Below are 256,965 nucleotides of genomic sequence, written 5' to 3'. Positions count from 1 at the left end.
TCTTGAATCCAATGCACATAAGCAAAGCAGAAGAATTATATGGTCTCAGATCTTTCTGCACCCTCAAAAATGTCATGGTGTGCTGTTAACACTTACGCATAAAAACCTAAGGCTTACGCAGTGGAATCAGATCTAAGCGGTCATAGTTTTCCTCAGTGATGATGACTGGATTTGTTGCTTGAGTGCAAAACAAAGGGTGAGATGCACAGAATCTATGCAGAATCCATTATAACAGAGACATTATGGTGATATTTGGTTGGATGGCAGTGGTGAGAAGCACAGAGGGATGCTGGGTAATGAAGACAGAGCGGAGACAGCTGTGTGCCACTATCCCTCCCTCCCATTTATTGTGTCTTCCTATGAATCCTTAATGGACCCCTCAGTATTAAAAAAAGGAAATTGAGATGCATTTCAATAAAAGTGATTGGTTCTTCTTGTGTATTTGTGTGGGCCTTTATATGGTGTCTAGCTCACACAAGCACACACACACACACACACACACACACACACACACACACACTACACACTCTTTTTTAGCCCCTCAGATGAATGCAGTGTAATTACCGTGGCTGCGAGACCCACTCTGTTTCTCCCCCTCCTCTAGTATGATTATTCTTTTCTGTCAGAGTTATCTGCGATGCTAGCGTGTGCTGCAGCACAAGGTCTGGCTGACAACTGAGGCGCTAATGAGCCAAAAAGAGGCCCATATGCCTACAGTGAGTGCATAGAAATCTGGGCTACGGCATAGCTTAAAATGAGAGGAATTCTGGTTAATGTAGTATCAGGCTGTTAGTGGAAAAGAGACCAGTGGGCATGATTTATAGCGCACAGTTTTATGGAGTTGGATTCAGGTCGGTTTAGTGTGGTCAAGAGCTTGGTAAGTGCATTATATAGTGTGGATGGCTTTTACGCTGTTACCTTATTACTAGATATACCTCCTCTCTGTACTAAAGTGCAGCCTCTTTGATGATAAGAGGGGGAGAGAAAGCACTGATAACAGGCAACAGCGGCCTGTGTGAGTCCAGCCTGCTGGAGCCAGTGGAGGTTTAATTGCTTGGTGGAACCCTGTTGAAGAAGGCACACTTTCCTGTCAGAGTGGAGAGACATTATGAAATGCTCCCACAATGCCTCCAGTTGATTCAATTAATTTATTTCGCTTCTAAGTGATGGAAATACTGCCTCTTTTCCAATAAAAGCCCAGACAGTTTCAGCACCCTGTCACCACTTGTCCTGTCAGAGTTTAGCAGAATTAATAGCGGATAATTTTCACCCCCCATCTCCGGCCCTGTGTGCACATGTGGCCACTTCGAGCAGCAAGAAATCACGACTCTCCGGGGGTGCGGCTCTCCAGAGGTGTGATCTTGGTTCAAGTATTTGTGTTTAGCAGTTATGACTTCACTGGGTTCTTGGCTGTGGTTGGTAGCCACTGTAGTAAAGTATGTTTTCATTATGCTAATCAATAACCAATAATACTAATTAAAACGCATTAGTATACATACCATCATTTATTACTAAAAACTCTTATATTACACATTGTTTAATTACACAATATATTATGTGTAATTAATATATATAATAATATTTATAAGCTGTTGAATGCTTGATTCTGATTGGCTGCCAAAAATTCTAAGATGTGCAATCAGTTTTCAGGAACCACAAAGCACGTCTAAAATAGTTACAGGCAGGTCTTGACCGCATTACAGTTCCATATCACTTCACCAAATTAACTGTTATTTCAAAGGTCTTTAGAGCCTACAACAGCAAACTGCAAAAGACACTGACCAAGCCAATGGCTATAATAAACAATAGGATAAAAATGTCAAACTATTAACACATTTTTCCAATTAAATACTGTTTTATTCTCAATGGAAAGCAGGCATTCTTTTTCCACACTCTCTCGTACAAATTCACACATATGCAGTACAGCCACACAGTCGCACACACGGAAACATATACGTGCACAGACACTTCTTGTCAGCACTGCCCCGTGAAAAGCTACATGACATTTCTCAGTAGCAAGGTTGTAATCTAGCTGTTCTTGAAGCTGTAAAACATATTGCTATTAGTAGAGATGCTGCTGCTAAACACTGTTAATTAACCGAAAAAAAACTATTGCAGATTTCTTTACGTAGCGGAAGAGGAGGGTCTATCAGACTAAGATTCTGAATGACAAAATAACATTAAAAAATGTATACAGGCTGTAAGTACATAGTTGGACACAATTTGTGTTGTGAATCTTTTTGACAGACTCGTATAGTCACAAATCAGACAGTACAGCTCGCTGTGTGTTTGCTACTGTGAACACTGGCTCTAGCACTTAAAGATATGAGATTATATCTGACAAACTATTTACAAGCATACAACATTTAAGCATACAACATTTCTATATTACTGTTAGAAAATTATTGTTTTGTTGTTTTAGAGTGAAATCGAACATAGTGCATATACTGATAGCATGGCGAAAAGACAGGTCAGGCAAAAATTAGTGACTATCATGTCACTCAAAGACCTAAATTACAACGCAGGGATATATATGTGCCTTTATTTGAGACCCTGATCACTTTGGTTGTGGTGGGGGGCCTGAAAACCTTTTATTCTTTTAACTAATCATTCGTGGTTTCCCAGTGCAGCAGGTCTGTGCCAAAGGCAGAACACAATAAACTAGCAGGCAGTGTAGATTTATAAATGATTAATTAAGGAATGTCTCAGGAGAGCTGCAGATGCTATATGCAAAAATATTAATTAGTTGAAATGAGAATTAAACTAACAGGAAAACACTCTGCCAAGGCTGAAGAGCACAAGGGTGGGGTGAAGAGGTGGGGATACAACTCTTCAAAATCTAAGATGTCAGTGGAGAGCAAAGAGGGATGGAGTGAGTTTCTATTAGCGATACTAAAAAAATGGGAGGGGAAAGAGAGGTTAAAAGATAAAGTAAGTAGGGAGAGGAGACAAGAGTTAGAAGGAAACGTGGAGAATTGAGGACAGGAGCTAGGAAGATAAGGAGGAGCAGGACAGATCGTGGGAGGTTCGGAGTGAGAAAAGAGAAATATATAGAATTGGAGGGTGGGGGTCTGAAGAGAATGAGCAACACAAAAGGTGGTTTGTAAGACTTTTCCCACTTGACGCATAATATTTCTTTTCTGTCGGCACAGCCAATGTCTCTGAGCCTCCATACTTTCATCCCCCTGCTCTTTACACGAATGTCAAGATGCTGAGTGGAATTCTTCATAGATTAAATGAGACGAGAACAGAGCCAACTTAATCCAGCCAATTACCACTTAGTGTAGTCCACTGATTCTACATTAAAACGACATACTTCATCAGCAGAATAATTATATCGCAACCACACCTGTCATATGCTTATAACATATGTAATTAGATTTAGCTGGAAAATTAATGGCACACTACATAATTTTGGGAACATAAAATGGCAGGTTACTTTCTGAGGAAAAAGGATGACATTTGTGCTTATCTGTTTAACTACACTAACTTAACTGTGTATTTTAAAAATCAAGTAAGGTAAGTAGCATATCTGGCACCACATGTGTATGGACATGGCATTAACATGTTAGGACAAATACCAGAAGCCTTACTTTTCCAAATCAAATCCAACAGACCTGAATATAAATAGGGATAGACAATATGTCAGTTCCAAGTTATTGGACAAGATTAAAGTTTTTTTTGTTTGTTTGTTTGTTTGTTTGTTTTTGGTTTATTGAATCTGTTGTCACTATTTAATGCCCCTATTTATACATTTGTACCTTTGCCGATAACATTAACTTAAAAACATTAACAATATCCAATTTTCATAATGTTGATAGCTAAATCCAATTGTAGCATTTAAAATGACTAATTTTAGTTATTAGCCATAACATGAAAACAATTATTGGCCTTTCAGTATCGGCCAGAATTTTACAGCCCAGGCTCAATGAAAAATGTGGCTTTTGTAACATTTCTGCAAAATTATATTATGTTGCTTCTTGGACATTTCGTGATACTTTAAAAGTGAAATGTCCCATGAGTGGCACAGTTTTTATATGAAACAGATGAAAATGAATTTGGTAACACATTTTATTACATTGGTTTTTGTACATATCATGACAGTTTGGAAATGAAATGCCTAGTGAGTGACGTTAAGCTTAAAAAGTGCTCTATCTAATGCTCTATTTCTTTTAAGCTTTTTTTAAAAAAAAATTATCATGACTCATGTTTCACAGTACTTGTCCCTGAGTACTTGTACCAGGTAAGCCACTGAGCAAGTTTATGTCAGAAAAGCCATTTTTAAAAAATCCCACTGTTTTTGTCTTTTCATGTCTATTCATATCTTCCTTTAATAAAAAAAAATACAACACAACATAACATGAATAAAATCTTTTTTTTTTATTATTATTATTATGATCTTAAAAATGTAATGACATGAAAAACTATTAAATTCACCAATTTTTTTTTTGGTAGTCAGGACTAGAGTAGCTATATAGAGCTGGTTATGTGATTCAAATGTCAAGATTTTTAGTTTACAAATCATGCATTATGGTAAAGGTTTTGAGGTCATAACATATTATAATGCAAAAAAAAAAAGGCTTTATTGATAAAAACCTGCCCCGTAACCATAATTTGTATGAAAAGTCTGGTATTGTCATGTTGGAAAATGCAAGGTCTTCCCTGAAAGAGATGATGTCTGGATGGGAGCATATGTTGTTCTAGAACTTGGATATACCTTTCAGCATTGATGGTGCCTTTCCAGATGTGTAAGCTGCCCATACCTTTCAGCATTGATGGTGCCTTTCAAGATGTGTAAGCTGCCCATGCCACATGCCCTCATGCAACCCCATACCATCAGAGATGCAGGCTTCTGAACTGAGTGCTGATAACAACTTGAGTTGTCCTTGTCCTCTTTAGTCCGGATGACATGGCATCCCAGTTTTCCAAAAAGAACTTCAAATTTTGATTCGTCTGACCACAGAACAGTTTTTCCACTTTGCCACAGTCCATTTAAATGAGCCTTGGCCCAGAGAAAACGCCTGTGCTTCTGGATCATGTTTAGATATGGCTTCTTTTTTGACTTATAGAGTTTTAGCCGGCAACGGCGAATGGCCCGGTGGATTGTGTTCCCGAACAATGTTTTCTGGAAGTATTCCTGAGCCCATGTTGTGATTTCCATTACAGTAGCATTCCTGTATGTGATGCAGTGCTGTCTAAGGGCCCGAAGATCATGGGCATCCAGTATGGTTTCCCGGTCCTGACCGTTACGCACAGAGATTGTTCCAAATTCTCTGAATCTTTGGATGATATTATGCACTGTAGATGATGATAACTTCAAACTCTTTGCAATTTTTCTCTGAGAAACTCCTTTCTGATATTGCTCCACTATTTTTCGCCGCAGCATTGGGGGAATTGGTGATCCTCTGCCCATCTTGACTTCTGAGAGACACTGCCACTCTGAGAGGCTTTTTTTTATACCCAATCATGTTGCCAATTGACCTAATATGTTGCAAATTGGTTCTCCAGCTGTTTCTTATATGTACATTATACTTTTCCGGTCTCTTATTGCTACCTGTCCCAACTTTTTTGGAATGTGTAGCTCTCATGAAATCCAAAATGAGCCAATATTTGGCATGACATTTCAAAACTTCTCACTTTCAACATATTTTCTATATTCTGTTGTGAATAAAATATAAGTTTATGAGATTTGTAAATTATTCCATTCCTTTTTTACTTACAATTTGTACAGTGTCCCAACTTTTTTGGAATTGGGTTTGTATTTCCTCAAGTGGTAATTTTATCTGGAAACTGTAGTGAATTTTATGTAAATTTAATAAAGAGATCACTTTGAGAATTTGTTTCATAAATGTTATCTCAATTGCTCAGAATTCAGTGTAAAAACACAATAAAACAAAAAAACAACTCAGTCCTAGGCATTGTGGGCAACAAGCATGAAACACAATTACAGAAATATGAATTCATTTAAAAGGTCACGCATCCTTTAGATAGCCCTACTTATGTGAGCCAACACTCGCTGGAAGTGTATTAATGGTAATGCCAACTCAAATATTATTTCAGTCAGTGAAGAATTGGAGCAAGTTTGCAGAACAGAGTGAGGAAGCAGGTTTATGAGAGTGAAGGTTATTTATGTAAGGTGCTGTTCTTTTGAGGCCTCGAAAGTTTTTTCGTTTTTTAACTTTGGCACGCATGACACACATGTAATATAAAAAAAAAACAAGCGAGAGCTGGAGAGATATGAAGGCTGAAAATCACCAAATGTCATTATCGACCTTTCCGCCCCAGTTATCTGTCTGCCAATGCGAGCTTTGAACCGGCCTGTTCTACATGTATTTTTCCGATTAAATAGCCACAAGAAATGAATCATAAGTGCACACTAGATGAAAAGATGAAAAATTTAACTTAGACTGAAACTAAAAGGAAAGGTGACCTGCCAACATTTCTAAGCCTCCCTAATTGACTCACTGGAGGGCCAAGACTCTAGTGACAGAGAGGTGTTTCAGAAGTCTATGTTCTCCACAACTACTGCTGAGGACAGAATGTATGTTTTCAGATATTTAAAATAAATATTTAATTTAACTGTCAGTTCTGTGGGGTGAACGCCTGTGTCTTTCATGTGATGGCAATTTAGAAGTGGGCCTGTCGACATGTGGAGAGCCACTGCTAGTGAGCTGAAGGCATCATTCTCTTTCCAAAGCAAGAGGGAAGCAAGGGCTCCTTTCATCAGAGAGGCTGGGCACAGTGGGCCACATGGAATCAGCCTTTTTTGCTTGACAACAATTAGCACAGTAAGTTTTAGTAGTGATAGGCAGTTCACAGAGGAGTCTTCGGACAAACCCCTGTCAGAGCAAGTGTGGTGTCTGCACACATTCTGAACTTATAACGCCACTAACAACTACATGACCTCAGATATGATGATTTAGAATTTGAGCTTGAAATTAGTGGCTGGAAAAAATTGTGCATTGCAAGGCACCATGAGAGAATGATTAATACATGAATAGAGACCAAGTAACTGGAAAAAATCCATTACGGTAACAGCCGATTCTGCCAAAATACTCTATCATATTTTGATATAAAATTCTGTCATCAATTACGCATGTAGTTTCAAAAAGTCTTACTTTTCTAACATTTTTGCATTTTTGAAGAATGCACTAGCCACAGTTTTCAAATTATGAAAGTCAATGAGGACTGACAAGAAAACATCATAAAAAGTATCTTAAAAGTGATGACTCACTATATTCCAAGCCTTCAGATGCTTTATAATAGATCTGTATAATGAACGGACTTTCCTGAAAGAGTTCATGAGAAGAGTTGATATACATGATATATATTCGTTTGTTCTTTTTAATGAATCAATTTGTCCAGTGAAGATATAACTGCCTGAATATAACTGATTCAATTCTTTAGTTCAAAAGATAACAGCCCTCAGGAGTGGAAAATGACCAGTGAATGATAACTTAAATTTCATTGTGAAGTAAATAAAAAAAGTTATTTTTTTGTGTCCACAAAGGAAAAAAAGTAATACAGGTTTTGAAAGACATGAGGTTGAGTAATTTTTTGAGACAAACAATACAGAACTGTTGTTGCTATTGCAGTTGACATTGACAGAAACAATGGTTATCATGGTAAGTATTTATTTGTAAGAGTTTAACACTTCAACATATTTCTAACTGGCAGGTCAAAATTAGCCAATAAAAGACGATTGAGTTTTACAAAGAAAACATCACTTGCAATTCTAATCCCATTAATCTGCTACAACACTGACACACTATTGAGTTCCCATGGGTTGTTAAAATCATACTGTGAGAACAATAGAAATCTGATGAGATTCTGGGGCCCATGTTCTAATTACCTGTGTACATTCCCACAACAGTCTCTGCATCCCACACGGAATAAACAGGTCAACATGGAAACAGAATGGGATTTTATTTTTTCATCTTCCAGACAAAGAAATAATAGATCAACAGACAGACTCATACTCTGGACTAGATGAGTGTGTTTTGTCCTCTAGTGACATCTACGGATTACCATATCAATATTTGAGTTAGTTCTTTAGCTGCATTGTGGACTAGACTTCATAATATGTCCTAGTTTATTACTTCACATATCTGAAAGAGTGGAGATGGGTTAATATTTTCTGCAAACAGATTCATATCTTGAATGACTCTGAGAAACATTGAAATTCTCTGTTTGAAAAGCTGCAAATAATTAGACAAAGAGTCAGCTCCTCTACAAAATATTGAACTCGGAGTGTATGCGCTGCACTTAGCTGTGCAGGTCTACAAATGTGGTTTCCTGTGTGCAGCCAAATTGGTCCCTTTGCTGACTCAGTAATAAGAGAATGGGTTAAATGCATTGCTTCAGCATTAATTGACCTCAGCAATCCCCACTTGAGTATTTCATTATCCAAATGCTGGAGACGGATGTTGCTAGTAACAAACAATCTGCAGTCCTCACTACGCACAGAACGAACTGTGCACTGATTATAAATTTCCTCTCTGTGCTCAACTGCAGGTAGGAGGAACAGCTTGAGGAGCTAAAAACAAACCTAGGCAATAATTGAAATGTAGCATGAAATTACCCCTGTAAATAACCAGCAGCCATTACAAGAACACATTCTTTCTCTTTTCCATTAACACCAGCCTGCATCTGCCTGCAAACAAGTATGCACATGACTGCACGCGCTCACACACGCACACACACGCACGCGTGCAGGGTAGGTGGGAGAAAGGTTTGGAGGATTGCACAATTGCACATTTATCCTCAAAATTAAAAATAGTGATTGATCCGTGGAATATTAACGGTCAACCGTGTTTTTCATTAAGTTGTGAAGGGGAGCGGAGGAAGAAAAAAGCTACAAGGGAAAAGAAAGAGGAAAAAAGGGCCCCTCTGTTCAACGTTGATCCTATATAGTGAATAACCCTGAGAGAAATGTAAATACTGACTCCAATAACGCGACAGCACACTAATCATATTTACAAACTATATTAAATCTGTCCATTGTGCTTGCCGCTGCTAAGGATTGGCTCCCCATGTAATTGTCATTGTAACCGATGTTGGCTTATGGGGAGGGAGAATTTAACTGCAGTGATATAAGGTGACTGGTAGGCTTATTATTACTGTATTATGACCCAGTATATGTTTATTAAAACAATTTGTCATGCAGAACAGGACTGGGGGAATGGAAACATTAAATCCCGGCGTACTTCGTCCGCTGAAATGAGTTACAATAAAATTAATGGTGGCGAAGCCCGGGCTGACACCGCAGTGCAGTGTAATAACCCACTGCTTCATTTCATTTGCTGATCATTTCCTGTCTGGGCCCTTGCCATTAAACATACATGTTGAGGATTATTGAAATAGGCCCAAAAAAGGTACCACAGAGAGAGCAGAGTGGCAAAGGTGGTATGTAGAGGTTTTCTGAAGTTGATACTGGTGGGTAAGCAGATACTAAACAAAACAAATCAGCAGCGGAGGAATGGACATCACATTTCACAAAAGACTAAGACATATCTGATTAATTTCTCTGATTTGACTGATGCTGCTATGGGGAATTGATCACATGAAGCACAAACACACTGCACATGTAATAAAAGTAATCCAACTTGAAAGAGAGCAATGGATCTACAAGAGGAAATGACAAAAAAACTAATGCAACATGCAGATCAAAGGAAAAGATAATTCACCCCCCCCGGGGATTAATAAAGTAGCTATATGATATTGTATCATTACCATATGTGTGATTCATAGATCTTTCATAGTAATGATATTGGGTGCACGCAGAGGAAGTCGGTTGTGCATGATCTTTTTGCACGGTTATTTTCCACGAGCCTCATATTAGGTTATCAACACCCCCTCTAATGCCAACGCTCTCCATCAAGCAGTGGTTCATGAAGCTGATTTAGTGACCTGCTTACGCCCATCAGCACATCCACAAAAAGCCCTGGTCCTTCTGATCAATGCACAGGGTGATTTACAAGTTCTCAGGTGTTATTTCCATTTCTCAAATTGCTCCATCAGTGCGAAATGTGTCTTTCAACAGTAAACTGATTCTGGGAAAGATATACAGGCACTAACGTGTATGTTTTTAAACATTTACTAAAGCCCCATCCACTGATGTTGTTATTGTACAGCTTCTGCCAAACGAATTGTTTGCAGGTTGGATTGAGGTCCTCCATTTTATAAATCCCCTCTTTTTTGCTCTCTGGCTGGAATTTGCTGTTTTTGTTTTTTAGTAGATACAGGAATTGGTCATGGTAGGCCCTAGGCACATGATAGGACCTGCCAGAATTGTTTATCTATATTTCAAAATGGTTTTAATCAAACGGGAGGTATGTGAATGGGAGAGTATTGTGTTGCATTTTTGATGTCACCGGCCCCTGGGCCTCTGTTTTCTCAGATGAATTTCCTGATTACATAGAAAACATAAATAAACAGATGCTACCAGCTAATTCTGACATAATTAAAAATTAAGGGAGGGGATTCATTCAAAATTGCCTCTCGTTGCTGCCATGGCTGTACTTTTCAATGCACTTTATACACTACATTTGTTACTGAACAAATCACATTTAAGGTTCCATGCACTAACAATACAACTGCTACTGATATATAGCAAATATTACCACTGCGGGTGAATACTTAATTCTTGCAAGAGTGTGCAAAATTCAGAATTTAAGAACTGGTTTTCTTTTAATTCATGAGTTCGAACTTTTGAGGTGAATTGGCCACAAACTTACAGTGAGTTTAATCTGAATTTCAATTGGAATTATAAGAATTCTTTACTTAATTGTAAAAGAAATTCAACAATGGTAATGCATTTGGAAATTTACATTTTTAAGTTCTTCCAACCTGGTCCAGAGAACTTAATTGATATGAGAGACGAGACGAGACGAGACGAGACGAGACGAGACGATATATGATATATGATATATGATATATGATATCTGATCTGATATGATACATGATATATGATATATGATACATGATATGATCTATCCTTACTTCAATGCTCTTTAAACTTTTTTTCAAAACTTTCTAAGGCTTTGGGTAAGTCATCATTTAATGTTTGTCTTGACTTTTGTAGTTAAAAATGACAGTTACGTGAATTCTTTTAATGTCATTTTAATTCCAGTTCCTTGCATTCATTTCAAACCATATTTTCTACATCAAAGCAAAGTCAGGAAATTTACTAGAATTTAAAATGCACTGAATGGCACACAACCCTGCTGTCTTGTGTCCAGTCCAGTCCTGCTATTCATTTCCTTGCTCCTTAAAGTGGACAAAAGAGTTACTACAGGATAGAGGTGTATCATAGAGAATTTTTACAATTTTAAACACACCCACTAGCGGTGCTCCACTGCAGTAGATTAAAGATCAGTGCACTATAACAGCCCCTCAAAGTGATTTCACATCATCTTAACCACAGTCTAACTGTAAGCTATCCTTTTTTGTTTTGCCCATGCTTGTCTTGTCTGTAAAAGCAAGATTATTATTAGAAAATGCAATTAAATATAAGTGAGGTCACTTTGAGTTAGACCATCCCACCTCCCGCCCATAAGCCTCCTTCCTGTACAGACCCTCTTAGCGGCACATTAAGACAACTAATTACCATGTCAATCACAAGTAATGCTTATTAATTACACCTTAGAAAAAGGCCCATTTTAGACAGCAAGTAGTCCCCTTTTAAAAGCCCACTAAAAGACTGACTGCAGGGAAAGCTAACTGCGAGCGAGTGTGAGCAAGAGCCATGTTTCGGTCCCACTTATGGCATTAGTCAATCTGCTGTCCAGATGTCTTACACAGGTGACAGCTGCAATAGCCTAACAAGCAAATTAATCATGGGGCTTTTGTGGCACTTTTTTCTCGGGAAACTCATTTCGCTTCATAAAAAGCTTCATTTCATGTGAAAAGTGACAAATTGCGGGCGCCATGTGAAAGGGAAAGGCCCGAGCGGAGAGTGTGTGTGTGTTGCCTGAGAGGTACAGCCAGGCAGGATAACTCAGGCCAAGCCTGGCTCAGATATAATGAAGTCCTACTGCTGCCACGCCAAGCGCAACTTCTGACGCCTCTCACAGGTGGTGCGCCCAGATTAAAAGCCACCCTGCCTCTGAAGCCGGCCACACGGCTAGGCCTTTGAAGCCAGGAAAAAGTACTTACCGCTGTGTGCTAATTACTCATTGTCCATGTAGATGAACAAGGAAGCGGGGATATGAACGGGCACACTCTCAAAACAGGCCCATAGGAATCTGTTAAACTTGCCGTTTGCCTTTGATAACAAGGCCAAGGGGCAAATTTCACATATGACCTTTTGGGTTTGAGACACGGGAGCTCGCCGCTGACGTTTTGCCAGGAAGACGTTTTAATAGAATGAGGCATATGTTGGGAAAAAAGACCCGTTTCAAACTTTCAGACCCAAATGGGTTGTGTGTAAATAGAGCCGTGGTGTTTCATGGGGATTTCAGAGTTGCAATGAAAAAGGAAAATCTGTGGAAAAACTTTTCAGCTCAGCCATAATAGAAAAGAGAGTGCTTCAAGGGAAACACAAAAAAAGGAAGTACATAATGACTTTATATTTCAAAAAGGAAATATGGGCAATTGAAAATGAATAATGACAATAGAAGTAACAAAGCATAAAACTTTCGGATTTAGTGGAAGTGGGAAAGTTAATAATACAAAATAGAGGAGATAAGTCTTTGAAAGTCGTCCAACACAAAACTGTAATTATCATTCTTACAATTAAAGAAGAAAGGGTTTGCAAGACAAGTCTTCTTTTAAAGAGGATTACACTGAGAGAGGAAGCACTCACTATGCATCTCTCTTCATTTTTCTAGAGATGTTTTTAAGTGACAGATGTCATTATTACGAGCACAATTATTGGATTCCTCCGTATTCATAGATGCAAAACACTGCGCATTGAAAATACTTTCAAGTAACTGCTGGCTTTATGCCACATGTGGATTCTGCTTCCTTACTGCATTACATATACACCGTACAAATGCACAATGCTAGTTGACGTGTTGCACCGAAACTACAAATTTTTAGAGGTAATTCAGTATGTCAACAAAACACCTTGCATTTTACAGTATGTCCTCTTATCTGTGGAATGATAGATAGAGAGTCATCCTTGTGGCTGCTTACTCTCGGTAAACACCTCAATCACTGCAATAGATTTGGTTTCATTTTCTGTCTAATTAATGTCAGGGACAGGGTGCTCAGACTTGCGTTGACTTTCACTGGCTCATCATAGTTATGGACGACAAACTTAAGAGATGACTTTATTTATAGATTGCAGGACCATCGGGCGGAGGGCAGACATATTTAACAAGACCTCTGTCTCTACAGGACCGAGATAGAGCCAACCTCTGACTCTCTTGCACTGTCCCACTCCCAGATAGCCCCTTATCATGACAGTCCGCGCAATATATCTTCTCGCGCTACAAGCTGTGATGGGCAAGCTGGTTCTCTCATCCAAATGTCTACTTTACATGTTTTAATGAATTACGACTGGGTTTTTGAACAGCCTATTACCACAGCAGGCAGTTAGTGACAGGTATTTGCCCATGCATCACTGAGGATGGGATGCTGGAGAAAGCTGGTGACATATGGCAAGAAGAGAGAGACTCCGGGTAGGCTGTTTGTCTTCTCTCTGTTCGTTGGATTGGAGTAGACTACGGTACTAATACCATTAAGTGAGGAAACAAATATGATCGTGTTATTATTTGATGTTTACAGAGTGAAAAGGCAGCAGCATTTCTATCATTATGGCTCTCTGTCAAAAATGCATTTGTCCTCCACATAAACCAAAAACAGACGTGTCTTAACATGTCTCGCTCTACCTCAGATTTCACCTGAAAATTTCTGCATTCCATGTCAGCCGCCCATTTCACACAGTCTGCTGAATTTTTGGCTAGAGTGCTGGCTGTTGTGTGGTTAAAGTCGAAGCTGAGTTTGAGAAATTTGGAGGAAGAAGGCTGACAGGGCCACTGAGCACACTGCTATGTGTGCTCGATCTGCTAATCACTGACATATCTAAGACTATATTAATCCAAAAAAATCTGTATAGCAGTTAGTATATAGAAACAATTTTCATTAAAGAAAAAAAAAAGCCTTTAAAAGGGTTAAAAATCCTGGAAATAAATTTTTGGTAGTTATGATCAGGAACGATGTTGGTAAAAAGCTAGTAAAAATGAAAAGAAAAAAAACATAATATTTTTATGACCATTTTTGACACATTACAATATTATATAATATTGTATACTATTTTGTGCATTGGGTGTGATAGAATATGTTAGTACTCTTTAATGTTAAAAAAACACATAATTTTTCACATTACTGTAGCTCCTCTATGCCCAGTCTGTCTTTCTAAAAAGCACTGATTTCTACAAAGCCCCTCTCCTTCCGAAATGCTCAGCATGCTCTGATTGGCTAGCTGACCCAGTGCATTGTGATTGGCTGAACATATCAAGCGCATGTATGAAATGTAACAAGCCTTACTATAATCACGACCTTCAGTTTCGACAGCAATTACAAAGGCAGTTAATATAATCAGTTTTACCGTTACCATCTGAGCCCGAGTCAGATTCTGAAAATGCAGAAAACCAAGCCAATCGATTGTGACAAACAATATGTGTTACTATACACTTTTACCAAACTCCACATTTGAATAGTCAATAGCAAATACATGTACATACGGGCTCTAATTCAGAAGTGCCAGACTGTCCTAGCAAAGTTGGAATTGCCCCTTTTTTTTTTAGAAACAGCCTTTGTGCACAGCCGGCCTTGTACTCTCCCAGGTTCAGGAAACTGTTTTCCGTAAAATGCGCTGCAGAAACTGGAACATTTGGGTTGTTCTGTTCTGGAACAGTGTTGTAAACAAATCTGAACCACTGATTCCTAATTGCGTCCACTTTTGGAAGGCCAAATAAAGTGCCAATAAAAGGCCAAACACAGTGTCTCCCAACATGGTGGCAACAACACTATTGCGATACCCAAAATCATTCATTTGGGCAGCATTACAGTAGCCCCTCACTGCGGAACACAAAATCCAGGGAGGTGTGGTTGGATCCACATATATGGGTGGAGATTGGTAGGTTTAGGGGTGGAGGTAGGTGGGTTTAGTGATTGGGGGTGGAGCCGGGTAGGTTTAGATATATGTAAGGTGGAAGGAGTTGGATATGCATCCAACCACGCCCCCTATACTTGTGTTCTGCAGTGAGGACCATCTCCAGGGAGATGGTCCTTTGTGGGAGATTTGGAGCTTTGTAACTTTGCAGATCTTAAACATGCACAAATGCTACATAACACACTAAAGAAAGAGGAAAACATGAAAACGCATCACATGAACCCTTTAACTAAATATTTTGGCACAAAAAAAGAAAAAGTTTATGGCAAAATAAATTCCATGTAAGGTATTGGTGAGTCTTTTAATACTATATGACAGAGAGGGTAGATTTTAGGAGAACACTTTCAATTATCATATCAGTTCGCTTCACTATGAAGTAGCATGTAAAATACAATGTGACACAAAAACAGTGAAGTAACATCAAATACTGCTACTCAATGGAGGAAAAACTGAGCTACTGTCATACTACTGAAAAATTAGTTAATGCAAGTTAGTAGTTATTCCCCCACTCTGCAACCAGCCACCCCTCCCCTTCAGACTGAGGCATTAATTAGTTTATTTTAAAAAAATAATAATAATAACAATAAAAAAAAATGAATGTAGCATAGATAAACACTGGAACTTATTACCCTGCTCAATTACACTTTCCACAGTCTCACAAAAAAGCCTCCTTCCAGAAGCACTTCCTGTGCATCACCATAATGGCCTTTTCACCCTCATTTTGGAGGATTCCATAAATGCTCTGGAATTTTTTAATATCTTTGCCAGTTATTAATTTCCATTTTAGTTGTATTTTTAAATGCTGGCCTGCTTTCTCTGATGTCCTCTCTTTGAAACACAAAGACAGAGCATATAATACAGAGGAAGTTTGCACTATGCTGCCACACAACAAAATGACTGTTGAAAGTCTTGAAACTCATTATTCTTCCTCGAATGACTCTTTCTGCAAGTTACATCGTCAGTAGAGTTACATTACATCAGTAGATTCCATCAGCTACAATTGACTGTTTTATTGAGTGAATCATTAATCATCCATTCCACCGATTCGTTCAAACACACTGAATCATTCAGGAAAGAAACATGTAATAGGTTCATTCAAAAACATTACTATCAGGATTGAAGCAAGCTGAGTCACTGAATTATTCATTCAACTGATTTGTTCAAAGACAATGATTCATTTAGGAACAAAACACTTTTCAAACAATGAAACAGTTTTCTTTACGAGTAGTAGTTGTTTTTGAACAAACTGCTTGAATGAATGATTCACTGATTTATTTTGAAAGAAAACCCACTGCATGTTGCTTTAAGACATGCAAATGTGAATTAATTCTGCTCTGTCTATGGTTTTCAGTTTCTTAACCACTATTTTTATCAATTATATACACATCTGTATTATTTTTGCATTATTTATATACTATTTATTATCTTATTATTTATTTTCATATTTTCAGTTTTCATTATAATTTTAGTTTTAGAATTGTATGTGCTTTTGTCACTTTAATTAGTTTTTTATATTTATATTAAGTATTAATTTATTTTTATTTCAGTTTTGGTTTTTATAATTTTTGGTACTTCAACATAAATGTTGCCATGGCAACATTTCTCATTTAATTTTTTTATGTTTTCGTCTAATATTTATTTATTTTTCTGCTTTATTTCAATTTCCAAAAATTACTTTTAATACACTGAAAAGAAAATGGTGTAGGATTTACTTTGAAACTAAATTCTCTCAGAAATTGCTAGTAAATTCCACAAATAATTACAAATAATCACCAAGTAACACAGTGAAATAAACATGAAATTTTGAAGTAGAAAGACTGGAATAGTATTTTCTTGTAAAATGTACTCCAGTACACTTTTTTTTTATTTACAACTTTTTATTTACAACTTTTTTTTTTCAGTTTATCAAATATTCCATTGTCTACAAGCAAATTAAGCAAATAAAGTCTAGCAGGGCATTTTCCATTCTGTTATGTATCAAGCCCTTGATATATGACACAAGGATTTGCTTAGTTTCCAATATTGGTGTTGGTAATGATACATAACAGAAATGTCAAACGATTTGATGACACTGCTGTCTTAGCTGCATTGTTCATTAGCAAAATGTCACTAAAAGCACATCACCGTCTGCCGATCAAGCGTCATGGTCAGAATGGATTTTGTGTTCCATTTCAACACAAACAAAGTTGTTTGAAAGTTCTCCAAAATGTTTTCTTCAGGTCGGCCCCTCTCTCAACCCAGCACTATATGCATACAATAATGATGATGGAGCCTCTCTTACACATTGAAGTCTGCTCAGTCTCAAGATGATATTTATCAGATGCGGTTGAGTCAAACTTCTTTTCTGCCCCGATGATGAGTGTGATAGTCTTTCGAAAATGGCTCAGGTTTCTATGAGCCTAAGTGTCTTAACACCCCCAAAGACAATATTGCCCATGCACCAGGAAAGCAATATTTAAGCCATTCCATCACTCTAATCCAATCCCTACACATCCATATTTCATCCTACAGTACCTTGGCCTTAATGAAAGCCATGGCAAAGTTACCAACGAGTCTTGTAACAGAGCTAAAATGGAAAATTAATAAGTGAAAATATGTTGGCCTTCATACAAACTGGGAAGAAGGGTATGTAGGGCCAGACTCTGGTACACAATGAAGAGAGTGCAAAAAATAAAAAATAAATGTAAAAAAAATTTTTGCACAAAACGTGAGAAAGAGAGAGCAATAGAAGGATTGAGAAAGTCCTCTGAAGCTCTGAGACAGCTGGAAGAGGCTGGCTATCTCTATCCCCAGTTACCCCATCTAATCCAGTTCCCTAACCAAGAAAAGACAAGCGTCTGTTTATTCCAATGCCCTTCAGCTGACATTAGTGTAGGTCTCCTGTGCAATGCAGTTATCTTCCGCTGTCCTGAATATGTGACATTTTTAAGTAATGTTCGGCTGTGTTAAGCGTTTCTTTCCTCTAGATATTTCCAGTATAGGACTACTGGGGCAGAATTCATTTGCAGTTTGTGGGCATGTTTGTTTGTGGTTTAGAGGGGATCGAGGGCACTTGTTTCTGTGCTTGGTACTTGTACCTGTAAACACGTGCATAGAAGAGGGTCCTCTGTGGGCTTCCAGCTGAAAAGGAAGGAAAAGCAATGTGTGCCTTCCCATGAGCCACTGTGGGATGTTGCACAGGTTATTGAAAATCTGTGTGCCTCAATTTTCCCATTTGTCCCACTGAAAGCGGAAAGCTCATAGACTTGGCTTAAACAATAATCCTGTATGGACAAGGCCTTCCGATATTAAATTTCATCCTACAGGGATCCTGACCATAATTTAAAGGAACTAAGGCTGAGTTTTGGTTTGTTTACCTCTCTCAGCATCTTACAGATACAGTAAAACAGAGACAATATTTGTAAATAATACATTTGGTCTCTGCATAATCAATCAATTAAAATGCATTGAATTATGTAAATTAATGATTACTATACATCTGAGCTGAGGGAATAATCAAACATACTTTTTCACAGTGGTAGCATTGGGAGGTTTGATTTATTTTATTAAACTGGTTAATCTTAAACCATTCTCCCCATCATACTGTATGTACACTACCTTTTAAAAATTTGAGGTCAGTAATTTTTTTTTTTTTAAGGAAATGAATTAATTTATTCAGCAAGGAGCCATTAAATTTATCAAAATAGACAGTAAAAACAAAATTTTACAAAAATAAGAAATGCTTCTTAAGCACCCAATCAACATATTAGAATGATTTCCAAAAGATTGTGTGACACTGAAGACTGGAGTAATGGCTTCTGAAAATTCAGCTTTGCCATCACGAGAATAAACTATAAACTATTTTAAAGGGGTCACATAAACTATTTTAAAGGGGTCACAAACTGAGAAATCAACTTTTACTTGAGCTTTTGATATATAACAGGTCAACGTACTTAAAGAATATCCTGTAAGTTTCAGAACTGAAAACGACCTTGTTACTTAAATAAAAGCTTTTATTGACACCAGGCCCAGTGAACACCAGATCCTAAAAATGTGCCTATGATAAGTTAAACACCGCCTCAGCAGAAGAACATCAACACCTAATTCTGTAGTCCCGCCCACTGACTCGTGCATGACATAGTAGGGAAATAACTTAAAGGAGCAGTTCACTTTTAAATTAAAATTTCCTGATCATTTACTCACACCCATGTCCTCCAAGATATTCATGTCTATCTTTCTTCAGTCGAAGAGAAATGAAGGTTTTTAGGGAAAACATTCCAGGATTTTTGTCCATATAGTGGACTTTAACAGTTACAAAACAGTTGAAGGTCCAAACTGCAGTTTCATTGCAGCTTCAAAAAGCTCAACACGATCTCAGCCGAGGAATAAGGGTCTTATCTAGCCAAACCATCGGTCATTTTCTTAAAACAATAAACATTTATATACTTTTTAACCACAAATGCTAATCTTGCTTTAGCTCTGTTTGCGCATGTGTGTCTTCACGTATTACATAATCCCGTTGGAAAGGTCAAGTATGGTTAGCGCTTCGTCTGTGTACTCCAGTTCAGAAAGGTAGGGTAGGGCAAAAAACTCCATCTCATTTCCTCCTCTAACTTCAAAATCGACTACATTGTTGTTTTATCTTTTTTTGTAAAGGGTGTTTGACTTTCTTTGTATGTTCGCTTTGCAAACGCTGGGACGGTGCTTCTGCCTACGTCACGAGTGACCTTTCCAATGTGATTACATAATGCATGAAGTCGAGCTAGTGCATGACTAGCATTTGTGTTTATAAAGCATATGCATTTATTTATTTTTTTTTTTAGAAAAATTACCGATGGTTCAGCTAGATAACACCCTTATTCCTCATCTGGTACTGTGTAGAGCCCTTTGAAGCTGCTCTGAAACTGCAATTTGGACCTTTAATATTACCGTTTGGTAACTGTTGAAGTCCATTATATGGACAAAAGTCCTGGGATGTTTTCCTCAAAAACCTTAATTTCTTTTTGACTGAAGAAAGATAGACATGAACATCTTGGATGACATGGGGATGAGTAAATAATCAGGAAATTTTAATTTGAAAGTGAATTACTCCTTTAAGTTATTTCCCTACTACAGTATGTCATGCACGAGTCAGTGGGCGGGGCTACAGAATTAGCCATTGATGTTCTTCTGTGGAGGTGGTGTTTAACCTATCAAAGGCACATTCCAGGATCTGCTGTTCACTGGGTCTGGTGTCAATAAAAGCTTTTATTTCAGTAACAATGACGTTTTCTGTTCTTAAACCAAGCAACCAAGCAATAAACATGCCGTTAAGGTTGGGAAGATATTGTGTAGTGATTTGTTTTGGAAGAACAAGGTTGCTGAATATTGTTCATTGGGTTTTTGATATTAGGAATATGTGGTTGAACTTTATTTTTAATGAAATTTCAGCTCACATGAGTAAAATACTGAGCATTTGTTCACTTCATTTCACCACAGATTCCTTTGTAAACAAGACACAGGTCGAAGCTGTATTTGCAGATTACTGAGGGCCCTATCATACACTTGGGGCAATGCCATTCGCCATGGCGTGAGCACAACTGGCTTTTATAGGGAATGGGAGATGAGACTCTGATTGGTTTATGGCACGTTTAGCCCAAAACACACCCATTACTCATTTCACGAGTTCGGACTAACAAATATTTGGATTGAGCATATTGTAAGCATATTTGGAATGCTGTCCAGAGGGAGGGCTCTGAGCTGGGAATATAGCCCGAACCCAGAGAACTTCCCCCATCCCTAATTTGGGATGAGAATTGTTTTAGAGTGGGGATTTGGGGTGGAGGAGGATGCCAGAAAAATGATGTGGGACAGAGGTAAGTTGGCTGTATAAATACACGTATTGTGCTAGTTAAGATGATTAACTTAAAGACCTTCACCTGTGCCGAATTGATTGATTATCTGATCATGCTTGTCCTGAACCTTGTTAATAAAACATCATTAAGAGAATAGGGACAACCCTTTTAGACCATGTCAAAGGCGTGCGACCATTTTAGCAAAAGTGGATTCGGACACGCCCTAAGCGCAATTGTGCCGTGTGCTTTAGACCATGTGCTTAGATCGTTAAAATAGGGCCCTGAGATTAAAAAGCAATGCTGTGCTGTCTATATTGGATCCGACAGGAATGGCGAGGCACACTTATGTGAGTAAAAAATATTTGTACTATGTCACTATTGCTTTGTTTGAGATCACTTGATATGTCTTGATTATATGTACGTGCCTAAAGTCACAGAATGCTCCATCTATGAAGGACGCAGCTTGTTAAAAAGACACACAGAAAGTAGTTTACTATGCAAAACTGTTATCCAATCATAGCAGTGGGAGTTTACTTCCAAGTCTTCAATGTGGCCCGCCCATAAAAACCGAGCGTTTCTCAAGCCAGCCTCAAAACCAGGGTAGAAAATAGCCTATTATGTTTATTATGTTTTTATTTATTATGTTTTTGAATGTGAAAAACACGCAAATAACACAGGCTCATCCGGGTAATAGCAGTCGGCGCTGTACTCTTGCTTGAACTTTTTTTCTTGGTAGAAGCTTTGCATTTGTTTAGCTAATAAAATATTAAAACTAGATTCAAAATGGTGTACAAATATTTAATTATGTCATTCTGGTAATAAGTGGTTTGACTGCACCGTTGCCCTTAAATGTCCGTCTAGTTTGAATTTGTTGCTTGCTTGCAACTGCTGTCTTCACGGAAGCTTTGTTTTCAAATATTTAAACTCAAATCAATATTTTGCATATAATTATTTACTTATGTGGCAAGTAGCCGTGTAATAATTGGGATAATGTACATCCAGCCGGTTGTTATCTCGGAATAAACCCCTTCAGGCTGAAACAAGATCCTGATCACCCTGTCGGGGCTTATTCTGAGATAACAACCGGCTGGATGTATATTATCCCTTACATATTACTGTTTTACTGTATTTTTTTTTTTTTTTAAATGCAGCCTTTCTTGGTGAGGACAAGAGACTGCTTTCAAAAACATTAAAAAGTCACACCAACCCCAAACTTCTGAATGGTAGAATTGGAAAGTCCAATTCATTGTGTGAATTGGTTCATTCAAAACCCCTTATACCAACTTCAGAAATACAATTGATTAAATTATTGATTTATTAGCTTTAGAAATTATATTAAACTAGGTTTTGAAAACTTCTTTTTCAAAATAAATAAATAAATAACAAATCACTTGACTGAATTACAATTAGCTTCTGCACATTCCCCAGCACAGATTGTCCTTGCGACTGTGATTAACACTGCACACTTCATATCTCAAAGTTCATTTAGTGGATCTCAGACAGAGAACATGAATGGACTTCATCTATTATTGTAAGTAATATACATGTGGTGTAACACAGAAACAACTGTGGATATGCAAAAAAAAAAAAATTACTTTAATTTAATGACTCTCTGTGAAAAATCTGCCAATGGGCAAAGTCATAACATTTAGAATCAATCACTGGCCTTGCTCTTCTATCATGGCCTGTGACCTGGTCTTCCGTGAATAACTTTCTCCCTGGTTACATTCCCCATCCAAACTAGGCTCTGCTCTGATTAACACCTCCAGACACTAGATTAATGTGAGCTCTAAATTATGCCATCATTAGTCCATTGATTATTTCTAAGTAATTAAACCCAAACACGTGAAGCAAGGTGGCATGCAGCCACTGTAAATTCAGGATTCGCCCTCTTGGACAAACAACACAACACAAAAACGCGTGGAATATGCTTGAATAGAATAAAAGAAACAAGGATGAAAAGATTAGTTGACCTGTTTTTTACAACTTTATTTTGCATAATGGGGGAAGTGAAGGGAAGGGCAAGAAAAGTGGTGAAAACATGCTCAGCTTATATTGCAGAGAGTGCTTCCTATTACAGTGCAAAATGACTCTATTTGCACTCCATTAGGTTACACGAACTCTGGTACTCATGACACACTGAGCTCATGCCTGCTGCTCTGCCGAAATTGAATGTGTTACGCAACCATTCCACAGTCTAGCATCTGCGGGTTAAACATCTCTACTGGTGTTCTCTGAAACAAATGCATCAAAGAGGCTGAATAAATGGTCTAAGAGTGAAGGTAAACTAACCGGATTACTCCATTATCCTATTAAGTTCACTCTGATACACCGAGAGATAGCGAACAGGCAAAAGCCATCAGAGGACATTAAATGGGGTTTGGATCCTCTCATGACTGCTCACTAGTGTTTCTGAAATTGAGCAGAGCCCTCACAATGACGTGACTGAGGCAAGATTACCGCGCGAGGTTCAGACGAAGCTGAGCTGATGGCAGCAGCTTCGATGGAGAATCAAATAAATAAACTGCTACCAAAGAGGCCTGTTTCATTGTGTACGCCTGCCTGAATGAAACATCAACAAAACGTCTCGAAGCACAAACAAATGAATCGCTCAAAATGAAAAAGAAATATTTAGATCTGGGTTATTAAAGGTAAACATCACCAAAGTATGACATTTGAAAAGGATTTCTGGCCCTCATCGAAAGGTCTTGACGTGGTTTGAGATTCCAAAGGCAACTGGAAACACTACTCTGATTCAATCCACTTTCGTATGCCCTTGCTATTCACAAGCAAATTGTTTCTAAAAGCAACATGAGGGAGGAAATAGATGTGGTGGATAGGTGAAGACTAACATGTGATGAAACTGTGTTTAATGAATTTGAACTCTGAATGTGAGGCAGTGCAGGGAAAAGAGAGAGGACAAACTATAGAGAGGAAAAAGAGCAACGCCTGTAAATGGAAGCAAGAGAGTGTAAGAGAGTCAGACAGTGCTGCAATCCCCTTAAGCAGCCTCCTGAAAGAAGCAGTCTCAGCATAAGGTATTCCCACTTCAGATAAAGGACTTCCTCCCCGCTCATAATCAACACATAATGCATTATTTTCCACAGATAACGAGAAAAGAATTAGTTCAAATTATTTTAAGTTTTCTTAATTGCTTTTGCTGCCTGAAGCTGTTCTCAGCTGCAGCTCAAGTCTCACTGCTGTTAAACTTACTGCTGAGTTTACATACTCTTCCATTAGCGTTAGCCTAATTCATGCACTTATCTTCCAATTGTAAAGTAATGGTTTATGAAGCATTCTGGTCTTTATCTATATGTACACCTCCAATGCAATCATGGCCCTTAAATGATTTTTCCACTAACACTCATCCCTAAAATTAAAGAAAAGCAGTGGGCGTGCGTTTCAGTGAACAAGCTAATATCCCAGATCCCAATGGGGCATTTACAGGTGGGTTTATAACTCTAATTATCATACACAATTACAATATATCAACTTTTAGTAGCCTATTGTATGCCTGTAATACATCATGTAGACAGGTGCCTCGGCTATGGAGTATTTGTCTTGCATTAGACAAAAAAAAAAAAAAAAAGAGATGTAATGTCCTACCCGTGGGTGATAATGAGGAAGAAACATTGTGATTTTAATAATAACAATAAGGAGCAATAGAGCATGTCTGTTTTAATACAGTAAGTCACAGTAAGGCAGGACAAAGACATTCCATTATTTTTTAATAACGCTAAAGGTTTCTTCAGTTAAAACATGATTACTGTAGGTCAAGTGTATATGAATATATAAATATATATGGGGGGAAAATCATATGCGTAAACTTGAATGATGCAGCTCCTTCAAAACCAGATCCACTAATTGTGTCAAGAGGGATTTTGAGCTTAACTTGAGAAACTTTAAAGCCCAATTTGGGTTTAGCTTGAGGTATTGCCAGAGAAATAAACCTAGTCCTAGTTCTGAGCAAGCTGCTCTGTAGTAAGGCTGGTTTCAGCCCTTAACAAAGCTGTTAATGTTCTGCAAAGAATGTGCAAATTGCAAGTGCCAGTCTGCAGTATGAAGCCGAAAAACACTCTGCTACTTAGAGCCAGTGATGGAACAAATTTGGTCAAATTGGTAAAGTGCCCAAAGGGAGAAGGGAGACATTCCACAGAAAACCAATTCCAAGCTTGGGTGAGCCCAGCATTGTTTGGAAACTCTCCAATCTGAGAGGCCCAGCATTGAGTGTTAGGCATAGACTGTTAAATAAGATTAGAACAATGGGCCATCAGAGCTACCCCCAATACTAGAGAGAGGGGGATTTCTGTCATAATGTAGTAAAGTCTCCTTGTGCACCTGTCATTATAACATTGTGAAAATGTTTTTGCATCGAAAAGCAGAATGTTGCTAAGTGGCCATTGGGCGATACAGATTTAGAGGCTGCTTTGTGGACGCTGTTCGGAGATCATCCGGTTTCCTTCTTTGATATATTCCTGGTAGCACCAATTAAGCATAGCCAATTCCTACAGGAGATGAAGAGAGGGCTGATGGATCTGTCATGGGACCGCATGATCAAAGCACACAGAGTGAAGAGAGAGAGAGGGAGAAAACACATCACATGCAATTTCACATTTATTAGGTACTTTAAGAGGCTTGTTGTGCGCCGTGTAGCTGGTATGAAAACAGTGCTGTTTAAATCATAGAGAACACAGCGTAATTGAGACCTTGGAATAACATGGCAAAGTGGACATGTGCACTTTCCTAAGATAATGGACGAGAGAGAGCCTTCAAGCCTCCAGATTACCCATGATGCCACTTCTACCAAACCTCTCAACTTCCCCCCTCCCACTTCCTTTCCATCTCATGTGAATGTAGCTTCTGATTCATAAAATGATTATTAAATCCCAAGGTTGTGTAAAAAGCCTGCTGCTTTGAAAGGATGTGTTTTAAGCAGTGATAAGCCAAAGGAGGTTTTCATTGTGAGTCAAAATGCAAAAGCATGAACATAATTTGGCCACATGCTATGAGCATTAAGCTGAAACATTCTCAATGACAGTGAAGCAGCTTCAAATTGCAATAACTAATAAATCCATATACGGCTTTGTCAACTCTTTCAGTCTGGGCCGGTAACATTTATTAAAATGTTTTTGAAATAAGTCTCTTGTGTTCACCATGGCTGCATTTATTTGATTAAAAATACAGTAAATATAATAATATTGTGAAATAATATTAGAATTCAAAATAACTGCTTTTTATTTTAATATATATTAAAATGTTATTTATTCCTGTGATGGCAAAGCTGAATTTTCAGCAGCCATTACTTCAGTCTTTGGTGTCACATGATCTTTCAGAAATCATTCTAATATAGCCTACTGATTTGGTGCAGAAACATTTTATATTATTTTCAATGTTGAAAACATTTGTGCTCCTTGATAGCTTTGCGGAAACCAGGATCCATTCTTTCAAGATTTTTTAGTGAAAAGAAAATTTACAAGAGCTTTATTTAAAATAGAATTTCTTTGTAACATTATAATCAACTATGGTAATGCATTACTTAAAGGTTTTATGTATAATGCATTATAAAGGTATTCATAATGTATGTTGTATTGCCTTATATCTTTTCCTAGTTATTATAACCAAAGTTAAAGTGTATTATTGTGTATTCCGCGGTATACAAATATATCTGCATAACATACTGCTTAAACGTTATATTCACCTTTGAGTGATAAGAAATCATGCATGAATGAGAAAATAAAAAGCGGCGCACTTGATTGAGTTTTTTTTAATGTTGTTTTTTTAAGTGCAATATGCAATGAAAAAGAACTCAATGCGGTGCTCGCACTGACTGAAACACACGAAGCACACACTCAGAAAGTGACTTTCTCAGACAACATGCGATCGCGCATTTGGGACGTGAATGATGTTTAATAAAGTTATTAAGTGCAATAAGCAGTGGAAAAAAAAGCTCAATCCACTGCTCACGCTGACTGACACACAGCTGAAGCGCGCACACTGAAAGCCCTTCTCAGACAGCATGCGATCACAAAAACAGATCTCTTTCCTGTTTTATTGTGCTTGAATGGTCAACTATGCACACAGTAATGTCATAATGTCCATCGAGTGGAGTATTCCCGTAAACTCAGTTGGTTATGTGTTAAATAAATGTAAACAGTTGGGTGAAAACAGATGCGTTTCAGATATTGGGTTGGTCTTAAAGGGAAAGCAGCCTTCTTTACCTGCTGATGTCTGTCATTATTAATGTTAATATGTTTGATTGATACAGTGAAGACTAGGCAGTGTTTTATTTATACACTATTCAATTTCTGTAATATTTCTAACTACATGTTAAATAAACCTAGCCTACTGTAGCTGAATAAATTAAAAGTTTATTTCATATTTATTTGTTCTGATGTGCTTGCAGTTTTCTTTTTCTTAATTTTAATAACAAAACTAAAATAAAAATAGCTATATTGAGGTATATATATCATTATAGTGAAATAACATTTCTCATACTGTGAAATAGGGGTTGAACGACTACTGATTTTTTAAAGTTGACTTTTATGTGATGAAAGTCGAGTCGAAGTCAACTAGTCGCTGATGACATCATTAATGAACAAAAAATTCAGGAGCTGAGACTCTTGTGCACAGAATGTGCACAGCTATGGCAAATGACACAGCGTTGCCCACGTGGCTATTGCTCCTATAACACCTAATTTTTATCAGTTCTTTTGTCTTTGGGTCATTAAATTTCTCACAGATTTCTGCTTGTTCTAAATCCGATACAGATAAAGTAGCACACTAAAGATTACATTCATATGAATGCATTAGTGAGAGCGATTGCGTGTGTGAATTAATTCTACCTGGCTGCATCTCTCTACCTGTAGTGAAGCTGTGGGATTTAGTTATTAAGAAATATATGCTTGAATTCTTCATTTTCTAAGCTATTTTATTGAGAAATCACAGAACAGTGTTGACAATACATTTCCGCGCTGAATGATTCTGTGTGCGTGAGATCAGCGATTAAATTTACTTTACAATAGGCTCTTTAAAACGTGCATTCTCCGGTTCAATTTTGAGCATCCAGTAATATAATAACACATGTCTTGTGGAGCGCTTTCAGAACATGCATTTATTTCTCATTTTAACTGTTTTAGAAACGGAGCGTAAATGTGGAAGTCCTTCAAAGATTTCTTATCCTGTTGCAGCCTTTTATAGGATCAGCGACTAGTCGATGTCAAGCTTAAAGCGTCATGGCAGAGCATTGAAGTTGACTAGTCGACTAGTTGATTAGTCTGTGCAACCCCTACTGTGAAATAAGATTTTCGTCCACCCCCTATATAAAGGCCTTAAGTAAAGTGTTATCTTGTTATAAACTAACTTTAATTGTATGGACAAAATCAATAAAAAAATAATTTAAAAAATATTTAAAATAATACTAATCTTTATTATTCCACAGAAGATAGTCATATAGTCATACAGTTTTGGAACAACATGAGGTTGAGTAAATAATGACACTATCCCTTTAATTAAAATGGCAGAAATGTAAAAACTCTGAACAATGTGAATGCAGAATGCTATTGTGTTCGATGTTTGCTAAACTAAAGAGAGATCCATATTGAACCAGACCAGAGCGTTAGTCCTGCTCTCTGTCCTGGCTTGCCTGGCTGGGACAGATGGGGAAGGTAAATCAAGGCAGCTGAGTGGAGAGCACTGGTGACAGTGCATTAAGGCCTTCTCCTAGTCAACTGTCACAACTGAATGTTGGGGGTGGGTGGGGAGTTTGATCATACGTGGCTGCCGTCCTGTCAGACATCCTTAAAAGCAAATGGGGCCTAAGTGCAGTTCAGCACTCACACTGAGACGACTGCCACTGTATACAGGAGCATCTGCGCTCCCCTCTCTCCACCCTTCCTCTTCATCCCACTCCTCCTCCTCTTCCTCTGTACATTACTCACAGAGGACAATGAGGTGAGAAGTGATGGCAGAACCTTCTCTGTGCACTTTTACCCTGTGCCCATAAAAGCCTCTGACAAAGTGTCAGTCTTCAACATCATCATCATCATCCCTAGCCCCGTCATTAAGAGCCAGAAGAACTTTTATGCTGTCTTTGCAGACCGTCAAACGTCCAAGCCACTTTTAACTCCCCCTCTCTAGCCAGTACATTTCTGTGCCAACACTGGGAAATCTAATTGGAAAAAGGTACTATTTTATTCATCAATATGGTGAAGCTCCAGGGGCCTAGCTGTCAGAGATAAGGTCTGTGTGAGTGCTGCAGTGTGCTTGCAGGCCAGACACTTCCTGTATGCATGCACATACATGGACGACTGTGGAGGTCTCCAGAGGTTAGATGACCCTGGTTAATCATACAACATCATGCTTCAAATCGAAATAAATGTGCTCTGATTTAACTGCCTTTTTGACGTTTTTTGTTTTTCCTTGTTTTTTTTTGATAAGAAATGATTGTTGATATGAGCGATCCACAATGATCAGAAAATGTCAAACTTGCATCACCTGCATGAACAACATAACTCAGTGAGTCAGAACACCACTGGGCAACTGCTCCAAAAGCAAACAATTCAATAATTATTTAAATAAATGAATACATTGTTACAATATGTTGTGCTGTAAACATACGGATTACTGTAAAATTATAATATGCTTCTGGGAAACAGAATCCTTTTTTTTTAAACTAAATATTTATATAATCTGTATATATATTAAAGAAATATTAAAAAAAGAAAACAATAGGAAAGTATTTCTTTCTTACAATAATAGTATGCATAGTGATTTAAGTGGAGTAAATAACGAGTTAAAACGATGAGATCAAAAAATACATGTAAAAATTAAACATATGCATGGACGAACCATTTACAATAAGATCAATATAGGTTTTAAGACTTTAGGGAAATAATCATTGTGCTCCTAGTGGTAAAAATTAAAAATCAAATATACTTTGTTTCTCAAGTTGAACACCTCTATTATATAAGTTGACTGAAACTGAAAAGATAAAATGCAGAACAACTGAGAATTATACATAAAATAGATATTCACAGCAGCAAAATAATAAGTAATGTATATAATAGACTAAGGAAGGCACTTTGCCTTTAGGGCTTCTGTACATCTTGCACTTATTATGGTAATAACTGTATAAGTTCTATAGACCACAAACAACATAAAGTCGACCCAGGCCACCTAACACGATAACTCCATAATGTGCCGTATTATAAACAAATCTCTTACATGAGAGCAGATGTACAAATGGATCCCCCACAAGTCCACCCACTCCATCTTAAATGAGTGTCTAAGACCACACACCAATGAGAGGAACATGTTAACAGAACTGCAGTCCTCCTCCTCCAAGTAGCTCCATGGTGTACGCTACTTCACTCTTCCATTTGGCCCAATGTGAGGATGACTGTGCCCACTGTTTAGCCTGACTCAGAGGTGCTCAGAGCTGGATGCAGCCGATTCCCCCATCTGGTTGAAATCCACTTTCCTCCCGTCCCTCGCGGACCTCTACCTTATCCAGGATGCAAAAACACACTCCTGTAAGTGCTCACCGCAGATAAGGAACATAGGAATATTCAAACATAGATTGAACTTTGTTGTTCTCCACCAATTTGTTTGGTGGGGGGTAGCGAGCAGATGGGCTGTTTTTCAAACTGAGAGTTTAGATGCTAAAAAATTTACTAGATGTATGTGTAACTCTTGTACATTGAGCATGGGATCATCATTAAGACATTAAAAATGCACACCATTCCAGAGGCCATTTAGCGTCCCAGTGAGCACATTTTTGGGGTCTATCTGAGGGCCCTGGGGGATGTGAGATCCGTCAGGATGAGAGGATAAGATCACGGGCCGGAAATTTCAGAGAAGTATAAAGCTCTAGGTTTAGAGATGCTTAAAAAATGTTTATACACAACAACAAAATGTTTCCAGAATGTAATCCTGAGCCTGGTTTGAATTTTTAGCTGCTTTTTGGCTTGTACCATCTAATCATTCAACTACTTAACGCCACATCCTTCTGAGTTTCATCACTAAATGAAAGCCATCATATCTAAGCATTTCTAGACACTCGAGGCTGGTATGTGGCATTTTAACCATACTGTATATCTGAACTCTAACCAACAGCCATTAGGTAGAATCCAACTGGATGGAGTGCATGACAGGTCCAATTTCAGTGAAAGATGTCATTATATGCTATAAAATGCTACATTGACACTTTAAGGTTACACTGCCATACTCTGAAGACTCTGTACTCTGCTTGTCTTGATTGTGATTTTAAAACGGCTTTTATCTAATTGTGAGCTATCATTATCCAATCATTAATTCTAAATAAAATCAAATGTAAAATATGTAGTTTGAAACTGAACTGACTGACCTAAACATTCAAATCCATTAGAATAACATAAAGAGTTGCTAAGTAAGGCAGCTTGTACACCTGTACACTATTGCTACAGTCCTGTTAGTTGATAATGTGTATATCACTTCATCACACCAAGCCATGTGAAATCCTTGGGAAGAAAAAAAAATAGGAGCTGTTAAAAAGCACATTAGCATTACCTTGTTCAGGTGACAATTACGATAGTGGCAGGTCTAATCATGGCATCTGTTACCTCATTTTCTCAATGTCAATATGAAGCCTTATCAAAACAAGTAGCCCACGACTAGATAAGCCTCCTCAGCCATCCAAAGTTCTTTGAAGAAAAAAAAGAAACATCTCGTTGCAAACAAGCAACTTGCATGTTGTCTTACTCTTACACTATATCCCCTTCCAACTTCCATCCTCTCTCTCCCCCTGTTTTTTTTCTAAAAGCCACCCAAGAAGAGATTAATCATGAAGGGAAAACTCAACTTCACCCTCTAGCTGCAGGTCACAGTTCTTATTTCGTGTGGAATTGGCTTTCGGAAAGCAGAAGGCCTGCCTGGGGGGCAGGGACCTGATATGAGAGGAATTTGAGAATGAGGCAGAGGGGATTGATTAGCCCACTTCATATCCCCATACTCGCTAAGCACACTCCAGCTGCAATCTAACACACCGCTGAGCTGAATAGACAAGAGAAATTGGATTCCTTCCTAATATTTAACCTTCAAGTCAGCTCTAACAGCTGTTGATGGGTTGCTTTCCCAGGTAGTTGTTACAGAGCAGACTTTTTTTTTTTTTGTGTTTTTGTGGAGAGGGGGAGAAGTATGTGTGGGGAGTTTTTTTTGTGTGGGTAAGTGTTTTTATTTTAGATGTGTGAGGGGAGAGAGCTACTCTAAGGTTAGGGTGGCTGTATTTCAGCAACTTATCTAATGTAATGATTCTTATTCACTCACACACACAATCAGATGACAAAAGATGTGACCTCTAATGGATAGACACAATGGTGTTGCTGACACTGAAACACAGCTCAATTTTAGCTCAGGCTGCAGAAAAATATATCCAGTAATGCCACATTCTAACCAATCAGCAGATGACGCTGACAGATCTCAGGACAAAGGCCACTGGCATCAATCTGCTCACTCACCCATCTGAAGTGCATCCGTACGGGCATCTGTTTTTTTAGAAAGCCTTTATAACTGTGACTTTGCGCTGGAATCCAACTCAATTAGCCTGATTGGGAACGCAATTAGAGATCTTGTTGGTATATGGTAAAATATAGAGCTCCATTCACCGCACTGGCAGGAACTTGTATGAACGCTCAAAAGAGGCACTTTCTATTCATATGCCAATCACCAGGCTTTTAAAAGGTTGACGGCAGTGGCTGGGATCCATGTGCTCTCAAATACTTAGCGGTAAAGAATGGGACAATTTATTTCCTTGCACAGCCACTCATTTGAGTTGACTAAATTGTGAACATGTTTATGATAATATGATGCTTAGATTTGCAGAATATTAAGAGGGTCTCATTAGCGGATTCACGCGTTTTTATATTATCACCATTTCAGCTCTGGGCCCGCCTGAAGACACCCACACAAGCACCGACTGTGGCCAACACCTGCATAAACTCATATCTAATGGCAGCGACAATCTGTTCTATACTTGAATCACAAGTACTCTTGACGCATCTGAGTACATTTTAATCAGGAGTTAATAGATTTTCTTCCCCTTTCGAGCCTGGAAAAAAGAAAAACAAAAAAGCGGCACTATACTGTAGATTGTTCTTGTGCAAATCTATATCTAAATGACGCTTCACTTTGAAGTGCTGTTTGGAATTCAACTCTGCTTCTTTGTTTGATTAGGGTCTCTGAATTGCTTTTATTCATGTTTTTTTTTTTTTTAAATCATTGATTGATGCTTGAGAAGCATTTCAAAATTACAAGATTGTTTTCATGTCCATGAAGCGGTCTGGTCTTGCATTTCAATGGGCCCTCTGATTATGGTATTCTAGGAACTCATGGAGTTGAATTCTAGAGGAAATAACCTGATTGCCTGAATCAAAGGGTTGAAATAACTAAAATGACCTGCAGCTTCAGTCATTTTCAATATAGCAAAAAAGAAAAATAACTTATAGTTGCCGCCAATGTGAAATCTATACACTCCATTGTTGAAACTCTGCCTGAGTTGGAGACTTGAACTTTGTATGTGTAGTTATTGCATCAACCATGAGGTCAAAACACTGAAAAATACATCACCTTGAGATGTAATGCGCCAGAAATGAAGTGTAATCGAATAAATACCCAAATATCAAACCTCATGGGAGCTGGCGACAAGAAAAGTATCTCACAACACCAATTAACTGGGAAAAAAAATGAAATAATTATTTCATTCCCTGAAGATAGCCTTTCATCTTATAAATAGTGACATTTTTTTCTGCTTTAAACAACATGGCAGTGCTGATAATACAGTTCGTTCAGCTGTTCTCTTGGGAATGTCAACACAAAGGCCTTGTTGAGCACACTGTGGGTCTCAACATGAACTGTGACTGTGGCACACCTCACCTAGAAACCTTCGCAATTTGCATTCCTAGTGTCTTAACACAACACCGCCTCATCCCAAAGAAGCCACTTGGAGGAACGCATAATTAGTCTTCCTTACTTCCCCTCTCTTTCCTCATCTGCACTATAACTCATGCTCATGCTCCAGTTCAAACAGAGGAGAAATCCACATTCAACTTTCAAGTTACTCCCTTCTAATTACTTTTACTATTTACTTTTTCCTGAGGCTGATGGGTAAATCAGAGTGTCCTCTTTTATGTTTAGATACATGTGTTTGGGTTGGGGCAGTATGTAGAAAACAAAAAGTGAAGTCACTTTGACATTAACTGGGGTTATTTCTATTTCTGCTATGGCTGGTGTTTATAAGTTTACAGCCACTGCATGTTCTGGAGCTGTGAGATTTGAAACTGGATACATGGTGATCTAAGAATTTATTGCAAATGCTAATTCATTTGCAATGTCCTGCCTCGGGACTTTAACAAGTAATTTTACTCGGCTTGGCTCTTAGAAGTGAGCAAGTTTTACCTAAACTGCAGTCTCACTTTCTGGTGTTCCTGTCCATGAGATGTCTCTCTCTTTCTCTCTTGGGTAGATGTCTCACTATTTCTCTTCCTATTCATTTTTTTTCCTTGTGTAACTGGCTATACCAATCACCATCTTTTTTTCTTTTTCTAATTAAATATGTTTTCTGAGCCCTTTTAAAAATCCAGTTTCATCCAAATACACAATCTAATTTTTCATTTGCTTTTGTAGATGATATAAGACATCAACTCAATAATTTATTAAATTACTTTTCCCATTCATTTCCTTCTATCTATAATTGATCTTCTCAGTTGAAATTTCTGTTGTTCCTCTCACTCAGCCTGACTCGCAGAGGGGCTGGTTGACATCGCTGCACAGGGCTAAGGAGTGTGGGTAGATACCCACTTTAAGACCAAATCTTTCTCTCTCACTGCTATCTGTCACACCCCTCCACCACAACATGTGCCAATGAGGTCTTCTGATATGTCAGATGACTGAGGTCTGTAGTTGGTGAAGCATTCAATGCCTGAACCAGCCAAACTGAAAGTCCCACATATACTCATGCTTTTATGTTACTATGCTGCAGAAATCAAACAATGTTATCATGTTGCCTGTACTGACTGTACATTATCCTACTTATTACAAGCCTATTACCAAATGGATTAATGTGGCAATGAAAATGTAATATTGATTTCTTTTAAATGTAATTTTTATAATTATATATATTTTTATTATATTACATGTCCATTACAATGTACAAAACAATTAGCCTGAAACAAGACGACAACAATATTAATATTAATTCCTTACATTTATATAGCACTTTTCTAGGCACTCAAAGAGCTTTACATTGTCAGGGGGATCTCCTCATCCACCACCAGTGTGCAGAATCCACCTGGATGATGCGATGGCAGCCATATTGCGGCAGAAGGCCCACCACACACCAGCTCATTGGTGGAGAAGAGACAGAGTGATCAGCAGATATGGGGATGACTAGGAGGCCATGATAGTCAGATGCCAATGGGCAAATTTGGCCAGGATGCCGGGGTTACACCCCTACTCTTTTTCGAAAGACATCCGGGGATTTTAAATGAGAGAGTCAGGACCTCGGTTTAACGTCTCATCCGGAGGACGGTCTTTCTTGACAGTATAGTGGCCCCATCACTATACTGGGACGCTAGGACCCACACAGACCACAGGGTGAGCACCCCCAGCTGGCCTCAATAGCACCTCTTCCAGCAGCAACCTAACTTTCCCAGCAGGTCTCCCATCCAGATATTGTCCAGGCTCAACCCTGCTTAGCTTCAGTGGGTGACCAGTCTTGGGCTACAGGGTGATATGGCTGCCAACAGGGTGATATGGCTCCCGAGATATGGTGATATGGCTGCTTACTAGTAATAGTAATACTTAAGGTTTATAGGTCATATTTACTATAATCTATATATTTTTACAAAACAAGAAAGAGTGTGTATGCAATTTGATGCGAGAGACATCAAAGTAATGCGCACTTCAGTTAAGGCCTTTCACACTCAACGCAGCAAGCGGTGAAGCCTCCACACCACCAGCGAAATTGCCCTCGTTTTGACGCTTTCCTCATGTCTTCCTTTAGGGCTTTTCACACTGCGCTTATCCCCGGATTATTATCATCGTTCTAAACACCACTTTTAACCTTGGGTAAAGGAATGTTTGCGCACAAACTGGACGTTTGTTGGTATCGATCCCCCTTTAGAAGCAATCTTTGCACAACTCCAGCGCTGAACGGACCCTAGTTGTGAGGCAGTCCAGCGTAAAATGTTAGCACAAATGTATAGGATTTCCATTTTTTCTGGGACATCTCCTTCGAAAATGAAATCTATGTCCTCAGCGGTCTATGGAGACTCCTATGTTCGTTGGTGCATCCCACCACACAACACTTTAAATAGTTCTTTGGCACTGACATTGTACCTCCAGCAGCTACAGCAAGAAAACAGTAATGGCGGACCACAGCTTCTCACTCAGGGCTGTGTATATGCTAATAGGGCAGAGAGCATCACAAATGTGAGGGACTTTCCCCGACTATGACGTCATAGTAGTGAGAAATCTGGAACTGCTAGTGTGGAGAGACAGTTTATGATTTATTAGGATTATAAAAAAATTAGTGGGTGGATTTTTACCATTATAGGTTGGTTGTTTTCACACACTACGGCCACACAACTGTGTTCAAAAACCTTATAAAAGTGATTTTTGCATTCTATGGCAACTTTAAATTTTGGTCCTGTTGTGACGACGCATGACACACAACATCAACATGGCATTGTAGTACATCCTAATTCCATTCATACTATCCACATTCATATTACTTAGAACGTACTTTTTTAAAAGTCGGGAAGTACGTCAAATTCACGTGCACTGGACACACCGCACGCTGTATAAACAATCTTTTCTGCGATTGAGGGGGAAATTGTCAAATGGTGATGGAAAACACGTGAATTGAGTATGGAGTGATGAAGATGGATTGGAAAAAAAGAGAGTTTATTTTTTATATTTATAGTCAGAAAAGTTCACTGAGGAAAAATTTGATGCATTTGTCGGTATAGATATGATAAGAGGATGCGCTATGCTAGAGCCTTTACATAAAGAGTCACATAGGCCTACTGCATTCATCCAATCAGTGACGCTGACACCACAAATATGCAAATAAGGATTTTTACCCCGGGTTTAGGAAGTTTCACATTTCGTTTCACATTTCGTACGATGTGAAACTTCAACGTATGTATTACCAGGATTAGTAGTTAACTTCGGGTAAAGTGTAAGCAGTGTAAAACGTGAAACAATATAATCCCAGAATCCATTTACCCGGGGATTAGAATAACCCAGGGTTAACTTTTTTAAGTGAATATCAGGAAATATCTTACCGCTAGATGGCGTAAGTGAGCAGTCAGAATCAAGTATTCTTGAGAGACATATAAAAATATTATCCTTATTACCATCAACAATAAGGTACTCTGGGGAAAAAAATATATGTTTAGTTTTATTGCTGCTTCTCATTCTTTGCTTCAATCAACAAACAAAGATGGTTTGTGTATATATCAGATAACTTTATGTGATAAGAGCTTTAAAAAAAGGCAAAAGGCAAAAAGTTGACTAAACATTGAAGGTGTGTAACTAAATGGGTTCTTTTTAGTTCTCAAACACTGGATAATGACAGAACAAAATATTTTGCGAAATAATCAATCTGGTTATGTACGAAAGCATAGAGAATTAAGCTCTTTTCCTGATCCTCTTTTCAGCAACTCACGCTGAGTGACTGTGAAGAAGAGGAAAGAATAATAAGTCCAGAAGAGAAAGATGAACAAAGAGGGGGGAAAAAATAACAGTCTTGGCAAATTGAACCATAATTAAATGCTTACAAAATTCCATGCTTAGCTCATTTCAAAATCACGTGGCTCTCTGAGGCAATTTCCTTTCTTTAATTACAATTTCCTGTGTGGTTTGACATTTACAATGCAATTTTCTAGGAGGACCCGTTTATGATTTATTATTCGTGCCTCTATCCCAATGTCAGTCTGCAGAAATGAGTTTATAAAGAAAGAGCTCACATGATTATGGCCTTTGACCAATAAAGCAGGCTCATTATTGCAGGCCACAGGAAAGATTAACATTTCTGACAACCAAATCGTGAAAGATTAGTGGAGGGGGTGGGGGGGTTGTTTCAGTTTCTATTAAGTAAGCAGTTGTTCTTATTCAAAACTGGATCTTCTTGCCATGACTGAGATCAAATATAGAAGGAGGTTGTATAAATCTTCCCAAGATTTCATAGGAATCCAAGCAAGCCAAGTCCAATAACTATAGTTCTTATAACTCGAAAATGCAGCTGATTTTCGGAGCACAGAAATACCTGAAAGGACAGACTCATAGATTTTCCTTCAGCAACACAGAAGTCAAGTTAAAAAAAGAATTACTCTTTATTCCTCTGGCAACTGTTTGACATCTTTTTGCTGATACTGCTTATTAGGTTTCATCATATAACAGACACTCTTTCCGAAACAGATTACAATCAGGGGAATACAAAACATGTCTCCCTTCCCCACACTGAGTAACATTCCCTACAGAATAAAACTATATTTGCAGTCAAAGAAAAAAAAAAATCACTTTATAATTTAAAAATCTTGACATCTCTTCATCTCACATCTCTTCGAAGGCTTCAGGCAAATTGAGATACTGGTGTCTGATGCCTGCAATCACTTCCTGGTCAATGGATCATGTTTTAACACCATCCCTGATCCATCACCATGCTGGGAGTCATATCAATACTTAGCCATTTCCCCATTTGTGGAAGATGAACAGATCAATTCATTTATAGCTAGTCTGTGCCTGACATCTGTTTGGGAGATTAGAACTTATTGGCCGCTTGTCTGATAGAAGGCACAAGGTTCATTAAGTCAATGGAATCCTTAATCAATGGAAAAACTTCAAGTAGCTCTCTCACCATTAGAGCTTCATCTGCTCTGTGGAGGCACTTAAGATACATTTAAAGTAAGGCCTGTGGTACAGATTGGACTGTATTGCATTTGTCTGTTCTCAGCCATTGTGGAAGTACTGCACAAAGCAACGACGTTCTTAAAAGACATGTGATGTTATGGTTCATTACATTTGGTGGTAAAGTCTCTTGCACAAACAACGTATCAAGTATTTCTGCTTGGGTAAATGTATTTTGTTGTTTTGCAGAGCTTTGTTTGTCTGGTGTATTTAAATTGGTAGGGAAACAACAGAATGCCTGCCAATCCCAAAGACAAGCTCTTCTCATCAAGTGCCAGCTGAAATGTACACTGACTCTTTGAAGGTCATGCTCTCAAACACCATTCAAAACAAAATATCAACTTTCAAATCTCCCCTATTATAAATAATGACCAAACATTCACCAAACTGAATACGAATAACGTGGATTCTCCATGTCCTTGTCCACTACTACCCTCCCCTACTCTCCACTCCACCGCTGATAGGGGCTATGTCCCTGGTGATTCTTAAACACTTCTAAAACCTGGATGGTTCTCCAGCTGAATGCGTGTGGTGTGTAGGACGGCCTCTGTATGCAGTTGGAAATAGGTCTGGACCTTGCTGATTGATCGTTAAGTGTAGTCCATGAGCCCATCATGTAGCTCCCACTTAACAGCCTCCACCACAGAAAGCAATCAGTGGATGTTACTGAGAGTCCCAGTGGGAGCAGCTCTACAGTGATTGATCTGCAGTAGACCTCCAGGTGTGTATTCCAGAAAGGAGGTTCAACAAACTCTGAGTTAAAACTTGAACTCTGAGTTGACTTGCCCTGAGATTGGAAACTCTGAGTTTTCAGTTTCAGAACAGGTGAATAGAGTCAGTTCATTCCACCATGAGTAGGTTGACTCTGAGTTTAGCGCGTGCACCACAACTATGAAAAGCCATGATCAACGGAGCTCCGAAATTACGATTCACCATGGCAACAGCTCCCGCCAAAAAGACTTCAGTATACTACGGAATATGTAACTTTAATTCTAAATCACTGGCAGAAAGGTAATTTATTGAACTAATATTTATTTTCATGGGATCCCACAGGCAAGAAGGAAAGAAAGAAAGAAAAAAATATGGCAGCAGAATTTTTTTTTTTAGATAAAAACATAATTCAATCAGGTAAAGCTTCAAGCATGAAATGGGTGTAGGCTAACATTACATGACTTTACAAATATTTGACATTCAATAAATATCATTCAGTGTATATACGTATAGTCTAATGCTTTTTCACATAAATAAATGTTCTCTAATTCAACATGCTGCATTTCATAATTAGGGTAATGAAAAAAATTTAACCTGCACCAGCATCAATATTAAAATCCAACAGGGAAAAAAATAATTTGTTGCTTTTGTATTTGTAGAACATAAAGATGACCAAATAAACTGTGAATAATTTGTGTTTATTTAACAGCTGTGGTGGTGGTTACGGAATATATTTTGCAATACCCTTCCATCTGCCATCCTTCCATTCCATACAGTATCAGCTTCATTTTTGGAAGGTGCGATGGTGAGAATGTGTGTGTAATCAATGCATCTAATCACACTGGAAATCCTAAAGGAAATTCTAATTATTAGGTTACTTAAAGGTTGCAACCAGATGTTATCAAGTGAACAAACGCCATTTAAAAATGGTACCATTCAAATAAATATGCATGTGGATATGACAAAATAAAATAAAATAAAATCCTCATGTAAATGTAACTCCCCTTAAATTAATGCAGCCTCCTTATCTACTGGATCCCCTGTAAAAAAGGCATGCCATTTTTGTCACATTTACCACGTCTGCATGATGAAAATGAGAAAAATAATATCTGGTGAGAAAAATAATCTTGTTTCCATTTTCATTAAGATTATTTTTCTTACCCCACTGGCAATGAATTTTTACTCGTTTACCCCAGGAAACAAGACTAAATATCGTATATAATTTTTCTTTTATAGAAAATGCATCATGATTTTAGAATTTTTAGATATTTGTACTTGAAATAAGGCAAAAATCTCAGCAATAAAAGCAATTTTCGCAGCCTAAATGAATGAATTAGGTATTTAAACATTGCTTACGCTTTAAAAGGGGGGGGGGAGACCAAAATAAACTCAAAGAAAACTTATGGTAACTTACCGAGAGGTTTAGTTTTGTCTATTATTGGAACCGAAAACACAGAGTTTCCCTTTTCTGGGGTTAACAAACTCTTTGTTTCCAACAAATACACCCCAGGAGGAACATGGACAAATCAGCTGTTCCTGACATTTTATCCTACCCGTCTGATTTTCCTACCAGGGTTTACTGCGCATGCGCACATCAATATTGTGTCCTTTTTCTCATGCTGAACAACAATATTTAATGTATCTGCATTACTGTAAGGGTAGGTGTAGACTTTAATAAAACACAATCTAATAGGTAGAAAAAAATATTTTTTGTTGGTTTCCTGTAGCTGTATCCCTTCTAGCTACAACAGCGAATACACATAATTACTGCATCTGCATTACTGTAAGGGTAGGTTTAGGGTTGTGGTAGGTGTAGATGTTAATAAACCATAACTTTACAGTAGCATTTTTCGTTGTCAAATTGTACTACCCACTGTTTTAATGGGAGGTATCAAAATCTGACAGGGTAGGACAAATCGACAGAACACCGGCCTTTACAACAACCCCGCTGTCCCTGCGTCATCTTCTCAAAGCAACGCAAGGCAGATGGAACGCCCTCAAAATGTCTTACGAGAACTTCCTGTGATATCCATTGAATCACGGTGGAATGAACAGCTATGCAATGCACTGCTGAAAGATGCAATGTTTGTGATTATTTGAGGCAAACCACTGTGTAAGGGAGAATACGATCAGCTGGTCATTATTGCTAAATAAATTAGCCTTGTATCACCCAGAAGGTTTTTTTTTTAAAAAAAATAATGATTATTTATTATCCAGCATATCACATGATTACTCGTCAAATATCTTTAAAAATAGTTCATTAGTCCATTACAATGTAAAGGCTAATTCATCAGCTTATGGCGAGCAACAGCGACATTCACAAGATTTACAGCAAGATTTGCATCTATTTGAATTAGCCTTAAAACAACTGACCTAGTAACAAGACAAACAAAGCAACAATATTACAGTATGCAATATGGCGTAAATTGTGTCTGAATGAAACAATAGAGAGTGAGTCTGCAGTATGATACGAAAGACATGAAAGAAGTGCCATTTACCCAGATATTATACATATTTATTACATCACTCTCCGAAATCTCATTGGTCAATTGCAGCATTCAACAGTCAGATATATTCTAATATTCAATGTCGTCAATGGCAACGTTGTATATCAGATCACTCATCTGGTATACAGCATTGAGTTAAGAACATCTGACCACTGAAAGTTGAAAATGACTAATCAATTGAGTAATTCGGAGGGCCGCATAATAAATATGTAGAATATATCCTCACAGGCTGATGATAATGCAAATATAATTTGGACAACCAAAGCATTCATCACAATAGCAATCCACATGGTGCTTCTCTTAGATGTCACCAGCTGTTCTGCAGTCTATATTGGCCTGCTCTTCAAGTAAAGGAAGAAAAAAAGGAGTAACCTAGATGAGAATTTTGTGCTTCAGTGGCTATTGAAAGATGAGGCAATAAACTGCTAAACTTGAGTAATCACACTCTCCCCAAGGAATGTCTCAAATGGGGATGGTCAAAAACCTTGAAATTTGAGCCCCTCACACACGGCCTGGCCCGGAGCATTTGATGAGATTCATTATTGTAAGGGAGCTGAATACTAGTGTCTTCTGATTACAAGATCCTCCATTAAAAGTTCCCACCAGTGTGCATTTCCATGCCGCAACGTCAATGGGATTAAAATCTCAATTCAGCTCCAGTCAATTCTCCAGTAACAAGATTTCATTAAATGCAGGCAGGGAGGCAAATGGACTCGAAAGCATCGAAACAGCTGGCATATAAATTATAGAAATGTGCTTTCTGCTAACTGAGCACACCTTCGGCTTACAGACGCATTATTATTTAATGTTCAGAGAGTCTGATTTTATGTAAATTGGAGTCATCCTTTTTCTCTCTCTAGGCCCGTTCTCGGTGCCAGGTACTCTGAAACCAGGCACGGGGAAAGATTATGCAAACCAATTAACATATGAAAATAACATATTAATATACTGTCTGTGAACTGTGTCCAATCAGTTCCTTTTCACTGGCATGTGTACAAAACAATTAAAATTAAATTTATACCGCTTTTTCCTTAACGTATTCTGTCTCACGAATGGAATCACTGAGCAAGCCCCGACAGAAGTTTTACAGGCCTTGTGCTCTCCCTTAAAGGCACACCAACTTTTCAGGGATATTTACAAGAACCTGTGCTAATAAATTCTCGTCTTTTGTTTGCTCCTAATGTGTGCACATCTAAAACAAAGCAGCAAAATCCATAGTGGTACCCGTGTGCTAATGAAGGGTGTATATTATGCTGGCCACTAATTACTGCCTTTCCATAAATAAAACAGAAGACAATCAATTAGCCAAGAACGTGTGTCTTTGTTAGTCATGGGCAGCAGGCTCCTCTGGGCAGAAAGAGCTGCAACACGAGGGTCTCTTCAGGGTGCAATTTCGAAATGGCCTGGAAGAGGACAGATAAATCACATTTCGAATGTTGTTCCTAAAAGCTCTTCAGGCAATCCACTTTGACTCACTGGGATTACAAGTAAATTAATACCTATGCAATTTTCCAACTGCCAGCACCAAAATATTAATGCAAAGAGCAGAAATGTCTTTCTCCATGGGCGAGTGCTAGGCAAAAGAAACCAAGATGCAATTATCGTAACCTTTTAGAGCAGCTCCGCTAAAAAGCTCCTCTCTTGCTAATTCAGAAATGGTAACTCTCTTATGATGTCCCACACACTAGTCGACTGATGTGTCACACTTGATGCTGACCAGACCAGGGCAAATCAGTGTGCATTAACAACAAACCTAAAAAGATTTTATCCAAATGATGGGAACATTATGCAGGCTATGGGCCAGGCATCACTGACTACCATAATGCATAATTTGAGCATTAATGTAATTTACATTTTAACACAGGCCCCTGAGTAAACTGATTAGTAGATGCTTATCTCCTAATGTGAAAGGGGTTGTTGCGACAGTGACATGTGAGGGCATATAGGCGGGATTACAGCCAGTCAGGTCCGAGCATTACTAGAGCACGGCACTAGTGTGTCTGGCTCACTCAAAACACTGTTTTCAAAATCAAATGGCTGTCATTCAAGATTGCCCGGGAATCTATTTCTTGTAGCGTGATCCATCATTGTTTTAGCTTTGTCTACCTTTAAAGAGATGCTACCAGCGACAGGGAGCCTTTCCTATAAATAACAGCAATTCAGGCGCACCACTCACATGGGTCACTCCATGGAAAAATTAATCTGAAAATAAATAAAGTTTAGAGAGCAATTATTCATCTAGCATTTGAGCATTCAATAAAAGCACTTTTTCCTTCATCAAATGTCTTTTATCTGCGTCCCAACAGACTTCTCTTTTTATGGGACAAATTATCGCTCGGAAAAGATGGCAGAAGCCCTTTAAAAAAAAAAGTATGACAAAGTTTCAGTCCCATGATGCAATGCTCCCAGTGGTTACATCTGCTCCACTCTTTCATCTCGCTCTATTGTTAGGTGCGAGCTGTCACATTAGGAGGAGAATTGGTGGCTCTTTCCCACCCCCAAGTCCTCCTTTTTCCCCCATTTCAGTAGTTGGCAGGGTGGCAAACCCCATACAAAGGCGAGTGTACCAGGAGCATGAAGGGGGAGCGCCGTTAGAGGGAAAACAGTTTGGGAATTAAGGTCATTAATTTTCCACTTTCAAGGGCTGCCACACAGATGGAGATAAAGTCAGCATAAATATTCCACACAAGTTTCTCCTGTTTTTCTCCTCTCCCCTTTTCTATATCTCTCCCTCTCTCTTTTTTCATCGGCAGCCCATTTATCTCCATACTGTCAATTAGAGGCAAAAGCAAAGAACTAATTAGGAACTGTGCAATTTTAATTAGCTGTTTTGATAATTAAACTAATTGGTTCCCTTGTGTTTCTGCAATGTGCGCCGAGCACTTTTTTTGATATCTGGGCTGCAGATTTCCCATCCGTTGGTTAATTAGTCACTTTTGCATTAAAAAGGAGCCTTTCTTAATAGCCTTAATTTGCAGTTGAAAAGAGAATCTACCATCAATAATTTGTGTAATTGGTAACCGTTTGATTGTAATTTAGAGGCACGGCCGGACAGCTCTGCATGTCTAATTCTTAATGACTGGGATTAAAGTTGGATTAAATGTTTGGGGAGAGGATTCTTTGCCCCCAAATGACACCTAAACTATTTTTGACTAGTCCCATTTGAAATGAGTAGGTGGACTGCAAATTGCTGTTTCATGCAATCAGAGGAGAATATTCAAGTGGCAAGGCTCTCTAAGGTCATAGGCAGTTTCTTGGCTTATATGGAAGACGTTCTTGGTACAGGAAGGAGAACTGAAAGAGGCTCTTTCTGGTTCACTTAAAAGTGAACATGCATTATGCAGCCACTAGGAGGGGCTACATAAACTGATGTCAGAGTGGTAAACAAACAACTATTGTCCACTCCTTAAACCTAATATGTCCTGTGGAACATAAAATACTGTATTCTAATATTAAAAAACTTACTGCATCCATTATACAGTACATAATTAAGATCTGAACTGAACTCAATGAAAGAACACAGAGGATATGCTCAAAAAGTAAAAAAAAAAAAAAAAACATCCTGGGAAACCATTTAAAATTCTAAGAAAATTATCTGTGATGAAGCATCAGTCTACATCTTGAGTACTACGCATCAAATGAAGGACAACTTTCAACTGGTATTTGAATTCATTTAAGACAATGTAAGCAAGCACCATCTATCATGTGCATCCTTTATCTCATTTATCCAGATATCATCACAACAGGCCTCTCAGAGCCTTTCCTCCTAGCAGGACTTTCCATTGAACACAGTTAGAGAAAAGTACCATGTCTGATATTGGTTTATAATCAGCTTAACCATTATGAAATATAGGAGAGGCTCGTGTTCAACCTCTCCCTGACTCCACCATCCACTGATTGTTTGCCTCAGGATAAATGGGAACCCAACTTGGCTCTATGCTATCTGATTAGGTAGGGTTAATTACTGTGCTGTGTTTTTGAACTGGCTGTACGTGAGCCCTAGCAGTAAATAGATGGGCCTGCTTAATTCCCAATCAGAAATGAATTTTAATTAACTCTGCAACACAAGGCCCACACTCCAGGATGGTTTCCAGTCGCAACTGACCCTGTATGCAGTGTGTCATAGAACAGGGATACACTCTAGGCCTCCTAATAATAAGAAACAATGGATCGCTCCATCACTGACCATCAGTACAGAACAGAAGCATGATACGTGTCAGTGCACTGGCGAAAGTAATTCCTAGCAGGCTTAATAACAAGCTTGAATTTAACAACCTGATGTTTTCTAATAATGAACCACTGTGTTGGCTTATCTGTCAGTCAAAAATGACCCTTAAAATATGAACATAATTTGTGTTCATACTTAATAATCAGATTAATCCTTCTCTTTTTCTGAAAGAAATGTCTTAAAATATGGCTTCTCTTTTTAAAACACTTACAGATAGGGTGGCCATAGGCACCATTCATATTTGACATGTCCCAGCCAGGATTTTAATAGTGCCTATCCAGGTTTAGGCTGTTTGCACTGTGCAGGCCGATTGTTGTGTGACATTCATGAGAGCTATAGAGAGCAGAGCAGACGGCTCCTTATGCTTTCAAATCGCTCTCGCACCTACTTTGGTATCTTTTTTGATCAGTGCGCAGCAACGCTTCAAGTCAAATGAACGAACAAACACGTGCACATATTTGCATCGCTTTGATCATTCCCTGTAGATCTCACCTTCTCACACGCAGCCCCACTATTGGTCGATTATGTACAATACCTGCATCTTATTGGTCAAACCGCTTTGGATGTTTTAGGCAATATTAAAATCCTGGTCAGGACGTGTCCTGTATGAATGGTGCATATGGCCACCCTACTATAAGATCGGCCATTGTATTGCTTCACCATTTAACTGTCAGGAGGCCTTTTGTAGTTCAGCATTCAGCAACAAGGGCCATGCTTTCCTTGTTCCCTCAGTTTGTTGTGATTGGATTAATTGGGTGTCATTCACTTCTGCAAGAGGTCAGCAGACATACATTTGTGGTCAAAAGTCATCCATCTATCACACTGCAGAAATGAAAAGTCAGACATGTCAGGCAGAAGAGGCAGAAAGCAAAGGCTCAAACAATGGATTTTAGGGGCAGGGCAATGTCCCAATCTGCTAAGGTTGCTACAGCCTATAGTTTGAATTAAACTATGAATGAATGTCTAGGGGGCTAAGAAGATTTGCACCCTATTGTCTTATGAGCAGATATGAATTACGATTTCATAATTTACTGTAGGTCTATTCATCACCTTCTAGGAGATCCAGATCTCACAGACATTAAACAAGGCACATTTTCATCTCTACCTTGACAGGGATGTGCAATAAAAGTAGAGGGAAAACTATCACGCCATATCACTCACTAGCAAACAGAGCACTTGTACACTCTGCATCTGGCCTAATGGTTAATCTCGGGTGGATCTCTGACTTGATTGGTTAAGAGTCTCCGCAGGGCAGGTGAAACCCCACCAATTGCCCACCATGAAACAGTAACACTTTTATCAGCAAAGTAACAGCTAACAATTATATTACCAGAGCCACATGCAATCTCCTATCTCACCACTAATCAAAAAACAGCCCATCTGTTGTGTTGTTGCTCTCAAAATGACTGTTTATCTGAATATGGAAAGTGAGTCTTCTAGCCGATCATCTCACATATCCAGTGGAAATATTATAAACAGTGAGAATGAAGAATGTGAAGAAATTAGATCATGAAAACTATTTAAAATGCTTTTGGAAGCTCAAACCCTCTTTTCTCTATTTATAACACACAATCACATAAGAACACACGTATACATATATCGCCCTGTGAGCACTTCACATAAACACTCACTCTCTCTCACACACACACACATACACACACACACTTTCCCTTAGCTGTGCTTTTGTGTTTTGTCAGAATTAATGAGAAAAGTTCCCTTGCCCTAGGGGTAATTAGTGTCCTTGGAGTTAAATAAGCTAATACTTAGACACCTCTGGCACAAGCAATTATGTTTGTGTATTGAATAATTGATTCAAAGAGGGGGGGAAGGGCTGCTAATCAGATCTGAGCATAATGAATTGATTTAATTAACAGGGGAATCCGTGGCTCTCTGGGAAGCGCGCGCATTTATTCAGTAGCAGGAGCGCGCAGAGCGCATAAATTGGGTGAGAAAGGCAGCGTGAGCACGCTGTTAGGAGTTGTCAGCCTCAGAATTGGATTTCTTGAATATAGTTACATTTTCGGAGCAAATGAGAACTGGGAGGAACACGTTTCTATTCCGAGAATAGCTTCTTCGCGGCAGCTCAATTTAAACGGGTGTTTAAATTAGATTTGAGTTAGTGTAGTCGTTTCATTTTCGCATGGAATGTACTGTGGCGTCTCACTTTAGTTTTAGACATCGTTAATTGCAAGCCTGGATATTACTGACGAGCTGCGTCCGCGAATACAACTGAGGGGACATCGCTGCGTATAATCTCCGAAAAAACATTAAGCAATAAAATAACAGACACATGTTTCTCTACATGGCTTTCCGTCTCTGAACAGCAGAAAACTACACAGACGAGCCTGTGTAATTAAACCTTGCAGCAGCAACGCGGACGATTATTTTTGTTGTTGCGAAGCAATTTCTTCTCAAAGACGCGAGCGGAGCGCGCAGAAGTGTGCTGGAGCCGAGAGCGGATCGCCTGGAGCCGGACTCCTCGCTCCTCAGGACGATGGTGTTAGACAAGGAAGAGGGTAAGTACACGGATGATTGTTAGTGCATTCATTTGCTTCTTACGACTACGAAGACCGCGGGACAGTGAGGAAATGCAACATTTAGCGTCCATTTCCCACCCGAACGGCACTTCCATGCTCCAGTTCGTTTGTCACATCAGACGGACACGTTCGTTCGTCAGGTTTACATGAGGAAGAAAGCGCGTACGCTACTCTGAAAGACTTCGAGTCGGGAGAGACCTGCAGAATACAGTGTATGAAATATATTATCTGTTTAAAAAACGTAGATAGAGATGAACCTACGTCGATGTTTACCGCAGTATCATTTAGCGCTCGTGCAAATCTGTGAAGTTACGGGGAGATGTTTTATCAGCAGAGCATTGGAACCTTAACCTTTACTGATGGGTCTAAACGAGAACACTTTGATATCCGTGTATTTAGTTTGTAAATATTTGTTTTTATAGGTATGTACAATGCACGTCTCTGTATTTACGTTGCACGCTGGTTCCTATGGAAACCGTTTATAAACTTTTCTTTTGGAGCTTGCGGTGCTGAAAAGTTTTTGCTGAAGCTGAATCCCGTTTGTGTACTTTAATCTGTTTCTTTAACAGCGTTGAGAGAAGAAAATCCCTACAAAGTGTCTTTGACCTAAAAATGCCTTTCTTGTCATCTTTCAGGGAATATTGTCATCACACACACGTTTAGTTTTAGCCATGGGCCCTTTCCCCTCTAAAGTAATGGCTTGCATTTCGGACCCATATTTATGTTTGAAAATGGATATTTCATATCTCTTTGAGCCAACCATCCTTTCACTAACCCATCTAAAAACCAATAAAGGGATTGCCGTGGAAACATAAATTGGTCTGTCTCGTTCAATCCATGTTGCGCTAATGTACCCAGATTAACTCAACTGTAAATTGTCTCCTTTTGGATGTCTGTCTCGCTAAAAGTTCCCCATATGATTCATGATTCAGATTGCTTTTAACAGCTATTGGCTAAGCAATATGGTAAATGTACAAGGTGATGCAAATGGCATTAGTAGGAGAGGATGCACAGGAGCATGTAATGCAGTCAATACTACATTAACTACTGATGCCCAATTACAGAAGCAGGGAGAGTGGCTTTTAGGAGCATTAGGACTTACAGAAAAGCTTAGATCACCTGCTGCTTATTGCCTAAAAGCTTCACCCTTTGCTTGCTGGTGCCGACCAACTGCGCTGGCATTTTGGCAGGGATGGGAAAGCAGCTTGGATCTGCTCTCACTCTCTCTCTCTTGCACTCTCTCTCTCTCTCTCTCTCTCTCTCTCTCTCTCTCTCTCTCTCTCTCTCTCTCTCTCTCTCTCTCTCTCTCTCTCTCTCTCACACACACACACACACACACACACACACACACACACACACACACACACACACACACACACACACACTTTTAAAACAAACATAGGCTATGTTCAGATAAGACTGGCCGTAATAAAAGGCTTTAGTCTGACTAAATATGTCAGTTGAGGTAAAATATCCTCCTAGTTTGGTAAATCTTGTACTGAATTCAAAGTGAGGGAAGCTAGTGAATAAGATGAATTGAACCGAGCTTTGGGAAAAAACAACTATATGCACAACCCTCATGTTCGCTCACATTATCCATACGCCTCGGTGTAAGCAAACATGAATAGATTATCGGTACTTGTAAACTTGATACATTGTGATTTTAGAAAAATGTCCTTAAAGCAAGTCATTTTATGCGGTTTTGTAACGATTCAGAAAATTATAGATGCCAGTGCTGTATTTGGTTTCCATAACTGAACTTTCAAATGGTCTCAGTGTAACTTTGAAATAACTGCAATCTGCAATAGAAGAATTATTGTTACCTTCTGGCCAACATCCTCTGAAAATAAGGATATAAAGTTTTCACTATTTTTACTACACACTAAGCTTGCTTCAGTTTTCTGACCTAAAATTCACCCGGAGCTGTTAGGAAGCTCTATTAGGTAGTCTTAAAATATGTGAGGTTTTTTTTTTTTTAATGTGAAATATTGGGTCATTCATATCTCTGTTCTCTGTACTATGCAATGATGTACTAAGTGCAGCAGATTGAAAGTAGAGCGACGTGGGGCTTGTGTCATAGTTTTGCATGCACTTGCTATTGTACTATTACTCGGGCTCCCCAAAATATCAACCCTTTCGCATATCAGGTTCGCAGGCTTTGTCATCAATGGTCCTTGCACTGTATTTGATCCTTGCTGTACCGGTTTTAGGCAACGACACCATATTATGCATACATTACTTGCTCTTGTACTTTCTTACCACGATTCTGAGAGAGTGGGGAAATGTGTTAAGGTACAGAACAAGCACAACTCCTTTTCATGACTACCTTTAAATAAAAGAAGCTCTCGGTTGACTTTTAATTCTCTCTGGAGAAATACGCTATTCAGCCATTTTCTTTCCCTTCAAGGTATTTAAAACTATCTGGATTGGGAGAAATAATTGGATCCTCATTGTGGACTTGTTCAGGATTGATCATTCGCATCGCTGGGCTCCCTAAGAACCTGGAGAAGAGAAAAGAACACCCTTCTATTCTACATCCTGATGATAAATTCTAAGTTACCGTTCCCAGTTTAATTTACGAGAACTGTGAACCAATGAAATCTGTTCGTTCCGAACACGTGTATTTGAAATGCAATGTTTCAAATGAATACTAGACCCCTGATCTGTCTGCTGCTGTAATAAAACTCAGGGCTTCAGGCACCAGTTTTTATTTTGAAATAAGAATTGCTTCATTCTTTACTTGAGTTACCATGGTAATTCGGTCTTGTAGCAATTTTATATTGATTTAGAGTGGACAGTAATATTTCTTCTGTTATTCCTCTTTCTGTGGGTTGATTTCTAATTTCCACTTGGAGATTACTTTTATACATTCCTTAAGTCTTTTCACTTTTTTTTTTCATCCTGCAAGGTAATTTTCTCTCTTGTATTTGCTATTTTCTCAGCTTATTGGCTTGTTCTTACTCTAAATTAAACTTGCCAATTTCAAATATTGAAATTACATCAATGTTTCTTTCGCCCTGGGTCTCTTGCAATATTGCGCTTGGATTCAGGGCCTAATGCTTGTGTTTCTTCCACTTATATTGCTTCAGCCTGAAGAAATTCCTACTTTATAAACATTTCCTCCTGATGCAATTACAGTTCAATATATCTGCAACTGATGTGTCCTCAACATAGAGATCCGTCATTGCTGCGTGGTCTCAAATTGGCATGGTGTGTTATTTTATTTTTTTGGATGGTTTAGAATGCGTGATGGTCTGACATTCTGATGAGGTTAATGTTAAACACTAGGTGATGCGTCCCTTTCTACAGTACAATATTGGAGAGCTGGCCGTACAATTTTACTTTAATTGCATGCAGGGTTGTTGCACAGGACCACATTTTATGGGACCCCATAAATTAAATTTTTTTTTAAGAGCTCCAAGAACATACAGTCCATCACTGAAGCACTGGGAACACAGAAAACCTTTTATAACATCCTCAGACATGCTGCCAGCGAGATGAATCGTCATTTTTAGGCTACCTTTTAACATGTCTCAGAGCAGCCTTATCTTTTACCTTGAGTCCTGAGACGAATGCAGACAGGTTCGGCATTCAGTAAAAAAAGCAACATGAGCGAGAGAGGCGCAGAAAACAATATCCATGTGTAGTGTATATAGCATGATGTTTACTCAAATAAGGTCCAGCAAAATTTAGCTTCATCTTGAAAAGGAAAAATATATGTGCTATTCCAATGTCTGTACAAATGTCTGTCTTTTTCATTTCAAATTTGTTTCTGCTCTGGAATTCTCTACAATAGTAGCTTCTCCCAGTGGACATGCTCCAAGTAATAGTACATATGCTCTGCTGAAAGAGGGATATACAGCTACATATTGATGATTTTACACTAGGTGGTTTTTAATTTACTTTCTTTTGGTCTTTAGACCACATGTTATTCCCTCGTGTCACCTTGTCGCAGCACCTCTCGCTAGCACGTCTCACTGCAAGGGTGAGTTGCTTCGTCTATTGCATTTGTGTGCGATCACTTTCTTTCACTCACACACACGACACACACACTCGGCTTCTTGCAGCAGCAGGTCGTCACACTTGGCTCCATTTCATCGGTCCCTCTTCCATTCCTGCATTCATTTGTTTATTTCCCCCCTCCTTTCTTCATCTTTTGTCTTGTGCGCCGGTTGTCCTGTGAAGCTCTAGGAATTTTACTTTACCACTGACTGCGACCTATAGCACTAGGTAAAGAATGGAGGGATGACCTACAGCTCTACACATGCACACAATTTCACGACCAAGTTCTGCTGCTGCACTTTGGAATGTTACTTTTTGGCATGACCTTCTTGTTTTAAAAGGTTCAGCCTTTCAGAAAGTACAGGTGGCCATGCTAATGAAATAAATGACTAGCATACTTTGCTTAAGGTCTCGTCCTCCCTGCCAGCTCTTTCCGTCCACCAGAGACACTTTTATAAACTCCTCATTAACCTTACTACATTCTGTAACTTGATTAAAAGCTCTCATAATGATACCTACACATATATCCACATTTGGCTCTAATGAAGTTAGAAAGTGCAGCTCAAGGTATCATAGCCGTTCATTAGTGTTGCCTTTTATAAAAAAAAATAAAAAAAAAATATCACACACCCCTCGCCTAGATGTCTTTTATACTGTAAATATCACCTGACTCTAATATGATGAAACGATGAAAAAAATGCCAGACACTGGTTGTGAAAGGTGTTTAGACACAAAGGGAAAAGCTTTGCTGCATTGTGAATGTTTATGAGGGAGCATTATGTAGTTATGAATGATTAATGTAGAAATAGAATCTTGTGGCATAATTGTAACAGGGTCTGTTTATGCATGCGAGTTTCCATCTTGTTATACATTGATCTTCCATTATGCCTATTAGTTGGAAGGCCTATTTTAATCCCTCCTGAAATGCTCCCTGGATACATATTCACAAGAGTGTGTTTACCGGAGAACTGCAGGCAGACACTGATAACCGTTGTGTTGGTTTTTGGATGGTGTGTTTTGTAGGTACATTGGTATGTGGGCATGTGTGCACACCTGTGCGGGTACATGTTTACTGTGTGCATGAGCGTGCATGTATATGTCTGTGTGCAATTGGTTTGCATGTGCAGAATATATTTACCGTGTATGTTTATAACATATTTGAATGCACGCACGCACGCAGCATGTCACAGTGAGCTGTTGAAGTTGTAGTCCTCATTATAGCTGATCTGCATCTGTGTTTTGCAATGGAGCTGTTGAAGATTACTGAACAGCAGAGTAAAGCGAGATGAATTCTGAAATAAGTAATGATGCACTGTTCAATATATTCAATTTGTCATTCCTGGAGTGAGGAAGATCTTTTTTGGGAGATTGTAGCCTCTTGACTCACCTCACAAAACACACACACACACACACACGCACACGTAGATATGATATTATAGCGTTGCACTTTCATAAACTAATATAATATACTGAAAGAAATTAATGTACTGTACTGTATGTCTGACCACTCTCTGTGTGTGTACATTGCTATGTACTTTTTATATACTGTTATATCTGACAAAACCAATATGTATACATACAGTATATATTTTTTATTATTATATATAAAGTTTTTTTGAAAGGTCTCTTATTCACCAACAATTTGATTCAAAAATACAGTAAAAACTGAAATACTGTAAAATATATATATATATATATATATTTATATATTATTACAGTTTAACAGTTTTCCATTTTAATATATTTTAAAATGCGATTTAATCCTGTGATGGCAATATTTAGCAGCCATTACCCCTGTTTTCAGTGTCATGTGATTCTTCAGAAATCATTATAATGTGCAGATTTGGTGCTCATGTAACATTTTTTTTTATTTATTTTTATTAATGTTAAAAACATGCTGAATGAAAGCATTTAAAAAAAAATCTTACTACGTTAACTACATATTGACTGTTAATTTCCATTTTTATACCTTCATGCTCATCTCTTGATCTTTATATTATTTCTGCTGCTCAAGGAGAAACCAATCCATTTGTTTATTTATTATAATACCTTTATTTTTAAATCTAGAAATTCTATTCATCAATATTTGCAATGCTGACTAGGTCACAGTTATAAATAAAGGAAACATGTAGGCCAGAGGGTTTTTCTTTTCTGTTGGGACAATATAATGAAAACTCCCCCCAGCTCAATAAACTTTCCATATATATACGCCACAAACCTCATGTAAAGTACTTATGAAAATAGTTGGGAGAGAGAAATCCAATATAGCCTGTGTAAACACATTCCATCCAAATATTACATGGATATTAAAATCTATTCCTATTTTTAATAAAAAAAAGCCACAACATATAAGAGAGGATGCTGTTAGAGAAAGCACTGGAGGGAGGCTGGAAAATGGAAACCCGGTCCACTTAATGAGATACTAACTTCCACAACTCATTGGCTGACCTTCGATAAATCAAATCTTGAATACCTAATTAAAGGCAGTGATTGCCGGTTAGTTTGTATTGTTCCTTAAAGGGGAAGGACACGGTATTGGTGAGGCTGATTTAATCAATGCTCAGCGTGAGGGTTCTGATCCATTAGAGTGGCAGCTGTGGTCCAAGCGCTTGGCCACTCTGCTCGTCTATAATTGAAATTGGAAACTGAGCACAGGCTGAATAATGCTGTCCACCCCTCTATCTGCCAGCCAATGATTTTATCCTTTCTTGACACATTTAAACATAACCGTCTCCCATGCATCATTGGAGCTTATAATGGAGTGGCCATTCGATTTAACTCTTGAATTCTCTGGCAGCATCAGTAACCTTGGATGGTGTGGTCATTAAGTTATTGCACTCTCAATGCTGCTATGGAGATGACAAGTTAACTCTTTCCCCACCAGCCTTTTTGAAAAAAGTTGCCAGCCACCGCCAGCGATTTTTGATGATTTTCACAAAAATTTTATGGCCTCCAGTATATTTTGCTGTATGAATATTTGAATCACATTATCAAAAACTACATGTGGATAATATTCAGTATGATTATCAAAGCATAAATCCAGTAATTCACTTCCATCAACACCTCCAAAGCTTGCACAGACATATACCACTTCCTGGATCAACATTTTACTCCATAACATCATGCAGTTTTCATTTATATGCTGTCTATTGCTGATAATCGCATTATTTTTAATATCCATCTGTTTACATAAGAGATCATTAGTTTTTAATTCATTTTTAATTGTTTTTTTTTGTTCGGGAGGTTTTGTACTCGTTCAGAAGATGTGTAATAGTGCCCCCGAATGTATAAAAGTGAAAACACGAAAAGCGGTAAAAACTCGTCTTTGGCAGGGAAGCATTGTCTTCTAAAAGATGAGATAACTCGTCAATGTCGGGGAAAGGGTTAACTTGTCATTTAAATGATGACATAGATGTTATTTAAAGCTAATTATAATGACTAGGAACTAAACCAAACCTTATACTTATGCAGAGAGAAAGACTGAAATTCTGGTCTATAACAGCAAGCTAATAATTATTTTCATGTTATAGCCAATAACCAGTAAATGGCTGATATATATATACATTTAAAAGAAATTAAACACAAACTCTATGCTACATGTGAATGTATGCAGCACAATTAATATTATGTACGGCATAGAAGACAAGTATTTCTTAATATTCTTAATTGATTTAAATATTTTTACACAACATAGCTCTGTTATCAGTACATAAGCTCTGAAATGCACTCTTAAAGAGAAAATGTACTTCAAGAGAATACTTACAGGTCCTTCTCAAAAAATTAGCATATTGTGAAAAAGTTCATTATTTTCCATAATGTAATGATAAAAATTAAACTTTCATATATTTTAGATTCATTGCACACCAACTGAAATATTTCAGGTCTTTTATTGTTTTAAAACTGATGATTTTGGCATGCAGCTCATGAAAACCCAAAATTCCTATCTCAAAAAATTAGCATATCATGAAAAGGTTCTCTAAACGAGCTATTAACCTAATCATCTGAATCAACTAATTAACTCTAAACACCTGAAAAAGATTCCTGAGGCTTTTAAAACTCCCAGCCTGGTTCATTACTCAAAACCGCAATCATGGGTAAGACTGTCGACCTGACACCCTCAAGCAAGAGGGTAAGACACAGAAAGAAATTTCTGAACGAATAGGCTGTTCCCAGAGTGCTGTATCAAGGCACCTCAGTGGGAAGTCTGTGGGAAGGAAAAAGTGTGGCAAAAAACGCTGCACAACGAGAAGAGGTGACCGGACCCTGAGGAAGATTGTGGAGAAGGACCGATTCCAGACCTTGGGGGACCTGCGGAAGCAGTGGACTGAGTCTGGAGTAGAAACATCCAGAGCCACCGTGCACAGGCGTGTGCTTTTGAACCAGAAACAGCGGCAGAAGCGCCTGACCTGGGCTACAGAGAAGCAGCACTGGACTGTTGCTCAGTGGTCCAAAGTACTTTTTTCGGATGAAAGCAAATTTTGCATGTCATTCGGAAATCATGGTGCCAGAGTCTGGAGGAAGACTGGGGAGAAGGAAATGCCAAAATGCCTGAAGTCCTGCGTCAAGTACCCACAGTCAGTGATGGTCTGGGGTGCCATGTCAGCTGCTGGTGTTGGTCCACTGTGTTTAATCAAGGGCAGGGTCAATGCAGCTAGCTATCAGGAGATTTTGGAGCACTTCATGCTTCCATCTGCTGAAAAGCTTTATGGAGATGAAGATTTTGTTTTTCAGCACGACCTGGCACCTGCTCACAGTGCCAAAACCACTGGTAAATGGTTTACTGACCATGGTATTACTGTGCTCAATTGGCCTGCCAACTCTCCTGACCTGAACCCCATAGAGAATCTGTGGGATATTGTGAAGAGAAAGTTGAGAGACGCAAGACTCAACACTCTGGATGAGCTTAAGGCCGCTATCTAAGCATCCTGGGCCTCCATAACACCTCAGCAGTGCCACAGGCTGATTGCCTCCATGCCACGCCGCATTGAAGCAGTCATTTCTGCAAAAGGATTCCCGACCAAGTATTGAGTGCATAACTGAACATAATTATTTGAAGGTTGACTTTTTTTTGTATTAAAAACACTTTTCTTTTATTGTTCGGATGAAATATGCTAATTTTTTGAGATAGGAATTTTGGGTTTTCATGAGCTGTATGCCAAAATCATCAGTATTAAAACAATAAAAGACCTGAAATATTTCAGTTGGTGTGCAATGAATCTAAAATATATGAAAGTTTAATTTTTATCATTACATTATGGAAAATAATGAACTTTTTCACAATATGCTAATTTTTTGAGAAGGACCTGTATAGTAAAATCTAATGCATAATATTTCACTTTTATGGAGCTGGATGATGGAAAAGTAAACTATATCTTAAAAAATGCAGACATTTGGACAAGAATATGATATTAGCCTATGCAGATACATTTTTTACATTTTGGCAATAATTGCCAACCTTGTGCATTGATAAACATTATGAATGCTTTTTCCTAATGGAGACATCCCTAAAATAAAGACTAAATTTACTAATTATACACAAATTCACAGGCTTGAAATACTGTAATTGTTTAGCAGTAAGAATAACAAGTATCTTCTAAATATAGATTAACACTTGAAACAAACCCTGAAGTTCACATGGCTGGGAAACTGTAGCAATTACAACGTCAAATGACTGCTAATATACTCAATGATAACTTCACAGAATGTTCACCTGATTAAGGCTGGTACAGTAAACCAAAAAGCCTGGGAAAATTAAATGTAATTGTTAAAATCCAAACCCTGCATCATTATTTACCCCATAAGGAGACGGGCAGCCGAGAGAGTGTTCGAGTGACACAGAGGCCCCACACACCAAACAAATACCCCCCGTGGTGGATTTGCATTATTCAGCTCTAAACGGGGCCCAAATGGAGTTGTGCTGCATGGCGTTTCCTCCATTTTCAACCTTGCAGCATGGTTCTGAATGGCACACCTGTCTCCTGGCATATCTTTTGAAACGCTAAATGTGTAGTAATTGCTGGGGAGAGGGGAATTTCATACATCATTCCCTAACCTTGGGAGTGACAAACTTTAGAAGGCCTACATTTATGCCTAGCCAAATGCATTTTTAATGTTGGTTAAAAAGTGTTGGGGCATCATTGTGCAACGGATGGCGGAAAGAGGCTCCGACGGTGCTAATGGTTACATTCTTGCCAGGAGTCATGAAGTAGCAGATAAGATTGTCTTCCTTTTTTTTTTCTCAAAGTCTGAAAAGATCTGGAGGCAGAATAGATGGATTTATTTCTTTATTCAGATGCAAATGCAATCTGTGGGAAAAGAGGGGAAAAATGAATTGAGTTCATATATATATGAAGAGTCATTCATCAGCGGGAAATATTGACAGTTTATGCCTTCTGGTGAAGTAAATGGGTAGAGGCTGCCATCTCTGAGCTCTGTCTAAATGAAGACCTAAAACAAACGCACACTCCAGGCCTACTGTACAGAACAACTTCCAGACGGGTGATGCTTGATTGGCTGGATGTGAGGTCACACACCTCCATATTCTTTCTCTATCGAGCGAATGATTGTTCCTCTTAAACTCTTCTAACCCCTGAGTCGGGTGTGTTCTCTCTCTCTCTCTCTCTCTCTCTCCCCATTCACACAAGCTTTTCTGATTCTGGTCTGTCGACAACTCACCTTCTAGAGCTGATTTCTCACCACGCGCGTGAGCGCCAAAGTGTTGGAACAACTTGCCTCTTGCAATAACACTGCCAGTTTTTGCACGTCTCCAAAATAAGCAGTAATGAATTTAATTAGATAGCTGTTGCAGATCTCTGATACATTTCTTTTAATTAACCCCATGTGAATAAATTAAAATGAATAGGAGAAAGAAAAGTGTAGAGCAAAAAATAACACACACACACACAAGCTAATGAAGTTATCCGTTAATTGGAATCGCATCTGTTAGCCAAAGCTTTAGCAGGGCACCAGGAGCTAACAATGTGTTTAGTAAGCCTCTCAATCTCCTCATCCGAGAGAGAGAGAGAAGGCCTTGGGTCCTAGAAGTGACTGCAAGTGTAAGAAATGCAGCTCTGACGTGATGGAAATAACCGCCAGGGCTTGGAGAAAAGAAACCCCTTGTTTCCAGGCCCTGCTCTACCCAGACTCCCCACACTGCTGTGCTTGAAGCCAGGCCAGTGTTATTGCAGGCCTAATGCGGCTGCCTCATTTGGGCCAGATCAGAAGTAATTATGCTCGGGGAAAGTGGCTACCAACCGCAGGGGTCAGGACACTTGTAGCATGTGAAAAGCGCAATTATTCCCAGAGACAAAACCCTCCCTTATCCCGGGCAGTGCCAGGGTCACTGCGAAGGAGCAGCACTGCTCCGTTTTACCAGGGCTTATTAGCGGCAGCAGGCTGCTAAAGTTTGCGAAAGTGCATCATATTAATGAACGTCACCCTCTTCCCAACCGCACTGATCGTGCCAGCCCTGATCTCTCACTTTTTTGTTCCCCTCTTTCTTCCTTCATCGTTCTTTCAGTCAAATTAACTCTTCTTCCAGTTTTTTTCTGGGTTATTAATTATATCATGATGATAGCAAGCAAAGACTAGCCTGATTTCATACAAAGAGCATCCACAACTGCTTTACCTTTACCCACAAGCTACAGCTGAACATATACTATTCTCCTATTTTGTGCTCCATGATGTCCACCAAACACACAAATCAATATGTTTCAGACTGTTCCGCCTTGTCCTTATCAACTAGGATCAAGTTCTTTATTCATTTATCGGTTTCAGCTGGCATACCTGACATTTCTACCTGACATTATTACCAGATGTGTTTTGCCTTGGCAGTAAAGAAGACTTAGTGTCTACAAGCTCAATTACAGTAATGATGTGGACTGATTGAAAGGAACTGATTCACACAGACAATAGCAGGACATCTGCCTTAGTTCCCCATTAACCTCCACGGCGGCTGGTTGACAAATTATAGTCCAGATTGCCATGGTCTCATCTTACATGCACACAACGGGCTCCTATGCACAGCTAGAGCTAACACAAATCTTTGGTTTATGATAAAGTTCAATGCAGTAGTTTTAAAATAGTCTTAAAAAGAAATGCATATCGGATTGGACATGAAGGTGAGTAAATGATGGCATAAATTTCATTTTTATGTGAACAATCCCTTTCTGCTTTCTGTTCTCATATGTTGTACTTAGTCTAGCTGTATTTGAATACGAGACAGTTTCATATGTAAATGCCCTTTAAAAAACTTCTCTGAGCAGGGTTTAGGTGAACTCAAAATCTTAATTATATAGGGCTTCAGGACTGATATTTAAAACCACATCCTATCTGGTACCCTTTAACCCTCTGGAGTCTAAGGGTATTTTTGGGGCCTGGAGAAGTTTTGTCATGCCCTGACATTTGTCCTTTTTTAAGTTTCTTATAAATATCTAAATGGCTAAAGTCTAATCTCACTGTAATCAGCACAAACTAGGCTATAATAATATGTGAGCAGCATGTATGTACATGATTGTGTTTTTGAGAAAAAAAATGTTATGCGTGGTTAGTGAAAAAACTAAAAATGTTAAATCACTTGAATAAGGCAATAAACACATACAGAAAATTGGTTCCCAGGACTTTTGAGAACTGGAGCTTGTAGCCTAGAATTTTTTTTTTCTAAATTATGTGAAAATCATCTTGTTTACTCACTTACAGAAAACAATATATTGATTTAAATTTTCTAAGACACTTTTTGTTGGTAAAAGTCATATGCGAGTAGGCGTCAACTATCATGAATTCACACCTGAGAAGACAAAGGCCTGCATAATGAGCTGCATAATGAGCCATTCAGTCAGCTGTGTCACTGAGAGGGATGAGTTACAAGAAAGAATGTGAGGACAGAATAAATCTATATAATTATATGTTTGTAGTTTATTTAGAATATATTTAATTATCCCACAACATAATTTAATATTCACTTGTGAGTGCAGTTAAACAGTTTATTAGGAAAAATCAAAGCTGACTTTCAAACTGAATTTTTTGCATCATTACTCCAGTCACACAATCCTTCAGAAATCCTTTTAACAATCTTATTTTCTACAAAAAAACATTTATTGTTATTATTATCATTATCATTATTATTATTATTATTATTATTATTATTATTAATGTTGAAAAGAGCTGAGAATATTTTTTTTAGGTTTTTTAGGGGGGATAAATTGAAAGAACAGCAATGATTGTTACATTTGTTACAGTTACATTTATTGTTACATTTATATTATTTACATCAATCTTTTGAATGGTATAGTAGTGTATATTGTTATTGAAACTTCATAATATTTCACTTGATTATACATTTAGTCAGGAATTATAGTTTGGAAAAAGTCTTTGGAAAAAGTCTAACTAGTAAAATGTTTACACGTTATGTGAAAACTAGTACAAGTATATAAATAAATAAAAAGAGACTTACTCATGTTTATGAACTCTGCTGAATAAAGTGCTTCATTCTTTTTTCTGAGGAAATCCAAATCTCAAATCCTCAACCACATGACATCTTTTTGGGGTGATTTATGTCTTATTCCTCTCATCGCGAAGCAAACAGTAAAATAATAAAAACTTGAAGAACAGTCTCGCTGCATTGTCTTCTGTTGTGTGGGCGTATTCAAAAGCCGCGCGCTTCAGTGAAACATTTGAATCTCAAAAGCGCGCTCGGCGCGGGGGCATGGTCGCATTAGAAGATAATGAAGGGAGACGTGAAAAACGGACATCGCGTTGTTTTCATATGGATTACTTTATCACAGAATATTTGTTTTCAGCAGCACTTGTTTAGTTTAAAAGTAGACATGTCAGGCTTTCTATAGATATCTCTCTCATGTCTCTTCGTTGAGTATTCACTGAGTTACAGTTCATTTTAATGACGCATTTGTATCTGAAGATCAGCGCAGACAAAGGCTGCAGACAGCACTCATTGTTTGTTATCTTTATTTTTATAAGTGCACAAAGTTTTGTTGTTATTATGTCTGTATACAAAAAAAAAGTAGACCCTTTACAGATTCGATTGATGTATTGCACTTATCTGTACGATCAAAACTGAAAGTGTAATTTAAGTTCTTTTCGGGGTTATCAGGAGAAAATACCCCAAAACGCGTATACGTGTTAATCGACTCCAGAGGGTTAATTCCAAACACCTCAACTACAAAATCAACTCCATCCATTCAACCAGTAAACTTGTGATTCAGGACCGCATCTGCCCACTGTCGGGATAAGATGCAAGTGCTTATCAAGTCTCCCATCCCTGTCACAACCAAGACTCCCTTCTGACAAATGGTTCAGCTCAATCAAAGACTACAACCTCCCATGGCTTGATCAGCTTTCATTTGTCACACTGTGGCCTTCTAGTCCAATTTGTCTCAACCACCATACACTCATCTCCAACACACTTTCCTGCCTCTTTTCAGAGTACTACCTTAAACCAATGAGCGTCTCTAATCTTACATTGCTTTTGGAATCAGACCTGTTAAACTAAAGGATTTGTTGCATCTTTTAACTAAAATTCTTTGAACTGTACACGGAAACTCACCTGCCATTGAAAACAATTCAGACTCTTTTCATTCAATGCTGGTGTTTAATATTTTGGAGAACACTTCTGCTCCATGCATGCATTGCTGCTGACATAACCAAAGGTTGTCATACATGAAAAATTATGCCAACAGCTTTGCAACAGATGACTGCCTGTAATCCCTCATACATCTGTAGTTCAAGTCTCCAGCACTTTGTTCCTCTAAATTGGTCCCTTTCTCAGTTGTTTTGAGGTCATGCACATGGTTTATGCTGTTGAGGTTCGTTTAAGGGCATTGTGGGATTCATATGCAGGCCCTCATAAAGTACAAAGCCATGTTGATACTTCAGTAAGAGTGAATTTTGTCTATAATTTATGCATATTGTAATTAGTGGTGTGCCTGAATTTGATGATGTGGCCATAAACATCTTGGTCTTTTCCATGTAATTATAATGAATGATTATTTAAACTTTCAAACTTGAAAATATAAAGTTTGTAAGTCATTGTAAGTCAAACAATAGCTTTGCTGGAAATTTAAGCCAATTTAATTCCTTTTTTAGTTTAAAATTGTAAATAATTCAGTTATTCAATGATAACCTCCAGAGGGTTGTTATCTGCTCTCACCAGATTATTGAGTGAGCTTGAGTATCAGTCAGATTCAAATCTGATTCTGAACAAATTTTGTGATCCGAATCAACCAGAAATCCACCAAAATACCTGACACAAAAGAATGATTCATTCACAAATCTGGCAGAATCAGAATCTCTAAAATCTGATTTAAAAAGCGACTTAAATTTTAACATTTTAAAACTATATATTTTAGTCTGTTTCTCACATAAAGCATGCCGTCATTAAGTCATATGGACTACTTTTATGACACTTATGGCTCTTTTGTGTCCTATTTGAAGCTCGAAAGCTGCAGTCCCCAACCACTGTAATTGCAAGGAAAAAGTATTTGAAATTTTTGCTTTCATATTCTGGGAAAGGAAAAACATCATTCACTCATGTCGCTCTTTTCCTGATCTCACATTTATGCCCCAGCGGCCCCCTTCACCCGCCCCCATGGAGAGGCCTCACACTGAGGTCTCCAGCTAATTGATCAGGTCTAATAACAGTGACCCTGCATACAGTAAACTTTGCATCATCATTGGCTTCCACTGTGTGCTTACTAGAAGATGCAACAGAGGAAAAAAAATCTGACTACAAATACAAACAAATATTCACATTTTTCCCCCCCAAAGATATGATTATTGTGATGTAATGCTTTAAAATGATTCCTTTACTTTTTTCCCTCTTGCTCTAAACCTTAAATACATCAAAAGGGTACTGATTTGATTTTTTCGATATCCACAAAAATGGAACTTGAAATGAAGGCCTACATAGAAACCGGATCCTATCTTTATAATGGAAAGTACATGGTCTGACAGTTTCAAATGCAAAAACGCATCCATACATATTCGACTTGAGATAAGGTCTTTAAAGGGTGGATGGGCGGAAAAGAGGCAGATGACAGGGTGCACACCAATTACTAATAGCAAATGATTTTCTTCCCTCCCTTTATTTGTTTGGAAGAAATGTTTGACAAGGCAAACGCTGCCTCTTGAAGGAAAAAAACCGCATCTACTGTTAGGATATGAATCAAGTAGCGGATAGCAGGGTATGCTTTTTTTGTGACATGGAATGACACAGGAAGGTCAGCAGCACTTGTATCTGTTAAATGGATTGGATTAAGGGCGAGCTGCCTCCTCAGTTTGTGTCTCTGTTTATAATGTTGCACTTTTTTGTTCTGCATGACAGAAATGGGGAGAGGGTCTACTACCGAGATTCCAGGCTGTGCAAAGAATGATGACAGGTGCACTCTTCTGTATAAACACCAAAATACCAGTTTGCTGATGTCAGAGTCAACATTATTAACTTTTATTCAGTCATTTACTCTGTCGTTTCAGGTTAAAATGTGCTGAGGCTATATAGGGCTTCTAAAAGCATATCTCAGCTCGCTCTTTTTTGGAAAACAACAAGAGGTTTCTCAGAGATGGCAGAAACAAGATGATTAGCTCAGACAGAATACAGCGCTCCTCACATCAGCTAACTCATCCTGGAGGTTGCTCTAGCCTGGTGAGACAGGAGGTGTTAGCCGTCACGGTGTGATGGAGTCATTCAGTTACCGACAAACCTGAATTCATCCAGGTAATTACAGAACGGGAATGCTCAAAGGTTTCTTGTATATGAGTCTTGAGTGGTTTACAATAGAAAGGGTTAAACTCGCCACGGTTAACTTTTTCTTTAGCCAACGTGCACGTTGTTAAAAGGTGGGAGGAAAGTGGGGGCCTAAACCAATTATGTGTGGTTCTCCTGAGGTGGGGGAAACGACCTTTGTGTATAATTAGTTCTCTTATTTAAAGCAAAGATTCTGAATAGAATAACTAATTAGCTGTCATAAAAGGCAAATTAAAGATTTTTGTGCCATCCCTTGGGGAACTGAAGGAGCCTGATTCCCAAGCTCATTTCCGTCTCGTACACACACTCACATACAAACACAGACACACTTTTTCCTCGCAGACGAGCGCTCTCTCTCCTCATTAAGACTGCTTCTAGTTCTGTAGAAGGCTGACAGGAGAGTACTGTTGGCATACCTGCAGAGTGCACCTCTAACAAGCCATGAAATGCAGGTAGAAAACGACCGCCCTCAGCTAGTGTGGCTTCAATTTAAAGGCTTTTTACCTTCATTTATACTGAACATTGGTATTTATAGTGAGTTTTGTGATCCTAATGCGACGGCTTCAAGGGGCCTGTATTGGGGCCAGAGGGGGAGGAAGCTGGAGGGGGAAGCACACCGCTAATTGATGGCTCCCATCAGTAGTGCTAGACCAATTAGTGTTCTTCTTTTTCCAGTTCTGATAAAGAAATAAGATGGCTGAATACCACCAGAGCTCTTATTCACATCCAAGTCATAAATTTAACTAACAAGCCCTCGCTCTCCTGCCCTCTCTCTCTCTCTTTCGGTCTTTCCCGAGTGCTCTTACATTTTTTACCTCATTTTATAACCAAGGAAATGCTAATTATATTATATTCATAGCACCGCTGATGTGTGGACGATCCAAAATCACTGAACAAATCTGAATCCAATAAATGAACATATTCATCACAGAGGGAAAGTGTGAGAATGAGCGCATAACCAGGGTTGTGCACCACTGAGAATTGAATTGAGAGTGCCTTTTAAATTCCAATTCCGTTGCCGAATTTGAATCGAGGTAGTAAACAGGACACAGAATAGCAATTCAAAATTTAATACAAGGAAGTAGAATTCAAGTGAATTCATATAACTCTAAAGTAAAAGGTAAAGTTTGTCAAGACAAAATTTGAATGTTTGAAATTGGCTTTGCTTGCTTGAAAGTTTTGGAAAAATTCTGCTTTTTTTTTTTTTTTTTGCTTTTTTTCTCAAATCTATCATGTACTAAACCTCTCTTGGAACAACAGTGCAAGGTTAGACCGTTAGAGTAGGATACACACACACAAAAAAAAACATTAATATGCTGATAGTTGCATGCGGCATACCGGATAATGGAGTTCATGCCCACTGGCGTACATTTGTTGATCATGTACAGTAGAGCCATTACCGGACATTAAAGCCAGAGCTGAACAAGAGCTGCTGCCTGTGACCTCTGCCATCAGAATACTCTTAACGGACATCTCGTCTCATACACAAATGCACTAACAATCAGCTAAGCATTACATAAACATGACGATACCAGGAAAATATTCATTTAAAGGTATAGTCCACCTAACTACGAAATCAGTTCATATCCTTCATATCCTGGAACACAAAAGTTGTTGTATATGATGGAAGTCAGTAGGGTCCAAACAACATTGGACCATCACACAGGTCTTTCTGAGAGAAATGTGTTTTGAAAGCAGAGAGGTATAGAGAGAGGGAGAGTGCCGGTTTAGCTGCGCGTTCTATTAGACAGATCAATAGCTCAGTGTGGGAGAGAGTGTCTTAAGAGCTGTTGTCCTGAGCTTTCAGCTGTGGCAGACCTGTTAGTGCTGGCAGAGGGGTGCCGAGTGCCAGAGTTACCAGCTCTGGCCTGGGGGCGGCTTTTAGTCCACACACAAATGTCAGACCGCAGATAGACTATTAGTGTTTAGTGCAGTTATTAAATGGACTTTATTTGTCCTTTAGGAGGCTAAAAGGCATGCTTAAAGGGAGGTTACATGACAACGCGACGATTTAGCCGGTTTGGTTACTCTTCTCTGGTCGCAATGCAGCTATTCCAAGTGTAAAAGGAGATCAGGCTTTAGTGTGTGTGTGTGTGTGTGTGTGTGTGTGTGTGTGTGTGTGTGTGTGTGTGCATGTGCATGTGCGTGTGCATGTTTGGAAGGCACTTAGGCCATACCGTATCTCACTGGAAGCTTGAGAGCAGCCTTCTTGCGGTCAACAGTGTTCTAAAAGGTTAATGTTGATCTATACCAAACAAAGCCCACAGGAGGCTTTTAGCATGGACAACAGTTCTCATATTGATGAAATCGGGCCATGGCTAATCTTCCAAACAACATAAATACCTCTGTCAGCTATCTAAATGGTGATGGTCCCAGAGCATCCCAACATAGAGATGCATTCAAAACCCCATTAAACAGGTGTATGTCACTCACCAAAAATAACATCTGTTCTTTTAAGCGGGGGCAGCGACGGATGAACGCAGTCCAAAGTGACCCGCACGGCTATCTGGGCGGAAGATCGTCTTTTGCTAATGCTTATGAAACAGCGGCCCAGGCTTCAGTGGTATCACCACCCTTATCAAAGAGCACTGAACATGAAAAGTCACTGGTTTAGCCAGGCAGTAAATCACAACGCTCTGTGTTTGTCTCCCTATCGCCACAGGTGTGCCGATGCTCTCCGTCCAGCCCAAAGGAAAACAGAAGGGATGCGCCGGCTGCAACCGTAAGATTAAAGACCGCTACCTGCTCAAGGCCCTGGACAAATACTGGCATGAAGACTGCCTGAAATGTGCCTGCTGCGACTGCCGCCTGGGGGAAGTGGGCTCCACCCTCTACACCAAAGCCAATCTCATCCTCTGTCGCAGGGACTACCTGAGGTAAGAACACGCTGAAGTCAAAGTGCTGCCAAAGCAGAAAGGGCTTGTTACACCTCAGGCTGCATGACATTCAGAAAAGTACACCCTCATCTAACAGCCGATGATTGCCACCCTGCCGGTTTCATTCCTGGCCCTGTCCCCTCTCTCTCTCCTGTTGCATTTATCTGCTAACTCGTGGGGTTAGAAGATAATTTTTTTTTTTTAGCTTGTAAATGTTGTTTTCTTTGAGGCTGTTACAGAAGATTAAGTGCATGTTCTTTCCTCATCGCAGTGTACCGACCCAGACTCTGTGTGTTCCAATTAAGTCCCAGTTGCACAAGTGAGCAAACAGCTTGGAGTGGCATCTTGTAGCGATTGTTTATGTTTAGCCGGGTAAGGTTTTGCATGTTTACATGAATGTGACGTGTCGCCCATTTTCTAAGTTGAGCGATAAAACGCTGCGTATGATTGCATGTATGGACTTTCAGCTCACCCCAGGCAGCTGAGTGGCAGAACTGCAGGTCTAAGGATCTGTTTTGCCTCATATCTCTGAGCCATCTGCTTACTAAATTAAACATGATTATTTCCTGGGCGTTAAATCCCAGTCCCTGGGGTCTCCCAACCAGATCCAGTCATTTATCCCCAAGCTGCTCTCCCCAAAGAGCCCCAACTGGTACAGCCCTTCCCAGTAAGACATGCAGTTCAGCACTGTCCTCATTAACTGTGTTAAAGGGATAGTTCACCCAAAAGTTAAAATTCTGTCATCATTACTCACCCCGATGTAGTTCCAAACAGGTTTGACTGACTTTCTTTTGTGGAACACACAAAACTGCCATTTAATGAAGGTCAACAGGGTCAAAACAACATTTTGACCCTGTTGACCTTCATTAAATGGCAGTTTTGTGTGTTCCACAAAAGAAAGTCAGTCAAACCTGTTTGACTGGTTTCAATTAAGAGGTATGAAAAACAACAACCTTTGATAAACAATTCACTAACAATATTTTTGAAACAAAAATCTAGAAAGAATAATAACTTGAACTAACTTTAGAAACTCTGGCTAGCACATAACTCATTGTGACTGTAAATATTCTAAAATGTAAAGAATATTGAAGACAATACAATGTTGGAACTCGCATGAATTACAGTTTTTACACAAGTTTGTTAAATGTTGAAATCAATGAATATACTGTAAAAAAAACTTGAATATTAGGATTCCTATTGCACTGTAGTCAGCTAAAATATAAATGGTAATAAAATGTAATGCTTTTGTCTTGTAATGAACATGACAAGACAAAATATTGACTAAATTTAACTGATACTTTTGTCACAAGACAAAAACTTTTAATAAAAAAATAACACTGGCCATTACACAATTTGCACATGTAAACTGTTATGATACTGTTAGAGTAACCTCACAAGGTCCCTAATAGGTACACTGAGGCATGTGTGGTAATAAAATTGATGGGGGAAAAAAGCCCCAAATGCTTGGCAATTACTTTTTTGTTTGCTAGAGAAAGGTGGAAACAGCACAAAAACAACTTCCTGTTGCCGGTGTACTGACTCTGATGTCCTAATGAAATCTAGCCCATCTGCTCTTCATCCTGTAACAAATGTGTGCTACTTAATGCCTGGAGATGCTGAATATGAATTCTATTAAGGAACAAATTAAGAAGGTATCCTTCTCCGTGCAGACAGAGCGAGAGAGCACTGGTGTGTTCGCTTTAAACGTGACTGATTGAGACTCCACGCAGGGCGTCCCACCTAAACTTCACCTCCAGGACACCGTTGGAGAATCAGCCCGTTCGCCTTCAGTAATGAAGCTAAAATCTCACCCAGAATTAGCCTCCCATACAGGGAGGCACTTCATTAAAGACAGGCGGGCGGATCAAACGCATTTATTTTATTTTCGGCTGGGTTTTTGGAGCCCTGCCATGCACACATTAATTATGAGCTGCGCTCCTTCTGAGTTTTGTCCTTCAGGAGTACTGTAGAGCCATAATGAACCCACACCCCATGAAAACACACACACAGCCCCACCACTGCACAAACCAGCTTGAGCTATTACAGTTTTCTTAATAGATAAGTATAGCAGGATTTATATGCTTTCAGGCCATACTCATTCATTACTGCACACAAAAATAGATTAATCTGTTTTGCTGGGGTCAAAAATCCTTAGACCTTATGACCAAAGAGTGAGAGTGCCTCTTTTTTGCACCCCTGACCTGAATTTTTTATTTTATATATATTTTTATATATATAATATATATATATATATATATATATATATATATATATATATATATATATATATATATATATATATATATATATATATATATATATATATATAAAATGAACCATCGCATTATATTATAGGGGGACACATCAGTCATTTACTAATCAAAGAAGGGTGCTTTTAATTGAAATATAAAGTAGATTACGCCTCCTAATGATGGCACATCCATTACTAGCCAGCATGTGATTATGATTAAAGGGCAGAGATAAGTCTCAGCAATCATTTGGTGCATTTTGATGTTAAAATAGTCTACTGAGCAAGCACAGCTATCCCTATGAGGCAAAAAAGACATCAGTCATATAATTTAAGAGGAAGCAATCCCAATATCAACCGTATCTCACTTTGAAGATTAACTACTATGCCTGAACACAATACAGTTGACACCTGTCTCTAAAACATGACAGTGGGATCCAAAAGTCTGATGTATTTATATGCATTCTATTATTTGTATGCTATACTTATGAGATGTTTAATAATATAATAAATCTATTATTAGATATATAGATATAATAATAATTATTAGATAAATAAAACAGATAAATGGAACAAATAGGTGTAGAGTAAAATAAATAATTAAATAATAACAATAATTACGTTCCGGCGGGAACATTCCAGGTCTTCATTGTGGTCTCACACTATTGAACCCCACTGTATTTGAAACTTTGCAAATTCACACGTACAATACTGAACCAGTCTCTTTGAATGCAAGTAAAGGACCAGAACAGCTGAAGTCTAATCACAGAGAGACATTAAAGGGAAAGAAGCTGATGCCGGCTTCAGAGGAGTTAAGAAAAAACACCAGAAGAGAAACACCTGTCTACACGGAGCCACAGGGAATCATAGAGAACAATGAGCAAAGGCTTTCAGCTTTAATACTAAAGTTTGGTAAAACACAAACAAGATTATGAAGGAAAAAGCTCTGTTCTCCTTTCCTTTATTGTTTAGTAAAATTTTTCACTCCTGTTCAGTGGAATTGGTGCGCAGGGGACTTTTAGTTTGCTGAGGCTATGATAACATTAAAGGAACACTACATTGAGTTGAGAGCTCATTAATCTTATCACAGTATCTGTTATTGAATAGACTGCTTTGTTTAAAAGAAAACAATTAAAAAGTTAAGCTTGTAATAACTCATATAGCAAAAAATGATGCACAATGAACGTTTTAGGCCTGGAAGCTCTTGAGCACATTTTGCTCGAAATAACACATTAAATGGCCTTGCTGATAAAATGGTTGGTTTCACTTTATCTTGAATTATATTGCATGAAAATCCAAGCCATTGTATTTCAAAGTTTGCTGGTGACCTTCCAAATGAGTTTCTGTAACCACCTAATCCACTGAAATTACCCACCAGTAAAGTCTCCATTTTGAGCCGGGCCATCATGGTGCCACAAAAACCTACAATTAAACCACCGCAGATTTCTTTGCAGAAGCCCGGTTATCTGTCACTCTCTCTGTGTGTGTGCGTGCGTGCGTGTGAGGAGTCCCTTCTCTTTTAAGAAGACTCCTCTGCTCTTAAACCATCAAGAGGTCCCTGAATTTTCACAAGTCAGTAACAACCTGTAACTGCCATCCCTGTGCTTTCTGTGACCTGATTTAGAAAAGAAGGGAAAATAGGTCTTGTGATGTGATCTGTAACACCCTCTACTGTGCAACATGATGGACATGAGCCATAAAAAATTGTTTGGGATCCCCAGGGACTCCGACCACCTTTTCAGTAGCGAGCCAGGATAACACAATATTGAACTCCCAACTCCAGTTGCTTGCTCCAGCATTAAGGCATGACATTTGAAATGTGTTCAACCACAATCTGTGCACTATTCCCTTTTAGAGAACATGCTCCTTCAGACAGACGCCTTAATCCTTCCTTCTGCCTCTGACCATGAATGTGTGTCTGCAAACGTTAGGATTATGTGGCCCGCCATCTGAGAACTTTCCAAGATCGAAGAATGACTGGTAGATCTCAGCCAACTACTGTAAACTGGCTTTCTCACTGTTAAGGGTTGTCGTGTCAAATGTTGTGGCAAATGATTTGGCATAGTCTCTTTTAATATGCAGCCAAAGGCCCTTGTCAAAAAAAAAAAAAAAAAAAAAAAAAACAAATTTCTTGGACGGCTTTATCCTTGTCAAAAATGGTGATTTTACTAAGCATGAAATACTAATAGATAGGGCTGTGTAAAAATATAGTTTTTCTAATTAATCAAATAAATTCAGTGATGAATCTTCGGCACCACAGCAAAAGAAATCATGAATGTGACACAGTAAATACAGCAGAATAATGGCATAGAAAGTCTTTCTGAGTTCTATTCAGCCAGTGTAGTCCGATTCTTGACTCAGAGTCAGTTCTTTTTAGTGAATCAAAACCATACAGCACAACCAGCCTAGCCTGGTTTCTGAAACAAATGACTCCTATTAGCCAGTTCTTTTACTGAATAAAAAGCATGAAGCATAAGTGTAGTCCGATTCACAAATAAGTGATTCTTATGAGCCAGAACTTTTAGTGATTACAAAAAATACAGCATGATTAGTGTCGTCTGATTCATGAACAAATGACTCCTGAACTGAGCCAGTTCTTTTTACTGAATCAAAAAACTTGACTCTTATGAGCTGGTTCTTTCAATGAACAGTTCAAAAAGATTTTTTGTTAGTGGTTTTATAATTTTTTTTTTTTTTTTTTTTTAATAATGCTCTGAATAATTTACAACATGAGAAGCCAAGTGAGAATTTCTGCTATATATATGTATATGTGTATGTGCATGTGTGTGTGCAAAATGCACAGTGTAACCAAAATATACCCAAATGAATCAGAATCAAGAGTTTGAAATCAAGAGCTTGTGTATAAAAATTAAAGAAATTAATACAAAAAAAGGAATACAATATACAATGACACATTATAAATACTGACAACATATTGGACAACTGAGCAATACTTTTTTTGAGCAGTTTGTAAATACACTTACTATGATTACTATTCCAATTCTATTGTGATGTTTAACAGACTCTAATTTAAAGTTTAACTACAAAATGTTAAGTATAAATAAATTATATGTGCAATTATGAGTTAGATTCTCACAGATTCTGTGCTGAGCTTGGAACAAAGCTGCACTCGAACCATTATTTTAATAAGCGGAACTCTTTTGTGAGGCAACACCTCACTAGGGTTGCACGGCCTCCTCAGAGTGTCAGAGTTCCACACAAACACATTTTACTGGAGCAGTAACCTGATCTAACAATGGCTCTTTTTAACACCTCGCCTATCTGATATAACAACATGCCCTCTCCCACCATAAGACTCCTCTCCGCTCGGGTCTGTTGCTCTAATTAACAGCAGGGTCTGCTGGATAGATGCTGGTGGTGACGCAGGGCGAGCAGTCGAGAGAGACTAATATGGACTCGCCGCAACTTTGTTCAGTTTCCCTCTCTCTCCAACCAGGTCCTTAACTTTAGAGGAGTGTTTAGCATACTGCCTCATCCTGATCCTGCCTTACTTTCCCCCTTTTCCTCCCCTGTTCTTCTCCATTTGCTCTTCCTGTGTGCATACTGTAGCATCCCTGTTCTGCCAAACGTGTATATATATACTGTATCTATATCTCTGACTCTGAATCTCCAAATTAAACATTGGAGCAAGGGCTTTGAAAATGAAAATGTAAATTCGACGGCTGATGTAGTGGAGGAAAGCGATCTGCCTCGATGCCTTTTTCTGTTTGTGACCTTGGTGGTTTGCATCCCATCTAATAAGCTTAAACAAACAGTGCAGAAATGTGAGTTGTGTCCCTTTCCGTTCTCCAGCAAGCATCTACCTACCTCTCCAAGGTTACATACCTCACAAAACTCCCTCTACATCTCACTCTGCTTTTAGCAGGTCACAGAGAAATAAGGAGAATAAGAGGAGCGGAACAGAGGATAGAGGCAGTATCCTTGCGAGGGGAATCTTTTGAACTTTTGACTACATTATAGTATTTAGCCTCTTGTGTAAAATCCAGCTGGCTTTGGTCTGAGCAAAGTCTCATTAGTTACTCTGGTAAAAAGGAGAAAAAACTTCGAGCAGTTCAATTGCTCGCCTCAGACCTGTTTTCATTGCTTTCACAGTATGCTAGGCAAAAACTCTTTGAAGAAGGGGATTAAAACCATGTGATCATTTTAATTAGATCATTAGCTAAGAATTAACTTCTAGGTTTGTACCCTCATTAACAAAAAATACCTAATGTGTGCCAAGCTGGATTCACATATCGCATTAGATGTCCGATGTTTGTTTTGGGGTTTTTTTTTCCTTCCAGTTCTTCGGTTGTTTTCTTTCGTTTTTCAGTTTGTTGCATGACTTCATAAAGGCTAGAACAGGTATAAATGAGTAAATCTGCTTTTTTGTGTTTTCTCTCACAGGCTCTTTGGTACAACGGGGAACTGTGCAGCCTGCAGTAAACTGATCCCAGCCTTTGAAATGGTGATGAGGGCCAGAGATAATGTTTACCATTTGGACTGTTTTGCCTGTCAGCTTTGTAATCAGAGGTAAGGAGAGAAAGAGATCACAACAAGCCTGCAAGAGTCATTCTTTCTATATAGAAATGCAGAAGAACCTATTAGCTCACGCAAAAAAAACCTCAAAGACTTCTAGCATTGTGACTTTACACAGTCCAATCGGCCCATACCGTTTTCGTTTCAAACCTACCAGTTTTGTCCTGGTTTGTATTTGTGACCAGAAGTGGGATTATAAGCTTGAGTTGAGTGAAATTAACCAGCGCTTCAGTGGCAATACCGCTGGCAGACCAATACCATGCCTGATCAAACTGTGAATGCCTTATTGAACACAGTCAGCCAGAAAGCTCCTACTCAATACACAGCCAAGCCGAGCACATCACCGCTATGTGTCTCGCTAAGGGAATTAAGCGGCCGGACGAATGAACTTTTCAAGGATCATCCTTCCAAACATTCCTGGGGAGCAAAGGAGTGTGACAGTGTCTTAAATGCTCTAGTGTGTGACCCACTTCTAAAAAAGACTTTTGTGTGATTCTCGAAAGCCGCCGCATGCACACACTAAACTCATTGAATACAGTAAATACAAACAAGCTCAAACTCCAATTTACAACCAATGCCACAAAAAAAAAAAAAAAAACTTTTTCAGCAATGTCTTGCCTTAACTGACTAAAGCTTCCTCTAAAGAATCTAAATGGGAATAAATAGTGGAATATTTGATGAGCACCAGGGGTCTTGTTTATAAAACTCTCGTAGTTTTATAAACAAGTAGATTTCATCCTAAAAGTGTACGTAGGCACAAAAGCTAGATTTTGCAAAAGCTAGATTTTGCAAACGCTCAAAAGTTTTCAGATTTATAAAAACATGCATACGTCAGAACCTGCGCAAAAATGCCTTTATAAATCCCAGTCAGGGGAAGATTGTGCATAAGTGCATCTCCACCCCGACTCCTCCCCGAAATCACCATATATGGAGCTTACAATGCCTAGTTTTACTATGCATAACCTCATCTGCATATAATTTCTATGCATATTACCATCCACATGACTCCAGGTTTAACAATGTCAAAGGTACAAGACATTAATGAAATATGAGATACAGACTATAAATGGCATTTGTGCCATACGCAATTTTTATTGCTAAATTATCCAGTATTCTTATGTTTTATTATAAATATCAAAATATCCATAAAAAACTGTTTAAAATAGTTCTCAGAAAAATTATTTAGAATAGAACTGGCCCAATAATGTTTCAATTGTTTAAAAAAATTCAAATTAAATTAAATTAATGCAGTTTTGCTGATTAAGTAAATATCTTTTAGCTATTTTAGTGGGAAAATATAGGCCTATATTTATTGCAGTGTAAATAAAATTATCTGATGATGCGCGTCATTGACAAATAATTTTAAAAAGTAAACGTGCAAATTTTACTGTTTGTATCCTGTATATACAGTGCATATTTTCCCATCAAGTCAGTTTTTTATAAATCCCACCTTTTGCATTGGAAGTGGCATATGCCTCTTCCAGGGCAAGTTTTGTGCGTATGCAATGGTTATAAAAGACGCCCCAGGTGTGTAATAAAGTTTGATGAGTGAAGGCTTGCTGCTGACGGACTGTGCACAACCCTGGTTCTCCCATGCTCCGCTCTATTCCTTTGCCAACACAGCACATTGGCGTGGCAGTGATTGATAAGAGAAAACATCATAGGCAACACTTTCATCATGGTCGCTGTATTGTTCATACAACATTCATGGCTTTCATATGCAAACTTGTCGATATAAAAATGCAGTGCACACATGGAATGTTTTTATTTTTAATTGGCATGTAATTTCATGGGAAGTTTTTAGAGGCTAACAATTTATACTTTGGCGAGATGCCCCAACATAGGGGGAAAAAAAGCTCAGCGGTGGGGTTTCCTTGGAAACTGGTGCAGAGTTTTTTGTTTGTTTGTTTGTTTGTTTTTGCCAATGAAAAGAAGTGGTGGCATGCTTTCATTGGGTGCCAATCCTGTCCTACTTTGAAAAATGCTGTTGGTTTTGAAAACATTTAGTTAAATCTGCACCTTATTGTCACATCACAAGAGACTTTGAGACAGTCATAGAAACAGTAGCATTCCTGATGCCTGTGATGAAGGCTGTTCCATAAGTACATTTTTTTTACTGATGCACTATTATCTACACCAAAATATTCTAATTCATTTGTGCATATTTACGTCACAAAACCTATACTTATTATTATTATTATTATTATTATTATTATTAGTAGTAGTAGTAGTAGTAGTAGTATTTAACACTAAGTGACACAAGGTGTTCCAAGATATTCCATTAATTATTGTTTTTTTTTTTTTATGTATATAAAAATATTTTGTGTATATATGTGTATCTTTTGAAATGGACCTTTAAGGAAAGTTTATGTCAGAGCTGTAGGCCATTCCACATTGAATTGAAAATCCCTTTTTAAATTAAATTTTGAATTTCCAAATTTTAATGCAGACTAAAAATAAAAAAGTGCAATTAAATGATACTCCTTAATTAAAAAAAAAAAAAAAAGATTATTTGAATTACAAGTCAGTAAATTCCTCTTCCTGCCATTACAATTCAGCTTTTTGTGAGGTGTAGCCAATGCAATTCAAACAATTCTTCACTTATGAATTTTGTCCAACTATCTATAGTGTTTCAGTGTAAAGGTCGGTCCAGGCCTGACAAAATACAAAAATTCACCAAAACTTTTGATCTGATGCCGAATCATCATTATTTCCTGAGACACCTGAATGATAATTTGTTATCCAGATTATAAATTAAACAAAAACCTAGCCACAGAACAATAAAAAAAAAAAAAAAAAAAAAAAAAGTACAATATTTCAGATTTTGTGTGAAGGAGTTGGTTTTCAAATCTGTTGCTGCCTCTGTTGTGAACTTGATGTGAGTAGGCCAAAGAAATTTGTACTGTATCTTAACCTATGTGTTTTTTGGTTTTTCCTGCAGGTTTTGTGTGGGCGACAAGTTTTTCCTAAAAAACAACATGATTCTGTGTCAGATGGACTATGAGGAGGGGCAGCTCAACGGGAGCTTTGAGACGCAAGTTCAATAGCCAATCAAACGATGGCAGCGGCAGCTCTCGGTCCACACACACAAACAGACGCTTATGTGTGATGGATGTTCTGCTGCACTCAGAGAGAAGAGCATCTGTCTGCTTGCCTGCAATACTTTTTACAGTAAAAGCCCTATTGGTCCCTGAGGACTCTATTGTAAATGTACTACCTTTTTGGCCCTTCCTGTCCCCAACATTGAGCAGTTACACGTTTTGATGTACAGTTGTGCCTGCTTAGCTGAGCACTGTATTGCCTGTATGGTTTTGTGATGTTTTTCTGTTTTGGTCTCTTAAGTCTTTCTTTCTCTCTCTCTCTCTCTCTCTCTCTCTCTCTCACACACACACACACACACACTCGCTCGATTTCTTTTTCTCTTGTTCTTCTAATGCTTCTCTGAGGGTATGTACAGTCTGTTTTCTGTATATATAAACTGGAACATTTATTTTATGAAACTGTAATGCAATTTTATTACCAGTGTGAATTAAAAAGATTCTTAAATGTTCATAGTTGTTTGTTTTCTGATCCAAAAGCCAAAGTTTGAAGAAGCTGGCCCATGTAACAACAAATGTAATTATTGAATTCTCTTAAAATGGCTAAAGCTTCAAAAACATTTATCAGACAACTACAAAGAAATAATAAATGATGACAATTTTATATACAGAATGACATAATGAAACAGCATATTTTAATTGCTGATGGACTAAGACAAGTTGTTTTCAGATGAATTAAATACAGTCTTGTTTCGAATAAAGCAAATGAATTCTAAAACTCCAAGTTGTTGTTGTTGTCATGATAACATTGAGTACCACAAACAATCTGTCTGATTCTGAGTTTGTCTTCAACAATTTTCAAAGTTTATTCAAACACTCACGTATTAATGAATTCTCATCCTTAGTCTTGGTGATTTAAGACTTGAGTTCATGTCTGACGCTACAACTCTGTCAAAATATCACATGGCCTCATAATGAACTGTTGTCTGGAGAAAAATAACAGCATGGTATTTGTACGAAAAATATACAGAGCAATTTGTCGTGCCACCTTGGGTTTTTCAGTCTTTTTGTGGCACAGAGGCATTGTGAGAGTTAAACTGCTCTCTCAAAAGTGGTGCATTTACGAATGGCTTTCATGAACAAAAGAAGTGCAATTAAAGGATTGCGACTGAGGTGACACAATCTTCTGTCCCATTACTTTTGATTTCATCTGTTGGTGGTAATTCTTGTTTCTATGAGCTCTGAACCGCAGGAGAGCTGCTTCACGGAGGATCTGCAATTTAAAGCAATTAGTTTCATTCATTGTGGGTAAGAAATGGGAAGGGTATCAGTTGGGGTCTTACAGCATATTGAAATTTCATTTACAGATGTCCAATACTTAAAGCAGACTCTCCGGTATAGTTGTGCTAAATGAAGCCTTTCATGCTGTTCATACAAAAAAACTTCTCCCCAGTTTCCAGAGTGCTTTGAAAACTTTAGACTAAAAAGAGCACAAAGTAATTAAATGACAAACAAGAACTTAAAACTTTTACCTCTCAAGACCTTATTATTTTAATTTCTCATTATTTCTTATAATTATTGCTGCTACACTGCTTTACACACACAGTATATGTTTAAAAATGTGTGTATCTGTGTGGCAAAGCCCAAACTGCCAATAAAGAAAATATTTCATACAACAAAATTAAAATTATGTAAACACACACAAACACAAAACAAAAAGAAAAGAGCCTAATTTCTGTAATCAGTGCAATATTGATAAAACGGCTCATTTTCACAGGTGCAAACTGAAAACTGAGCGAATGTGAAAATAACAGGCCATCAAATCAAGGAATAAAGGCACCAAAACAATTGCCAAATAAATCCCCATAAACTTTTAATGTTTCTCCCCACCTGCATCAGCGAGATGTTTACAACCACACATGGACAGCATATGGCTTTTGACCTTTAGGCCAGACGTACACATGCACATTTGCACCCAAACTATGGCACATGTAGCTATACTGTGGATGACGGAAGGCTTTCTGGAAACACTGCTCCAGCAGGGACATCATTTGCTAACAAATAAATCAAGTGTACAATGTGCATTAATTAGAAATTCATTAAAAATTCAGACTCACCGGCAGGTGTGCAAATAAAGGATTAGCGAGACAGCAATTACACCACATAAGAGTACCTTTTAATTGCAGCTCCTGGATTGATTTACAGAGGGAGACAATCAGGCTCTGTGCAAGATGCCTGATTGCTCATTTTCTAGAAAAATAATGAGGGAAAAAAAACCACACACACACGTATCATCCCCAGCTGCAGCATTACCTCACATGCACAGGCACACACACGACTGCACATGTACTTACTGGTGATTTAAAGGTGAAATATGTGTAATTAAAACTACAGGTGCCTTGTCTGTGCTATAGTGCATTTCCCTGGGCAGATAAAAACCACAATATGTTGTATTTTCAATGATGGTGGCCCAAACCAGCATTAACTAGTACAAACCAGCATAGGAAATCATATACTTCATGCATTATTTAATGAATTCATTGGTGAATGCATTCATTGGTGCACATTACCATTTATTGTTAATTTTTTTTTAACTATATTCAGTAAAAAAAAAAAAAAGAAAAAAAGAAAAAAAAAATTGGAAAAAGTCAACTGTGGTTGCCAGAAATTCACTGTAAAATATTATATATATTAACCCTAACCCTAACCACTTCAACCTGCTTTGTAAATATACTGTACTAAAAACCAGTATACTGTACCGATAACAAAAATCAATAAAACAAATGTTAGGCATGTCCTTTCCAAGCTTTTCAAAGGTGACAAGAAAAAAAATAAACTTTTACAGTAAAAGTGTGTGTATTGTCTTGCTGCGTAAAATATAGATGTTCACTGTAAATTGTATGATAATTCATACTTTCTATGCCCAAAATTATTAAATCAAATGATTTTTAGGACGTTTAACCAATTAACTTTTTTTTTTTTTTTTTTTTACTGTAGCATGAATTTACCATGACAATAAATATATAAACAAATAAATGATTATACCCAGAATGAGAACAGATTCTGTTGTGAATATGGCCTTGTTTGGACTGACATGATTGAAGAGGATTTGCTATCACACTATGTTGTCTCTTCATTAGCATAACATTTTTAAAATAAAGATTTTCTTTTTCCCCCTCAACTACACATTAGTTCCTGATATGCCCAGTTATGTCAAGTTTTAAGCAAATTGATCAAAACAGAGGAAGGCGTTCAACATCAAAGACATAAGTTATTAAAAGTGGTCGGACTGAGACTATGTACTTTATTGTAGAATATGTATGTTAGCTTGATAACATATGCTGTATTTTAAGCTGTCCTGCTTGAGCACCCCTGGGTGAAATTATTCCTGTTACACCCTTCCAAATGGACAGACTGCAGGAGAGGCGAAATAAATGCAGAAATACATAAACTTGCCCCCACAACATTTTGCTTATTCTATGATCTCATTCTTAAATTAAACCAATTTGCCTAGAAATTGGTTTTAGGGTCTACACAGAGTGTTTTGTACTCTAGCCCCTGCACACACACACACACACAAGCAGAAGAAATTTCAGTCACATCGACCCCCCCCCACCCCCCACTCTGCCTCGCTCCAAATCATGTTTGACTTTGAAGTGCTAATTTTGGAAGTTTAGCCAATTTTTATTTGCTGCTTTGAAATGTATCCTCTAAGCTGCTGCAGCAGCAATGAAATATACAGCCCCTCTACAATGAGGGATAAGTGACCAAAATGAGAAGCGCCTGTTTCTCTCCCAGTACATTATATAACTGTGAATAATCTGTGCGGTGCACTTTTCCTGCGCCGTACGCCGGCTCAATTTATTTCTTCTAACATTACCCACCCTCCCCCTTTTAGCCGTCCTCAGTCCATCTCCTATTTGAGCAAGATGGGCACTATTTTGAATGCTGATGACAAATTTGGGCAAAATGCATGGCGAAAACTGAACACGCTTCTAAAGTCAAGTCGTAGACGGCACGTAGTCGCTTTGATGAGGCTATACAGAGACAATACGTTTTCAATCCTGCAGGACAAAGATCTGCTCAACCAGACGTCTCAAAGCCAAATCCAATAATGAAAAGCTCATGAATAGCAGGGCCGTATCAGTGGACCCACTACACAAACAATACAATGAAATTATAATTTTTTCTATTCCAGTAAATGAGCTCAACAGAATAATATGATACAGCTGTAACTGGGAGACAATTTGTCTCAAAGCACAGGCTAGGACCCTTTGTTCAGAGGGAGCAGAGGACAGGTGAAGCCTATTTATTGGAGTGCGCTGGCTATGTATTCCAATCAGGGAAATGTCAGGATTGTTGTGGTGGGAAAATGTCATTATTGCAATCAGCCTTGGGTTAGAGAGGGACTCTGCTGTATGGAAAGCAGTCGGGAACAATGAGAAAAGGCCTCGGTAATGGAGGAGCCTTGAATTCCACTTCATTTGCTGCTCAAATGGATGCGGGGCTGACCCCAATCACAAACCCTCTTGTATTTTCATCAGAAGACAACGGAATCACAGAAAAGTTGAGTGCGTACAGATAAATGAATATACTCACACACGGAAACCTACTCATACACACACACACACACATACACACCTGGCCAATAACAACGCAGCAAGCAAAGAGGTAAAAAGAGATAAAATAAAGCCCCCCCCCCCCATTCACCCTCAACACATCTCTGCTCTGCTATGGTTTTGGACTCGGCAATAAATTGCTTTGGTAATCAGCTTTTTGAAAAGCTTATTTACGGCTTGTTCTCTGTTTATTGTGCTCCTCAGAATGAAATATAAATTGGATTTCATTAGATGTGCAATTTTCTCTTTCTCGTAAAGAAAGGAAGAGAGAGAGAGAAAATCACCTTGTTGGATATAGAGAATGGATTCGGGGGGCACTGTATATATTACTGTTGATTAAGTTTCTCTCCGGGCTGACTATTGCTCTAAGTACTGATTCGAGTGCAATGTGAGCTTGGGCAGTTACATTCAGATATTTCATCCGTTAATCCAGCGAAAGACTCTTCACCTAATGTCAGTGCCAGGATTGTACGCCAGAACCGACCTGAACTGGCATTTATATTTCAATTCAATACTAGAATTTTAACTGGTGTAGCAAACAGCATAGCAAATTGCAATTGTGAAATTCATGTAACTGTACATATAACTTTTTTTATACTGTTTTTCAAGACAAACTTGAAATGCTGGCAGAATACCACACAAATTTAACATTCCCGATCAATGTATAAAATATAATCTAGAGATAGGAACTTTATATCACTGTTTATGGAAATGTCCCCAAGTTCAACTTTTTGGGGAAAATGTTACAGACTTTTTATCTCTGGTGTTGAAACAAAATGTTCCCGAATGTCCTAAACTCTGTATACAAAATATTTTTCCCTGTAAATTGCACTTTAACTAGCTCTGATAAAAAAAATGTTGATGTTCTGTTTATTACAAGCAAAACTTACAGTATCTCGTCACTGGAAAGACATAGAAAGCCATTAAACAATGGTTACAAGAATTGCCTCATTGCTTGGATCTGGAAAAGCTCACATATATTGTTAAGGGAAAGCCTGAAAAGTATGGAATCACTTTTTAGGAGTTTTGAAAAAAAGCTGATCCAAAACAATTTTCTGCGTAACTTGGCTTAAGATGCATCACCTCAGGATATTAATGTACCATTGTTTTGGCAGGCATGTGTATTGCATGTACGTGTACTGTACATATACAAGTAATTTTTATTTTATTTTATTTTTATTTCATGGTAAATGTTTCTAAAAATCAACAAAGACAGTGTTAGAAAAACTCAAATGTTGGCTTGACAAAGCTTTGTTTGCATTAATGTTTTAAAACATTATAATGTTTAACTTGGCCTTATAGGTTTATTATAGGCCCTACAGACAGAGAATTACAGATAGAATGACAGAACGATAGAATGACTGACATAGATTAAACGATATACTGTATATAGATAGAATGACTGAAATAGAAATATAGATAGAATGATAGATGTATAGAAAGATACATAGAATGATTAATATAGACTGAGCGATAGATATAAAATGAAATATAGATATAGTTTAAACGAGTGAAATACACAGAATGATAGATAGAAAGAATAGAATGTAAATGTAGATAGAATGATAGACTGAACGACAGATTGATAGAACGATGCATACAGAATGTCACATACAGAACAGACAGACAGATAGATGCCTGTCATTCTGAATTGACTTCCTGTTGTGTGGCCAGTTCAACAGTTTATCAATAAACCGTCATTTATGAAACTGATCCCAGGTGTGGTATTTTCAAGTGTTTTTACTGTATATTGTTTGTAAATTATTCGTCAGCACCGGGGTCATGGCGTGCCTCGCTCCTGAGCCGGCTATAATTGCATGTGTTGCTGCTGATTGAGTGAGCTTTGATGCAACATTAATTTAACCACAGCTGTACTTTGCTAATGCACAAACTGTGTACTCAATCACTGCAGTCCTGCAGCTCCTTCATAACACAAGCACTTCTGCTCTCTCCTGCCCTCTGGGGTCTTTAGTTTGATGATGTTTTCGTCAATATCTGTTTCTATGAAAACGAATAGCCACAACACATTCTAAAAGCTCACTTTGATGTTCAGAGTTTGTGAACGCGTGCTACAGCTTCGCCTTTAAGGGGGCGCATTCAAGATATAAAGTAGAAAACGACCGCAAAGCTGTAAACCACTCGTGTTGGAGTAGCTGTCTGACTAACTGTATCAGCCAGACATATACAGAGCTTATTAAGAAGTGCTAATAGTAAGACAGAGTGCAGAATTGAGCACAGGAACTGCATTTCACAGCCTCATCCTTTTTAAAACAGCACCATCTGCAGGGTACACACTGCCTCCAGGAGGGGAGACCGAGGTACAGGGCTCCATAGATCACAGGAGATGACTACAAGGGATCAGATGCATTACTGGTATATATATGTGTCATTTCCATATAGTTGAGCTCAGGTAGCCCTGAACTATAAATCTACTTTATTGAGCTGGAATTGTGAGTATGAGACATAAAGAAACTTAGTTCATCGCTGCTCCGAATAAAGAAAAATGGAGGTTAGACTACATCTGTGTGTGTGTGAGTGAGAAGAAAAGAGAAAATAGACAAAAATCACAAGAGAAACTGTAGACTGCAAGTATCTGTGTGCATATCAGTATGTCACGCATATCAACATGGACACTTTTTGAAAACTGATGCTTGCATCACCCTGCTGAAAAAAGAAAAGAAAAACAAATGCTCAAACCAGTCTAAAGGGCTGGTCAAACCAACTCTACCACAATAAATATATTAGCGTCTAATCAATGGACGATAAAATTCTGTTTAATATAAGCGTGTACAGCAGTTTTGTCATCTGCCACTTTAAATGCCCCCACTTTTTAAAGTTATTTGATTCTGGTTGGCTGTTTTTTTTTTTCATCAGCTGGAAAAAAAGAATTGTTATGAAACTAATTCCAATTATATCATTCCTCTGTGCTGTCATCATTATAGCTGTAACACCGACATTATTTGCTTATATTTAGAATGATTTTTAAAACTTTATTGTTATCATTTTAGTTATTGTCCATGGTGTGAATGGGCCTTAAGTTGGTTGGAAACTGGTTTAAACTGGTCTTCCAGTTATCTAGGTGGCTAGCTGGTCTCCCCACTGAAAAGTGCTCAAAACCAGCCAACAAACCAACTTGACCAGGCTGGGCAACTAACTAAGACTAGTAAGGCTGGTTTAAGATGTTTTCTTCAACAGGGGAGTCCTCACTCAGAATGACAGGGCCACCCTGACGTTAGTGTAGGGCAATGAGTCCAGACTCAAAAGCCCACACAGCTGCTGTTTTACAACATATGCATCTCTCTTCCTGCCCCAGGCCTCATGTCCACATTCATTACCCTCACTTTTATAATCCTTTAAACATACTTCATGGTGCTTTCATGGAAATTTAATTACTTTTACAAGGTGACAAGACTTTTCAAAGTAGTTTGATTACCTGGACAGCAATATACTGGAGTTACGGGACGGCAAAAATATGGTAGATGCATTGTCGCCACATGACGGCCTGCACGATAGCTCCACATCAGCACCCAATCAGGTCAGTCACCCATGAACCAAGCCTACAAAGCAATAAAACACATGAACTCTTTAAAGGGATACTCCACACAAAAATACAAATTCTCTCATTTACTCACCTTGTCCCAGATGTATATAAATTTCTTAATGGAATAAAAAGATTTTTAGAAAAAAATAATCCAACTTTGTAAATCTATTTTATGCTCATATAGATGCAGATTTAACAGTTGGTTGAAAGCAATGGTTTATAGTTTAAAAAGTTTCAAATATTAGTATTTTTCTCACACACCTATCATTTTACTTCAGAAGACAATGATTCCGTTTGTTTTGCATGGATTTTGTCCGTTTTTAGGGATAAATCCACTTGCAATATAAGGACTCACAGAAATTGCTTGTTCCTGAAAATCATGTTCATCTGAAGAAAAAAAAGTCATAAATCTGGAATGTCATGAGGGTGAGTAAAATTGTGAGAGAATTGTTATTTTTGGGTGGAGTATCTCTTTAAAACGCAAAGCACTATCTGAGAAAAATTATAGATTCACTTCTCCATCTCATTTCCCTGAAGTCTCCGGATTTAAAAAAGGTTGAAAGATCTTTAAAGGACTTGAAATGTTACTATTTTCCCTCAAAAATGCGGTTTGTCAAAAAGCTCAACAAACCAGAGATGGAAAAGTCTGTTGACAGGCACTTTTGCATTGATATTCTCGCCGTCAGTGAATTTTACAGGCTAATCTTGAAATAATTTTTGCTTTGAAGCAGATATGCCTTTCATTTTTCTTTCTTACAGAGAGAAACACACATAATGTGCATATCTTCTTTTTTTATATCCTTCAGCTACGCGACTAAAGGGCCTAAAATAAAATTCAAGCCATACATCTAGGGTGAGTACCAGCAATGTTCTTCAATGAGAGCCAAGTCAAATGAGAAGCGGTCAGTCAGAGGGGGATAAGGAGGTTCAAAGGCTGCATGCTGCTGCAACTTTTACAATACAGTTTACAAAGCACTAACTACACTTGGCACTTTTTGCACAAATGAAAGAAGCTTTTTTTTTTTTTTTTTTTTTTACTTTTTTCTGTAGACAAATACTGAGGTACGTTGAGATCCAAATTAGATCTCGGTAGCATTGACATACTTTCCGCTCACAGGTGCTGGATGCTTCATATATGATTAATTAATCGAGGCAGGCTGCCATCTGTGTTTTAACTGATTAAATAGTGCACAAAGTGGGATGCACCTTTTGATGTGATCCTTTGGGGAACCTGTGCCGGCTTTGTGTTTCTACCTTGATTAAGAACCATACTTCAGCATCTTCCTCAGCCAGTTCAAAGTCTCTTTAATTTGTGAAGAAAGGGCACAGAGGCATTAGAGGTGCTTTAAAATCCTGCCCATCTCCATCAGCTCTGGTGGATTTCTTTTATGAAAGCATTTTTCACAAAGATCCCAGCTATTCTTTCACTTGCTCACGCATTTATTCACTCGCTCACTCACTCATTTGTTCCTTCATTTCCTTTATTGTGTGGGGGCCTCCATCTGGCTGAGTATAAAAAATTGATTCCAGTAAAATCTCACCTGAGATCTGTAATGGGGAAAGGCTTTTAAAGGTCAAACATGTAATAAGTTCCGATGGTCTCACTCACTCAGATAATGGCTCTTTAGTCCATCTTGCATTGCTGCTGTCCTGAAATAATGGAGCAATCTGTGGACAATTCAGTATAGTAGTGCTCGAGCTGTAAGGCAGCCAGGCATCCTAGTTGGCTTATGCTTGGGAAGTAGTAACCCCAAGAGGAAGCAGAGCTCTGGCCCAACACCTCTGTTCCCTCTGCATAGCTATGGTTCACTGACGTTCAGTGGCTTTACATGAGCTTGTTCAGTCCCAGCACCCCAACTGAGTGAACGGTATTAGGATAAAGGAGGGGGGAAAAAGCTTCTAGTACAGTGCTAAATGATGAGCTCCCCGATAATTGTCCTCACTGCAAATTAATTAGCTTTCAATAGGCGCCCAGTATAGTCATAAACCACATTCATAATCGAATGGAATTTGCACCCTGATTGCTCTAAAATAGAATCGCTGTGTGATGATATATTCCATCTTATGTTAATTATGAGGGATAAGCTACCATTCTTGATGAAGTCCATAATTGAAATGTTAGCCCTAAATCCCAGTGTATTGCTTTCTTCCCCCTCCCTGATACTTACAAGGCAATGACAAAGCAACGATTGTGTTGCAAATCCAAATAATATATTTGGATCACATTTAGTTCTTTTAAAATATTCACACATTCTATAAATTAATATTCCAGGTTCAATATGTTAAAGTTAAGCTCAATCAACAGAACTTGTGGCATTTTCTCCAAATACTAGCCCTATTTACTTTAAGTGCCTCAGTCCAGCTTGAAAGAAAGAAAGAAAGAAAGAAAGAAAGAAAGAAAGAAAGAAAGAAAGAAAGAAAGAAAGAAAGAAAGTCAAAATGCTGTGGTAATGAAAATGATCCCACATATGCTGAGATTAACTGTACTGAATTTGGAATATTTCCTTTAACACAAGGCCTTAGAACTGAATCTCTGCACACCATCCACTGATTACATTAAACACAAACCAGCTAATCCTAAAATGTACTGTAACATAGAATGTGGGTTCATAATTCATACTTGGTGCATCCTAAAGGCATCATTTCCAGGGTCTAATATTAACCCAAAGGTGGTGCCAGAATGCTGTGGCATGGTGGGGTCAGGAATTTACTGGTCCCAGCAATACATTTGGCAAGACATTCTTGAGTTTGTATTGCAAATTAGTGGTTGAATGTTCCAATGTCAGCTGACCAGCACAAAGAGCATGAAACTGCCTTATATAGCCTTATATTTGCCTTCAGACTACAATCATGACCTCAGTCAGAATACAGCCATTTCTTTGAGAGAGCACCAGAGCCACAACAGACATCTTAAAAACAGAACAACATAGTAATTCATTCTGCATAATGGGACAAAAAAAGTCCTGCTTTATCCTCATTTCCCCTACTGAGAGGAAGTCTAAATCATGATCACAACTTTGAAGCCTAACTACTCCATGTTCCCTATGAATATATTGTATGATATTTGAAAGAGGGTATGTTTAGTAGACTGGCTACACAGCACAGAATATGAAGTACTGACAAAAGAGGGAAATGTATTGTAATTGATTGTTACCAAAGATTACTTTCTGTGAGACACACGTACTGACTGCAGAACCACATCTGACTGCTGGGAGTTCTGTGTGGAAGAAAGCATCGCTTTTAGCATCACACATTCCCGCTGGCACGCAGCTCGGAAAACAATTATTGCACTTTGTTGTTTTGTCTGCAACTCTTGACTAGCCAAGGTACAGCTTTGGTTTCTCTTCTTTCTAGACGCATGCTAAAAACTCTCTCCTTGCTCTGGCAATTACAGCCAAATTTTTCGACACCTCCTTCAAGTGATTTCACATCAACAGCAGATGCATGTCATCACTCTCACCATCCGCTCCTCGCCGCCCAACACAAAGAACTATGACAAACTGTCAAGAACCAAGCAGCCTGCTACATGGAAATGAAGCAATTAAAATAATGCAACATTACGGTTTCCACTGAGGACCAACATCTGGTGCTTAAAGCTTTGATTCTCATATACAATAGCTTACATGAGCCAAACTAATTGTTTTTTTTTTCATACTAGTTTATATAGAAAACAGAAATATATGTAGCCTATTAGTGGTGGGTTTTTTTTTTGTGACTCTTTCTGCAGGTTCAGCAATATGACAGTAAGTAAGTGACTCTAGGGAGTCAATGAATCATTCATTCAACCAATTCATTCAACAATACTGATTCATTCAGGAACAAATCAAATGGTGATCACTCAAATGATTAATTCAAAAACACTGATTCATTCAGGAACTTACTTATAACCTATATACATACCCTAGTGAAAACAAAATGAATTTATTAAGTATCCCACAAATACATTTACATATTATGCTTAATAATGTGCTTACTAATTTTAAGCAGTACAGCTGTTTTTGACATTAATAATAAGACGAAATGTTTCTTGAGCAGCAAATCAGTATATTAGAATAATTTCTGAAAGATCATGTGACACAGAAGACTGGAGTAATGATGCTGAAAATTCAGCTTTGCCATCACAAGAATAAATAATATTTTAAAATATATTCAAATAGAAAGCAGTTCTTTTAACTTTAAATAATATTAATGTTTTTACTCTGTTTTTGATCAAATAACAAAAAGCATAAGAGACTTCTTTCAAAAACATTTAAAAAAAACTTCTTTTTGAACAGTAGTGTATATACTCATATATTAAACTGACAAGGTTTTTTTACATTAAGATAAACATAGTAGTAGATTTAGAAGATGACGGGAAAGAAAAGGGCTACCACTGCATTTCAGTTTGAACAGAAGCGGTGCTAGAAACCTTAATGTCTATGGAAATCGTGAACAATCAGAACTGATTTTTTTTAATCAGCTTCTTCTATATGGTTGATTCATCAGAGTCTCCTTTTTTAGAGGAGACATGTGAAGCCACAGGGCTGGCTGCTGCAACTTCTCAACCTTTTTGGTGACAGGTTTTATGAGCCTAATGCAGTTTGTGATGATGTATAGCATAATAACCTCTCTGACTGTAGGCCCGGCTCCTAATATCAGCTGGCTTGTGTATCAGGCAAAATTATTGTAATGAGACCCTATTTCCATATAACAGCGAAATGAGTTCATTATTCTAAGTTATATTGGTGGAGTAACCGAAAGAAATTGATGCTTTTATTTGGGCGGAATTGGATTCTGGGCATAAATAGAATTAAGCAAAGTTGCAGATAGCAAAAAATGCAATAATAATTATATTGTAGTTATCAAAAGGTCATCACCGGCGGCCCCCCTCCCTCGCACGTCCCTCCAATCTCTTACCACATATTTCAAACGGAGGTGCACTTGTCAGAACGTCTGTGATTATTCCAGTCGCTATTCCCACACAGTTATTGAAATTCTGTTGCATGTCAATTTTACCACAAAAAAAGCAATTGTCAGACTGTGTCCTTGCATGGAACACCATTTCAAACATCTCCTTTGAAACACAAAACATTCGCACGAGTACGCCATCCATCACGACATGCCGACACGAGCAAGATTTGGTGGATTCCACAGAAGGCTTGCAGCCCCCCTTTATCACCCGTGTTGATCATTCGCATTCCTAATTGCATTTATTTTTTTCAAGGTAACCTTTACAGAAACCCGGTGTGTGGCTGCAGTAGCACTATTCAAAGAGCCCATCGAGAGCCGCGCTGCAGTGTATCCTCTTCATCAGCTGATTATGCTATCTATCAGCCACAGCTGTCAATGCTCATTTAAGGGCCCTGCCAGACCCTCCGAGTGATGCAGTCGAGTGTAACCCCGCTGATTGCTGTTTTGTAATCCAACACCTCACCCTGTTCCTTCCTGGAACAAACATTCTAGCTCCTTTAAATATAAATTCATAGGCCTAAGCTCTGCCATTGAGGTTGGGGGGCATGGGGGGTAAAGCCTAATTACAAACACATTGCCATCGAAGAAAACATTGTTTTGTTGTTGGGGAAAGAAACTGAGTGGAAGAGAAGAGGGAGAGAGAGAGAAAGAAAACGCAGGTCCAAATTCCTTTCTGCATTGCCAAGGTACGCTTGGGATGCTGGCAGCTACAAAGATTCAATTATACAAAGTGCAAAAAATAATTAGAAAAAAAATAATAGCACTTAAAAAAAATCAGGCCCCTCCAGAAATTGCGTAGAACAATAAATCTGTTAATTAGCTCATTAATATTCAATTGGGGTCAGTGGACTTAATGGAACCTTTTTCATGGGCCAAGGAAATGTTTAACACTCCGCTGGCTCCTATTATCAACTATGCACAGGCGAGTCTTATCAGCGCTCCAGATGGTGGAGAACAATACCGTCCCATTATCGTCCTGCCGCAGCGTGTGTGCCTTGTAACCGGTGTGTGGTTGAGACAGTGAAGTATAGATACTGAGGCATTTAGTGTAATTGATATGTGGTATATATCGTATTGTTTAGGCCCTGTTTGTTTGCTCCACCACAATTCGAGGTGAAAAGGGAAGGCGAAGATGGATTCTCAGCGATGCGGTTTCAGGGGTTTCTCTCTACAGGTCACAGATAACTTGTCAACACCAAGGCTGGTGTAAAATGCATCAAAGCTAAAACTCCTGGGTGCAGAAAAAGAGTGAAAACGCGAGAGAGACAGAGTAAGGTTTTGTTTGTGCAAAACAGAGAAGCCGCTGTCAGCCATTAGCATGTGCTCAGCCTGATGTTTTATTCAACAAGTGTGATGAGGAAAGTTGTCTAGGCGCAGATTGAGCTCCTCAGCATTGTTGAACTGTTTTAAAGGCTATTATGAGCTTATTGTCTGCCTTCCTCTTAGTCAATCACATTGCGCACCAACAGCAAAAGGTCACGTAATAACAGTGCAGAAGTGACGTGAAGTGTTTGAATGCTTCGAAAAGTGAGATTTTTCATACTCTCTGCTTATGAAAGCTCTCCTGATGTCTCTAGCATGGAGACAAATCCTTGAGAAAACGTAAGCTAAATGAATCAATAAAGGCCGAGAGCACAACCTGGTTAGGTGACACATATTAATAGCAAGTGGTTATTTGGTGTAAAGACCTAAAAAATCTGACTTCCACATAGCTCAATAAACAGCTAACGTAGTAACAGAGTCTTGTTCTTTATTTCTGATTGTGAGAATATGAGAAGAATAAGAGTTTTCATATAAACACTGCAGCTCTCGGGTTGTAAGATTTGCGAATTGGCTCCGTTTCTCAGTCAGGACAGAGAGCCGTTTTTATCATCTGCTCTGCAACTTGTCACTAAAGAGAGAAGGCACAACCATCAAATCTTCTGTCTTGCCACCAGATAGTAGAGGCAGATAACTAGTCTTTTATGAGGACACTTCCTGTGGTAGGTGCTCTGAACTCACGAGGACCTTCACTTCACTTTCACTTATTAAGAGCTGACAGACTCACAGGACTTGAAGTGTGTTGGCAGACACCTTTGTGATCCCAATTCATATTGAGCTGGGAGTGTAATCGTCTAATATTTGGTATTCTGTCATGTTTGATTAGAATAACCACCACTAACTCTACTGCCATTGCCTGAATGCACTGAATACAAAGGAACTGTTGAAACATGGGGTGAGTTGTCTTGACTAATTTGACATGTAACATTCACACATGCTTTTCAGTATTCAGTATATCAAAATCAATAGGTAGAGAGTGCTATGATGCTGGATATAGTTATAGGGTCATTCCGTGTTAACTCTACCAGTGGTCCCTGCTTCAAATTTTTGATTTTGTTCATTTTCTTTTTTTTTTTTTTTCCTGTAGAAAGACACATATATAGTAATGAAAGCCAAATTATTAAATGTCACAGATGTATATTTACGGAGTAATTTTGCAGAGGGGGACCAAAATGACAAGTTTCACATGAGATTTGGAGTCAAATTAGAGGGGTGTAAAAATGACTGTAGAAAGCTGGCAGCATGATTATTTTATTATTTTATGTTCACACAGAGATTGGTCTGTTAGTAAAATCTTTGTTTCATTATATGCTAATGGCGACAGTTCAAAAACAGAAAAAAACACTTCTTGTGTTTCTTGCCTCAAGTTTGTATGTCTGTTACTCAAAAAGTATTAAAGATATCTTAATATACTTTTAAATTCTGGCTCTTAATAAACTTTCCTTTTAGTATCTTCATTTTTAAGGCCATTGATGGTTCAATTCCAGAGATATGGAGATCTTAATGCGGCTCCACGAGTAAACTGGAAATTTGCACACATTTTCAGTGGTCAAAAACCAAATGTGGGTCATGCATTTTGCATAAAGCTGACACTTTTTTCTTTCAAAGAGAAATATACAGTATGAAGAACAAATGATTACTGATTACGCAGTAAGTATACATCTGTGACATTTAATGTTTTGGCTTTTATCACTATTTATGTTTGTCTTTCTACAGAAAAAAATATGAACAAAATCAAAAATTTGAGCAGGGGAAGTTTCTGAAAATTGTTTGATTTGACACAGAATGGCCCTATAAGTTTAAAGTGCTTTATGGAGAGGTCATACTTTATAACCGAAAAGAGCATTTCCATGACACTCTTAATACATTTAAAAAGCCTTTCATGGCTATAAACACTTGTTAAAACTTTTTTAATTAAAATGTTTGAAATGGAATAGAATAACAATGATTTTGCACCACAATAGCATTCTTAAAAAAAAAAAAAAAAAAAAAAATGAAAGCACCCAGTTTTCCCTTACAACTCATCCAGTAATGGGGTGGCAATTTTTGCACTTGACATTAAATTTACAAAGCAAAAAAAGTTACAGATTTCTTAACCATACTTAACTATAGTTGTTGTAACATACAAATGTGGGAATATTATAGGAACACTGCAAAAGCAAATAAAATAAAACTGACTTGATTGAATGTAAACAGAAATATAAGCAATATAGGAATTAAATAATTCACAATTTTTTTTGCGATGTTTCTATGTTGAGCTAAAATATAAAGCATTCAACGCTCTTAAAGTTTTTAGATAAATGATTGTACGTCCATTCCTGCCATGAGATTATAGTTGTCCTGCCGAGTGAATGAACTGTTTACTCTGTAAGATTTGCATGACGCTCACTCTCTATTAACTTTCTCTTTCCTCCATCCCTCACGTGTGCAAGATAAATGTCAACCATAAGAAGGCATGCTTCTCAAATCCCAAATGGGGTCTCACTTTTGAGAAAAACAAGGTGAAACATAAAAGCAACAACCACTTTACCTCTGTCTCAGCTTGAAGTAAAGACTTTATGGATTTTTCACTGAGATAAAAGCAGGAGCATTTTGTTCTAAGCATGCTTGTTTATTGACACCGTTCAGCATGCACAGTAAGATTATTTCAAACTGTATTATCTTTTTAGTCGCTTGTAAAATTTCAATTCTACTTTGCTTTATCTCCGTGGAGAATATCTATGAGGGTTGCGCAGAGGGTGAAGGACTTAGCCAAGATTTTCGCTCAGCCTTTTGCTCAGGCAGCTTAGTGAAATGAAATACAAAAACAACAACAGGGAGTCAGTGGGCACGGCAGTGACCAATGCTGAGGCTTCTAGGAAGATTGAAGTGGCCTGCCATTTCTTTATAACTTAGATATGATGGAGAGATATTGCTCACATACAATATGTGTTCAATTTGGTATTAGCACTGAAAAAAAGAAAACATATTTACTCAGTCCAGTGGATTTAAAAATTGAAAAAGGCCAATGTAATTGAAAATGGCCTTTCACAAGCCAGTGTAATGCTCTGAAAAAAATTTAAATAACTACAATATTAGTAGTATGGATTATGGATTATATATTCAAATCGAGTAACATGTCAATTTCAGTTATTCAAAATATAATATGTAATTTTGACTTTCTCACATTCAAAGTTCCTACTTCTTGCCATTCGTTATTACATCATTTGCCACATTCAAGTAAAAAAACAAAGAAGTAGCCTAATCAAAATAATTACATCGTGTAACATTAAAACAAGTCACTACATTTGAATTGAAAATGAGGAAAACCATTCATTTTGTATCACTTATGTATGCATGGTATCGAACACAGCCTTTTATTTTCCATTAAGCAAACTGTAAAAGGTCAATGATTCATTTCAATTTGTTGTCTATAAGTTCATTAATTGAAATATGGCACAGGAAATAAAAATAATTTTGCAAAATCCTTCATTATCATTAAACAGGCTTGTTTGCTTCACATCAAAACACCCCTTCCAACTTCATCAACATTTTATTTGTAATTATGACTACACTTGGTCATTCATGCTCTTGGAACTCATAAATATAATTTTTTCCTCTCCACTTTAAGGCTGAGTACATCTCCCAATATGACCAGCAAATAGCAATTGCAATTCATTCAAGATATCGTATTCAAGATAGATAGACATGTCTCTTGAATAAAACAGAGCCAGTCATTCCATCATTACCCAGGAACCTCTGGTTGAGCTTATAGAGTGGATCTCATCATTAGATAAGAAGCTGTGTTTTCAGTCTCTCTTCTTCTCCTAGCTCACTTTCACCTCTCTGACAGCAGAGCCATTATCCAATCAATCCTCTAGTGCTCCATCCCCAACATACACACACGTTTAAGATCCAGACATAAGGGCAACCTCGAGAGCAAAGCTGTAGGCAAAAAAGGAGACCCCCTCCTGCTGAGTGCAATTGGGATTTAAGAAAGTTAAACACTTCCCAAGCACAAATTCCAGCCTGGGCAGCAATGTAGAGATCCCATTCTCCTCACAGCACATTTTGGTCTAGCAGAGGTCATCTCCATCACCAGCACTACTCTCAAACACACACTAATGTATACACTGACTCCTCCTTGCTTCCCTGCTGGTGTGGTGGTCCTGAGCCCTCAAACACTGCTGTCAACACTTTTACAGCCACTATTGACTTTCACAGGACTCGCAGATGCTGAAGGAGCTGAAGGACAGAGATTTCTAAATGAAAAGGTGATATCAGACAGAACCAGGGAAGGACTTAGGGGGGCGGGGGCCCCTGGGCTTGAGGTTGTGTTTGGGCCCTATACCTACACTACAAATGCCCTCAAATAGAACATCATTATGGAGTAACACAAAATACACAAACATGCTTTGAGGTTTATAAACATTACAATTAATATGCAACATGTCTAGGCTATAGACAAAGTTTAAATGCAATATTAAATATTCATTATAATATAATAAACAGGATGTGTTCTCTCAGTTGAGAGATCAAAACCCTGAAATAACTTTGAGCAAAAAAAAAAAAAAAAAACATATTGACTTATTAGAATTATTGTCATATCTGTGTCCTCATATGTCAGGTTCTTATTTGATCAATAAATTCAATCGAATAAAAAGACATGCTGGCTATTAACAATCAAAAAATTGAAAAAGGCCAATGTAATTGAAAATGGCCTTTCACAAGCCATTGTAATGCTCTGAAAATTTTTTAAATAACTACAATATTAGTAGTATGGATTATGGATTATATATTCAAATCGAGTAACATGTAAATTTCGTTATTCAAAATATAATATGTAATTTTGACTTTCTCACATTCAAATAACTCACAACTTTATATCTCTTTAAATTGCGACAATTACAATGTGATTTTAGTGCTGCCTTTAAGTGCACATGGGGAGTTCCTACTTCTGGGCATTCGTTATTACGTCATTTGCCACATTCAAGTAAAAAAAAATAAAAAAAACAAAGAAGTAGCCTAATCAAAATAATTACATCGTGTAACATTAAAACAAGTCACTACATTTGAATTGAAAATGAGGAAAACCATTCATTTTGTATCAAATTAAATCACTGTCAACAAAATTCATAGATGGATTGTGCATAAATGTTAAGTTTAAATATAACATTTTAATGTAGAAATATCAGAACATATGAATGGCAGAGAAGGCATGCATTGAGGATCCAGTGAAATTCCTTTGGGAATGGGGGTTCAAGTGATTCCTACTGCACGACACATGAAGGTTACGTTAAATTAACTGTTCATATCATAATCATTTAATTTTAATATCAAACTGAGATATTAAAAAACAAGGTATACAGAGAATTGCAGACTAGAGAATCAGTTTGTGAAATAAGTTCAAAAAGCGGATTTAAAAATCTCTAAAGGTCAGGTAGATGCTGGCATGTTTTTCAGATTAAAGTGAGACCGAGACTATGGCTACCTTCACTGTAAACATGTTACCCTAAAAATGTGATTCACGTGGTTACATCTAAATTGATCTATTTTATTGAAATATAATTTTAAAATCACAGAATCGACCTAAACACATTTGGCTACACCCAACAAAACGAAAAAGAAAAAGCTCCTTAAGCCTACAAACGCAAGTGACCACTTTTTACGGTGTTCACATGTAAATATTTATTCACCAAAAGTGACAGTGAAGACTTTTATAGTTTTACAAAAGAATTCTATTTCAAATATTTCAACATTGATAATAATAACAATATTTCTTGAGCATCAAATCACCATATTAGAATAGATTTCTGAAAGATCATGTGACTCTGAATACTGGAGTAATGGAAGCTGAAAATTCAGCTGTGTCACCACAGGAATAAATCACATTTATAAATTTATTAAAAGAGGAAACAGTTTAAATTGTAATACTTTTTATGTTTTTAATCCTAGCCATCTTTAGAGGTCAGAGAGTGACATCTATGTTTACTAACAGGTGTGACAGCTGAATTGTCCTGGTAATACAAAAACTTAAAGGAGAACTTTGAATAGTTTATGTCTTTATGAACAAATGACCAATGTCAAGCCCTATTTCTATTTTCTTTCCAAGTGATACATGTGAATAATAATAGCAGCAATAATAACAAATAAGTAAATATCAAAGATGGCAACTTCCATAATGGTAGATCCTCAGCATAATTTGACATTTATCAATCAAAGCACAAATTCTTTCATCAGATCTTAATTAATCAGCAACACCTTTAATGCTTTTCAAAATTTTAAGATACTTGGTTGTGCTCAAAATTGTCTGAACTCTGGTGTAAGACAGTGACTGGATTTAAAAGATTCACGTCTTCACATCTGTGGGCTAACAAAACTCAACACACAAGAGACAAACATCAAACGGTTAGCATTTTACAGCCAAATGCCGACGAGTCCTTGATGTTTTCTATAATGCTATATAAACTGGGCTATCACGATCACTTATCTCTTCATATAAGGTTAACACTCCTTAAACTGTTGTCTAATATTATACAGCTCTTTAATATGACCATTGAAGATCCATTGAGAGGACCACAGCTGTATCTTAAAAAAGGTCCCACAATTTAAATGGAATAATCACAATAAGGTAGTACTATGTTTCTTTTAAAAAAAAAAAAAAGTACCATATGAAGAAAAAGAAAACATGTTAGTACAATGGCACTTTTTGTTAGCAATGATATCAGTAACATGTTCATTTCCCCTGATTTAATGGAGACAGAAGATCGCCTGACACTCTACTTTGACTTCCACTGTCCCCTAGCCTTAAGCTTTCCCTTTAGGCAATCTGATCAGGTCTTGCTATAACGTATCACCGTTAGCCCATCACGCCTCCATGTGTACAAACCTGTGCTGCTCCAGCAGAAAAATCTACACAGGAAGGGGGTGGCATTACTAAAACAAAGAGAAGCGTGTTTACAATTACAAAAACAAGCACATTACATTCAAACAATGCCACATCAGCCCCAATCCCCTGTCAAGCTCACTCTCCCCAGCACATGCCCCTGGGGAATCCCAGACCTTCCTTCATGTTCAAAGATTATCAGTTAATCCAAAATGTGCCTGAAACACAGCAGCAGCAAAAAAAAAAAAAAAAAAAACTGATTGGGCCTAGATTCGGAGGGGGGCTGTGGAGACACAGGGTGTTTGGACTTTATTTATTTGTTGGCTTTCATATTAATCCACTGGAACAACACACCATTTGTTGGTGAGGGGTGGGGGGTGGGGGGACAGGGTATGTGTAAATGTTTCAGAGCCATTAAACAGGAGATGAAAGTTTCAATGAATAGCATGCAAGAGTATTAATTGTAAAGGCCATTATTTGGTGTCCATGAGGCTGAATCAGCTTATGCACTCCATTCCCCCATTTGCATACAAAATGCTTTATTTTGGCAATCAATGAAAGTGCTCCACTGTATGTGTGGCTTATCACATGCTTGCAGGGAATGGATTCCTTCGCCATCTTGTTAAATTCTGTTGATGCAGAACAATTTGAAACATGGCACAGGCTGCAATGACATTTAAAGATGCCTCAGCTTAATTATATTTTGCAAACATTTGGGTTGTTTGTCCTCGGGGATAAAGTGTCTCCACTACAAAGTTAACTTGTTGATAATTGTATGAAGAAGTGGTCTCTCCTTCTTTCTCTCTCTCTCTTTTTTATCTGTTCATTGTTTCTTCTTTTTTTAATGGAGCACTAATCCTTATCACCTATTAAAGCTGGTAAAGGTGCCTACTGTACACCCAAAGCACACACCAATAGTATTCTGTCTTGTTACTTATTTAAAATAAGAGTTCAGATGCCTAGGATCCATCAGGGGCACAGCTGAAGCAACACTGAAAATGTTGCCCCTAAGGGCAAGTTATTTATTTTTCATTGGCTCAAGTTAAAAAATATAGATGTGAATCATTACCCTAAATTTTTATAATTGGATGAATGAAACCTCTTTTTCAATGAAATATTCAACTGAATATGTTCAACTATATAAAATGTTCCTCTTGTATGGTTAAAATAAATATGCTTGTCTGAATGTAAACATTGTTGTTTCCATTGTTATAGGCTAGTTATAATAATAATAATAATATTATTATTATTATTATTATTATTATATCAAATATTACAGAAAATAAAAGTAACAAAGAATTCACTCTCACTTCTGAAGACATTATTATTATTATTATTATTATTATATATAATATATATATATATATATATATATAAATGGATTTTTTTTTTCTCCTACATGTTAAAAACTTTGGCTGTGAATAGAATTCATTTGTGATTGATCCATTCCTTTAAGATGGATACACTATATGCAATCGATTATGTCAGACTGCACATCCTGCACTTGAGTTGGGTAGAGAGAGAAACAGAGAGACTTATGTTCATCATAAACAACACATCGACAACAACAAGTAATGGTAAGAACAAGAACGCCAACAACATAACAGAAACACAAACATCATAAGCATTAATTATAAAAACACAGCAACACATCTGCAGTCTCCTTTTCTCCCTTGAGAGAACGAGCAGCGAAGACTTCATCCAAATATGCGAATGTGAATATCGCTAGAATCTCGCGGTCAGTTCTTGCAACTAAGCTCTGCTGTTGACTAAAGTAGCACTCGATTTGTTCTACTTTAAATTCAGGAACGAGAAAGAGTGCCTTTGAACTTAGAAAATAATTGTGCAGTCAGTTTATTCCCGTTTTACAATCACTGTTGAAATATTACAATGCTTACGTGCGGGTTTTAACTTTTATATTGTACTCATTTTTTGACCATTTGATGTTATCATGCCAATTTCTGTAATTTTATTTAAATGATGTTACGTGTAAGAGCAAGATAAACAAGCAAAAATATATTTAAAAACATGCTAATACTTACTAATTTTGCCCTGTTGTATTCCCACCAAAAAATGATGTCACTTCCTACAGGATGATGTCATCAAGGACCTGACTTGCTAGACTATTTCTTAAATGCTTTTTTTCTTTTAGGAAGAAAATGGAGCATATTTTGACACAATAAGATTTTCTATTAAACAAAAATCAATCAAAACTGTGAAAGTTTTAGAAAGAGTTTGAAAGAGTTCAACATTTTATGCATCATATTAAAAGATATTTATTATGGGATATGAAAATACCATTCATGATCATTTGGTTTGTTTCAAGTTCATGGAGTCTTAAAAAAAAAATGTATTCATGCAACTCTGAAATAAGGAGGTTGATTATTGTTATACTGTATAATTATATTATGCTGATGTTATGCTTGTCATTATTATACAGTGTAAAACTACGTAAATATCTAATCTAAAGTTTATTTCAAGTCTGAATTCTCTTTTGTCTGTCTCAAACTAAATTCATGGCCAGGCATCCACTCTGAGTCAACCCATGTAAAAACAAACAGCATTCTGTCACACTTGAAGAGTCCACATGTATTTGAAGCATTTACATTCCTGAGGCATGTGTGCGCTTGTGATGCCCACTCGCCTGTGGGTAGGTTTCTGCTAATATGCTTGTCTTTGTGTTTATGCACAAGTGTGTGTGTGTCTGGCATTTCAGCCATGTGCAACTGAACCTGCAATTTCACAGCGCATCTCTCGCTGTGCTGCAGTGTCGTGCTGGTGAGGCACCTTAAATAATGTCATTTCCCCCCTGCTGTTTGAGATCAAAGCTTCCATCAGCTGAACCTCTGCACCTTCTCCACCCTCACAGTGGCCCTCTCCGTCTGCCCACTCTCTCTCCACCACATACAGCGTCCACAACAAAGATGCAATGCACTGGCAAACAACTCTAGGTGTCAAACAAAGCCAATCAATTGCTTGTTTCCTGTGTGAAAAAACAATCGGTTATGGCTTACTTTTTAAACGATAGGTCGGGCACATGTAATTACCTTGCTGGAAGGAATTTGCACCACTGTTTTAATACACTGACATTTGTGCCATATATGTAGGTTGTCGCTAAGCAATTTAATAAAGACTGACATGGGCTTCATAAACAACAATTTCAATGCAAATGCAACACTAGCTGTGGTAATTCGTTTTTTTTTCCTCTTGAATAATTTTTATAGTGTATGCATGCACTTGCAAATATCTGAAATCTACAGGGGCAATATAGGGATGTCTGGGGCTACGTAGATGTCACAATTTTTACTTCAGTGAATCTTACATAGGTTAGGTTTTGAAAATGAATTACTGTATAAGCATGTATCCTAATGTCATATATACACTACACAGTTAAAAGTTTGGGCTAAGTTTTTTTTTTTTTTTAAGGTATCATTAATTTTATTCAGCATCTATTTTTCAACCTTCCAGTAATTTAATAATATAGATAAAGCTGGCCTTATCTGTATGCCAGACTAGTTTTATTGTGTTGACTTTGCAAAAATTCACAAAACAATATTCTAATACAGTTCATAACTCGCTGTAACATACTGTTCAAAACATTTGGCAAAAATCATTAATGCATTTTGACCTTTGACCCCTTAAACTCTGGCTGAGTCAGGGGTGCAGCAGCGAGTAATGTGACGTGCTGGTAGGACATCAGTGCTCTCTGGCCGAGGCCCAAGCTGCTTTCCCACACGCACGGCGCAGCTACAGATCAGATTACTATTTACACTGCTTTTCAGCCCTAATCAGGATCCCCATCTGCCGCCTCTCTTCACCGCATAATACATCATCAACACATTCACAATACTGTCCAGTTATGCTTTATTCTTACACGCTCACACACATGTCCGACATCACTTCCCCATTCCACAGTATGAAGACAGGTTGAAGGTCTGGCAAGCATTTGAACTCAGATTTTTAATCTACTTTTGAGCATCCGCCTGATAATATCTCAGTTCAAGAGTGTTCAAAGTCTCATATGTGCCGTCCTGCTCTCCTCATAGTAACAAATGGAGGATGACAACAGGCTGGTGTCTCAAGGCCTGGCTCACACAGCCAGGCTTCCTCAGGTCCGCATTAATCCAGCACATTCACTTACCATCTCTGTCTCTCCTCCATGAATATAAAGGCCCCTGGATTTGTAACAGTATGTCCTTCATGACACTCAAAGTCAGCTTCATTCCCATCAATAAAAATAAATAAAAATTAAAGCCCACTCGATATATGGGAGTGTGCATTGATTTAATATTTCACCCCAGCAGTGAAAGAAGCCCTTGCTCCTACACTCAACTTGCAATTTGGAAATAAATTGACTGATTTAGAGCCAGAAAGAGAGAGAGAGTGAAAAGGGGTCAGATGCGAACCTGGTCTGCCAGTACTGAGTAAGGTCACATTGCACAACAAATCACTTGCATGAATATAGAGAAAGAAAACGATTGCTATTTCTGAAAGCAATTTTGTCTGGTGAAGGTGTGTAGATTGCCATGTATGTGAATATAACGCTCACGTGACAGGAAGGGGCACAAGCGTTTCATAAGAGTCAATGGTATGTTCAGCTTTTGGCAGAAACAATATAAGCACTAAGAGTTGCAAAGAAAAGCAGACACAAAACCTTTTTTTTTTTTGGAAATCATAAAAACACCTTTCAGTACAGGCCTTGTGGGTTTATATGAGGTGACTTTTGTGGCAGTGCATCCATTGTTCTTAAATTGAGCCTAATGAAGAATAATTAGGCAGTTAAAACCTTGATAACAGAGCAGCTCAGTAAACAGATAAAAGATGAGCTGGCCTGGAGAAGGAGTTTGAGCTCTGCAGGAAATATCAGCACACATGTACATTCACATTACATCACCATGCCGAACTTAAGGACCAAATCACTTTTTAAATTGCCTCCATTTTTTTTTACATGCTCATTAAATCTGCATGTGGTAAAACTCAAAACTTTATTTAGGAATTATTGGAAATTTAGCCTAAATGAATATGAATATTTATTTATCTTAGCAACAAGGCATTGTCACACTAAAGTAGACTATGATATGCGCTCAAAAGTCTTAGAGAGTGCCATGAATGGATTAATTAAAAACAAAAAAAACAAACGGAAATTAACATAAAAATGGAAATGATTGTGTAGACTTTTCATGAATGGTTCATCATAAATAGTAGGTCAATACATATAATATCTTAAATAGGCAACATGGGTAAGTCAGTAAAATTGTTGATATACTGTACATTACATTACATAAAATGTAAAAAAAAAAAAATAATAATATAATAAAATGAACAATAATTTAATAGTTAAGTAGATCATTGTTAGCACAAAAATATTCACACAGATGCTATGTGGTGATATTTAATTAATTGAATGCATTATTTAATGACATTAACTTATGTAATGTTATACTTTGGGACATATGTTTTAATATGGAATAAAAAAAAAAGTTTTCAATTATTTTAATGTTAATAAATTTTGTTTTATCAATTAAATCATATTGAGACAAATTGCCCACAACCTATACAATGGATTAATGTACTTCAGAGATCAATAAAAGGTTTTAATGAGGCCTCATGAGCGCTATAATCACGACAGCGCTGCCATCTACTGGACTACAAGGTGAATAACAACAACAACAAGAACACGACATCATCATCATATCACTGTCATCATAAACAACAACAGTAGTAATAATAATAATAATAATAATAATAATAATAATTATAGCTTTCATTAAAAATGCAGTTGGGTTACACAAATGTAGAATGTAAATTTGGAATTTATCTTATGGATGCATGAGAAATCCTCTGTTTATTAAAGGGCAGCGATAAAAGAGTAAAAGACTAAAGGATCTCCTAAAACAGGTTAATAACAGGTCACAAATATGATTGATGATTCTGAGTGAGTTGATTTAATGTGTCGTCAGTCTAATCTTACCCAGAAGGCGGATTAATGTTTCCAGTCAATTCCGCTTTAGCGAATCAACAGGAAATTTCGTAAAAGTGATGTCGTGATGTTGACGCTTCTCACCGTTTGTTCTACAGCATCGTTTTTCTCTGTCGTATCGATATGGCCGTTTCAACAAGTCAGAAGATCACCTTGATCTCTTGCATCGTCCTCTGTATGTCTTTATTCCTACCCAAATTATTTTTACCCAGAGTGAAGAAAGAAACAGCGCAGTCGAAGGGTAAGATGAGACAAAAATGTAATCCTTCGTCATCCCTCATTTAGTGTTTCAGTAATGTCAGTGCTGATTTGACCATCCCTGTGATCTCTGTGCTCAGGTCCCCTGTTAACCTCTACCAGCTCCCCGTGTGTGGCTTCATAATGTGAGGATCACTGTCATTTCCAAAACAAATCTATCCTTATTTATTCCTACATCTTAAAAGAGAGAGAGAGAGAGACCTAACACAGTAACCATAGGAAAAAAAAGAGATTAATAACATTGGATCATGAAAACATTATAAGGAGCTTTCATCTTTGTAATTTAGTTTAGTTTAATTTTATTTTTGTAATTAATATTTTTGATAACCACTGGTTTTATACAGAACCATTTACTAGAAATTGCTATTTTTTTAGTGCAGTCTCTATAAAATAACTATATTTATTTACTTATTTATTTTTAAAGTTGGACCAGGACATTTTCCTCCCCCACGACACAGACATTCATTCTCTGAAGATCATGATCACTGGGACACAGACTCTCATTACATCAAGCATTACAACCCAGAGGCCATTGCCAGAGCCAAAGGTGTTGGCAAGCCGAATCTCCTGGGCCAGGTCATCCCCGTCTATGGCTTTGGGATTTTCCTTTATATCATCTACTTGTTCTTTAAAGTGAGTCTTATCAGAAGCTATTTGGAAAACGGCTCCGTTCAGCAGCTCTCCTGTAAGAATTATTCCCCTAGAGAAAAGATATAACAGGTGCTTTAATATATACAGAAATGCTCAAACGTTTGGGGTAAAAAGTATTTTATTGCCATTGGTTTTTAATGTGGTTATGTGTATGTATATGTGTGTGTATATATATATATATATATATATGTGTATGTATATGTGTGTGTACATATATATATATATATATATATATATATATATATGCTATCAGTAGCAGAATTATGCTTACTTTGATCTTTCAACAGCTGACCTCTAAGGACAAACCTCATCGACAAGGGTGCAGATTCCCTATGCTGCAGTCAGAATACACATTTGAAGATATGCGTGAGTTTGCATATACATCAACCCTAGTTGGACAACATTATGTACCTAATAATGATGCTCATCTTAGTGGCACCATATTGTCAAATTGTGACCTTTTTTAAAATCACATTTCTATTTTAATCTTATTGCATGCAGTCTCAGCATTTCTGTAGCTAAACCACATGCAACTCCAGATAAGGTAGATTAAGATCCTGGCAAGCTTTGTTCTCTCCCTTTTGTTCAACCCGGATTAACAATCAGAAGTAATGTTTTATAAGCCTAGCCACTCCTAATACCAATTAACTGCATGTCTTTTGGATCTGTAGTAAGAGGTTTAGCTCTATTCAACAAATGGATGCCAAAGGGTGGAGGAGGCAACTGATAGAGCTGCACTCACTCCCTGTACAACATGTGTATGAAAAGCTCGAACTATTCTTACAATTTTGCAAGTTAAATAAATTTATGATTTAAATGAAACTACAAAGGGTGGCGGCCACATGTTTGAGTGAATCTCTGTATCTTATGTGATTCTAAACCTCATTCATTTTGTCTTCCTGACAGCTACTTGTCAGCTGGTGCAGATGCAGGCCAGAATGAGTGAAAAAGCCAGAGAAAAGAGAATATCTAAAGTTGTCCACCCATCTGCCAGGTAATCAGATCATATTTCTCTCCTTGCACCATCCAGTATCTTACTGATCAAAGAGCTGACAGAGCTCTGACATGATCTGCATGCAACTTCAAATAGAATCCATTTTAAAAAAGGAAAAGTGCTAGTTCACAGCATTATGATTCCCAGGAAAACTGCTAAAATGCATACCTAGAGTTCAGTGTAAGTCCCTTTGGATAAAAGTATCTGCCAATTACAATTTTTTTTTTAATTCACAGAACATAGATCCATATTCTTCTGAGGAAACGTATTTGTTTCCTTTTCTATTTTTAGTATGTAATTAGTTTAATTAATAAATAAGTTTAATTATTTTTTAAAATAATGAGCAACAGTGGTATATTTGTATTGCAGCTTCATAAATAACAAGAAATGTGTATGTGGTTTTTGCAGTAATTGTGATACATTATGTTGCTTGTATTAATATAGTTTCTGACTCACCACTTGTTCTGACTTCAGGTCACGCAGGGGCACACGGAGGCGTGAAGAGAGAAAGCTCAAACAGTTGAAGGAGATAACCCAAATGATGCGGGAGAGACAGTTACGAGAGGAAGCTTCGCCAGAGGAGGAAGCCGAGGAGGCCCCCTACACTGTAGACTGGGAAGGTATACTTCAAGGCTTTGTGTTGGGTCCGCTGTTGTTTCTTGGTCCTTGAATTAAATTTTATTCACTGCTTCCAGGTTATCCAGACGAGACCTACCCAGAGTATGACATTACCTCCCGTAGACGCAGATTTCCTAGTGTTATACTTGAAGAACCAGACCAAGTCATACCCACAGCAGAGGAGCTTGCTGAGAGAATGGAGAAGGAAGAAGAGGAGGAGGAAGATGAGCCTGATGATGCGTGTACTAATGAGGAAGTGAAAGTGGAGAATAATGAAGGAGAAAAAGAAGATGACGACAAAGAAGAAGAAGAAGAGGAATATGAAGAGGAGGAGGAGGAGGAAGATGAAGATGAGGAGGAGGATGAGGACGAGATTAGAGAAGACCAGCCCTGTCTTCCTAAAAGTATTGATGTGGATGATGAGAAACTTGAGTACACAGGTGAAAACAAAGAGGAAAAGAAACCAAGCAGGAGAAGACGACAAATCACCTTTAGCGATCACAGACACGTCTTTCATTATCCAAAGGGTGGAGCTGTTGGCTGCAAGTATGAGGAAGAGGAGGAAGAAGAACATGATGGAGAAGAAGAGGAGGAGGAGGAGGATGGTGAAGGGAATGAAGAGGAAGAAAATGGGGATGATGAAGACTGTGAAGAAGAAGAGGAAGATCAGCATAATGAAGACGGGCAGAGTGAGACGGAAAAGGAGGAGGAGGATCCGCTGATGGAGGCTGAGAGCCTGGGATTTAATGATGAAGTGGAATGTGAATCTGAGGAACAGGAAGTAGGCCTCATTGACTTCCTACAAACATACCAACCTGAGGTAACCCTCATCTCCAACAAGTCAGAGTCTACCAAAGCTCAAGCCTCTGGGACTCTTCGAATGCGTCACAAGAAACAGAAGGTGAAGAAGTGACCAGCCTGTTAAAATATATATATATATATATATATATATAGTCTTGTGTTCGTTTACCCTCTAGTTCAAACATACCTTACTATGAATCTTTCTTGCTTTGCTTAAGGAAACTTTTCTGAGATTTCATTAATCTGTTTCCAAGAACAGCTAGAGAACATTTTAGAGTATGTTGTGTCAAAATTTTTCCAAAGAAAGTCTTTGCCAATAAAACATTTCAAAACAGAAGTGGCTTTATATGAACATTATTTCATGAGCACTAAAGCACTGTACCACAAATGCAATGATTTCATCTTAAATATGTGAGATGCGAAAATTCACATTCAGTTTTATTTTTTTCATATCTTGAGTACTGTATACAAACACTGTATACTGACCACTGTACACATTTTACAAAACAGTGTGACATAACATTTATCACTTTAACACAAGAGTGGTGAGATTTTTTTTTTTTCAACAAACAATGAAAAATAGCAGAAAAAAAACATACATTTTCTGTGTTTTTAACCATTTAGAGCAAACCCAAAAACTGTTAGAGCATTACATAGAGAACATAAGTACATAAGTATAGAAAGTTCTGCAATGGTTTCACGAGGCAGTTAAAAAACAAACGTTAATAATTTACACAGACTTCTTTGCAATTTGGCCAAAGAATTTTATATATATTTTATAATTTTTCCATAAAAATGTAATATTAAAAACACTTTTCCAGGGGAAAGATATATTTCAAAATGTGATGTCTGAAGCCACAACATTTCTATGACAAAAAGAATAGTAACAAAAAAGGTATGCCACTTGCAGCAAACTTCTCTTTATCTTAGAATAACATTCTAAATATTAGTTGTTGTTGTTGTTGTTGTTTTAACTTAAAATGCACAGTTCTGTGCAATTAAGAATGTTCTGCGTGATGAACAACAAACTTGATTTTTTTCTAAATTAAACCAAAGGGGCTCTCAGCAGGGAACAAAATGATGATAGATTGATTTCTTAAAAACACATTCAACACTAATGTTCCATGGTTCCAAGACTTTTTTGTGACGTTTGACTGAAATGAAAAACAGTATGACAAAAAATAAACCTTGAGTCATGCTAATGCATAATAGAGCATGTCTAGTAAATCAGTGTGGCCATATAAAGATTTCAACACTTTCAAGAATAGTTTGGCTTTAAGGGCAGTCGGTGCAGCAGGTTTTATGTTTTGTTATGTTTTTTAGTTCAATTGCCACACTGATAATAAAACTTCACTTATTTCCTTTCTTCATTCATCAGCATTGTTCAGCAAAGACACAGAAGTGTACAATACAATTAAAGATGATGATTTGAGTTTTGTCTAAATTCCACGCTGACACTTTGTTCAATCCATATATTCACAATTATCCTCATGCAGCTGGAAATTAAATAGATGACTTGAACAAACTGTGTTGCTAAGTACAGTATGTTTACATGCTCAGTTATAATCAAGCTACAATCACATTATCAAGTTCTGGTTGTCCAACCCCAAAAATCAGTCCGGTGCAATTTCAGTTGGACTAAAATGTTTCTATGACAAATTACTAATGTAGGCAGAGATCAAACTTTTAAAAGTGCATGTAAACGTACTTACTTGCCTCATTGTCTCAAATAAGTAGACCGAAAAATCAACTATTCCACAAGCAGGCAAATAAACCTGATCTTTCTGGAAAGGTATAGCCCAGTATACTGGAAATATGCACATTGTTCTCAAGAACAAAGACAGAAGATTAAAATGAACTGCATGATAAACAACACTGGCTTAAGAAAACAATGTAGCATCTCACCAACTTCACAAGTGATTCATCCAAAGGCACAATATTTACAGCTTTCCACCATTAATCTCTGAATAAAGTGCTCAGTACATTCCCCTACAAATGTAGTGGGTCAATATGAGATGATAATGTACTTACCCTGATACTGACCATCACATAAAATTACTTACTACACACTTCTTCCACCATGTTGGACTTCAGGGGCTTTCACACTAGAGCTACTGGTGTGGACCTAGATATGGTGAACCATTTATTTTGGTTTGTTCTAATGATATAAAAGTCATTTTTGGATCTCATGTTCCCTTGAAAACTGTAGGAAAACCGTTTGCAGAACTGTGCAGATGGACACAAAGTGATAATGATTACATCTATTTTGTGGAATTGTCACATATTCATCAGTTGATTTTTAAGAAATCCACACCAAAAGCTCAAATGTGAAGGCACCTTGGTCAAGCTTTGTGCTTGAAGCACAGTGAATTATGGGCATGGGGTAAGACACAAGCAGCAGATGGTATGGAAATCTATAAATACATAAATAGTGGATAAATATGTCAGACTGTCATACTTCATACTGGCTTTGGAGTCCTTGTGAAGCATGAACTGATACATTACATATTTAAAAGACATGTTTTGACACAGGTGACATGTATAACTCAAGAAATGTCACATATATGAAAGTCATTTTACAAAAGTTCATTAAATCAAATATCCAAACTGTTACATCACAGCTACATGTTATATTTCTTGTTAAAAATCATAACTGATTGGTTAGTATAGAATTCTGACCATGGCAAAATTATTTTTGTTTTTAACCTTAGGGACACAAGTACTACTGTAAAAGACCCTTATTTTAACATTAGCAAAAGGTTAGTTTTAGCTTGACGTTTAAGTTAAGAAAGTGAGTAAGTGATTTTTGACTCAATTCAAACAAATGCATCCTCTTTTGATAATCTCCCACATTTGAGCTTTGAAGTCTTTGTGCTTTCCTCCAACTTTTTGAAAAAGTGGAAATGCCACCTTGCTCACGCACATTCACACAAAGAAACAAACTCGATACGCATTCATGCCTCCAAAGGAGGATCTTGAGAGAGGGACCCTGCTGCTTTGGAGTTCACCGCAGCCCTTTACTCAGTGATTGGGACTGTAACGCAGTCTGGCTGGGTCCTTTCGTGCTTGTGGCTGGCAGTGAGAGATGGCTACTCACAGGCTAGCTTGCTGTCAAAACTGGACAGAGCAATAGCAAATGCCTGCAGGGCACACATGGGGTAGTTGTAGTCCATTGTAAAGACATCCTCTGCTACACGACCAAACTGCATCACAATGTAATCCGCTGCATTCACCAAAGAGAGAATACAGGGATGAGAATACAGTCAAAACAAACAGGTACTTCTCTGTGTGGTTTCTAAAATAAAATCCATCTCTGGAGTATGTAGTGGTTGGACACTTTTGGACACTAAAAACAATTTAAAATATCTGTCTTTCATTGCATCACAGATAAAAAAATATCAAACTGAGTGGCTTTGGCAAACAAGTCATGCTAGCGCTTTTCTCAGAACTGACATCACTTTTCTGAAACACTTTTTTCAGTTGTTTTAACCAGGTAATTTTAGATTGATGTATGAAGTCAGTTTCCCTCACAATCACACTAGCAGAATAACCACCAGTTGTAGTTCATCAAATGAACATGTTCCAGAAAATTTTAAACCATATATTTACTGTGTTATATACTGAAACCTAACAAACTTAATTTTGTGAAATGTTTGACTGAGAATTCTATTTGTGAAATATTTCTTTAAAATAAAGGACACGTTTTGATATTTTCTATATAATGCAAATATGTTATACATTTCTAATTGTGGCTTACAAGTGTAAAAATACATTTTGAGGCCAGTTTATATCTCCACATAATTTCCTATTATGTACTTAACATTCTTTTACAAAATAATTGTATTAAAAGAAAAAATTAAATGTTCAATATACCATACTACAGATTTTAATTCTACAACTTGAATTACATTTAGGTTAATATTGTTCTAAAATGACTATTGTCCATTGCCTTGTAAACCAAGCAGTACACAAAGCTTAAGATGATAATTTTTAACTCACGGTCGTTGTCATGAATGATCTGAAAATTTTTGACAGATGCTTGTGTGACCCTGCCATGAAAGTTGAGCACATATGATTGCGTATCATCGTTCCACACAGGCGTCTTGTTGTGAAGCTCTATCACACTCTCAGTGCTTTTGTTCTGCCATCGAGCCAGTAGAGACTCATGGTCCTGCAAAACAACAGACAGATGTGGGGGATTAGCTTTCCATTAAAGCATGTAACTTTGCCACTAATCCTAACATTTGTATATAAAAAATAGGCCAAGGGTTATTGGTTGCCTTAGACTAATGTTTTACATAAGTCATACATTACCTAGTATTTTACTGGTCATGTAACACAAATGACAACATGAAAATTAACAAATTGAAAAAGATTTCTGTAAAAAAAAAAAAAAAAAACTTCTATATGATATCATCCTGCACATTTAAACAGCCTTTGATCCTGGAAGTATTTTTGAGTAAGTATTTCGTATTTTGAAAACTACAATGAACCTTTTGATATTGTAGCTAATTACAGCCCATTTAAACACAACTAGGCCTATATGCTGGATTATGCTATCAGAAACAGCCCTGCACTCACATTTCGAGGCCTGATGGAGACTCTTTCATGGTCCATGTTCATTCCAGGAATAATGACGCTCATCTTCCGAGGTCCCTTGAACCCTAAAACATTAGTTTCCTGTGGAACAGAACACAAACATCCGAATTAGTCACAATGTTTATATACATGTGACTCAAATCTACTCACTGAAGAGAAATTCTTAGAAATCATTAATCTACAGAAGCACTTTATTTCCTGTTATCATTAATCTACACAAGCACTTTATTTCCTTCATCAGTGATATTGCTATGTAAAAAGACAGCCAGCAGAGGTCAGGCTTGGCTCATGATTGCTTGTGGCTCTAAAATGTAGTGCCTTCAGGGCTGGGTGCTGGCTCTGTGCTGGCCATTGACCGAGATTATGCTCACAAACTCACGTAGCAGATTGCAGCAAGCTCCTGTCGTAGATTCCCTGTTTCTAGGCTGGAGGTGGTCTTGACTGGGTTCACACCGCTGTCATATACCGTAAACTTGGTACCCATAAGGTTTGATCTGTGTGGATGACATTGTACGTACTGATGAAATTCTTACAGTTTACAATTCTTAAGTTTTCAGCATGTCACAGCAAAGGAATGAAGCTCCCAAAGACTGTCAAGTGTATGTTCAGGCCAAATTTCACACCAAAATCAAAAGAAGAAAAATAATATAACAATTTTTTTTTTTAGTACTAATAAGAATTATGGAATTATATGTAATGTATTAATCATGTAATGTATATAGGTAACATATGCAGTATCAAAAATGTATGTTTTTAAACAGCTGTAATGAGACTCAGTCTCAGACATTAGAATGCACACAGTGGCTTTCTCTTCATATGAATGAGGACACTCCTGCACACCAGCAATGAACCCAATTACAGTTTTAAATAGGTTCAGCAGTGCACACATGCACACAGACTCATTGAAGGTCCCTCTTGAATGTTTAGAAAGAGACCGATGTGTCATCTCTAAAAACAGCATAGATTTAAGTTACGCTACCTTATGAATCACACGACACAATGAATCATCTTTAAATGTACCTCAGTTTGCCAATAAAGCTCTCGCCGCCTCGTGATAGGTCAGTGGGGTCGATGGAGATGAGGTAATTGGATGTTTTGCTCTTCTTTCTCTTCCTCCCGGCTAAAAGGAAAACCTAATGTATAACAGAATTTAATTGGACACCGAAACAGCAGCACAAAACTCTGACAGAGATTGAGACATAAACAATCAGAGACAGCGTTTTCCATATTTTGTTTTGAGAAATGACAAACAACTATGAAACACATACGGATATATATAGGGAAGTTGGTTGTATGTTTTATTCTATTAGGTAAATAAGATGGCTATAACACATGGTTTTTAACATATGATTTATGATTTTGTCCTGATATTTTTAGGATAAGCATTTGCCAAGCGAAGCAATGTTATGTTCAGTTGTCACTTAGCTAAGTCTCTCTGCGGGCTAAATATGGTTCCTTTCATCAGAATCAATCATTTCAAGCCCTTTGGCAAATTGGAGAAATGGAGTGTCACTGATTGGGCTTGATTGCTGGTGCACAACAATGATGACTTCCAAATAAGGCAAAATTCTTTAGAAAAACATGGAAATAATCATTGTTTCGGTGTGTCTGACCTTCTTGCCATCCTCTCTCTCCAGATGGAGGTAGTAGGTGGGGTACATGCCCCTGTCCATGCCCTTCTTATCCCGTGTGATCCTGCATTTCACGGTCACTCCTTGGGGTGCGGGTCTGAGAGTGAACTCCTCCAGGTCATCTACGTCGATGGATGGTTCATTGGCCAGTGGGCTGGAAGCTGAGGTCGCCTCCTGTCATTGATAAGGCAGATACAGATCGATCCCAGTCAATTATAAATTTACCTTAAAAGAAGTGTACATTTTTATTATTACAAATACACAACCATATTTATATACAAACATTTAACAAAAAAAAAAATAATCCAAAAATATGAGACATGAGAAAAAAAGCTGATTTTATTTATTTAATTTAATCCTGGAAAAAAAGACATTTTGTAAAACAAAGATAAGGTACTGTACAATGAGAAAAATATGTAAACTTCTGGATAAATAAATAAAAACCTTATTGTAAATGTTTTTTTTTTTTGTTTTGTTTTTTTGTTTTTAAACCTGAAAAAAGTAAAGCACAATGTTATGATGTCACAGTTATAATGGAACACAGCTACAATGGGGGGAAAAAAATAAATCTGAGTTCCGAGATTTCATTGGTGATTTTTATTTTTAATTTTAGTTTTTTTGTTTTTAAACCTGAAAAAAGTAAAGCACAATGTTATGATGTCACAGTTATAATGGAACACAGCTACAATGGGGAAAAAAATAAATCTGAGTTCCGAGATTTCATTGGTGATTTTTATTTTTAATTTTTTAAGTGAAACTTGGGGTGTGGGTGGGGTTTGGGGTTTGGGGTTGATGCTTAATGTGGGAAAAATGTATTTTAATAAATAAATAAACATCTAAACCCCCGCTGAAAATAGAGAAATTTGTTATATTTAAACCTGGAAAACACAACAAATTTCGCAAAATGTAAAAAAGAAAAAAGTGTTTATGTAAAGTGTGATATGAACCCCGTTGTATGGATTACATTATATAAGCATTTTCACTAGTGCACTCAGACATTTGGAACCCAGTGTAAATGAATCAAATGTCCCTGTGGTCTGAAATGTAAGCAGCTGGATTAAAACTGAAATGTTAAAGAGCAACAAAGCAACCCAGTGACGTTAGTAGGGTCAGGCCCAAGAGACATGGATGAGCCACTACACAACCAAATAAACAACAGCCAAATATAAACTCCATGACATTAGTTTACTGGAATAACTTGGATAACAGACCAATAACATGCACAATCATTTTTTTTTCAACATCAGTGTTTTAGGTAAATATGCATATAATATGCACAAGTGAAAAATGTGGGATAAGGATATTAGAGTTTACAGATTTTAGTTTAATGCATTTCTCTTAATCATTTTTTTCTGCAGTGTGACAAATAAATACACTTTTAAAATGTCCATGTAGTCTCAAATAATAAAACCATAAAAATGAACTAGAAAAAAAATGTTCTTCAGAATATATTACAGTCACACTTGCATAACACTACAGGAATTCTACTAATACATTTTTCTTAGTAATAGATTTTCATTTTCTACAAAACACTGTACATTTTGATCACCAGTGAGACAGTGGTAAGAGCAGGGGCTTCAAACAGGCATGGTTTCCATCAAGTTATTTTAAGAAAGTAATCATTTCACTGTTGCCATAGGAAACAACAGGACTTTGACCCTCTGTTTTCAGCATTGCAGGATTTTTGCCAAGATAGACACAGGAGAATACATCCTAGCATGACAATACACAGACTGCTTGGGTCAGCATTGTACATGTAACATAACTGGACACAGAGGAGCTCACATGTGGCGCTAACGCACATATAATGACCAAAATAGCAGGCAAGCTTCAGTTTAGACAGCAACGGACAAGGAATTCACTATGCAAAACTGCTAGTTGGGGAATCGACTAAAATGATTTAAATTCAGTAGACAATGTATTATATACTGTGGGTGTGGTGGTTTAGTCAGAATCTTTTTGGTGCTGAACTGCATCTAATCCACAGATCTTTAACCTTTTGTAGGCCAAGGACCCCTTGGTGTACAGACTGACTGAACAGTGGCCCTCTGGTACATACTGTAAAAAGAGTTGTACATTTTAATCATGACCTATCATAACTTGTATATAGTACCATAATAATGCATTTACCTACATTATGATGCTTAAAATAAGAAGTTGAATCCATATTGAATCGTATTTGTACAGGTGTTAAAAGTCATATGTATATTACAATTTAATTTTAAAGCATTTTAAAGGATTTAATTCTTTAAAAAAATCTAATGTGGGAGGGACAATGAAACGTTTATCTGACTTTTACCTTCTTAATTTTAGCTTTAGTTAAAATTAACTTTGTATGTATATTTTACGATATAATATTTTTATATAATGTATACTTTGAAGTGCAAAAACCACACAGACAGCTTTCCCCCCTAAAATTGCAAAATACACTATATTCAAAAGATCAAGGCTACATTTGTTTGATCAAAACAGTAGCATTGTGAAAACTCATTACAATTAAATATAATTGTTTTCTTTTTTTTTTATATATATTTTTTTATTTAATTTTTTTATGTTTTTGTTAAGATTTTTTTTTTTTAGAATTTACTCCAGTATTCAATGCCTTTTCAAATCATTCTAATATGCTGCTGATTTGGTTCTCAAGAAACATTTCTTATCATCAATGTTGAAATCTTTTGTAACACTGTAAGCAAGTCTTTAATGTCACATTTGATCAATGCAATGCATCCTTGCTGAATAAAAATGTGAATTTCTTAAAAAAAAATAAAAATAAAAATAATGACACCAAACTTTTGAATGGGATGTTAAATATTTCTCTTCAGTCTCCTCTTAGCAATGAATAGGTAACTACGGAAACCATTATTCGTTTCCCTCCATGCTTCCATGCCATCTGCATCTATAGCTCACATTGTGTAAAACTGAAAAATCAACTTAACTTACTTAATTGCATTAATTAACCACTTTTAAATAAGCAGAGAAAACAGTCTACCTTGCTAGACTTTTTGCTGGTGGCAGATCCAGGTCTTGTGTTGCTGTTGAGCTGAGATGAACTTGAGCTGACCAAATCATCTTCATCCTCTTCTTCATCAAAGTTCATGCTACTGGAGATTCCTTTGAACAAGAAAAAATATTGAGGAGCTAATCAAATAGCGTGTCAATAGCAGAACATGAGGAGAGAACAGCAGCAGGCATAAAGCAAACATGGAGGGATTATGCAGTGCAAATAACACTGCAGATAACTGCACTCTGATGCCAAAAGAGCATTAGAGACACAACAAACTGAGTACATCTGGATTAAAAAAAAAACACTTCACTCCTAGTCAATTCTACAAATTAGCAGAAAAAGAGATGCAAAGGACAAAATTATTGTCCATAGTCGAATCATACCAGCTCTAATAATAAGTCATGCAGACAGTAAAGACATGATCTAAACCAAATATGTCACAGAAGGAGGAGAGAGAGGCAGACACTGAATCTAAGTGCTATAGCATGTAAGTAGATCTCAAAGTGTTAGTCACCAGATGATGTTATTATAGGAACATGACGTTGTGTTGCATGTTAGGCGATCAGTAATACTGAGGAACAATCTGCAAATCTGCATGTCTCAATCGTCATGATGGTAGCGTTCTCTCCATCTGTCTCTCTCTCCACTCTCGTTTGCATTACCCTGAGGACTATCGCTGGTGTACCTTTCTTCAGCATGGTGACCCGTAGGTCCTGTTTGCCCTGTGACTGTGTGTTGCCCACTGCCTCACCCTGGCCCTCTGCCTCGCTCTCCAGGGCAGGTGAGTGGCCCACTGTCAGGATCTGGATCTGGTTGCCCAGCTCCTGACCCTCATCCTGGAAGGCAGCGGGCCCATCAATTCCTGTGGTACCACCACAACACAGTAACACTGTTAACTCGACTATGTCAACCATCCTGTGTCCACTTTGGTATCACAAAATAACGGCATTCGTGGAAATATGGAGACAGACATTCAAATCTTAATGAACGAATGAATTCCTCTTCAGTATTAGTCTGATTGATTGACTACTGGATTATTTAGATTTTTTAAATGTTTTTTAAAAGTTTCTTATGCTCATCAAGGCTGCAATTATTTGATAAAAAATACAGTAAAAACAGTAATATAGTGTAAATATTTTAAATTGTCATTTATTCCTGTTATGACAAGTCAATACTCCAGTCTTCAGTGTCACATGATCTTTCAGAAATCATTCTAATATGCAGATTATTTTTTTTTGCCAAGTTATCAATTTTGAAAACAGCTTTTGCTGCTTAATATTTTTGTGGAAATTGTAAAAAAAAAAAAAAAAAAATATCAGGATCCTTTGATGAATAGAACGATCAAAAGAGCAGTATTAATTTGAAATAGATATCTTTTTTCTTTACTGTCAATTTTGATTCATTTGATCTGAATAATATAAGTATTTATTTCCCTTTCTTTCTTTTTTTTAAGAATTCAACATATGTGACACTAAAGAGTGGAGTAATGGCTGCTGATGACTCAGCTTTGCTACCACAGGAATAATTTACATTTTAAAATATATTAAAATTCACATTATTACTATTAACATAAATTATTAATATTAATATTACAATATTACAATATTATTATATATTTTGATCAATTAAATACAGCCTTGGTAAGCGTAAGATACTTCTTTTAAAAACACACAAAAAAATCTTAATTATATCTCAAACTTTTGGCTGGTTGTGTATGCAATATACTGTATAACCTTCTCAATGAACTTTGCATGTGCTGATGCTTTTAAGTGCACTGGGGGTTTTTAGAATTTGCTATTGTCTATTAATAGATGCTCTTATGTCATCCTGGGTTTTGTATTTCATCCAATAGTCACTATTAGTGAAAGAACATGTTGTCCCAGTCAAGCACAGCTATATGCAGCCATCCATATTATAGCTACCATCCATCCATGCATCCAACCAGGCTAAATCAAGTCATTATAGCTACTGAGACCCTTCTTTCCCCCTCCAGGGATTCGTCTGCTGAACAATGTCAGAGAATTAGCTCTGACTATGGCTGAGAGGCATTAGTGCTTGTGATTGCAGAATAATCAGTATTGCATTTAGACGTTGGGGCTCCCTAACAAGGTAAGTAATCATCAGAGAAAAAGCCAGAGAGACAGAGAATATTGATCAATCAAGAATAAAATGAACAAGATGTTTGCATCCGCTTATTCTTTCACAGTTTTGGGTGCAGAAACAGCATCTATGATTTGAATCATCATTTGTGAGTCACAGATCTGTTTGTGTAGGTTATTTTGCGGATAAAGCACCATGACCTGTGTCAAGGGCTGCTACACGAGTGTGGGGGAGATAATGATGGTTCTGTTGTCGCAGTCTCAGAAGACGACTAGCAGTACCATAATAAAAGAGCAACAGGTGACTAAATAGCTGTGTTCAGACATGCAGCAAAAAATTTTAGGCATATCAGGCTCAATTCCTTTCAGTGTTTTTGCAGTCTTTTTTCTTCTTCCAAACCACATCCATACACATTTCCAGATAAATGTTGTGTATGTAAAATCTAATTTGTAAAACTAAAAGAAAGCAGCCTTCAAACCTAGCTTGGTAAAGTCAAAACTACTAAAAATATGTATGTTTATGTATGTTTACAGGAAGTGCTGACAGTAGGTTCACTTCTCACATTATAAAAACCTTGTCTTGAGAAAAGTGGTTGCAAACAAGTGGCTACTTGGGACTACAGAGGTTGGTGGAGACATTAATGTGATCACCCAGAACAGGACAACTACTAAGATCTTACTTAGAACTACTTACTTAGTCTTACTTAGTACTTAAATCATCTAACTAGTTTGCTTTTAATTTTACAGCCACGTTGTTTTTATACTCAAGGTCTTGTGAGCCATTCTAACTCAAACTTGTAGATTTTAAAGAAATATTGAAAGAGAATCATAGTGGGTGATGCTGAACAATGACTTTTGGTGATTGTATTTAGACTTCAAAATTCATAAAAGTTGTGTTCATTTGTGAAGATTATCTTGATGAACAAAATGTGTAAGAACTATAAACTTTTGTTGGTCACAGATTATTTAAGGCAACAAACCAAAAGGAAATGGAAAATCCTATTGGTTTTTTGTCAGTAGCTAATTCCAGGTTTCTGGGTTGGTCTACGAAAGTATATCATCCCTGCAGTACTTTATTAAACTCAAATTTAGTCTTATTGTACTGTAAGCTAGTTTATATCCATTATATTTATATCAGCAACTCAACAAGTCACACCTTCGGCAAATGAAAAGCAAATAATAAATGTTTTCGCCCCCAAGAAATCCAAATGCTCCCTTGTGTGAGTCATATTGGTGCTGGCGTTGAGCTAAAAGCATCATTACTGCCACCGCTTGATGGACTGAGCCCATGCGTCTATTTGTCGATTTCATGAAAGTTTGTGTCTTGTATTGATGAAGGCTGCAGTAGGTCATCTCAGCACTGCTCTTGGCAGGCGGACAGTGGCTGCTCTTATAAGGAGTATTAGAGGGGATTTTGTTTTTCCTTGAAAAAAGATTGGCAGTAGAACAGCAGTTTGGTTCCTCTCCAGGGGCGCGTTCATTAATGCCATGTGCCACGCTGTCATTGACAGACAAAGCGGTGAAAATCCACAACATACTCTCAAAGGGAAATGGATTTAGATGAGGGGAAATGAAATACAAAAACAGTACGGAGAACAGGAAGACATATAGCTGTGGTAGTTTAAGCAAACACACCACATGAGAGATGGCAAATTACAATAGCTGCTGTTTGACTGAGATGATGTGCTTCTTATTGGTTTACTTTTTTCCAATTTGAAAGCAAATTAACTTTATGTTCTAAACCAGTATGACTTTTTTCTTCTGGTAAACACAAAAGAACATACATAGAGGAATATTCAGTTTCTAACTGGTAACAAAACAAATCACAGAGCTTCCCCCTTATATAGTGACTCTATTATACCAAAATTGTAGATAAAAAGCAATTGCTTGATAGTTTTAAGTCATTTTATTGCATCTGGGTTTTTTTTTTCTTTCAAAAAAATAATTATATAAATTCAAATTTAGAATTTGTTGAAGCTGAATGTAATCAATGGACAAGAGTTCACTTTTCAACAAATTACTATCTCTATTGTTTGTTCTGCTTTAAAAGACTTAGTTGTGAATAAATTGCCAGGTCCTGATCATGTTGCCCTGTTGTTTTTAAAACTAGTGGCTGATTCTATTTCTCTTCCGCTGACGTATCCGTTTAATCTTTCATTATTAACTAATACAATCCCTAAGATCTTGAAATCAGCATTTGTAGTTCCCCTGTCAGATCCTCTCTAAATCCTTAAGGTTTCTTGGCTGTCGTTTGGCAACTCAAAGTTTCAGCTCCCTCCACAGATTTTCTATAGGACTGAGGTCTGGAGACTGGCTAGACCACTCCATGACCTTAAAGGGGTCATATGACATTATTTTATATATATACATTATTTAAATATATATTTTATATATTATATTCCTTATAATGTACATTATTGTTTCTCCTCTATGCCCCGCCTTTCTGAAACGCTTTGATTTTTACAAAGCTCATCGTTCTAAAAAAGCGAGGTGTGCTCTGATTGGCCAGTTATCCAGTGTGTTGTGATTGGCCAAATGCCTCAAGCGTGTGACGGAAATGTTACGCCCCTTAACATATTGTGATGCCGTCTCCCAGCAGGACAAGATTCAGTCCAGCTGCTCTGCTCGTGCACATCCCATCATCGGTTCTCTTTTAGCAGCTCAGTCAATGTACTGTTAGGAGTAACTAAAAAACTCGGGATAGAGGGAGTGTCAGGCATGTTTATAAACCGAGTAACTTAAGTAATTTGTGGATTAGTACATACCAAATACGCGAACCGTTTCAAACGATTCAGTTCAATTTGGTGAACTGGTTCGACCGGTTCACTAAGAAGATCTGGTTAAATAGAATGATTCGTTTGCAATCAAGACATCACTAAACGAGACAAAACCAATAAAACCCATTACAAACGAGGCATTTGTTGCATCCAGTGTGGACATAATTACTGATTATAATGACTTATACTGTCTTTTTCGTTGATTAATTGTTGATTATTTCACTGATTAATCAGTAGACTTTGATTATTCAGCTTTTGCAATTAGTTGAAATATTTATAGATTATTACATATAGTTATACATATTGTAACAAATAAATAAAGGTAATTACTTCAGCTTTTGAAAATCGTATTATGTAATTACAATTATTATAAAATTAATTTATACAAATAAATGTATTTGGCACAAAATGAGATGACCTTCACAACAACATCTCTCTTAAAATACCTTATAGGGTTATGATAATCAAAACAGCCCTGAGCTAGATCAAGTTTTGATCTCTGCAAACCAAACTATTATTTTAATTAAATAATATTTTTTTCCCCACTAATAAAAAGATTTTATCATTAGCTAGCTTCACACTAGACAGCTGCTTTATAACAGAAAATCAGGTTGTTATTCTAACTGAAAGCGACACTGACTCTGGTTTTTCATGTTTAATACTGTAAAGCTGCTTGATTTAAGGCTATCTATTGTATAAAGTACTAACGTTATATAAATAAACGTGACATGACTTCACTGGAGTACCGAACTGCAGAGCTCGTGCAAACATCCACATCGCTGTAATCAGATGCATTTTAGACTGCTGCTTTCACACCACGGTCAGCTTTTGTTGTGTTTATTTCGTTATTGAGAGGAAAGCGCACATAATGTTTACATAATCATCTAAATGCCTCTCAGCAGCCTCAGGTTCAGCCCTGCTGCATTTGCCCTGAAGCGCTGTCGTCTTCTCTTGAATTGCATCTGGGAGGGCTGAATTACAGTCTTGCACTACAGTGCCACACTGGTCAAACCACGTTATTGCAGGCTCTTACATTGGGTCATATGGGATAAAACGACTACTCAACAACAAAAATATTTGTCTTTTTTTTTATTTTAATGACGTTGTCGATAGTGTCAACTAATCATTTCAGCCCTAGTTGAAACTGCCCCACTTTATAGAAACAGCCTTTGTGCCACAGAAGCACTGTAGGCTACTGGTTCAGGAAACCATCCTCCATAAAATGCACAGCACACATTTGAATATTTGGTTTGAACTGTTCTGGAACAGTGTTGTAAATAAAACTGAACCACTGATTTCTAGTTGTGTCCTCTTTTTTTTTAAGGCCAAACAAAGTAGTTTCGCATTCGCAACGAAACACACAGCGACTCCACAACATGGCGGTGGCGGGAACTGCGAGAATAAAAGATACGCCTTCTTTCATTGTGTGAACAATATGCACCAAGAGCTTGTAACACTCCGAAGAGAAAGGAAAAACTGAAATGGCATCATAGGACCGCTTTAATGTGCTTCTTTTTGAGCCACTTCTTTGTTGCCTTGGCTGTATGTTTCGGGTCACAGTCATGCTGGAAGACCTATCCATGACCCATCTTCAGTGTTCTGGCTGACAGAAGGAGGTTCTCGTCCAAGATTTTACAGTACATGGCCCAGAAAAACACCAGAAAAACAGCAGAAAAACAGTCCCAAAGCATAATGTTTCCACCTCCGTGCTTGGCTGTAAGGATGATAGTCAGCATTTCTCTCCCTCCAAACACAGCGAGTCGAGTTAAATGCCAAAGAGCTCAATTTTGGTCTCATCTGACCACAGCACTTTCTCTGAATCTCAGAATCTTCTCTGAATCATTTTGATGTTCTTTGGCAAACTTTAAATGGGCCTGTACTTGTGCCTTCTTGAGCAGGGGACCTTGCGTGTGCTGCAGGATTTCAGTCCATTGTGGCATAGTGTTACCAATGTTTTGCTTGCTGACTGTGGTCCCAACTGCCTTAAGATCATTAACAAGCTCCTCCCGTGTTGTTCAGGGCTGATCCCTTACCTTTCTCATGATCATCCTTCCCACAAGGCAAGTTCTTACATGGAGATCCAGACCGAGGCCTACTGATGGTTATTTTGTATTTCTTTCATTTCTGAATAATCGCACCAACAGTTGTCTCCTTCTCACCAAGCTTCTTGTTGATGGTCTTGCAGCCCATTCAAGCCTTGTGCAGATCTACAATCTTGTCTTTGACATCCTTTGACAGCTCTTTGGGCTTGCCCATGGTGGTGGGAGAGGTTGGAATGGAAGATATAGATTGTGTGGACAGGTGTCTTATACGCCTAACAAACTGACATTAGGAGTAACTTCTTAAAGTGGCAGGACTAATCTGTGTTCATAGGCACATAACCAATCTGTGGGAGCCAGAATTCTTGCTGGTAGGTAGGGGATCAAATACTTATTTAACTCACAAAAATGCAAATCAATTTCTAACATTAATATAATGTGGGTTTTTTTTTGGATTTTTTGGTTGATATTCTGTGTCTACCCATTAAAATAAGCAGACCATAAAAATTACAGACCTTAAATTTCTTTGTAAGTGGGCAAACTAACAAAATCAGCAGGGGATCAAATAAATATTTTCACCACTGTATTTGATCAAAAATAGAGTAAAAATTATAATAAAAAAATTGTTACAATTGATTTTCTTTTTTTATATTTTAAAATGCAATTTATTCCTGTAAGGACAATGCTTAATTTTCAGTAGACTTTATTCCAGAAATTAATTGAATATACTAATTTGGTGCTCAGGAAACATTTCTTATTATCATAAATCATGAAATCTTAATATTAATAATGCTGCTTAATATTTTCATTGAAATCATGAAACCATAATTTTTTTTAGGATTCTTTGATGAACAAAGTTTAAAAGAACAGCATTTATTTGATTTTTTTTTTTTTCTAAAACTAGTCTTTACTGTCACTTTTGATCAAATAATGATCTTGCCAAATTAAAAAAAAAAAAAATTCTAAAAATAAATCTGACTGATCCTTAACTTTTTGACAGTAGTGTACATTTATGAAGGAACAAACAAATCTTTTTGCATGTTGTTGTGATGCATATGAAAATCCTCAATCTGTGTTACGCTGATCATGACACAAACTGAATCACTGGATGGCACAAATGTCTTTTACACACAGTTAAACACACGCGCACACACACACACACACACACACACACACACACACACACACACACACACACACACACAGCTTTCGTGCACATGCTGGGCCTGATGGTTAACAGGCTGCTCAGCTGACCTTTGTGCTTGCCTTTTTTCTCCTTCTTGGCGCTGCCAGTCTGAGGAGTGGAGGTAGGAGGCTTGGTTTTTTTAGCCGAGCGAGGGGCCTGAATCTCTGCTACAGCTTTAACTTCTTCCTGTTCCGCTTCTTGTACTAATGTAGGAGGTGCAGGATGAGCCAGCAGGAGCAGAGAAGATAGTGAGAGAATACAAAAAAAGTGAATAAATAAAAAATAAAACAAAAAAAGGAAAATAGGAAATGCGTTAAAGTATATGAGGAGAAGAAAAAGTTAGCAAAGACACAAAGCAGAAACAAAGCTTACACACAGAAGATGTCTACAAGCACAATAATAATAATAATAAAAATAATAATAATAAAAATATTCCACTGCTACCATACACCCCTAGATGCAATTTTAATTGAAGGGGATTCAGTGGCTGTCAGAACAACTGTGAAATCAAAGCTTTGAGGCACAATTCATTCCATCTCACAGTCTGCTTCTTTTAACTGTCCTTCAAGGCCATGAACTGCTGTGCTTCCTTCAAGCAACAGATCTGTGAGGATTCATAAAAGTGCATATCACTGCAGTGCTTCCCACACATAGACTTTACCTGGCCGAGCCGTATATTATTTAACACGTTTTTGTTTTTCATTATTTTTTATCCTCTTATAATTTTTTTATTTACCCGAGATGATGAAACCATCCACAATCGATTAAAGGCCTTTTTTATTTTTTTTTTTTTTTCATAAAAATTTAATATTTCAAATGCATGCTAATGGTGTAGTTGACAAATTTGGAGGATTTCCACCTGGCTACCACCGCAAGTATATTTCAAACCTGTGGGAAGCACTGCACTGTCAGTTTGAAACTTGTCAATAGCTACAGTACATCACTACCACTGAAAGGCATAAAGAGACAAGCCTTTCAGAATGAGAGAAATGTGATCAATGGTTTAGTTATGGAAAGAAACCACAGAGACATTGACTTGCTATTTTTGAAAGGAGAGGGTGACGCAGAGTTAAACAATGAAGTTACTTTTTGTTATTCATGCTTTGAGAGACTGAAGGCGTCAATTCACAGGTGAGTAAACCCTGCTCTGTTCAGGCTCTGTATCGCCCCCAAATTCTGCATAAAGATGCAATGAAACCCTTAAACGTTGTTGTTGTCATTTAAATTGTAGGGCCTAATCATTATCAAAGCTTAATAAGTAAAATAAAATCCACAATTAAAAATGTAAAGTAAATGCAAAAATGTAAAATGTTAAAAATCATATTATAAACATTATAGAAATTATTATAGTCTGTTTGCATTTCCCATGCACTGTGTCTCATTCACACAAATTATCAAACCTGATAATTACACAAAGGCACGTAATTGAGCTTTTATAGAACTGGATATGACAAAATTATGACATTTTAATCAATTTAATAATAATTTCAGATTTTTATTTATATTTATTATTATTATTTATTAATTATTGATTATTTATTTATTATTTATATATTTATTTATATAATTTCATGCAATAACATCGCCTCTGCAATTATGATTTTTGTGTAAATGTATTTACTGTATGCCCCATTGTGCAGCAAAATAATCTGTGCAAATGCACCTTGTGAGGTATACATGCCACTTCATATCATCCAACAGGGCTGACAAACACAAATGTACAAAGGAGAAAATAATATGCACAGCATAATCAACTAAAGTTCCAGTTCACTGAAGCTCATGCTGGATGAGACAGCACAACACTGAGGGAAACACTGTAAATTATTCATAATACTGTATACCGCTAGTATCAACGGACATTCCTATATTTAATAACAAGACACAAGCCTGTGAGGAATACAACAGTCCCACAGCACAGGTGTCAAAGGATCAGCATCAACTGAATGATGATTTATGGGAATGTTCTGGTTTCAATACCAGTTAAACTCTATCCACAAAATGTGTGGCATCGTAAAAACTGAAAAAATGTAACATGTCCCTCAGCTTGTAAATAACTTCTACTGATTCTTCACTAGACGGAGGTCGTAGGATTGGTCACACTGCAGGAATGTGGCCCTAAATTTCTGACACAGTCAGAACTTCCCCAAATTCATTGCCATGTCATAATAAGCATTCAAAGACTGCTTACAGTATGCAAAGAAGTGCTGTTAACTAAAACAAAAACTATTAAAAAATAGTTTCCGGTAATTAAAACAAAGCTGGAATAAAAAGTCGACAACTAACTGAAATAAAACAAAAGTTTAAGTTCTCATAAAAATGACAAAACTTAAACTAAAACTGATAATATTAAAAATAATATTAGAATTAGAAGCTAATTAAAAATTTTAAACACTACAATAGTATTATATGAATAATACTAAAATAAGACTGGTGCAAAGGACTTTAAACTAAATAGGTATGTAATACAAACAATGTAGCCATAACGCCAAACAGAAACATGGCATGACAATGCAGCATGTACGGCTAAAAATAAAGTTTGCTCACAAGTCGTCCAAAATGACGAAAAGGCTTCTCATAGTTCAGAGCAGTGGTTCCCAATCCTGGCCCTGGAGAACCCCCAACACTGCATGCTTTTGGTGTCTCTCTTATCTGACACACACATTTGAGGTCTTGAAGTCTTCACTAATTGAGCTGATGAGTTCAATCAGGTGTGTTTGAATATGGACACATCTAAAATATGCAGTGTTGGGGGTTCTCCAGGACCAGGATTGGGAACCACTGGTTCAGAGGAAAGACCCCTGACACTAGCAAATGTTTTAATATAGATGATTGAGGTCTGCATTGACTTTGTAGGAAGAGTTTATCTAGCACTGAGCAGTCTGGGACAGAGATCAATAGAGTAACTCAAGCCAGTACTGCTGGCAGTGCGAAGAATGGCAGCATTGTTTGCCGAACAATAAGCAAACAAAGCATTTCCATTTTCAATCACCGGCCTTTGTGAGCCACTCTGTTTGAGCAGCTTGGGTCGATATTGGCATGTCAGCATAATGACAGCTTGGAATAATGTCTCATGCCCTCAAGAGTGAACATGACCCTTAAGTCGCTGTGGCATTATAGTTATTTGAAATATTATATGAAAGTTTTATTTTTTTATTTTATTTTTATTTTTTTGCTGTGTGGCTTTGAACTGTACAGTATTTTGTACCGTGATAGATGGTGCTGCTGTTGCCGCTGTGGTAGCTCTCCACAAGGGGAGCCTGTTCTTCAGACTGCCGGGTCCTGCGCACTCGAGAGCGCCCGTCCAGATTAGACTGCACCATCAGGGGCTCCTGACGTTTCTTTTTCTGCTTCTGTTCCAATAAAGCTCGCTACAAACACACATTAACAGACACATGTGATCTTTATAGTGTGCAGTCGTTGTACAGCCAAACATTACATTACATTAGCAGTGTTGAGTAAGTTACTCAAAAAAGGTGATTTACTATGAATTTATGTTTATTTATTGTTAGTTTTAATTTGGTTACATTGTTGGTTAATTTATGTATAAAGTGTTATGGTTTATAATTACTTTACTTTTAAGTTATTTTGAAAACATATCAAACCTAAAAAAAAATACACTACAAAGTGAGAATTGTAGTTCTTTCAGTAATTGAATATTGACTGAAAAATATTACAAAGGTATGAAAACAGCAACTTGACAAAGATTTAATCCATTTCTAAAACTAAACATTCTTAAACCTGCCTAACAATGAAAAATGTATCTTTAAATGTGCCTGTACAGTGTTTTATGTACAACATTGCTTGCTGAGTGTAGGGTATATGTGTATTCTGGCTTAACTGTGTGAGCATTAAAGACAACTTAATAAAAAAAAACTTAATAAATTGAAAACAGTTCTGATGACATTTGAAAACAGTATTAATGAACATACAGTGCATATTTGAATGCTAAAAATGGATATTGCTTTGTTTACGGAAGTGATGAGGGTGTTTACACATTCGCGCATCTCAGTTGAATGATTACTGTATGAACAGCACACGCCGCGTTACATTACAGATAATGAGCTCAGACGGGAAAGAATGGAACTTGCGTTGGTTTCATATGGATTACTTCATTAGAGAACATTTGTACATTCAACAAGTAAATTTGATAATACTTCATTTAAAAGCAGACACTTCAAGCTTTGTAGAAACATAGATATGTTTCTCATGTCTGTGTGTGAAGTATTAGCTGAGTTTTGGTTCATTTTAGTGACGCGTTTCAGAGAGAAGTTCGCAGAGACTGAGACAGCTGAAAGCACATACTGTTTGTTTTCTTTATTTTACAAAAGCACAACGTTTTGTTGATATTTTGAGTGTACACAAATAAAAGTAGACCCTTCACAGATTCAAATGATGTATTGCACTTACAGTAGGTGGACAACGTTTTTTTGTTATTTTGAGTTTTGTAAAGTAGAAGTAGGGCCACGGTGTTAACTGCAAGTCAGTCACGTGTTAAAGTCGTTCACGAAACTGCCAAGTAGCGCAAAGGGACAGTTTGCAAACTGATTGCAATTATATTTTGTTTTGTAAATGGAGATCAAATAACAAAATAAAACAAAAATAACTTTATAATATAACATTATAACAACCTTAAAAATCATTGGAAAATTAATGTGATATTTTTAGAAATTTCATTTCAAAACGTGAGATAGTCATATAGGCTGCAGTATAATGCATAAAAAAGTAATTTACACAAAGGCTCTTACTGCAGGTTATGGTTATTAAACATTCATTATGAAACCATTAAAATGACACAATTTCTTAATGTTGTATTAAGGGGCTTTGATTTCGATCTACAGGCTAATGAAAGTTTTAGAACGAAAAATCCTCACCTTGGCCATTGGTCCACTGTACAAGCATACATGTTGATGTGTACAAGGCTGCACGTTCATGAGACTTTGTGTCGCAATTATCTCTGACTCACACCACAAAAATAAATAAATAAATAAACAATAAAAAAAAACCTTGAACAAAATAAGTTGTGAGAACTCAAGATTAATAGGCTAAACCTGCAAAATGAAAAACTAGAAAACATACAAAAAATGGGATATTATCTTGGAATATATAGATTACATTTAAGTATGTGTGCATTATGCCATAAAAAATAAAACGATTGAAAATGTGGTTTATTTGCGTGTTATAGTGTTGTAGTATTTGTATAGTTTATTTTGGCATTTTTTTGAGATTAATGTCACAAATTATGAAAGGCTTGAAACTTACATTTAATAATTTGCATATTTATTTCAGCAGGTCACACATATTTATTCGTTATCTGGCCTTTTTTTAACATTTTATATCCATATACAGAGTCCATGACATACTGAAAATTATGACCACGAATTAAGAAATGTATCACTTTTTATCGTTCCTTTGTATTAATTAAAACATGTTTATATATTAAAATAAATAAATAAATAATACGGTTTCATATACAGAATTTGGCCGTGCGGGAGATTGGGGAAATCCATAAAATGTAAATAATAGTAAAAATAAATAAACGAATTAGACAACACAATAAAACTTAAGAATTTTGTCATTTAATTAGAAAACAACCCCTGATTCACAACATTTGTTTCCAATCACAGAAATCAGGTAAAGCCCTGCATGGGCCTCAAGCCTAAGCCTATAGCAGCCCTTGGCCAACAGCTTACCAGTATCCTCAGCCCGAGACCGACTGGAGCCCATATCTCTTTTCTCTCTCGCCATTAAAATAGATACGTTTTGTTTTTAATTGAAAAGTTATATTTCTTATCGTTTCATAATTAATTCATTTAGAAAAATGTTTGGAACTTTTTTAATTCTGAGTTGATCACGTTTGATCAATTTAGTCTTCTAAAAATAATCACGACTTGCTTAAAATAAAATCTGTAGATATAGAACACAAAGCATATTATAATGTTAGTTTAAACATTTAAAAGTGCCCTTTTAGGCGTATATCTAAGCGTTTGTGCGGAGAGTGAAGTTACTGTAATACACAGAGGCGGCGCCAGTGCGATCACTTCATTCTGTTCTTCATAACAGTGGAAAAAACTTGAAGTATGCCACCATTTTTGCTTATACAGATAAGACTAATATTTCATTCTGAACTGTAAATGGTGTACCCTTATTTTTGTGTACACTCACATGAATATCAACGAAACGTTGTGCTTCTGTAAAATAGAGAAAACAAGCAGGATGCGCTTTCTGTCGTCTGTGTCTACATGAACATGTCGAGCTCGGGCTTAAATGCAAAGCTCTAAAAGCAGGTGCAGTTTAGCTTTGCCGTGTCAGAAACTGATGGTTTATATACACAATAAGCTACATATAATACATATAAGACTGAATCCATGCAAAAAATGTGTTTTTGTTCCATTAATAATTTTTATGTGAGGTTGAAAAATGAACGGTGCTATTACCATCGGTGCTAAAAGTCTAAGTCTAAGTATTCTTCAAAAGCATATACTTTTTTGTAAGTATAAGTATTCTACAAAAGCAGCATCATAAAGCAGCGTAATCACTGGCAGTTCAGTTCATATGAAAAAAAAAAAAACTATATATATATATATATATATATATATATATATATATATATATATATATATATATATATATGTATATATATATATATATATATATATATATATTAGGCATATTTTTTTGTGTATTGATTGTTATAATAAACTATCAGGAATTTTCTGCTTTAATATACGGGTTTTATTATTGCGAAGTGAGATGAATGAGGAAGGCATCTGTCTTGTGTGCACAAACACGCAATGGAAAAGGGAAGTTTGGTCAAGTTAATCAATCCATAGTCCAGTGGTAGAAGGTAGTCGGTGATTTCAGAAATCCTGGATTGTGGTGTTTTTTTTTTTGTTATTTGATAATAATAGAATAAATAACATATAATGATTAATACATATGTGTGTATTCTGCAGTTCGCTGGTTTATGTTACACCACTTTTTTTTACTGGATTCAGTCCAGCTGGAGGGGGTTGGGGTTTGGGTGTAGTTCTGTATTGCTTGTGGAGGTTGAAATAAAGGTGTGAATCACTTGCTCTTTCATATGCAGCTTTGTGAGCGGACACCGCCACCTCGGGGGAACTGTGAGCGGACTCCACCACCTCAAGAGATATGTGAGTGGTCACTGCCACTTCTGGAGCTTTGTGAGCGGACACCGCCACCACGGGGGAACTGTGAGCGGACAACGCCACTACTGGAGCTTTGTGAGCGGACACCGCCACCTCGGGGGAACTGTGAGCGGACGCCGCCGCTACTGGAGCTTTGTGAGCAGACACCGCCACCTCAGGGGAGCTGTGAGTGGACACCACCACTTCTGGAGCTTTGTGAGCAGACACTGCCACCTCGGGAGAACTGTGAGCGGACGCCGCCGCTACTGGAGCTTTGTGAGCAGACACCGCCACCTCAGGGGAGCTGTGAGTGAACACCACCACTTCTGGAGCTTTGTGAGCAGACACTGCCACCTCGGGAGAACTGTGAGCGGACACCGCCACTTCGGGAAGGCCTGAAGCGAGCTCTGCTGCCTTGAAGGGAACATCAGCTGGCACTGCCACCTTGAGAGGATTGTGAGTGGGCACCGCTGCCTCAGGGGCTTTGTGAGCAGACCACGCAGTTAGCTTCGACTTCAGCGGGGGTTGCTGCATGCTGCATATCAGCCTGGGATGCTCCGGTAACGTGCGTGAGATACTGAGTGCAGCAGACGAGCCCTCTGACGGCCCTTAGATTGCTGCTTCGGGAGAACTGTGAGCGGGCTCCTCAGCTAACTCCACCCTGAAGGCTGAGCCGCTCAAATGCAGAACCAGGTTAATGTAGTTCTCCAGAGACTCCTCGGGGACCCAGAATGGCATCAGGGACTTGAAGGGCTCAGCCAGGCCTCCCCAGAAGACGACCATGAAGCCGGTCTTCTCCATTGCCAACCGATGAGCCACTCCAAAGAAGTCTCTGGCGTACTCCTCAATACTCTGGTCCCTCTAGTGCGGTAAGGGAGCACCATAGAATAACAGGGTCTGGGTCCAAATGCAGGAGAAACTTCTTATTAATTTAATAAACAGAAAGGCAGACAAAAGAAACAAAACAGGTTACAAACCAAATGACAGGATAGGGATACAAATATGGCACAAGAGCTTGCATCAAACCTTCAAACAAATAATTACAATTACAATTCAACCAGGCAGAGTGGTGGGAGTGTGGTGTATAAATAGTCAATGACAATGAGAAACAGCTGAGGTGCAATAAGTGACAGGTGTGTGGAGTTTGGGGAATGGAGTCGGGGAGGACGGGAGATGGCAAGTTTGGTGATGAGAGGGAGAAACGCAGGGCCCGGACTCATGACACAGGAATGTGAAAGTGAAAGAAGTGAAAGTGAAAGTTGTGACATTTGCCAACTATGGTAACCCATACTCGGAATTGGTGCTCTGCATTTAACCCATCCAAGTGCACACACACAGCAGTGAGAAGTGAACACACCGTGAACACACACCCGGAGCAGTGGGCAGCTATATCCAGCGCCAGGGGAGCAACTGGGGGTTCAGTGCCTTGCTCAAGGGCACTTCAGCCATGGGTATTGAGGGTGGAAGAGAGCACTGTTCATTCACTCTCTCCCACCTACAACTCCTGCCAGCACCGAGACTCGAACCTGCGACCTTTGGGGTACAAGCCCAAATCTCTAACCATTAGGCCACAGCTGCCTAATAATACATTTCTTTCTATATCAAAAACTTAATCGCAGAAGGATACTGCTGTGCAGAGATGTGAAAAGCATCTGCAGCATTTTTTGAAAACCTAAACAACTTATAAGCTAAAGAAATCTTAATAATAATCATAAACTGAATGCTTGTGTAATTAATTTTGCTATTCTGTATTACTCCTCATGTAAGTCATAATATTCTGCATTACAGTAATTCATTTGAATATCCATTATATACAAATATATTAATAAAAGATGGATTAGTTGCATTTATATGACATAAAAACTTCATCATATTTTAACAGTAAAGATGTAAAGATATGTTATAATGTGACAAAATTTTTCTATTTCAAATAAATGCTGTTCTTTTAAACACTCTACTCAACACTGTGTTTTATGAATCTAATCTGGTTTTTAAAATTGATTATAATAATGGTTTGTTTATTAAGTATTATGCAGCACAACTGTTTTTAACATTGAAAATTTATGTGACAATGAATACTGGTGAAATGCCTGCTGAAAATTTTGCTTTGCCATAACAGCAATAAATTTAAACTATATTAAAATAGAAAAGTTATTTCAGATTGTATTAATTCACAATAGTACTGTTTAACTGTATGGTCAAATAAATGCAGCCTCAGTGAGCATAGGAGACTTCTTTCAAAAACATTAACATATCTAAAAAGGGCTAAGCCAACTTAGGAAGTGATCTTTCTCAACCGCTCAACCAAAGCTCCATGACTTACAGCACTGAAGAGATTTCCATTTTATAATTTAACCTAGACAAATCTGTAACTGACCTCAAGTAGACAAGTCACTCTTAGACATTTACTCTAATGAAGACATTCAATTCTTCACAAACTAAAAACGAATTTTAAGCAGTGGTTCTCCTCTCCATCAATGAATGTGGTTCATCAATGAAAAGAATAAGTAACAAAGTCAGAAAAAGAAGATGAGCACTGAAATAATGTTTAAACCTTGGAAACTTTTGAGCTTCAACAACAATGGAATGGAGCCACATAAAGAACCACTTGGAGCGCACAGACTGTGTCGCTTCTTCATAAAACTTTCAACGTCCTAGAGCTAAAACCAGCCACTGAAACATGCCTTCCCTTCACACACGACTGCATGTTCATCCCAGCATGGGTTTCCCCACACAACATTCTTCACTTTCGCAGCAACCTGACATTATGTACAGCTATAGCCAAGAGTTCTGGGGAGATCCCAGTGCTGGAGTCTATTAAACATTAAAGGAATCCTTGTGCTTATAGTGGGCTTGAGACCAACAGCAGGTCTGTCCAGTCAGGCAGAAAAACATCCTCCCCTGTGCTAGCTGGTGGGTGTGCAAATGGAAAATCCTTAAGAGAAAAAGGAACCTATTACCCACGGATTATGCAAGCAGAAACACACCAGCAGCAAAAATCCATATATTAAGCCTTTTCTTAATTTTCATTAGTTAACAATATTGATGCATCGATTTTAATCACTCTTCATTTTGATTACAAAATGTTTATTTTTGTCTGTGCTGTTTTCTGTTGACATGAACAAAACTTTACTAAACATTATTTGCAGTATGTCTCTCATTCAGTAATCACACTAAGCTCAGTAGTGTGTTCAGGCATCACGCAAACCATCGCAATTTCTACCAAGGGGAACCCCTAGGGTCCACTTGCTTAGGGCCCCCAAATCTCTAAACACACCCCTGACTAACCTTTGTGCTTTGTGTGTGATATTCAACAAATATCACAAAAACAATAAAAGGTTTTAACTTTAGGAAAGCCATTTAATGCTCATTAGTAAACTGAAAAAAAAAAAACACTAGAAAGGAGAGGTTTGATAAATAAAAACACTATATTAAATATTCATTATATTTTAACTTGTTAGTGATGTCTTATTTATTGTATACTAGAAAAAAAATCAATGTAGAAACATTTCACTCAGAAGTTGGCAGTAAATTTCACAAAGAAATTGCAAATAATAATAAACATGAATTAAACATGAAATTTTGAAGTAATAAGACTGAAACAGAATTTTCTTGTAAAACGTACCCCAATAATTGTTTTATTTGCAACTTTAGAAAATACTTCTAAAAATGAGGGAAAATGAGTTTAAATGTACATTGTAGAACGTTGAAACAATTATACCATTAAAAAGTTTACATAAAACTGGATTTATTCCATTTAAATGATTGAACACAACTCTAGTTTAATTTGAGTGTTGATCATTATATCTAAAAATAAATAAATAGCCATGAATTTGGTTAATCTTAACCTTTAACCCTATAGTAATGCACAGTAATAAGAGATCATTTTCATTAAGAAAAACTGACATGCACTGTACCTTATATATATCCAAACAAATCAAAATCAGAATCAAATCAAATCAAGAGGTTGTGAATCGGCAATCAAACAGATTTGTGCAATCTGTGTCAATACACAGTCTTCTTTTCATAATATCGTAGAGATACAGTAGCATTAAAACAAAAGCTAAAATCCTTTGATTAGAATCCTATGATTTGGTTTGGCTCTAAAATGTGTCATCCTTACACAAAGACAATGAATTCATGTGTTTTTAATAATGCTTCATGTTCCTACAAGATTGCATCTCCCTCAGGGGCTTCTATTCAAAGCTTGTTCTATTGGCGGTACCTTGTTGCTTGGGGAAACATGTCTTTGTGCAGTGCACACAGATCTCCATATTGATGTTCTAATAAAAAGTTGTTTATCTGCTAACACATTGCCTAAACACGTTCGCCGTCTGTGCTCTCCACTGTTCTCAGAGCTGATGTTAAACAGCACTGCCAAATAAACCATAACAATTTCCGTATCATTGAAAGAGACTGCTTGGAATATGCGCTCATGCATCACCTTAAAAATCATTGAAATGCAATGGTCAAAGACTCCTGAGGCCATAGAGAGCACAAAGAGGCTGGCTAAGGTGATGCTCAACAATTTCAGGCTTGGCTCCTTCAAGGTTATTATGCAAAGCGGACAGGCAATAAACATGGAATCAGAGTGTGGGAGGTTCATTAAAGAGCAGCCGAGTGCTGTGGGCTTAACCTATTGGCTTGAGTTGAGATTTGGAGCAAAATATGCGTGTCTCCCTATCCAGCTGCAGAAACCTCTGGAGTTTACAACATAACAGCAGACAAACAGATGCAAAGCACCCTCGAGGAGATATCCTCTAAATTTCCCCACTGCAGAGGCAAGGAACATGAAGGTTTGCGCTCCATAGGTTCTCAGCTCATTAAAATCCTATCTCCAATCTACAGCCCACCTCTAGATATTTTGGACAGCTGAAGAGAGGAAGGACTTTGACGGACTAAAAATTCTGAGCTCTCAGTTTTATCTGAAAAAAGACTTCAAGGCTGAGGCGGATGCTCTTTCTGTCTCCTCTAACACCCTAAATCTGTCCCAGCTCTGTAGTTCTGATACTTTGAGAATACATCACTAAATCTTTTTATATCTGTCTGAAATTTGAATGCAAACCAACTACATCTGTATGAATAACACAGATACCCTGATCTCGATACTGCTACTTGCAACTATTTTACTAAATGTCACTAGTATTTCAAGATTAATTTCTAATCATGTTGAATTATGAACGAAATCTCATAATAATCATGTTAAATAAGAAATGTAATTTCTGAAAAAAAAAAAACAGCTACAGTAGCAACTCACTGTAGTACAAACGACTTTGAAGGACATCCGTAATAATATTTTATATATATATATATATATATAAAAAAAAAAAAAAATAAAAAAATATACACACACAGTGGTGTGAAAAAGTGCTGGCCCCCTTCCTGATTTCTTATTTTTTTGCATGTTTGTCACACTTCAATGTTTCAGATCATCAAACAAATTAAATCTTTCAAAAACATAAAAAAATCTTACAGACCCCAAACTTTTGAATTATATCATATGTGGTGAGCATAAAACTCAGTTAAGCAAGAAAACAATAACTATGGTTGAAAAAACAATAAACCAATGTGAGACACAAATAAAGAGGTTAACACAATGGAAGACACTACAACTAAATATGTTAGCTAACTAGTCAATACAAAGCAGCTTAATAATAATTAGATCGTTAGTTAAGATCATTAATAAAAAAAACTCCTGTTGCAGTGTTCGTCTTGTTGCTAGGTTGACTGCTTTAAAATGTATGTTGTAATGGACTATTTTTCTTAGTTTAAGATTCAAACTAATCTACAAAAAAGATATTTAAATATTTTCAACTTGAAAATTTTATGTCCACCTATTTATTTATTTGCTATAGCTGTAAAGAGCAGGATAAATGTACAGCCAGCAAGTCACTGCAAAATAAATAAATAAATAATAATAATAATAAAATAAAAATAAATAATAATTATAATAAATAAATTTAAAATCCTTCCTAAATTCCTACATTCCTGCAGTGTTTTACACTGGTCCTGGTCAGGGTTTAATTCAAAGTGTCTGTACCTTATGCCTGAAGCCACATTTTGTCTAAAAAACCATTCTAAAGAAATTTGAGCCAAATTATATGCTTGTGGCAAAGAATAACTAACTCACAGAGTAACAAACATGGACTGTCTAAAAACTTTGTGAAGGTTTCCAAGGAACCCATCTGCCGTTCATAGAGTCTAGTGTGTTAAATAACAAAGGATTATCAGCATTTCAAATGCAAACTACAAGGCTAATGAAGACCACAGAGGAACGAGTCTGGCTAACTGAAAGAATCAATCTTGGCATAAGTTTTCAAAGCTATCTGGGCCGTCTATTGAAGTAACAGCACATAACTCAAGGCAAAGGGACTGCTGGCATATGGAATCTTATCAAAGCCATTTTCTTTAAACTGTCTTGAGAATACGTTTCCGTGACGTGACTCCTCAATGAACGGTTTCGCTCTCATTGCTCTGTTTCTGCCGGTTTTTCTTTTGTTCGTTTTTTTTATTTATTTATTTATCTAATTTCCTTTGAGCAGAACTGTCTGAACACAGTGCTGAAAAGAAACCAAAGGAAGACTCACCTGTCTGTCCAGCTTCTGTTGTCGTAGGTTCGTGCCCTCATCATCCAAGGTGCTGCAGGAGGACAAAAACAAGATTAATTTGGAAACCTCACAAAAAAGATGTGCCACAGTGAGAGTATAGCGCCAACAGAGATGAAACTTACTAGAGGTCCTTTTGTGTATACAAAGATAGTCCAGTGTCAAGAGAAGCATACGGTAAAAGAAAAATATAACCTATCAATGATTTAACCAAAGGTGCTCTTTACAGATACAATTCCTTACTGTTCATGTCTTGCACTAAAAACTCTACTGCACAGGATATGACATAAGTCTTCAGTATTTAGCATATCTTAGCTCATACATTATTGAAAAAGCAACTCCGCTATTATCATATAAACGAATCACACCAGTGGCTCTTTATTTACTAGTCATTAAACGTAAAATATAGGCAGAACACTATATAAATAGTACGTATGAACATCTTTTTTTTTTTACCGACACAGACAGTGCTGCTGTGTTGATCATGCCTATGACTCATTGTGCTCTTGTAGGTCCTGTGAGGAGGGAGGTCTTTGGTAAGGCTTTTGTGCTCTGCCTGTCCCTCCTCTCATTCTCTTTAATCAGCTGTGACACATTCACTCCAGACCTCCTTATGCATTTCTGCTGCCTGTTAATCGCTGAACCAAAAGCTGTGTTAATTAAATGGCAATGGAGGGCTTCCTCTGTGGCTGTGGTGGGTCATGTGGAGAGAAGCAGTGTGACAGATCAAGGGTGGTGTGGAAAAGGATTTGTGCTGTATAATCTACAGCACAACCAGGGTGCTGGTTTTAACATCTGATAGGAACATATTTCACAGTCAATCAGGGTATAGAGATGCACAGTTACAAATACTGTAAAGAAATCAAGAATTCTGTTATCTTTGCTATCCGTGTTGATTTGGCTCCCCCCCTCTGGATGTCATTAGACAAAGAAATCATTCAAAATATTTACAGTGGTTCAGAGCACCACAGACATTTATTTATTTCCTTGATGACATTATAAAACACAAACAAACATGCTAATCAGACACTCACATTTTTATATGTATTTAGACAGATAAAATGGCAGATAGAACAACAAATTGATAGAATGATAAAAAGAACAGAAAGAACGACAGACAGATATGCTCATTCATTCAGTCTCTCTCTCTATCTATCTATCTATCTATCTAAGACTTGTTTCTTGTTTGCTGCTCTCTCCGGATCAGTGGTAAAGCGAATGCAAATTTGAATGTTGCATGTGATGATCCAACTTTCGAAGATTTACTTACATTAGCTGATAAATAAGTCTTTGCCAGTTTCACATCGCAAGTGACAGCAGAGTGTGAGCAGCGTGTGTTGCTGCCCATATTAATGAATGGGTGCTCACATCGGAAGTGTGACCGCAAGCCCTCGTTGATTAACATGAGCAGCAACAAAATATGCTCACACTCTGTTGCTTGCCATGTGAAACAGGCGTAATAGACATAGCTGAATCATTATCAATAAGGAATAAGATTGCATGATCAGTATCATGATCTTTTAACGATTAATCTTGCAGCACTAAAAGACAGATGAACAAAGAGAAAGACAGACATACAATTACAAATTTTCTCTAACCAAACCAGTACTAACAAGCCTGGCTGGATCAACACAGAAGTTCATGTTGCTCTAAGCTTGTATTTTCAGGAGGATTATACTAGTGTCTTTCTTTCTTTCGCTGGGATGGATATTCCAGTGCAGAGTCTCAACTTTTCTATTTAAACCTGAGAAATCTCACTCTCTGTGGACTGCCAACACTGACACCTTTTTTATCACACATGCACATGGGCACGAAAATACATGCCCACGAACACACACTCATTCAGAAATACTGACAACTATTCTGGTAACTCGCACACTTACTCAAACCTCAGGATACAGAAATAGACATGCTTATTTGCACACATTCATGAACTCCCTTTTAAAGCTAAAATACATAAATGCGCACATCCACAAAGCATGGTGCCTAATGTTAGCAGTCAAGAGTGTCAGTTCCCATCAGATTGGCAGATAATGACATAAACAGAGCAGTTATAATGAGGGTCAACAAGGGATGAGAGATAAATTGATACGTTCTGACAGCTGCCTGCAATGTGCAGTAGAATTTCTCTCCCTCACCATCAAGCTTCACTGATGACAGTGACAATTCACTTTGTGTGTCATTGTGTGTGTGTGCATGTGGGTGTTTGTATGTGTGTGTAATGGAATCAGAAAATAACATTTGCTGATTTGCATGCTGTACTTTTAACTGCAAATTCTCATAAAAACAAATAAAATGCACTACAGAAAGAAACAGTAAATATTTTATTTAAAATCAAAACAAAACAAGCTATGACCCACAAGAATTTTCAAGCATTGAAAGCATTATACAAAATAATACTCAGTATTCCAGCAAAACATCTAAAAAAAAAATCCTAAATTAGGATTTACTCAAGAAGTAAAATTGCATAAGACATCAGACAAGGCCTGTTTTTAGAGAACAGATCATAAATTAAGATCATTTTTCTTCTGCTTCTTTTATATTGCATGGAGAAAAAAATGTTTTGAGAGTAAGTGATAATAACAGATTACTTTTTCCATTTAAGCAGTAGTGATGATTGTGTATTTCTTTACACTACTCTGCTGCACAGTTCAAGAATGAAGGTCAGTCACACTTTCAAGATAGCTTTAAAGAATTTCTATAGAGTTATGGAAGTCTTTTTTTTTCTTAGAGCCACATGTTTCTTTCTCAGTGCTTTCCGCTTGCAATGAGACTCTTATTATGATTCTGTCTTTTCACAACTATCTGCTGCTATTCACTGAGTGCGTCACAGGACAACAGAAAAGCATAAACTTTACATGGATCAAGGCTCTGGAAAATTGCCAAACTGTTTTTTGAAAAATTTTCAGTGTATCTAAGGACACTTTTGACTGTGGAAAAAAGCAAACTTGAAACTATTCATCTATCTATTATGAAAAAAATAAAAAAAATAAAAAGGTAATTGCAAAAACACTGAATTCAAACTTTTTTCATTAACATAGGAATTGACATATTTACTTACTAATTTACCTTTTTTTTTGGTCACATTTTATTTTAAGGTGCAATTCTCACTATTAACTTATATAACTATAACTATAACTAATAATAATAAATTATTATTAACTACGATTTTTGCCTCAAACTCCTAATTTGCTGCTTATTAATAGTAGTAAGGTAGTTGTTAAGTTTAGATATTGGATGGGAACAGGGATATAGAATATGGTCATGCAGAATATGTGCATGCTAACAAGCAACTAGTTAATAGTGAGAATTGGTCTGTATACTTAAATGTGTTACCTTTTTTTATTTATAGGACATTTGACTGATCAGGCCAACATTCTGACAGACTGTGGCAGTATATAAAAAACAGCATGCAACTATGTACGTGCACACTAGCATGACAATGTTCAAATGGAAAGCAGGCAGCGTACTTATCTTTCCATGTTTGTGAATAACAAGGCCCTTAACCCCCAGCGAGCTCTGTGTGTGTATGTGGGTTGCTTTATCCACATAGGTCTGTAAACTACCAGAGCTCACTGGCTCTCTAATAAACTAGTCAAGGCTGTGAAATTAGTGTTTGTGATGCAGACGGTCTGTCTGAGGGAACCTCAGCTATGTCAGCGTGATCTCTCAGCTCAATACAAAGCAAGCCCCATCTGAAGAGGAGGACATGCTCATCACACCAGGAAAAAAAGCCATGAAGGGCCCAACGGCCCTGCTGACTAAGGGAGACATAAGAGAAGGACACATTCGCTGCCTGTGCTCACTGCCGTTTGTTTCCCTAGTCCTTTAGACTAAGTACTGCAGGGGGTACTGTCAAACATAAGAATATTGACTACCATCACAAAGGCAGAGATCCAGATCTTGCTGCATTACCAGTCTGCCTGAAAGCAAGACACTTAATAGCAAATCATCCTACTGCTGCTTCTCTAATTATTGACCTACTTTCTTTTTTGGATGGGAATCATTTCTGAAATTCACATATGAGTAATTCAACTGTTCAACCACAGCTGTAAGGTACAATATGTAAGACGTACAGTGTTTTATCTATGAGATCAGCCTTTTGCAAAGCAAATCTCTGCCCAACTCCTATCTAATTACAAAAGATTGATCAACAGTATTATAGGAAAACATCAAAATGCTTTTATAAACCTTAAGAAACATAATGACAAAGAACATTCCAGAGAGAAAAAAGCTATTGCTCACAGGTTGCTCTTTCTTTGCCAAGGAAACTTGCTGGAGTTATTGGATGATTAATTACAGATTTATGTTAGCAAAGAACTATAGATAGATAGAACGGTTTGAGATGTTGACATCTCTCAAGGAGGGTTTACTATTGTCCTACTATGCATATTCTCACAAAAACGCAGATGATGAGATTATTTACACACCCTCATGACATTCCAAAGCTGTGTGAATTTCTATTTTCCATGGGACACTGAAGATTATATTTGGACCCCAGTGATAACATTGGACTGCATGGCTTTCATTGAAAATATTATTTTCTGTTCTGCCAAAAAAAAAAGTCTTACAGGTTTTGAGCAAGAGCAAATGATAGTAAAGTATGAAAGAATTTTCTAAAGGTTCAAATGACTCATTTTAATCCCACTACTGACTACAACAAACAAGTGAGAGATATAATTTATGATTTTCTTTTCTACAGGTTTATTTAAAACAAATGACTCATGTATGCTTCTCTTTCCATTACAGTTCCCTTGAGCTTCTCTAGTGCCAAAGCTCGTTAGATTTCTCAGATCCATTCAGGTCACAATCACAGACTTCACACACAAAAAACTGGGGTGTGGTGGAGGGCAGATCTTCATGATCAAAACACACTCCCATAGAGACCATCTTAGACCCTCCAAGGTAGGTCGAGCGGTACCTTTAGCTCTTTGCAACAAGCGGCAAGTGCTCCCTGATGTAATTTTCCAAAGAATGGAGGAAAGTGGGCTTGTAACTTATAGCAACCAAGAGCCAATGAGAGAGCAGAGGCAGTGCAGCCATGGCAATGAGGCTCCTATAAGAAGCAGCAGCAGACATGCCTCCAACAGCAAACATAAATCAAAAGCATGGTTATATTACTATTTACACTGATAATACCACACCTAAATTGCAAGTTATTAAAAATATAAAGCAAAATACATGCAGAGCATTCTGAAAAAATAAATGAGATATGAGCCTGGGTTATATATCAGGGAAAAACTCTTTTACTTGTCAAATTTGACTTCATGCATTTTCACCAAGAAGTGGCACAAAGCAAATCTCCAGGAAACACAAATTTACATTCTGACATTCAAACTGTAGTTGTATCTGTAACATGTGAGGCTCAAGATTGACGTTTGCCCTGCCTTGACTTTTAGTGGACCCACAACAAAAAAATAAAAATGACCAATATATACACACACAGAGACCATTCAAAAGTTTGGGGTCAGAATTTGTTTTTGTTTTTTAAAGAAATTAATACTTTTATTTAGCAAGGATACATTTATTTGACAAAAAGTGACAAACACATTTAAAGTGTTACAAAATAAATGCTGTTCTTTTGAACTATCTACTCAAAAAAAAAAAAAAAAACATCACGTTTTCCGCAAAAATATTAACCAGAACAGCTTTAAGGATTTCTGAAGGATCATGTAACAATGATGACTGCTGCTGAAAGTTCAGCTTTGCCATCACAGGAATAAACTATTATATTTTATAATATATGAACACATATATTTAAAAAAAATAATAATAAAACTTACAACAATATTTGTAATAATATTTTTTTTTATTTCACAGTATAACTGTTTTACTGTATCTTTGATCAAATAAATGCAGCTGCCTTTATTATTAAATAAATCTGAATAAATATAGTGCAAAACATTACTGAAACATTACCCATTCTAACTCATGTTTACATATGCATGGTTGAATTGCTTTTTTATTATGTATGTTGTTTTTTGTTTCATTTTTTAGTTAGGAAAGTTAGGAACTCACAAATTATAAATATACTTTTAAAAAATCTATGGTAGCCAGTTAGAGCTCTAAAAGTTCTCAAAGCATAAAAACACAAACAACATAAATACAGTCATTGAAGAACAAGGTATAGTGACAATGCAGCAATGACAGTAACGTCAACTGGCTCAGGAAGGGCAATATTTAATGCTGTGCCCTGTAATAGATTTAATTGTCAGGCCAGCTGATATAAACAAAACCTCAGCAGCAACTACACAACCAGAAACTCACAAACTAGCTCTGAGTGCTCAACTAGCAGCATGAGAAACATAAGAGTACAACAGATAAAAGACAAGGACGAGAGGATCACCTTTGCAGCCCTGTCAGCAAACCACTTCATTCATCATCCTATTTCCCCCATCAAAGACACCTATCCACTCCAACCAAACACACATGCTCACTCTCTCACCAACAAACAGATGTACCTGTAAGGGATCCAGTCAGATGAGTGTTTGGAGCTCATATCTGTACGCGTTGAACAGGTTCAGAGCGCAGGGGAAAGGGTAGCAGCAGCAGAGTAGGACAGCAGCAGCGATGCCAACAACAGAGCCCATGCAGCCCAACCATTCCCTGCACTTCTGTCTCCGCTATCTACAGATCTACAGTCTCTTCCATTCACACAGCTCCTGCCTGCAATCCGCAGTGGATCCTTTTCATTGTGAGCCGGACTCAGCTGCCTCTGTGTGACTCCAGTTCCCTCGACATGTGCTGTTTTTTTTTTCTGTTTGTTCACAATCCCTCGTTTTATTCTTCCGTTCACCTTCACTGTGTGTCTCTCGTCATCATCTTATACACTGCTCTGTGTACTGTGGCTCTCGCTCACTGTGCCTTGTACCGACTGCCTCCTTCCCTCCCTTCTCTCTCTCACACTCTCGCTTGCTCTCTCTTTCAGACACTGTCATTATAACGTTACACACAGCCCTAAGAAGGGGAGAACATATAATAGTGAATCCCTTTGTCTAGCTGCTTTGATGTTCTTCGCGATGCTCCGCTGGTCCATCAACACACACACACACACACACACAGATATACACAAGGCTCTGAAAAGCAGGAGCCACAAATGCGTTTTCTGAGCCATGATTTATTCATCCCTTCATTCACTCATTAACATGGGACAGAGCAGCACAGTTGTAATTGTCTTTGATTTAACATGCTAAATCCAAACTCAGCATATTATTTTCTCTTTGTTTATAGGCTTTCCGCTTTTTTTTTTTTTTTGGTCCCCCTGGTACTTCACTGAGCTAAATGTGAAGTCTGACTTCATATACATATTTTAATATCAGCATTATCACACCGCTTTCATTTGCTGCCACCGAGAACAAAAGTAAATGAACTCATCACCATTGTGGATGTTGCCTTTTAATGTTAAAATCATATTCAGAATTTAAGAACAATGCATGACTTCTCCGGCAATTTGTAATCATTTATGCTTATTTTAATCAAACATGACGCAGTGGCTTCTTTAATCTAAATGAAAAACAATGTTCCTCAGCTTCCTGTATGGTTTTAAATTATATGTCCTTCCATATTTGTCTTAGGCACACTCCTGTAAGCCATCGTGTTTCTCTGTAATATCCTCATGCAGCCTGAAGTGTATTCTGTTTTACTGTATATCAGCTTCCTCATCTCTCTTCTGGACTCCCTCATCTTTCTTAGTGTCAAACTTAGTCATGTTGATTTAGTGCATGGGTCAGGCCCACACTCTTCCTTAACCAGTAAAATGCTCTTGGCGATTTGTGTATGTGTGCTGTTTTTGCCAGTTAAACTAATCAGAATACAAGTAAAATCAGCAAGAAACAAAACTACAGCACATTACATTAGGAAAGAACCATGCATTAAACAAATCTCATGTAGAAGCACCTTTGACTAACTGGCAAAAGATCTGGTCCACATCACAGCCTATTCTGGACTAGAACAGCCTGTTCAGACTGTTCAGCCATGTCTGTTTCAGTCTGATGAATGACATGTAAACCGATCAATCAAAAAGTGTGGCAGTCTCTGTGAATGGCTCTACTGAAAACAGCTGAGTAGAGATGTCGGCATGAAATGAAGCTGCACCAATATCCTGTAAATGCATGTTATTGATATTATTGTGAATGATATTTCCATGTATATACGCATAATTTTTGTCTGTGAAAATTACAGACTTCCCTTTGGTGACATATGCTGGACTTTTCCAATCATTTAGTCCACTTAAAACCAACCCAGACTATATCTTTACATACTTTATTAAACAGAACATAAAAGTTCTGCTTATAAATATCTTGCTGTTAAATGGCTCAAAAGTGTTTTATAGAAAGCTGAATATATTTCAAGAGATACAATGACACTAAACCAGGCAAATTGCCAATTTCAGTGAGTACACACACATATATACATACATACATACATAAAAGCAAATAAACAAATAAATAAATAAATTGTCACAATAGCCAGTCACCAGTACAGTCACTATCCTCTATCACAGTCACAAGCCTATTCACTATCCTCAGTCACCAGCGCAGTCCACTGGGAACTACATTTCCCAGCATCCCTTCTGGTCAACACATGCACTCAGTCCATAGATGATCTCATTAAGCCCAGTATAAGATCAGTTACTCTCCACTTCTTTCTTGTCTGGTCGCATCTCTCCACGTATGAGGACTTACCTGGCTACTTCCTTGGATAGTTACCTGTCTTCAGTTAGTCTTAACTAAGCCTTCACCACACACCCGCCAGCACCTGCAACAAACAAAGAACTGTTTATGCTCAAGCTAAGTGCTATCTATCTTCATTGAATTATATACTCACCTGTTTACCACGCTGCTTTTCTTAAAAAAAACCTGTGAATAAAGACTTTTATTGATGTTACCTCTGAGTCTTCTCCTTCTGTACTTGTGACAGAAGACCAGACCAGCAACCATGATTTCAGCGGCAGTCACCACCAGAGAATATTCTGTGTTCCACTTACCAAAATGACCCCAGTATGGAAGGAAATGTGTCGGAATTCCTGCAGTACTGTCATTGTGAGATGACAGAATCCTGATGGATTTGTTTTGGTGTGAACTAGATAAGACTCTCTCTACATGGATACCAGTGGGAGGTTCTGGCATCACACTTGAATAGTATTTAGATATTTTGCTGTGGCTACGCAGCTCCCCATATACGGTCAGTGTGGTGGAGCAGGACAGCTCCAAGAAAGCAACCCATGTGAATCATTTCTAAATTGAGAGATCTTCCTATCATGTCTGTTTGAAGGGTCAGGAAACTAGTGATGTCCGGTTGTTGAATGAATCGTTCTTTTGAGCCAGTTCTCAGGAAGTAACCGGTCGAACTGGTTCACAAATCGAACTGAATCGAACTTTAGTTCCGGGTTGATGACACAGGATGCAAAGCCGAAGTCGTACGTCCAACTCAAAAAGAACCGATTGAGCCGGTTCAACCAACTGTCGAAGTTTGCCGAGGATTACCGAGGACTCAACAAGAACCGAATGAGCCGTGGCAAAGTTTGCTGAGGATTACCAAAGATTCGGATGAGTAAGTTGATGATACTGTTTAAGCCTGAGGCGCGTGATGGAAATATGCTTATGACTGTTATTAATTTACATTTTATTAAAACCTGCAAAAACCTTTCTGTTGAGTTATGCAAGTAAAAATTTTACAATAGTTTATTGTGCATGCATATTTTATATTGCTTAAGCGAAATCAAGGAGTTTATAAGGAGTGCATCAATGTCTCTAATGTGTGCTGTAGTGTGAAACTTTCAGGAATCTTATCCAAGTTGTAGGCTAGTCAATATTGGTCAGTCAGTCGTATCTGACACAAAGGATCCGTGAATGAAACTGTGACCACAAACACCATTAACTTAAGTGAATTACATGGTAATAATTCACAATATGCTTTCACACAAATAACTTTATTTGTTGAATGTTTCAATTGAATTTTTCATTGACACAACATTGCACTGAGTTGTTAGAAAAGAAATGCATAGAGACGCTATTGCTTGATGACGTCAGGAGCCAATGATTCTGCATTTTGGACCGGTTCAATGAGCCGCTCTGTCCAAAAAGAACTGGTACACGGAAATGAATCAGACTTTGTATAACTACAGGAAACCCATATCAGTCATTCTAAGTCTGTCCACTTCTAATAAGAATTCCCTAACCAATTCCATGGCTTTTTTAATTCCTGTTCCAGGCCACATGTTTCGGAGCACGTACAACCCCCGAAGTACAGGCCAAGATGCCAGCTAAACTCAGCCAATATGAGGCGGCTGAGAAAGAAGAGATGGTCCTCAGCGATTCCAACCCCTGACCTCGAGTCCACTCCAGTGTCAGCTCCAGCCAAGGAGCACAGTACAGAGATGGCTCCATTCTCAGAATTCAGTCAAGTCCACTCCAGCCCTCGAATTCCCTAAAGAGTCTGCTCCAGAATGCTCTCCAGTGTCGGCTCCAATGGAATCTCCTTTTTTGCCTGTCTTCTGGGTCCTGGTCAGAGTGGGCAACGGAATCTCCTGTTCTTCTATCTCCCGTCTGTCAAGACAACCCTCCAGATGCCCATCTCTCACCCGGCCCTCCAGACGGTCCCAAGTCAGGCGGTCATCCAGACGGTCTCAAGACCGATATCCTGACCAGCAGAGGTGGACAGTAATGAAAGTACATTTACTTGAGTACTGTACTTAAGTACACTTTTTGAGTATCTGTACTTGAGTATTTTTTTTTTCTGGAAACCTGCTACTTCAACTTCACTACATTTGAAAGACAAATATCATACTTATTACTCCGCTACATTTATATCAAGGTCCCCAAGTAGAAAGTTGTTATATGTAGCAGGTTTTCCAGTGTGTGCATTTTCATATACACTGAACCCTTTTCCTTTCTTTCTGTGAAAATCTGGCCTGCGATGTGCCAGGACCTTCCAGTGTTGACAAGTCTTACAGTATTTCTAAGCCTGCAGTTTTCGTGTAGCTTTGAATGGATGTTTGGCTGAATTTTTTTTTTTTTTAACTCAAATCTGGCAACCTCTGGACCTTCACCGCTAAACTAAATGGCTACTACATGACAAAGAAAATGTATAGTTTTTATTCTGTGTGAACTCACATGTATGTGTTAACTCATTAAAGCTCTTTGGAAAATTAATCATGTTTTTACTATAGTAACTAGTTTTACTATGGTATTTGCAGTAAAATCAGTTTTCACAAATGTACTATTCTCTCACTATAGTAACCATAATTATGCTATTTGAAGTAAAACTACAGTAACCACAAATTTAACAGTTTCAAATGGTAGGCTAATTTATCCATCAAAAATGGCTGCTATTACCATATATATATATATATATATAAAAAAAAAAAACCTTACTACTCAGACCTACTGGTAAATTTCTGCCAAAAAACTGGTCAAGGAAGTATATAAATCTTAACATTATTTTGTCAAAACACTGCACATAAATACTCAGAGTCAGAATGGATAAAATTCAAACAATACCCAAACCTAGCCACATGTTGTGAAGTTCATTGATTTATGAGCATTTTATGAACACTGATTAGTTGATGGCAAAATTCAAAAAGACAGTTCTTTGGCGCAACGTGCATACCCATGGCCATACTGAGAGAGTATGTTCCAGTTTTCTGAAAAGACTAAAGATTTGTTTTCTTTTAAATGTTTGCTTTGACTAAAATATACCATATCATATCCTTCAATATACTTAAGTACTTTTAAAAGTGCTTTTGTACTTTTACTTAAGTAAAATCCTGTCTTTACAACTTTCACGTGTAGTGGAGTAGTATTTGATCAGTGGTATCTGTTCTTTCACTCAAGTAATGAAGTTGTGTACTTTGTCCGCCTCTGCTGACCAGGCATGGCCTGAGGCCATTGCTAACCTCTCTGTACTTTACATTCCATTCCCTCCAGATCTGCCCTGGTGGTCTTCTCCTCCGCTGTGGAGGTCTTCGGCACCATCTCTGTTGCTGTGGTGGTTTTCTGCTCCACCCTGGGGTTCTTTAGGCCCATCTACACTACGCTGGTGGTGATCTGCTCCACCTTGGAGATCTTCATTTCCATCGTCATTGCTCTGTTGGTCATCTGCGCTAACAGGGGTATCCTTAGTCCCGTCTACACTGCTCTGGTGGGCATCTGCTCCACTGTGGAGATCTTCGTTTCCTTCTGCTCTGCCATGGTGGTCTTCGGCTCGGTGTCGGAGGGGCTCTCCTCCGCCTTGTTGGCTTCCTGCTTGCCTGGGTCCACCCTGGCTCAAATTAACCTGGTTTCTTCCCCTCTCTACTCCCCAGTGGGGCCTGTTTTTGTGCGAGGTCACACCTTCTGGGAAGGGGGAGTACTGTCACAATCCCCAGTCACCAGTCCATTCGCTTTCCTCTGTCACCAGCTCAGTCCACTGGGAACTACATTTCCCAGCACCCCTTCTGGTTAACACCTGCACTCAGTCAGCCATCACCACACCTGCCATAGATGATCTCATCAAGCCATGTATAAGAGTAGTTAATCTCCACTTCTTCCTTGTCTGGTCTTGTCTCTCCATGTATGAGGACCTACCTAGCTACTCCCTTGGATACTTAACTGTCTTCAGTCAGTCTTCAGTTCCAGTCTTTACTAAGCCTTCACCAAACACCTACCAGCACCTGCAACAAAGAAAGAATGGTTTATGCTCAAACTAAGTACTACCTTCATTGAATTATATACTCCCCTGTTTAACACACTGCTTCTCTGAAATACCTGTGAATAAAGACTTTGTTGACATTACCTCTGAGTCTTCTCCTTCTGTACTTGTGACGTAAATGTTTCATCCAGGTTGAGCATTAATGATAATAAAATAAAGTCTAAATTATGGTGTCAGTTTAGAGCTGGATATTGCAAACTACCTAAGTATGTCTTATAGATTGAAATGTTACAGTTCAACATGTTCGAGAGATATAATTTGAATCTGTAGTATCAGTTTCAATCTCTCGTGCAGTTTACTTTTCTTAGGAGCTCTGACCACACACAAAAAACTATTTCCCAAAGGCAGCTTTGTATTCCCTGTTATCAGATTGGAAGACCATGAACACTTATACAAATGTATCTAATTTCAATCATTTAACTCAAAAAAGGAACTCATATCAGAGCAATTATTTTAACTTGGGCCACATGAAAGCATATTATAAAATATCTCTGAAAGGAGGAAAGCCGCTGCTAGTTTTGCTTTCACACAAAGGAACTAAAGGCAAAGATAAGACAAACATCTGTCCTGCTTTCATCTGGTGCTCAAAAAAAGAAACTGATACTATCACATCCTGTTCGGTGGCCAAAACTGTTCATCAGAGTCCTGCAAACTGTTTCTGCAGGGGGTCGAGGTCAACATTCATCCTAGCAGTGGTCAAAAACAGCGAACATGGTGGGATGCTGCTGGATCATATGTGCTCTGCTTCACTCCAGCAGAGGGAGAGCAGGTGGAAAAGCAGCATGGCTGGTAAATATTTGATGGTGCTGCAAGCCGTTTGAAATCACACTATACTGATCTCATCGCCTGGGCAGGTCCATTAGCCATACCTATGGCCACCATGACTAAAATTATGTAGCCCACCATCAAGCTGTGCTAACAGTGAACGCATGCTGCTAACCTGATTGGCCAATTTCCAAAAAGAGTCAAAGTGTGACACTGGCATAAATGACCAGATATTGGCTGTTTTGATGCACTGTAGTGCTTCAGTGTTGAGAAGAGCTATGACAGGGGGTCTCTGTGTAACATGGGGTTAGCTAAGGTTGCCAAGGCCGGCATGCGGGCAGCTGCAGAGCCAGAGTATGAAGAGCTTTGTTAATAATGCAGAGACTTCATCAGCCATGCAGGACATGAGGTGCTAACAGTCACTGATGAATGAACATAAACTCTACACTGCTTTGTGTGTGGGCGCGTATGTGCGTGTAAGATATTTATTTTTTATTTTGATCAAATGACACTGCCAAATTGTTATGGACTCTCAGCATTAGATACCAGTTACATTTAGAATTAATTTTAAGATTTTGATTTTTAAGACCCTTTTTGTTCAAATTTAGCATAAATATTGCTTTTAAACTGCTGTAGAAGTCACAAAAGTCTTTATTATTATTAAATTTGACCTATTTTACTTTCTTCTTTGAATTTGGTTTTGCTAAAGGTTTATTTTTTTATGGAGGGTCAACATTTAAAAGTAATATGATTGCTTTAACCATGCTATATTTAAGTTTAAATTATATTATTTAAGTTTTATGAACCTATACCAAATTTAAAAGCAACAGAAAATTAACAGTAAAATCTGTAAAACTGAATAATAATCTAATAAATTGGACCAGGCAGGGCCTTAAACAAAAGACTTATAAAATCAAAGGAAAGGTCTGAGATTTTTCCCAATAGTGGTTCTACTAATGTATAATGTAAAAATGAATTCTTGGACCTGTAAATAAATTATTTCAAATAGGATGGCTACTGTGCAGAAGGACAGAAGACATATACAGAGGTGAAGAGTCTCTCATGCTCATCTTGAGTGCTAGTGAAGTGACTCTGCAGGCAGCACATCTGACGACACGTCCTGACGTCCCCTTTGATTACATTATATATTCCTATTTCTGGCCGCTAGTTTAAACCAATCCCAAGGTTTTCCATTTTAATTGGGAATCAACTGATGTTCCAGTTGCTCCAAGGCTGCTTTTTTTAATGAGCTCAGAGACGTAGGTTCACAAAATTACATTAAAATCACAGGAAACCAATACAAAATGAAAATAAAACTCCATAATACTCTTCAAGGCTTTCCGTCTCCTCTTTTTATGTCAATAGCTCAGAGATTCAGGCAAAAACTAGATCACAGAAGCATAAGCCATTAGTTCTTATTTTAAAACAATCTGATGACCTTTTCATTAAAAACCAGTCAGAAGGCAGCGGTTCTCAATGAGATACAGACCTTTTGTGATTACGGCCACAATTGTGAAGATAAATATTTACTGACATCTAATTGAGGTTGCATTAGCAGTGGCTGGAAATCCCAGATGGCCTGCTGGGTTTGTAGAGGAGGGTCTATATAAACAGAGGATTCTTTATTCCAAACGGAGGAGTAAATCTTCATGTGGTGAAGAAAAGAAAGAGAGGGGGAATGGCAAAGAGGAAGTACGAGAAATGTTGGCTGATGGACTGCATCGATTACCAATGATGGAAATAACAGCTCATGTCTGAACAGACCCATCTATAGGGTGACATTTAGATCTCATTCACAGATTACTCACCATAAAAGAGACAGACACTGGAGGTGTAAGGGATGAAAAATACAAAAGTAAAACAAATTAAAAAGACAGACAATCTTTCACTCCATATTGTTCTGCACCCTGTCTAGTCTAGATGACTAATTCATGTCCACAGGGTCAAGGTTTGGTTAGCATGGCTGCATTAGCTTCTGCTGGTAGAAGGTGTAACTACACCACCTGGCAACAAAAGACATCTTTCTGCATTGATGACTATTCAAAAGTATCAATGTTAAAAGTATCAAACATTTAAATATTTCATTATATTAACCCTCTCGAGTCTAAGGGTATTTTTGGGGCCTGGAGGAGTTTTGTCATGCCCTGACATTTGTGCTTTTTTCAGTTTCTTATAAATATCTAAATGGCTAAAGTCTAATCTCACTGTAATCAGCACAAACTGGGCTATAATAATAATATGTGAGCAGCATGTATGTACATGATTGTGTTTTTGCCTAGTATAAATTTTGCCCAAGTCATGTTTCAAGTCCAAGATAAATCTCAAATTCCTTTTGTCGACAATTTTCTATAAGCTATAGTTTAGTATTACAAAACCTTCTGCAGGGCAGTTAATTTCATTAAAAATTTATTATTTAAATGAACTGATCATTAATTTATACCTATCAAAAATAAAATATATGAGGTTTTGCTTGAACCAAAACAATTTTTATCTTTAATATCATTTACTATTAAAATTAATAACAGCCACACAGCTGTCACTGAAATGAATGAGAATGATAACAGCTACTTTAAATAGATGATTGTCAGAAAGATGGACTGTCTGTGTGGTGTTCTGCTCCCCGAGACCTAGTTTTCCCCTCATGTGTTACATGCCCATATTTGGTTTCTTTCCTGTTCTCCTGCGTCCAGTCTAAACGTCTATTCACCTGTACTACGTGTGTTCCTGCTTGTGTTGGAGGGAGGCTATCATCCGGTGTCTGGAGAGCATCTATCCCTGATCCAGAACACAGCCAGACCCAGAGCCCAGCCCACCATCTCCCTGCTGTGCGGTGAAAGAGCTTGAGCCCACCACTGATGGAGAGCCAGAGCCTCTCACAACCAACGAGCCATTGCCTAGGAGTGCGACAGTGCTGAGGAATGTCACAGAGCCAGAGCCTCACAGATTGTCAGACCAGGTGCAAGAGCTGGCAACAATGTCCACCACAAGGGAGAAAGCTGTTGACAGAGAGAGGATGGATTTGGTTGAACGGAAAGCGGAAGAAAACTTAATTGACTTGTATACCAAACTGACCCCTTTCCTCCTTCCTCCATCAGTGACCTTTGTCCCTCCCGTTCCTGAGTTTAGTCCAGAGAGGGCTCCTGTTCCCAAGTTAAACCCGGATAGCCCAGAGGCTTACAAATGCCCACATGTCCACCCACCCATTCATGCCTGTCTCTCCTCCACCACTGTCATCTGGCAGCCCCTCTGCTCACCCTCAGCCCACCATCAGTACAGTGCAAGCTCCAGCCTCTAATCCCCGGACTCCACCTCTGCCCATTAGCCCAGTGGCTCCACCATGGCTCCTCCTCAGTCCTCTGTCACTCCTGCTCCACCGTGGCCTTCTGGATCCCAGCCTCCGCCTCAGTCACAGGGGCCATCTGCTCCGCCTTGGCCCTCCGGATCCTCCCCGTCGCCTCTCATCGCTCTCCGTCTGCGCCTCGGACTCCTCCGCCACCTGCTCCGCCGCCGTTGGTCGGCCCCCTGGAGTCGTCAGCCCTTCCTCCTCCATGGCTCCTCCCTCCTGTCGGCGCCACCGTGGGTCGCCATTATGGCTGTGAACTCTGTCTGCCAGCCCCCTCACGGGTGTCCGTACTCCTCCTGAGCCTCCTCCCAAGTTCCCACCTGTCCCTCCTTCTGTTGTTTCTTCGGTGCGAGGACACGCCTTCCGGGAGGGCGGCGACATGTCAGGAAGGTGGACTGTCTGTGTGGTGTTCTGCTCCCCATGACCTAGTTTTCCCTTGTGTGTTACATGCCCATATTTGGTTTCTTTCCCGTTCCTGTTCCCATTGTGTTTATTGATTCCAGGTGTGTCTTGTTAATTCACTCGTTTAGCTCTAGTATTTAAGCCCTCTGTTTTCCTGAGTCCTGCGTCCAGTCTAAATGTATATTTACCTGTGCTATGTGTGTTTTCATGCCTGTGTGAGTCTTTATTTGGATGTTCCCTGTGTTTATCTTCATTGTCTCCATGCTCCGAGTTCCGACACAGTAGGCAAACCATGAAAATTATGCAATATGAGAACTTAAGATAAAAATATCTTAAAAAGAAACATCACTTCATTTTCTTGACATTAAGAAAAGATTAATTTGACAAATTTTATAAGGATTACAACACACTGTCAGATATTTATGGCCAAAAATGTAATATCAAATTTAATATCAAAAAATCTAAATATTGAAAAATCAATTTAGCATCAAAAACAATTTAATATCAAAGGTCTACATTAGTTCTCTTAATGAGGTCAATACTTTGTCCCAAATCACCTGCTCCCTCCTTCATTTCATTTAGTGGAGCAGAGCTTCAGGTTAATATGCCCAGATTAGAAACATGCTTCAACTCTAGGGAGAGCTATGACGTGGCTAATAAGACAGAGATGTTCCTTAGGGAACAAAGTATGAACAGACTATTCACTACTGCATTTAAAAGATTCATGTAAATTCTGTCATCATTCACTCACAGTCATGAGTGAATGATGACAAACCTGTATGACCAATAAACTATTGAGATTAAACTACTGAGATTTGAAAGATGCAGAAGAGATCCATCATGAGGTTAAGTAAACAATGACAAGAGTTTCCATTTGTGGTAGAACTAACCCGTTAAGAAATGTCTTAACATTTGACACTCTTTATAGCCACAGTGCACAATTGCCTAGAGGTACAATGCTCTGAATGCTGGGAAGGGTTATTGGTACTATTTGTTCTGAACTAACTGAGCTTCAAAGAAGGTCAGTGAGATTTTAGGTGTACATCCTGAAGACCAAATGAAATCGATTTATGCCAAGCTAAAGCAGTGCCAGGATCTTACAAGGCAAGTAACATGAAAATTCTCAAATACTTCAGTGGAGTAGTTCAGACAAGGGGAAGAGAGACACATTGATGGCTGGAACCTCAGGGTTAATGACTGCGCACAAGCACTCACCCCAGTTCTGCAACAGAACTTACATAACATGTATGAATGAGTGTATATAGTTTGAAGGCAAGTATGCTGCCGTGAACTCTCATGGCCAGAAATCCATTCAAGCTAATGGGGGTGACACAGTAACGGGGCCTCTCACGTTTGTGTCTGTACTGCAGAATGTTCTTACACTGGTGACTAAATGCAGATCAGCTGCACAGATGTTTCCATATCTGCATATCTCCACCATACTTCACCTAAGCACACATATATGAACTAGGGCTGTCAAAATTAACATGTTAATAACGCAAATTAATTTTAACGGCACTTATTTTATTAATGCGTGATTAATGTAGTGCATTTTCTGTTTCAGGGATTCCGCGGGTCCTTAAAAAGTCTTAAAAGATCTTCAATTTAGTTGTATCATATTTAAGGCCAGAAAAAGTCTTAAATGGTTCAAGAAAGTCTTAATTATGATTTCAAGAGGTCCTAAATTTGGGAAGGAAAGACAAGAATTGCGATATGGCTTAATGCAACGATTAAACTTCAAAAGGCGAAAGGCTCAATGGGTGACATGTCCGGTGAGTATGCTGGCCATGCAAGAACTGGGATGTTTTCAGCTTCCAGGAATTGTGTACAGATCCTTGCAACATGGGGCCGTGCATTATCATGTTGCAACATGAGGTGATGGTCGTGGATGAATTGCACAACAATGTGCCTCAGGATCTCGTCACGGTATCTCTGTGCATTCAAAATGCCATCAATAAAATGCACCTGTGTCCGTTCTCCATAACATACGCCTGCCCATACCATATCCCCACCACCACCATGGGCCACTCGATCCAAAACGTTGACATCAGCAAACCGCTCACCCACACAACGCCATACAGTCAGGTCGAGACCCCGATGAGGACGCCGAGCATGCAGATGAACTTCCCTGAGAGAGTTTTTGACAGTTTGTGCAGAAATTCTTCGGTTATGCAAACCGATCGTTGCAGCAGCTGTCCGGGTGGCTAGTCTCATATGATTTTGGAGGTGAAGATGCTGGATGTAGAGGCCCTGGGCTGGTGTAGTTACACGTGGTCTGCGGTGGTAAGGCCAGTAGGATGTACTGACAAATTCTCTGAAACGCCTTTGGAGACGGCTTATGGTAGACAAATGACATTGAATTCATGGGCAACAGCTCTGGTGGACATTCCTGCAGTCAGCATGCCAACTGAACGCTCCCTCAAAACTTGCAACATCTGTGGCATTGTGCTTTGTGATAAAACTGCAGATTTTAGAGTGGCCTTTTATTGTGGCCAGCCTAAGGCACACCTGTGCAATAATCATGCTGTCTAATCAGCATCCTGATATGCCACACCTGTGAGGTGGATGGATTATCTCAACAAAGGAGAAGTGCTCACTAACAGATTTAGACAGATTTATGAACAATATTTGAGAGAAATAGGCCTTTTGAGTACATAGAAAACAAAAGTGTTGTGTTTATAATTTTGTTCAGTGTATAAACTTAAAGATCACAATGTGACTTAGATCTACAAACCTGAAACTCCGGGACTTTGAAAACTTCTGCTCTAGAGTTTCACAAGAATATCACAAACTGTGCTCAGATTTTCAAAGATACCAAATGTTGCAATCTTACATGAAGTTTCATTCTCATTCAATGTGAACAACATTTCTCATCAAAATTTTCCAATAAAAATGTTCTATACAATCCACATTAATGTTGTCTCATTGTTATCTCATTTGTCTATTTTCGCTTCTCCTAGCATCTTCATGAGAATATGAGACAGAGCTGATACTTACATTAAAAGAAACATAACCAAGAACTTAATTAAGTAACTTAATTAAATGTTGCTCTGGGTAGAAGAGGGTAGCTGTCATGGGCTGAGTCAGAGGAAATGACGCTGAGACGTGTATATGATATCTATATATGCGAATGTACAGTAATAACTTATGTGCAAAAAACTATAGTGCAGTAACGTGCAAATTGAGTGCAACTACATGATAACAATGGCAGCAGTAACAGTAACAAATGTGCAAATTGAGATGAGGCTACATGAGTAATATTAACAAATGTACAATGACAGTAATAACAGCAATAACATTACAAATGTTCAATGAGATGACACCATTTGAACCGATTGTTCTCTGAGATAGATAAGTCCACTAGCTAGCTACCGGTTTAAGAGTCTAATAGCTGAGGGGAAGGAGGAGTTCCTTAATCTGGAAGAGGACAAAGAAGTGAAAGTGGAATGGAAACAGGGGATGGCAAAGGGCTGGCAGAAAATCCGGCAAGGAAAACTGGTGGATGTTCAGGAGGAGGACGGACAACCGGGAGGATGACGATGCACTAAGTCCAGGGTGGAGACGATGGAGGGAGGAGCCAGGTAGGAAACAGAAGGAGCCAGGATGGACCAGAAGGAGGAAGGAGTCAGGGACAGAGACAGGAAGAACTTGGAGCTGGCGGAACCAGGTGGGACCCAGGCCACAGCCATGAAGGCGACCCACGGTGGAGCCAACGGAGGGAGGAGCCATGGTGGAGGAAGGGCTGATGACTACAGGGGGCCGACCAATGGCAGCGGAGCAGGTGGAGGAGGAGCTGAAACAGAGAACCGATGAGCCAGGGCGACTGGGAGGATCCGGAGGGCCAAGTCAGAGCAGATGGCTCACGTGACTGAGGTGGAAGGGGGATTTGGAAGGCCACGGTTAGGCCAGAGCAACAGAGGACCCAGGTGTAGCTGGAGGAAAGGAGGAGTCTAACAGAGCCAGAGGGATGGAGGGACGAGGTGTAGCTGGAGGAGTGGAGTCCTGAGGCAGCGGATGGGACGATGGAGCCCGGCGGAGCTGGTGGACTGACAGGCCACGTTGGAGACATGGGAGCTAGGAGCCATGGTGGAGCTGGAGGCAGAGTCAGGGACTCGGAAGCAGGAGGCAGAGATGAGGGATGTTCCAACCACGACACCAATGGAGACTGGCAGACCCGCAGTGAGCCCACCATACAGATGGTGGGCTCAGGGTGAGCTGAGGGAATGACAGGATGCAGCGGTGATGGAGCTGACACAGGGATGACAGGAGGAGGCAGGAGAGGGAGGGTGGGTGAGAATTTGTGAACCTCCGGGCTCTTAGGGCTGGTGAGTGCTGCCCACACACACCAAATCGCAACTCCCAGCACAAAGAGGACATCAGACAGAGGAATGACAGGGCTGGCAGACAGTTCAGGGCAGATTGGAAAGTTCGAGGAAGGTAGGAGAAGAATGGGCATGTCCGTGTATATATCTGCCTCCCAGTCTATGAAGTCCCCTGAGTCCAGCAGCAGCTCACCCCCAGCGGAGGTGAAGTGGGTGGAGCTTTCCTCCGTGCTCTCGTGCTCCACTGTGGAATACTCCATGGCGGGCTTCGTTGCTGGCACTCACACCTGGTCAGACATAATGGGAGGCTCAGGCTCCGGGGCGATCCTCAGCATTGTCGCTCCTGTGGGCGATGGCTTGTCGGTCATGGTAAGAATAGGCTCTCCGTCTGCGGTGGACTCGGGCTTTGGTTCCACGCAGCGGGGTAATGCTGGGCTGGTGAGATCACCTTTGAGGCCGATGGTGAATGGAGATCCGTTTCTCACCAGTATCCACTCCACAAAGGCGCCGAAAGTCTCCCAAAGGCCATCTTCGGACAACGGTGTTAAGGCTGGCATTGTAGAATGCGCAGAGTGCATTGTCCGGGTAGCTGTTAGGGTTGGGCGATGTCTACCAAATTGGCATCGGACGATGTCTACAGTGAAACATCATGATGGACAATGACATGGGGGGGGTTAGGGGTGTGCCCGAAGCGTGAAACAAATAACACGTTCTATGGAGCCACTGCATGACAGTTCACTTACCACATACACAGAGTAAGGAGAAATGTCTGATCACAATGGGAATCACAATGTTAGTTTAACTGGACGATGACATCATCTATCGGTCCAACCCTAGTAGCTGGTGTAATGACCTACCTCCTTGTATGGCCCTCAAGATATCTTCCCCCTGCTCCAGCAGGAGGAGAAGGAATTCTGGGTGGTCCATGAACAAAACAAAACACAAAAAAACAAAACGGAAGGAACGCACGCAAACTTTTTTTTGTATTTCGGGTCTTCTGTCACGGGCTGTGTCAGAGGGAATGACGTGGAGACGTGGATCAAGCAACATGCTTTAATAAATCCGAGCACAAGGGATAATCCACAAAGGAATTAGCAGACCTGCCCAACACAAACTGAACAGACATTAACTTTAACCCTCTGGAGTCGATTAACGCGTATACGCGTTTTGGGGTATTTTCTCCTGATAACCCCGAAAAGAATTTAAATTACACTTTCAGTTTTGATCGTACAGAGAAGAGCAATACATCAATCGAATCTGTAAAGGGTCTACTTTTTTTTGTATACAGACATAATAACAACAAAACTTTGTGCACTTATAAAATAAAGATAACAAACAAGGAGTGCTGTCTGCAGCCTTTGTCTGCGCTGATCTTCAGATACAAATGCGTCATTAAAATGAACTGTAACTCATTGAATACTCAACGAAGAGACATGAGAGAGATATCTATAGAAAGCCTGACATGTCTACTTTTAAACTAAATGAGTGCTGCTGAAAACAAATATTCTGTGATAAAGTAATCCATATGAAAACAACCCGATGTCCGTTTTTCACGTCTTCCTTCATTATCTTCTAATGCGACCACGCCCCCGCGCCGAGCGCGCTTTTGAGATTCAAATGTTTCACTGAAGCGCGCGGCTTTTGAATACGCCCACACAACAGAAGACAACGCAGCGAGATTGTTCTTCAAGTTTTTTTTTATTTTACTGTTTGCTCCTCGATGAGAGGAATAAGACATAATTCACCCAAAAAGATGTGATGTGGTTGAGGATTTGAGATTTGGATTTCCTCAGAAAAAAGAATGAAGCACTTTATTAAGCAGAGATCATAAACATGAGTAAGTCTCTTTTTATTTATTTATATACTTGTACTAGTTTTCACATAACGTGTAAACATTTTACTAGTTAGACTTTTTCCAAAGACTTTTTCCAAACTATAATTCCTGACTAAATGTATAATCAAGTGAAATATATGAAGTTTCAATAACAATATACACTACTATACCATTCAAAAGCTTGATGAACATAATATAAATGTAACAATAAATGTAACTGTAACAAATGTAACAATCATTGCTGTTCTTTCAATTTATCCCCCCTAAAAAAACCTAAAAAAAATTCTCAGCTCTTTTCAACATTAATAATAATAATAATAATAATAATAATAATAATAATAATAATAATAATAATGATAATAACAATAAATGTTTTTTTAGTAGAAAATAAGATTGTTAAAAGGATTTCTGAAGGATTGTGTGACTGGAGTAATGATGCAAAAAATTCAGTTTGAAAGTCAGCTTTGATTGTTCCTAATAAACTGTTTAACTGCACTCACAAGTGAATATTAAATTATGTTGTGGGATAATTAAATATATTCTAAATAAACTACAAACATAAAATTATATACATTTATTTTGTCCTCACATTCTTTCTTGTAACTCATCCCTCTCAGTGACACAGCTGACTGAATGGCTCATTATGCAGCTCATTATGCAGGCCTTTGTCTTCTCAGGTGTGAATTCATGATAGTTGACGCCTACTCGCATATGACTTTTACCAACAAAAAGTGTCTTAGAAAATTTAAATCAATATATTGTTTTTTCTGTAAGTGAGTAAACAAGATGATTTTCACATCATTTAGAAAAAAAAAATTCTAGGCTACAAGCTCCAGTTCTCCAAATTCCTGGGAACCAATTTTCTATATGTGTTTTATTGCCTTATTCAAGTGATTTAACATTTTTAGTTTTTTCACTAACCACGCATAACATTTTTTTTCTCAAAAACACAATCATGTACATACATGCTGCTCACATATTATTATAGCCCAGTGTCTGCTGATTACAGTGAGATTAGACTTTAGCCATTTAGATATTTATAAGAAACTGAAAAAAGCACAAATGTCGGGGCATGACAAAACTTCTCCAGGCCCCAAAAATACCCTTAGACTCCAGAGGGTTAACAGACATTAATATTAACAGACACATCTGAACCACATGACAATCAACAGGAGACAGAAACTAGGTCACACAGAGCACATGGGGCAAGAAAACACAACCATGCGTCCATACTGGTGACAGTAGTAGTCTGATTCAGCTTATTTTAGTCACAGCTACCATCCTATTTCCAGTAGCTAAAAAAAAAGCTAACCAAAACTGTAACAGTACTTGGCTTGCCTCTCTTCTACCAGTGTCCAGAACACTCAGCATATTAAATGAAAGTTCATTTCCATTTCATCAAAGGAGCAGCGTAACACACAACAGCTGCGGCAGTCATGTAAAGCACAGGTGCGGAAACCAGAAGGCACAAGGTGATTCTTGTCTCCCAATGCAACACTACTCTCTGCACTCATAAGCAATACAGCATCACTGCAGCCCATAATTCCCCAGCTTCACTCCAGCATCAGAGTGAAATATGCATATGCATTGAAAATGATGTGGGGTTGAAAATGTCAGCACGGTCAAGCCACTTGTGCAGTAGACCTGGAGAGATCCCATCTGTCTTTGTGATTACTGTAGCTGCAGATGATTAAACAATGTGAATCCAAATGTGTACTATATACAAGATTTTTCCTTTAAGGGGACATTGGATACAATTTTAATTTTTTTCCACTTTTTTGAATTCAGTTGTTCATACGAGATGACTTTTTCTAACTGTTTTAAGTTAAAAAAACCTTGATTAATTTCTTTATTACAAACAGTTTTTAGCATCAAAAGATGTTAGTTGATGGACTGGGATCATGTGGATTACTTGTTTAGTTTTTATCAGCTCTTTGGACTCTATATACTCTTATATACTCTTATTCTCACGACACCCATTCCCTGCAGAAGATCCATTGGAGAGCAAGTGATGCAGTGCTAAATCTTGGAAGGCCTTAGGGTGAGTAAATTGTAATTTTTGAATAAACTTTTTCTTTTTGTGTTCATTTCTTTAGGGATAGTGACTCATAATGGTATTAAAAAAAAAAAAAAAAACTAAAGCATGTTCAGAATTACAATAATCCAGGCTTCAAGATACACAGCTATAGGGAATGTGTCTCCAGGGATGAGTGATGAGCATTGTGCCATGCATCACTCTTGACACTATCTTTAGTGTCAGAAAACCCCTCGCAAATGTTTTGAATCAGAATCTACCTCAGTGATATCATCTGACAGTTTGAATGCAACCACAGAGCTCTGCGAAATGGCACAGCTTAAATCACCTTCATTTTTCTTTGCCAGTTCAATCCACACAGACTGTGCACTACAGTGGGATTTAATTATAGGTCTTTTTATATTATCTAAGACCTTAAACCTCACGAAGAGTCTCATTAATGAGCAATACAGGGAGGTGACGACCACTGACCTAAATAACTTATGTTCAAAATTTACAAGTCAAAATCTAAAAGAGGAAAAAGGGATTTTAGTGCATTTGTTGTCTCTGGTAGTGCTTAAGAATTTATCATCCAAACATTTGCTCACCGCAAAGGACAAATATCAAGCTGAGTTCATCAATACGAGAACGTGTGATGAGTGAAATGTTCTTATAATCAATAGCCCACTGAGACCATATCAATTTACTGAAAGATTATGTGTATCTTTAGTCAGATGCATTTACATTGTGACTGTTCCTCAGATGCAATGAACAGAAACTGTCTTCAAAGGTGTGAAACAAGGGTTAAGATATCTTGAAGACTGACAAGCTAACATCGCTTTTAAAGACCTGTTCCACTGCTACCTTTAATAAATTCTTCTACCCATAAGAACTCTGGTCAAGCTTAATTATTTTATGTATTACAGAAATCTAATACATTGGTGAGCCACCCAAATCACTGCTCAGCCAAATACAGCAAAATCTAACAATTTGGCATACCAGCCAGGAGAGACTGACAAGAAGGGAATTCACCAATTGCAACAAGAAGTGAACAAAAGAGTCTTGGAGATTCTACAGTGTTTATGTTGAAGATCAACAGACTGCGTCCACGGACCCAAGTTATTTGAATCAACTGGATCCTTTCTCAAAGATCCTAATTTGGTGAATGAAACTTATCAGCTCTCTAAAAGAACAGTTAAAGAACACTTATTAGTAAGCAGATCAACTGATGTACTGTATATGTAGTGTAGCCATAATAATCAGTGTAGCACTGTTTAAGAATTTTAGACTTAGGCCTTTATTTTGAGTCTGTAGGAACCTTTTAAAGATCTGGCTTCTCCTGAGAGTGTAGGAGCTATAAAATAAAATTAATTAATTAAAAAAATAAAACCTTTATAGCTTGGACCTGTTCTCGAGTCTGTAAGAATCATTTCAGAAAGAGGTTTAGTCCATTCTCATTAGGCTGTAGGAGTCATATATACAGTATGCAATTCTAGGCTTAGTCCTGTTCTCTGGAGTCTATAGGAATTGTTATAGAAACTATTCAGTCATCAGAAGATTTATAGAAGCAAAGGCTTGATCCTTTCTTTTTGTCTGTTCATCAAGAGATTGTAGAAACAGAAGTTTGGTCTTTTCTCTTTGTGTCTGTAGGAATTGTTTTAGAAACAATTTAGTCTGTTCATAAAGATAGTGTAGAAGCAGAGGCTTGGTCCTTTCTGTTTTGTCTGTAGGAATTGTTAAAAAAAATTAAATAAATAAAAACCTTCTGTTGATAGGAAAATACGAAAAGATCTAAAGTAAATTGTCTAAGGGACAAATTTGAAAAAGTATTTCAGCCTTCTGAGCTAGGACTCAGAAATAAAAATTAGCCTGAAAATATAATCAACACACATGCTGTAATTACAAAGGACAACTTGAAGGTTAGACTTGCTCCTGTAATTGTCAAGAACAGATGGACTGAAGTTTAAATCGACAATGAGGAGGAGTATGAGGAGAATGATGAACGACGAACTCATACTGTAAAAAAGGTGGTCAAGAAATATGTCCCATACAGAACATAGTTACTATGATAACATCTATGGGTGCATGGTTGTCAAGTTGTCAAGTAATGTCATTGCATTAAACAAAGTAGGTGATGATGAACAAAAATAACAGTAAGAACAGTAAAAACAAATGGCTATTAAATTATCATATTTTGAAAAAAAAAAAAAGTTTTAGTTTTAGTTTTACATAACAAAACTGTGACAACCATTATAATACCATTATAACCATTATTATAACCATCATAATAATCATTTATTACAGGACAGGCCACCCTTAATTTGCGAGATAATTACCGTAATACCAATTTTTTAATTCATATTTTTTCAAAACATGCCATTTCTGTGTCCCCTTTGACACACCATATTCTTTAATTACAGGACCAAAATACCACATCTAATTCTCCTTACATACCACTGAATCAGAGCTTTAACCTAAAGCATCCCAACTATTTACACAGCAGCATAATTACAGGTTACTTTTTGACATTTCTTAGCAGTGATTATGCACGCTTGCCTGTGAGTTTGTCTGCATTTCACACTGTCGCCGACTGCTACTAATGAGATGACGTCTTTGCCACGTCTGGCTGCCTCATATAACACAAGCACTGCAACCCTGTAGCCCACAACCATAGCAACAAGCCACTAATTACTGCCAAAAAAAAAGCCAGAACAAAATGGAACACAGTGTCAGCCTATGGAGCACATTATGTGCAGCCATCAGCTCTTCTATTGTAGTCGTACTCACATACACAGATGAGCTATGAAAGGAGATGCCTTATCGCTACACTGCAGAGAGGCAACATGAGAACAGAGAGAAGAACAATGCAGAGCAACATGAGTTAAATGCAACATACTGAAATTAATGTGTATGTATTTACCATCTATACACTGAATTTCCATATAAAAACATATAATCAATCATAGATATAAATACATAAATCTATTTTTGGAAAACATCCAGTTGGTATTCCTTAATTAAACAAGTAACAGCCTGTGGAGTTCAAGGAAAGGATTTGCACTGACATCTAGTGGAAAATATAAACTGGCCTCATGCATGATCATTTTTTTTCCTGTTTTCTGATAAATAATGGTGACCAAATGTCTAGGTTTTGGCTAAAATTACCATTTTACATTGTTTCATATTGGACATTTCAGGAAATTTAGAAATCTTGGCCAGGATGTGTCCAGGAAAAGAGGACATAAAAGACACTGAAATATATCTATACACTCACACACACACACACACACACACACACACACACATTATTATTTTATGTTTTTCATCATCATAGAACCTAAATGTAATAATGATGTATTAATAATCAGTAAAAGCTATATCATAATATACCAATGAACTTACAAGTAATCAGGTATTAATAAACCACATATTCATACCAATTGTGTTAATGCCAAGAAGGTTTACAATACCTAGTGAAAGCTAGCAGTTAGCATTCCCATTCATCTTAAAGGTCTGTTGTCTCGCACGTATGTCATTCGAATTCTGCCATTTTTGTTCATAGGCCGCAGGAAAAGAACATCCTGACATGCTGACAATGCTGATTCATTGATTTCATCACAAGTCCCAAGCAACGATGGTGAGCTGTGACATGACAGGAGCAGACTGGCAAAAAAATAAATCATTTTCTGGCATCTAAGAGCCCTTCAAATAGAGTCACTCATTGAAAAAAAAAAGGTTTACTACAAAATAATCATTAGAAAAGATAAAAAAAATATATAAAAAAAACACTGGAAATTTAAATGTTGCATAAAAAAATTGCAACCATGCTAACCAGCCAAACATTGGCCTATTGATTTAAGCTACTGTACATAGCCACAAGATGGAGCACTAGTCTTAAATAAAGGTCTCAGCAGTTTCACCAGAATGTGGCACTATGAAAACATATCTGACATTCTTGTTTTCATCTTCTCATTCTGATATACAGAAGAATAAGCAACATAAATAATATTTATTTTAATACATTTTTATTCCTCAAAAGACAAAAGAGTAATAAGTAATCTGAATCCCTTCCACACAGTCACAAGCTCAACTAAACACCATTTAGATACCTAATGCCATAACATCTTGACAGACAGAAAAGATTAGCATTTCAATGTACTTATATATATTGGGACAGTTTATTTATTCAGCAAGCCTACTGACCCACTCACAGCCCATAGCTTTACATCATCAACATTCACTAATCGCCCACTCCTCCATGCCTTCACACATATGCATGCAGGAAGCCTTACACCATACCACACCTGTGAATTTACTTCATTTTTATTCATAGGGATGTGTGCCGGTCTATAAGCTGCCTGCTCTGCACTTAGCACAGAAAGTAGAAAATGCCCTCAGTTCTCTCCATTTCCTGTGAACATACACACAATGGGTTTCTTGTTGTAAATCTACTCTTAAATCTTCTAAAAGTGCATGTAGTGTCACAATCAAAGCATACTCTCTAAACTCAGTATGGATCTCTGATTAAGGCAGAGGTCTCTGTGAGGGCCAGAGCTTTAAACTGTGGTGTTCAACACTACTGTGCCTGTTCCAGTGTTAATTTTGGCAGGCGTTTTTGATTTAGTCTTAGTCTTAGTCTTGAGACGAAAATGCTTAATAGTCTTAGTCACATTTTAGTCATTTGAGTCTTTCATAGTTTTAGTCGATGAAAAGTCATTGCATTTTAGTCAACTTTTAGTCACTACTTTTAGTCAATAGTTTTAGCCAAACTGTAGTTACCAGAATTTATTTTGGTAGCGATTTTATATGTAGTTTTCAAATTAAAATAATCATTAATTCTCTCTTTAGACCAAATCAATTAAGCTTATGAGAAATTTGAATCAAGGACTGAATTTAGAAAATCTTGAATAAATTATGACAATTTTCATTTTTGGGTGAACTTTCTCTTTAAGTGAAAAATGAGCAACTTATAAAAAAATAGTATATATATATATATATATATATATATATATATATATATATATATATATATATATATATATATAAAGAAGCACAATAAGACAAATACAATAGATATACAAATTAAACTCTTTTTTCAGATACAGTGGGTTTTACTTAACATGTATACATTTATTTAACATCTTTTGTTGGTTAACATTAATGACAGATAGGTATTTAATTTGGAATGCTGTCCTTTTAAGACGGAAGGCATGCATGAAATACTGACACACGTTCAGTTTTCACCCACCTGTTCACGTTCACTTAATCCATAACCTACTGTATTTACGTGAGAGATACTCTACACGATAAACATTTGGACTGCTGTGTGTGTATTTGAGCGTTGAGAACTGATTGCGCGCTGTATATGAGAACTGAGGAAATGGAGCGTGCGCGCGCGCGACAGAGAGAACACTTCTATCAGCGTGATTTCGCCTATCCCGCCTTCACCAACTTTAAGTTAATCGACAACGAATTGTGACTCCCGGGAAAAAAACGGGACGTCTGGTTACCTTATCCATACCCCTTCGGGTGCTGAGGCCTTTGTTTCAGATCGCTAGTTCGCGTTTTTGTAGTCTATCCATCCACTGCGGCTGCTATACTGACTAGATATTCAAACGCCCCTTATCCGATCGCAATCCAATGACAGGGACTCACATTTTGAAAGACAAAAGCCTATAGGATGCATTTTGAATGTCTGGTAGTCCTCAAATAACATTATAGTCCAGTCTCGTCTAGTTAACGAAAACGCGGCATGAATTTCGTCATAATTTCGTCATCAGATATTATTTTTAGCTCGTCAACGTCTCGTCTTCGTCACAGAAAAAATGTTCGTTAACGAATATTTTTCGTCGTCGTCTTCGTTAACGAAATTAACACTGGCCTGTTCAAAAAGCAAGCAAGTTCTCTCTGCATTAAATAGGCATCTACAACTAACAACTAACATATAGCTGAATGGATAGGAAAATAATAAGCATTCCTAATATAATAATTACATTTAATAATAACATTTAGAAAGAAATGGTGCATACTGTACCTACTGTACCAGAGAGCAGATATTTGTGGATAAAGTAGGTTAATTGACCATATGCACAGAGCGTTCTTTAGAACTTCTGCATAAAGATAAGCCAGCTCATAAACTTCCGGTGAAGCGTCATTTGATGATGTGGAATATATAGGTAGATACTCTTGAGACCCTCACAGAAACATCTCCTGCCTCGTTCTTGCCAGAAACTGAGAAACAAAATAATTGCAACACCATAAATAATGATAATGGCATTAACATACAGTTTCATGTTATTTAATAACATATAATTGTATATGCCGAGCCTGGTAATCCCAGGAGTACCTAGACACGTAATTGTACATTTGAATATGGACTCATATTGTGGCCAGAAGTGGCACATTATATTTTAGTGAATTTCTCTGAGACTATACATGCCACAGTTTTAAGTCTGGATGTCCTGTACGAAGCACATTCAGGGCTTTTCAGAGATACTAAATGTTTGGATGTTTCGCTATGACCATTCCACCTTCTTGGTCTTCAAAAATGTCTGATATTAATTTTGTGACACTTATGGAAATATTATATTTTGTAATTATCATTTCAATCTGACAAATTTTTTAATTGTGTATCATAAATCAACATCTCATGAAAATGTTATGGGGTTTCAAATTAAAATATGACTTTCTGTTACGAAACAGGACGTTGATTTCATACATGTCTTCATATGAGGACACTGGGACTAAGAGCATGTTTATTACACATTTTGGGAGACAACAAATGAATAGGGAATTTCAATATTCCTATGAAATATTATATTTTATTATGAAAATCTTGTCAATTATTACTTCCATTATTTCACTTTTTTCATTACATGTTGACTCAAAAACACATTAATATGCAAATTTGATTTATAGATAAATTGTATATAATATGGCCATTTTACATACATTTTGCATAAAGAAAAATGGTATACATACTTGAGAATTATTTTGAGAAAAAAAAAAAATCCTGAAAACTAAAAATGTATTGGTGATTTAAAAAAAAATCCATTGTTTTTGCCTATGCATGTTCATTCATGTCTTTTGAGTCCCCAAATTGAGTCCCAATGCCCTCTACCTAGGATGTAGCCGTCACGCCCCTGGACTGATTTTGTTGTGTTTTTGTTCCCCATGTGCTCTGCGACCCAGTTTCTGTCTCCCGTTGATTGTGTTATTTGGTCCAGGTGTGTGTCAGTAATTACCTTCATTTGCCTTAGTATTTAAGTCCTAGTCTGTGCAATCTGTCTTGGTCGGGTCTACTTGTTATGTTCATGTGTTTCCTGCCGTTCCCAGTGTTGGATGTACCCTGTGTTTCTTGAATTAAAGACCGTTGTGGTGTTAGAACTCTTCCCAGTGTTGGATGTGGTGCCGTTTGTTTTCTGTGTTCCCAGTGTTGGATGTACCCTGTGTTTCTTGAATTAAAGACCGTTGTGGTGTTAGAACTCTCGTATGAGTTTCTAATGGTTTTGTTTTCTTTGCATTATGCTTTGGCTCAGTGGCCTTACACCCGATTTAAAATTTTTTTTCCAAACATTATGATTTAAATGGTGAAGAGTGTTCTGAGAATAACTCTTTCATCTTTTTCATCCCTTTAATAGTTTTTCAGTATTGATTTGATGTATTTTAAAGAGTTGGCAGTCAAAATTAAAACTGCTGGATGATAGATTTTCTTCATTCTTTCTGACAAACAACAAAAGATAATGTGAATTACAGTATGTACAATGTTTACAGCGTTTATTATTAGGGGTAGAATCTGCAGCTCAGTACTCACTACTGAGGAGTACTTTTAAATAAGCTACTCTTTTACTCTTACTCAAGTAGTTTTTTTAGACAATAACTTTTTACTTTACTCACACTACATTTTTGGAATGTAATGGTTCTTTGACTTAAGTATATTTTTCAGTACTCTTTTCGCCAGTTAACGGTTAACACGGAATACATTCTCAACAGAGCAACGAATTGACGAGTTACTATGGAAACAAATGCTAAACAGCTTTTATGAGGAAATAGCTCATTTAATGAATTGACAACTTGTTTGCTAATCTTCAACATGTTTTACATTAAACAGTACTTTCATTGGGAACAATATGTAGATTTTACCATGATAAAAATGTTATTTTTTAAGAGAAAGCAGAGTACAGAATGTCACGACAGGTAGGACTCATTTGCAGTATTTTTACCAGCAAGTGTGTGTCGCATTACTATTTAATAAAAGGTATGTAATATTGTTTATCGTCTAAAAATATCAACATTTTCTTTCTTTGGTTTTCAGGTTTTACCTGAAATTAGACTCGTAACTGTAATGATGTGACCATATTCCTATATTTTATTATAATAATATAAAAATCTAGGAATACGGTCACATCATTACAATAACAAGTCTAATTTCAGGTAAAAACTGAGAACCAAAGAAAGAAAAAACTTGTGCGCACCCCTATATATACACATACACACAACTATATATATGTACTGTATGCACACACACACCTCGCTACAGTCCATGAGTGTCAGCGGTCCAGGAATGGTCTTTTACCTAAATCTGAATACTTAAAACAGAATAATCATAATGATGCAGTTATGGAGATTTTCAAGGCTCTTGGTATAACTGGCTTTTTACAGCAGTGTTCATAACTTTGCATATTTCCTTCAGAATATCTGTTTCTGTAGTGTAATCTGCATGCAGCCCATTAAAAATTACCTACTTACACATTATTATTGCACAGTCAAGCTCACAAGTAAAGTTGTCACAATCTGTCCTTTTACGCACCTCGCTGCTGAGAGTGGATTTTAACGACTGAGGCAGTCTCATTGCCCACAGCCGTGCTTCCTCCTGTCAGCTCCTATCTCCACCATGATTGTTCACCATAGCAACAAGCCACATGGGTTCCTCATGTGGGCCAGAGCTGGTGAGACCCAAGAATGCAGTTCTCCTTTTAACCATTACAATTGGCAACTGCTTCTCAGACATCTCTGATTCATCATTAGAGCAGTGATGAAATGGCACTGCCACTTACACCACTCATTTCAGGAGTCCTGTCAAGACATGGACAGCAGCGAAAAGGGGGGTTTTACTGCGGAGGTTTTGCTGACAAAAAAAAACATCTAATCAGTGCCCAGGGAAGCAGAACGGCCAGGAAAATTGACCTTTGAACAAGAGCTTTAGCGCTTAATTAGACCAACCCTTCATGTACTGTCAAGCTACATGCTGGTGCAATTTGCTTACTAAAATCCCAAATGTTACAACCACTTTGTGCTGTGGCAAACAAGCACTGGGGAGCATTTTTTAGAGTTAAGGCAAACTGGTCTGTGCAATTTATCTATTCTATTAATGCATTATCATATTTGAAGAGAAGATCAGAGGTAAGAAGCACCTCATAAAAATGTTCTGACAAATAAAATGTGACATCTCTACAGAAAGAACAATAAAAAGAATTGTCTTTAGGAAGTCCTTATTTCAGTCTGAATAAAATAAAGTAAAAAATTAAATACATTTTGGCTCTGCATTACTTCAGTCTGAATAAAATAAAATAATGAAATGAAATAAAATGAAATAAAATAAAATGTCTCTGCAGTAAGTCCTCAAACATCAGCACACCTGAGAGGTAGCACAATCCTACAAACACTGAAGGTCTATGGTCATAAATTCCCTGAGCTGCTATATTTGTTTAAGTGCTGTTTAGAATAAATGTGGTTAATGTCAGATGACGCAGAACATAAATGGCTCCACTGGAGATCATCAGTGACATTGTGTTCAGTGCACTTTAAGCAATGCCCTCACTTTAAAGAGTGTTGCAGTGTACGAAATGAATTGATGTTACCTGCGGTGCAGAAGAAATAAAACAAACATCAATGAGAAAAAAAAGTTAATAACAGGATTTTTTTTTTTAAATGATGAGCATGTAATGAGAGAACAAATCTGTTATTTATAAGGCCATGTTTGACATGTCAGAAAGCTGCATAAACTGTCACATGATATTCTAGTACAGACAAGATTTTGGATTATCATAGGCAGCGATGGCTATCGCCATGATGTTGTGAAAAAATATGAAAAGGGTATATGCAGTATAAGAGATGGCTAAGATTGGTATACCACTCCCTCTCGACATAAATCTTAGGTCAAATAAAAATGAATCGACACATAAGCATTTAAAGCTATTGCCAGACTGCCAAACAAAGGCTTTCTCAAGAATAACCAATACATCTGGTCCAGTTTCATACAATTTTCACGTCAGAGAAAGCAATGTAACACTGTAACAGCAGGCTCACCACCCACCCTTTACTGACTGCTGCTGCTGGGGCTAAAATATATGGTTAGGCTGAATCACACATTTGTCATTGTATTATGCACTTTTATGGGATGACTACACTCAAGGCCTGTGAATATCTACACAAACGACTTTACACAGTCCTCATTTTGGATATAACGGAGGTAAACATTTAATATTATAACAAATATTAATACTGAATTAATATTAGTAAAACACTGAAATTGTTTTGCAGTATTTCTTTTTCCCTTGTCTTACTGCGCAGACACGACCGACGTCACTTCCTCAAGTCCCACTCGCAGCATTATTTAAAAGATGACAGCAAACAAAGTTAAGCGGGATTTATACTTTCGCCTGGCTCCGCTGACTGCGAGCACACCTTCCCAAACGGACGAGGCTTTTATGCTTGTCGCGTTCGCCGTTCTACTATTCTTTGAAACGGCAGGGGAGCGATGAGGTGTAATTGTCCTCTAAAACAGTCGGAAATCACCGAAATTGCGGATACGTCGAGTATAAATCAGCCTTAACACAGAGAAAGGGACCGATGGCCGGCCAGCCAGGCAATCCTCCCCATGTCTCAAATCCACAACCATCATACCGGTACAAAAAAAAAAATCACCTGTGTCCTGTCTAAATGACTACCGTCCCATAGCACTGACTCTCAGGTTAGTCATGCACAAAATCAAAACCAGCCTCCTCAACACAATCGATTCGCTCCAGTTTGCATACTGTCCAAACTGCTCTACAAACGATGCAATTTCCTCCACCCTCCACCTGGCTCTTACCCACCTAGAAAATAAAGACTCCTATGTTAGAATGCTATTCATCGACTTCAGCTTAGCATTCAACACAATAATACTACAGCAGCTCATTAAGAAACTAAACCTGTTGGGCCTTAACAATTCCCTCTGTAATTGTATCCTGGACTTACTAACTGGAAGACCTCAGTCAGTCCGTGTCGGCCACAACACCTCGACCACAACCATACTGAGCACAGGTGCCCCACAAGGCTGTGTGCTCAGCCCACTGTTCTTTATGCTGCTGACCCATGACTGCACTGCCAAGTTCAGCTCCACCCACATCAAGTTTGCGGATGACACAATGGTGGTAGGTCTCATCAGCAACAGCGATGAAACGCACTACAGAGAGGAAGTGGCACAGCTGGCTGAATGGTGTGGCACGAACAACCTGTCCCTCAATGTGGAGAAGACAAAGGAGGTTGTGATGGACTTCAGGAGAAACTCCGTTGACCACCCGCCACTGACCATCGACAGCTCGACTGTGGAGAGAGTCAGCGGCACTAAATTCCTGGGGGTGCACATCACAGAGAATCTTACCTGGACCACCAACACCATGTCACTCTCCAAGAAGGCACAACAGCGGCTACACTTTTTCCGCCGGCTGAAAAAAGCAAGTCTCCCTCCACCCATCCTCACCACATTCTACAGAGGAACCATTGAGAGCAAGCTGACCAGCTGCATCACTGTCTGGTACGGGAACTGTAGTGCAGCAGACCACAAGACCCTCCAGCGGACAGTGAACACAGCTGCAAAGATCATCAGTGCCCCTCTCCCCTCCATCCTGGACATTTTCCTCACAAAGCCAACAGTATCGTGAAGGACACCACCCATCCCTCCCACAGTCTCTTCCAGCTCCTACCATCAGGATGACGGTACCGGATCATCAGAGCCCGCTCTGCCAGACTGCTCAACAGGCTGTGAGAGCCCTGAACTCAAATCAGTGTTAATTTCGTTAACGAAGACGACGACGAAAAATATTCGTTAACGAACATTTTTTCTGTGACGAAGACGAGACGTTGACGAGCTAAAAATAATATCTGATGACGAAATTATGACGAAATTTATGCCGTGTTTTCTTTAACTAGACGAGACTGGACTATAATGTTATTTGAGGACTACCAGACATTCAAAATGCATCCTATAGGCTTTTGTCTTTCAAAATGTGCGTCCCTGTCATTGGATTGCGATCAGATAAGGGGCGTTTGCATATCTAGTCAGTATAGCAGCCGCAGTGGATGGATAGACTACAAAAACGCGAACTAGCGATCTGAAACAATGGCCTCAGCACCCGAAGGGGTATGGATAAGGTAACCAGATGTCCCGTTTTTCCCGGGAGTCACAATTCGTTGTCGATTAACTTAAAGTTGGTGAAGGCGGGATAGGCGAAATCACGCTGATAGAAGTGTTCTCTCTGTCGCGCGCACGCTCCACTTCCTCAGTTCTCATATACAGCGCGCAATCAGTTCTCAACGCTCAAATACACACACAGCAGTCCAAATGTTTATCGTGTAGAGTATCTCACGTATATACAGTAGGTTATGGGTTAAGTGAACGTGAACAGGTGGGTGAAAACTGAACGTGTGTGTCAGTATTTCATGCATGCCTACCGTCTTAAAAGGACAGCATTCCAAATTAAATACCTATCTGTCATTAATGTTAACCAACAAAAGATGTTAAATAAATTTATACATGTTAAGTAAAACCCACTGTATCTGAAAAAAAGAGTTTAATTTGTATCTCTATTGTATTTTTCTTATTGTGCTTCTTTTAATATATATATATATATATATATATATATATATACATATACTATTTTTATAAGTTGCTCCTTTTTCACTTAAAGAGAAAGTTCACCCAAAAAATGAAAATTGTCATAATTTATTCAAGATTTTCTAAATTCACGTCCTTGATTCAAATTTCTCATAAGCTTAATTGATTTGGTCTAAAGAGAGAATTAATGATTATTTTAATTTGAAAACTACATATAAAATCGCTACCAAAATAAATTCTGGTAACTACAGTTTGGCTAAAACTATTGACTAAAAGTAGTGACTAAAAGTTGACTAAAATGCAATGACTTTTCGTCGACAAAAACTAGACTAAAACTATGAAAGACTCAAATGACTAAAATGTGACTAAGACTATTAAGCATTTTCGTCTCAAGACTAAGACTAAGACTAAATCAAAAACGCCTGCCAAAATTAACACTGACTCAAATCACCCCTCACTCCTCTGAAACCCCATACAAACCCTCTACCTCCTGAAACATGGACCATGTCTGTATTTATGTAGCACCGTGGTCCTGTGAGGCACAACATTTCGTTACACTGTATGTCCACACATGTAGCGTAATGACAAAGCAATAAAACTTGAACTTGAACTTGACTTGATTGAGAAGCTAACTCCATGAAGAGCTGTCAAATATCCCTTTTTCACTGTTAAGACTGTCTGTCAATGGACACCGTGTATTTGTACATGATATTTCAATAAACTGTTTTTACAAACAAAAAAAAGCCATTAATACTCTATTAGTATCATTATTATGTTACATTTAAAAATGTTGCCTCAGATGCATTTGATGTATTTGCTATCATAACTCCAGTTGAATTTAAAATGTAACCAATTTGGAAATACTGTAATTGAACTGGATGGAAACACTGTCACTATTGGAGAAATGGACACTGTGATATATAATCCCATTTTCCAGGAAACATTTTTTTCTTTTCAAGAACATTTCCTATCAGCAGCTGACATCACTGTCACAGCAGTATGTGTCACCTTGAAAGTAATGAGCAGCAGTGTGTTCAGCGTACAGCTATTGAATCAGATCGGTCCTAAGGTCAGCTATAGTGTATTACCATGCTTCACTCTAATACAGTGTGACTTGTCACTTTGATTTATAGCAGTCATGACCAATGAAAAAGTATTGCAGACTAATGCTTCTACTTTATTTTTCCACAGGCGTTTATGTGCTTTGGTTTAAATATGAAAAATGACAGTGTGGTGTAATTTTGTAAAGCTAGCCTTACAGGGTCTTACAGGGGACACAATAAGTACATGCCAAGCTCCTGCCAGCATGGCACCCAACATTGAGATAAATATGAATGATAACAAACAGCTTTCTCCAGGTATTAGAAACCTGCTTGCTCTTGACATGTGAAATAAGATACAGTGCAATGCTATACTTATTAGTCCAACAGCCTCCTTCTTTAATAACAGATTTCAATTACAAATATGAAAAGTTCTCCATATTTGAACAACTATTATTTAATTCACTGTGTTTAAGACAATCATCTGACTTAACTATCACCAAGTAACCTTTCCAACTTGTGCTATTTTATGTGGTTTACTGTCACAAAAGTAGAAAATAGTTTTGAGGAAATGTATCAGTGCAAAAGCATTACATTTGAAATGTGATTTAAATTCCTATTTCAAGGATGTTGTAAACTTGTTTTTATTGCTGGATAAATATATTTATACATGTGAATTTAAAAAAACAAAATTAAGCCAGCCTTTGATATATTTCTTTGTTAGTGAAAATATTTCAAAGCTTCAAATATTTAAAAATGTAAAAAATACATAAATTGAAAGTCTGAGATTTTGTTTCTCTACATCAAAATTTTATTTTAGTGTATGTTCCTTAATGTCTTTATCTGCTACCTGTTTGTGTCAATTCTTGCTATATACACACACACTGTATAATATGTATGTGTATATATATATATATATATATGTGTGTGTGTGTGTGTGTGTGTGTGTGTGTGTATAAATATATACAATATATTACATTTGAGTATAATAATGGAGTTTGATGTTAGCAGGTTGCAAAGCTTACAACAATATAATATATAATTACAAAATAATCTAAACATTGCATTTGATTCTTTTCAGTATTTTCTGGAAAAAAATATTTTCAACATTTTTCGTTGCCATCTAGGATTTTTTAATTTTTTTTTTTTACACTTATGCTTGTCACATTGCATAATGGACTTCTCCAAGAAATTGTTAATGATATAAAATGTGTCCTCCTTAGAATTTGGATATAGCAACCGAGAAAATATTTTCACCCAAAAACCTATCGACTTACCAATCGTATTGTTTATTTATCAGACCTCAAGATTTCATACACAACCTTAAATGCCTAATTGTCCCATCTGCACTAGAAGACTCCATTTGCTACATAACCAAACATAACCAACAACTGTGTCTCTTCAGAAACAACAAATTACACATGCATCCATCTTCATTTGCTGTCATACAATTCTTGATATATGTGTGGTGGTATACTGCAATATTTGTTAAGTAAATCGATTAGTGCTTTATTTGATAAATGAGAAGAAAAAAATCTTGCACATTATGCTCATCAACCATTTTGTCTATGCAAGAATATTCCAACAACTGGCACAGACTCACACAACAGAAGGAAACAGAGACGAAATAGCGACAGTTGATTTTTTTAGGCAGGTATGTAATAACAGCAGTAGATATATGCAGGATACTGACAGGCTGAAGACTGATGGATGGACAGGCAGACTGACTGGCAGGATATCAAAGGTGAGTCGGGCAGCAGTTCACTAGAAATTGATGAGACCAGACACTGAAGGAGCGTGAGGATCTTTGGCAATTCATCTACTTGAATAGGGAGTGCCAATGAGGAGTGCTATAGGAATCAGAACTCAGTTGATTGGAAACGGGCTGGCAGGGCGTGAGGATCTGGAGCTGAAAAAGTTGGTTCTGTGACACAGACCTTCCAAAATCCCACTTTAATCCCTCTGCACATCATTTTCAAACATACTTACGACCATGAGATGACTGCCGGTCCCTCGTCATGTTTAACAGCTGCTGATATTATGGTGAAGACATCCTTTGTCTTTCTGCTTAAGTGGTCTGGATGTAGAAAATGAGGTATGATAGATGACTCATCAGACTATATAAAAAAATTTTCATTGCCCAGGGGTCCAGGGTTTGTTCTCCTCATACAAGGTCATGCATCTGGTCTAATGCGAGCAGTTTCTAAATAAGAAATTCTAGCTTTGTGAAGCTCACAATGTTTTGCTGACCCTGAGATTATTTTTGAAGCCATATTTTTAGTGCCATTTCTCAGCTGTTTGTATCTCATGTTGTGAACACTGTTTATCTTAACCAGTTTGTTTGAGCTTGTTATGTAATAATCATCATTTCTGAGGCTGTTCCCATTGACACAATGGATCATTTTGTAACTGTGGCACAAACAACCCAGCCACCACATTATTAATGCTCTTGCCACTAACTGTGATTCAGCTGACCCTTTATTTCAAATCCTTTTGCATGTGGTGTTTCCATTATTTCTCCCACCAATTAAACAACAGATATGAATTTGTTACACAGAATGAATTTGTTATTTGACACCTTTTGTAGGTTTAACGTTACACCAAGTGACTGTCTTTATGAGTGAGTCATGAATTATCAATTCAAATGATTTGTTTAAAAACACTGATTCATTCAGGAATAAAACAAGTGACTGTCTTTATGAATTCATCATTGAATCACTCAATCAATTAATTCCAAAAAACACATTCATTTGGCAACAGTGTTGTAACGTGTTTTCATGAGCAAGTGTAATATTGTGTCTAAAATTTCAGTTACTCAATTTTAATTTTATTGAACTTGTATAAAAGCAATTTCACAATGATATTTTTGAGTTATTGTCACTCCAGCCATATTTTCTAGTTGTAACATGACAACAGAAAAAAAAAAAAAAAAAAAAATTACAGAATAAATAATAAAATATTTAGTAAATGTTAGTTTTGAGTGTTACAATTTAATTGTGTTTAAGGGTGCATTTGAATGCACTGATTTTGTGATTTTACTGACTGATCATACTGTACTGTATGATGTTATAAGACTAAATGGCAGTAAAATCTTTGGATTCCATGAGAGCTACACATTCCAAAAAAGTTGGGACAGGTAGCAATTAGAGGCCGGAAAAGTTAAATGTACATATAAGAAACAGCTGGAGGACCAATTTGCAACTTTTTAAGTCATTTGGAGTTATGTATGGAATATATATATTTCGAATATGGTCTAACGTCACTGTTGAGTTACATTTTTATATTAAATTTCAGAGTTGGGTTGAAACAACCCAGCATTTTTTAGAGTGATATCACGGTTTTGGAGCCATGGTTCGGTTTGATTTGCTGTGAAGGTAGGCATGGCACCAGCAATGCAAACACTAGATTCACTTTTAACTTAATAATAATAATAATAATAATAATAATAATAATAATAATAATAATAATAATAATAATAATAATAATAATAATAATAACAATAGCTGCTCTCTGTTAGTTCATGTTAATTAATGTCGCTTTGTAAAATTGTCACTTTGTAAAGTGTTACCAAAACATTTATTGCCTTAAAAAAAATAAAATACAAACAAAATAATGCCTAAATAATGCAAACAAGTCATTGGACAACATACTTAGGCTACATATAAAAATGCATGTGCCATGGATAAATAAAATGGAATAGCTGGACAATAAGGAAATTATTTTGATCAATTATGTAAAAACTCAATCTAACACTCGGGATAATCTGTTTGGATTCAAACTACATGCTACAGTGCATAAATGTTTGCTGGAATTTCCCGCTTTATAAATGCGAAGCCTGTGGGAATGTGTAGAATTCTGCACAATGCTCTCAATCTGGCAGCGAAACATGGCAAACTCTAAAAATTCACAACATTTTATTATAATAGTGTTCTCATTATAAATATGACAGTCCCAGTCATAGTTATTAATATTCTGCATTGCTGTTTGCGCTACACCCTGAAGAGATATCACTGTGGTAGGCCTACAGTGAAGCTCTTTACTGCAGCATAACTCAACTGAATGTTATATGAGAAAAAATAAAACACAGATATTAAACTATTGCAACTTACAGTTCCACAATGCTAAGAGTGGCTGCACAAGCGTAGGGTGACCATACGTGCCATTTTCCCCAGACATTTCTATATTGGCTAAAATATCCAGGTTTGGGCTTTGTTTCCCTGTTTTCATATTGGTAATGATAATAGTTTGACCAATAACATAATGGTATTGTACATAATCGACCAATCGTGGCACGTGAAAAGGTGGGGTCTACAGAAAACGGTCAAAGCCAAGCATAAGCAGCCATCTGCTCTCTGTAGCTTTCATGGTACATCAATGTCAACACTGTCACGATGTCTGCGCAGCGTAAATAAAGCCAAAACCTGGATATTTTAGGCAATACGGAAATCCTGGCCAGGACATGTCCGGCAAAAATGAGCCAAGAGAGTATTGCTGTACGCCATGAGTGTACCGCGATGAGTAACGTGGTGTATCACGGATTTCGGTTCAGTGTGAATATCGTTAAACCCCTAAATATATACGTATGCAATTAATTCAAAAATCCTTAACGTGTTTAAATTATTTAATGCAATTAACGCAAAATTACTGAAACAATCTCTATTCTAACCCTTTAACCCAATTTCACTTCTCTGTTTGCTATCAGATCATTTTAAGCCACTAAACTCTGGGTCCAGTCCAGTGATCCAGTAAGTGAATGCATTCAAGCAATCAGTCAGTCCAAAACAGCGCTAATATCAAGAAAACTAGACTGATTACATCAGAGATGGCAGAGAGAATAGAGAATGACAGTGTGTTTTCAGTTAATTACTACTTCCTGTGTGTTTTGCTTTAAAACGCAAGCTCTGTCATATTCTGTGATTGTCAAGCTAACGAGTTGAACTGTGTGAAATACAGATTGAAGGGAACGTCAAAACATCCCACCCAGGGTGAGTAGGGGGAGCGCTGTGTGAACAAAAGCCAGAACTAATGCCATGTCAGTGATGACGCACGTTATCGCGCGACTCTTTTAGCGGGTGTTCTGAAGGCAGATCAACGTTTGCGGCGAAAAAATATGTGCAAACTGTAATGAAGCAGAGATCAGTTAGTTCCTTACTTTCCGCGCTGAAGCTGAGATCGTTTGTCAGCTTAAGTGAAAGTTAACGTGCCTAGCGGTTTTGACTCATACATTACACGTCACACCCTGATATCACGTGTCTTTACGGGACCTTTACAGGTTGTGTGTGAATGAACGCACATATTCCGGGTAATCACTGGCAGTGTGAAAGTGCAAAATCTAGCGACCCGGGTACAAATGCCGGGACACATTACCCGTGTATTTTCCCGGAATCGCAGTGTGAAAGAGGCTAAAATGTCATGGATGTGCATTGGATGGTACCCAGTGGTAGCAGGTAGATTGTTGTATTAAATGCAGTGTGTATGTATGTATAATCCAGTGCTGAACTGTTGAAGTTAAAGTGCAGTGTGTGGCATACCATATTGTGGGAGTATGCTGTAGGGTGTATTAGTTTTGGCTGTTCATTAGTCTGATAGCCTAAGGGAAAAAGCTATCCCTCAGTCGGCTAGTGAAAAATGACGGTCAGGTAGTAGTAACATTTGCATGTAACGTTATGCTATTTGTTTTCTTTGTTTAAAGAGCTTAGACTTTTGTGTGTATGCTAGCTATTTTGATTGATCATTATCCGTTTTGTGTAAGATTTTACATGGTGTAGCTCATAACAATATAGTAATTATTCAACTTTGTGGTTTGGAAGGATTGTTCTTTTATGCTGGTTTACGGAGGGTGATTTTAAACCAATATCATAAGGCAAAGATAATGCAAATGTGAAATGGATCGTTATAACACTTTTTATACTCCCTGGCCATAACCATTGCTTATGCATCCCTATAGGTACTGAAGACACACTGAAGAGAGATCATCCTTCTAGTCTACCTGTATAGTAATCAAAGCCTGGTTTTGGAGATGACCAGCACAGAGACATCTTTAGCAGTAGGAGTGGTTGACTTAACTTTTATAAAGAATATCTCTTTGGGTTTGAGACTTTAGTCTTTGCAACTTTACAGATCTTCTTTATGCAAGAGCTTGTAACACTCCAAAGAGAAAATGAAAAATTGAAATCGCATCATATGACCCCTTTAAATGTCAAATAGTTTATTTATAATGTGAGACCATTCCACTAAAAAGAATGGTTTTTGAGGTTATTATAGAAGAGGCACTTTTCATTTTATTGGAAAAAGCGAAACATGTGAAATGATACTTGGCCACTTGGGGTGTGTGATCAATCTCAATTCTTTCTCTGGTAGTCCATTATCTCTGCCCTGGCTTTTGTGGAAAATCTGTCTATCCTAATGGCGGAGGAGAAATTTCTGCCTGTCATTTACATAAGGTACTGTAAGAATACTATAAAGGAAAACATGGTCAAACATGGCATTATTCACAAATAACCATTTCTTTCTAAAACTATTCAACTTTTGTGTTTTTATCAGTGAGCAGGAGCATTTTGACAGGAGGAATGAAAAACAATTAAAAGAGAGTCATCAACAGGAGTCATCATAGTTCATGTTTTTAATAAATGGTGTAAATAAATAATATTGTTGTACAAAAATAAATTTGTCTCTCTTCTCAGATGGCTAAATGTCCCTTGGAATTTTAAAAAAGTGAATTGTGTTTGTCTTTATAAAATGCTTTGTAGCACATTGTTCTGTTGACAACCAATAGTGAATTTTAAAGCATAATTCAATATTAAATAAATATTCTATTGATGGTCCATATGATTACACTGTATCTCTGATGGGCTAAATATGGTTAATATCTTGATGTAACTTTATGTGTGACCCTGGATCACAAAATCAGTCATAAGGGTCAGTTTTATGATTGAGATTTATACTCTTCTGATTTATCTTCTGAAAGCTGCATAAATAAGTTTTCTATTGATGTATGGTTTGTTAGGATAGGACAATATTTGGCCAAGATACAACTATTTGAACATCTGAAATCTGAGGATGCAAAAAAAATTAAATATTGAGAAAATCGCCTTTAAAGTTGTCAAACTGAAGTCCTTAGCAATGCATATTACTGATCAAAGACTAAGTTTTAATATATTTACAGTAGGAAATGTACAAAATATCTTCATGGAACATGATCTTTACTTAATATCCTAATGATTTTGGCATTAAAGAAAAATCAATTTTCACCCATAAAATGTATTTTTGGCTATTGCTACAAATATACCCCAGTGACTTAAGAATGGTTTTGTGGTCCAGGGTCACATTTATAAATTCACAACATCAGTGAATATAATTTGGCTACAGTTGATCATTTATCATTAAATTGTCCATTAGATCCAAGTATGTGTATTAATTTTTTTTAATACACTAATTAAATGTGTAATGTTAATGTATTATTTTTTTCAAAAACACTAATTCAGTTGTCTCCTGTAGGCTATGTATAGTATTAAGACCAAGTACCAGTTGCATAAACTTAGCCTCTATGTTAATACAGTGATTTAAGAACTAGTCTGACCAATTAGCAGTTAGCTAGGGTAATCAGTCTTATTTTTGGATTCAACTTATCTGCATTTTTATGTAACTGAATTAAAAAAAAAATTGAACAGTATTAAAGAAAAAAATTAGCTGAATAAATGTTAAGACTAGTCTTAACCTTTTATGCAACCAGCCCCAACAGTGAATATTTACAGATATTTTAATCCATAGTGCAGATCATCTGATATCTTAATGTAATGTTTATGTAAGGGACAAATCAACGGCTAGCTGTGCATTAAACGATTTGAATGCACGACGTGGAGGCGAAGAACCACCCGACGCGCAGCCTCTGCGAAGTGCATTCAACACGTTCAAACAATTTTAAACCACAAGAATAAGAAACGAATGAGAGCTCAATTCAATACTCACGCGCTGTTCTTGCACACAAAGCGTGCATGTCAAAAACACTTCACACATTGTCATTGTGCTTTAAATATTTTTTTCTTGCTAATCTGAAAATTATTTTTTACAATTTCCAAGTCTTAATATGGCCACCTTATAAATCTGTTTTCTTGAAAATAGTTGAAATAAAAAATGGCTAAATGCATTTAGATGAATTGTGAAATGGCTACTGGCAAACAAGGTGACAGATTAAAGAAACCTCTCATATAAATTTGAAGTTTGATTAATAAGAAGGATAGTTTAAAATAAACACCCACAAGGTTTATGTAAGCAATGTATGTTTCTCTCTCTCTTCAAAGTGTAACAAAAAAAATGTAGGCCTATAACGCTTTCTCTCTCTCCTTTAACAAGAATACAAGATGCAATAATCCTTGCAGTGTCTCCCATCTGCTGACTGTTTACCTGGCTTTTTCTCCTACAGTAAAATGACTCAGCAGCTAGCAAGCTTGAATTGCTAGAAAAATTTCAACTTTTTTTTTTTTGTATCCAATAAAAGCTTTTAAAATGCGCCTCATTTTACTCAAGGTTTATCTAAAGGAATGTCTAACAGAGTCTAAAGGAAATTAAATCATCAAATTAAATGGAGTGCTAGAGAAAATATGAGAAAGTGCTTTCACCTTGTTCTGAATAACTCAGAGTATGCGGGTAAGTAAAAATCAACCAAACACAATAATACACAAAAAAAGCACTAAAACACAAGAGGTGATTTTCCTATCATGTTTTGAAAGTTGTTAAGCACATTCCAAAGCCCTATATGGCAAGATCACTGTAAAACACAGCTTTAACTGGCTTATGGGTGTATTTCCCATCAACAAAAATCATAAACCGTTCTACTGCCAAGTATACAGTTCATTAGAATAACTATAAGATTTTACAGTAACCAAGTACAGTACAGTAACCAAGAAACCTTGTAACTCATAGCATTATTATAGAATTTAATTGATGCGAGTTCACAGATATTGTCTCTATTTCTAAATTGCTGCTAAATGGCTGTCTTGCTGCCTACAAAGGAAGACATTGTCTAAATGTGCCAACTCTGTGATACTCTAATAGGCACAAAATGCATATCAAATATTAGGTAAAAGAAAATTTGCATAATCATCCTGCTTATGGTACTTTTTGAAGCAGCCTTTGCATTGGGAAAGTGACTTTGATGCCTTAAAATGTTGTCTATATAGGCAGCTCACCAGATAATTGCAAAGCCATTGTCTATTGACTAACACAAATGCTAATAATGTCATCCTAATGCCTTTTTTAATGCTCCTGGGTTTAAATAATTAACTCCCACACAACTAATTACCCTCCATCACAAAATTAATCAGGGCCCTAAGATTTAATCAGCAGAAAGGTTCTTAAGTTAACCGAAAGAATGAAAACTAAAGAATAACACAATAACATGTCTTCAGTCTGTTTTGGCTTAATTATCATCTATCCATTTTTTCCCTCATCTTTAGAGTTAATGTGTGATTGAGTAACTGGCCGCAATTAAATCAAAACCAGAGTTTTTTATAATTAAGTGGCATTTCAGAAGCATTCAGACAATTAGAACTGATTTTGAAGAGGCAGAGAGAAGTAGACTAGGTGCAGGAGAAACGTGCCTCGTATTTTATGTGTTAGGGACATTGAGGAGATCTTCTATCTCTCAATCGCTGCTGCTTTAACCAATTCTGTTTTAACATATTCCAGTCTGTGATTGCATTTCCCTGGTGAACTCCACATCTCTGACAGTAATTAGAGCAGTGCAGTAGTTTCTGTTCTGTGCCCCTCATCCGTCCTTTAAGGAGAAAGGGCTTATGCTCACACCTTACAGTGAGGAAATTAGGGCTGGGCAATTTTGCAAAAAATTAAAATCTCGATTTTTCCAGAATGTTTAACCGATTCTCAATTTTTTTGTCCTTAAGAATATATATTTGCGGTATAAGTACCAAAAGCCATCTCAATATATTTTTACAGTTCCTTTTTTCAGGAGGTCTGCTAAGAACAGGTCAATTTTGGCCTGTCTAATTAATATTCATGAGCCTCTCTTCTGATTGGCCTGTTGTTATAAGAGTGATAAATATATTTTTAAACCACAGGTAACTAGGGTCAGCCAACGTCACAGCACTAGCTGGAGGCAGCAAAACAAAGGGGAAACTGGAGGCGGCCCATTCAAAAAAGCGCAGATTCAGCTACGTAAGGAGCGTCAAATATCATCTTGTTGTGATGCTGGGTGCCAGACATAATACAGCCTCAAATTAAATTAGAAATTTGATCGCATATCTGCTGCCACTGCCAGACAAAAAAACGATAACAGCTGTGGTTAAATGCGATAAAAAGAGCAGAGTGGACAGAAACGATCATCAAGGATGCTCGTGTTTGCAGAGCTCACTTATCAGTTTATTGTTTTACACATTGTTTTACACATCAGTTTATTGTTTTACACATTGTTTTACACATCAGTTTATTGTTTTACACATTGTTTTACACATCAGTTTATTGTTTTACAACCTTTTTCAGTAAAGTATTGTCTTTTGTTGTTATGGACAAGTCTACAGATTTCTTGCCATATGCTTCTTGCATCTCACAACTATGCGGTGTATGAAAAAATGTCTGTGTGCATGTGTGTAAAACAATAAACTGATGATTTATTCGGCCAATCACAATGTGCTGGATAGCTGGCCATCACAGCACACCTCGCTTTTCAGAGCAATGAGCCTTGTAAAAATTTACGCGTTTTAGAAGGCAGGGCATAGAGGAGAAACAATAATGTACAGTATGTGGAAAATAATGTGTTTTTTTAACCTTAAACCACAGAAACATTTCATTACACCAAATTGACAAAATAATGTTCTTTTTAGCAGCATCATATGACCCCTTTAAAAAAAAGTTACAGATCCTACTAGAATCTGGTGCAAAATATTTTCTTTCATGTTTTAATATAATCTTTTGAAAATTCAATAATAAAAAATTGGCCTACAATAAATCATGAATGCATAAAGTTGTTAGTCAATTAATATAAAATGAACAATTAAAATAAATATTTAATAAACAATTGTGAAAATTTTAATTATTTGAATGGTGAGCTAATAAAAAAAAAACAAAAAAAAAAACAAACATGAATATTGTTACCATAAGATTATACGGCTTGAACCGGCTAGAGAAAGAACTAGAGCATCTTCAAGGTGCAGCAGAGGAGAGGTTTACTATAGATTTAGTCATGGGTGAATGGTTACAGAAATGGGTTCTAAATGATTCATAAGCCCGAGTTTATGTCAGAGGTCACATCTCCAGGGGCCAGACCTGAAGGAAACCACTTGTGTACTGAGATGAGACAACAGATTTGCACCCAGACATACATATGCAGCCATGTGCTCTTCTTGCAGTGGTGCATTGTAAACAGAATCAACAAAAAGCCTTATAAATTTGCTCCCTTGTGCCACACTAAGGTCTCTAATCTCCAAAACGTCGATAAGAGGCAGTTCCACTCATTTACTTAGCCTCACATAAACTGCTCCGTTTAGACATCTGTCTGCAGAGGTTGACCGGTGTGGACATCTGCAAATTAACCTGATGAATGATGAAGACCAAATAAAAAAGTAATTATAGTGTTGTCCAGGAATACAATGTTCAACCACAATGAAAATTTTCATGATAGTGTTCTCAGCAGATTTGCGTCAATCAGCAATAATCAGATTATTATTTTTTTGGTTTGTGTATACAATAACAAATCAGTATCAATAAGATTTCAGTGCCATCAGAACAACCCATTTGATGATTAAGTGGGTCATGGTGGGCTACTAAACCACCAACTAGACGGTAAGAAAAAGGCTAGTTAGCATAACTTTCTCAGCCCTTGCTTGTGGATTCTAGAACTATGCTGTGATGAAAAAGCAGGTTTCTCTATCATTGGGTACACACACACAATATATATATATATATATATATATATTTTTTTTTTTATACAAAGATATAAAATATTTTTCACAGAACTAGTTCCTAGAGCCAACACCCATGAGCAAAAAAAATGAAAGCCTCCTTCCAGGTCACATTCATCTTCAGGTTCATGCACAAGATGCCACTGAGATGAATAAAAATGCTAACAGATAGCTCTCTCTCCAGGTAATACAGACCTTCTCTGAGGTGAGAAAATTGAGATGTCATCCAATGGAGACCTCTTTCCCCCGAGCAATCTCAACAATCTTAATGAGTCTGAAATACAAAATTAAGCCTTCGAGAGAGTGCATCTTTAAATAAATGTCTTACAATGCTTCCACTTATCTGTCAGATGTTCAGTGTAATTCACAGAGTGATTCAAGCCCTATTGGAGCTGCAGTGAATGATGAAAAGTGTGTGCCTCCCACTGATTTTTCGCCATCTGAGTTCTCATATTTTTCACTATAGTAAGATCTGTAAAATAAGGTATGAAGACATATATAACCTTGTTTTCAGATAACTGAGCCTTAGCTAAGCCCTGCCTTAATAACTGTGGCCATCTGACATTTTCTCAAGCAAGCTTCTTTATAACGTAACTAAAGCTCAATTTATACTTCTGTGTCGAACCTACGCTGCAGCTACGTAGCGAACGCCATAGCCTGACCTGCACCTCTCCAATAATCTAACAGCACGTCAATTCTACGCAGACAGCAAGCGCTGATTGGTCTGTTACAATCCCTCCCTCTGTATGTGCTTGAGTTTTGTGTGTGTTTATGTGCACTTTAATATATTTTAATGTTACACCTTCTTATATAAAATAAAACAAAGCAAAGAACAAGGGTCTTTTCATTTATTATACTACATAGCATTATACATCAGTAGTTGTCCTTCAACAAACAATGTTGATCTGACATGGTACAAGTCCGTGTGGAGATGGAAAGAATGCCATATCTTCTCCTGTTCTGTTGTTGTCTCCTTTTGTAGTTTTAAATAATGATTTGATATTATTTGCTGCCGTCACGGCTATAATGATTCTCCGATGAGCCGCTTCTGCTTTTGTCATGGTACTGCAGGTTACACCAGCAATATGACCGTGGACACTGCAGACTAGCAGTTTGCGTATGTACTGCAGGTCAACGCGGACAACAAGGCAGAAGTATAAATGAAAACTGACGCATAGCCTATGGCGTAAATGCTACAGCGTAGGTCCAACGCAGAAGTATAAATCAGCCTTAAGTCCATGGAACTGTGTTTGGGTAGTATTAAACAATTCTATGGAAATAATCTAGAAATATGGTAAAATGGTGTGCCTGGGTCACTTATAATAGTGACGCAAGGCACCCTGAAAGAGGCATCCATTTTCCGTCCTCTTACACTAATATCCATAGAAATCATTTTCAAATTAGATTTCTCTTTTCAATTGACTGTGATACATTTAGCATTTGCCTCAATTCTAATTTGCTGCCTCAGCAGTTTTTAAATCATGCTTCATTTTAATTTAACAATTTGTATGAAGAGATACAAATAAATATGCGGTGCAATCTCACAATTCATTTCAGTCCATGTAAGAATAATATCCAGTCAATCTTTACCCTATATATGAGCACTGAAAATCACACTGGCTCTATCTGAAATCACATACTCTCCGAGTAGGTACTTCTTTTGAATAAGTATTTACTTCACACCATTAAAAATATATATTTTTATATATTCTGAATGTGTGTGGTGTGAATGTACTACATTTGTCATGTGACTTACAGCCTCAGTTGCATTACCTCACTGCCATTCACAACTTTTCTCCCAGGTGCTTTTTGCTTACTTTATGAATACAGTGAATTCGAACTTTCTACTCCTTTCACATATGTTTTTTTGCCTACTTCTTGGTTGTATCAGTTGTATGTAGTAAGGAGGTATGTATATTTGGATGCAGGCAGTTTTCCAGTTCATTCCTGTGGGATCTTCTGTGAAACTAGTGTAGAGAAACTGGAGTTAGCAACAGTAACCAAGCAGGCAAAGCTTAGCATACGGTCAACTAAGTGCATTGATTCTGAGCTCCATTGAGTATTGTGGAATGAATTATCATCAGGTCGGTCTAAAGACCATTGCGAGAAACCTTATCAGCTTCCTAATGAGATCACTTGACATTTATTTGGATAATTGGAGCAGACTACCCCCTCTTTGACAGAAATATGAAAATGCTTAACTGCTTCCTTTGAAATTCGCCTGTGCTGAAAACTATCAGCGCCAAACACCTTGGCTCTCTAATGGGGACACCGGATTGTCTGAAAGCTACTCCAGACCTGATGAGGACATCTGTCAATTGTAATGCCTACATGAGCGGTGCATGACTGCACGTATGAATCTGCAATCAGCGCCTGTTCCATTAAATCCCAAACTAGCTCAGGGCATCACTCTGGGGCTGATCTAACCAAAGGAAGAGGCTGAATTAAATAGGTGAGGGAAATGTTCTTACTGCAATGCAAGTTAATCAGCTGAACAAAACATTGTGTTGCTTTGTCTCCATCACACCCGGCTCTGTATTCGCTGCATATCATACAGATAGAACTATGATCTGGGATGTACTCCAGCCTGATGTGCTGGCAGGTATTGTCTCTTTTATCCATTCATCAGAGACGGTGCTCAGCGATTGATAGTATTCCCTTTGTTTGGAAGAGAGGCACCAGCTATTCTCTGAAGCGCTGTCTTTGCCATAGGGACACTTCCTCCATTTACCTCCATGCCCTACCACCCACATGCATCCCCCAACAGTGAACTAGCCATAAGGGTCTCGGAAGAGAGAGACGGAGGGACAGATGCTGCATCCGAAATGTATACCCCTTGACTAATGATGAAGAGCGTTTTTTTAAGTATGCAATATAAATACAATCCCAGATGTACATCTGCCAATGACAATTTCCTTTGACCTTAGATGTACTGATAATTAAAGTACATTAAGCTGAATCTATTCATCTGGTGAAGATTATTAAAGTACAATTTGCCAAAAACTCAAATTACATAAAAGTATATACAAAAAATATCTATATATAGTGCTGTCAAACGATTGTGATTAATTGCATCCAAAATAAACGTTTGTTTACATAATGTGTGTGTTGTGTATGTTTATTATGTATATATAAATACACAAACATACATGTACAGGACATCATCTGGGTAGCCTACTGTTTGCCTATTGTGTCTTAAATACTACATATTTAGATGCTCTACTCATTTAGCAAATCACTTTTTCACACTAGATAAGTGTGCATATTTGGGGACAGAATGATGAGAAGGTGGGCTTCATAAGCAATCCCTGATGCACTATAACATGCCCCATGGAGAAATGCTACAAGGCATCAAGACTAAATTAGATTAGATTAGATTAGATTAGATTCAACTTTATTGTCATTATGCAGAGTACAAGTACAGAGCTAATGAAATTCAGTAAATACAGAGGATGTTTCTGTAGTTCATCTGGGGAGCAGTGAGAGCACAGTCACAGCATACCAATCACACCCTGGATTTGACTAAAATTTCAAATGTGTCACCTACTGCAGACATGATGAACACCAGCATCTTCTGCTTCACAGGCAGAGGCACTGAGGCAGATATCATAAAGCCTGTAGAGAATTGGGATGCTGACAGTGGAGCTGAGAGGATGCTGAAGCCTGGCTAAGAAATACACATGAGATGCGCTGAAAAGAGCACGTGTTGAAATAGAACGGTGACGTTTCGCTCTCCAAATAAAAAAAAAAATGTTGATACGCAGTAACTGTTATTTTAAAACAAAATATACCCGTTACGTGCTGTTTGATTGAACCTGGCCAGTGTTCAATTCTCCATTCAGAAATCAGAAAAAATGTCTCTGGTTGCTTTGTTACGAGCGCCTTTGCGAACAGAAAAACAGCATCAGGTTTGCAAGATGCCGTTCGCTTTCACTAAAAGAAACCATCTGTTGTTCTTTCTCAAAAGAATCACGAACTTTGTACACAACTTCGGTCGTTAAAATCAGCGTCTTCTTTCCCCGAAATGAGCTGTTGGGTTAGTTTCGCCGCTAGCGTTTTTCCTCGCGACTTAATTTGATCATATCAATTATTTAACACGTACAGAAAAAAAAACGGATATTTACAGTCTGTTTAGAGAATAATGGCGTGCCTACCTGTCATAACTCCATCGACTGTATGACATGCTCTTATTGTTGCTCAGTCCGTCCATGGCCATCTGTGGACACAAATGCTCGATTAAACAGCGAAGCCGAGCCGTATAATATTGTTGGCGTCTTGTGTTAAATCCTCCGTCTTCACAGTGAACGTCCTCAGATGTTTCTGGTGTGGAGCTGGGAAGCCTTAGAAAACCGTTTGGTTGAGGGGTTTAAAATAGGTGGACTGAACCACTGCTGTGAGAGGGGAAATGTCAGTTGTTGTTTTCTTGAAGGAAACAACGTAGTCGTCAGTTGTATTTTTATTTTATTTATTTATTTATATTATTTTTATTATTTATTTTTGTGCCAATTACAGTGGGAACCTTTTAATTAAAATTAAAAGCAGCCAAATATTTGTTTTTCTCTAATTGTAGGATAGAAGTTAAAGGGTATTTGTTTCGAGCATCGATATTACAAATTAATTGTAATCGTAATTGATATATATATATATATAGAGAGAGAGAGAGAGAGAGAGAGAGAGAGATAGATAGATAGATAGATAGATAGATAGATAGATAGATAGATAGATAGATAGATAGATAGGCTATACATACACACACACACACACACGCAATTACACATAGTGAAGATTACAATTAACCCCCTTAACAAAACGAAGTATTATAATGATATAGTGATAATGCATCTTGTGCATTATGATGATGCAACATCCAATATATTATTTAGGGAAGTATAAGGGAAAATAAATTTAATGTGGAAAGCACAACCTCTAGCACAAAGGCCCCTGATGTAAACTTAGGCCAGCTGTCATCTGATTTTTACAGAATAGCTATGTAAAGTGACAACGGGCAGCGACCGGATAGGGCGTGTGCAGCGACTCGACAAAGTTCATTATATTTAGTCTTTTGCCTCAAAAATGTTTGTAGCTACTTAGCGGTAAGAAACTTGATTTGCTGTCAAGGCAACCAGTATTGAGAACGCCCACTAGCAACCTCATCACCAGCCCCCAAGAAGACAAAAGTCACTGCTAGTGGGAACGGGGCTTATTGGAGAAGTCCTCCTCAGACTTGACGCAGGTTGCCAGATTGACAACACAAACAAGGACGAGCGAACTTGATGTTGAATGAAATTAAATAGGCTGTTTTTTTCTCCCAACTGGCAACCCGGGGTGCCGAAATACAATTGGGTAAACTGGCAGTGGGCGGGTCTCACAAACCAAAACAAAGATCGACATTCCGGCCTGGAACGCACATTTTCAAAGGAGAATAACTGGCTGTAGCATTGTTTTTCAGATAAACAAGTATGTTAACGTACTGTAGCATGTTTCTTAAATATCTGCAAACATATTATGGTATTTTTATGCTTTAGTACAGTCAAAATCTCACATACAGCACCTTTAAGGCACATTCTGACTTCATAAAAACATCCACGCTTTTGTCGCATGCAGAGCGGGTGGTACAAAAGGGTTTTAAGCTACTATAAATCAGGCAAATTCACAGACCAGTATCGATGTGCTCATTTTTTTCTTCCCTATAATGATCCTTCATTGCCAGCAGGTGCTGGTGATTAATAAAGCATTCTTATTTGTGTGAACATGTCATAGCGATTCCACACAATGTGAATGGCACAACAAAATTTCAAAAATACATTTAGGCCTATCCCTTTTTTAGGCTTCTACGTTTGACAAGTACAGAGTGAAGAGACGGTTGACCCGTTATATGATTTCATGGATTGTTCATTTTAAGATTTATGAGTATTTAAGGTCTCCCTGCACAAAAAAAAGGTGTGCTAGATTTCACATACTGTACATCACTCTATTCCACATGAAGCAATTAAGAAACACAACCATCATTTGTTCATGCAACTTCAGCTTCATGGAATGAAAATTCTATCATGGTTTATTCATACTCAACTTGTTCCAATCCTCTATGAATTTATTTATTTTTCTGAACACACACACAAAAGATATGTGACCCTAGACCATAAAACCAGTCATAAGAAGCACGGATAAATTTGTAGCAATAGCCAAAAATACATTGTATGGGTCAAAATTATAGATTTTTCTTTTACACCAAAAATCACTAGGATATTAAGTAAATATCACGTTCCATGAAGATATTTTGTAAATTTTGTACTGTAAATATATAAAAAATTTATTATCATTAATAATATATTGCTAAGGACTTCATTTGAACAACTTTAAACGGGTCATATGATTTCATATGGTCACGATTTCAATTTTTCCTTTCTCTATAGAGTGTTACAAGCTCTTGGTGCATAAAAAAGATCTGTAAAGTTGCAAAGACTAAAGTCTCAAATCCAAAGAGATATTTTTTATGAAAGTTAAGAGTCAACCATGCCTACCTAAAAAATCTTTTTTTAACACGCCCCCATGTCTACATCATGATGTGGGAAGATTTGCATAACACCGCTCAAATGTTCACTCAAAGAAAGAAGGCATAACTTTTATTCTTGCTGTTACTGCCGCCGCCATGTCATGGAGACGCTGTGTGTTTCCTTGTGAAAGCGAAACTACTTAGTTTGGTCTTCCAAAAGAGAAATGTAGAAGCGCTTGTTGTTTGTCATTTCCAATCACAAATGCAGACATCAAAAGACGGCATTGTCATTATAATCAGTGATTATATCCCCACTGGATGCAACAAATGTCTTGTTTATAATGGGTTTTAATGTTTTTGTCTTGGCGCTACGGGACACACAGGGGAATAACATTTCCGTCACACGCTTGAGGTATTCAGCCAATCACAATGCACTGGATAGCTGACAAATCAGAGCACACCTCGGTTTCAGACCGATAAGCTTTGTAAAATTCAACACGTTTCCGAAAGGCAGGGCATAGGGGAGAAACAATAATGTACAGTATGTGGAAAATAATGTTTTTTTAACCTTAAACCACATAAACACATTTCATTACACCAAATACACAAAATAATGTTCTTTTTAGCAGCATCATATGACCCTTTTAAAGGCAATTGTCTCATTATTTAGATTTTTTTGCACCCTCTGATTCTAGATTTTCAAATAATTGTATCTCAGCCAAATATTGTCCTATCCTAATAAACCATTTATCAAGGAAACCTTATTTATTCAGCTTTCATTATGACTGGTTTTGTGGTCCAGGAACACATATTATGTTTGTAACCAAACAGGTACTGGTAGCCATTGACTTCCATAGTATTTAAACAAATACTATGGAAGTTAATGGTTACCACCAGCAACTGTTTGGTTACCAACATTTTTCGAAATATCTTCTTTGATTATCTTCTTTTGATTGTGAGTACATGATGACAAAATTTTTATGTGAACTATCCCTTTAAGTAGTCTCAAAATGATTTTGTATGGTTCCCTGATAGAACATTTAATTATAAGATATAAGCATAAACTTTTAAACCCCTATAAAATCTAAAAGCTCCACTCTTCAAAACAATGATAACCTGGTGTAATTTAAATGGTTTTATATCCCAATGAACATTAAATACCTATAAAAATACTTTCTAAAATCACGAAATAATATTTAAAGGAATGACACAGAATGGTTGAACTAGGTATTGCAGTCCAAATTCAAAATATTAGAGAGGGCTTTTTTCACCTGGTCCCTCCTCCTCAGACTTGAGAGGCACATGCAGGTTGCCAGATTGACAACACCAACAGGAACGAGTGCACTTGACTATGAATGAAATGAAATATGCTGTGTTTTCCGCCAACTGGCAACCCGGTTTGCTGAAATACAATTGGGTAAACTGGCAGTGGGTGGGTTTCACAAACCAAAACAACTACAGACATTCCGGCCCGGAATGCAGATTTTCAAAGGAGAATCACTGTTGCATTGTTTTTCAGATAAACAAGTATGTTAACTTAGAATGTTTCTTAAATATCTGCAAACATATTATGGTATTTTTTATGCTTTAGTAGAGTCAAAAACTTACATACAGCACCTTTAACATTTTTACTCTTCACATCAAGTCATGCAAAGCATGCTGGGAACTAGTTTTTAGGGCTACATCACTTTCCCTCCAATAGAGGCCATCGGAATTATTATTATTATTTTTTAAGTAGATTGTAGAACCTATTGGCACCAATGGTTTCTACAATCCACTTAGGCTTATGATGCTTTGGGGAAACTTAGTCCTGACCATTCAAGGCCTGTCTAAGAGTAAGCTTTAATAATAACTGTGCATTCAGATTTACAATCACTACAAAACAGACACATACAGCAACAACTCTATATTATAGCTGTCACTGTACTGATTTAATTTGACTACTTGACACTTTAATTGTATAACTGTATAACTCTTAAATCTGGAATATTCTCCAAAATGATATGACACCTTCCTCCTTCACAATGTTACCTAACACTTTTAAATCTCATGGAAGAATACAAAGCAGACACAATAAAAAGTTGCCCTACAGCTCATTACTGTATCGGCTGGAACACTGTCCAAGAAAAGTATCAAAGTTTTGCAAATCACAGGGGATATACTTAAAAACATCAAAATAATAATGTACTTGTCACTTGGTGACACTTGTTATCCAATGCCGACTTATAGGTGCTGTATGTAAGTTTTTGACTCTACCAAAGCATAAAAATACTATAATATGTTTACAGATATTTAAGAAACATGCTAAGTTAACATACTTGTTTATCTGAAAAACAATGCAACAGTCAGTTATTCTCCTTTGAAAATGTGCGTTTCGGGCCGGAATGTCGGTCTCTTATTGGGTTTGTGATCCCGCCCACTGCCAGTTTACCCAGTTGTATTTCAGCACCCCGGGTTGCCAGTTGCCGGAAAACACAGTGTATTTCATTTCATTCATCGGCAAGCGCACTCGTTCCTGTTGGTGTCATCAATCTGGCAACCTGCGTGTGCCTCAAGTCTGAGGAGGGGGGCGGGGTAAAAAAAAAAAAAAAAACAACCTCTCCAGTATTTTGAATTTGGACTGCAATACCTAGTTCAACCACTCGGTGTCAATCCTACATACAGCACCTTTAAAGAAGGAGAGTTATAATTTTGTGCAACATGTTGTACTGTGTTTCCTCAGTAAGGAAAAGCAAAAATAATGTATCACAGATAAATCATAGATTTTATTATAGCACCAGAGGCTACACAGGGGAGGGAAAGATGTGACAAATAAAACAGTGTGTATTAGATGTACACAGACTCTGGGAAGAAGAAGAGCCATGCACTTCTGTTCTTACTAGCTTTTGTTTTGTTCCATTTTGCTATTATCTGGTATAACGGACTAGGTTTAGGTTGGGATATGAACCTGAGCCATCACAAAAGGGCATCAGCTTGAAGCTTTGGCCCAGTGATCACTGGTAACAACTGGTGGACAACTGTTTGAATGGGTTAATGGCTTCAGTCCACCGAAAGCAGGAAATGACCACAGTTCAACATACATTGGCCTTTTTTTAGTTTAAAACAAACCGAGATAATTAAATACTCCTCTTTACATATACACATAGTTGTGCCGTGAGAGCATTTTCACTTACAAACATATAAAAATACTCATTAACTAGTCTGATAAGAAAATAATGTATAAAAGTATATAGTAAAAACATTTAATCATGTCCATTCAAAAGATCACTTCCATCTTTTTTCTTATATTACATGATGATAAAACACAAAAACTAAAAATCACATGATGCAATAGTTAGTATGAAGCCAGGAAGCAAATTATCACCTGTCAGTTGAGAAATACCAGATTTAAGTGTGAATGTCACAGTGACGTCAAACCATATAAAAAAATAAACTCTTGAGGGAATGTGGATGTCTGATGAATGAATTCTGTCTTTTGAAAAATCCAAAAAACAACAACTTGATTTTATCATGTATATCATGAAAAGATGCTTAAAAGATGCCTGTGATGTCAGCAGTTCAATTGTCCCCTTGAAAAGGAGTCCTCGTGCTGTTTCAGTCACTTAAATACATTTCCAAACCAATAAAAAAACTAAATCAGTGTAAAAGTGAATTGAAATACAAGGCCAGAAAAAAAGACAATTATTTCAGAGACTAATTCTCTGTGTCATCGATCTCGGTGGGGTACCTAGTAGAGAACAGACAGCCTATTGTGCACTACTGAATGAACTTTGTGAAAACACTGTAAATGGAGCAACCTGAGTCTGAAGATAGTCTGTAGAAATCTGAGCTGAGAGTCAAGAAGGCTTGAACAATCCAGCTACATGTAGAATACATTTCACAATCACAGAATGTAAAGGAAAAGTTCAACCAAAGATGAACATTCTCTTGTCCTTGATTTACTTTCTTCTGTGAAACACAAAATGAAATATTTTGAAATATGTTTTGTTCAAATAATGAAAAGCAATGGGGCTTAAAACAACAAATGATTTTCATTCCGACATATGATCAGCAAAGGACAAAAAAGAAGGAAGAAAAGAAGAATTAAGTATGAATATATAATAATAATAACAATAATAATGATTTAAAATATTATTTTTTGTTAATTATTAAAATGATAAACAATACAATTAATAAAGACATATATTACCTATATAAAACTGAAAAAGTATTTAATAACTATAATAGATTTAATTAACAGTAAAATTAACAATATTTATGGTTGTCATAATTTCTTTAAGTTAATTTTGCAGAAAACCACAAGAACACCTAAAAACTTTTTTTTTTTTTTTTTTTTTTACAAACTCAGAAATTGTTTCTCTTGCATTCATCCAGTTCAGGTCAGAAAATATCCATATAAATAAGAAAAAAATAAAAATAAATAAAAAAAACCCCTCCCTGTTCATTGTATGGACAACAAACAAAAAAAAAAGTGTTCCGCATACAAAAAGTGTTGGTTTGGGAAAGATGAGGGTGAATGAATTTTCATTTTTAGGTGAACTATCCCTTTAAAATAATCAAATCCATACATGCCAAGAAGCTTTACAATACAAACAAAAAAGACATCTTGAAGTTGGGAAACTGACTTCACTGCTGACAAAACTGGCATAATGTTAGAGGCTATCTATGTACATATCTGCGAGTGCATTATTGTTTTAATCCATGTCAAAACAAGCTTGTCAACCTCACACACGATACTCTGCGACTGAGTTTTGTCATTATAAAGGTGGTCTCAACTCACATGAATCTTCACTTATGTACAATCGCTGCTTAGCATATGGAAGTAAAAACAGATATGGCACGACACACACAAAGCTTCAGAACATAATCTCACTCCAGATCTTGTGAAAGATCAGGAACTAAAAGTCGTCTGCAATCCCAATGGTGTTTCGTTTAGTCTTTCGATCTCAGCAAAAGTACAAATGTCACAAGGCAAGAGAAAAAAAATCTTCAAAATACCAAAAAAGGTATCGTGTGTGTGTGTGTGTGTGTTTTATAGCAAATTTGTGAAGAAGTGAAGTTTAGTGTTGGGGCACGATTACCATATTCTAGGTCACACTGATGTCAGTACTCTAGTTGAAGGTAGAATGGTGAAATTGATCAAGATTTCGTCAGTTTGGTTCTTCTAGTAGTGAAGTCCTAGAGGCACAAATGCCCCTGATAAGGCTATGAGAGAGACTGCTGTTTTAAGGACATGCACATGTAGAAAGGCAGCGAGTTCATCCGCACAGGATGTGATGTCAGAAGGCAGGGTTGGGGGCAGGGACCGGTGACAGCAGCTGGAAGAGTGGTGGCAGTGAGAAGCCAATTAGACAATCACACAATGGCAGCCGCTCTTATCCTTCTCTTTGCGCGTGGGCTCCGGCGAGGGTGGGCACTCTTGCTCCTGGAACTTCCTGTGAGAGGAAGTGACAATCAGTCAAGACAAGTCACACTCAGTGTACAAATCTCTGAGCTTAAATTAAGATCTGCCGTTACGTGTCATACAAGACATATGGCTTCCAGCTGAACTGATTTCAATTTATTTAGTTGGTCTGTTACCTAAACTAATTGAAAGTGATATAATCTGTAATTGAAATAAGGCTGAAATAAAATGTAAATATAAAAACAAACAAAAAAACTTCAATTCAAATTAGAAATGTTCCTTTGGCAACTAACTGAAATTAATAAGTTAAAAAGTACTAAAATTACTAAAACTAAAACTGAAATTATAAAAATATCAAACTAATTAAAGCTAAATAGAAATATGAAAAACCTTAAACGTAAAATAAAATTGACAAAAGGACATAATAAATTACTAAAATGTAAATTAATATTAAAATGAAAATTGAAAATATAAACTAATAGTACCTATAAAATATCAAGCTATATAATTATATCAGAATAGCATACTAGCATACTAATCATACTCATACATAAGACTATAATGCTCAGTATGAATATTTAGTTTCATATGGAAAACCCAGATACTGTGTATAAAAGATACGGATATTGTATCTCACAGTGCAATATGCCTGATTTCATTTTTCATTTCTAGTATGACAAATAAATTAAAATGTCAGCAGTGATCTCTAAAAAATAATTGGCCTGCCAAAATGAAAGACATTTTTCCACATAAAATTGGATTAAAATAAATAAAATACTTCTGAGATGATAAGTAGACACTAATTGCTGTATGAAATACGCAACATAATGAGGTTATGTGAAAACATTGTAGTAGGGCTGCACGATTATGACAGAAATCATAATTGTCAATTATTCCCTTGAAATTGTAATTGCGATTATTAATCATGATTTACACTATTTATATTGAATTATGTTTATACCACTGTTTGAAGCAACTGCATGCCATATTTTTATATGAAAATAAATAAGCTGAAAAACTAGTGAAAAAAACTTTTATTGCTTCTCTATAGTATTAAGCCTGAAATGTCAACTACAATGGATTGGTTTCTTCTTTAAAAAAAAAAAAAAAAGTAAAACATATGCATGGTATTATAATGTTATACTAAAACAAAAATTAAATCAAATGGAAAAACCGTTAAGATAACCCGTAAAAAGAAAAAAACATCTTAAGCATGCAGAATAATGTAAGTGGACTTTGAACGATTAATTGTCGCTTTGAACGATTATGTAATTGTGGCATCTGTGATTGTAACCGTGATTAGGAATTCTATTAATTGTGCAGCGCTACATTGTCGCATACTACTGTTTAAAGTGTTTATCAGTGCTTAATGTGTACACATGTGTACATACATATTTTTAAATCAGTATGCAAGTGACCCATTCCAACCACAGCCTGCTGTTTGAGTGCTGCCACCATCTGGTGGCACAAAACACCACTGTATGACACACTAGCTGCGTTTACAAGGGAAGGGGCACTTTTAATTTTTTTTGTTTTTTGTTTTTTTTAAGTAATGTTAAGCAGCACAACAGTTCATGTGCTGGTCGTTGCCTAATTAGGACCCGAAATAGATAAATATCACGTATGCTTTTAAAACCAGTATGCGACAGCAGCGAGAAACTCTGTATATTCATGCACTGTGCACATGTCATAAGAGTAAATCCGATCAGAAGCTTGTGACATATAAACGCGCATATCAACCCAAACACTTTATTTAGCGTTCATGTAAACACTACGTTCAGATTTGTCAATCAGAATGAATTAATTCCGATGGAAGCAAAAAGTGTCCATGTAAACGCACCTACTCTCTCACACACACACACAGACACACACACTCACCTTATAACTCGGACCAGCTCGTGGAAAGCCTGGTCTACATTCATACGGATCTTAGCTGAGGCCTCCATGTATGTGACTTTGAGTTGTCGGGCGAGCTGCTGGCCCTCCTCCTGGGTCACCTGAAAAAGAAAACCCTCCTTAAATGAAATCCATTCAAACTTTCCTATCACAATTTTTACTTTTTGTTTGATATTACATAAAACAATATGTCTTATAAGTTGCCTTTGATAAAAGTAAAGACAAGTGATGAAATTAATTTACAACAAGCTGACGTTTTCTGACTCTAGGTGGCAATGTAACACAATCTGAGTGTATTTCTATGCACTCAGTAACCCCTTATATTTTATTACCATCTCTCTCCACCACAGACACACTCTCTGTGATACATTTCAGCCTTTCAGCTCATTGATTTTCAGGACTGAATTTCATCCACATTTAATTACCGTGACATTGTGCTCTTGAGTACCGTATATATGCATACTGTATATACATTTGTCATTTTATAACAGAAACTATAGATGGAATCTTTGCAATGGATACAATATACTGCCAAGTCATGATGGGTTGCAGTGAAGACAAAGAGTGTTAAAATGTTCATGATTCATGTCACTCACTTGTCTCTGTTGCTCAAGATCAGCTTTGTTACCCACTAGAATCATGGGAAATTCATCCCGGTCCTTCACTCTCAAGATCTGTCGTTGAAACTTGTAGATCTCTTCAAAGCTAAGGAAAACATGATGATGCATGGCAATTAAAAAGGTCCAAACAAACTAGCAAAGCAGCATTTTCTCTCACTCAGACACACACAGACACAAATACAAAAATAAAAACATCATAATTTATTTACCCACATGTAGCTCTAAATGTCATAAAATAATAAATGATACAATTTTCATTTTGGGGTAAACCCTATAAATTAATAAATAAAAACAATTTATAAAATTAAAATAAATATTTAAACACCCATCGTTTAATTAATCAATTAAATCAATCATTTGAAGTCAGTAAGAAAAGGCTGTCAGAAGACTGCTTTTTTATTTTTTATCAAAAATACAGTAAAACAGTGATTATAATATACTGATTTGCTGCTCTAAAACAAATTCATAATTATTACAAATGTTGAAAACAGTTGTGCTGAAAAATATATTTTTGTGAAAACCATTATGCATCTTCTCCAGGATCAGTTGATGAATAAAAAGTTCAAAAGAACAGCATTTATTTAAAATAAATACATATTTTTGTAACCATGTAAAAGTATTTAATATAATTTTTGACAAATATAATGCACTCTTACTGAATAGAAGTATTAATTTCTTTAAAAAAAACATCTTAACTTACATCCCAAACTTACATAGTATGTAGTGGTTTTAAAAAATATGCGTTTACATTATTTAACTAAAATACTGAAAGTAGTGTTATAAGTTCTTTTTTTTTTTTTTATTGAAATTTAAAGTTAAGACAAAAAGACTCGTTCTCGTTGTCAAAAAATACTATAAATGAACTAGACTAGTGTTTTTTTTTCCTGCTAAGACACCTGGTGTGTCAACTTGAGGGGAACCTAGTGAGGACATTTTCAGAAATGATGAAATGAAAGTACACACATTCACCCACAAAGCAGAGCTCGTCCTCTCCACAAAACCTAAAAGGAATGCAAGCCCACCCTTCCAGCTGATGAGCAGCTATCTCTCTGTTTTGGGCCACAGAACTGCATTACAGTACACAGGATGACATGAGGTCGCACGGTTCTCATGCCGCTGCTATAAACTTTCCAGTAACACTGTAAGACAGCTAGAAGCCGGCATATTGAGAACAGCGTGTGTAGTCTGGGGAGGGAAGGACACTGATATGAGGTCTCTGTTGATTCTAACAGTTTGAGTCGTTTAAATGTCATGCAGGAGGAGGAAATGCTTGTCATGGACTCTGGAGAGATTGTGAGAGAGAGTGTGTGTTCAGAGAGGCCTGTGCCATCGGCTCCGAGCAGGGTAATGTAAACGAAGGAAGGAAAGACTGCGTTAACCGCATAAACACAAAGTGGAAAGGACCCCAAGAGGGCACAAACGCTCACAAACCGTCTGATCACACACCGCATTCCTCGAGAACCTACACTGCAATGTGTGTGAGATTTGCATGTGCTGGCTTTCAACGAGACAAAACCAGGGGTGTAAATTAGCCCACTTCTAATTTGACAGTTACAGAAAATGTAAATGAGTGCATGGAGGAGGGGCATTCATAAAACTGGAAAGACAAAAACAGAATGAAAGTGAAACTGAGACAGACAATGTAGGGGAAAGGGGAAGAAAGAGAGAAAGTTGAGAGAAAACGTGAGTGGGACGTTGCTCACCTTTACCTTTCAGTGACAGAGAAGACGAGAAGGAAGCCCTCCCCTGTCCTCATGTATTGTTCTCTCATGGCTCCAAACTCTTCCTGTCCTGCTGTATCCAGGACTAACAAACACAGAACAGCCATTAGTCACCCACTGACTGCACACACTCACTTTAGCCACATCAGCACTATAGGTTTGACTACAACTGTATCTAAATTAAATGATTTTTTTTTTTTTTTTTCAAATTTCCTTATTTATAGGCCTAACAGGAGTTCTGTGTTGTGTATCTATGGCAACAGTTAGGAAAGATAAGTGTATTTACTAACAGCAGGCTGAATGATGTCTGTATGAAGTCGGCTCCCTTCTTTAACTCACAACAGCCTTAAGTAATGCCTGTAATCACATGCCTCATTTGTGTTTTCAGTGATCAGATCACATTAAAGTCGGCACCAAATAAAAATTCACCAAATACAAAATTCAAGATTTTTTTTTGTCGGTTATGACAGTCTCACAAAATCTTGTGTCGTGAACAAGAAACATATCAGAGTACACATCTTTAACGACATGCGTGCTGTCATCGATACGGCGGGACTAGACAGAAGGTGCCATGAGCGTAAACAAACAGTGTGTTTTGCCCTGTCTTGTCGCCAAAATCAGGCTACAATCGTGTAGTCTAAACCGGGCTTTATTTTGAACAATGCATGTTTCATTTTTTGACGTTTTGTTTGACCTCGTAATTTTTAATCAGGATGTAATAACTCGATTTTCCAGTAAAGTGGCCGACTTCTTTCTTGTGGCATATGCTGGACTTCTCCAATCATTTGTTTTGCCTAAGCTCCACTTCTGCATGCTCGCATTCACCCGTCTCTGAATTTAAGTGCAACGCCCCCATCTTTTACACTCAGATATACATCACAATATAGAAGATCACATTCTGCTGTTGTATGATTGTATCTGTTTGATTCAAAGGCCCTCTGCTGTCTAACACAATATTCAAATGCCTGTATGTTCTTCAAGAACTATATGTTCTTCAATAATAACTATAGTTTTTGGAGGGAAAGTGTTTTTTATCATTTTAATTAAGATTACAGTTAGATTATTTTAATATAATAATAATAATTATTATTATATTAAATTATAATATTATTAAGTATTTCAAGCCTTTCTTTTTTGTTTACCTACATTCTGTGTGATTTGTTTGACAATCAGATTCCTTCATCCATCAGCGGCATACTTACTGTCCAGCCGTGCAGGCCTCTCGTCAATCACACACTGTTTTGTGTAGGAGTCTTCAATCGTAGGGTCATAGTCAGTGACGAAGTATGACTAAACACAAATAGAGAGAGAATATAAACATAAGAAAGGTCAATATCACATAAAAAATGCTGTATTAGGAGGTGGGAAGGTATCAAGAAGACACATCCAATATCTGTGACATCCTGTATACTAAAATGCTTTGATCTCTTTGGATTTTGATAAATTAGATGTCTCGTTAACAGCTGACAATATCCCAGAATCCTTTGCACGTGGTTTGACAGATGGTTGAGAGGAATAAAAATGGCTTCTGACTTAGAAATGACCCAGAAATTAGCATTGTAGTCTCTAAATATTTGCTTGTTTATATCTAAAGCTCACTTGAATTCATTTTAGATCATCAGACGTGATGTTATTGTGCTCTGGAAGCCCGTCTGAAACCAGTTTCCCTTTTGAGGAACTTTCGTACACAAACATCATAAAAAGCATCACTAACTTCATCTTTGAGGGATCTACACGCATAAAGAGCATTTGTTTTGAAAGCTATGCTAAATGAGAGCTTAGACTCAAAACACAGCCCAACAGACAAACTCTTCTATCTCTTTCGAAAGATAAAAAAAAGACGTCCGCCCTTGTGTGTACACTCAAAACACTGACTTCACGTCAACATTATCTGAGCAGCCCTCCGTTTTGGGTCGATAATTATGGTTAATTAACCGCAAACTTTTCTGTTTCCACAGGCTATATTTCTATGCTAATCTAAACATGCTATCAGTTTGTAGGAGAAGGGGGAGTTCTAAGGAAGCATTTTTCACATTTTCCCCATGTTTCGTGTGCCTCTCCTCCCAGGAGGCTGTTTAAGTGACGACAGCTGAATGTTATGTTCGGGCTTGTCTCTGTGTCAACTGAACACATGCTCATGCTCACACACAAACACACTATGCCCATCAGTAGCTTCCTATTATAAGTTTGAATATTGACGGTCCTGTAACCACTGGACTAGTAATCTGTTTTTAGTAGCGAAATGAGAAGCACTCCAAAAATGAGAGTAGAGTTCAGCTTTGTTCTCTTTTCCGCATCAACCATTCACTGAGGATGGTTTTAACTTCTGAAAGAGAATACAAGCTTAAACTGTAAAAATCTAATTAAGAATTTTTCAACTAATGTATCCTGTGTAAACTGTATTACCAGTTAAAGGTGAACAATTATCCGCGGTGCTATTATGTAGTATAAGTGTATTATCAGGTCCTCAAATCAGCATTTCTGATCAATTTTGAAAAGTTGTTCAACTTAACTTTTGATAACAGTGATACATTTTTTTCAGGATTTTTCAGGATACTTTGATAAATAGACAGTTCAAAATCAATTCAATTTAATGAATTCTTGATGAAGAAAAGTATTATGCTAATTTCTTAAAAAAAAAAAAAATTACTGACCCCTTAAAACAAGCAGAAAAAGCAGCATAATAAACTAGATAATTCACACTCAATATTCAGGATAAATTCTCTGAAGGTGCATTCTCTGTAATTTTGACTCTCAGGTAAATGCATCTAATTTTTAAGCTGCTGTAAAAAATCTGAATTTCAGAACTGTAAAGAAAAAAAAAATTGAATTCTAAAAATAATAATTTCCCCCAAAAGTTTTCCTAAATACTTTTTTGCTGTCTGAAGCTATTAAAAAAAAAAAAATTAAATGAATAAATAAATACCAACAGGAATTCCCAACCCAAATTCATGCCAAGATTGCTGATTGGCTCATGCAGGCTGTGGTCAGATTCTCTGGCTGTCACAGAGACATGTGATAACTGTCAGGTAATACAGACATTTGCCTGTTTGCTGATCCAAAAACGCTGTAAGCGGAACATGATTATTTGCAGTATACTGCTACTTTTAAAGTGCAGGCAAAGTACATTTGCAAACGTTTCTGAAAGTGAGCAAATGAAGCATGCATGTTGCAGTTTGTGTGTTGACATGAAGCTTGTAAACCCTCGCTCTTTTTTCTTGACATCAGTCATCCTTTCACACAGTGACTCCGCTGTATGCACTGCGTGCAAGACTCCATCACGTCCACTTTCCACTGTTCAATAATTCATCAGCAGTGCTGCATATGAAGTCGACTTCATCGCTCACTCGTCGCAGTGTGGATACAGAAAGAGAGAGAATACCAAACAAACACAAAATATTTTAAGCACTGCACCTTTCACTGAACTCACACAAGTTCAAATACACTCGTAAACAAAAGAACAAGACACTTGATTGTGTGATAAAGCTACAACCGATTGAGAGTGAAAGTCACACTTTAGTTTGATGAGTAAGTGTGAAGGAGCTGAAAAACATTAGTCTGCACGTGATCAGTCCAAACCTTTAGTCATGATGCAACATGGGAGCTCACACATTCCACAGAGTTTCCTGCAGAGCAACACCTATCAAACTGACAGCATGTCTTTGTCCTCATAATGACCACACACACAAACACACAAACACTTACCTATACCCCTTTCAAACATTTGGGATCAGTTCAATTTTTTTTGTGTCTTATGCTTACAAAAACTGCATTTTTTTTTAAATCAAAAATACAGTAAAAACAGTAATATTGTGAAATATTATTAGAATTTGAGATATCAGTTTTCTATTTTAATATATTTTAAAATGTAATTTATTCCTGTGATGGCAAAGCTGAATTTTCAGCAGCCATTACATTAGTCTTCTGTGTCAGATGATCCTTAAGAAATCATTTTATTATACTGTTTTGGTGCTCAAGAAGCATTTCATTTCGTTATCAATGTTGAAATCAGGTGTGCTGCTTAATTTCTGATACTTTTTTATATTGTGACACTTTTTTGCAGATTTTTTTTTCTTTACTTTTAGAATTTTAATGCACACTGTACTTGCTGAATAAAAATATATATAAAAAAAAATCGTACTTACCCCAAAATTTTAATGTTATTATAGTTATTTAAAAAAGGGCATTATATATACATTTAAACTAATTTGTAGAATTTTTCTTTTAATGTTTTTTCCTATAATTTTTATAAATATTTTCCAGAATTTTAATATCAGTACATTCCTAATTTACATCATTTAATTTATTACAGTTATTATCTGTAACAATAGCTCAAAATACCAATTACAAGAACTTTTAGAGTAAAAACACGTACGATTTTAAGGATAAAATACACAGTATAGAAAAACTACATTTACTTCAATTATTTTTTGTAAATCCCTTGATTGCCACCAAAAGAAGGTTGTAAAAAAAAAAAAAAACAACAAAAAAAAAAACCTTGAACTATTTAGCCAAGCTGTACCAGTGCAGGAGATCCCAATATATAAACACTTCAGTCATCAATCGTTCAGCAATTTTTAAGTGGCCTCCAAACTCCCTAAAGGCCTTATAAATGCTCTCTTGCCAAGGTATACCAATTAAAGAGTGCTAGCCAGAGTTTCCAACGGTGTCATACAAGTCTCGACTGCCATAAAGGGTGATCCAAGCTACCTGACGTAAAGCATTCTGGGAGAAGAGAGGAAAAGGCCCAACCCAGCGAGTTGAAACCAACAAGGCTCCTCCAATATTTTGCCTATAGGAAGGAAACTCCACCTACAGGGCCAGCAGCCAGCAAAGCACAGTCTTCTGGGTGGTGATGATTTCACAAAAGAGATATTCCCATTCCGCCCACCCTCCCACCGCGTACATGGACACTCTTTTCCAGTCCAGTCATTTCTCTTTCTTTCTGCTTTTCAACACCCACCTATACCTCCATCCATTCATGTATCCTCTATCCAGCAGTGTTGGGCGATATGCTCCATAGTCGTATTGTCCTATCGTCAGCCAGTGAGATCGCCGATACACCATATTATCATGCTAATTTATTTAATTATTAACTTAGTTTCATAGCTGGAGAGTGAACCATCTCCAGGGTAAGCCTAAAATCAATCAGATCATTATTGCAGATGAATCGCCTTTGATAATGAACGCGATATTGCGTAGCTTGTCAGTGATCTACGGCTCTGTCTATTAAATGCCGCTCCATTTGAAAGCAGGTGATGGCGATTTAGCGGTAATCACGGAACCAGATTTACTGACTAGATGCGCATGATCATATCGTTAGATATATCGCCCAGCCCTAGTGTGAATGAACCACAATCAAACGATCCCGGGACAAATCATGGGAGACATTATGTGTGCAGTACCGTGTATTTTCCAGAATTTCTGTGTGAAAGAGGCTTTAGTGCAATCTATTAACTACACATTATACCTTTTTTGTCGAGTAGTCAATATGGATGTAATGTCAATATTTTAAATATGACTGAATTTGTATTTAACATGATAACAATTTAATAAAAACATTGTAAGTTACTAATTATAATGCTAACATTTCCTCAGCGGGAGTTTATGCATTTTAAAAAAACACGATCAGTGAAGCTATCTACACTATATGATGAACATATCTCTTATACTTACGTCACATGGACATTTGCACTTTGTTGTCTATGATGGGTATTTGCTAGAGAGCAGAATTCAGTCAGCAAGTGCACAATGAACAACAAAACTCTGGTGTTTCAGAGACGACTAATCTGAACGCCTCTGATTGGCCACTGCGTTCATAAACTCAACAGAATTGTGTGATTGGTTATTATGCACAACACTGTAAAAATGCGTAAAAAGAAATATGATGGAACATTTAAGCCCTAATATTAATTAGATAATAATAGATAATTATAATAGTATAGGGCTGCAACTAACGATTATTTTGATAATCGATTAATCGGTCGATTATTTTTACGATTAATCGATGAATCGGTTTATGTACTTATATTTTAGTTTTGCCAATTTTTTCCCCCAAGTAAATTATTAACAAAGGGTCTTTTATCATTCAACATAGACCTTTTAGAGATTTAACCATTTTGCATGGTCATATCCTCATCAAAAACATACCTGGAGTTGTGTTTTATTATGTGTTAGTTATCCTTTGTCAAACTCTTCTGCAATCAAAACACTGACCCATACATACTCTAGCAAATTTCACAAGAAGATTTCAAATAATGTTTTCACCATGGCAGTCCTTAGGGCTCCTATAGTAGTTTTACATCCCGAACAAAGCTTATTAAGGAATCTTTCAGAACATATTATCATGAAGAATAAGAATAAAACAGAATTAAAATTGCAGTAAATTGCATTTTATTATTTTTTTCCTGTAAACACACAGCTTATACCTGGGAAACAGCTTTATAGCTTATGCTGTGAAATTGTAAACAATCCTTCCAATAAAGTGCCAATGGCATGAAACCTGAATGGAACTCACATTTTAAAGTAAAATTGAAAGTAAAATCCACCAGAAGGTTGTCCAGAAAAAAAATTGGACACACACAAAAAACCAGCTGTGTGAAAAAGAGCAGTGAATACTTAGAAAAAAGTGCATTTCAAATACATTTAAACATTAACCTCTCTCATTCAGTCATAATTAGGCTGCAAGACTGAATTATGAACTGGTAAACGACAAAGCTTTAAATGTTAATTGTTAAAAAGCAATGTTATCAGCTTTTACGACTAAACATTTGCAAACATTGTACTGCAGAATCTACACAAATAAAAGTCTTTGCACACTGTGATTTTCATCGGATTTAAATATGTAGTGGTCCTTATAACAGTGCAAAATTCAAAAATGTAATAAAGCGATAAAATGTTAACAAAACAGCTTATGCCTGAACTGACAGGAATTCGACTACCTGTGGGAAATGAGGCAGAACCACTATTCACTCATTATTTGAGAAAAACTTTGCATTGCAGTGCAAAAAGGTCAACATGTCCCAAATGTTCAGGGCTTAACAGTTAGGCTGCTCTCTTTTTTGCTCCCACACTTTGGATGACTTCGGCCGATTAGTTTTATCTTCCGCTTTTTTCTTTTTCTTACTAACTCGAGCTTACTCCACTGCCGCCTGCCTCATCCATCACGCTGAATGCTGCAGAGACGCTGTGCGGGAAGCACGTGACATAAAACGAGGCCAGCTATTGGCTATTCGCTGCTTCTCCTGCTGTACTGGCTGAGTAAAACCTCCGGTGGCTCATTACTGCCACACTTTGGTCACCGCAGATTTAAAATATGCACGAAATGAGCCGCTTACGGCAAATAAAAAATATTTAGCAACGAATCGATTACTAAATTAGTTGACAACTATTTTAATAATCGATTTTAATCGATTAAATCGATTAGTTGTTTCAGCTCTATAATAGTATTATAGATAATAATACTAGCCTGAAAATAATAACAATAATAATAATAATAATCATCTTGTTATTGTCAAAGGCATCAGCCACTGGCAATATCTCTAACTACTGTCGATACACAATACTATCATCTATCGGCACAACCCTACTATCCAGGGCTGATGGCAAGGGGGGCAATTGCAGGCTCCCCCACCAAACGAGTTACTGTGTTCCCCTCTTCTCTTCCTCTCCCTTCCTTGCTGAATGTGACTGATTTCAAAAGTGAAAGGGAGAAAAACAGCACACATACGATTTCCTTGAGTTCAGCAACTGCACAAGATCTTAGATTGCATGCTTCCCACCCGGTACAACCCCCCAGAAATATAAATGCCAAGATGTAGGTGCCCTGCCGCCGGCTCTGCCTGTATCCTGTCAATTCATACCTTTAAACAATAAGTGCTAGTTTGCACAGAAAAAAAATGGAGCCAATGCAAAGAACAGCAGTCAGACTGAGGAGCTTGTAGTCTTACAGCAATACAAGAGATGGGTATCTGTAACGGTCTAAAAATATAAATGCAAACATAAAAAAAAAATGAGTGGGTGCACACCAAACTACACTTCGCCTTCACCATTCCACCCACGTCCTTACCAAAGACGCCTCCACACATTGATCCATCTGACATGTTTCCTGAGCATCAAATCTGCATATTAAAATTATTTCATGTTTTTAGTATCATGTGACACAGAAGACTAGAGTAATGGCTGAACAAAATTCAGCTGTGCCATCCCATTTCATTATAAAATATATTAAAATAGAAAAAAAGTTATCTTCAATTGTATTTTGTTTGTTTTTACTGTATTTTTGATCAAATAAATGCAGCCTTGGTAGGCATAAGAGACATATGTACAATGAAAACATTAAAAATATACCAACCTTGGGTTCTCACTGTGTGTGTGTGTGTGTGTGTGTGTGTGTGTGTGTGTGTGTGTGTGTGTGTGTGTGTGTGTGTGTGTGTGTGTGTGTGCTCATATGTATATACAAATACGTGGAGTAAGGGAGTGTGTGTTTAGATGACAGGTGTATGGCTCGGAGTTCTGCTTCTTTAATTAAAGCCAGGCTTTCGTTATGCAGCCAAATCACATCCACCTCGAGGGCATCATGCCATGCCTTAAACAGAAGCACCCACTCTTTTACATTCATGCATCCAAAGTGACCCTACATGTGCTGGAAGTAAAAAAAATGAAGTAAGGCACTTCTCGCTTGAAATAGTTAACCCTGTGTCATTCAAAACCCCGGGCAAACAGAATCCTAGGTTATCTTGCTTCATGTTTCACACTGCTCATAATTTACCCGGGGTTTACAATTAATCCTGGGTATTCATTCGCAGATGTTTCATACTGTACAATTCCTAGAACAACAATTACCAACAATTATGGACTCAAATTGCCATTCACAGGGTGTCTACAGATATAAACAATTCAAATTTAAGACTTTAAGACTTTAAAGTTTTTATTAGTATTTATTATTACAAAAAAAAAAGTGAACTTTTTATATCAGCAAACAGTATCACATATAAAATATCCCCAAAAGCACAGCATCACCAAGATTTTTGGTGGAGTAAACTATTTATCATGAAGCAATATTTTCATCAGTGTCCTATCAGCTTTTACATACTTAATCTGCATGTTTTTAATATTTACCCCAGGATGTTATTTACCTTTATAAAGGGCAAATTTAATGTAACATTTGCAATCGTGAAAATATTCTGCAAAACAGCCCCCTTGTCAAGGTATGTTACTTAACTACATCATGTTATAAATAAACTAAACATTTTGAATTTGTACCTCAGTATGTTTGTTCTCTGAGTTTCTTTGTGTGTGCCATTATGCTCATTTGTTTTGATTTGTCCATAAAAGTCTCTCACAAAGACAGACAGCACTATCCTCAACAGCGCAACATCCATTATCCATTATCAATCACATGACAAACCGCAGTTCGCCAAGTTTTTTCCTGATTCCCTGAAGCCACTGTCCCTCATCAGGCCATGTTTGCAGCTCTCTCCTGTATACCAGTAAAGCAAATAAACCATGTTGATCAACATGTAACCAACAAACTCCACATTTAGGGCCCTATGATTTCCGCGATGCAGAAAACGCGGAAGGAATCGCGGAATTCATATTTTACTACACACACTGAAGCACACGTGACGCTCGCAGTGATTTCAGCGTCTGCCATCTCACTAAATGAGGACGTAAACACATGAACAACATCTCCAGAACTGCTGTGAGAGTTCCGAGAGACCGTTTGATTTGACTAAAACAAGCATCATATCACATACACAGAACTGTAAAGGTATTCACGGCAACCCGTCAAAATAAAAGTCTGGTTTGATTAGAAGACATGCCTATTAATATTTTTCAGTATAATGGACATAGCCCACTACTTCTACTAAAATAAAACAAACATTATTTTTTTAAGGAATAATCACACAACATTTCTTCCATGTTTTAATTTTAATAGTAAATCCCCTTTGTTTGCCAAAAAATAAAGTTTGCTTAATTTTAAATAATTTAAAGATAAATGAAATTAATGTTTTATGCCTTCATCTGATAACCAGAAAAATGTAAATACACAACACAGAATTTCTGAGGGGGAAAAAAAATCCTAAGGCTACTTTGAGAATTTTTTTTATAAATTAAGTTGTTTTATGCATTCAAATAATTAGACATGCTAAAACACAGAATTTGGGAACAATAAAAAATTTGGTGAGAAAAAATAAAACATTTCATACGGCCCTAAACATGTAATTTTTGTTAAACTTTTATTAAATTATTGTGAAAATGTATAAGTTTCATGATTTTAATTAATTAGATGTGTTTTTAGATTGATAAACTTTAAATGTAACTATTAAAAAGGAGTCAAGAAAAATTCAAATGGAAAAAAATAGAATCCAGAAAAATTAAAACGGAAAAAACGGAATTTGGAAAAAAATAAAACGTAATTTAGGAAAAAATTAAACAGATTTTATAGGGCTCTACTCATTCAACTTTTACCATGACGACTTTCAGAGGTCTTCACACTGCTGGCTGACCTCCACACAGGCTAGTAGATGAGCTTGGCCTTTGGCAGCTGTCAGTAATCACGGGCAAATAGCTGTGATAGAAAGGTTAAGATGAAGCAGATGGACTGTGGTGTGGTGTCCACACCGTGAGTTCAGGGCCTCCATTTCCCTCTTGTTCAGTACAGACTGACTAGCACACAAAAGAGCCTCCATTTCCTGGGGAAACGCCTATTTTTCCCATGAGCTCATGCAACAGCCAAAAATTTAATTCAATAATAACAACATGAACAAGAACAAGGAGTGTATAGGGAGTAACTGTGTTTGAATTGAATTTTTACTGCTCACATTTTTTGTAACCAATCAAATGGTCTGATGCTCATCCGAAACCTGTGGGACACAGTATACTTCCTGTTGACATCATGTGTTTCATCCAAGCAAATGCATTTCCATGCATTTTCTCATCACATGAACTGCAGCTGGAGGCTTGAAGCTGCAGAACCAACAAGAAGACACACGACTCTTTATTTCCATATGCAATCAAGAATTCCAGCACGGTCGTTGATCGTTCCCAGCAGTGGTCTGAGCAAATCATCTGAAAGGCCTGGAAACTCCTCAGAGCAGCTGGTCAGGCATGGAAACCTCCATCTGTGGGTGTAGGAGTCTACAGGTGTCCTGTTAAAAAGTATAAACTAGCATAACAAAGACACACAAAACCACATAAACAGACCATGGGGAAGTCCAAACCATCATCGATGTGTGTGTAGGACACCTGTGAATAGTTTTTGAAGAGGAGCTTCATAAACCTCAAACAGTTCAATGGAGCCTGTTGATGGCTTTGCCACCAAGAGGAGCATCCCTGCAGAGTTTAAAAGAACAGAGAGCTGACCAATAGTTTCAGGCCTTTAATCGTGTTGCAAAAGATCAGCGTGGTCTAAGCGCTCTGTTTGAACTCTCCAGGGGGTCCTATAAAGACACACGACCAGCAACCGCACCACTCGACACACTCAAAGAGCTCATTTCACACAGCTGGCCTTTAATCAACGACTGACCATTCTGCGTCATGGTCTATAGTTTGCCACAATTTGGAGAACTGGTTTCCAGTTGTGTAACACACTTCCTTGTCACCTGCGTAGATGGCTTTGTTCTAAATCACACCAAAACAAGCAAAAGCACAGCATCACATATCAAGCAGAAACAATCTCAGCCTCCCCGTAAGCTCCAGCTCCAGAGTTTAGCCACTAATGTTGCTAGGCTGCCACTGTGGCCTCTGATTTTTTGTTGTGAAAGGAAAAACAGACTTTTTGTTTCGGCTGGCATCAGACCCTGAATGCTGGGACTACGGTATTCTCTTTTTAGTGGTGTGGCAAGCTAAAATGGAGCACCCTTCAGTTGGCTGGCCAAGAAAACCAATCAGTCATGGACCACAGTTAAAATTAACTATTTGACCTCATTCATCACAAGTGACTCCACTAATGCAGTAAAACTATCCTATGCATGAGCTCACACATCTATTAATTTCCATGTGATGTCTTTAGAACATCAGCAAATCCACAGGGGATTCCATATGGTGGTCTTTTTTTTTTCTTTCTAAGGTTATCTTAAGAGGCAGTCATGGCCTAATGGTTATAGAGTCGGACTTGTAACATGAAGGTTGCAGGTTCGAGTGTCATGTCCGGCAGGAATTGTAAGTGGGGGGAGTGAATGGCCAGCGCTCTCTTCCACCCTCAATACAACGAATGAGGTGAGACCCTTGAGCAAGGCACCAAACCCCCAACTGCTCCGCGGGCACCGCAGCAATATGGCTGCCCACTGCTCTGGGTGTGTTTACGGTGTGTGTGTGTTCACTGCTGTGTGTGTGCACTTGGATGGGTTAAATGCAGAGAAACAAATTTCAAGCATCGGTCACCATACTTAGCCACACTTCACTTCACAGTTTAGTTTCAGTATACCATTATATAGTGCCATACATATATATTTTATTAATTTAAAGAAGAAACCAATCCAATGTATAATTGACATTTGAGGCTTAATACTATAGAAAGGCAATTAAACTTTTTCCAGTTAAAACGTTTTCAGCGTATTTATTTTCATATAAAAATATGGCATGCAGTTGCTTTAAAAAATGTTTTAAACATCATTCAATGTAAATTATGCTAATCGTAATCAATAATCTAAATTACAATTTCAAGGGAATAATCAACAATTATGATTTCTATTATAATCATGTTGCCCTACTTTGCAGGTAAACCATACTGAAAATGTTCACAAATAGAAACTAGATTTTAAATTGATTCATTAACACACTGCTATGGTGTTGTGGTTGGTAGCCAATAGCCATGGCAAGTCTTCAATGTGTTGCTATTTGGTTTCCTAAAGGCCCAAGTGCCATCCATTAATCGCTACTGCTGTCTAAAATTGCCTCCTATACCCTCATATAGTGCACTATTCGAGGGGATAGCCATTTGTTGCAGTGTCCGAAACTGTGCACTGAGTCATGCCGAATTAATTACCACATCTTGGCAGAAAATGGCATCCACAACCCTTCCTGGCGAATAGTGTTGTCACGATACCAAGATTTTGACTTTGATACAATACCGGACTACAATATCTAGATGCTACTAAACAGACTGATAACATTACAAAATATTTAGTAAAAAAAAAAAAAAGGAAAGAAAAGAAAAGAAATCTCTCACTTGACCAGTGTTCCTGCCCTGCTTTTTGAGCATTTCCTCCCCCCCAAAAAATAAATAAATAACATATTTTAGATTTAAGTTTCATTATTTTGTCTTATGGTGACCAACTACCAGTCTATGTCTATGATATTGCCGAGCCTATAGGTGTATCTGCAATATTGGTAAGTTAGCTTAGGGCATGAGCTATGGGTGGGAAATATGACCAAAATATTATTCAACGCTAGGAGTAATTTTATTTCACAATAACAATCAATATCATGATATGGTCATTTTTTGTTCTTAGTAATAAGAACATAGATCGGAAGTCGTGGCCTAGTGGTTAGAGAGTTTGATTCCTAACCCTAACGTTGTGGGTTTGAGTCTCGGGCCGGCAATACCACGACTGAGGTGCCCTTGAGCAAGGCACCGAACCCCCAACTGATCCCCGGGCGCCGCAGCATGGATGGGTGCCCACTGCTCCGGGTGTGTGTTCAGGTGTGTTTTTGTTAGTTTGTGTGTGTTTGCTGTTTTGTTTGTTTATTGCCAGAGCACGAATTCTGAGTATGGGTCACCATACTTGGCTGTATGTCACGTCATTTTCAATTTCACTTTAGATGCAAGTAACAAACATAAGGACAAATACAATAAAGCAAAGACACAAATGAAATAAACTGTTTTTAGGTAGAGTAGGTCTATTTAACAGTAGCATTCAGAAAGAGATGATACTAAAAAAAGCAATCAAAATGTAAAAGTAAAGCACTGCATAGTCTTCACTGTATGAATGAAACATTCATACATGTATCCTTATTAAAGCTAGCGAAGTTAGTCACAAGATAAGTGACTAATTTTCAATTTTTCTTAATTAAAACTGTAGAGACACAGCAGCAGGAATTTTAGTCTGCTGTCACTTAGGGCTGGGCGATATGTAAAAAATATCTTATCGATAATCGCCTTAAAAAAATCAAAAAAAAAAAAAAATCGCGATATCCGATAATATCGTCTACTAAGCCCCACCTCCACCAGGCCGACATGCACCATATGTGCCTTATGAGTGTTGATACGGTGACCTGTCTGCCGTTCTATGAAACGTTAGGCTACATTACCAATCAAACTTCATCTTTACATTCTTAACTTCAATGCAAATTTTAGATTGGTTAATATTAGCTGTCAATCACCCAGTCACTGCTTTCCACTGTCAGGTGACAGGGAGCTAACTACTGTGGGGAATGTAAAGGGCTGAAGAAGAGAGAAAATAAAAAAAATAAACACTGACAGATTACTTTTGTGAACCACCTAAAGTTAAAAATAATGGTGCTGGTGATAGCAATCATGTGGTGAATGTTGATCCGCCAGCCGAATAGAAGGCGTCGTTTTCGGAGAGAGTGGTTGAAAGTCTTTTAGTGGCTTTGCTATGAAAATGGTTCTATGCACTGCATTCACTCTAAAGCCTGTTGGACGGAGTTTGCAGGTAACAGCGTTTGACACCGAATCTACACATCTCGTAATTGTTGTTTTACATTATCGAGTATAGTGCAAAATCCAAACAAAACACAGCTACAGAGAGAGTGCACGCATACATGACGTGAAGTCTATTAGGTTAGATTAGTGCGCGTGCATATTTAGAGTGTGTTCTTTCACTCTATGATTCATTCTATTAAAATGCATCACCAAATTCAATATATGGGGCCTTTATATAATTTCATATAGTTAATCAATATCACAAGACGAGTGCTGTTTTTTATTCCTCCAAAAATCTGCATAATTATAAATGTGATATTCATTTTGTACAACGGTTCAATAAACAAGAAGTTAATATTAAGAGACTTACGTTTTAGACACTATATTGCCTGTTTTTGCTCTTATTTTGCCAAGAAAAACAATTACAAACACGTCTCATTAAGAATGTAAGGGTAAAATCTGTTAATATATAATTTGTAGTTGTGATGCTCCTAAATTTCTCTCATTAAACTCTCTCTCTCAGTTGCATTATCATCAACATACAACCAATTATGCAAAACACTTATTAAAACTAACAGTAAACAAATATATACAGATCTTATGCCTTTTCAGGGGGGTGCTTAATAAACTGACAAACTTCAAATCCGAAGAACTGCATGCTTTCATTAACCATATAGCGCCATTGACTAGAAAACCCATCAAAATAAGAGTCTCGCTTTAGTAAAGATCTCATACATATTTAAACTTACAAAAAATATTAAAATGTATACAAAAACAAATTACAAGATTAATCATACAGTCTGTTTACTTTTTTTCTGTACCTGAAAGCTGTTAAATCTACCTAAAAAGAACTGTTTATTTTATAAGTATCTTTGTTCTGTTGTATTTATGTATGCCGGCTGAGTGTTAAATGGATCCAATCCATGTTCATTAGAAATTATTTGATGATGCAGCAATAAAACTGCTAGCATAATTTAATGCAGTTGTTTTTGAACTTTGCTGATTTAAAACATGATCAAAATACTATCTATTCTGATGGCAAAATTTCAAATAAGCGAAGTGTACAAATATCGGTATCGGAACCAGCTAGTAAGTGTTTGTTAAAATCGTTATTGGCCCCAAAAAAAACCTCCTAGTTATAACAAATGAAGAGTTTGGTTCCAAAACGCGATAAACGCCAATTTTGAAAAAAACGAGTTACCGCCAAAACAAGCTCCCCATTGACTCTCTATTCAAAGTTCGATAATCAGTTTTTTTAACAAAACGCGATATCCGCCGTGTTTCGCTGCCCTGTTTCTTCCCTTTTTTTCTCAAACAGAGACAAACGCCAGTCCTGTTTTCCGCAAAGCCCTACAGTTCCATTCGACCAATCACCGCGCACCATTCCATGACGCAAACTGTCATGGCGGCACCCTGTCAGTAGACGCCGGTAAAACACTCGCCTCAGACTTTTAAGTTTTTATATAGGCTACTAAAATGAATAACTTTGATGGTATTGAGGAGCCAGTGGTCGTGTCGTCTGTGGGAAAGAAGCGGAAGCCGTCAAAAGACAACCACGAAAGGGAAGTCAGAAAGAGAGTCAGAAACTCAGGCGGTGGCAAAATACCGGCGATTGCTTGTTCTCACAGTGAATCAAAAAACTTTTGTCATGCCGACAAACTGACAGCTGACGATCTTGTAAAAAACTTCGACACTCTCTACTGTCATACCACGAAGGCCTTGTGAAGCATTGTGATGGATGTATTTTTTAGAAATCTGTTGTCCAAGTTTGGGACTTGTATAGATAACTTACTAATTTAATACTATTTAACTTAATAATTGTACAGTTTCGTACATTGTTTTGAAGATTTAATGAATGTAGTGTACAGAATAACAAGATGAATGCAACAGAAACAAAATTTTGCTCTAATGTTACGTATGAGTTCAGGATGAATTTGAAATGTTTCTATTAACAGCATTAATATCAGACTGAAATTAATGCAATCTGAAAAAGGCAGCGAGCTGAATGTACTTTTAAAAATTGGTTTAATATTTTAATATAAGTGATGTTGTTAAAGTTTTGGGGTTTGTCATATGTATAGACAACCTTTCCTTGTTATTTATTGTTATGTCTTTGCTCAATTTCATACAGAAAGTGAGTTTTTGTTGATTAAATGGATTTGTAGCATTTTTGGGGAAAAACGTGTTATGGATATATTGCATTTTGGAGGAAAAAAAATGTCTTTGTTTAATAAATGTTTAAAATCAAAATATGGATTTGATTTTTTTATGTTATTACAAACTCATAATGATATATTACAGTTTGAAACAGAAAATAACAGTTTTCATACAAACAGTCTTTTGGGAAAGAAAATGCCTTTTTTCTCAATTTAACAATTTTGGATTTATAGCGTTTTGGAACCAAACTCTTCAAATATAGCATTGTTTTTAAACTTTTAGTCAAGCTATAACGTAGGGTATTTGATAATTATGCATGACTAAAATCATGCAGGGATCTGATAGAGATCTGAATAAGTGATCGCGAGAGAGTACTTCTGTGCATGTGCTTTGGGTGTGTGAGAGCTTGTGTGCTTTTTCGAGGTTTATTGCGCTTAATAACTCTTTTAAACATCAAGCGCATCCCACACTTTATTTTCTCATTCATGCATGTTTCTTATTCACTACTAAATTGTCGATAACTTTAAGCAGTGCTGCACTGTGCAGATATATAAAGTTTGGCACGCCAGTGTTCATGCAGGGAAGCAGATTGCTGAACACACACTGTCCTGCTGTTCCACGTCGACGCAACTCAGGAAATACGGCTCTTATTAAAAAGCTGTCATTCTTAAAGTAAAATGAGGAATCGCACTGTTTGTAAAAGTGGGGTATCGCGATACCTTTTTAGTACCAGTATAATGTGCAACACTACCGGCGAACTCGATGTTCAAATTTGCTCCCTTGTTTTCATTCACTCCTTCAAGTTGACTAAACTAATAAGGGAATAGTGCATCAGGGTGTATGAAGAAATTTTGGATACAGCCTACGATATTCTGGCCACTCTATTAAAGGGATAGTTCACCTAAAAATGAAAATTTCCTAAATATTGCGTTTCATCAAAACCAATCAAATGCACAAATAAAGCTAAGATTATTAGAGCAGGTTTTATGAGAAAATACTATTTCTGTCTTTCTAAAATTTCATGTTTAATTCAATGTTTTATTTGTCATTTCTTTGTAATTATTTTGGAAATGTACTAGAAATTTCTGATTAAACATTGTTTAAAAGTAAATTGTACACCTTTTTTTCGGCATGGAAAATGATCAGCAAGGCACATATCAATTCACCCAAACAGATATTAATCAAATCCATCATTTTTGGGGGTAAACTATTATGGGTAAACTATTACTATAACTCTTCAATGTAATCCATAGAATTTTTTGACACATTTAATGGTCTTCGGTGAAAATCGCAATTCAAATTCGTTCACATCCATAGAACAAACAGAGTGGGATGAGTACCACGCCAAAATCAGATACTTAGTCTGAGAAGCAACACTAATATTGATAGTATTGACACTAATTACCAGACCACTTCAGATTCCAGGAAGTACATGACACAGAGATGGATGAGGTTAGCATACTGCAGTCATTCAATGCTTGGAATGTGGAGCGAGTCAGCCGTGTCAAAAACCACTATCAACAGCGCGGGAGGGCCGAGAGCAGTCACCCTCTCGACCCTCGTCTAATCAAACAGCCTTCTTTTATGGTTACTGCTCTTCAGCTCGACGTTTACCACCCACACAGTAAGAATTTCACTGCCAACATGCTTTCTAAGGTCAAAAGAGGAATTTTCTGATAAAAAAAAAAAAAATTCAAACAGCTTTCTGGCTACGTAATATTACAATATTTTGGAAGTTAAAAAGAGGCTTGTGCGTTGTTCCAGAAAGACTAACAGAATGAGATCTTTGCTTGGCAGCCTGAAATACAGCACCATTACCGGCCAGCGGTTTTCCAACACACACAGAAAACAGAAATGCTATTAAAGCACCAGAATGCTGCTAATAAATAAGAGCTAATGGCACTATGCACCGACTGTCCTCAAGAGCCCTTCTGTTTGAGAAAGCAAGGAGGGAGCCGTACAATTCATACTCAGACACCATTTTTACACCCAGGGAGGCTGATACAGATCACACTAAATCAAAGTGCTCCTCCTTCTCAAAAAACATCACTCTATTCTGACAGAGGAATTAGATCTTAAACCTGAAAGAATGTTTTGGTTGCTGAAGATTAGAGGTAACTGCAACCGGAACTATACGAGTGCAATCTGGGGTCAGGTCCTGCAAAACAGAAATATAAAATGTTTAGGTTGGTTATGACTAGGGCTGCAACTAACGATTATTTTGATAATCGATTAATCGGTCAATTATTTTTTACGATTAATCGATGAATCGGTTTATGTACTTATATTTTAGTTTTGCCCATTTCTTCCCCAAGTAAATTATTAACAAAGGGTCTTTATCATTCAACATAGACTTTTTAGAGATTTTAACCATTTTGCATTGTCATATCCTCATCAAAAACATACCTGGAGTTGTGTTTTATTATGTGTTATTTATCCTTTGTCGAAACTCTTCTGCAATCAAAACACTGACCCATACATACTCTAGCAAATTTCACAAGGAGATTTCAAATAATGTTTTCACCATGGCAATCCTTAGGGCTCCTAAAGTAGTTTAACATCCCGAACAAAGCTTATTAAGGAATCTTTCAGAACATATTATCACGAAGAATAAGAATAAAACAGAATTAAAATTGCAGTAAATTGCATTTTATTATTTTTTTCCTGTAAACACACAGCTTATACCTGGGAAACAGCTTTATAGCTTATGCTGTGAAATTGTAAACAATCCTTCCAATAAAGTGCCAATGGCATGAAACCTGAATGGAACTCACATTTTAAAGTAAAATTTAAAGTAAAATCCATCAGAAGGGTTGTCCAGAAAAAAAATTGGACACACAAAAAACCTGCTGTGTGAAAAAGAGCAGTGAATGCTTAGAAAAAAGTGCATTTCAAATATATTTAAACATTAACCTCTCTCAGTCAGTCATAATTAGGCTGCATAACTGAATTATGAACTGGTAAACGACAAAGCTTTAAATGTTAATTGTTAAAAAGCAATGTTATCAGCTTTTATGACTAAACATTTTCAAACAACATTGTACTGCAGAATCTGCACAAATAAAAGTCTTTGCACACTGTGATTTTCATCGGATTTAAATATGTAGTGGTCCTTATAACAGTGCAAAATTCAAAAATGTAATAAAGCGATAAAATGTTAACAAAACAGCTTATGCCTGAACTGACAGGAATTCGACTACCTGTGGGAAATGAGGCAGAACATTATTCACTCATTATTTGAGAAAAACTTTGCATTGCAGTGCAAAAAGGTTAACATGTCCAAATGTTCAGGGATTAACAGATAGGCTTGCTCTCTTTTTGCTCCCACACTTTGGATGACTTCGTCCGATTAGTTTTATCTTCCGCTTTTTTCTTTTTCTTACTCGAGCTTACTTCACTGCCGCCTGCCTCACCCATCACGCTGAATGCTGCAGACAGAGAGACGCTGTGCGGGAAGCACGTGACATAAAACGAGGCCAGCTATTGGCTATTCGCTACTTCTCCTGCTGTACTGGCTGAGTAAAACCTCCGGTGGCTCATTACTGCCCACACTTTGGTCACCGCAGATTTAAAATATGCACGAAATGAGCCGCTTACGGCAAATAAATATTATTTAGCAACGAATCGATTACTAAATTAGTTGACAACTATTTTAATAATCGATTTTAATCGATTAAATCGATTAGTTGTTTCAGCTCTAGTTATGACAAAAATTTATCAGGCCCACTTGACATGCCTCTTAGGCCAAGTGGTCTAGTGGGCCATATGCCCTCAGGTCATGAAGCGGGCTGTGAGGAACACGTCCATCACCTGTTGAGGAGCTCTCCAGCCCCCTGCTTTCTGTTCAACAGCTGCACTGCTAATGAACTCAAATCGGCCGACTAAACTGAACCTGTCTCGCTCGCTGACAACTGGGCTGCCCCCATGGACTGGACCCCAAGCTTCAGCAGACTGAGAAGATCTACTGTAGTACATCTCACAGATCTGTTGGACTGGATGCGGTGTGATTTAATTGTCTATTATATTAAATGATTATATAAAAAAGAAAAATCTCATTTATTGCTCTACAAAGGCCTTTGGATGTTCACAGGAAATGGGATTATTAGCATCACTGAGCCTGGATTTCTGAAATTCTCAGTTCCTGTCTACTCCGACAATGTGAATGAATTTCAGGAAACCTTGAAATTGGATTGGATTATCGTCACAGTTTGAACTGTAGTAAACCGTGAACAGCTAACAGAAAAATTATACACCACAAAAAAGGTTTCTGTCTGCATATCTGTATACAAATTTTGCATAAATTTGATGGGTGGACACACCAAAGTGCAATTCAAATTTCCAAAATGTACAAGAAAAGCATATGGCCATTTGAGGTACAACTTTTTGTTGGTTTAGCAAGAAGATATGTGCATAAAAATTTAGGACGTTCCTCAACATGTTATGTGGATGAGCAATTCATTAACAATCGATGGCAGATCTCTTAAGCGAATTGTTAGTGAATTGCTCATTCACATAACGTTGAGGAACGTCAAAACTTTTTTGATGCACATTTACAGTAGGAATTAATTAATTCAGTAAATGTGTTTCGTAGTTGATGCACATATGTTGGAAGAATCTTCTTTGTAAGTTCAGATGGTGGCAGGGTTGCAAGGTTTTCACAACAAAACCCGCCCAATCGGTACTCAAAACTAGCCCAAAACTAGCCCAATCACTTTTGAGGGGGGGGTCCCCCGTTAAAAAAACTTGCGTTCCGGGGATAAAATACACCTGTTTTGGTGGGGTTCCCTTGGTAAAATTAGCATTCCAGGGGCTAAATATCACGTTATTGAGGTCGTTTTTCAACCCGCGGACATGAAAAACAACATGCGACAACAGTGTTAAAGTAGCCCACTTGGCAACACTGGATGGTGGTCTGCATGCTGTGCTACAGCTTAAGGTGATAATGGTGCATGCTGGGCTAGGCCTGAGGGGAGTGGGTGGCTTATACAGGGCTAGACCAGGGGGATGGGGTGAGGCATGCATGCATGCATACTGAGGGCACATGAGGAATGCAGGGAAGGGGGGCTGATTCACTGACCAGACTTCCGGGGGAAGGCGCCATGAGCTCAGTAACTCACAAAGCAGCTGAACTGTAACTTCATCAAAGCCCACTATAAAGCCACTGACCCCTTGGCACGTGCCCTTTATGGAAAATCATCGGGCCAGACAATGCCAAAAGGCTTAAAAATTGCTCCACAGCACAATTCAATTAAGATGGAAAGAGTGTAGGGTTTGTTTGAGCAACTGCAATTGTTTGTGATATCAGGTTGAGTGTGATATCAGGTCAGCACTTTTATAACGTCCTTCCTGCATGCGACTGTTCAACACTTGCTGCCACAATAAAGACTTGCATTGTTACCCACCCAGCTTCAGAGAGCAAACAACGTCTCATCCAGCTTGCAAAGATAGAGAACATTAGTTACATAGAACATTTTTTAAATGTTTCTGAAAGAAGTTTCTTAAAGGGGTCCTATAATGCCTTTTCACTTTTTCAGCTTTAGTTAGTCTGTAATGTTGCTGCTTGAGCATAAAAAAAAATCTGCAAAGTTACAAAGTTCAAAGTCCAATTCAAAAGGAGATATTTTATTTAAGAGAAATCACTTTTCAAAAACTACAACGAATAACTCGTTCGGACAACAACGCATATTTTCCGTGATTTGTGATATCAAAAATATGACGAATGGGACAAGACCTGGTTGAGCTGCACTAAAGAAGATTGAGTGTTATCACTATGTCAGAGACACGCTAGCTTTCCCAAGGCAGACGAACTTAGAGTGGTTACAATCATCCGGGTTTAAATCACGCTCAAATTTATTTGATTTTGACGCAATATTTACAATGAAGCTCGCAGCAGGCTGCCGTGGCTATCTAAAAAGGGCATGACATTCCCGACCAGGAGCCGAGTTCTTCCAATCACAACACACACTGGCTCAGCTAACCAATCACAGCACATTTCGTATTTCAGAAGGCGGGCCTTCATTTGATACAGGAACCATTCTAGCCGTTCATGCCAGACTGGGAAGAGAGGTGTTAATAATAATAATAATAATAATAATAATAATAATAATAATAATAATGTAAAATATGTGAAAAATAATGTGTTTTTCGAACAACCTAGTATGAGAGCCTGTTCTAGTACACCCCCATAACAAAATCAAGACTATGTAAAAGAGCATAATAAGACCCCTTTAAGCCCACCAAGGCTTCAATTAATTATTCAAAAATACAGTAAAAAAAAATAATAAATAATAAAAAAAAAAAACTTTAAAATACCTGTTTTCTAATTTTATATAATTTAAGTAATTAATTTCCATGGTGGAAAAGCTGAATTTTCAACATTCATTACTTTAGATTTCAATGTCACATGATCCATCAGAAAACTACATGCTGAAAAAAAAAAAAAAAAAAACCTTCTGAGAGTTTTAAGTTTAACTGAATGTCAGATATGTAAATAAGCAGATAATAAACTTTTGAAAATGTCTAGCAGATGTGCAGCAGATGCTCGACATCATAGATCTCCTTTTATTCTCCTCGTTTGAACCTAATGAACCTAAAAAAAAAAAAAAAAGAGCAAAAGTGTTGTTTTTTTGTTCTGTAGTAGAAAAGGTGTGGTATGATTTTCAGAGCACAGCATAACACAGCAGACAAGGTGTGAGCCACGATTCACTCAATAGATGTTCATCCAGCAGTTAGCACAAGTAAACAGGATACCTCAGAAGAACGCGAGCCACATAAAAGCCACAGAAGTTAACGAAAGAGACATAAGCGAGCGAGAGATGTGTGTGGGCACCACTTAACAAACATCAGACAAACACAGACACACAGCCTACAAACCCTCCCCCTCTCGTGAAGAGTCACACTCTTCTCCTTCAAACATACACAAACTCAAATCACATGTAACCAAAACTTAGCACTTCTGCAAACTGCTACTCTAACCAATGCAGAGCTGTGTTTTCAGTAGCAACGCAAATCGGGAAAGAATGACTTCATTTAAATGAGGGCTGAAAAACATCCGAGAGGTGTATTATTAGATGAGCCGGGTGTGTGTAACCAAGACGGGCAAGTAAATGAGGTACGCCGTGTGCTCCACTTCGGATGTAGCCTCCTGAGACACTGCGATGAATTGGCCTGTCACTGTGCTTTATTAAAGAACTGGATAAGTCAGCACAGCAGTGGATAAGCTACAGCTGGGACGAAGCGTAACCCCTTTAAGAAGTTTTTTTATGCTTACAGCATTTGCCTAATGTGCTAGCTGAAATCAACGGACTTCTGCAAGGACTCCAATGGGAGGTTCATGGTGAGGCATGCAGGCCTCCTTCTCGATTTAAACAAGGCAAAGTCCTCATGTAAAAGTTGCTGGCTTTGATCTGTTCGGGGAACTATTCCTTAAGAGTTTATGTCATATATTCTTATGACTTGATTTTTCCACTGAGGTCTTGTTATTTAAGATAATTATTCCCAAAACAGTCATATTTCATTCAAGACCCATTTCCATCATCTCTCTCTGGCATTAAGAATTAATTAGTTTGGTCCGATCCTCAAACACTATTTTGTGGATTTTGTGGATTATATTATCCTGTTACATAGAATTTAAAATATAATAAAGAAAAAACAAACATTAGACAGTAATTTTATTTAGCAACGATAGAATAATAAGATTAAAAGTGAAAGAAAAGACGGTTACAGTAAGTTCTACTTCAAACAAATGCTGTTCTTTTGAACTTTCTATTCAAAGAATCCTGAAATTAAATTAAATACAATTTATTGTGTAACCAAAATACCAAAAAAAAAAAATATATATATATATAACTTAACGTGTGACTTTTAATTATAAACAAGCCACACCTTAAAAGGTGTGGTATAATTTTAACCTCTGTTGAGCTCAATTTAATCATGTGTCTCTGACAGTGATTCTTGACATGAGTCATCCAACATGTTGGGAAACTATAGCCCCTTTCACACATACAGACTACTGGTAAATTACCGCTAAGCGATCATGTGTGACAAGGACTTTTCAAAAATACCAATAAATTCATTCCGGCAATTAACCAGTATGAGAAGTTGTAACATTACCAGTAAAATACCTGTAACTTCATATATATATATATATATATATATATATATATATATATATATATATATATATATATATACGTAGATGCCTCATTAGTGACTGTTTCTATGGGCCGCTATACGTAAGCCGTCCGCCAATCACCATAATAATCACTGAATATTTGAAGATGACACAATCCTTACATATCTATGGTTCCACCCCTCTCTCGCATTCTCAGCTGTGAAAGGTTGTCGTGTTTCATCAGGAATTTAAATCCCGGTGCTTTTTACAATCATCGGCTGTGCAGGATTGTGGCTCCTTCGAATATTCATTGAATATTATGATGAATGACGTTAAGTTTACCGTTGAAAGATGGTGGACACGTACAGGTGCTTAGAGCTGTCGAATGCAGCATTTACCTATACATATCTATGAGTAATCTGCTCTGTGTGAACGCAGAATGAAGATTACCGGTATAAGCACGTACACTTTCAGAGCGTGCTGACATAAATTGTCTAGTCTGGGCCAATCCAGAGCCATTGAAATTCAAAATCATAACACTCTTGACACAGATGACACATTTACTCCGTGCTGTGTAGTTCAGTTTGAAGTACTCTAATGCGATGTCTCTGGGCCAAAAGCAGCTGCATGAATGTGAAAGTTTGACACAAAAATGTACCCCTCCATATTTACAAACACAACACCAGGACGCGCAGCCATTTAGAGGTAATTTCTGGTTAATGATGTCTCAGAATTTACTAAGACGTGTAACAGAGGCCATTGGGTAGGTGCTGTGCAGCTAAACCTCACTCCCCTGATCTCAAGAGGCACATTAGCAACTGACGCTAGTGGCTGCAGTCTTTAGCCTCCTTGTAAGTGTGTCCGCCTCCCATGCCGGAGATCTGGTTTCGAGACCCACTCCGAACAAGAACGAGGTGTGGCTGTGTGGACCCGGGAGAGAGGGGTTACATATGGTTCTTTACCAGTAAAAAGATGGAACGTCATTGGCTGTGTGAACAGTGCATTTTTGTATTTACCGGTAAAGTCGTTCTAATAATTTTATGGCAATTTATTGGTATTACTGTGTGAAAGGGGCTGATGATAAAAAGTAAGTGACATCAAATCCCCATCTTTAACTTAAAGGGTTAGTTCACGCAAAAATTAAAATTATGTCATTAATGACTCACCCTCATGTCGTTCCAAACCCGTAAGACCTCCGTTCATCTTCGGAACACAGTTTAAGATATTTTAGATTTAGTCCAAGAGCTTTCTGACCCTCCATTGAAAATGTATGTACGGTATACTGTCCACGTCCAGAAAGGTAATAAAAACATCATCAAAGTAGCCCATGTGACATCAGCGGGTCAGTTAGAAATTGTTGAAGCATCGAAAATACATTTTGGTCCAATGTACTGCAGTGACGCCGCTGACGTGTTTTCTTGAAGATGTTTTTATTACCTTTCTGGACATGTACAGTATCCCGTACATACATTTTCAATGAAGGGACAGAAAGCTCTCGGACTAAATCTAAAATATCTTAAACTGTGTTCCGAAGATGAACGGAGGTCTTACGGGTTTGGAACGACATGAGGGTGAGTCATTAATGACATAATTTTAATTTTTGGGTGAACTAACCCTTTAAAACCTACAACTTCCTGTGAGGTTTTTAATCACAGACAGATGAAAACACGCTCTCTGACTAACATACAAATTATAGAGATACTAGTTATTCTCTCTATAACATAGTGCATCTCCCAGGCTTTTTGCTAATAACCTTCAATCCACTAAAAAAATGTAATGGAACATAATAACTAAGGAATATAGTGGAAATGCAAATAAAATGCAAAAAGCAGATATGCTATAAACAGGAGGAAGAACACTACAGATCAAACAATAATCGTATGTGTTTTAAAAGAAGTGCCTTTGCTAGAGCACAATTTATAACCTTATTTAAGCTAACAACACAGAACAAAACAGATTATCATACACTGTTAGCAATAAACAAATGCAGGAATTAATAAAAAACAAAGTACCGCAATCTTTGTCTGCTTAATCTAGAAGATCCTTCACAAAATCAAGTCCATGAGGGGTATCTTGCTACAATGTTTCTATAATCACCTGAGCAATGTGAGCAATAAATCAGCCAACAAACCACAAAATGTCCTATCATTAGTGTGACACACTGGACAAGAAATTACATAGGGAAAAGAGAAAGAACATGTCACCAAAATGACCAATTTCCATAATGCACTAACCAAAACAGTGCTCACAAGACAAACAAAAACAGGCCCATTACAAACTGACAATCACTCTGAGCTAAATAACATATGCTTACAACTAACATTATTTAGCTCAATGGCTGGCTTGGGCTGACAGCTACTCTTGAGAGTATTACATCAGACAAGAGGAAATTAACTCTTAGGTGGAGTTTGTGGGGTAACCGGGGACAGAGCCAAAACTGTTTATCACTGTGTGATTAAATTCAAGATTTATTATTTTTGTTGTGTGTAGCGTGCTGTAGTCATGACTAAACTAACCTATGTGTACATATCTTTTAAGAAAACAGTCGAAGTGCAACACCTGATTCCATTCCCTCAGCCCAATAATTTCCCATCGCTCTCTACTCTGTCTAGTAAAGAAACAAAACCAAACCTTTCAATTACACAAAACATCTCGCTGGACAAGTGTCTTTAACTAGGGCTTAGACTTAAGACTACCTTACAAAAGTTTGGCCCGATTTTTAAAGAAGTCTCTTATGCTTAATTATCAAGCCTGGATTTTTTTGATTAAACGTATGGAAAAATAACAATAACATTCTGAAATATTATTACAATTTTAAATAATAATTTTCTATTTCAATTTATTTTAAAATGTAATTTATTCCTGTGATGGCAAAGTTGAATTTTCAGCATCCATTACTCCGATCTTCAGTGTGTGTCTCAAGATACTTCAGAAATGAATTATTCTAATATGCTAATAGAAGCATTTCTTTTTATTTTCAGGGTTGAAAACTTTTGTGCTGCTCAATATTTTTGTGGAAACCGTGATAATTTTGTACAGGTTTATTTAATGAATAGAAATTTCAAAAGAACAGCCTTTATTTATAATTGAAAACTTTTTGTAACATTCTAAATATCTTTATTCTTTAACAATATTCATTTCTTTCTTTCAAAAAAACTGATCCTATACTTCAATGGTAGAGTAGTTACGTAAAAGCACTTGTAAAATGTGGAAGTCCTTCCTATTCAGACAGAGAAGGATGATCCACGGGAACGATCAGAACTTCTTTTAAGCCCCATGCTTGGGAAAACAGCACTGTGTTTATCAGTACAGCAGTGTGAGAAATCAACAGGTGAGTCTGCAGGAAGAAAACAACTCTATTCTCACGTTACCTGCTTCACACCGCCTCCCACACACAGTCTTTCACACTTACCACTGTTAAAACAAAGATAAAGATAAAGTTTACATTAAAAAATCATTTCCACAAACATGTAAGTCTTTATTTCACAGCAGTAGTTTGAGGTAAAATATGGTTATACTGAGACACACTGCTTAATATTTTTGTGGAAACTGTGTAAATTTGTATTCTTTTATGAATAGAAAGTTCAAAAGAACAGCATTTATTTAAAACAGAAATGTTTGGTAACAATGTTACTGTCACTTTTGGAAGTTGAATAAAATTGAAAAAAATAATAATTTCTTTTCAAAAATTCATACTCGCCATATTTTAATCTACATACTTGATTATAGCTCCATACAGCATTTATCCAAAATGATTTTTACATATTAGCAATCAAACCTGTCTACCATGCACCTCTAAAATTCTTAGAAGATTGTTGTTTCTGCTTTCTCTCAGCATAGTGTAGGCCTTGTCTGAAGCTAAAACATTCCCATACGTAACCACCGAGTTCTGACCATGCTGCAGTCATAAGGAAGTGGTGCTGCAGGGAGTCCGTTCTCCCAGAAATGAGAGAACCAGCGATAAGAGCTAATATTAGCTAACATGTGATCATGCCTTCAACAGCGCCATGCTACACTTAGTGTACTCCGAGACCGTCTGAAGCCATAAAAAGGTCAGTGAGGCTTGCAACAATTTCACTTTCACACGTTTGCTGATGAGGAACAGCCGTTACTCACAAGAAGCTCAGCTGACGACACTCCAGGACACAAGATTGATGTGATTTTCCTGCAGCTTTAATAATCACATTAAATTACATTAAATCTCTATTTTTAAAAGTTAAAAAATGAAAAATAAAGACAAAATTCATTTTGATTAGTAGTTAACATTAAGTAATTAACATCATTATTAATCATGAAATTATAGTTTATTTAATTAATTAATTAATATCTATGGTTAAAATAGCCCAAAAAGAATGACATCTTGATATTATTAACACATCATTAACAAAAACCAAAAATGTAATCTGCTACTACATCATATCTGTATGAAACTCCATGAAAGGACTTATTTATGCTACACAGCTTGGGTTGCATCACAATGACGTAAACTAATCCATTTTGAGTCTGAGTCACACGCCTGACTGATGCTGATCATGGCTCATGTCATGACTCTAGTTTGAGATAAACCAGTCTGCTTTTGTAGTGAAGTCAACGTTGTGGCACCATGTGTAGCGGTCAAGCAAAGTACTGCATCACTGTAGTATCTTCAACCAAATTCTGACAGCAATCAATTATGTTTCCGGACAGCGTAACTAATGTAGAATGTCACGCATGCAACTAACACACGGAGTGCGAGTCACTAGGCACTGCATACTTTCCCATACACATCCAGGAGGTCTTTAGAGACCAAGCAGGAGTGGAGGGACTTCCTCTTTCAGAGGCCGGATTCCGGCTTCTCCACGGTCATTAACCCAACATGACTCAGATGAAACCTCCCTGAGTAACACACATCTGAATGGGAAAGCCTGGAGTCTGAAAACAGCTGGGCTGTGCCTTCTCACTGGCAAAGACTTCTAGAAACACTCAATACACAGGAAGGCTCTTCCATGGTTTCTTTGGACTACTCTGGTTTTCACATATTTAGCACCAGTGAAAATAAACTTTCATCCTACATCCCTATTAAACTGTGTTGAAGCATAATACACACACTTAAAAACAGCTGATTTTTATTTCCTTTCTCTGCATGCTAAAGTGTGTTTGCTTGGTTAATGCATAATTGTAGTCTGATTTTCATTACTGTCTGAAGGGGTTTTATTCAGCCCATTTGCTAGTAACAGATCACGATGTCAACAAATGGAGATTATGGAGTTGGAATGGAGTTAAGCATTGGTAAAAATCACAAGGGAAGAAGGTGATGGAGCATATTAATGCACTTTAATTCCTCTCTTGCTCATGCTTGCAAAAATATGGACAAATAAAGCTATATTTCAGCAAGTCTATGGTTAAACTCTTTATGGGGAGGAGACTGTGACTGAAAAAAAAACAGCAATCTGACATGAATGAAAGGAAGATACAACACTACTAAAGAAAAGCAGTTAAAGAGAGTCTGTTCAGATATAGATCTGCTGCTTTAAGCAGATCAGACTGATTCAGTGGAAACATATCACTGCTCTTAAATCCAACAAATATACTTTTAATATCCTCACACTATAAATGAATTACCGTAAACCTTGTTATACACTCACCTTAACATTCATCACTGGTTTTCTTCAACAAGAAAAAATAGTTAGGCTTGAATGTACACCTAAAAGTTAAGAAACTCTGCTTTCCTATTAAACGTTCATCACAAAACCAAATCAGCTTTCTCAGGCATGTAACTACATTTTCTTGAATTACACCCAAAATACCTCATGGACATGCTGCTGGTCGTGCAAAGTTATTTAGCACACCCTACCCTGTAATCTGCTGCAATGTAGCTGCCTTGCTAGAAGTTCATTAGGACAAACTGAGAGATAAGACAACTTTACGAGAGACAGATTTAGACTGTGTCTCAAACCCTGGTCAGTTGTCTACCTAGACACCATTTTGGGGCATCATAGGCACATAAGTCACCTAAAATAAAATGATTTATTGTTTTCTTGTCTTATTGTAACAACAGATTCTTGAGCACTGAGACAAAACAAACTACAAAACTAAAGATTAAAGTTAATGCATCACAATTTATTTTTAAATGTACACGTCTTCAGTTTTCTTACAGAACACATTTTTTTTTTTTTTTTTTGCATATATATACTTCATAAACATTGACAAATTTCAAACTTCACTGAATGAATGAACTGAGACAACAAGATGGTTTCAAACTGATTTTCAGCTTCAACTGTTGAGCTGTTTCCACAGCCAGAAAATCTTACAGGGTTGTTTACAGCTTATGATATTTACAAAACATCATATCTTGCTTATCACGTTAAATGCAGCAGTCATTTTGTTTTTCTTATGTTGCTAACTACTTAAACTTTTAAACATTTTCTTTATTATTTTATCAGTGGAGTTAATATATTGCAATTGAACAGGAAACATGAGCATAATTAATTAAAAGATATATATGTATATTAAAAATACAACCTCTTTCTTCTACCAAGACATAGCAGTAAAAATATTTTATGTTTTTTTTTTTCTTTAGGTTTGAATGATTTCTATCGGTACATGAAGTACTTATTAATAGTCTGAGAACAAGTGGTTTTAGGGTAGTGAGTAATAACATAATATCATAGATAAAATACATTTAAATCCAAAACAAATTATGCAGTTGTGTTATGAACATTCTATTTAACATTTCTGGTTAATCGTGACGTGCAAATGTTGCCATTTTGAAAACTAAGCAGATAAAGTTGTGATACATGTTTTTTCCCATGTCTCAAGAATAAGTGTGACAATAACCCGGTATTAATAACCGCCCATTTCATCAAGAATTAAAATGACATAATGATTCTGAAAACTTCTTCTCACGTTAGAAATGTATTTTTTATTAACACAGATTTGGAAGACGAAACAATAACTAGCAAAAAAAAAACTGTACATTTATAAGTGACTAGTCAAAACTAAGCAAAAGAAAAATAGGGGGAAACTTGTGTCAATATTGTTTTACATGCTGTTGCATAACTTTGTTATGCAGCCTTTAAATTTATTCATACTCACTAAATTGCCTCTGAAACTCCAAACAAACAGTTCAAGTATTAGAATCGCGTGCTATGTTTATTAATTTTGTGTATCTCAGTCTAATATGCAACAGTTTAGGAAAGTGTTTATCATGCCTATGAACTACATACAGCACTTTCGCTACAGAGTTTTAACTCTCATTGCATGCATTAACTCCTACATTTCTCCTGATGTGTTTATTTTTACATTTAGGCAGTAATTTTCTTGAATATAAGCGAAGAGTTACAGTGACGCAGGCCTCGCTCGGATTCCTGAACCCCCTTTTCCGCTCATGGGGTCCCCATTTCTGTGAGCAATATCCACCCATATCTTCTAAACACCCTCACATCTTTTTTAAAGGGCCGAAAAGCACATAACATTCCGCCATCTATCCGCTTACCTGGATGAACTGAATGGTTAATGCTGATTTTCCGACGCCACCACCTCCGACGACCACCAGGCGATATTTCTCCTGCACTGAGCCGTCCTTCCAGCCAGCCATCGGGGACACACTGCTGCTCTCGCTCCGCTGTCTAAACACACGCACACCGAGCCACTTTACTCTGTGACAGGCCTTCAGATGGAGAAATGCAGCGGACAAAAATGCGATGCTGCGTTTAGGCAATTTGTGAACTCAGTGGTAATCCGTACGCGAGGAGAAAAGTGCGACCACAGTCTGAGGGAAATGCATTCACTGCTGCCTCAAGTCCATACGCCCTCGTCTAAATCGCTACCAGGCACTGACTGGACTGCCTGTGCTGCAAGATAAGGGGAAGATAGGGCTCCTGAATCAGTTCAGCCAGTTCACGAAGCAGGCGCTAGGGGGCGTCCACTGCTCTTTCCGCCAGTATGTGTTGGTGTGGATCTGTGGAACTCATCCATACCTGTCAACCCTCCCGTTTTTCACGGGATACTCTCGTATTTTACCATTCTATCCCGCTATCATCCCGTTTAAATATTTCCCTGTATTTCTCCCGTATTTTTGATCTTTCTATAAAAAAATTTATGTTTGCTACATTCGCTTCCGGTAAAACTATCGTAATTTAAATAGGCCAAACCTGCAGATCTATAATAGAGAACATATATATGTGTGTGTGTGTGTGTGTGTGTGTGTGTGTCATATATAGATCAATGGCCAAACCTCATTATTTGCAAAAAAAAAACAAGACAACAAATTCAAAGGTTGTCCAGTTGCCAGATCTTGTATGAAACTCATCTTTCTCACACGATCGACGCATACAAATTTCAACCCATTTATCCCCTCAACTTGGCAACCTACAGCCCAGTGATGCTGTTGATATGTGCGCAGGGAGTACCGCGGGAAAGAAACAATGATCACTGGTAGAAATGGGAGTAAAAGACTCAGGTGGTGCTCCAGTGGGAAAAAAAACCTATATATACATTTAATTGATTAAATATGAGCGCTGCAAGTTTCAAAGTCAAGCGCTACTTTGTTTACTGCGGTTACGGGGGAAACGGCGAAGAGCGGCACCTGCTGGCAGATAATGAATTTTCATTTTTCAATAAGCCCTTCTGCTCTTTAGACCAAAGCCAAAAACGATCCTATATTTACGCAGAAAACAACGCAGTTGTAAATGTGAACTGGTGAATCGACAAGAAGATAATGAATTATAAAACTCTAAAAATAGAGCCTACACTAAGATATATTTATGTTACTAAATGAATATAATTGTTTGATAACAATTGTTTAAATTAAAATAAAATAATATAATACAAATAAAAAAAATTACTTTTGACTCCATCATCGTGTGAGTGCTTTATTGATCTCAGTTACTAAATATCCAAAATTGTGTAGTAAAAGTTTAAGTATGCCACTGAGAAGCCCAAGCTGAAAGTAGCTGGTTTTAGTTGGTCTCCCAGCCTGACCAGCTAAAGAAGTGGCCAAAACCCCTCTAAAACCAGGCTGGACAACCAGCCAACTTAGGGTACACCAGTTTTTTATTTATTTTATTTTTTTGCAGGGATGTTGCCCCCCTCAGTGTCTATGGTGGTCCTGGGCTTCTTTCTTCTTTCCTGGTCATTCATCTTATGGTCATTCACTGTTGAATGTCAGACTGAAAAACCCAAAACCCCTCTAAAACGGGCCAAGGCTCGGAGACCAGTTAAGACCAGGAAACCATCTTAGGCTGGTTTGCTAAATTAAAATGTACACATTTGAATCCTCTCAATTAGTAGTTCTCAGCCAAGTCAATGGGGCTTAGCACAATTCCAATGGTCTGCAAGATGGCTTAAAATTATTTAAAATAAGACAAAATATGCTTTAAAATCAAGTCAATCTTTTTGGATCTGACAGCATACAAAATGTTATGGTGTGGCTAGAGGAGGAGTACAGTGAAAAGTGCCTGGTCCTCACAATGAAGATCAGTGGCAGTAAAGTTATGACATGTAAGTTGTTCTTTATCAGTGTTGTCAGGAATTCACACAAAACTGAGTGATGTAATACAAAAACTTGAAACAGATGATGCCACCCTCTCCTCATTCCCTGCATTGTTGGACATTTTTTCAACATGCCAATGTCTATATACGTTCTCCTGAGTACCTGTGGGGGATTCTGTAGAGACGAGATAAGCAACACTCCCCATTAAAGACTGCAGGGCTGCATTTCTCAAAAGCATCATGAGATAAGTTGATCGTAGAGACCATTGGTGGCAATGGATCTGTAGTAAGTTTATTCTGTATATTATTCATTGTAATGTTGAAAACGAATGATCTCACTGTATGTTTACTCTCTTTTAATGTGTAAGTTATTTGTTTCTTGATCACTTTTCTCTCCTAAATGAGTTGTCAAATATAATTTTTGATTGTGGGAAACTTATTAAAAGGATTTCATCTGTCTATGAAATCTGAAGTGGACAACCAACAACACAGCACCTGTGTATGTGATAAATATAACAATTAAGGCCTTTTCCACCCACTTGAATGTGCAGGGTTTATAATGGAGCTGTTTATTTCCACAGCTGCAGAAGAGTGACCCGGACACTTATACTCTTAACACAATGACCCTATCCTAATAAACCCTCTAATAAAGTCCTCTACATGTTATGACTTGGTAGCATGACCTCTGGAGGTCTTCACAAAAAGGGCCTGTGAATCAACAGAGCAAGAATTTTTACATGAGGAAGCATCAGCTGTGCAATGTAAATCCTGTAAATACTATACCACTGAACTCCAGAAATGCCATTGTTAAAGGATACTGTGGTTTGCATACACTTTTTTTTTCACACGCAATGGTTTGCATACTCTTTTTAGCAGTAGCTCATACACAAACCATCAGAAAGATGGTTTATTTTGAAAAAGATTATTTTGAGTAGCAGAATTATTCAATCCCCTTTGACTCCTCCTCTCGGCCCAGAGGAATTTGAGGAATTTCAGTTAACTTGTAGTCCAGAACTCCAAGATTCACATGGTCCCACTGCAGTCGCTGGGAGGAAAGCAACAACAAGAGTTCTTTCCACCTCCCACAGTCCTGGAAACAAAAAAGATAACGAGTGTACATGTTGCATAAAACATCTGAAAATTATTACTTTTCCAGCTCCTCTCAAGAGATGTCAGTCTTATCTACAGAATGAACCCTCTGAACACCCTTTATTCAGAGTACCAGAGATAATCAATTATACTGCTTTTATTAGGAGTCTAATAGCACATAACACATCTGGATGTTGTCTGTTTACCTCACCAGCTTTTGCCAGCCTTACCTCTCTTATTTGAAACAACAATATCCCATATACAACTGTTCAAATGCTTGGGGTTTTCTCTCTCTTATGTTCACCAAGGCTGCATTTACTTAATAAAAACAGTAAGTATTATGAAATATTATTACTATTTAAAAAATACATTTTCTATAGTTTGCTGTTTCAATAAATGTTAAATGTAATTTATGACTGTAATGGTAAATACTCCATATTTTCAGTGTTACAGGATTCTCCAGAAATCATTATAATATGCCGTTTTGGTGCTCAAGAAACATTTATTATTATTAATGATCAAGACGGTTGTGCGCCTTCATATTTTTGTTGAAATCGTGATTTTTTTCCAGGATTCTTTGATAAATAGAGCTCAAAAGAGCAGCATTTCTTTGAAACAGAAATCATGTCACATTGTATATCTGTATATATATATATCATGCGTTAAATTTAAACAGCAGTATACAGTACATTAAAGCAGTATCACACAACTAAGAGTGTGTTATGGCCATTTAGCAGTACGGCCTTCTCTTGCAAGTGTGATATTGCTTTTACAGTTTATAAAATATGATGCAAGATGAAAATCAATACAAAATAACACAAGTACTATAAATGAAAGGAACAAAAACCTCTTAATGCAAAAGTCTTAAGTCTCACAGCATGACTCACATTAACAGGAACAATTTCATTATTACTATACATGTATGATTAATAGTCACCATGTGTTTGTAATATCAAAACAGAAACTAGCTATGGCTTTGTCATTTTGTGATTCACCACTCATATGGTCACTGATGACAAATGAAGCTAAGCAATCACTGCAGCATTTTTCTTTTTTTAATTGAACAGAACACAAATTAACAGCAACAACTTGACATCGTAAACAGCATTTTCAAAGGGCAATAATATTATAAAAGATTAAAACAAATATACCTATTTGTAAGATTTGTCAGTGTACTGATCAGTTTCAATGCAATGCTCACAAGAGAATGTGTGACTAATGATACAAAAAGCATTTTAAATGAATAGCAAGTAAAATGGAAGGCTTGAGACTATCGTCTCTTCTGAATTAAATTAATTAAATTAAACAGGTTTGCAGTTTTGAAAGAACTTTAATCCTATTCTTAAAAATTACATTTAAAAATCCCCCTAGCAGAGCGTAGGGGTTTCTCTTCTGTTTTACAATCGAATATTAGTCTACCTTTTACTGATGTGATGAACATGTTTAAATGTGTGTCTCATGAGAACTAAAGGAGCTGACAAGTTACATTATAGATCAAAGTCTCTTTCTGAAATTGCATTCTTCGGAAAAAAAAGCTGTAATGATGTGTCAAGTGAAACCAGTCAAGCTCCAGCTTTGTGTCATTGCCAGATGGAGTCTTGAGTGCTTCACTTATGAGTTTTGTTCAGGAGGAATAGAAGAACAGTAATGTGTTCAGTTGTTGCATAATATTTGAAGCGAGGTCTTCATGACATGTTATGCGAAAACCTTATTAGGTTCAGTACGAGTTGATCTTCTCCAGTATTAGTCTTTGCTTAGAATGTTATTACCTCATTTCACTGGCCTTTATTTGATTACGTTTAATATATAACACTATTCAAGTTTGAGAAACTCATAAAACTCCATTTACATAATTTATAGTATGTAAAGTAATGTTCCTTGTTATAAATGCCAGACTTATATACAGTCAGAACTTTTCACACCCATCTCCAACACTCTACATGAAACTGGAAACTACTTACATCTAATGTATCATTTACGTCAAAAACTGCTTCCACTGCACTTCAACAGACTGGTGACTAGGTACAATGCATACACTGGGGTCAGTAAGATGTTTTTTTTTTTTTGTGAAAGTAATACTTTTACTCAGGAAGGATACATAAAATTGTTCAAAAGTTAGAATAAAGACATTTATAATGCCTATAATGACTATTCATCAGTCTTGAAAAAATACATAAGTTCCCGCAAAATATTAAGCAGCACAACTATTTTTAACATTGATGTTCATAATAAGAAATGTTTCTTGAGCACCAAATCAGCCTATTAGATTCTATGACATTGAAGACCGTAGTAATAGCTGCTGAAAATTCAGCTTTGCCATCACCGAAATAAATTACATTTTAAAATATATAAAAATAATACTTATTACATATTCTATATTATTGTTTTTACCACACTTTAAACCGTAGTGTATATTCACTTAAAAACGAATGCGCCTCCTTATATGGCCCAATCTATTCAGGGCGAAGGCACAATCTTGACACCTTTGTCCTTAATATTATTATACACTACGCAGACATGAATGTTATGACTGACCACAAGTCTTATGAGCCTAAGTCATCTAAGAGGCAGGAGACCATAACAAAATTCTAGAAAGTTTTTTCAAGAGAACACATCCTTTGTTATGTGTCGACCTTGGATAGAGGGCAGGACTGTTCTTGACTACTTACAATCGATCCAATTCATAAAAAAGAGCCGCTGTAACACCATTCGTTAACAAGAGAATACAAAGGCTTTGTATATGGTGTGCAATGTTTATTGAAACAAATGACTGATTAACAGGGTCAATCCCTTTTAGAGCAGTTAAGAAGAATCATGTTGGTAGAAAATGTCAAAATGATCCCCTTTATACATAGTTTGAGGGATTGAAGAGAGTAGATCTTGGCCACAGGGCACTGTATGTGTACGGTAGTCTGGAGAGACAAGCAATAGAGGAAAAAAGACAAGACATAGGAATAACCATAGCGCTTTTTAATTGAATCTCGCCCTTTGCCTCAATGGCCTGAAATTTATGAGACGGACTTCTTCTGTGAGAGGTTGATTTTGTCACCCAGACTCAAAGCCATACCCTATTAAAAAAAACACAAAAACAGTGGAATTATCAGTCATGCATTAACAAACAAGAACTGACAGAAAAAAACAAACAAAAAAAACAATTATGACTTTATAACTGACCATTAAAATATACAAATGACTATACATCAAAGGCAGTTGTGTAGTTTGATTTTCTGTCACTCATAGAACATTAATAGAACTGATAACAAGGAAAAGTTTCAAATTTAGTGTTACATCTCACAGCAAGCAAGCTAAACCCATTACTGAAATTCTCAATCATTATCCATATATCTGTAGACTCATACATAATCCAAATTCACCTGGCTTTTGGCTCGGATGCGAATATGGCCATTGACTGGAGCATCAGGTCCCATGTGGATTGGTTTTTCGATGCTGACGTTTGCAAGGGCATCCTCCCCAAATATAGAGCGGGCATATAGATTTGCTGCCATAAAGCCACAGATGCCGGACAGGGCCTGAGTGACAAAAGCAAAACATGAGATATGATTGTAATAATGTTAGACGCGTTAACTGGTCTCATCGAGTGAGTACTGTACCTTCTCTGGGGTCAAGCACTTCATGTTGGTAGAATTAAGAATGTGTTGCAGATATTCGGCTAGATCTGTGATGTTGGTGTTGACGGTAACCTGTGTGGAAACAAAACACAGAATGAATTCCAGACATTCCCTCTAACAGAATGGAGATTAACGTAGCCGTTACCCGCAAAGAAGTCACCAGTCCCCTAGACTTGCCTTATTTTCCCACTCAAATTCAGCCCACATCTGTCTGAACTCAGCATCCGTGCAGGAAGCCGGCTGAATGTAGTCCATGATATCAATGTGAATGTCGCTGAGGACTACGCAGTTCCTGTCACTGGCTGCCCCTGATACATCGTATACTGCAAAACATGCGTTTTTGTTTATTAAAGTGATTCCAGGACCTTTCTCAACAACAAAAACAGTACAGGTATAAATAAGGACAGCTAGACATAGTCCACAAACCTATGTTTCCAAATATGATGCCATTCTCTGTGGAGGCCACCTTCACATTGGCTTTGATGTTGGCAAAGTCGTGAGGAGCCAATGTAAGAGGAGATGGTTTCTCAACCAGTTTAAGATCACCTGGAGATTGAAGAACATTTTTAGTAAAACATGCACCAAAACATACAATAAAGTCATTTCTTATGAATCTGAGGACCAACATGTACCAAGTGTTGCCAGCTCCAGGGTACAGTTCTGTAGGGTGTCGCTAGTCTGATTAACAACCAGGACGTCCAGGACGATGTCATACTGATTTACATGGACATAGGCTTCTGCGTACACTGGATCTGAGAAACCAGTCAATTGGGTGACCTGGAAGAAAACATGAGATGGCTCAGTCTAGGACAATGGTTTTCATCCAGGGGGGCTCAAGAGGATAAAACAAGCTAAAAAGAATAAGAATAAATTAATTCAATTAGAAGAGCTATGGTAATATTATATTGTGAGAACATTTTGACTCCTGCTTGATGTGACACTTCAGTGTTAGAATCTGATCTGCTGAACCAACATGCCCTCTGGTGGTAAAAGATGACAAACTAGAAACAACCTTTCCAATTATGTTTAAGCCTTGCTTAACTAGTCATCATCATAAAAATATGTCTTGTACAGATTCAAACAGATCCATATAAAATCTTCCAAAGACCTTATTAAGTTTAGAGGCCAGAGGGTCTGCAGCTTCTTTCCTCTGAGTATTGCCCATAGCAGCCAGCAGACTGAGCTGAAACTGATCCTCTTTGGATGTGATCTCATTCTTAGCGGTCAGCTGCATGAAGGAGATCGGATCATCCGCCTGAACTGTTACATTGCGCTTCTCAGACTCTTTCTGAGAGAGAGAAAAAAACACAGCAATTAAATATAATGGTCGCAAATGACCGAGCAATTTTCATCTTGTAATCTATAAGAAATTATCTGATAATATGTTCGTCTATATGTTTACACAGATTTAACAATAATACAAACAGTAACAATCAGTAACTACCGGGAAGCAATGAGGGGAAACATGCTTACCTTCTGAGACAGTTTCTCCTCCTCCAGTCTGACAGCGAGCATATGGGACAGAGATCTGCGGCATTCCTTGTTAAAGATGTCATTCATGAGGGGCGAGCACTCAGACAAGACCTTGAGGCACAGTGAGATCCGGTCCACGTCATCATCGGTGATTTGCTTCTTGGGTAGAGACGACTTGCCCAGATGGAGCACAGTGGCCATGATCAGCATAGCCTCCGCCACGAATGACTAAGAGCAGCACAATCAGACACATGAATAATTATAGTTTAGTCACTGTTCATGGAATGAGCTGTGTTGTAATGAACTTACATTTTGCCTTTTTTTGTCTTCCGCAAGGGCAACATAGCGCAAGGCCACTTTGGTGAGGGTGGTGGCCAAAGAGGCAGCAACGTAAAAGTCTCCATCCATCAGGAAACCCCTCAGAGGAGGCCTACAGAACAAAGGGATATTTTAGAGAATACGGAGGAAAATCTCCATAATGTATCAATAAGGGGAGAGAATGACCTGTCCTCCTCTTTTTTGGATGGTCTGGAGGTGCTCAGGGCACTCTGAGTGACGTAAGTGCCCATTTCTGTCACCAACTTAGGAGCTGGAGCTGCAGTCACCTCCTCCTCAGGTTTCACGTCTCCAGACTCCTTTTTCAACTCGTTTTCCACAATTGGGATCTGAATAAAAAGAAAGATCATAATTTAAAACAGATATTTGAGGGCACTATAAGGGATCACAATTTCTGTATAATTAAGAACACCTTAGTTATATTATATGTATATTGTACATTACTGTGAGTTTTTTTTTCTGTAAACCTGCATATTTTTATATATTACTATTACCATTAATATATAATAAGTAATAGAAATAATGGTATATTCAGGGTCCCCACATTTTAATGCGTCTATGACTTTTAATGCCTTTCATTTTTTTTTTTTTTGAGTTAATTTTTTTTATTTTTACAGCGATTACACTCAAAATAATAGTTCCTAGCCAAATAAAGTTGGTTTTAGTTTTATAATGACCATAGATACTGTCCAACTGTCCAAGATATTTTAAGACATTATCAATTTTCAAGAATTTTCCAAGCCTTTGACTCAATATCATTCAACTTAATATGTTTACTAATTACACTCTCAAGGAATGTTGGTGTTAATTTGGTGGCTGTTCCAGACAAGTGTTAATGATGAGCCCTGGATGTAACAAAGCAATATGAACTGATGCACTACAGACCTCTCCCAAAGATCTGCGGACTTCTGTCATGACACTCTGGATGTCCTCTTTAGTGCTGCAATATTCACCCAAAATCCACAGGGCTCCTCTGTAAATCCTGCAACAGAAAACTTGTTTTAAAATCACCGCAATGCATCACGCTCCCTTTTAAAACCCTAAACATGTCTAAGTACTATTAAGCAGTTTAGAATAATAGACCAATTAATTTTTCATATACAGATGACTTATGTAACTGGTTTTATCAAACTTCTAAGGAAGCAGTTAAGCAGCATTTCTTACTTGACCGTCTTGACAGCGTGAAACACCTCTAGCATCTTCTCAATGATGAGAGGTCTAAGGTTGTCAAACCTCTGAATTGCCTCACGCACAAACTCCAGCACATCGGCTGCGGCTGCCTCGTTAGTGTCACTCAGGAACTCCATCAGCTGTGGATACATACAAAACACAAATAGTTCATTTTAGAGTAAAGATGTGAATGGTAAGTTTATCAACCATCAGAAGATCTCAAAGGACTTGATGTATTAACAATAAGGATGTCCCGATCAGGTTTTTTGTGCCCCTGATCCAAGTCATTGAATATTGAGTCATTAACCAACTAGAGTCCCATTCCAATACTTGTATATTCCTAGTGTTTGATGCACAATTCAAGTACATTATAGTTATTTAAATCAATACAATGGATTCAGAGTTGTGCAGAGATTAAAATTAATGTGTTTGTATACATATATAAGATACACTCTTTCTATGTATATATTTGCACATACTGTATAAAGACATTGGTAGAATATGGGACTATTGATGTAAACTTCTTGTAATTTACATATACAATAAGCAGAATAATTGAAACATAAAGGTAAAAAGTGGAGATATGGTTAGAAAGTATGAAGCTTGCGGTGTCAATGCTAGTCTGTCAGTCAAATCTGAAGCAAGACGCAACTCATCACAATGCTTTATGGCAATGACTGATAAAAGTAAACGATAAATGAATGAGTGATCTTTATAAAAGCGTGCATCAAATACACTGAGCACAGAAGCTCAAACGTGTGCTGAAATTTCTTGGCAAATCTACCGGAAGGCGAATACTGCCATCTACTGCATGTCACCGGGATGACAGCTGACATAAAATAAAGATCAGACTTAGAGCTTATACCTATCAGTTAAAAGAATGCTTGATCAGCTCCTATCCCAACCATTGGGACATCAGCTTGGGACATCCCTAAATAACAATGAATGTTAAAAGGTCCAATGACCTAGTGAAGTGTGAAACTTAAATTTTGTTGCTAGTAATGTATATTTTAAAATAACTGAAATGCATAAAAAGAGTGTTTAGAGTATTCACTCAACAGACGTACCACAGGGATGACATTGGCCGCCATGTCAGGGAAGCGCACGCTACAGGAGTGGAGGGTGCGAACGAGCAGCTGCCTGTACTTGTCTGTGTCCTCATGCTCAGTCACATTGTTGGTTTTGATGACTTCTTTCTTTAGCACTATAACCAGCTGCAGAAAAAAAAAAGTTATTCAGAAAAATATTCAGGCCCTCTGGTTGATTGGGAAAGTTAATTTAACAATAAATAGTAGTGATTTACCATTGCATGAAAGACTTAAAGTAAATGGGGATCCAGGATGTCAAGCTTTAATATCATATAAAGAAAACACTAACAAAGTGATAGAATATGGCACATAAATCAGTGATCACATTAGATTTTGAAAATGCAAAGTTTCTTCAGACACTGAACGAGATATGACATCATGCTCTGTGGCACCTTTTTTTCCAAACTTAAATATAACAAATAAAAGTTTCCTGAGCTTCGGAATGTAGCGGAATGTGAAACTTCTGTGTATGAGCTTGCGTTTCCAGTTTTTCCATATTTGTATGCATATGAATGGAAGTCAACGGAACAAAAAGTGCAGTGTGACCACCCCTTAAGTCATATAGACCACTTCTATAGTGCTTTTATGGTGCTTTTTGGCAGTGTACAGTCCCTGTTAATTGAATTACATGGAAAAGATCATTTTTCAACAGTTTTCCTTTTGTGTTCCCCTTAAACACAAATCATACAGGTTTGGAACGACATGAATAAATGATGACAATGTTCATTTTTGGGTGGCAGGTTTTGACACGCACCTCCTCCACATTGCGGGATGACACCAGGTCCAGGGCCAGCTGTAGGGTCTTCTTGCGGACCTCAAGATCAGGAGTGGTCAAAACCCTCAGAATATCCATCACAAGGTCCTAAAAACAAAACACAATGCCAGGCTTACTGTTAGGTTTGATTTATGGAACCAACATCCCCAAATGAAGTGCTGAACTCAAGTGTACCTGCAGCACACGCTCATGTGTGGGGTGTTCCTTCAGCTCGATCAGTCTGTCCAGAACAATGAGCTTGACGTTGTTGTCACTCTCTTTAATGATCAGATCAATGTAGCACTGAGCAGCAGCCTGAAACACAAAGAACATGCAAACAAAGTCATTCCGTTTATTTACCAGCATGCAGAAAAATGATATGGGAACAATTGTGGTGCTAGATGCTGTACCTTGATGGCGGTGGGGGCACTGGACAGAGTCACCAGAGTTCCAGCTGCTTCATATTTTACAGCAGGACTGGACGACTGCAGCAGGTTGTAGATGCAACGGATGAAACGAGCTCTCTCCGAGGGGTTGGCATGACAGACCTAAACAAATAGAAGGATATAAAATAGACACAGTGAGAATGTGTTCAAGACCATCTGCCAGTATGCAGTGTGCATAAAGCTGAAGAGCTTAGAATTTGATTGAACCAGAAGGATAACTGTGCTGTTGATGAAAGCATTTCATTAAGGGAATAGTACATCCAAAAAAGAAACTGACGATTTGACATTGGCTACAAGATGAACAATACAGCATAAAACTTGAAAAATGATTTATGTTCAAAATGTCAGTGTAAAGGCATGGGTAGAGTTCATTTTCTGTATAAGCCCAAAGCATTCATTGGGCATAAGCCTCGTCAATGGCATGTAAGCCTTTTCTCACCATTAGACACATCGAAAATAAAAGGGAAAAAAAAAAATGTATGTCAAATACTTACTTTGCAAATACATAGATTTGTTCTAAAACTTAAATACTCCACCCCAAAATGAAAATTTTGTCATTAATCACTTACCCCCATGTCATTCCAAACCCGTAAAAGTTTTGTTCGTCTTTGGAACACAATTTAAGATATTTTGGATGAAAACCGGGAGGCCTGTGACTGTCCCATAGACTGCTAAGTAAATAACAGTCTCAAGGTTCATAAAAGGTATGAAAGTCATCGTCAGAATACTCCATCTGCCATCAGACGTGCAATCTGGGTTATATGAAGCGATAAGAACACTTTTTGTAAGCGAAGAAAACTAAAATAACGACTTATTCAACAATTCCTTTGTCAACAGTCTTCTCTGTGTCTCTCCATGATGGCAGATGGAGTATTCTGACAATGCCTTTCATACCTTTTATGGACCTTGAGACTGCTATTTACTTGGCAGTCTATGGGACAGTCACAGGCCTCCCGGTTTTCATCCAAAATACCTTAAATTGGGTTCCGAAGACAAACAGAGCTTTTACGGGTTTAGAACAACATGGGGGTAAGTGATTAATGACACAATTTTCATTTTGGGGTGGAGTATCCCTTTAAGAATTGTGTTACTTAGCTTTGTGTGACTGTAAGCTGTGGCAGTTAAAGTTGGCTACTGTTATGTGTTGTTTGTACCCATATTTAGTGAGCGGTCAGTATTATTTAATTGTTTTATACTTAAATTGCAATTCTGCCCCGAGGGTTAAACAAGAATGACTTTAAGATGTGACTAGACACCTCACCTTATAAATCAGTTCCACAATGACGAGCTGTAGAATGTCTCCAAAAGTATGCACCTGATCAATACAGGTGCTAAGGTAGTCCAAAGCTCGATCCTGCAATAATGTATTAGAAGAACAGGTACATAGTTTCAAGAGATTCCCATTCTTGCACTTAAAAACATCATTTTTAAAACTATAATAAGACTGTGTACCTGATCTGCATGAATCAGCATCATAAAAGCATTTCTCTTGCAGCTTGCGTCTTTCTCATTTACAAGAAAATCATGAATCAACTCAGGAGCGTCTGGGATCAGGTGCTCAAAGTTCCTAAAAACAAATAAAGAAAAAAGTTAAATGTCTTTGATGTTTGTTTCTTGCCCCCGCACCCAAAGATCCATCAACACACCTGTAGATAGTGTAGATGGCCAGGACTGCATTGCGGCGTACATAGCTGTGACGATGCTCCAGACAGGCGCGGATTGCTGGCATGAGGGGCTCCAGCAGCTCAGATTCCTTCAGCTTGCACAGGAAGCGCAGGGTGGAGCCCCGGATGAACTCGTTGGGATGCTGGAGATCCTACAGATGCATAACACAGAAGGCATATTTGAAAGAAAAAAAATGCACGCAAAATAACTCCTCAAAATAAGCAATACACATTAAGTTCTGTATTTCATGCCTACCTTCCTGTAGGCATCACAGACCAAAATCATCTCCTGAAGAAGTTTGCCATCAGGAGTAGTTTTGGGAACAATCTCCCAAAAAACTAGTAATAGTTTTTTAATTGTGTGGTCCTGAAGAGGCAGCACAAACCGAATAATGGTCATTAACAGGCCTGGAAGTTTCTCTCCATTCAGGATCATGATGATGACCTTTTTCAAAGCCTCTGTCTTGGCTTTGATTTCCCCCTTTTCTGTTTTGACAAAAATAAAGGAGGAAACGGTTACAAACAATTACTACCTTTCAAATGTTTAGGGTCAGTAAAATATTTTGTAAAGAAATCAGTACTTTTATTCAGTAAGGACCCATTAAATTGATCAGAAGTGACAGCAAAGGCTTTAACATTGTTATATAATATTTTTAATTAAAATAAATGCTGTTCTTTTAAACTTTTATTTCGAAAAATTTAAGTTTTAAAAAAGCAGCACAAGTGTTTTTAACTGTGTTAAAAAACTAAATTATAAACTTTTTTGAGTACCAAATCAGCATATTAGAATGATTTCTGAAGGATCATATGACTCTGAAGACTGGAATAATGGCTCCTGACAATTCAGCTTTGCCATCAAAAGAACAAATTACATTTTAAAAAACATTTTTGACTTCTTTCAATTTAATAAATGTAATTTCATTTAATAAATTACTACACATGAATATTACCTAAATCAGCTTTCAGGCTGACTTCTGATGGTGGTTCAGAGTCATTGGTGACATTGATGAGAGTGTAACACACATTCTCCGCAGCTGTCATGATGTCAGCTCTTTTTCTCTTCACGAGACTCCAGTCAGAGAGTGCCTACGAGGTTTCCTGAAACACAGGTTACAACACATCACTAAAAGGTCAAATGAATAGTCAATTATAGGACAATGTGACAAATCTATTGGTAAGATGTATATTGTTTGGTAGTTTTACGTTATGTTAGAGCACTGGTTTAAACGAAATGCTATATAAATTAACATTATTTTAGTAGTAGTAATTGTAACTCTCAATTGCATGTCACAGCAGGTCATTCTTTGCCAACTTGGTGCTGCCCTGCACCATGCAGAATAAAAAGTGTACAAAATGTCAGTGATATTACTCAAAGTGCTGCTCATTTTTATATGTAAAGCTTTTTGTTATCAGCAAAAAATACAGAGTGCACCTTTAAACGATTCCCATATCCGAGCACCTTGTATTTACTTGCCATTTCAAAGTACTTCAGAGAACACTATGGTACTTCCACTGTATATATGCGACGACATGAAGCAGAGCCAAACTATAAATGCAACTAACGTCGTCCGTGATTTTAGGTTGTACTCTGTTAAGAAGAATATTTTTTTTATATGAAGATCCCGTAAGAAATCTCACGGTCTGCGGCCGCACAGGACTCATTGAATTAGCAGCTAGTTTGCCAGCCGTGGCAGAAGACTAACTTGTACCATGTTGTGCAGTAAATATAAAATCGAAACGTATTAATATCAGCACTGCTGTTTAATAACACATCCTGATAACACAGTTAATACTATACAGTTAAATTACCGACTGCGCGATCAGTCGACATCACTGCTACAGTAGCAGCTAACTTAGCACGATAACTTAACTGTCTGCGATAAAACCGAGCACAGACAACCAGTGCTTCCGTACTCGAAGCAGCTCAAAATAACAAAAAAATGTCTTTTATTAATGCGCTCTCTTGTAAAGTTGCTAATTTATTACCTTTTAAACAGGTCTTATGCCTCTCTCTTCTTCTGTATGCACATCCGTGTCTGGAGCGATTCTTTCGAATGACGTGGAACCTGTCTGACCTGGCCACATCAATACTACAGCGAGCCAGACGGTCCAAACCACGCGGAGCGTTACGAAAACGCGAAAGTTTGTTGCAGAGTACAGTATGTTCGTGACTGGAGCTGTGTATGTGTTTGTGATTATGTTCTACTTGTTTATACTGGAATATTATGCTTAATTATCCATTTGTTGGTCAAGATGTATAAGGAAAAATTAAAACCGAATGTCTGAAGCGAGAAGGTTAAACAACACACAAACGATTCGAATTTATTACTGTGAAACGGGGTTTTTATAGTTAACTAAACCTAAAACCATTACAAATGAATAAATAAATACCTAAATAGATTTTATTTCAGCTAGTTGTAAAAGCAAAATAGAAAATATATATATAAAAAAAAATAGAATAATATTGGACTATTAGCCTAATTGTAATTAACAATCACATATAATATTTTTTGAGAAAATGGATATAAATATTGAACGATAACATTTTAAGCGTATATTAGGCCCATTAAAGGATGATTTCTTGTATAGGCCCTGCTGTTGTTCTGATGCACATATACGTCTGTTGGGAAATGTTATATAGCCTATTAATTATATAATACAAATTATATAACATATGTTTTATCATATTACACTGTAAGGAAATCTGTAGAAAAATGGAAAAGATACTGGTAATTTTCTGCCAGGACCCTTTCCATTCAGTTTACAGACTTTTCCTGTAACAAAACACAACACCGCATAACATGTAATTCAAAATGCATTGAAAACACCTGTGAAAATTCAATACAGACCTTCATACCCTCATATTAACACAGTACAGGCAACCCTATTTTTAAATACTTTTTTATTTAGAGTGTACATATACATTTGTGTATGCATATAATGTCATAGCCTCCTGCTGAACAGTTCCATGAAAATTGAAGATACGTTATGATCCTCACACAAGAATGACTGATGGTTTTATTGACTTGTCTATTCAACCACCTCACTTGTGCAGCTGGAATCATGGAAAAGCTCTTAAGATAGCACAGAAGTAAAGTAAATGAGGTCAGTTTCAATGCATTATGGAACCAGCATTAGTCTACATTATTTGAGATCATAATTGAACCATAATGCAAGAACCACAATTTCAAACCAATTTTCCAGCCAAGTGCATGAATTGTTCTTGCTCACCATATGGAATAAATATATTACATTTTTATAAAATTCTATATCTGGATCTTTTTATAAATGTGAGTAATTTTAGGACCATTAAACAAACCTCTCTTGGTGTTCATGCTGTAAAGGAAAGACCACATCTTAGATAAGGAAACAGTTTCTTTTTACCTAAAGCATTTGGCATCAGAGGGACTTTCCCGCTTTATAATCCTCTTATGTTTTTTTTTTCAGAAAGACAAAAGGTGTTGACTGAACAAAGACAAAAGGATCATTGACCAATTTTATTTTTTTCTTTATATTTCTATACTTGTCTTATAATCTCAAGATTAGTTAGATCAAGCAAATAATAGCTTCAGTATTATCACCAAATAAAGTCCTCAAGGTGTAACCTTAAATTAAAATATTTCCCAAAA

The 256,965-nt window shown here is 37.4% G+C and overlaps 5 protein-coding genes and 1 long non-coding RNA gene across 12 annotated transcripts; 2 read left to right on the top strand and 4 right to left on the bottom strand.

The window, feature by feature from the left end:
- Nucleotides 1-48,230: 48,230 nt before the first annotated feature.
- LOC109093819 (rhombotin-1) lies at nucleotides 48,231-78,829 on the top strand. 2 transcript variants are annotated; one of them, XM_042759982.1, is made up of 4 exons: nucleotides 48,231-48,839; nucleotides 68,282-68,495; nucleotides 75,148-75,273; nucleotides 78,221-78,829. In XM_042759982.1, exons 1-4 carry the CDS (start codon nucleotides 48,818-48,820, stop codon nucleotides 78,324-78,326), a joined length of 468 nt encoding a protein of 155 aa, XP_042615916.1. In that variant the 5' UTR covers nucleotides 48,231-48,817; the 3' UTR covers nucleotides 78,327-78,829. The 2 variants fall into 2 exon arrangements, with proteins under 2 accessions (XP_042615916.1, XP_042615917.1); XM_042759983.1 differs by lacking the exon at nucleotides 48,231-48,839 and adding an exon at nucleotides 65,365-65,589.
- A 52-nt stretch (nucleotides 78,830-78,881) lies between these two features.
- Nucleotides 78,882-101,712, bottom strand: LOC122145615. Its single transcript, XR_006160436.1, has 3 exons — nucleotides 101,655-101,712; nucleotides 86,370-86,493; nucleotides 78,882-79,590 (listed from the first exon to the last, which is right to left on the bottom strand). It is a non-coding gene; the product is annotated as an uncharacterized LOC122145615 (long non-coding RNA).
- LOC109112502 (protein RIC-3-like) lies at nucleotides 101,126-109,201 on the top strand. 3 transcript variants are annotated; one of them, XM_042759981.1, is made up of 7 exons: nucleotides 105,382-105,833; nucleotides 105,931-105,975; nucleotides 106,275-106,483; nucleotides 106,789-106,867; nucleotides 107,408-107,495; nucleotides 107,970-108,115; nucleotides 108,191-109,201. In XM_042759981.1, the coding sequence occupies exons 4-7, from the start codon at nucleotides 106,834-106,836 to the stop codon at nucleotides 109,024-109,026; spliced, it is 1,104 nt and encodes a 367-aa protein (XP_042615915.1). In that variant the 5' UTR covers nucleotides 105,382-105,833; nucleotides 105,931-105,975; nucleotides 106,275-106,483; nucleotides 106,789-106,833; the 3' UTR covers nucleotides 109,027-109,201. The 3 variants fall into 3 exon arrangements, with proteins under 3 accessions (XP_042615914.1, XP_042615913.1, XP_042615915.1); XM_042759979.1 differs by lacking the exon at nucleotides 105,931-105,975 and having other exon boundaries at nucleotides 105,368-105,833; XM_042759980.1 differs by lacking the exons at nucleotides 105,382-105,833; nucleotides 105,931-105,975; nucleotides 106,275-106,483 and adding an exon at nucleotides 101,126-101,189.
- Nucleotides 109,202-109,335: 134 nt separating this feature from the next.
- On the bottom strand, nucleotides 109,336-195,608 carry LOC109111825 (tubby protein homolog). 4 transcript variants are annotated; one of them, XM_042759976.1, is made up of 12 exons: nucleotides 195,356-195,608; nucleotides 139,982-140,033; nucleotides 129,455-129,617; nucleotides 126,330-126,452; nucleotides 118,834-119,010; nucleotides 118,134-118,255; nucleotides 115,127-115,318; nucleotides 114,534-114,646; nucleotides 113,893-114,007; nucleotides 113,496-113,594; nucleotides 112,914-113,085; nucleotides 109,336-112,137 (listed from the first exon to the last, which is right to left on the bottom strand). In XM_042759976.1, exons 1-12 carry the CDS (start codon nucleotides 195,415-195,417, stop codon nucleotides 112,004-112,006), a joined length of 1,524 nt encoding a protein of 507 aa, XP_042615910.1. In that variant the 5' UTR covers nucleotides 195,418-195,608; the 3' UTR covers nucleotides 109,336-112,003. The 4 variants fall into 4 exon arrangements, with proteins under 4 accessions (XP_042615910.1, XP_042615909.1, XP_042615911.1 ...); XM_042759975.1 differs by having other exon boundaries at nucleotides 126,318-126,452; nucleotides 195,356-195,606; XM_042759977.1 differs by lacking the exon at nucleotides 195,356-195,608 and adding an exon at nucleotides 146,461-148,296 and having other exon boundaries at nucleotides 126,318-126,452.
- Nucleotides 195,609-200,439: 4,831 nt separating this feature from the next.
- On the bottom strand, nucleotides 200,440-240,135 carry LOC109061083 (RAS related 2). The gene is given in 6 exon segments (XM_042759974.1): nucleotides 200,440-203,129; nucleotides 204,977-205,095; nucleotides 205,591-205,699; nucleotides 207,318-207,420; nucleotides 208,538-208,625; nucleotides 239,691-240,135. Coding segments are annotated over 6 exon segments (609 nt in total). The 5' UTR covers nucleotides 239,793-240,135; the 3' UTR covers nucleotides 200,440-203,041.
- Nucleotides 240,136-245,515: 5,380 nt separating this feature from the next.
- On the bottom strand, nucleotides 245,516-255,472 carry LOC109061084 (coatomer subunit beta-like). The gene is made up of 22 exons (XM_042759973.1): nucleotides 255,323-255,472; nucleotides 254,287-254,434; nucleotides 253,593-253,822; nucleotides 253,319-253,488; nucleotides 253,125-253,239; nucleotides 252,934-253,026; nucleotides 251,637-251,774; nucleotides 251,422-251,541; nucleotides 251,227-251,334; nucleotides 250,452-250,598; nucleotides 249,379-249,524; nucleotides 249,100-249,196; nucleotides 248,383-248,543; nucleotides 248,188-248,308; nucleotides 247,879-248,106; nucleotides 247,514-247,693; nucleotides 247,038-247,182; nucleotides 246,832-246,951; nucleotides 246,583-246,728; nucleotides 246,388-246,477; nucleotides 246,151-246,306; nucleotides 245,516-245,844 (listed from the first exon to the last, which is right to left on the bottom strand). Exons 2-22 carry the CDS (start codon nucleotides 254,375-254,377, stop codon nucleotides 245,785-245,787), a joined length of 2,862 nt encoding a protein of 953 aa, XP_042615907.1. The 5' UTR covers nucleotides 254,378-254,434; nucleotides 255,323-255,472; the 3' UTR covers nucleotides 245,516-245,784.
- Nucleotides 255,473-256,965: the final 1,493 nt, after the last annotated feature.

This window comes from Cyprinus carpio, chromosome A7 (assembly GCF_018340385.1).
Source record: "Cyprinus carpio isolate SPL01 chromosome A7, ASM1834038v1, whole genome shotgun sequence".
In the NCBI taxonomy this organism is placed as follows: domain Eukaryota; kingdom Metazoa; phylum Chordata; class Actinopteri; order Cypriniformes; family Cyprinidae; genus Cyprinus; species Cyprinus carpio.
Note: the sequence above shows the minus strand (reverse complement) of the source record. Positions and strands in the feature narration are given on the sequence as shown.

Coding starts and splice junctions, on each gene's coding strand:
- LOC109061084 (XM_042759973.1), bottom strand. CDS start 254,377: ATGACAGCTGCGGAGAATGTGTGTTACACTCTCATCAATGTCACCAAT. Junction 253,027..253,124: donor TGCTGATTCATGCAGATCAG/GTACACAGTCTT, acceptor ACATTATTGCAG/GATCGAGCTTTGGACTACCT. Junction 248,544..249,099: donor TCCGCAGATCTTTGGGAGAG/GTCTGTAGTGCA, acceptor CTTTTTATTCAG/ATCCCAATTGTGGAAAACGA.
- LOC109093819 (XM_042759982.1), top strand. CDS start 48,818: ATGGTGTTAGACAAGGAAGAGG. Junction 48,840..68,281: donor GGTGTTAGACAAGGAAGAGG/GTAAGTACACGG, acceptor CTATCGCCACAG/GTGTGCCGATGCTCTCCGTC. Junction 75,274..78,220: donor TGTCAGCTTTGTAATCAGAG/GTAAGGAGAGAA, acceptor TTTTTCCTGCAG/GTTTTGTGTGGGCGACAAGT.
- LOC109112502 (XM_042759979.1), top strand. CDS start 105,716: ATGGCCGTTTCAACAAGTCAGAAGATCACCTTGATCTCTTGCATCGTC. Junction 107,496..107,969: donor GTTGTCCACCCATCTGCCAG/GTAATCAGATCA, acceptor TTCTGACTTCAG/GTCACGCAGGGGCACACGGA. Junction 108,116..108,190: donor CTACACTGTAGACTGGGAAG/GTATACTTCAAG, acceptor CACTGCTTCCAG/GTTATCCAGACGAGACCTAC.
- LOC109111825 (XM_042759975.1), bottom strand. CDS start 195,417: ATGGCCATGGACGGACTGAGCAACAATAAGAGCATGTCATACAGTCGA. Junction 129,618..139,981: donor AACAGAAGCTGGACAGACAG/GTGAGTCTTCCT, acceptor GTGTGTTTGTAG/CGAGCTTTATTGGAACAGAA. Junction 126,453..129,454: donor CAGCAGCACCATCTATCACG/GTACAAAATACT, acceptor CTCCTACATTAG/TACAAGAAGCGGAACAGGAA.